The sequence below is a fragment of the Thermobia domestica genome, chromosome 8 (genome assembly GCF_964235325.1).
Source record: "Thermobia domestica chromosome 8, izTheDome1.hap1.1, whole genome shotgun sequence".
NCBI classification, from domain to species: domain Eukaryota; kingdom Metazoa; phylum Arthropoda; class Insecta; order Zygentoma; family Lepismatidae; genus Thermobia; species Thermobia domestica.
In genome coordinates, this window is record NC_137461.1 from 21,986,312 (window position 1) to 22,274,669 (window position 288,358).

Genomic DNA, 288,358 nt, shown 5'->3' on the forward strand with positions numbered 1-288,358 from the left:
CTCCTTGGGCCCTTGGTAATCGCTAAGTAGTCAACGTGGCCAGTCCAGCACTGCCCTGAACCCAAAGCACTAATCTACATCCAAATAATTACGCAAAATACACATATACGCACACACAAAAAGAAACATAGCTACAAGACAATACACTTCAAATTCAATGGATATCCACGGGAAACAGAAGCGAGGTTATCTGATGTGTCTTTCTAAAAACGTAAAAAGAAGAAAAACAACCCCCAAAGGCGAGGCAATAAGTCCCTTTCCACCGCTGTGCCTTATGTGTTCTCCTTCCCTTTTCCTTCTCCTCCCCTTCCCTTGCTTCCCGATGTGCTTTCAATAATGAACTGAAGGCCACTGACATGGGTGGAACCGCGGTAGGAGGAACTATTTTTTTCTTGCGCATCCTTGCCATTTCATCAGTAGCGGTGCGTCCCATGTGCAGTTTAACTTTTCTTTTTGTCGATAGATGTCTCACAAGAGAGTGTGCTGAAATCCTATCTGTGATCCATCGCCTTAACTTCGATCAGACGTGATCGGAATTGCTCCGACGTGTAATAATTTAACTACGATACGTAGAATCTTTTTAATTAGGGAACGGTATGATAGTAGTACGTAGTTTCTACTACATATATAAGTCCTATTTTTCTTAACAGCTTGGAGGAAATTTTGTGGGGAGAAAAATTAAAATAGAAAAATCAAGTTTACATATAAGCATATTCCAACCCGAAACAGTAGTTTCTACTACATATATAAGTCCTATTTTTCTTAACAGCTTGGAGGAAATTTTGTGGGGAGAAAAATTAAAATAGAAAAATCAAGTTTACATATAAGCATATTCCAACCCGAAACAGAGAAATGTCTTATTAGGGACTCTGGAATATGTAAATAGACATATAACTGGATCTCTCTATGCAATAAGCATTGATTAAACAGTGTCATGAAATAGTTTTCATTCCGAGTTTCTATAGCAACAGTGTCAATTTTAAGAACCCCAGGTCCAATAGGGCCACCCATCTATTTGCCTGCTACTATTAACATGAACGTTTATTTTAAGGTCAATAAGTTTATATAGTATGTGTTCTATAGTATGGTTTGGACACTTTTTCATCCGTAATTGAAACAGGTATATTGGTAGGTGTACAATGACTGAGCAAAACTCATACGATGTCCAAAACTCATGCGATTTTTTAATTATGTATACTTACTAAATGGTAATCGGAATTCCCCCAAATCGGGGTAAGTCCGATCAAACGCAACCTCCGAAAACAAACGATATTGTATCTTTCTCTTGCTTGTGAGCTACAATGTGGAAGCAGTAATTTGTAGCAAAAGGTTCGCTAGCAAAGGGTTCACCATTAATTACTACCTACAACTAGTAGTTTTCTCTCCTCACGCATTTTCCCTTAAGTGATCGGCATTCTCCCATTTTACTCTACAGATAACTATCACCGAAGTTCATAATTGACTTTTTGAGAACATGCTGATCCTAATTGATATATCTCATGACTACCTTTCTATTTAAAAATATCACAGATTTCGAAATGGCGGCTGAGGTTCGTGATCTACTCTGCCCATTCTTCTTTTGCCAATATGTGGAACTACTATTTTTACGATTCAACAGTTTATTTGATGGTTTTCTATAACATAGCATAGACCTATCCCATGACCTCCCTGCCTCTCCGTTTGTTACGGCGCTCAGCCGATGTAACTTTGCACATTTTCATATCGTCTATCAGGCGTACCAAGTCTCATCCCGCAACTCGATTCATCCATTTGGATTCTTTACTTGTACGTGATGTACTAACATCCAGTCTTATAACTTTCACTTACTTAAACCTAACAATTGAGGCCTCGATTAGAGAGCTGAGGAGACTTTTCTGGCGGTTATGCCTATTATAACTTATTCAGTCAGATGAACAATCGAAATATTACAAATTAATAATAACTAGCGTCCATTACTCGCTTCACTGGGTTAAAATAAGGAAAATTAATATTATATTCCGTTAGTCAGTTACTTTTTATTATTACTAAAGCGCTCTCTAATATCAGTCATTTTCGATCATTTTTATATTCCCCCTCCTCAAATTGCGGGGCTGAATTTGGATTTAAATGGCATTGGAAGTGTCACTGTTTATCTCAGCGATCCCGACAGCTATGTATTCAACACTAATATCGGTCATTTTCAATCTTTATATATATATATATATATATATATATATATATATATATATATATATATATATATATATATATATATATATATATATCCCCCTTCCTAAGTGGCATCGTCGAAGTGAAGTGATAAAAACCATCCCAGATCAGAATCTCATTTATGTTGAAAATTTGATCGAGATCGGTCGGGTGTCTTTTAAATCTCAAACATTTTCATTTTCATTTATATAGATTAGCTCTGTAAGGAAACTACTACAGGTCTTTTATTATGTAACCGCATACAGATACGATACAAAATTCTCTCCAAGGAATATTAATGTTTGGCTTGAAATTGGTAATTAACATTTTACTTATGAATTTATATTAATTAATTACCTTACCATTATATACATGGTAAGAAAGTAAATAATATATGAAGTTCTGACTGACTGATCAATGCCCAGCCCAAACCACTTAAGATAGAAACTTGAAATTTTGACAGTGCATAGAATTTGTGACCAAGATACCACTAAGAAAGGATTTTTTGAGGAAAGGGGAATAGAGGAATGGGGGTGCAATTATTATAGTATCATATATTGAATTCCTTAAGGTTAGAAGCACGGAATTTGGTACTTAGACTTTTGTTTTAATAAAGATGTATTTCAGTTTTTAGATGTTTTCCCTACAAAGAAAAAACAATAGGGTGATTCCAATTGTTGAAATAAGATGGCCATATCTCGATATCACTTAAAGTTAGGGACATGAAGTTCCATATTTAGACCTTTCAAAGGCCGAAACAAAAGGTGCGAGATTGTAGGCCGAGCAGATCCGGGGCTCTGGGGGTGTTCCCAGGAAGCTGAAGGCTAATTGTTGGTAATAGAAATTGGCATTTAACATTTTAGTTATGAATCATGATTTACCTTGTTGAGACTATATTCTTTTATCGATTTTTTTTTTTTTTTTTTTTTACCATTGTTTAACTTCCAAAATCAACTACAGTTTTTAACACTTTCTAACTATTTAAGTATTAATTATCCAATTTTTTATACCAGTAATTATATATATTTAGGGGAGGGGGTTAATGGCTCAAGGCGACGAATACATTTAATACAGCCCGGACAACCATTTGAAACTTGGACAAGATCGGACGACATACATCGACCGTGCACCATATATGCTACCATTGGGATATGTTTTTTTTACAGGAAATCAAATGAAGGGTGAAAAATACACACATTCAAGGCTTTACGTCTATAAACTGGGTTTCATTTACGAAGAGTGATCAGAAAGTTAAAAAAAAAAAAGCATTAAAACGTGTATATATCATACAACCAATACAAAGTCTTGTCCTTGCGTGTTCAGCTACGTTGTCACGAAATGTTTCACTTCCTCACCTGAAATGAAGCGATGGCCTCCTAGGTACTCCAAGTGCGGAACAGGTGAAAGTCGCTTGGAGCGAGGTCCGGCCTGTAGGTCGGGTCGATGATGTCCCAGCGAAACTGCTTTAACGGTGTGGTAGTCTGCATCGGCGCAAATCTGTCATCAATATTGGGAGGAACGGGTAAGATCTATCTATCTATCTATCTATCTATCTATATATATATATATATATATATATATATATATATATAATCGGTGTTGAAAATATTTATGAAGTTGGAAAACAATGCTGTGGAGGATCAGGGAGCAGAATCTTCTTCAGTGGCGTATTTAGGGGGTATCGGGCCCAAGCTGCCCCCGAAATAAATTTGTAAGTTTTTCGCATTCCACATACAAGAATAATCCTTCTTACCATTTCTAAGAATGTCACTCACTTTCCATTTTCTTATGCTCTTTGTTCAGAAATAATACTGTATTTGTCAAATTTCATTCAATGTAAGAACTGCATCCTTTTATTCTTTCTTTCGTCTTTCTACTTGTCTGTTTCTTTTTCTTGATGTTACTTTCTTTCGTTTCGCCTATCATCTTTATCGATCGTTGTCAGTTGTGATTCAAGTCGGCCGTCAATCAATAACACCAAAACTAAGAGGAATTGATCGACACCAATTTACGAGGATCTCAACATGACGGGACTTTAGTTATTATAACAAAGGAAAAATTATATCGTTTAGTTATTTTTAAAAGAAGGAAATGTTTGAAGTAAAGAAAATCAAAACGGGGGAATAATTAGCCCGGGAAATTAGGTAAGCCAAGAGGATGCTTTCTTTTTCTTGTATAAATAGAATAAAAGGTTAGATTCACTCCTAAATGTTTGTATCATATCATATAGGATTTATCGGTCTGCAATTCTTGCCATTATAACTTCAATTTATGCATAAATTAAAATATATTTAATTCTCAAACTCAGATGGGCAATTGCCCACTTCCTTCCTTGTATTGGGCATAGCCTCTCAAAACAAAATTCTAAATACGCCCTCTTCTAGAGAAGGGAGATGAAACTCATATTACGGTAGATGAATCTGATTTCTGAGGTGAAGGTGAACCTGTTGTAGAGTATATTATATATTAGGCGATGTAGATGAAGTAGTAGTACATATCAATATTACAAATCATTGCCGTGAACACATTCTGAAATCTGAATACATGCATATTTATAATTAGTGTTTCTAATGAGACATCCACAAAGATCCACGTTAAAATTATTTTATAATAATATAAATAATGACTTCCCCAAAACTATTAAGAAAGAATATCAATTATGTATGACGCAACAATATTCTTATTTGAGCAAAATTATGATAATCTCAATAGCATTACAGGAATCGTTACAGAAAATTGACGCATATCATATACTCTTTAGTTAACAGATGTAACCTTAAGATTATGGAGAAAAATATTCTAGCAATTGAATTATTTTCTTTGCTTACGAAGCATCCTCTCTCAAAAGAAAAGTGGGACAGCGGAAATACGTAGGAACAAACCATGGTTCGACCAGGAATGCATTACACTAGCAGAAAAGAGAAAATAAGCAAAATTACGTTGGCTACAAAATTCGAGTGAAATAACTACACAAAACACGCAGCAAAAACTAATGTGCGTGGAGAATGGAAGATACACACCGCAGAACCGTATATTCCAGAACCCAACCGAATAAAAGTAGAAATCGATAAAAAGAAATTTTTGAAACACACATCTCCGAGTGTAGACGAAATTCTGGCTGAGTTAATTTTAGCTGCAGGCGAAGAATTGTGGAACAAGATACACAAACTCATCCTCCTTATCTGGAACAAGGAAGAATAGCTACAAGAATGGAAGGAATCAATCATTGTTCCAATCCACAGGAAAGACGACAAAACTGATATCGAGGCATCTCTCTTCTGTCAACATCCTATAAAATCATTTCAAATATTCTATTAGCAAGATTGACCCCATAAGCAGATGACATTATTGGGGATTATCAGTGCGGATTTAGACGAAATCGATCAACTATCGACCAAATATTTACCATTTGCCAAATACTCGAAAAGAAGTGGGAATACAATACCCCGGTACATCAACTATTTATTGATTTTAGAAAGGCTTACGATTCAGTTAGAACAGAAACATTGTACAGCGTTCTTACAGAATTTGGAATACCGAAAAAGCTAATTAGATTAATTAAGGCATGTTTAAATGAATCCCAAAGTAAATTCCGGGCAGGAAAATTTTTGTCCACGAGCTTTCACCTCGAGAATGGCCTGAAACAAGGAGACGCGTTGTAGCTATTATTATTCAACTTTGTTCTCGCATACGCTATAAGGAAAATCAAAGATAGCAAATCAGGACCTAGAGTTGAAAGGTGTTCACCATGTTATGTCGTACGCTGACGATGTAAATTTAATAGGGGATGATAGGAGAACAATAGAAAGAAATACAGAGGCCTTATTAAACGCTTGCAGGGACATGGGTTTAAAAGTAAATGCAATGAAAACTAAATACATGGAAGTGCGTCAGTACCGTAATACGGCAAATTATGAATGCGTTAAAATATTAAATAATACTTTTGATAAAGTGGATACTTTCAAACATCTAGGATCAATATTAACAAACGAAAATCATTCACGAAGAAATTAAATATTGACTAAAAACAGGAAATTCGTGTTATTATTCAGTTCAAAATCTCTTGTTGTTGCTAATTCCGTTGAGAAATGTGAAGCTTAAAATATATAAAACGATAATCATGCCTGTTGTTATGTATGGTTGCGAAACATTGGCGCTTACTCTGAGGGAAGAACATAGACTGAAAGTATTTGAGAACAAGGTTCTGAGACGAATATTCGGACCCAAGAGGAACGGGAATGGGGAATGGCGAAAACTTCACAACGAGGAACTACATAATTTATACGGATTACCAAACATTGTTAGGGTCATCAAGTCTAGGAGGACACGGTTAGGGTCATGTAGCAAGAATGGAAGAAAGTAGAAACGCTTTCAAAGTCTTAACTGGAAGACAAATCGGAAAACGACCATTAGGAAGACCAAAGCACAGGTGAGAGGACAATATTAAGATGGATCTCGCAGAAATAGGAATCTAAAGTAGAAACTGGATCCAGTTGGCTAAGGATAGAAGTCAGTGGAGAGCATTTGTGAACTCGGCATTGAACCTCTGGGTTCAATAGGCCATAGAGTTAATTAGCTTACGAGCATGAGTAGATGCCTAAGCTGATACTAGAAATAGATGAAATGCGCTTTTATTGAAAATATGGATTCTACTGGCATTGGGTAGTCTTATGTACTCTTCGTATGCTAGGGCCTAGGGGAGAGAAGAAGATAAGATTTCACATCAGGTTACGTGACGCACAGTCGGACACCTTCATTTTCATTTTCATTAAAAATGGAAAAGCCAAGAGAAACCAATTTCATCTCACTTTCCTTTGTGGCAGTCGGACACAAATCATCACACTTATCTGCAAAAAGCACTTTTCAAATTGGATTACTGGGAGAGCCTCTAGTTCCAATGATGGTGGGACATATCCCCCCCATTTCCCCGGAATTTGCGCCCGTGCCTACAGCTGAGACAACTTTCCAGCATGAGGAGAGGGTCATATCCTCCTCTGGCATTTATTGCAATTTGTGCCCAATTAGCGGAAGTAGAATTAATACATATTGATGAGACTACTAAACGCACTACAGCACGATGTTCAGTTTGAAATACTTCAGAATAAGATTCTTTTTAAAAGATGGAAAAGAAAAGAGAAATCAATTTCATCTTACATTCCTTTGTGACAGTCGGACACACATAATCACACTTATCCCAAAAAGCACTTTCCATGTCAGATTATTGGGGGGGGGGGCAGCCCCCCAAGTCCAAGATTGGGGGACATGTCCCCCTCGTCCCGTCCCCCCGGGATTTGCGCCAGTGTTAGTCTGTGACTTCTCTAGCAGCCACAAACTTTCGACACCGTTCTGCGACACACTGGCGAGACATTACAAAAACTTTAAGTTTTACGTCCAACAGTTATGCCAGGTAGGCTAAAGGAGACGGTGATTAGAAATGAATGAAATGGTAGAATGAAGAAAGTAGGAGAAAACGGGAAAGCCCCGAGAAAACCCATGCACACAGTGTTTATCCACCACAAAGTCCACTTGGCGCGAACTTTACCAGCTTCCGGTGAATTTCAGCCGCGTTTATATATTTCGCCCATACAAATCGAATAACAGCGGACTTTTTTGCAAGACCAGTTTTCCAAATGAGTCGCCATTTGTGTTTATCTACAAGTAACGCCGTAAGTGGTAGGTGGCTGAAAATCTTTACAGTTGCCAAATCCATGTATTAAAATTACCATGAATTAAAATCATCATTCCTCTATAACAGACAAAACCCAAGAAATATCGGCCTTGTAACCTGTTTCTGACCCTCCCTTGTAGAAAATGCAAACTAAACAAAGAAAACACTAAATTTCGTTTTAAAGTAAATTTTTAATTTAATAATAATCTCACAAGAGTCTTCATAGTGTGTTATACTCTGTTCCTTGCAGAGTCAAGGAGTCAAATTTACCAAGTAACAAATTTATTTATTTTCATTTTTAAGTTCAGCAGTTTCGGTTACCCTTTGGTATACTAGCACTGCAGGATGTTATAATATAATAATAATAATAGTAATAATAATAATGTGATTATGACAACGCTACTGCTACTCTGACTGAATTTGCAGGAACTAAAAAAATGTACATGAAAGAAGAAAAAAATATACGTACAAAGCTGTTACAAAATACTAAGAACAGTAACATTGTACAAAATAAATGCTACACAAGAAGGGAATCCATTTCTTTTTTTTTTTATACATTGAAAAAAATCTGTACAAAAAAAACTTCCGTCAAATGTAACGCAATTCACCAGGAACTGTGCAGTCAATATTGCACATTTTTTTTTTTTAATATTTGTTTGTGTGTATAATGTCGAAAAAAGGCATCGCAACATTTGAAAAATCATCGTCATTTTCTCCTCTGTTAACAAACAAAAAAGAAAAAAATGTCTATGACTATGCTTCACAATACCACATGACTAGGGACTTTGGAGTGTTTCTTTTTTTTAGCTCCATTTAGATAATAGAAAAAAATCAGATCACGTCTATACATCAATCCACGGTTTAAACAAAAATTCAAACTGATTCCCGTTTACGTACAAAAATGACTGTTTCGGCAGCCAGGATGACAATCTCACTCGTTTGGGTACTGTCTGACGCTACTCTCAATTACTGGGCAGTCGCTTTTGGTAAAAAGACAAACTAAACTTACTTTCAAAAAGAAAGAGGAAATGGAAGAAACGAATATTACAATTTTGAGTATGTACATTATTTTTAAACAAATTTTACTCTGGGAGAAATATTTTCATAAACCTTGTTATTTTACAGTATTTTGCAAATGACACGGATTCCGACTTTCAAATCTTATCTTCAAATGACACGGATTCCGGTCTGGATGCATTGCTTTCAAGAACTGAGACAAAATGAGAAAGTTCACCCCAGAGTCTAAACTTACAAATATATATATTTTCCTCGTTATAATTCAGGGTTATTCATTAATGTAAGCTGAAACTATGCATGAAGAATCTGACTAAATGTAAGTATTCTATTCCTCTATTTACGTTATGGAATGTACGTGTGTGAAAAGCTTTCTATCGAAGATTTTAAGAAAGTATATGATTTCCAACTATTTAAGCTTTCCAATATCTAATTATTATGAATTCTCTTCTACCTCTAAATAAATTACGTTCAACAATATAGAGCTTGTATCTACAATTTAAAACACGTCAAATCTCGGAATTTACCCTGATTCATGTGATAGTTTTGAAATTTAATGTTTGTGAACTGCATAACAGTTTGCGTCATCACAATGCAAAATCAGCGTTTTAGTTTGCGATAAAACACGCAGCAGTTATATTGTATTTTTGGATACTTTGCGTTGTGTTACCTTCCGCAATTTGCGGAGGCTGGTACGCTATACGGCCCCGTATCACTAGCGAGACAAAATAAATTATCTTAATTTTTAAAGCTATTTTGCAATATGCACAGGCCTCTTTGGAGCGTATATATATTATGTGAGTATGCAATTCATACACTCAAAGAAAGAAGGGAAAAAAAAAATATAAAATCGGAATTAGGTCTTAATTTCAAGGTTAAATTTATTTGACCTTGTTCCTGAATATATTATGCCTCATTCTGACAGCTGTTAAACACTGAATTTGCGTTTTTAGTTTGCGATAATCGGCATGGTAGTTATAATTGATTCTTGTATGTTTTGCGTTTTGTAACGCACCGCAACTTTTGCGACGGCTTATACGGAATGAGGTCCCATGCGCAACACTTGTATTCGGATATTTATTAGGAAGATATTTTTAAAATAAATTACTGAAAAAAGAATAAACAAGCAGGATATACATTATCACTATGTCTTTTTCTAAAAGACCATTATTTAAGACCCTGAATGATAGGTTTTAAACTAGTAAAAACAAGCCTGGAAGTATTTCAAGTCCAATTTTCGATTTCTCGTGATTTGAGGCAGCTTTGATGCAAGTTATTAAAATTGAGCAGAAAATCACTGGTCCCTACATTTATATACTATATGTTGTTTTAAATGCTATGTTATCAGAGACAGACAGGAGATACATAATTATTGATTCTTTTTGATTAACTATGGCTATTTTTGCTGCATCCTTTCTTTCCCAGTACGGTAAGGACTTGTCACGGCCCCGAGTTCTAGAGAAGCATTGGGAAAGATAAAACCTCAAACGTCATTGAAACTTCAGTTTTGGATGCGCTCGAATAGGAAATTGTTACCCACTACAAATTCAGTACGATTCTACTTTCTCATTTAAAACGACGAATGATTCAAGAATTCGTGCACGCATTCTATTTTTGTATTCCTTTCAACACAACAATACCCGTTTTCTGTGGTGAAGAAACGAAAATTATCTTAAACGTATCTCATCATTCTCTAAGTTTAGTCTTCATTAATCACTATTCAAACCTAAGACTGGTTTGAAGTCAGGTTTTTAGAATTAAGGAGCTGTAATGCAATTAAAAAAAAAAAAAAAAAAAAAAAAAAAAAAAAAAAAAAAAAAAAAAAAAGTGAACATGTGCATCTGGGTCTAGCATTAGATCTGGATCTTAGGTATAATGTGTCGATGCATTAACCATTATGCTAGTCAATTCTCTCCACACCAGTCACGCATAAGATGTTTACTCCTGAGGTCGGTAGCAGAAACGATAGAATTTATTCTTTGAGTTTCAAAAGGTAAAATGTGTAAAATTCGAAGAGTTAAAATTCAGGTATGAGTCGAACCCGGGTTTTCAACTCTCATATTAGAAACAATGGAAAGTTTTAGGCTTAGTGGTCCATAATGAAATCACCGATTCACCTATGCATAATCATATTCTTCCTTTGTAAAGTTTGGTTTAAAGGAACAAGTTTTGCCGATAGATGTCACTACAGTTTTCGTATCTGTTTCATGTACTTTTTACCTTTCATGAAAATTCACGATTTTTCTTACAAATTTCAACCTCCAGATTTCAAATTTTTGGAGAAGAAACTTCATAACCTATCGAAGACAACAATCTCTGCCGATTTTTTTTATTTAGAATTTTCTTCATTGTTGAAATGGATATCCAACCTTTTAATAAGGGAACGGTTTCAACAATGAAAATTCTAAATAAAAAATAGGCACGGATTGTTGCCTTTGATAGGTTATGAAGTTCCTTGTCTAAAAATTTGAAATCTGTAGGTTGAAATTTATAAGAAAAATTGTAAATTTTCGTGGAAGGTAAACACATGAGATATATACGAAGACTATAGTGACATCTATTGGGAAAACCTGTCCGTTTATACCAACCATAACTTAATCACTTTGAATACAGTTTTTGGTGTGGGTGACGTATGCTTATGTGCTTCAATAATTTCCTTCCAATGATACTCATTACTACTGAAACCTTCGTACATGTTTTTGACACGTTTGCTGTACCTCGGAAATCTGCAATCTACTCGACCAACAACTAAAGTTCATATTTTGTTAATCGAATATTCCTACTTTTCGAATATCGAATATTGTGTAATGTTCTCCCTGTCTTCTGTTATAAATCCACGATCGACGTTTACGCTTACATTAATGAAATACCCTTTACAAACATGTCTTTAAATAGGCTAATACTTTAGCCACACTGGACATCCAAAATATTTTCTTAAAAGTCACAGATTAACAAATAAAAATAAAATGTTACCAAAAAACTGCAGTTCTCATAAGTAAAACATAATATCGCTACCAATTAGATGAATTGGGGGTTTATATAACTTGTTCTGGTGGCTCCTATCATGTCTTTTATTTCTGTCTTGTGAAGCAACTGTCGAAGTCTCTCTTTTATTTTTCTTAATATTAACACTCACATTGATATAAACAAAATTCACACCTATTCTTTTCAGATATCATGAGCATCTGTGTATGTATGTGAATATTGCAACACTATCGTTAAATGAAGAATTATTCACAACACTACGAAACGGAAGTTCATTCTTCTCAGAAAACATACATCAATGAACACTTCATGACCAAAAAAAATCACATGCATCCCGTTATTTCTACAATACAACATTCACCTGTTTTATATACATGCATACACTCACACTTATCTCTTTCTCACACACACGCCCACATACAGATACACACGCTGCTGTGTATGAAATGTGCAAAGGTCGTCACAGTACAGCCAGTTATACAAATCGAAACAGATTGTTCTATTGTGCACTTTCCTTTCGGTTTTAAAAATACGTTAACTTTTCTTGTTTTCTGGATACCATCAGCAAGTACTGACCACTACAACATGATCTTCAGAAAATAAAATAATAAAAACTTCCCTCGAAGACTATATTTGTTGCTCTTCCACACTGCTCACAACCTACGAGCAACAACGTGCCAATAGTCACTCTTCACTGTAGTCTTCCGACTAATCTCTCTCAGCCTTTGAGGGTTGCTGCTGGTTTTCAGATGATCGTTTTTTAATACACAAGGACCTTGCAATGCTGTCAGACCTCCTGGTGTTTCGAAGGGGGATGAGAAATAAACGGCTCGCTCCACATTCTTCTCAGGTCACCCTGGAATCAACAAACAGGACTTAATTAAAAAGAAACCTGGAAATTTATATTTTGTAGTACTTTCACTTGAATTAATTCAGTTGCTTAACACTGAGCTTTTTTGTCGAAGCTTTCTATATTCTTCTATACAGAAACAGTAACAGAAACTATTATACGAGAGATGGACAAATATTTTCTCTTACACCATACCTTCTACAAATAAAACTTCAAACAGTAAACAAATATGACTGGCCCAACTATCGCCAAGTCTCAGTTTTACTATGTCGGTGTGCTAACCACTGCCATATCTGTCCCCAAACTAGCCACATTATCACTCTAGAAATAACTGATCAGTATTTCAATGTCTACATTAATGAATACCTACGGTAACTGCAATATCAATGCCTATGGTACAGATTTCTAGTAAATAACACCAAAATCATCCCCGTATAATATCCTTGCCGTAACACTAGAAATTTCAAGGACGAACAATGTTTTAAGCAGCACATTTTATTTTACCAATTTCAAATAATCCTTACTGTAGAATACGTCTTTGCTTGTAGCAGTAATTCAACTACACAAGAACGAAGCGACATTTTCTCAAAGGCCAAAATGGAGAAAATGTTCACAACTGATGCAAGTATAAGTCTCATACATGAATAATTTTCCTAAAATAACACTTTACATCTAATAGTAAGGCTTTTACTTATGTTCGCGTTGATAGTATTGACCTAGTTATATGTGAGTCAAAAATATGGCTGGCTACAAGCTTACTTGCACCGAATGATTACATTACTTGACCTACCATACACGTAATATACACGATCACGATAAAAGAGTGCTCACCACAATTTAATTTAATTCTGAATTGGTCTCTGTCTGTGTCCTCAGCATGCTACTATTGAAGTGATAAGTTGATCACTGCATGTTGAAATATGGGCACGGAAGTGGCCAGCAAGATTTCCTATTCTAAAGCCTGTTGTTACTAGCTATGAGGACAACTGAATCACCCCAAAAGGAAACTGACAACTTCTACGCCATAGTCCATAGTGCAATGAAACTGATTTTCTAACCGATGCCATTTGCATTAGATGGAAACTGAGGGTAGCTTAAAACAACAAAATATCGTAAGTACTGTCGTTTAACCTGTAATTTACCAAGCAAAATATAGTCACACAGACTCAACTAACTATATTTAGACACAAACGCACATTCGCAAATTGACATTATTATTGTATTTGTAAATTCTTGCGCCCGTCAGTGAAAGTTTCTGCATATTATCGCAAATTTGAGAGGAAAATTGGGGCTTACTTTGTTGATAAAAATAGCCTGGAGTCGCCAGCGTACAAATATTCAGTTCGCAGCACATATGCTGTATTGTAAAATGAAATGAAATCTTTCAGTTTTACGTCCCACGATTATGCCGGTTAGGCTAAAGAAGACGGTGATGATGAGTAATGAATGAAATGGTGGAATGAAGAAAGTGGGAAGAAACGGGAGAACCCCGAGAAAACCCACGAGCATGGTGTTTGTCCACCACAAAGTTCACTTGGCGGGGACTGGGATCGAACCCAGAACCCCAAGCACCAGAGGTGAACGCTCTACCACTGAGCCACAGCGGCCCCATGCTGTATTGTATTGGCGTCGTATGATAATAGTGCAATTATATTCTTGCTCAATATATCCCACGGAAAATTTCGTGTGTGTTCCGTTTACGTCGAAAAGCAAAACCATTTTTTAAAAAAATATATATTTCTTCTTTAACGTGACCACTCAAGGTTTTCCCAAGTGGATCCAGGCCGAAAAAAAACTACAAAACATTTACTTTAAAACCCACCTGGGATATATTATATATATATAGACAGATCCAGGATATGATCAAGGGAGGGGCTAAACCATAGTTTGCAGTTTTATCCAGTGTAAAACAGGATTGAAGCCGATTTTATCCATTATACCTAAGAGTTAGGGGGGGGGGGATACAGCCCCTATAACCCCCTTAGATCCGTGTATATAACAAATGTTTATGCGGTGAATTAGACACTTTTACATATTATTAAGATATACTATCTACGTAGTCTCAGTATTTATGCTAAAAACTACTAAAACTATTCTAAGACCATTGTGACCAAGGTAATATACCAAGGGAATGAATTTCCACCTTGATTTGAAAAAATAAAATAAATTAATGTATGGATTGTGTTTATATTTGAAATGATAAACCCAATTTTACTTTTAAAAAATATATGTTAAAATGCAATAATAAAATTTCGAGAAGATAGCGGTCTGGAATGTAGGAATAATATCTGAACCAGTCTTGCCACAAAAGCAAGCCTGGAAACATTTATGACGCGCTGAACAAAGGGGATTTGACATTGGGGGGGGGGGGACGAAATTCAAATTTAACACCACACAAAAACGGTCTGATCAATTTGGAGCCTTTTTTCACAAGGTTAGTCCTTTAACCTTGGAAAATTTACCTATTTACTTTGGCGTGGGGTGGATAACTGACGAAGAAGGAGATGTATGAGTGGCAAAATTCAAATAATACGATATACATGTGTTCACTTCAGCGCGAGAAACGAAAAAATGAAATGAAATCTTTGAGTTTTACGTCCCACGGTTATGCCGGTTAGGCTAAAGGAGACGGTGATGATGAGTAATGAATGAAATGGTGGAATGAATAAAGTGGGAGGAAACGGGAGAACCCCGAGAAAACCCACGCACACGGAGCGCGAGAAACTAGTAAGACACGAAACTGAGGCGGTTTAAAATTCAAAATCACCATTCTCATACAAAAACTTTGAGTGATTTTGAGGTGAGGTGATTTTGAGTTTAACGTCCCGTTCAGCAGCGAGGCTATATGAGACGTGGACCTACTGATTAACGTGGAATCCGAACCACATGAGCTCCCGCCGGGAATCGAACCCGGGTTTGAGTGATTTTGAACATTCTTTGTACACGGGTAGACTTTTAGCCCAGGAACGTTCATGGGTGTATATATTCATGTAAAAGCAGAAATTAAAAGGGTTACCGCAAAAATAATCAAATTCAACATCATCACGTGAAACGGACTAACACGAGTTGCTTTCATCACATGTTCGTATCTTTCTCTCTTGAAAAATTTGCAGGCAATTTAGAACAGATGACGATCGGATTCACATTGCATTATGTAGAAAAATAACCATAGCTTGTACCCACTTCTTACTGGAATCTGTTTGTTAATTCCGTATTAAAAGCCAGTACGAACAAGAGGGTACGAATATTTCAATTTTCCCTGAACTAACGAATTTATCTGCATCTATTGTCACAGGTGGAATAGAAAACAAAATAAAGAATAGGCCATATCTTTTTGTAGATACTTAACATGTTGAAACACTTGAATCACACAGTACACAAAAAGGGACATTAAATACCGAACTAAGCAACCAAATAACACATAAAAAGTATTATTTAGACAATATACAAACATTAAATGTAATAAATAGTTAATTTGGGTTTGCATTCGCACTGTACCATATAAATGTAATTTCAACATGCTAATTACCTACAAAACGCTACGATACATTCTATCCACGCTAGTCTAGTAGCTAGCTCGTCTTTGTTATATGTGGTCCGGTTCAATTCTCGAATGCAACACACTGAAATGTGAACGCATTATAGGGTTCAGACCTCGCCTAAAAACTGTAGGTTCACGTTTCATCAGAGGTGAAAAACCCAGTTAAAAAAACAGTCCAGTAGGTTTTATTGGGTAATATTGGGTTTTATTAAATTTTGTACGTATATTTAGTCATATTCCTACTTAAAATACTACTTAAGCATATATGTACTAGTGTACACATGAAACTATGGAATTCCCTTGTGGGATCGCGGTAGTTCACGTCTGGCGCGGGTTAGTAGTTCAATCTCGGCTTCCGCTAAGTGCATTTTGTGGTGGACAAACATCGTGTGCATGGGTTTCTCAGGATGGTTTCGCCATGCTACCATTATTATCCATATAATCACAGTCTCCCTTAGTCCTGGTGCATAATCATAAGACATTGAACTAAACTTAGAAATAACAAAAAAAGAAAGAAAAAAATAATGCACAAGGAATCCGTGATGTCCCATATGAGTTTCGTTGGACACACTTTGCACCATTGACACTCGTTTTACGATTTCTAGAAAGAAGGCAGTACATAGTTTTCTAGAGTAACAATCAGGTGAATAATCTTAAGTAATACAGAATAGGAATAAAATTCCCTCTTAAACTTGATTCAAATCCTTGAATCAGCAGTCCTGAGTTTCACTCAAAACACGCCAGGCAAATACTGAAATAGGAACTCAAATTCAGGAGGCAGAGATAAAAAAAAAAAAGATTTAAAAAAAAGGCTTATTGAATGGATGTTTTTCTAAAAGAAAAATGTTTTGAGAACTGAAATGTTGGAAGTGGATTTTTTTTTCTCATTTTCAGTTGCCAATTTGGTTTCTTACAATAGACATTACGATTAAAGGGGTTTTGTGACACAATAATTGGACTTCGCTTCACATATTCCATCAGATACGCAAGAAGCATTCGGGAGTTCCACAATCTGATTGCCGTTAGTGTTGAGAAGATAGAAATGGATCTTTAGTAATTTCCTTTTTCAATTTAAGCGGTCTCGATTTGTAATGAACTGACACATGAAGAAAGCCATTGTATCTGTTTATATTAATATGCAAGTATGTAACAAAAACAAAGGAAATGTAGCCGCATTACTTTTGACTCTATACTAGCTAAAGTGCTCGTTCTTTTCCCGGGAAGAAATAGGTTCAAGGAAAATGTCTGAACCGCCTCTACTTCTTAGGATACGCATATCAATGAAAGTGTAGTAAGATATTCTATTTCTGGTATGAATTTTAAACCCCCTTCTCCTTTAGGATACGCCTTTTAAGGAAAGTTACATGATGATATCCCAGTTTGAGATAGGTTCTAAAACTCATTTCAAACTGTTTAACCATTTCCCGTGACGCGATCACAAACAATAGACATCGTCGATTTAAATGTGAAGAAAGAAATTATAGAAAACACTCTCATTCTTCCCTTAAAATTGAAATTTTCAAAAACAAAGTGACGTGTCCCCTTATTTTTAGTGAGGTATTAATATACCGAATTTCATCTTCCTAACTTGACGTGCTTACGAGATATTGTAATTTTGGCTGAAATTTTAAACCCCCTTTACTTCCATTACGATGTCCCCTTTAATCAAAGTAAGACAATAAATAAATAAATAAATAAATAAATAATGAACTATGTTCCAATCATTTCAAACTGTTCAATCGTTTCCCCGCGATGCGATTACAAACAGGCAACATCGCGTTCAATGAAAACAAAGGAATTATAGAAAATTACCCCCTCCCCTTAAAACGAAAATTTTCATAAACGTTGCAACACATGTCTACTTATTTTTAATGAGGAGTTTATAAACCGAGTTTTATCTTCCTAACTTAGCAGGCTCGTGACATTTTATTTTTATGAATTTTGAACTTCCTCTACTCCTTTTTCTAGGATCCGCTGTTAAATCAAAGTAATATAAAATTCCTAGCTCAAGGTAAGTATCAACTATTGTATGTTCAAAAATTCATTTCAAATGGTTTAGCCGCTTTCCCGTGTTGCGCGCACAAACAAGATTCGTTTCATTTTTATATAACAGATTATAGTTTGACAGTGTTCCAGCAAATTTGATCAAGCGCAAACAAAATTAATCATGAATGATCTTCAAATCTTTTTTGTTTTCAATGGTACTTTGTCCTGGTGGTAAACACATATTTTAAGCCAATTTTGAAACTAGGCATACACTAAGAAGTACGATTAAAGAAAGTAATTATAATCATATTAAGGTTATTATTTCAATCCAAATTTTGAAGTATATTTTTGAGGTGGGCTTTTTTTGACTTTTATTGCGAGTTTTACAAAAAAGAAAAATTCCAACAACCCAGCGTTTCATACAGCCTAGGTGCTGAAAAAGGCCGTTGAACTTCCATCACGGAATTCAATCACTAGAATAGAACACGCAGAAAAGTCATATGTACACCACGCGAAAGAGCTTGCTTTACATGGCATGATATTTTCTCAATTTTGAAATCTCAAGTTGTTGTAGATTTCTACCACTTCCCGTTTTAGTGAAACGTCCACTGTCGATTTCTAGATTCATGAAGACGAAACACATTTGAAGTCTACACGATTATTTTTAAGATTTTTGACAAACCCTTAAACTCTACTATCCATTTCATAAAGATAGGCCCCTGACTTCGCGGTGCTGCCGTGACGTCCAGTCAAAACTTGTATTTCATTGTCATACCTCGTTGGAATTGCTGGAATGTTGTCTTTTCAATACTTAAGATATAAAAATTTTCTTTGTACTATGTAGTGAGAAAAAAATAAAAATTAATGAAAAAGTGCGTATTTTTTCGTACTTTTTTGGTAGATCAATGTTTATAGAGCTATATCTCAGAAAAGATATCACGTGAAATAATTTCCTGTGTACAGTATGTAGATGCATCCATTAACTGTAAGATGTGAAAAGTTCAATTTTCATCACTTGATATTTTTTGTGTAATTAAAAACAAATGTACGACGCTCTGATCTCCTTTACCATGGTAGGTAGAGAAACGTACAAAACACTGTTCGAAAATTTGGAAGTCTAGTGTTCCAAATATTTGGAACTATAAACAAAAAAGGGTTTAGTTGGTAGAGTATTTTTTTTTTTTTTTTTAATATATTTACTTCAACATATTCTCTGCGTTAAGCGGTGAGCCATGTTGCAACCCAATCTTTAAATTCCCCGCGCTTATATGAAGAAACAGCATACAGTAAATGGAAGTGCGGCAACGCTGTCGTACACTGTTGTCGCGTTCAGGAAGCTTGTAGCGCGATGCCTACTTCATAAGAATGTAATAGGAAAAGTATTTATTATAACCTTTCACAACATCATAAAAATATCAATGCATGCACACTTATGTCCAAAATTATTGTCGCATGTCTATAAATATGTTATTGTAGGAATATAATTTGATAACGAATTCGCCTGGTATTTCTTATAATGTTAGTATGTGTATAATCGGCAAAGACATGTATGTGGCAAATTTCATGTCAAAAGAGCAGTAAATAAGAACAATAAAACGAAACTAAAATTTTCTTATCCATTTAGGAACATTTTGTTTTACTAATGCTAATTTTCGTATTCTTTTCCTATGAAATTTATTACAAATATAGATTTCCCGACTCTACATATAGTATCAGTGTTAAAAGTACCCTGCAAAATCATTATCAAATTATATTCTTACAAGAAGACAGTTATAGATATGCGACAATAATTTTGGACGTGAGTGTACACATCTCAATGTAATCGAAATAAAACGTTGAAGAAACACATCCAAAAACTCATCTCTTAATCTACTTTCTTCATTCACTTTCGTCATGGCTTTGTTGACTCATCGCTGCTCCTGCTATCTTCGCTAATATTTATAAACAATGGCTCCATTTCTACCTCAAGATCTATCAGTATACACACTCTACAGCTTACGAACATGTTAAAGGTTAAAAAGAAATGTAGCCCTAATGTAGCCTTGGCAATCATGTGTTCACCCAAGTTCTGCGATCAATTCCCCTGCCGAATGTAACACAGAATGAGTCCTTTGTTTTCTTTCAACGAAAGTAAACAATGCAATGAGTAGGTGACGAGAGCTGTATTTGCGTCTAATCACGTCGCACTGATTAAATCTTCAACACTTCCCTTCGGTTCGTAGGCGTCAAAAACTTCCACACACACTCTCATCATATGGGTTCATTGCAATGAAACGGACGAATGGGCATTTATATTTTTGTGAGTATATCTTGTGCTTTTTGATTGAAAAAAAAAAAAAAAAAATTCCTTCACGAGCGGCGATATTACAAAAAGAAGAGGCAAAATGTTTAGCGATAATGAAATTGCAGAATGACTCCGACTCAGACGGTTATGAGGTAGTAATTAATAGTAAGGACATTGATTATTCTGTGCTCAGTGGTGTATCCGGGAGCGAACAAGATAGTAACTCTGTTTCAAGTAAACCTGAAGCTGAAAAAAAAAAAAAAAAAAAAAAAAAAAAAATCATTCTTATTCAAAGGCAGATTCTAATGTAGCTTGGAGCTCTTAGATCTGAAAACAGATTTTCTGTGAAGTGTAAACTCAATATTACATATCAACTAAGGTTGTGTCATATAATAAACTTTGTGCGTGTTTTTGTTTCTGTGCAAGTGTATTTTGTACTGCGTGCAATAAGTGAAAAACTGACAAAAAGCAACAAATTTTCGAGGACCATCACATGCAAATCCAAACAAGATAAGAGTTTGCTTTTTTAATTTTGAACACTTGGTACATTTTCTGTATATCCTGTTAATTTCTAAGAAATTGGTTTAAAATCTGTGGAGACATTACATTTTAAAAATATCTCTAAAAAGTGCCGGACAGTGTGCGTGACAAGTTTAAATACCCGTCCGGCTGGGAGTCTATACGCGCCAGGAAAATGTGGCAACGTAGCACTCCGTATAAACTGCGATAGCGAAGGGCGCAAAGCAGAAATAATCATAATGTCATATTTGTGATTGTTTATCTTTTAAAACAAGTCAAAACAGTTTGGTTGAAAAAGCTATTTTAAGATCTTTCTAAAAGTTTTTTCAGATTGTTAATACACCGCAGCAATTCAGAGATAATGATGTCTCACTTTTTACTGAATAACAAGAAAATTACTACGTGTTGAGTAATGAAATTTTCAGAACTTACAGGTAATAGATGCACCTACATATCGTGCACAGGAAATTATTTCGTGTTATCTCAATTCCGAGATATAGTCCTATAAACATTGATTTACCAAAAAAGTACGAAAAAATACGCACTTTTTCATTAATTTCAATTTTTTTTCTCACTACACAGTACAAAGAAAATCTGTATGTCTTAAGTATTGAAAAGACAACATTCCAACAATTCCAACGAGGTACGACAATGCAGTATACGTTTTGACTGGACGTCACGGCAGCACCGCGAAGTCAGGGGCCTATCTTTATGAAATGGATAGTATATACCATATTGCAACCGGAACAACATGTACAATGAAGAAAAATTATTGCTAGGCAAAAAGACAGTCACCACAGTGAGTTTTATTTTCAGAACTGCATCAATCTGTTTCTGAAAATTCCTGGAATTGTATCTCTACGTACAGTTTTAAAACAAGAGAACAGGTAATACGATAAAACTAATTAATAAAAGACGATTCAATAAATATTATAGTAAATCGAATAGAATAGCTTCGCTTAATAGAATATTTTTTATTTCTCATCAATTAAGTTAAAATTAGGCTTATCAATCCTCTGCTCCGAAGGAAAACCGGTTCCTGATTATATGCAATTTCATTTTCGCCTTTTTCAGTTTATAACTTGAAAATTGAGAAAGGCTTCCTCTTCTTTTTGTGGGGAGCCCCTATGTATGTTTCAGGAAAAAAAATATTTGTCCTTATTAAATAAATTAAAAAAAAAAAAAAAAAAAAAAAAAAAACTTGTTCCGCTTTGTAATTTGCTATTCCTGTGCTTTAATCTTCTTTTAATCTTAAAATAAAAAGGGTGAAGACGAAGCAACACTGGATACAACTAGTATGGATTACGGACTTCGCTTTAAACATGGGTCATCAACACTATTATATACGAGAAGGTATCATAAAGTTCGTGCAATCACCTAGAAGGTGACCAACCACGAACTCTCTCAAGCATTTTATTTAGATCCTTGTACGTTAACCATGCAAGTTCTGGACTTTTTGTTTTTGTTTTTGTTTGTTTGTTTGTAAATCACTGAAGGTTCGATGATTAACAAGCTTGAGGCACGAAGCGTCATTAAGTTTCTCCATCTTTAGTGGAAATTAGCAAAGCAGTTGGACGAAGAAATGAAAGAACCCTATGACGATGAAAGCCCATCTTATGAGATGGTATCCAAGTAGAAACGACAATTCCAAACTGGACATACGACCACTGCGGACGCCTCTAGATCTTGAAGATCATCTTTCACTGATGCCGCCGCCTTGACGGAGAAAGTTAGAAAGATCATAACGGAGAACAGGAGAATAACCACTGCAAGTGTTGTGTGTCTGCCTGGAATATCAGTCACAACCAGCTGCATTTTCAGAAAGTGTCAGCACGGTGGGGCTACGACTGGTTACACCTTTTCCAGAAGAGAAATCGCGAGGACGCTGCAAAAGAAATGTTGCATCACTGTGAGGTGGATGAAGAGAACCTTGTCGGATGAAAGTTGGGTTTATCTTTATGACCCAGAAACAAAGAAAATGAGCAACAATGGAAATACCCTTTCTCCCCCAACCGTAGAAGGCACGAGTGCACAACTCTGCCGCCAAGGTGATGCTTTCCGTTTTCTGGGACTGTGTACTTGCGTGTCTGCGGTTTACATTGAACTATTTTGCCATTTTCTCCAAATAACTTCATAGACCCGCGGTATAATAATGAAAAATGTCTATTACCCATTAAATCGAAGCTATTACTCCAAACCAACCGTATCCACTCTTGTTCCCTCTTAAACCATTTTAAATTATGGCTTTTTTCAAGGCAAATTATAGACTTTCAGTCAAGCAGCTACAGCATCATTCCTATTCATCCTAGGATCATGGTTCGTACCTCATTCTCTTCAGAACAGAACAGCTTTTGAAATGGTACCATTCACATTTCCCTTTTATGTCCCCAAGGCGGGAAATTGGAATTTTTTAAAAATATTTTTGCAAATGTTGAGCCCCTCTGGACCCCCCCCCCCTCTTTGTTAATACACAGATCTCAAAATCAACTGAAAAACGCTAAGGGGCTTACTAAATATGTGTACAAAATTTCAAGCTTCTATCTTGAATAGTACGAGCATCTACTAATGAGCTAAGAGCACCCACACAATGGCCCAGATGACCCGAAAAGACCCGGATGTTAATATAAAAATTTTTTGAGACATCCCTATTTATCCTTAGGTCATGTTTTGTACCTCATTTTCTGCAGAATAGCGTAGTCTTTCAAACGGTACCAATCACATGAGCCTATCATATCCCTGAGACGGAAAATGTTGAGAGAAATAAGGAATTACCAACGTTCTAAGAATATCCTCAGAATACCCCACATTTCCGTATAAAAAGGATCTCAGGTAAAAATTTCCCGAGACATCCCTATTTATGCTAGGATCGTGGTTTGTACCTCATTCACTTCTGAAGAACAGCCTTTCCGGTACCATTTACATGTCTTCATTATGTATGTGAGGTGGGAAAATCACGAAAAAGGGAATTTTTGTAAACAAAAAATATCCATTTTTTTTAAACCTTTTGTCCCTCTGCCCCTCTGTTTTAACGCAGAGATCTGAAAAAATCTGAAAAATATAAGGAGTGCACTGAATGTGTGTGCAAAATTTCAATCTTCTCGGTGCAAAAGTAAGCCTGCCAAAAAAAATAATAAAAATAGGCATAACAAAAAATATATTTTTTAAAAAAATTATGACGTCATCACACCCTATGTCTCGACGCAGAAAGACGTGAAAGTATATGTAACGTGTTCTACAATGCCTCCAGGCTTGAAAAAAAAAAAATAAATAAATAAATAAATAAAAAGCTTTATTGGTAGAATCAAATAATAAGGATTCTACCTTTTCACCTAAAAGTACGTGATATAATTTAAAAGGGTTAATCATATTTATTAAGATTAAAAGGAGACTGAAGCGCACGATAGAAAATTATAAGGTGTAAAAAAAAAGTTCTTTCTTTCAATAATAAGGACACATAAGCCTACTAAAAAAAGTAGTAATGTTTTACTTTGAAAATTGAGAACTCATTCCGGAGTAATCGAAAATTGGTTGTATGCACGCCAAATACGATACATAAAGTTATGTCATTCCATTATTCTACGCTATTTCGTAAATGTAAAACTAAAAGTTTACCTTTAGATAGGCCATCGTGAGAAGGGGTAACAAGGTGAAAGGTACCAAGTAAAGAAGCGCTGGTTGAGCTGCCTTGAACACTTCTGAGGAGACTGTTGCTGTCAGAAGTCCCAGGAAATAGCCAATCAGAGAGCAATGGAAGTAGCTGCAACATATCAAGTTCCATTTACATGAATACACGCTAAACATTTTATATAAGTGCAAATACATATAACCATATTACCCAAGAAAGTGAGATTAGTAAACCTTAAATCGAGTCTTTAGATGAAGTAAACCTTAAATCGAATCTTTAGATATATTCAATCTCCCCAGGATCCCGCAATTTTGTTATGGAAAATGGGCTTAGTTGAAATTTACTAAAACTAAAAGAAATCATTGTTCATCAGATCTTAATCAAAAATTCCACTTGGTGTAAAGTTTACGGAAAAACAGTCACTGGGCTTTGTCTTATTGAGCTTCTGACCAGGACCTCCAAAATTATAACGTACTAATTTTAGTCAGCTTTATCTAAATTCGATTTCCATAGCAACAAGTCACCTTGCAAACTGCGTATGTTTTGATCTCCTTACTGGCTAGGCACGCAAGGAAACACCCCAATACCAAAAATGAAGCGTGCGTGTATATATATATATATATATATATATATATATATATATATATATATATATATATATATATATATATATATATATATATATATATATATATATATATATATATATATATATATATATATATATATATATATATATATATATATATATATATATATATATATATATATATATATATATATATATATATATATATATCAAAAAATGGTTACTTCAAACTTTCTGTGAAATCTGTTCAATTTTGAACTTTTAACGCTCATAATTCAAACACGATTGCGAACGAGGATTTCTCCGTTTGCGTAATTGTTTCATATGTAAAAACGAGTCGACTGAGGATCGTATTGATATGAAGTGAGAGTTAACAATCAACGACCTTCCCAAGTCAGTCTACTGAAAACTACTTCCCTGACATTACTTCGATTTATTCACTTGTCAAGTTTTCTACTCAGTGTGAAAGTACTTACCGTTACCAACGCAAATGGAAGGCAAGAAATTTAAATGTTTCAACTTCACTAGAATTGCACTTGCTGAATTTAGAGAGATGAATTTTCGATTCCGTAGGGGATATTTTTCTGCTGATAATAAGTGGTGTAAGCAACAAATGATGTATTTGCTGATGGACGCTACAGGATACATATCAAATGAATAACAATTACCTATCTCTGTAATCTGTGACGAATTTCGTATTATTCGTGCATATGTCGGTCTGCTCTTCGGTCTTTGTCACCAACAATCCGGATTGTATAACTTTGTTTATATTTATTTATTTTATCATTATTAAAAATGGTTGCCCTGGAAGTTAAAAAAAACGCAGAATCATCTGAAACACAATTATTGGTGTATTCTTTGTAACTCCTTCACTTCTCTACTTCCAAGGTGTACACAGCAAGTATTCTAACGTGTTTTAAAAAGTGAAAACTTACAATGGCTTTGAAGACTAAAAACAAAATTAACATTAATTCGTTAAACGAAAAGTTTTTTGTTTGTTTGTTTGTCATTCAAACGGAAGAACTTACAACAAACAAATAAACCTTTAACGGAGACTATTAAAATGAAGACGTAGGGCAGTAGCAAGTAATACACCAATAACTGTTTCAGGGATCCTGCGTTTCATATAATTTTACACGCCAACAACTTTCAACAATGATTATGTTTACAAAAAGTCTGAAACCAGGATTCAAGTTAAAAAAAAGTCTCAGAGGGGACCGATATTATGCACAATTAACAAAATATTCATCAAGCAATACAGAGGTAGGTTATTGCTTATGAATAAGATCTAAAATAGTTTTAGAAGTTGTAGATGTGAAAAGGGATTTGTCTTTCTCCCGAAATTAATTCATTTTCGGGAGAGCACCCCTCCAATTGGAAAGCACTTGATTGCTAGTTACAGCCAAAGCTTATAGCTTCATTATATTCATGTTCACTAAAAAGTTTGAATCCTTGGAGGACAAAATTGAGAATACATTTATTATCACTTGAAAATATATGAAACCACGAATGCACTATTTTGTTCGATGATCTGCCATTTGGTGATGAGTGCTTAAGTCATTGGCGATACCACGACTGCTTATAACGCCGGTCTTGCTTTTTTTTTTTTTTTTTTTTTTTAAATAATAATAATATAATCCACTTTTGCTGTGATTGGTTGCCCATTGCAAAGAGCATACTGGTCATAGAGGTCTCTTAATTTTGAGTTTAACGTCCCTTTCAGCAGCCAGGCTATATGTGACGGGACCCACTGATTAACGTGGAATCCGAACCACATTAACTCCCGCCAAAAACTGAACCCGGGTTTCCCACGCCCATATTAGACATAGAATTTTCCATAATGAAAGTGACTCAACCATCTTTTAGCTGTTCTTTTCATAACGTATCTTTCCCTTTGCGCAGTTTTTGCAGGAAATTCACGTATCTTCACGATTAACCCTACGTCTGATTATAAAAATTTAACCACTTTTCGTACATCTACTAGCTGCAACTATCAACTGTTAAATGACATTAGGCCTGACCCGCTGCGACTCATACCCTTAGATTTGCGACACTAACGCCTTCTCAAGCGCAAAGGACTCAATACTTTTGAGACTACTTGATATATTGTCAAATGTGAGTTTTGTTGCATATAATGAAATTATGGAGGCTTCCAAACATAGGAATTCAATAGTGAACCAGAAGTGAGAGCTACTACGAGAGCAGTTTGGTAACTTGATTCGCAAAGCAATAGATGGTGTAGTTTGCATCTTTGTTCTGTATATGTAGTCAAAGTTCCCAGTTCCATGAATAAATATGCCGTGGTCTCCTCAAGTCATTTTGACAGTAATTCGTTCTTGATGGTTGCTTAAACGGAAGTGTTTCGACTAGCAGTGAAAAATTGATAAAATTAAAATTCGTGATGTTAATTAAACTTTTTTTTTCTGGAAGAGAAAACAGAAAAGGAAATTTATGAGAAGATTTTACCTGCGTTGGGTGACTCATGTCCTTCATATGCAACTGTTCGACTTTGGATAAATGAATTTGCGTTCAAAAGACTAATCCCTCCTGTACAATCTCAACACCGCATTGTCGCATGACTAGTATGACGAGAAATACAACGCCATTGCCAACAGTCACTGAGAGAAGCAGTCACTCAAGCAGAATGGACATCAAATTCTATGTTAAAACTGGGTAAAAGTGCCTCAGAAACTGTTGACTTGATGCGAAGTGTGGCATGGGAGACCCGGGTTCGATTCCCGGCGGGAGCTCATGTGGTTCGGATTCCACGTTAATCAGTAGGTCCACGTCTCATATAGCCTCGCTGCTGAACGGGACGTTAAACCCAAAATCAACTCCACTCATTGATGCGGAGTGTGTATGGGAATGTGCGGATACGGACAAACTTCGACTTTAGAAGTCAAACGTGAAGAAAATGCTCGACAGTGTTTCTACGACAGTAAGGGTATCATTCATCATGAATTTGAACCAGAAAGCCACACAATGAATGCACAGTTTTTATTTAAGTGTTTTGGATCGTTTCATTAAGAGAATTCGTCGGTCTTAATACTCAGCCCCTGGTAGCCAGCTCCTTATCCATGACAAGGCACTCGATCACCAGGAAGTACTTGTTTAGAAATATTTGACCAAAAAACAATTGTGCGCGCTGCAGTGTACCCCTATTCTCCAAACATGTCCCCCTGCGACTATTTTCTGTTCCTTAAACTGAGTAACCATTAAAAGGACGACTTTTTGACAATGCTGACGATATCCAAGCAGTTGTGTCAACGGTATTAGGGAACATATTACAAACTGAGTTGCAAAGATCGTTCTACTTCTTGCTTGATGATGCCACTCGCTGTATTGACGCAGGAGGGATGTACTTTGATTTTATTATGACCAAACAAAAATAATGTATAACCTGTTGATTATTCAGTCTCATTACTTAATTAGCGAGCGGTGTATAGTGTCCTTGTCATTGATTTTTCATGCAAAAATGAAGAGGAGGACGAGAAGTGAAATGGAATACATGAAAGTATTCCTTCTTAGGCTCAACAATGATCAAAATGAGAAACTTCTTAATAACTGTCGAAATGATGCCAGACGTCGTCAGTACTAATAATACACACCACTTTATACTTATTCTATCGTAACCTCCGAACAAATTAAGTAATTTTAATACGTTAATAAAAACCGCTTAAGCATCTATATTACATAAACACCAACAAATATATCCTGGGTAACAAACACAGTGATGCTTCAGTGTCACCTCTTTGGAAACACCAAAAGCTAAAAAACGCAGTATTGATTTAGCTGATTATTAATAAGTTTTCGTCGTTTATGGAAAAAGACATATGAAAGCAATGTGTACAAACGAATCAAAATTACATTCTCAAGTGAGTACTTTAGGTGGAAGGTAGAATATCATCATGAAGTATGGAAAAGAAAATAATTTTTTCTTTTAAAAATATGAAATCTTTTAATTTCCAGAGTTATGTCCTTTAGGCTATAGGAGACCGTAATAGTTGGAATTGGTCCACTGTGAAAACGTTCGCCAAAACACATCGTCAGATAGGAAGAGAAATAAGTACAAAAGGAAAGACAAATTAAAGAACAGAAAATTAAATGAATTTTTTTAGTTTAACGTTCCACGATGACGCCCTTTAGGGAAAGGAAGATGGATAATTAAGATAAATAAATGATGGAAGAATCGGTGGAATGAGAATGTGGGAGGAAATGGGACTACCCCGAGAAAATCCACGGACACGCTGTTGTCCACCATTAACTCACTTGGCCGGGTTCGAACCAGGGATCCCATGCACTAGAGCTAAGCGCTCTACCACTGAGCCATCGTATTCTCCAATTAAAAAACAGAAAAGCTGAAGAGCATCCAGATGAGCGCAACGTTGGAATGCAGGACCACATGACAGCGTTACGGGATGCAAGTAGATTAAGTATGTCGAGGTCGGTAAATTGGAACGAGCATAGGAGAGCGAAGGAATAATAAATGAAAATAATAATAATAATAATAATAATAAATAATAATAATAATAATAATAATAATAATAATAATAAAATAAATGTGTAATATGGAGGGAATTACAACTTTTTAAAATAATAATAATGATCTTAAGTGGTTCAATAAATAGACTATAGAAATAGAAATAACATAATGGAATCTCTAGAAATATAAATTAAATTGAACATATTTGTTTTGGATTATGTTACAAGAATTTTGTGAAATCACTTTTACATTAAAAGTGTACTTGAACACTTGTAATTATATTATTCTTTGTTTCTGTTATACTAGAGAAGAAATATCTCCTCCAGCTCCCTTCCAGGCGGCAACGTACCAAGAACTGACGAAACGCTGCCACGTTGGACCGCAATGAATATACGTTGTATTAAGAAGGATGCTGAACGAACATTTCCAGAAACGATAGATATGTGTCTGCCTACCTCTCTGATAAAAATCAAGGCTTCTAGAAACCCATGCCCCACTGGTCTCGATGGCTATTGGAGCAAAATTAAATTTGTCGAGGAGATAGTTGTATTTCCTTTTCTTTTTCTGTCTCTCTACGTCTAGCAGCTTCTCCAGCATTCATAACAGTCAATGGGAGGCTTCATTGGGCAAATGTGTCCGAACATGTAAAATCCCATACTAGTGATTTGTCTCTCATCCAAGGCAGTAATGTCATGCCGTCAGGTAGTTTACAATCAGAACAACAACAGCCTGATGGTTCACGAATGGAAGGAATTCCTGCCGTTGAGAAGGCTCGCAAAATGATGTCATTAACAGATGAATGTCTGGTGTTCCTGCCAATGCTCTTCATGCATGAGAGGCCATGCAGGCTGCGTTGGGTAACTTGATCACCGCAAGCTGGACATCGATGTGGCTCACAAACATCTGAATATATATATATATGAAAGTGTACCACATAGAAACAGGAGATACAAAAAGACTGTCTCAAAAGTATCCAAACATGGTTGTACAAAGGCAGTACACTCACTCGGTGTATTCCTTGTCCTAATCACCTTCAAATTTCCTCCCTTCAAACTGACATCGAAGTCAGTGGCTTTCCATTGCTCGAAACAGGCTTAAAACCCTGGTCAAGAAGTGCTGTTAGGTAAGTCGTCGCTATGCGCTAAATGTCCTCTCGAATGTCAAACCGCGATCCTTTCAGGTGCTTTTTGATTTTGGGAACTGCCAAAATTCACACGCGCTATGTCTGGAGAGTATGAAGTATGATGAACCATCTTAATGCTGTGCCATGCCAAAGACGATCACCACATGAGCCACATAAACGGAGGCATTATTTTGACGCAGCTGACAGTCTTCGAGCTCCACAGGTCTGGTCATTTTTCACGAAGAGTTTCACTTAGACAATGGATTAAACCCAAAGAATAGTCTTTTGTAACTATACATCCTTTCTGTATTTACTCATGATGTACAGTACTACGGCATTCGAAAAACACATCAACATTACTTTGATTTTGCTACGCACTTAGCAAGTCTTTTGGCCTTGACGAGCTTGGATGCTTCCACTGAATAGATTGTGTATTTGTTTTCGTGTTGTACCTCTACACCGACGCACATAAGGCCGAAGAACGAAATTACGGCGCCAAAAATAGAAAAAATATATTGTGAGGAAACTATTCAGAAATGCCTTTAAAACAGTCCCTAAACACCAGTCCATGATGTAGCGTAAGAATTTGTTTTGTGAACACAACACAGTAGCCAGCGTATGCGCGCGAAGTTGGAGTTTATTTCGAACGGCCAACAGCAGTTAGTTGTGCCTGAGTTGCTGACGGAGAAACAGCTCTTGCTAAATTTCCCCAAAGTGACAGTAACAAGGTTTCAATACGAATATCGAAGAGTTAGATATATAGTGTACATCTGAAATGACTGAACCTAACAAGTGAGCCTAGTGTAAATATAGTACAGGTGGTATGAAGGACTAGTTCGGTGTCGAAATAAGGAAGAAATATTTACTATACATAGAGTTATAAAAAAAATTCCAAAGAGTACCGCGACTATTCTTGGACAATTCGACAATATATCTTGTATCGAAGATAGAACAGGAAAACACACGTTCCTATTTTTCTGGTTGGAGCGTATTGTTTACACGCAGTTGTGACAACGTGCTGTGAAGAACATGAAAACTAAGAGAACTCTTTATAGTGTTATTTAAAGAGCATTTTTACAATAGGTCTTCATTAAAATGTAATGAACAATTACTACAGTATATACTAAACAAGTGTGGTGTCAATGAACTTGCTGAACAATGTGGAAATGAACTGAAAACTGTAGTGAAAGTATTTGTGTCAAAGCTTTTGGCAAAATGGTGGGCATGTAATTACATGTACGAGTGATTTAGAAATAAGTGTATGGAGTAGCTTGATCAAGACGGAACACTTCCGGTGTTACAACCATCACAGCGTCCCTCAACATCACGGCTTTCGAAGCAAATAAGAAGAGGAATACCAAGAAAAGTGTTCGAAGAGAGTTCGCAACGAAGTAAGAAAAGATATGGGAGGGAAATTGCAAAGAATACCAGTTCCGAAAAGCTGTGCTTGGCTGCAGAATCAAGTTTGGTGAAATCTGGCAAGAGTACTGCATCCGAAGTTGTGAAATTAGCGATCCCGTCTTCGCCTAAGAGAGTGCAAAAAAATATGAAAGCGATCCATGACACATCATCTGCTACTATACGTTAGTACAGCTCTGACGAAGCTTTAGGACTTCTAGTGGATCTTAGCTTCACAAAGAAAGATTATAAAAGGATGAGACTTGGAGCAAAAGAAAGAGGAGCAGATATTTATCCCTCATATCATGTGCTAGCTGAGACGAAGAAGAAGTAATATCCTGCAAATATTACGATAACTGAAAACGAGGCTGTGGTGCCACTGAAAGATCTGCTCAACCATACTACACAGCGTTTAGTACACGTACAGAGTAATGTAATACTGCAGAACATTTCGGAGGACTGTGATACTATCGACATTTATTATAAATGGGGCCTAGATGGTAGCGGTGGCTACAGCATATATAAACAAACTTACGCAAATAATTCCCAATTCCAACATACTTTTATGTGCCATTGCACGTGTGTGAATCTAATTATAAGAACACAACAATATTTTGGAAGAACATGACTCCACCATCGACAAGGTAGTGCCGACCAGTTGCCTTGAAGATAAAAAGGAAACGGTTCACAATGTGAAATCAAGGGTATGGAGAAGTACAAACAAATATTGTACATGGTCCCTCCTCCTTCCACGACCTCATGGCCAATCTGTGCCATGTAGTTTTCCCGAAAACAAAGGTCCGCTCATGTATTTATTTCAGATTCTGATGAAGCATTTAGCGAAACTGCTCAAAGTGTAGTTTTTGATGCAATTGTGATTTTACTGTTTTCTAGTCAGTAACTCATTACATATACAGGCCGAGAAGGCCTATTTTTTGATTGTAAATTACGATTAGTGCATTTCAACGGCTCTTGTTATCCATAATAATACTGACAGCGGCAACAGCCAAAATTAGTCATTTTTTATACAATAATTTATCTTATTACACATATAAAAAATAGAAAAAACAAGTTTGTTGATGTTCGTCTCTGCAATTTCAGTTTTAATTTTTTCCCCTTTTTTTGCTTATATAGACAGCAGCATATTTATATTATATATATACATATACACCAACACTCCTTACCTTATTTTACTAAAATGATTCGGTGGAGGGACACCCGTCTCGCCCAAATGAAGTGCTTGTGACTTCTTGTAGGCATCATACCTTAACACGAAGCACAGCAACAATCCTGGCATTACCTGAAAACAACAACATGTTAGGGAAGCCGTTCTCAGAAACCAATCCCTATATGAAGAAAAAAAAAAAATCAATGTTCACAAAATTATCGAAAAGTGATCACCAAAACAGACGGTGGTAGGTTTTTGTACCTTTCCGTTGGTAGTGACAGATAAACAAGTACTATTCTGTTTCAAAATAAACACTTTTACTACATAACTGATACGATGTATATCTATTAATGAAACATTAATCTTGAACTTAAGCATCCATATTCTTAATTTATATGTAGACAGTTCCTGCTGTCTTTATCGATTATTTTGATATATCATGCTTAGTAAAACTTTAATTGCCTCTTTTTCTCAAAACTAGAATAGTAAAGGCGTATGCGCCAAAAACTAAGGACCTCAATTGTAGTTAATATCGTATCTATACAAGCCAATACTCGACCCCAACTTAATAGTTTTTTTTTCCATTTCTACATATACATACTTATTACTGCTTTTATTTGCTTACTTTTGAAATTTTTAACTGGCAAACCTATAGCCGATTCGTAAGCATGTGTAATAAAAACCGCGTAAGAACAAAATCTGCGTTGCTCAAAAACAGTCTTATATCAGCTTTTATTTATTTATTTATTTATTTCAGTTTAAAACGTTCCATGATTATGCACCAAGGTTAAAGGAGATGGAACTACGATGGATAATAATGGTGGAATGAAGTGGAAGGAAACGAGAGAACCTCGAGAAAATCTACGCACACGGAGTTTGTCACTATAAAGCTCATATGGCGAGAGTTGAGCTGAGTTTGGATGGGATGGGATCAAACCACGGACCCCATGCACCAGAGGTAAGCGCTCTCTTACTGAGCTACCGCGATTCTACAAGGTATTCGAAAGTAGTAGTAACATTTTATGTGATGTGATAACCAAACCAGCCCCAGAATTCACATTAATTTTCTACACATGCAAATCTTGCAAAAATAAAGAACAATTCTAACAACAAAGGTCACGCTGTTAGATCTTGCTACCTGCGCTATAACTATGTCCTTAAATAATTGCATTAGTATGGTATGGCAAACTTAAACTAAGCACGACTAACCCACAGTGTACAGTGGACATAAGGCTCGGGCAGAACAGCTAGTATTACTTAGAGTATGTTTGTTTTATCTTGACATGCTTCCCGCCTAAAGGATGAATCTGTTTGCAACGCGTTCTTGCCACACCACAGTTGTTATGAGTTACAATACACTAGGAAACACAGCAAAACGCCAAAGCATTCATAAGTCACTGTAACACACTTGCTCGCGTGTGGCAACCAAGCACTTCAAATTCCCGCCAAATATCAATGATCTCATTCGATGGGCTGACTGACAACTAACGTCATCTACACGACAAAGCCAATAAGACGGTTATTGGATTAAAACGTTCACGTGAGTGCTAGCAGAAAGTACTATAAAAGCCAACCAAGTGCACTAGCGGGAAGCGTGCCAAGATAAAACAAACATTCTCTAAAAAATATTAATCGCAAAATAAGAACTACGAATGAAAAAAGAAATACCTCAAATAGAAATGTGGAAAAGTAGTCTTTTAGGAATTTACTGTTTGATTACTGTGGAATACGATCATAAAATATCATTTCTGTTTAAAAAGCATTCCTAAACTATGAGAATTTCCCACATTATATTATGTAATTAAGAAGCATACTTTCAACTTCCAATTTTTTCTCAATTTTTGCAACAAATCAAAACAATACATCGACTTCCTTAACACATTACAAAGCATATTTAAATTATGCATAGAACATACATACATATACATATACTGTACTTTACTTACAGATCTCTCTCTCTCTCTCTCTCTCTCTCTCTCTCTCTCTCTCTCTCTCTCTCTCTCTCTCTCTATATATATATATATATATATATATATATATATATATATATATATATATATATATATATATATATATATATATATATAATATAATATAATATAATATACACTCGTGCTCATAAATTAAGGATAATGCGCATACATGGTGAAACAACGCTCTGGTGGGCGGTTTTCGGTTGGAGATCACCTCGAGGTATGATTATGCGGTGCATTTGACCATTCGGTGCGGTCGTCGCACGGTGGCGCTGGCAGCAGTCCAAATACGCAGAGGTGTGTTGGTGCATGTCAGAGTACGGTGCAGCGTGTAACTGTGCAGATGTTGTCAGACGTGCTAATGGTGACTGTGTTGAAAATGGCTTAAAGAACACATATTGATGACGTTATGAGGGGTAGAATAATAGGGCGACTGGAGGCTGGTCATACACAGCAGGTCGTAACACGGGCTCTCCGTGTACCAAAAAGTGTGATCTCAAGATTATGGCAACGATTCCAGCAGACAGGAAGCGTGTCCAGGCGCTACAGTATGGGACGTCCACAGTGTACAACACTACAAGAAGACCGATATCTCACCATCAGTGCCCGCAGACGGCCACGGAGTATAGCAGGTAGCCATGCTCGGGACCTTGCCACAGCCACTGGAACAGTTGTCTCCCGACACACAGTCTACAGACGACTGAACAGACATGGTTTATTCGCCCGGAGACCTGCAAGGTGCATTCCACTGACCCCTGTTCACAGGAGAGCCCGTAAAGCCTGGTGTCAAGAACACAGTACATGGTCAATGGAACAGTGGTCCCAGGTTATGTTCACGGACGAGTCCAGGTATAGTCTGAACAGTGATTCTCGCCGGGTTATCATCTGGCGTGAACCAGGAACCAGATACCAACCCCATAATGTCCTTGAAAGGGACCTGTATGGAGGTAGTGGTTTGATGGTATGGGGTGGGATTATGATTGGTTCACGTACACCCCTGCATGTCTTTGACACAGGAACTGTAACAGGTCAGGTGTATCCGGACGTCATTTTGCATCAGTATGTTCGCCTTTTCAGGGGTGCAGTGGGTCCCACCTTCCTCCTGATGGATGATAACGCACGACCCCACCGAGCTGCCATCGTGGAGGAGTACCGTGAAACAGAAGATATCAGGCGAATGGAGTTGCCTGTCTGTTCTCCAGACCTAAACCCCATCGAGCATGTCTGGGATGCTCTCGGTCGACGTATCGCGGCACGTATTCAAACCCCTAGGACACTTCAGGAACTCCGACAGGCACTGGTGCAAGAATGGGAGGCTATATCCCAGCAGCTGCTCGACCACCTGATCCAGAGTATGCCAACCCGTTGTGCGGCCTGTGTACGTGTGCATGGTGATCATATTCCATATTGATGTCGGGGTACATGCGCAGGAAACAGTGGCGTTGTGTAGCACATGTGTTTCTCAACTTATCACCAATAACGTGGTACCGATATGTTTCGTTTGTTTGTATGTTGTGTTCACTATGTGCCTATGCTATTAGCGCCAGTTTTGTGTAGTGCCACGTTGTGTAGTACTACAATCTGCAATTATCCTTAATTTTTGAGCATGAGTATATATATATATATATATATATATATATATATATATATATATATATATATATATATATATATATATATATATATATATATATATATATATATATATATATATATATATATATATATATATATAAAGAAAAAGTTATAACTTAAGGGCCACTGTTTTCAAAACGATGAGCTTCTCAATCACAATTAAATAACTGGTGGTTTAGGAAACCCAAAACTTCTTCGATGTTCAAACAAATGTTGATCTTGGAGATTCTATCCTGCGTGAAGTTAGTTGTGTCAAATATTTAATGTGCTTGATTTTCAAGGTATTTAATAAATATTGCAATTACAGGTAACGATTAAGGTGTTTAATAGTGTTTACCAATTTAGTGGTTCGAACTGTGGGCAATAAATGTAACAAGTTAAAATATAAATATAACGTTACAGTGTGACCACCAGGAGCAAGGAATAAGCTTTAGATGTTTTTTAATAAAATTTAAATATCCAAACAAGATTACTGTTCTTTATAAGCGTGGTTTTTCGATGTCTAATACTATTCTTTAGTTGAAAAAAAATATTCACGTTAAGCCTAAAAAAAAATTCTAATGTTTTTTTTCTCTTTCTATCTTTACAATACTTTGAAACGTGTACAACAGTGACTTATTTGGAGTTTTAATGCTTCTTTTGAAATTAGGAACTTGCGTATGTATAGCACACGCGCACTAGTCACGTGGATTTTCCTGAGGCCTACTAGATGATGTTGGGAAGATTTGTCAGTATCTTTAAACATCTATTTAGATACACTGGTGCAAATAATTCAGGTACATAAACTTACTATATCTCCAAGTCCCAGCATGGAGAAATGACCGGAATTATGCATACTGGGAAACACCAACTTTCCCGGTAAGGATAACTTTGGTGCTTCCTTGACTACGCCGCCAAGATGTAATTTCCGAGCAACTAAACCCACTGGATTCTCAGCCGGTCGCGTTGCAACCTGAAACAATAGAAAGTGTATTAAATGAAACATCTTAAAATCTGGAATTCTTGGAACATATATTATCCCACCCAAAAAAACAAAACAAACAAACAAAAACTGTATTTGCCGAAGTAGAAAAAGTATTTTCACAGTATATTATATTTACACTATTGTATTTATATATTTTATATATAAATACAATATTGTAGAAAGAAACATTTAATAGTGCTTAGCTAAATGTTGAATCACCCGCATGTCTGGAAATGTCTATAGCACAAGGAGCGTCCAGAGAAAAGCATACATACTATGAAACGGTAAATAAAGCAAATCGTATTCAAATTACATTTACTACTGTCACTAGATTGTAGCTAGAATGTTGTTGCACAAAGTAAGAAAACAAGAAAAACATAAAACACCACTGAATCGGGAATACTTATTAAAACTGACATAATCCAAATCTATGTATCGGAGTACAAAATGCATTCCATTTCAATGGAGAGAAGTGTGTCTTATATACCAGCAAATACAAGGTACTTTTCTCTCTCTTCGCATACTTACCGTTACTTCTAATTATTTTGTAATCCCACAGTTTGCAAAATATGTTCCAGATTCGTTATTGCAAATTTTAGATTGAGTTTTTTGAGAACTGAAATGATGGATGCACATAAGCATGAATAACAACTAGCAACCAGCAATTTTTTTTTCATACAAAATAAATGAAAATAAATTGCCTTAACAAAAATGTGTGTAAACAACTGCTTCTTACATGGAAAAGGAACTCATTTGTCATCCAGTGCTTTCGTATCCCTGTTAAAACTTAATATTCGATATTTTAGCCCGTGCTTGGGCCATGATCGCGAACTCTACACTGCAAACTGGAACAAATCACCGAGACACTATGAAGTTTTTTATTTCTGTACTAACGACGCGCACTAAGTTTCCACAACGCACTAAAAAGTATTTAATACTAAACAGTTCAAACTTGGTCCGTTCATTTTTATGGTATAAAATACATTCTAGAGAAGATTTGTCTTGTTGAGTATTTTCACCGCTCACTGCTTTTCCATTATATGCACTATTACCTTAGAATGATCCATTCCAAGCTGTTCACATATGTACAAAATTGTATTTGGTTATGAAACTGTTAAACATGTCTTTCCTTTATAGGTTTGTCACAACTACAGGTGCTTGTTGAGTACAGAACACAGTTGCCACAAGATGGTAATATGAGACTGTTTACAAATTAAGTAAAACCCTATTTACATTGTACAAATGAAGAACAAAATTTTGTTGTATTGATAAATCTTATTTTGTAAATTTTATTCTTCTTTTGTACAATGTAAACACAAATTTTACTTAATTTGTAAAATGTCTCATGTCACCATCTGTTAGCAACTGTCTTCTCAACAAGAACCTGTAGTTACACTGTGAAAAGATATGATTAACATTTTCATAACCAAATGCAAATTTTGTACATAGATGAACATGATTAGGAATTAGATTTCTGGACTTTCGGCATCTATGGGCATGTTAGCCCTTCACGTATGAGGGATGACGTCCCTCGGAGATCACACTATCTGAGAAACGGAAGGAAGAAATGATTGGGAAAGGAAGGAAGGTACTATTCCGGCATTTTCCTGGTGTGAATGAGGAAAACCCCACTCTTGTTGGCTGACCTCAAAAAGCTTTTACAATTTTTCGACCGAGTGTCTCCACCTGGAATCGAACCCGGGACCGCTCGCACCAAAGACTACGCTCCGAAGGGCCACTATATAGGTGAGCAGACTTGAATGGGTCATTCTGCGGGAAGAGTGCACATAGTGAAACAATTAATTAAAAGTGAAAATACTGAACGTAAAAAATCTTCTCTGGATATATATTATCTTAAAAATGAAAGGACATAGTTCGAACTGTAAAGTGTTAAATACTTTTTAGTTCTATGTGGAAATTTAGTATTTCGTTAGCTCAGAAATAAGAACTTCATAATGTCTCAAAGATTTCTTCCAGTTTGTGGGTACGAGTGTTCGGTATCATGATCCCATCGCGATCTGAAATATTGAATATTAAGTTTTAGCAGGGATACCAAAGCACCGGAAGCAAGGCGATTTCCTTTTATATGTTAAATATGTATCCTAGATTATCTACAAGTTTTTAAACTGCTTCTTACCTTAACCATAACATTTGTGTTGAATATATAGGAAGAAAAGAAGACCCAGAAGACGTCGTATATTAAAAGTCCTGTGAGAAGAAGCGTCGACACTTTCAAGCTCGGCAGACGAACAAATGCAATAAATGCCACACACAAACCCATGCCCATTGCTAACAAAGAAAAGGAAGATTATTACCAAACTGTGTTATATACACATGTAACACTAAAATATGATTACTAAGGAAGCATTTATTTTTTTGGTTTAGATATCTACTTTTCTTTAACAAAAAATCAATAATATATTAACCGGAAAAAAAGTATAATATATTAACCGGAAAAAAAGTATAATATATTAAAGTAAGTATATATCGCACGAGAGTAAGTCAAAAAATTATCCACAATTTTAAGGTAATTCTTCTTATATTGATTATACTGACCTCTGTCCTAGTTTCTTTCATTGTTATGCTGTTGTCATTATGCTATGAAAATTTGAACCTAATTCCTCCATTTGTCTTCCTCTTGTTGCAGACAGATCATGGCTGCTCCGCTTCGTTAGAAGTTTGCATCAAGGTGAACAACGAGTAGTGATCCGGTTTTTGCAATCGGAAGATTCGTAAACAAGTCATGATTAATTTCCAGACTATGTACCACTTTATCGTCTGTCTTACAGAATCATGTTCCGTGCATGTTCAATGTTATCATTTGTGGCTATAGATGGTGGTCCGGCTCCTTCCTCGTGCGTAAAACTTGTACGACCATTTTTGACGTTTTCAATCTATTCGTAGACACTCCGCTGCAGTAAGACATATTCCCGTATTGTGCCGAAAGTCTTTTATGGATTGCGGTTTCTGATATACATTCCGACTACAAAAACCAGATCACTGTTCGCTGTTCCTCTTTGGTGCAAATTTCTAATGGAATGACCATGATTTATCTGCAAGCAAAGGAAGACAAATGGAGGAATTAGGATCAAACTTGCATAGCATGACCACAACAGCGTAACAATAAAATACACGAGGACAGAGGTCAAGTACGGACAATGTAAGAAGAGTTATGTCAAAATTGCGGACAATTTTTGCCTTACCTTCGTATTTAAGTTAAAAAAATTAATATAATAATGACGAATGTAAAAAGGACGAAGGTAGCGAACGCGGTTACCAAATTATCAATACTATACTTTGTGTTCATATTTGTATGGATAAACTTCCTCTGATATTCAGACTTTTCCTGATCTTTTCTGGGAATTATTTGATCCAACCGGACATCTCTAGCTCTAGTATTCTTTTCCTTCTATACTTCTGTCTACAATCCTTCAAGATTTGAAAGCTACTGCCATGTGTGTCTTTAGTATATATGTTCAAAACTATCATGTAAATATCAACTTGAGGAATATCAGATTTACCATTCAATGACTCATTTTAAGGAGTTTCAAAACCTTTGGGGCTACGTCCTCTGGTGAAGATGAAGCCCGAAAAGGCTTTGAAACATTTTGAAGTTCATGTTATTCATCTGAATAGTGAATCTGATAACTGAAATTTGCTAGTGAAAAGCCACTCTACGATTAAACGCCACTAGCATGTAACTGCCTTTTATTTTGATTTTCATATACCCACCACCAAAATAGGAAAGTTTTAACGATATATATATATATATTTTATTCACGAGTGAATAATTTGCGAAACAGAAATTAGGAGCTACTACTATACACCTATTCCGAAAAGGTTTTTATAGGAAGAACGTATAAACTCACCATCCATAAGCAGCCAATGACCAGTAAGGACCCATATACACACAATTGAGACTGCCAAAGATAACGACAGCAGCTCAGCACCCGTAAATCGTCCACACACACCAAATGAGATCCTAGAAACACAAAAATAGTACTTCAGATACAGCATAAACAACGAATTTGAAAAGGAAAGTTACATAGAAAAGCAATTTTACAGTAACACTGATTATATAGATTTATCCAGAATATATTAAATTAGAAGCATGAACTACTACTGAGCATCTGGTTAGCTTATAATTCCCTATTATTGGTATATATACCTTAATACGAAAAAGATATATCTAATGTAATAAAGATGAGTCGAATAATTTTTGCACTCCCGGTAACAGTGAAAGCGCAAGGTTCCAAAATATACAGTTTCAGTTCCAAATTGTACGGCTGTAGGTAAAGGGAGCATAGGTATACTTCGAACGTTTAAACTATGATTTATATTTATTCTCATGCAATAAGTTTTCTTATCTTTGATCTTCTGAAGGTTCTGGTTTCGGAAATTTAGACAAACGAAACAATTACCTCTTTCATTATAATATTTATGGGTCAAGAGTGTAATTATTTAAGAATAAGAATTTACACATATTTATAATAATCTGTAAGTCTGCTCTAATATTTAGTGAACTATTAACTGTATTGTTTCGGTTCCTTGACAGTTTCCTTAGCAGATCCGGGCGGGGCAACTTAACGCGCGACCCATCTTACTCCTCAAGAGGATTCTAGTGTAAGGAATTTATATTATCATATTAATCATCGTTTTGTATCTAGGTCTTTCTTGATCCCACGCCACTTTTTGCTATAAAGAAACAATTTTAGTAGAGACTTCATTCTCCAGATAGGCTTTATGTAGGCATTTTACTATATTCATGGTTACATTACCCTTGGTAGTAAATGAATTTGATACTTCTGAAATGGAGTCAAGTATTAAATACGCGATTTTCAATGTTTTCTTTGTTTCCTTTTCGGGTAAACTTCCGCAGGTAAGCGTTTATTTTAAAAAACTAAAGACTCGGCAACACTGTACTGTACCTTCTCAACTGACATTTTCATTTAAATTTTATTTCAGAAAATGCATGCACAAAAATAGATAGATAGTAATGTTTTGTCGAAGCAAGATGATATATATTTCAGGCTTTCCAGTGCTAATGAGGGGTAAAAAAAGTCACGATAAAAAATATAGGAGGTTTCGTGAAGCTATGAAAAAGGAACATTTCAATTATCCACTAGGCAGAAATAAAAAGAAAAGTCACATGGAAGTTACACCAATTGTTATATGAACATACATTCTATTCTAAATATAACTAAATGGGTAATTATCTCGTTTCATTTTTTTTTTTTTACGAGTTTTTTAGTGTTTTCGTACGTAGCACACCAGTACTAAGCAACGACCATGCACTTTCATTTTCTTCAGTGCCTTGACTCATAATGAATGCAACAATGGAGTTGTACTTTGGTCTGACAGTGTAACTATTATGGCTTTTGTGCATATAGATAGGATCACTTTGGGATCAAAAAAGACCCCAGACATACAACATATTTCTTCGGAGCTGATACACAGAAGAGTGTACAATATAGTTTACAGAAATGAGATGGGTTGGAACGCACATAATAAATAACGGCAAAATACATCATGCCTGAGTCATCCAAAGAATTATGCAGTGATCGATTATATAGTACTATGTAAAACACTTCTACGTGTGCATTTTAAAATTGCTGGAGAGAAAGTCTACCGCCAAACCATACGATTTTGGTGGCCAAGTGATCATCGTGATTCCGAAATAGAATTCTGTCCCTAAGCTCGAATCGCAATAACGTTATCATTACATCGGCTGATACCTGGCTACCAAGAACATATTACTTGATAACTTGGATTATTTTCTTTGAGGTTACATGGAAAATAGTCTACACTATCATATCACAAGTTGATAAGTTAAAAGCCAGAACTTGATGCGCTGTTGACAAAACAAAATAAGGTTACTATTCTGTGCAAAATCTTGAGGTAAGGTTACAACTGTGAAAGATTAACTCAGCAGTGGTGGCAATTTATCCATATTATCTTCCAGTATAATTTTAATGCGAATAAGCAAGCTCTTAGCATTTGTGTATCTCTGCTCCACGATTTCTGTCACATTTTAGTGACACTTTTTTTTTTCTTTCTTTATGATTCGAAATAAATCTACTGCTTGGGGTTAATATCAAACAAATTCCAATGGTAAGGATAATGAATTCCTTATCTCACTTAAATCTTATAAAAAAAAAAAAAAAAAAAAAGTCCTTTGACCGCTTCTATTCTGCATGGTATCACTAGTTGTGATGGACTACAGTTTCGGCTCTTATTGAAAACCTCTTATTATTGATAATCATTTAAAAAAAAAGCTTATAGAATTCTCCATTAAAGAATATGTTCATTCGTTTAACCGTGAAGGGCATTTTTCCTTATAAAATAAAAATAAAAACCTCAATATCAGTCTCACGCTATCTCATAACCCTTCAACGTCATTATTAACAATATGAATGAGAGGTTGAAGTCGTTCTCAATATTCTGAAATTCTCACAATCACAAATATGTGCTAAAAGTGGTCTACAAACAAAGCCTCACCACCTACATCATTTATATTTGGCAATCGTTAAAACCTCATTTGGGCTTAACCTCGACTTTACACAGAGAATGAGGGAAAGTGAGCTTGAAGTTAAAGAGTTCCTACGATATACAGGAGTACCCCGTATTTCATACTTCACAAGTCGATATTCATTTAGTTCATCTATTTTCCTCTCATGTAAAAAATATAACTTTTATTCTTGCTGAATACCAAGTTAGTACATAAATGTTTTATACTCTATTATGTTATATGACGTATTTCTATACAATATTATGTATGATTTTACTGTAGTAGGGATATGTAATTATGAAGTGCCTATTATATTTAAGAATAATCCATAAACACTTTGGTCTTCAATCAACTTTTCTCTCTCCTCCAAAATTTTCTCGCCGATTAAACAAATTTCCCAATTAGACGCTATCATTAGTAACAAAAAGTCATTCCACATAACTTCTGAAATCTAATACTAACTATACTGCAATTGATACTACTTATCCTTTCTGACAGCTCGCTGCGCGCACGTGATGTTCAATGCTGTGTTGTCAGCTTTTGCGTCGCGTATTGAAAAACGAAATTTTTCACTGCAATTAAATATCTGTTTTATGAAATTAAATGACACAAAATAGAACTAAAAAGAATGCTCTCAATAACTAGCAGGTCACTACTTAAGTTGACATTCAACTAAAACAATGTGCATTTGTTTATATTCAAATTGGCAACGTTCGGAAAGGGTGGAATGTTTACTATTGTAGAGCGAGAGGAATGAACTACTATAATTGGCTAAACGTGCTGTCGCCATAGAAACAGTTCTTCCTGCCTGATGTGCAGAAAGGAAAAAACCTGAGGAAACCAACTGTCAGAAAGAACTAGTTGTATCAAATGGACTGTAGTGGAGATGTTTGTAAGAAAGAAAGAAAAGAAGAGAAAAATAGATTAAAATTACAAAACAGGCTGTATTTGATATCAGGAATTATGGTAACGCTAATTTCATACCATAAATACTTACTTTTTTCCATCTGAACATGGCCGAATGAGGTATTGACACATGGGAAGTAAAAGGAATGCCAATGCAACGGTCGCTACAACTGTAGGAAAAGCCAAGAAAACTTTCATGAGAAATGAATTATTGAGTCATATATTGTACACAAACTAGTTTCAATTAATATAAATAAATATTTATTAACAGAAATACCAGAATTTGCTTAATATCTTTACTAAAAACTGAATACACACAGAACTGTCAAGTAGACGCCACGAGATTCATTTTATAGTAGAAGTGTTTACATAAAACCACTGTTTGTAGCAAATGTGTAATTCGGGTTATTTAGTATGTCCATAAATAGTTTGATAAGAGTTGAACGTCCATTTCAGTGCCGACGTACATGCGCTATATGAAACGGGATCTCTTGTTTAAAGTGGAATAAGATTGGTGTTCAAGGCAAATTCTCCCATTGGAAATCATACACCGCAAGTGCCACATAGTTTTGCGATTCCCTTTCATACATCGCTTTGCGTTTTGACTCAATGTTTTACAGGAAAAATAAACGCAATATTTCTATCCACGGTAAAAATTAACAAAATAACTGAATTGTTTTCAAATATATGGTCGATTTATTTATTATATAATGACTAGAATATCACTTCTGCTTCTATGACAAACAATTTTAACAAGGATGGAAAACAGAGTATATAAAGATTGTACAGGCAGATCAAAAAGTAATGAGACTGATATATATTTTTTTAATGAAAGATATGAACCAGAGACAACAACAGTTATGTTACTATATAGTTGTGTGTTCAATGAAATGTGCTGTAAAATATTCAAACTTCTGTCTCTCTTTACACGTGAGGAGCAACGTTGAAAGTCGAGTGTGATTGGAAATCGTCTACCAGAGTATAAGATACTCTGAAATGGAGTCCAATTTAGAACAGCATTATGCTGTGAAGTTTTCTGTTCGTTGGAAGAAATATGTTGCTGAGACCAACAAACGTCTTAAAGAAGCTTATGGGTTGAACTATATAACACGTGCTCCAAGATTTAGGTGGCGTAACTAATTCTTGAAAGAAAGAGTGTAAGGTCAGGGCGCCCAACATCAAGAACAGAGTATGGTAAACACTGTGATCTCCATTGTGAGAGAAGAAACATTTATCTATCAGACAGATGGCAGCCAACTCTACCTATCATATACTAATTCTCAGGCTGTTCTTACTGATGATCTTGGAATGTAACTAGGTTCATGTCGATGGGTTTCGCGTGTGCAGTATGCAAAGCAGCTGCAAGAACGAGTTTGATACGAGGGTGATGCTTTTGGGTGTTTCATGAGCAAAAGAAATAGCTGCTGTAAGGTCGCCGGACATCTTTTACAAAATGGATTGAATCTGTAAATTCTGCATGGCAAGAGGTCAATATTTTATATTATATATATATATATATATATATATATATATATATATATATATATATGAAAGAGGGGAAGTACTTTGAACAAAAGACCATTTAGACATTTCAGAATAAATATTACTGCGTAATTCTATTGGAAGAAGTGTTTCAACTTTTATCTCTCTTGCTGATTACTTATTCATTTTAACATGAATAACCATAACGAGAAAAGTCACAACGAATTGAAAATAGAAAATAATATTCTTTAAGGCTAGTCAAGTTTTGCCGATAGATGCCACTACAGTCCTCGTATATCTCTCATGTATTTTTTACCTTTTACAAAAATTTACAATTTCTCTTACAAATTTCAACCTAGATCTCAAATTTTTAGAGAAGGAACTTCATAATCTATCAAAGGCAACAATCCATAATGATTTATTTAGAATTTTCTTCATTGTTGAAATGGCTTGATTGTTGAAATGGATATCCAAACCTTTAACAATGGAACTGTTTCAACAATGAGGAAAATTCTAAATTAAAAAAAAAAAAAAATCGGCACGGATTGTTGCCTTCGATAGATTATGAAGTTCTTTCTCTAAAAGTTGGAAGTCTCTAGGTTGAAATTTGTCAGAAAAATTGTAAATTTTCATGAAAGGTAAAGAAATACATGAGACGAAGACTGTAGTGACATCTATCGGCAAAATTTGTCCGTTTACACCGACCTTAATATCTACATTTTCAACATACAGTATATGAGTAACTAACATATTCAATACAGATTTTTCTTGTTCTATTATCTTACAATAAAACTGATAAAATTGTATTTATCATACGCATTGTCATTTGTTTTATTTTTCATTGACAATACATCAAGAAATTAAGAAAGTATTTATAGTTTGCATATCTAAGTCTATTTAAAGGCAGTTCGTTCTTAAAATTTCATGATTATAGATACGATTATAATATTATAATCCAAAAATTTTAAATATAGAACATTAATAGAAATATCAGATTACCCATATTCACCCTAAATATTACGAAACAAGGAATTCGTTATTACCTTGTAGTAATTCTATTCTATTAAAACGTTGCAGTGATTATAATAAATATTAATATCAGAATTTGTTACATAGCATTGCCCCACTATTCTATATATCCTTGCTGCTTTCCTTTAACGTACATTTTATGTATCTAAAGAATGCATTCAGACTATTACGATGACTGAGGAACTGATTTCACGTAATTTCACGTAATGACAAACAATATGCCTGATAAAAGAAGTGATATCTTCCTGAAACTGTAACACATTAGTAATAGTAAATGGTTGCTTTGATCGGATTTTAATTTTACTTAAATGTTACATTTAATAAACTTTCTGAAGTATATGCAGGTTATTCAAGTATCTCGTTTTACTGTTTTTATATGTATTTTACAACGTCAAAAATTGTTAGGATATACAGTAAAATCAAAACTTTCTTGTAAAATATTTAATTGAAACAACATTTCATTTTCTCTTGAATCTATAGTATATGGAGTCAATAGTCGTTTGATACGAGATTGACATTTTACTTTTACCAATACAGTATGTGAGTAGGGAGTTTGGACTCTTTCAGATGAAGTTTGAATTAAAATTTTGACACCTTTTGTTTCGTTGCAAGTATATGAACCTGTCTTCCAATGTTTGGAATTAGTTCATTCTTTACAAACAAGGAATCAATTATGTTTGTTTGGCATTTTTCTCTTAAACATGTTAAAAATACATGTCCTATCATCCCAGTTCACAAAATTTGTCGTCTTAGACGCTTGTTTGTTCATTTTGCTCTAGGGTCTCAAAGGGTAAGGAAGAAACTCTGAAATATAAACACAACGTTTGCGTTTATATTTTTTCTATTATGTTTTCTTTATAAGTCAAGTCATAGAGATTCTGTTTCGTATGTACACATCGTATTTCGTTATGAGCGCCAATACATAGCACCTCTGGAAAGCTTGTTTCACGCTGAAGAGAATGAACTATATACAGTGACTTTCCAATGAACAGTGTTGATGCAATAGCTATTCCACTGCGAATCTACGATTTTCTTTATACTAACAGGTTAATGGGCCCCAGGGCCCCTTAGTCCGTTGTTCATGACACCTAATTTTTTGTGCATGAACGTATCTTTGTTATGTTTATCGAATGCACTAGGTTGGATTCGGGTGTTCGGATGACACGTTCATATCCGTTCCTTGTGAGAAAGCTGAATATAAATAATTAAAACTTCATTTGATTACACAAATAACTCAAATTTTTACTCAGCACCAAACGCTATTGAATGTTTTTGGAATATATAATAGAGATACTTACTGGCAGTACAGATTGCAAACAGCATCTGCATGGAGTCGAAGAAGAAAAACATAACGAGGAGAGAGATGGAGGCACCGAGAGGCAAACAAAGGGCTTGCATTGTGTCCAGCGTTTGAACACCTGTCAAAGACAATAAAAACCACCATTAGGTAACATGATAAATATTGTTTAAAATTATTTCATTCTATACATTAACCCATAGAAATTTCGAATGTAAAGATATATCAACGACTTTCCAAGCCAAAAACAATCTTTTAATCATATAATTTTTGTTTACATTTGAATAATAGGACATGCAGTTATTTTAAGAAACATCTATAAATTAATTAAATCTTTTCTAAATTCGAATAGCCAAAAGTTCCTGAAAAGAATCTGGCTGGTTTACATACAATAGGATGGGTATAGACAGGTTTTTATCTGTTTCCACGAAATCGTACGCAAGAGATCCTCACCGTTGGTCTAGTAGCTAAAGCGCGTGCCTCTGGTGCACGTAATTCCGGGTCAGATTCCCAGTGGGAGAGCACAAACAATCTAATTTCACTATTATTTACTTTCATTAATCATCCATCTCCTTACTGAGAGACTTAATTACAAGATGGCATCAAAGTGCATGCGTAATCGAAAAGTAATACATGTACTTGCATCAGATTAGATCTCAGAAAACCAAAATTCTTAAGTACGTGATTTTGGCAACAGTGTCACAACCTCAGCCCCCACAACAAAAAAAATTACCTCAAATACTTGTCCTCGACATATGAATATATCTGTTTGAACTCTTGTGGATTTGCCTGTGGAAGTATCAAACTGGCCTAACTTTATCCGTTAAAATTTGATTCAATTTAGCATATGTAACTGTTTCTATCTAACCGGAACTCAGTAACTTTCTATGCAGCACTGAGGCTATGCGACGTAAACCTATGGTTGTCCTTTATCTAAGTTCTCCCTGGGGATCAATCTCGTGTCTTCCACTTCAAAGCCATGTATTAACGAGAATATGAACAGTATTTAAAACAAAAAAATGACCAAAGCACCAAATATATATACGTGGATATTACGAAAATAATGCCTCCAAGCCCATTACTTGGCCAATAGTACTGCAAACATTCTGAACTGTTTATCATTAATGCACTGATGTTTAAGCTATAGAATGCCACTTGTTTCATCTTCCTATCTCTTTTCGTTAGAGTAATGGAGCAATCCATGGCATCCACTGGTGACGTCCGATTGGAACAGGGCTTGTCATTGAATTTCTGACTGCGGAAGGTTATGTGCCCAGAAACATTCATCGCCGGCGACGAGTCGTGGATACACCATTACGACCTGGAAACGAAGCGACAGTCGATGGAGTCCTCTCCTTCAAAAAATCAAAGTTGCCCCATCTGCTGGCAAAGTGTTGTTGGCATTCTACCTCATCCTACATATAGTCCAGATCTTGCGTCCTGCGACTTTTGGCTCTTCCCCAAACTTAAGGATCATCTTAAGGACCATCGCTACAGTTGTGACGCCAGCAGCCACCACAATTCTTTGCAGACGGCATGAAAAACCTTGTTTCGCGTTGGCGCAAGTGTGTTGCCCGTAATGAGGACTATATTGAAAACTGATGCCACCATTTGTAGCTTCTGACATTGCAAGCTTTCCACTGATATCTGCATCGGAACTATCTGTCAACCACAAATAAAGGAATCATCTTGGAGGCACTACTTTCTGAATCCCCCTTGTATATTAATGATACCTGTGTAACGGTTTCGGCAATGTGACATCACCTTCATCGGCCACATTATGTTTAACACTCATTACATCAGACACGATGAAGGCAATGTTACATCGCCGAAACTGTTACACAAGTATTATTAATATACATTTGGTCCTTTGTTCAGCTTTGTTTTATTTATATTGTAAATATTTCCAAAGCTTTAATGAACAAGATATACAATGAGAATATGTATAAATCGCACTTGCTGCCAAGTATATTTCCAACATATATGTGAGCCCGAAGTAAGTAGATTTTAGCAATAGCTAGCATCGATTTCCCGCTTTGCTGGGTTAAAATAACAATTTTAAATGCACAATTCTTCTTATGTGTTTGGTATCCCGTCAAATATGCTATTTTTGTTTTTAGTGTATTGAATTTAAATGCATTGGAATATCACTCACTGTTCGTCTCAGCGACCGCAAGAACTGTGGATTTGACACCAATATTGGTCATTTTTGATCATTTTTATGTATCTCCCCCTCCCCTAAGTTGCACCGTAAAAGTGAAATGATAAAACCCATCCCAGTCCAAACCTAATCTATGTTAAAAATTTGATCGAGATCGGTAGGGTGGTTCAAAAAAATTAAGAGTCACAAACTTAGTCACTTTCAATTTTATAATATAGATTTTTGACGAATAAGGATCAGCTTACAGCATTTGGCTGAACTGTATTAAATACCTCGGTGAATATTTTTCCCTAGGTATATGCATTATTGTTATACTACATTATTATTGAGAAGTGTGTAGATAAGTCCAACTCTACAAATTTTCATTAAAAGAGTACATATTATAACAAATAAAACACAGTTCTGACCAAAGCAGAATGAAATATATTAAAAACTATCTGGTCAGAACTGTGTTTTATTTGTTACTCTACTTATCCAGAACCATGGAGTTTGTTCAGTACATACAGGGTTTTCATAAAGTTTGGACGGATTTAATTTGCTTATAATTTTCATAAAAATGCTCATAATGAAATCAAATAAAGTGCAAACGGTAGCGGAAGGATTAAATTTTTAGTTGGCAACACTGTTACAGTATCAAAGATGGCGTCGGTGAAAGAGAAAGCGCAATGTGTTCTGTGGTACGCAGAGCTAAAATCACCAATTCTGGTGTGTCGAAAGTTCAAAGAGTTCAAAAAGCCGGCACCGACTGAGAGTGCAATCCGAAAGTGGCATGCTAAGTTCTTGGAGACAGGAAGCGTCCTGGACCGTCCTCGAAGTGGGAGGCCGCCAACATCTCCTGCAACAGTGAGCAGGGTAAGGGAAAGCATCATCAACAGCCCACAGAAGTCGATTCCTAGTGGCGCCCAGTTGGAGATGTGGCGGTGAATGAACTGAGCTGGTGCAGATTACAGGTAAAAATGTAATCCTTCCGCTACCGTCTGCACTTTATTTGATTTCAATATGAGCACTTTTATGTAAATTATAAGCGAATTAAATCCGTCCATACTTTATGAAAACCCTGTATTATGAATTTACGATGTAACATGGGATCCACAGAGAATCGAATCAAGGCTTACCGTATCAAAAAAGCAAAACCATTACGATATGAGGAATACACATATTTCTATATGTGATATGACTATTTATCAAAGTATAGCTTTGGCAGGCAAATAAATGAAAATATCAATCTACGTAATATAATGTCTGCCTAAGTAAGTATATTACAAGATACTTTATACTATTTAACTCGAAAATAATTCTAAACGGTAAAGGATCAAGAGAATAAAGCAAATATGTGTGAGATTTATTTCAAGAGGCAAGTGCACAAAAGTACTCACATTCAAAAGTGCAAAGAGTTCTTAATGCCTAACAGGAGTTAAATTAGTTTATTATTATTTACAATAATTAATGTACAATTAAGTTACGCTAGAAGAGATAAAACACATACGGAATGAGGAAACGAACACCGACAAACTTCATGGTCACAGCAGTCTAAAACGAAAATACTATTATCAGTCAGGGAACGAAGATAGTAATATTCGATCATCTCTTCACGTGTTAAAACCAGTATATAAATATTGTAAAAAGTATGTAAATATTTTTTTGTGACATTTTAGCATTTTTTTCTTTATTAAAAAAGTCAGCAATGTACCATTACAAGATGGATAACTTGCCCCCACACATCGAGAATTTTTCATGCACTACGATCTCACGCCACGCTAAATCTCTTAGTAATGGTTTAAGAGCAGGCAACGAAATTTACATACTTAGGCGGAGTGATAAATAAAAAACACGAAGTTAGTGGGAAGTCGGAACCGATCAGATTAATTGAGGCGTTGGATGGCAAAGTGGCGTGGCTTTTTTTTTTTTTTTTTTTGATGAGATGAAGTCATTTCCGTGAACTTGAAACCATAACCTGTTGAATGGCAACGTTGCGTATCTCTGAGTTAAAAGACCAGGTCACAGGCCAAACGATGGCACTACAAAGAACCGATTTTGTCCACTTTTTCTATATCGATTCTAATAAAAAGTTTCAGCATCCCACAATGTCTGAAAACTGACTTATGCCACTTTGCATCTAACGCCTCAATTCACCTCGCTTGAAGGAGAGAATGTGGTGGGGAACGACCTATACTCTAAAGCTTCATCTTGCATGATCTACTCATCTGCCAACCGCACTAAATTCACGCTACGCTCGTGGTTCGGAGACGATGTTAATAGTAGGCACTATCCTTCATAACCTAGGTGCTGCAAAGGAACGTAAAATACAAAAGCTTAACGAAGAGAGATTGAAGCTATCTAGAGAGGCGAGAAATGTAGTGCTCACATCCAAGCCAGATAATTAACAGCACTAATAATAAATCAAGTTTTAAAAGACCAAAAATAAAAGTCATGGAACGAAGAATTATATATTTACGTTAGCATCATTTCCGCGAAAGTTTTGTACGAGCTATTTCACACGCAAAATGTAATAAACCTTTCAATGTCTCAACTCTGCCTTCGCAATAAATCAGTGTACAGTTTCTACTAAAATTTGAAAAAAAAAAAAAAAAAAAAAGTATAGTTTATTCGAAATTTCACACCTAAAATTCAATTCAAACTTCCTTAACTTCTCAAAACTCCACAATAAAGACAACGTTAAAGGTTTGGCTTTCTTAATTCCCCTAGTGTTGTGTACGATCCGACTTCTTCTGACTGATGGAAGAGATATCACATACTCACTACCGCTTTACAGAGTTTCCAAGACCTTCTTACAGGAAAAGATTTTAAAAGAGTCAAGTCACTTTATCAGAAACGCTGTTAACGGTAATGCATATAACACCATGGTTTAGAAAGAACTTGAAACGATAGACAGTACCTTGGATCATTATACAGGGTGTCTACTAAAATTCCAAAATGAAATTCCGTGACTTTTTCGTGACCTTTTCTTTACCGAACCATAAAATTTCCTAACATTATCGACAGTAAATTTAGGTGCAAATTAGGCCCAATTTTCATGCGTGCGATAGAAGAATGCTTTGCTTGCGATTTAGTAGCGTCTAAAGCCCATCATCAAGACATTTTTAGTGGTGAATTTTGACGCTTTATAGAAAACAATTTTCTAGTCTGTGTTTATATTTGTACAGATAAAAAAAAAAAAATATATTCGTGACCCAAAAGCTAAATTTGACTTTCATGCCGTTTGCTGATTTTGTGACTTTTTCATGACTTTCGTGACCGATAGACACTCTGTTATAGGTATTCTGCCATTATTGGCAGGTCACTTGCTGCAACTGGGAAGCTTCCATGCTCTACAGTTTTCTAACTTCTTCGTACTCATGTATGCTTTTTCTGTTTTGATATCGTCCGTTAATTGTAGTCTTCTTCGCCCCTCCCTCTCAAAATTCTAATTTGTCGACTTACAAACTGGATTTATGTGAAGCTATGCTTCAAAGCTGTTTTTCATTTCCGAAGTACTACAAAAATGCTCACGAAGTTTGGCGGCGTTGTTTATCCGCACACTGCAGTAATTGAAGAAAGTAATTTCAACACTAGAACATGCAAATTCAGGATATAAATATATATCGCGAATTTTAATATAAAGTGAATAAAAAATTAAAAGTTATATGAAAAGTTAAATCACAGAACATTTGCACAACACCAAACATTAACTAATATTCAATACTTCCCTCTAGGATATATAAAGGATCGCACTGACCAGCCGCACGTTCCACAAGGTTCTACTACGAAAAGAAAATAAAATTCAACCATTCAGTGGAATCCAATTTAGAACGAAAGTTTCTTATTTAGAAAATTTTATGATTATTACTATTATTGTGGTAAAGATAATTAAAATATTTTTTTAAAAATAATTGAAATTTGAAACTATAATAATTTCGAAAATCTCAAAGTTTTGAAATAAAATAGTTGCTAGGACATTAAGGAGACTTTGCACTGTAATATACTGCACTTATTCAGAATTCTTTCCTACAGTAGTAGAAAATTTTGTATTTTAAGTGTTTAAACAATAAAACAATAAATAATATCATCGTGCATATTTGGAGTGTGTTCAAATCTTCATATCGGAGCCAAATTTTTGTTTGCTAGCTGCTCTAAGTATTTTTCATACTGCTGCTCTATAACTTACTATATTGATGTAAAAGAAATGCCACTCGAAATTGGTCCTCTTAATTTCACGATATTCATTTCAAGTACCGTTTTGTTTTTTACGATATTTCAGAAACATTTCTAGCAAGTATCGTATAAAATAAGATACGAAGAGCAATTTAAACACGAAAGATTTCTTGTATCAAAAAAATTAAAAAACTCTATCAAACAGTTTCTGTGCGCTGTCTATGATACATGTCGTTGGCAGCTAAACTGGGGACATACGGGTAGGTTTCTACCTTTCTCTCTAATCCTTCTGAGAAAAAATAGTGAATGAAATTCTGACTTCTCAAAACAATGACGAAATTTGTAACGTATTTGCTAACGAAACGAAAGTTAACAGTTTGATAGAATATTTAATTCCTGGACACTTGGTAAGATCTTTGCTAGCTATTCAACACAAATACTATACAGCAACTAGTAACAATTATAAAGAAGAACCAACTGTTCAATATAGTGTAAATTAACACGAGTACTGTGTACCAAATATTATTAGTTATTGTGTCGAACCCTTAAATAAAATAATGCTAATAACATAAATAGGATAAGAAATAACACAATTGAACTAAATTTACAAGTATATCTGATTTTTAAACCACAGTTGGTTACAAAGTTGATGAACGATGCTCCATCTGGCCAGAGTTTGCGAGATTTAATTCCACTGACTGTCCGTGGAAAATTTTGGTTGAGCTGCTACAACACCTGAATACATGCTGATCCACTGCAATTCTGCCTATTCCTATAGTGTATGTAGAAGGCATCAACCGCGTCTACCAACCAATTAAATTAGGCTACTGTCGTTCAATGGAAACTTTCGGTATTTAGTTGTCATACTTCTAACTGCATTTAACTCCTCCACGACAGTATTGTGACAACACCGTATATCATGCAGCCGGTCTTGCAAATGAGTCTGGACAAGTATTGGGAACTTCAAAAAATAAAACGAAGAGATTGATAAACTATTTGCCACTTAAGAAAAAGAATAAGAAAAACAGAACAAGGAAAAACGTCAAAATAGCCTCCCGGGGAATATATTTTACTCAGTACTACTTTGTTTACAGCAATGCTGTTAAAATTATATGAATATTCGTTTTCAGTATTCCGATACTCGAATTAACAGAACTAGTTGCCAGCAACGGTAATAATTCATAGAATATAGCAACTTTGCCAACACCAACAACAAAAGTAGTTCAGCATTAATACTTGACATCATAATACAATTTCTGTTTTCCTTTTTAAAAATCTACTTTAACACATTTATCACATGGAACAGGATTATTTTATATACAGGGTATCCCAGGATGAAGGGGCAATACTTCGGAAAATTGGAGTATGGGTGATTCTAAGAAAAAAAAAAAAGTTCATATGAACATGGGGTCCTAATCTCAACGGTTTGAGAGCTATAGGTTGTGAACTATTTTTGACTTCATGTTGCTTATTGCTTACCCTGTATTTATTCTACAGAGATATGACAAAGCGGATTTAAAAAGTGATTGAATGGCCTTTTCAACGGTATGCAATATGTGACACTGTTGTTGTTCGAAGAAGTTATTGAGGGATATTTGAGAATCAGTGTTGTCATCCAATTTCTTTAAATAACCTTAGCTTTTTCAAGTTTCCCTCAATAGCTTCCCTTCCAAAGACAACACTGCCCCATGTTGCATACCTTTGGAAAGGCCATTCCATCACCTTCTAAATCCGCTATGTCTCATCTCCGTAGAAAAAATACAGGGCGAGTAATAAAAAAATATAAAGTCAAAAATGGTTCACAACCTGTAGGTCTGAAACCGTTGATATTAGGATCCATGTTCATATGAACCTTTTTGCTTAGAATCATCCATACTACCATTTCCCAAAGTATTACCTCTTCCTCCTAAGACACTAAGACACCTTGTATAAACTTGCGCAAAATAAGTAACGGAAATGTGACTGAAAGTCCATTAACGAATTTACAATTTATAAATATACGTAAATAAATGAAATCAAGAACAGTGATATTTAGGCAACTTTAAATATTTTCTTGGAACAAAGACGATTTTTGCAGCAAAACGTTCATTTTGTCATTTGAGTTTTGTAGTGCATAAATACCGTACATACGGATATAATCATGAAATAAACCAAAGATTTCTATACTTTCCATAGATTAATTATCTCTGGATATTCTGTACCTGAATTACGCAACTCTTCAGTACGATTTATAACCCTATTTGTAAATAGCTGAAAAATATTTTGTAAAATAACGCTGTAATTTTTCAGTGCAAATAATCCATGGTTTGATTCTAGCCTGAAATTTGTGATGGGATTACTTGAATTTTCCGTATCCTCCCCCCCCCCACTATTTCATTCCACATACTCTTCAATTATTATTCAGCTTAATTTATCACCCGTTCTCTTTAGCCTACATTTCCAAAATATATGTAGAATTCCTCGTACATATAACACGAATATGTATTTGGGCTGGCTTTATATTTAACTGTCGTCACCGAAAAAGAAAACAACATTCTTGTATATAGAAGCGGTATATAAAATGTGCTATTTTTTAATACAGACTCTACAAAGTAATGCACAAGTGCATTCGTTTATCCTGACCTACTGCTGATGGGTGGAAACGAACTAGGCTCTGCATTGCACAAAAGATCAACTCCATCAACCTTATGCCTACCATAACCCAACGCTTCCGCATTCTGATAAATTACAATAATTTGTCAGTTAAGATACGTTCAACTCTGTCTGACAGAATGCATTGTCTATGTAGCTGTATTTCTGAGGATCTTAATTATCACCATCAATTGAGAATGCAATTACAGACGAACCATTCAGCAAGCTATAATGAGCTAGCAGAAATATTATACTCCAATTTTCCTCGCATTCAGGAATTTAAATTAATATCTACTGTCTGCATAAGCCAGTTCTATCCCTGACATGACCATAAATGTATACAGGGTGTTTCAAAAGAACACAACGTTTGGGAGGTAATTCCTGACCCTGGGTGCACAAATGCTTCCTTTTGGAGTTATAGGCTGCGGAAAACATGAAAAACAAATTAACTTTAAACGCCCATAGCTCCAATACTATGGGACCTATCGTGGTCGGATAAAACTTTATTTAGGAACTAGTATGTGCCCTTATCCAAATATCCAAGTTTCAAAATCCTGCGGTATTTTCGCAAATTTTTATAAAGGTAGTTGATGAGTACTTTAAATTATATAACTGCAGCCAAACTCCCTCTACAAAAAATGATGCGTGAGTACCTTAGGATGGATATTTCGATAGAGTACATACTAGTTCCTAAGTGATGTCTTGACCCGGCTACGGTAGATCCCATACTTTTGGAGCTATGGGCATAGAATAGGATAGAATAGAATAGAATACTTTATTAGTCATTAGACAACAAAGTTGCAATAGACTTCATCCAGAATCGTATTTAAATTGTAATCTCTTCAAGTTAATTTTTTCATGTTTTCGACAGCCTATAACTCCGAAAGGAAGCATTTGTGCACCCAGGTTGGTCTATACTTTTCGTCTTATGTTGGTGTTAGGAATCACCTCTCAAACGCTGTCCGTGTTGTTTCGAAATAAACTGTATATTACTATCTGCACATCCCCAAATTAATTGAAGGGCCTGATGGAAGAAAGATCTATCCTACTCCTCTCAGAAATTGTTTTTTATGCATTACATAAAAGCTGATGCCATCTATTATTTGTGGTTTGAACTTCCTTGCAATGGGATACGCCAAACCTTGCCTGATTTCCTATCTACAACTTATCCACGCACTATTACCTGTCTTGAAAACCTTAACTGTTTTTTTCTCTCAAAGCTGTAAATGTGGGATGCACTCTTCTTTCACAAAGCCCTTTGATTCATAAATTGCACACGTGATGTTCCTCTAATTTTTTCGTTTATTTCAGCCTCAAAAAGTTTACTTATTTTTGCAGCTACAAATCTTAGTGGGTCAATGCACAGATAGTGCTACATTTTAGTGACGAGTAACTAAACATTCATATATAAACGTATTTTTATATAATTAGAAAAAATGCTCATTCTTAGTATGGACTGAACCCTATGCATTACAGCAGAGTAGGGTTGTCTAACTTATGAGCTTCTGAGAATGTATACTTTATAAACCTCCAGTACGTGTTACTCTCTCAATTCATCCTGACTCGAAAATCGAAAAAACTTCTTCGTACGCAATTAATCTGGTAAGATCCATCTGTGTACAAAATCTGATAGCTATAGGTGATTTTTTTTCTATGCGAAAATCTTATTATAGACACATATACACGTTCTTTTACGTATTACGAGGGAAGATCAAAAACTAAGGTTACAAAACCAATATTTCTGGAGTTTCGTATGTTAAAGAGAAATGAGGAGTGTGCTGTAATTTTAATACATGGAGTTGGCAACTGGGCAGAGTTTCAGCCACCCGCCACCTACGGCGTTAGTTGCAAGTAAAGTCCTGCGAAGAAATCCGCTTAGTTATTCGATTTGTGTGGGCAAAACATGCAACCGCGGCTGAAATTCACCAACAGCTGGTAGAGGTTTACGGAGAGAGTGTAATGTCGTCAGCATGTCACAGAATGCTGTTGAAAGTTTCCTTCACAACAACACGTGCCCGCACAGACGACTACCACGCTGTTGAAGCAATTTCGCTGGGATTTCATTGACTACTCTCTCTACAGCCCGGAACCTCGCTCCAAGCGACTTTCAGCTGTTCCCGAACTTGAATGAGCACCTAAGAGGCTGTCTCTTTGCTTAAGACGAGGTGAAACACTTCGTGACAGTGTGGTTTAACACGTAAGGACAAGATTTTTACCAGGAGGAAATATTCAAACTCATCCCATGATGCGACAAGAGCCTCAACCGATATGGAGACTATGTCGAAAAATAACCTGTGTATGTAGTCTACTATCTGTTGGCTGTATTGGTTGTATGAAATAATATATACACACACATTTCACTACAGGCTTTGTAACCTTACTTTCTGATCACTCCTCGTATTAGGATAAGGACTAGCAATATAACAAATGTATCGCATAGCCTCTAGTTTCTGAAAAAGTTATATTTCTTATTGCCAGATACGCCAATACCGAATGTTCTTTTGTGGTCTGACATCTTCGAACACTCATTCTGCGGTCTGGTGGAATACTAAAATTAACTACGAGAATTCTTAGTTTCTGATTTTTTTTTTTTTTTTTTTGACATTTGGGAATGCTTTTCAAGTTATTTTACTTCTGCTTCGAATTTAAAATATTTCGTATTTCTTCAAACTTGCAGTTTTCAATCACAGTTCAAAATGTAATATTAACTACTTAAACAACCTAATACAAATAAAATACTGCAAATGTTTTTACAACTATGTTCTATGACGTCATAGTTTCCTTATCCTAATATCATTTCCGGTTTATGGTAACAAATTTAGCACCCTTTTCAGCTTAAGAAATACCACAGCGCCAATAGCGGTTGTACTCGATGTACAAGCTTTGTCTATTTGCTATCGCCCTGAATCTTAGTTTCCACTGAAGAAGACTGCGTTGAAGCATGGTTTGATCAAATACGTTCTTTCCTATTCACGGACTTTCGAAAGACCGTTCAGTGTTCGCGTCTGTCAATGCCCACCGCTCGTTTCAACAACGAGAATTTACAAAAAATAATCGAGGAAGCACCAAGTGATTTTTCACGTATGTTTGTAAAAGAGATTACACACGAGTAATTTCACGTGCTATTCACTTCATACTTCTTCGCTGACTTCGCTGTATGACAGGACACCTTGTCCTGGTGAATAACACATGTGTCACTGCGATACCGAGATGGAATATGATTATGGTATAGTGGCTACATAATGTTCGTCTGGTGATAAGCTGCTTTGGTTTTTAGCCTTTGTGTCCACTGAGTAGCGAAAGTTCGACAGTATAGCAGAAATCACCAATAATAAAGCCGGGTGGAAAGCTTACATGAATTCATGTATTCAGTCAGAATGACCTCTGCAATGACATGATGATAGAAGACGACCCTCTTTTTATTACATTCTTGCAGATACATCTATGCCCCGTCCAGAGTAACTACAAACTTCCACTTGTTCCCTTCATGATACTATTCGTACTTCCTCTCCATGATATGTGAGATACGGAACAATCATCGATTTACGGTCGCGCGGAACGTTGTACTGCCCTTCCTACTGTTTTTTATAAGACTGGGTTTTCACGTCGCACCAAGGAACGTACTTTTTGTACTACATCAGGGGTATGGCCGGGTTTCCGATATCTACGATACCCAATATTGAAGGGGCCAACAATAGCAGAGTTGTCAACTTTGTAGCAATTCAACACAGCGTTGATTCATTTCTTTGATATACGGACACCTTTTGTAATACACTGTTGATTTATTTGGCTTATATAGCCAATGTTGGAAAGGGTATGAATGTAGCCCTCCCAAAAGACCTCAATTTTCGGACTGCTCACATTCACAACATCCACTCTATAAGTCAACACAAAGACTTTTTTTTTTTTTTTTTTTTGATAGCGATCGAATGCGTTACCATAAACTTACCTTTTATACACTCGGTAAAGGTGAAGGCTCTGATAATGACAGAGGTAAAGGGAAACAAGACATCAATGGTTTTGCAGGTATAACACGCATAGATCCATTACCACTCCTACACCCCAACTATATTTCAACATTTTTTTCCCGTCTCACCCTTTACTGTCCTTGCTCGTACCCGTTTATTTCTGTCGTTGCTCTAACCGTACATTTCCAATTTACTTTAAAAAGGAGTACGTGACTGACGTTTGCTCTTGCCCCTGGGCATTTTTATCTACCGGACAGAAGAAATGGCTGCAAGTTAGTATATGAATAATATCATTATAGGTATTTTGCCACTGTTGGCAAATCACTTCTCACAAACTGAGATGCTTGCATGCACCACGGTCCTAAGATAGTTCTTTGTCCTTACGTGGAAAGCTTGTTTTAATAACGTCCAATCAGTTTTTTCGCCCCTTTTCTCCTTTTCCTGTCTTCGTACTCTGTCACATCTTTCATGATACAGTATGTTCTAAAGATTTTCTCTTCCTCTTTTTAAGTGCATCTAAAATTGTTCTTTTCTTCTCAACTATTCCGAAGACTTCATTTGTTGTCCATTCAACGTAGTTATTTTTTCCATTCTTCTCCACGCCTACATTTCGAAAGCCTTAGTTTTTTTATGTTTTTGCGCAGTGTTCATGTTTCTGCCACATAAACTACAATACTTCACACGAAACATTTAATAATGTCTTTTTCTTAATTCTTTATTCAAGAAGCCATAAAACAGACTTCTTTTTTTTAGATCCTTCTATCACCATTAATATCTAAGCTTTTGTTTTATGTTCGTGCTTCATGCTCTCTTTATTAATAACTCAAAAGTTGAGCTCCTTTGTGGCTAAGCGGTTAGCGTAAACGCCTTTGGCTCGGGAGACCCAGGTTCGATTCCCGGCGGGAGCTCATTTGGTTCAGATTCCACGTTAATCAGTAGGTCCACATCTCATATAGCCTCGGTGCTGAAAAAGACGTTAAAATCAACTCAACTCAATAACCCAAAATGATATTTAAATATATATATATATATATATATATATATATATATATATATATATATATATATAAATATATACACACACCTTAGATTATTATTTAAGTAATACCTCGCTCGCGTTAAGGATCTCACCACAGCTTACCCTACTCACATAGTTAAACTTTGCAAATGTCATTAAGTACTACACGATGCACATTGCAAAGATGAATGCTCACTTTAAACAATTTTCGTTTATAATGCTCATCTGCCATTGATCATTAGCAAATACTACTCGACTGGAATAATTAGAGTTTAGTGCAAACGCCAGCAAGGTGTATAATTTCTCCACACACATCTTTCGGAACAAACTGAACCGTGCATTAGTTTTTCCTTCACATAGAAACAATAATTATTCATATCGATAGATGTACTCGCATTTTTCATTAATTTCTATTGGGCTGTCCATTTAGGAGTAATATATTCAGTAACATGTAACGCTTTGGTACGTACTTTCGCTGGCGACTATACAAGCCTAAATATTAATATAATCTTCCTACAACTATGCAAAGTAAATAAATAAATAAATCCAAATTGTTTTAGAGCTAAACTTTTCTGGTTCCATATGCAACCAAGATGTGGCTTACAAAATGGAATGCTGCGTGGATTGCTCGCTTACTTACTATTTTCCCCAACAGCTCCACTACTGGATAAACCTGTCAGGCTTTTCGCTCTCTCCTTCTCTTTCTCCCTCTCACGAGCTTCCTGCTCCATGTTTAGGGACCTACAACAAAAAACAAACGAGCAACAACCATTAGAAGACAGGCTCTCGAAATTACACACTTCGCTTAATACAACAGATCACAAGAAATGATGATTACAGGTTCGATTATCTAAAATGGTTTACAATTCTTTCTTTCTTTGCTTGTTTATATATATATATATATATATATATATATATATATATATATATATATATATATTCAAAGCATTTCAGTTAGTCAATGTACTGCCATCAAGTTCATTTTCTGTAAGACAAACTGATTAATTCGCACGAAGTCTGCAGTAATTCAAGTTCAAACAGAATATTAATGAAACAGGATAGGATTCCACTAAAGCAAGAGAAACACTATACATTTAAGATTTAACTTAATTAAAAACTGAAATTTATTTATTAAAAGTAATTTTATAGGTAAATTTTATTTTTTAATTAAGGCGAAGCAGTTCCAGAGCTCTGACCGATAATGGCGCGACTCAATCGAATGATAGGTGGTCAGCTCATCGAATCCAAACACTATTGTTTCCGATCTTTTACACAGTCAAATATTTATTAACTCTTTGACTCACGCTATTAATTCACTATCAAACAATCTATGACCTCACCGGCGAATCCAACTGTGATTGTGCCTATGTACGAGAGTACACATACTTTGAATTCTAAATTAAATTTCACAGTTTAGAAAATACTGATAAGAACCGCTTGTCTATTTCTTTCTTCATTTCCTTTTTCCAGTTGGGCCGCGGTAGCTCAGTGATAGAGCGTTCACCTACGGTGCGTGGGGTCCCTGGTTCGATAACCGCTTACGCCAAGCGAGCTTCGTGGTGGACAAACACTGTGTGCGTGGGTTTTCTTGGGATTCTCCCGTTTCCTCACACTTTCTTCACTCCACCATTTTATTCATTTCTCACCTTCACCGTTTCCTGTCGCCTACATGCATAACTGTGGGACGTAAAACTCAAAAAAGATTTTCTCTTTCTCAGTTACTTCCGAATGAACAACGAATGTATTTCGTTACTTCAGGAGAGAACTTTACGATTATATATATATAATATATTTCAAGCGAACTTACTTTGGAATACGGATTGTACACTGTAATGGCTGTGTATGTACTTCTGGACACACATAATTTATAATGCAATAACTGGGATGCAATTATACTCTTATGCAATTCTATATATTGCACTTATGCTTACTGAAAATTACATACGAGGGTAGGTTGATGAGTTCTCAGCCTACCCAAGTTCAAACAAAGCTAGATATAAAAGTTATATACGTTTATGAGATATAATTTGTGAAGCTACTGAGCAAAATTTAGTTTGACAAAACCACTTTCATTTTTTTTTCAGGTCCAAAGTTAGGATGTCAGCCCACGTTCCAAAAATTAGTAAATTTGTACACCGTGCATTCATCAAGTACCTCCTCCTAAAGAGAGACTCGCCGAAAGAGATCCACAACGACCTTGTCACGAAACTGGGGGACAAGGCATCATCGTATGCCACTGTGAAGAAATGGGCAGCGAACTTCAAACGTGGGCAGTTTGGTCTGAACGATGGTCCAAGGTGTGGCAGATCAATTTCAGTGAACTCTCTCGAGATGATTAACGCCATTCACCGGATGATTCTCGACAATCGTCAAATCCCGCTCAAACAGATAGAGGACACATTGGGCACTAGTCATGAACGGGTGTGGAAAGATATCCATGAAGACCTGGGTAAGAGGAAGGTCGCGGCAAAATGGATTCCGAAACTTTTGAACGCGGATCAGAAGTGTACGGGTGGAGGCAAGTACGGCAGTTCTGTCCCAATTTCAAGCAGATAAGGACAATTTGCTTGCAACGGCCGGTAACAGTGAACGAAACCTGGTTAAATTTCTACGATCCAATGACGAAACGGCAATCGGCGGAATGACGCCACAGCGGCTCTCCACGTTCAAAGAAGGCTAGAACACAGCACTCCTCTGCTAAGGTCCTTGCTACGGTCTTCTGGGATTGTGAAGGAATTCTATTGCTGAATTATCTGAAATCGGGTGAAACCAGCAATGCAAATTATTATACATCTTTTCTGGACAAACTGAAAGCAACACTAAAGGAGAAGAGACGTCGAAAGCTGTCTAAAGGGGTAATCTTCCTCCGGGACAATGCGCTCTCACACAAGGCACGTCTGACACTGCAAAAATTGGAGGACCTACGGTTTTAAATACAGGAGCATCCACCTTATTCGCTTGATTTGGCTCCATCAGATTTTTATCTCTTTCCTAAATTGAAAATGTTTTTTAAAGGAAACGCATTTTAATGGCGCCATTTCTCAAACAGAGGCCTGGTTTGCAGAGCATTCATCCGACTTCTATTTGTCTGGCCTGCAAGCACTGCAACAGCGATGTGAAAAGTGCATTACACTACAAGGGAGAATATGCTGAATAAAAACACCAAGCTTCGCTTCCTATCTACTTGTTTTCTTGGTGAGGCTGAGAACTTATCAACCCACCCTCGTATTAAATTTAGTGTAGTCGATCGTAAGTTAAATTAAGGTGAAGTGCTCACTACAAATTTTAAACACACTAAAATGAAAATAAGACCACAATAATATAAGTACATTGTTGGTAAATGTCTTTCTTCAGGTGGTTTCCCATGTCCATCAGTGAGAGATATTACAGTGACCATTTCAATGTTAACTCTGCAGAGGTCAAGCACATGTTGTTCTTTTACGCTCCTGAAGTCAAGCGAAAGATATGTTAAGTTGGGATATAAAGAAGAAAATTACTTCCGCCCACAATGTGAGCTTCCTCGTGGCCAAAGGGTTGGTGCACACGCCTTGGGCATGGGTGACGCGGGTTCGATTTCCAGTGCGAGCAGGTTCGGTTCCCACGTTAACCTGCAAGTCTACGTCTCATATAGCCTCGCTGCTGAAAGGGACGCTAAAATTAAAATCAAATCAAATCCCCCACAGTGGTTACTTTCTAAGTTGCCACATTTAACATCTCAAAAGATCGAATAGAGACAACAGGGAATATTTTATATTATACAGAAAATATTGAAAAAGAACTATCACACGTGATGCATACTGTTTACACGTTTTCAGATTACGTATCTAACTTACTTTCAATGCCTTTAATCAAATATAATTCTACGATGCTTAAAGATTTGGATTAAATTTTTCACGCCCTTACAATCATATCAGAAAGCACCACATTGCAGTACATTCTTACTTTTATGATCGTCTTACCCTAGTCTAGTCTTTTGATCCTTATTAGGCACCAGTGAAATAACGACTTCAACCATTCATGTAACCTCCCTGCAGACTGAATAAATTTGAATGAATCAGCAGAAGCCAGCTTGACTGAACCTGTTCCTCAGCAACTGTGTATGAACTACATATTTCATATCCGAAGCAGACAACTGCTTTGATATATTACTTCCAAAGAAAGCTTATCATTAATTGAAGAGAGGTAGACTACTTTGTTTCTCCGCTTCATCAACATAAATCAATCCTTTAGAGCGACTACAACTGATGGTGCCTTTGAGAACATATTTCCTATTCTGGTGTTTTATTATTTTGCTTTTCCTACGGCCTTACTTTGTAGTTATGTCTGCTGTGCAGAACAAAATTATTCTGTATGAACTAAAACAAGCCAGTATTCTTGATATTGTATTTCTTAAAAGCATAACTTTAAATGCAAGTTTAACAATTCTTTATCAGAAGTTTGGATTTCCGTAGTCTGTAGTAGACTAATACACATTGACCCACATGAGAAGAAAAACTGCTATTCTGCCCCTGTAAATTACGCCCTATTAGAACGATAACATCTAATGCAAGGTTCTATTTCTGCTCGAGTACTTCTGTAGACTATATCATAACTCATATTCATTAGTTCAACATTTTCATTTCACTGGATATGGATGGGACGTTAACCAATTTACACATTTTGCCCATAGTTTATTTTACCTCATGTGACCACTATTATAATCAACTTACTACTTCAATGTTTAATCAATCAAAATTAAAACAAAAATTCCGGGTAATTATTGACTAATTTCTTCATGAAGTCAGACCTAGGTAATTGAACTACTGTCTTCGATGGTACTATATAACCACACAATGGTTCGGTTTCAATGGTGTGTGTTCTGCAGCAATTTCCATTTAAGTACTCTTCAATTGCCTCAAGATCAGTTAGCACCGAAATTTGGACATCTGATTTGGAATCAAACTTGAATCCAAATGTAGCGGAGGGAAAGTTGGTGCATTAATGATTCGTATACATCGATAAGCTTATACTGCCTAATAAATAATAGCGTCACAGTTTCAGCAAAATGAAAGGACGGGTCTTATTGTTTCCTAGATATGACATCCTCTCGTTTTCTGAGATATATAAGCTGCAGTCTTAGAAATTGTATTTCACTTTATAGTCTGATGAAGGCAGAGATACTTTGCCGAAACTGTAACGCTATTATTTATTAGATAGTAGATGCTTTGGTTAGACTCTCTATTTTATATTAGAAGTTCAAAAGTTAGAATGAGTTTTATTCGATAAGCGTAAAGAAAATAAATTAGACTGTTTTGTCCTGAAACTTATCCACCATTTCAGTAACTTCAGTTAAGAAACCTGATAAGGAAACCTATGATCCAATGTCACCGATAATAAAGAAACTTTTTATCCACTATACAAGTGACATAATATCGACTAGTATCAAGTTTCACGCCTAAGAAGGAGTTTAAACTTAGCCTCATCACTTAACTCAATGTATGTGAAGTCCTTATACAAACAGCGAGATTCTGACAGATGAGAGATGTATATTACTAGTGGAATCTCAAATTACTCTGATCAGAACCCAGACTTTTACGTCTACTTCCAATAAAAGTTTGCTAGGATGTGCTAACTATGAAGTTACGAGGGAGCCTGACTTACAAATGGCCAAAGAAACTATATATCCGAAGTGTTATAAGTCATCAATGTGCTCAAGCGTTCGTTCTAATATGAACAAATCTTTGTCTATTTATTGTATCTAGACACACGTAAGCGATGCTAATCACCGTACACACAACATACAGAATGCATTGACGTTAACAGTCACCCACTTTTAAACTTGTTCACATACATGAAAGAGTTCCAGTTCATGACTGGGTAATTGCAAAATACTCTTCTCGTTGACTCGCTTTCACTTCACCATTATCTGGTAACATTTCCTGGAAGCATTCATTATTTATATGGATACTGCACGAGTCTACTTTTATCAACTTTCAGGAAGCGTTGTTACACATGTTGTAAAGTCTTTAAACATATTTTGATTTTAGATATAAATATGTATTACATAGAAAAGGAAAAAAAATGCAAAAGATTTAAGCGGTGGATAATAACTTCCCGGACTGAATTGTATCGACATTTTAATATAGAAAATAGCGAAGTCAATCTTCAAAACCAGAATTTAATATTAATTGGTAAACATAATTAATCATATTATATATATATATGTGTGTGTGTGTCTTATTAATTCGAAGTCCAAGGGGAAACAGAATTAACAATAAATAACTAAAATCAAGAGAATAAAAATACTGTATCTACAATGAAAAATATTCATATGCAGTAGGCTCCACTTACGTGAGACGTGCTGTAGATTTTATCTTAAGAGAGCGTATTATTTGGGTGATCCAACGCCGCGAACAAATAAACGTTTACTCGCACATAACATGACATGCAGTACCTCACACATGCATAACAACTGTAATTATCTGGTCTCTCTTAAAGTAGTTCGAGATCTTAAGTTTGGGTTGATTTGATTGTTTTTACACGCGGGCACATTCTGTAGCGTTATGCATCAACGTATCACATACAGTAATTTTTGATTTAGTATGCGATAATTGGCACAGTAGTTATAATTGATTGTTGCATTTATTGTGTTGTGCTGCGTTGCTATACGCAGAAATTTGCGAAGACTGGTACGGAATGACCCTCACGGTCAACAAAATCTTAAATTCCATTTATTGCGTGAAATATGTTATTATAGTCACATTTTGTTTACAATCAATCTATATATTAAAATGCTAGGTTTGCATGTTTGTGGGCAAGAGAAGTTGATATGTTTGTGGCAATCCTTTGGACAATGAAATATCGAAATCTGCTAGTGCTAGAAACTGGTCGATTCCAAATTTGTGTAATTTGCCAGTTCTCATTCATTTTTTTTTAAAAATCTTTATTTTTGTACTCCATATTTTAGGTATCGTTGTGACCCTATTAGTTTAATATTGCAACTATCATACGTTGATTCCCTTGTGAAAGGCAACCAGCAGAGGAGCTATGTATAGCGGGTTGATGGACATTTCAGGCGCTTTGCTTTAATCTGAATGACAAAACCTATTATAAACTGGCAATGTCGAAGGCTTGTGAACCCACAATGAGGCGTACTCGGATATGGAATTATAAAAAAAAATTGCATTTGTTATCATTTATTACTTATCCAAGTTTGCCACAAACTAACCCCAACATTCTATATATTAAAATACCACATTTATAAGTTTGTCTACAACAATTCACTCACTCTTTAAGAGTCTTCCTGTTCTTTACTTGTGTTCGTAAAGGGACTTGCACAGATATAGTGAGAAGTGGGAAGGAGATTCATGCTCATTTTGGAAGTGTGCGCTATCTAAATAGAGCGTGTTCAGCTAGTATATCTTAAATTTTCAACAATTTCGGAAGACTCAGATGATGTTGGTACAGGCTATTTCTTTACTTCATCGCCACTCTCGTCTTTATCTTGTTTATTGTGCCTTGCTGTCACCCTTTTCCTACGCCTGCTTCTGGGTAACTGAAAACCAGTTTCAACTACATTCTTCCGTTTGTAATCTGCCCAACACTAAAAATTCAAGTACTGTATCACTTCGAATTATCCAAACAGGAGGTTCAAACATTCGATTTACCCATGATTTTTTTACAATTGTTTTGAATACAATTTTCAAAGAGAATAAACTTTTGTTCGAATTATCCAAAATTTTGAACTATCAAAGTTCGAATTAACGAGAGCCCGCTGTCTAAAATTCATTTTATTATACGAATACACCTTTTATTGCAATGTACTTGACAACTTCTTATAAACATTTGGTGAAAGCATACGGTTTTGCCCTTACAAGTTCATCACAACTTTATAAATCACTATAAGTCACTAAGCAGCACCTTAAACAGAAATGAGTTTCAATTGTCATGTTCGTTGTAAATCTTATTGTACTAGTTCTACTACTCAGTGATACGGGCAAAAGTTATAGCAAAATTCCATTTTATATTTTGCAATTTATGAGAAAGAAGAAAAACTAAGAAGTACTCACAACTTGTATAAAAAAAAAAAAAAAAAAAGTATCACCTATTGTATACCTTTGTTTTATTATTCAAGAGACCGAAAAATCTTACTAGTTCTTGTTGTAACAAGTACGACATAATCCAATTCTTCTAATTCTGTTGTTTTTCCCCTTCATTTTTAACTTTCCAACTGAATTTTCTAGGATGAATGAAAGTTTCTTTTGAAAAAAAAATATGTTAGTAATGTATTGATTTAAGCATGAAATGGTAAAGTTTGAAAAGAAAATATTTGTTATACACGCCCAATTTTTAAGAAAGTAAAATGTTTCAAGGAATGATTTTGTTCCTTCTTTTAATTTTCTCAGGACTACTGACGCCAACCTCACGTCTACAGATTAAATCCGAAGTATTTATTTCAAAACAGTCTAGAAATGAAAATGGGATCTGCATCTGTAAATCAGAAGGTGAAGAATATGTTTTAACAATTGTTATTAAGCATACACTAGCTGCAACAAAGAGGTTTGTATCAAATATAGAAGGGCAAAGGTAGAACAAATTAATCATTATCATCTTCGCAACCTCCATAGTATTATTAATGAGGACATTACGAACTAAAAATAAACGCAAGGATGAGAATGGTGTAAAAGCATTTCGGAATATTTTGTGGATTGCTGAACAAGGAGTTCAGAAAGCAACTGAAAATATTTCGAGTGGAGCATTTGCATTTAAGGAGTAGAAACAGGTAATCATGTACAATAATGAAGAACTAGCTTTTTCGAGTGTGCGTGTAGAGAAGAATGACAAAATACGCTTCACTGGACAATCAATGATTAAATGCTAGGAATAGTGAAGAAATAATCAGTATTGGAGGTAATCGAAACAGGAAAAATGAATTGGCTAGTAGATTACGTAATTGCTAATTGGACGGAGGACCTAGTGTTGAAACTTTTGCAGATTTACCTGAGGGTACGAGCTATTCGTTCAAATTTATTAAACCATTTGTAATACTTAACCTTTCCTTTATTACTAACTTTGTTGAAGACACCAGCAGAAATTTTCCAAATTGTACGCTGCAACTGTGATTTTCAACACAAGAGGGTGAGTCGATTTTCATTACAGTACGACAATATTGAAGAAGTCGAGGTTCTAAAGGACGTAATAATACAGTGAAACAAAACTGAATGGGGAAAGGTCAAAATAGACAATACAACAACGGATAATTGCAACAATAAGGTTAGCTGAAAACAGTAAATCATTAAGCTTTTCAATTTGCGGCAGAACACTTAATGATGATACTGACCAACATTTGTAATGTCACCCTAGCGTTAAAAACGTCTGGATGTTTAAATATATCTATTTTTTCCTGGATTTTGGGAATTTCTTCCTGTCCTCCCACTCGGTGGGAGTACTACCACAAGTTTGGTAGTGAATACAAAAAGCAAGCTGAGTGAAGAACACATTCGTACAACTATAGGAATTACCTTTATAACTCGATAAAAACAATTCTTACAACAACCTATTGTTTTAGCTTTGAAATTGGAGTCAGAGTTCGCAAGAAAATAATTCTTCGTTACCGGTGCATAAGTTTAAATGATTAATTGAATTCGCATAGTTTTTATGTCTACTTTTATCATCTGATACTTAACTCCCTTATTATTCTACACCAGAAATCAAACTCACCTTCAGTGCTGTTGTGGAAGTATAGGTGAACTCAAAATTAGTAATAGGTATAAGTATAATAAAGAAAGTGTAGGTAGTAGGAAATATATCGAACTCAAAATTATCATTAATACTTCGATTGAGCTCAGGGATTAATTTTGTAACTGAGTAATTTTCTCCAAAATGACAACAAATTTAAACTTTCCTTTGTATATCACATGAAAAGAACATTTTAAAAAAATTACAGTCTATTGAACTTGGTTTTGATCTGATTCTAGTTTAGCGTCCCTTTTAGCAGCAAGGATATATGAGACGTAGACCTACTAATTAACGTGGAATCTGAATCACATGAGCTCCCGCCGGGAATCGAACCCGGTCTATTGATTATATTATATATATTATAACCATTATTATATTGATTTTTTAAACCCATTTAAGGAACACTCTGAGAAACGTTTATTATTTGACAAGGAACATAAATAGAACTTCTTGCTCATTGTAGTAAGTCCTAGTCTAGGTTTAAAAATTACGAAAGTATGGAATAAAGAAATTCACTTTAGCTTTCCAATAATTTCTTTGGAATAGTAAAAAAACATTCAAAGACGGTCAGTTAAGCTATCTAAACATATGTGATATGAACAGTTTACATCTGTAGCTATTATTTAAAATATATAATTTTGCCCCATTTACGGAAAGCTCATAAAAGCATATACTTCCATGTAATAAATAATTCTGTACGTAACTCTTCAAACTCGAAGAAACAAAAAATACGAAAACTTTCAAGCATTACTCTGCAAAGACAATTAACGTAAGCTACAACAGAAACGATATTATACGCGTAAGTCCATTCTCAATGAAAAAGTTTGCACTCCTTCTCTGAAAAACCAATAACCTTCAGTCAGTTTTACTATTGAAAGGGAACGAAGGTTCTTGAACTTTTCCTTATCGAACCACTAATTTATTATTCAAGTCGCAAGTGCATACCTATTAGTTAGGAAGAATACAAGGAGAAATAATGTGTTACAAACATGAGCCTGTCAACACTAGCTGGTTTCTCTTTCTTTCTGTAAAAGGTAATATTTTAATGTCAGCGTTATCTATATGCTAGCGACAATTCAGAATTCTTGAACAGAGATTCTATTAAAACAGTTTTCTGGTAGTAAAAAGGTTTCAGATTTGTTAACACACAATGAGCTTTCGTAGGAAGCAGTGGCGCTCTTGAGGACAGTCTCATCGGTAAAAAAATAAAATTTTATCGCTATAAGCTGTGAAGAAAAAGTATGTACTGCTTTTTTAATACAGCTTGTAGGGATACTTTTTTTTTTTTTTACTGATGGGACTTTCCTCAAGAGCCGTCGCCGCTGACAGTTTGAGATCTGCATACTTCTAGATTACTCATTAGTACGTTTACAAACTTCGCGATGCGCGTCAGTGAATTGAATTACCGTAAACTTTAAAAATTAGCTCTTGTATATTTAACTTGTTTTTTTTTTTTTTTTTTTTCATAACTTGAAAAAACAGCAGTTTCTCAGCATCAGTGGTGTCATCCTAATCTTTTTACAACCGGTTCTGAGAGCTGAGTTGATCTTGAGTTTAACGTTCCTTTCAGGAGTGAGGCTATATGAGATGGGGCCTACTGATTAACGTGGAATCCGAACCACATGCGCTCGTGCGGGGAATCGAACCCGGGTCTCCACGTCAAAGCGAGTACGCTAACCGCTTAGCCACGAAGGAGCTCCCGGTTCTGAGAGAGAGAGAGAGAGAGAGAGAGAGAGAGAGAGAGAGAGAGAGAGAGAGAGAGAGAGAGAGAGAGAGAGAGAGAGAGAGAGAGAGAGAGAGAAGGTAAACATGGATAGCTAGATAGAAAAATATAACTCTTAGGACACAAACGATACAAGGTAGACAAAAGCAAATATTTTTTACTGGATACCAGAAGTGATAAATAGAGACAAATAAGCATCCTAATACAAGAGGTGGTGTGGCGAAATTAGGTAGCACTGCGAATACCTTGGGAACGAATTATCCAACATAGATGGTTCTCGATAAGTATTGGAAAAACCTTAATCCAGAAATGGATCGAAAATTGTTGATAATGGTATGTATGTTTCAAACATAAATAATCCTCGCTACTAGTGATTCCAGTTCTCATTCTTGATATCTGAGCATTTGAGATTAAAGGAGCAGTTCGACTTAGAAATGCATTTTTTACAATTTATTTCCATTTGTAGAGTTGAAAATTCTAAAAGGAATGGTGTTTGATCGCGATACGTTCAGTCGTTTAACAGAGGAAGAAAGATTTTGTGATGACGTCATAGGTGGGCAAGTAGCGAGAGCAGGCTTACAAACTACACAGTGCCAAGCATTTCGTTTGTGAGAGGTGCGGTGGTAGTTCTAAGTGCGGTTTCCTTTTCCAGAACTGATTGCAAAGACTTACAAATATCATCTGCATGTAGAAAATTATATCTGATGGTGGGCTGTACAAACGTTTTTATAATATTATAAAACGTATCCTATAAAGCATAAGTTCAGCGTTTCAAAAAAAAAAAAAAAAAAAAAAAAAAAAAAAAAAAAAATCGAAACCAATATGTAAATAGATGGCGGACGAGATTGCTGCAACACCTAAGTACCTTTTCTTTAAGCATTCCGATTCCCGAACATAAGTATGTTCATTTTCACATTTTGTTGCAATTTTTAACGCTGACCCTATAATTTTGTGCTTCAAGGTATGTACAGGAGCGCAACATATGAGGCAAAAATGAAATAACATCTGTAAAGTTTGCCAGAATACGAAAAACACTTCACCGGTTAAATTTCTTTTATTCTCATAGCTGTCCGCGGAACAACTCTCATCACCCGTTTCATCATTGTCACATGATACAGAGAAATTAAACGATGAATCAATATCTTGAGGAATAGTCATCGTCACTGATTCCTTCTACAAGCTGGTATATTTCACTCCCTAATTCACATTGTATAGCTTATTTCTAAAGCAGTATCTTCAGAATCGTGAGTGACATCGTCTCTATTACCCTCTAATGCCTCGTCTTGACTACAACCGTCAATTGCGTCTTGTACGATATTTGTACGTTGGTAACTGGACATAGATCGGTGCTTGTTCAATGGCCCGGATTTTAAACCTTTCAATAATATACTTGGAACAGCATTCTATCTCAGTTTGCGTGTAAATAATTCTGGCATTAGCCAGAAGTGGATCTAGACGGTAAAAACTCAGGGGGGGGGAGGAGTCAGAACCCAGACTATGATATGTATATCATGTTTACTAAAAACTTTCAAAAATATCTAAATAATAGCTTAAATCAATTGTGTCACTCAAAAACTGGGGGGCCTAGGCACCCGGCCCTAGCCTAGATCCGCCACTGGCATTAACTTTTCTTTCAGCAGAGTTGACTTCTCGAAGGCAGGCTCTTCAAGATGTTCGGAACAAGAGTGGTTTTATTTGGTACATTTTTTTTCCCATTGATCTTCTTGAGCCATAATTTATATCGATCTGATGATTTCTCACGACTTAAAAACGTAAGTAAAGATACTTTACGTCCTCAGCTTCAATTGCTTAAGAATTACAACCGAAAACATAGCAGGTGTTAGGCATTTCTACTTCACTTCACAGACACTGCACGCGCTGTACTAACATGTGTTTTCTACTTCACACTAGTGTTTCTTTCAGGAAAAAAATCCGGGGGGGGGGGGAAGGGACACTTAGTATTCGGCGAGGCACATTATTTTTACACAGTACTATTATATTTATTACATTATAGACGTAATAGTTTGGTCTCCTCCGGGGGAATCTCTCAGAGCTCCGGAAGACAGTGCCACCCTAAAAACATGTCTGGAAGAATTACACTGTTTCGCACAACAAACGTAATTACTGCTCTCTCTCTCTCTACTCTTTTTTATACTAATGCTATAGGAAAAACAACTAACAAAAACTTCACTCAAGAATTCAACAAAGCAAGACTGCTAACAAATCCAAAACACAATCTATTAAATCCAATGCACTACTAAAGGTTTATCAGCTGCGTACAAGGGAGTGGTTGCTGACTCTCATTGAGTTTCTCGCGTGTCCCACCAGTGACGTCACTATTTACGATTCATCAAAAACAAATGTCTGTAGAAGCTGAACGAGACGGCCTATCAAGATATAAAAAAAAAATACAGGTCTCTTATTTTTTGCTACTCTTTCTATTGCACCAAACTTGTTTTTAACTCGAACTGCTCCTTTAAGAAATAAACGCTTATACAGGGTGTCTACTAAAATTTCAAAATGAAATTTTGTGACTTTTTCGTGACCCTTTACCAAATCATAAAATTTCCTAACATTTTCAAGAGCGAATTTGGATGCGAATTAGGCCGAATTTTCATATATGCGACAGAAAAGTACTTTGCTTGCGATTTGGTAGCGTCTAAAGCCGTCCATAGACATTTCTGGTGGTGAATTTTGATGTTTTATAAAACAAAAGTTTCCAATTTGCACTTACATTTGTACAGTTCAAAAAAATCGTGACCAAAAGCTAAATTTCGTGACTTTCATTACCGTTTTCTGATTTCGTGACATTCGTTACCGATAGATACCCTGTTATACCTTGTTCATATGTTTAACCCTGTAGCCGTAAGAATTTCTAAAAACAAAATTTTACTGTTCCTGGGTATAACTGGGTAAACTTTACTGTTATGCCTGGGTATAACAAACGGTTCTGGGAACTCGAAATATTTTAACAACCGGTTCTAGCGAATCGGCTGAATAGCACTGCTCAGCATGGACGCATAGAACGAGAAACAGAGATAGGTATTTACCCAGTCTTGGTTTTTGGAAGAAGCTTTACTATTCGATGGATTTTGTCATTCCTCATATAGTTCTAAAAAGCTCGCGTTTATTTGTAATGTCATAAAAAGAATCATAAGGTATTTTAAGACCAACAGGTAGGCTACAGTTGAATTACATAAATTTTTGGGTTAGCCTGATAAGAACTTGACAGAAGCTGCGCACTGACAATTATCTTTACACACAAGTAATGGAATGTACTCCAATCAATCACTGACTAAATTCTGGACTGCACAGCACGTATTTGGAATATACCGGTATTCGATGAAGACAAACAATTCTTTTCATGAAGGCCCGTGGCTAGGGAATGGATCGGATCCTGCGATGACTTCCAGCCCCGTAAACTTTGTCTGTTTGGATAAACATATGTTTAAACAATAAGTCCTTACTCGTTGCAATCGAAGAAAGAAAAAAAAAAAAGTACTGGGGTCTCTTTGTGTGTTGCGGGTAGCCATGCTCTTCACATTCACTTTATAGGATTACATTTTCATTCTGCAATCAATTTATAATTTTCATAAGCCGTTAAAATCAAACGTGCTAATTGTTCGATGTGTCTCAAGTGTTTTTATTTCTACGTACTCATTAAGGAAAACTGCACTTAATATTATCTTTATGCACTAAGAAACTTCAAATGTACAATGAATTCAAGTTGCCTTCCATCAAAATAAATATCTCCCCTCCTCCCGTCTTAAGTCTGGCTATGGGACTGAAAAAACAAGTAATTTAATTAATTATCAGGCATCTTTCTGTGATACTAATAATGATCAATTAATTAGAATTAAGCTTCCATTAACGTTCTCTCCGTTCATAAGTATCCATTATTTGGGATTTATATAACTTTTTGACTACTAATTTAACGATATTTCGAAACTTCCTTCCAAGTTATTATGTAAAGAGCTCCTACCTAAGTTTCCATTAGCCATGCATAGGCCTATTCTATAATGACTTTTAGAAGTCAACGTCGCAACCATCAACATAAAATTAAAAAAAAAAAAAAAAATCATATGTATACGATTACCAGTCTATATGCTTTAACAAATGTGCTTTTGTTCTAAGTGGAAGCAATAAGTCATTCGGTCGTTTCATAATCTACTGAACACCTATTTTTCCGCTTTGATTTCCCGCTCTTTATAATGAGGCTATTCTTTGTATTAGTCCCTTTTGTCTTTACCTACTCGAAGGAGTACACACGCTATTATTATTCAATAGTTCCCACGAAAGTTAGAGAATATACGCCTACGGATTTTTTTTTTTTTTAATGCAAATGAAGAAGCACCTTTCCATGTTGTGGGAACAGTGTTGCTATACTATTCCCTGCTTTCCACCTGAAAAAATTCAATGTGGGAAATCTTTCAACAGCGAATGAAGCAGACCAGGTTTCACAATGGTCTCGCATTTACAAAGTAAAATGGGTCGTCAATATATGTGAACTAGCCTGAAACTATTCAGTTATTTTCTATCCATAAATATTCGAACACAGTATTTCATATAAATTAAACCTTTCAACAGGGCAAAGACGGCGGAGGAAAAGATTATAATAGGGAACTATTTTTCAGTACCTAGATAATGTTATTAGGAATACCTGAATTATGAACGGGAAATTTGTTATTCAGTCCAAACTCTTTTGTCTTCGCGAATTCTCTCGAAGAATCTAAAGCTTAAAATATACAAAACCATAATTACGCCTGTTGTATTGTACGGTTGCAAATCATGGTTACTTCCTTTGATAGAAGAATGCAGATTGAATGTATTTGAAAATAAAATCCTAAGGCATGTATCAAACCCAAGAGGGACGGGAATGGAGAATCGCGGAAATTTCATAATTTATACCGTTTTACATAATACAGTTAGGACATTAAGTCTAGGAGTCTCAGGTAGACAGAAGCTCTGGAAGAATTAGGAGCTCTAAAAATATTAACTGGAAACTCAATCGAAAGAAGACTATTAGGAAGATAGGTACAGGTGGGAGGACAACATTTAGACAGATCTACCAGAAATAGGAACACAAAGCAGAAACTAGGCCAGAAGTCTATGGAGAACTCTATGAATGCAGCACTGAACCTCCAGGTTTCACAGGTCATTATTGTTTTGTGGATTGCTAAGCTCATCAAGTAGTCCTGTATGTGCAATACTGTACTGGATAGAAAGGAGTCATGGACATTAATTTTAAATTTAACGTTCCATGATAACGTCAATTTAACATTAAGAAAACGAATGGAAGTGAATGATTATGAAATAATTGGTAGAATAAAAATGTAGAAGGAAAGAGGAGAGTCTCACTCACGAACACAATGTTGTTCATCGCAAAACTCCTACTGTTCTACCACTGAGCTCCCAAGAAGAATGAAAGAAATTATGAGGGTAAAGTGGAAAACCAACGGGAATATATGATGTAGAGTAAAAGAAAAAATAACAATATTCCAGATAATTAAAAGGGATAAAAATGAATTGCGATACTAAGAAGAAACTACATTGAGAAGGACATGACAAAGATAAGGTAGAAAGGAAAGTGCAACGTGATAGACTGTATTGAGGAAGGAAATACAAGGTAATCAAAAAAGTTCTTGCAGTTTTTCACATCCCATTAATAATGCGCCCACAGAGAAGAAACAAAATAACCTACGTGCCCACCCAGTGATCGCGAGTTACTCCGACCATCGACCTTCAGTAATACAGGCACGTTGCGCACATACAACAGTCATAGCTCGTCCAGTGTCGAAGAAAAATGGAGGTATCGATGCAGCTAGCTCGCGTGTGTTTATGACTTCAAAGTGGGTCAGTCAGCTGTTATATCAAATCCCCGTGTATGCCAGGAATTTGGGGAGAATGCTGTGAACGAATGCACTGCCGGCCATTGGTTCCAGAAATTCCGTTCGGGAGATGTGAGCCTTACGGATGAACCTAGCAATGGACGACGACATGTGTTGGATTACGAGGCCCTGAAAGCAGCTATCAAGGAGGACAGTCGTCTAACGTGTGGTGAACTTACAGAAATGTTCCATGTTTCAGCTAAAACAGTCAGACTGCATCTGCATGAAATAGGGAAGTCGTACAAGTTAAGCCAGTGAGTACCCAACACATTGTCGGAAGCCAATGGGTGACCGACTATTTGTCCTTGCTCACTCGGCACTTAACATACCTATCTTTGATCGCTTGCTCACTGGTGACGAAAAGTGGGTCCTTTCTGACACTCTCAAGTGTACAGATATTGGTTGTCGCCACCTGATCCTGTTCCTCACACCTGAAGACCACCTTTGCATTCACGAAAGTTTATGCTCTCTGTACGGTGGAACTGTCGGCAAATGTTGCATTACGAGCTCCTCTCACCTTGTGAGACCATCATTTCTCAGCAAAGGATGTATTGCATTACGGCAGAAGGAGCCGGCATTGATGAATCGCAAGGATGTGCTGGGAGATACCTGAGTCCTTCAGCAACTTGGCTGGGAGATACTGTGCCATGTATCATATTCACCGCACCATTACTACCTGTTTCATTCCCTTGACAAAAAAGGATGAGAAACGACTGGAAGCTTTCGAAATGTGGGGGTGAAGAAGAATAGAAAGGATTTGCTGAGTCGAGCGAAAAATGAATGAGAGGGTGTTAGAAATGGTGGGGGAGAAAACATTTTACATTTTATTAAGAAGAGGAAGAGAGAGGATAAATGGTTGGGACATTGGGTAAAAAAAGGAACTGTATTGTGACGGAGACGTGCTAGAGGGTATGGTGGCAAGAAAGAGAGGGAGGGTAAGACTACAATTAATGGACAATATCACAACAGAAAGTCGTACGTGAAGACGAAGAGGTTAGCGGAAGACCGTGGAGCATGGAAGCTTCTCAGCCGCAGCAAGTGATCTGCCAATAATGGCAGAATAGTTATGACGATCATGACTTCATCATCATTCAAAATACTTATAGATATGCCGGATTGACTTGATCCCTAGTCTTCCGTTGCAAGCGCTGCTATCGGCTGAAGGTATTCCACTCACTTTCTCTCTTTTAGCAACAGCTGAACCCTTATTGGCTCAACGCGTGGGTGTGTGTTAGTTCGCATTTTTGCCACGGCTCAAGACATTTTGGCAGCACAATAGCACTGTTCTTGCTCCATTTAAAAATTAAATAATAGGGCAAATATATGCACAAGAATTTTGGAAAAAACTGTTTCAAGATACATAGGTATCTGCCTTCTTAGTTTGTACTGTATTTTTCTTAATACTGATTTCAGATTTTATAAGCTACACTATGTATAAGCTATATATATATATATATTAAAGGTTGGCAACGATGAAAGCAACCCAAGTAAAACAGCAGAACACACAGTATGACAAAAGCTATTGACACTTCTTTACTTTTCATTTTTTTAAACCCTACATGTACTTCTGTCAGTCATTTTTAACTTTCACAAATGCACTTTGAAAAGAAATAAGCTCTACTTTCTTTTCAAAGGAAGAATAAAAGCTCTGTAGAACAACAACTTTCACTTCAGTACAACTGCAATGCACTCCCAAGAACATCCATCATTAGCTTTCAGACCTTACGTTACATCATATCCGTCTTTACACCATTAAACGGCCATTTTTTTCTTTTACAAATGATCAAATCTAATTGCAGGAAGCACGAAAAGAAGAGATAAAGATGTAAATAACATCAGCATTCCTTTCGAATTAGAAGCATTACAAAAGAAGCTTCATCCTACAGGGCTTAGTTTTGTCACGGTTCTCTAACCTCAACAAGCTATAATTTCTGCAATCCATTTTAAAGTATTTCTTGAATATATGCAAATACATTTATACACTTTGTGTTCTATATATTAACTTAAAGTAATTCAGACATAGATCTAAATATCTACAGTATTAGCACCGAAATTTTCAACGGGAACCCGCACCTTCGTCAGCAGCTTTATTATTATTTCCATGAACACACTGCTGTGTTGTCTCTTATAATTCTATTAAAAAAGATGTGGGATGTAGTTCACCTGTATATTTGTGATAAAACTATAAATTTATTCAAATTTGTTAAATATGTGGAGTAGTTCCTTGCATCAATAGGATCATGGTTTAAGGAATATACTGAGATCCAGAACCTTCAACTAGCATATATCCGTTATTTCGAACTACCAGAAAAAGTGATAGAATCATTTATGTATTTGAAGTTTCTAAGTTATTATAAATTATTCACTGAGAATTTTTTTCTATTTTTTTTTTTTTCAAAATATTATCGGCAAAGCATAACTGTACCTAAAACAAAAAAAAAAAAAAAAAAAAAAAAAAAAAAGAAAGAAAAAAGGAAAACAAAACTTTCCGCCAACAACGAATAGTATACAAGAACTCCACACTATATTGTTTTGTGTACCTTCTGAACTTGAGCACTTTCTGTACTCTTTGGTGGCATCTTTCCTTTCTGTATATATGCACCTGTAAGGCGCACACAAGTGATAAAAAACCTCGAGTAAAGCATACTTCTTTACAGTGCACTAAGTAGAAAGTTCATTAAATATGAAAGAAACTGGCTGCATAAAATATTAATAAATAGATTAAGATATTTAGAATATTTAATATATAGTAAATATTACACATTATACACGATTAATGTAAAACAATGATTGAGATTAACAATGAAGCATATTTTGGAAAAAATAAAGCATAATTAAACAAAAAATAAAGCATAATGTGGGTTGCTTTAACAATAAGTGTTTGGAACATGATCATAAGTAAACTATTATATTTGTTACAAACTACTCAATATAACATTATTTATGTATTTTGTTTTCAGGACGTTGCAGGCAAGCTTAACAATAATAGCGAGGGTCTTTTTCTTTCATTATGATGGACGCAGTTAGGTGTTATTAAAACAGCAGTGTGTGTTTATGTAAAAATGAGATGCTGATGAAGGCACGGGTTTCCATTGAAAATTTCGGTATAAATAAATATTTAGAAACCATACCTGAACTTAAGTTAATAATGAGTCAGTTTCGTTACTTTAGTAGCCACACTATATGGTTGAGTTGATTTTAACGTCCCTTTGGGCAGCGAGGTTATATGAGACGGGACCCACTGATTAACGTGGAATCCGAACCACATGAGCTTCCGCCAGGAATCGAACCCGGGTCTCCCACACCAAAGACGCCTACGCTAACCGCTTAGCCACAAATGAGCTATCACACTATATGATAGGCTAATCGACACTACCAGGTTTAAATTGAATCTCTCGACCCCAAGCCACCCAAATGGCACTAATATATACTATGTGGGAATAACATATGTTTTAAGAAAAGCCTACTGAAAACTAGTAAGCGCTAAGCCGGACTCCCCCTTATTTGATCCTATTTAGAGGAAATTAACAATTTTTTGCTTAACTCCAAACTATTCTTTCGAAGTTGCGTATCTGCGCAGGGTTGCCAACATTAGCGGTTTCTGCCAAATGCCTACTACTTTTATCATAATTGAGTCAAAAATTTCTTAAATCATTTAATATTATTATTATTATTATTATTATTATTCTGCCTTTTGGCAGGTCCTGGGACTGAGTTTTTATTTTTCTGAATATTCAATTTGGGCCTGGAAATGCTTCTTCCATGTTTCTCGATTTTCAGCTTCCTCTTTTAACTCTCAATATTTTCTTTTATTTTCAAATTCATCGAATACTTGTATTCTTCTGCCTACTCGCCGCTTTCCTTCCACCTTTCCTTCTATGGCCGTATGAAGAAGACAATTTCTTCGCAAAATGTGTCCAATCCAATTGGCCTTTCTATGAAGGATGGTGGCTATAGAACGAATAATAAAACTATTTACTCTTAATCGATGTTCTATAGCCCTGATCCTTGGATATATTTTGAGCCACACAAATAAACAAAATTAATATGGTATCAAAATGTCGTTTATTATACCTTTTATGTTCGTTGTGATCTCTCTCATGTTATTTATATTATATCTTATAGTAACTCAGTTTCTATGTCGCCACTCAACATGGTTATCAAAACAAACAAAATACATTCACAAAAACATTGATTTTTAAAATATAATTATTTTTGTGTCTTCTTCTTCTTCTACCATAGAAATAACTGACTAGTACATATTTAAAGAAATATCACATATTGTCCAGAAAAAGTTTAAAAGAATACAACATATCGTTGTAGCTAGAAGCATTATCTTCTCTCCTATCCGTTTTAAAAGTCTTCATTTGTTACTCTTTCTGTCCAACATCACATTTCGAAGCTCTCTAAATATTTGTTCTTCCGTAATATCCAAGTTTCTGAACCATAAAGTCCAATGCTCCATATATAATACCTGACCAATTTCTTCCTTAGTCCAATATTAAGGCTATCATTCAATAAGAAACTTTTATTAAAATATTTTAATATGACCGATAAAGATTTTGTAAAACCTTAACTTACGTAAGGGCCAAGGAATCTAAAACTAGCAAGGTCATCTTTCAAGATCTAGAACGGGACTCAAGTTAGTTAGTTTACAATCACCAATTGAATGCAGACCAGTGTCTAACAGGTCCAACTGAACAGAAATGTGAGCCAGGGGAAATCCTAATTCAAAGCTTACAACACTGTTACGTATTAGACATTTTTGTTCACCATTATGCAATAGTCTCACACACATAACACAGCGTACTGCTATTTAAAATGAAAACTGAAATCTCAGTTTTATATTCCAGAGTTATGCCGGGTAGGCTAAAAGAGACGGGATGATGAGAATGAATGAAATGATGGAAAGAAGAAATCGGAAGAATTCAGAAAACCTACGCACACACTGTCCACCACAAAGCCTACTTTATACTGAGTACTGAATTGCTTACAGCATTGACAATAATGCTTTTGGATGGTATCTATAGTGTTACTAAAATTTATTATCGACTGCTTAAATATATTTGCAATCATTTTAATTTACCTTAAGATTCTACCACTGTCTGTGTATACTTTTCTCAAATTATTGTGCTACACCTTCATTACGCATGCCCATTAGCAACTATAACTTTGGAATATGTCAAACCTTCGGATAGACTGCCTAAATCTGTATTCAGATTATTCAAAAACCCATTTTTATAGTTTGGGAGCATTCCTGGTTAGTGAGTGACTCAAAAAACAATCTTTGGGGAAAATGAAGTTTCTCAGTCACTTTTCAAAGTTAGTCTCAAACTGGTACCAATACGGATAAACAGCATTGAATAGTTTCGATTTCAGAATGTTCACAATTTCAGAGAAAAAGGGTATAGACTTTCCCATGTTTCCAGATCGCTATAACGTGTTACACACTTTAGTGGAAATAAACGTTTCTCATTCATTACCAATTCCCTGACTTTTATTTGCAAAATAGTATTGCGGTATCTTTGACGCGGTGGATGTTAAAAATATTTCAACGTTACTGAAGGTAAGAAGAAAATATGTTAACTAAAAATTATTTTCCGTTTCCTTCTCTGTGATGTCCTCCTTTCAGTCGGAAAGACTCAGCTGTCTCCTTATATTCAGTGGGGTGACAGCATTATTACAAGCGAACGTTTCACTTACATTGGTCGTGATGGGCACTACATACACACACATACAAAAGGGAAGTCTAGTCTTGATATTCCTTAAAACAGAGTCGTGAAGATTTTCTCACCACTATTTTGCAATTCTCAATTCATTTTGCTTCACTGAAAATGAAACCCTGAGGAAATTTTGGATATATATATTAAAAGGGGAGAAGAAAGAAAAACTGGGTCAATGCTACGTGCTGAATCAACTTTCAATCAATTTACAAAAAGTAAAGAAAGAAAATTAATAGATTTTGAGTTTTCTTTAAACGTACTACACATTTTATTTATTTATCTTTTAAATTACGTATCCACTTCATGATCGTTGTAAAACATTTAGCTGAACATACAAAAAATATGGAATACTTTGTTCTGAAAGGTTAAGTGAATATATATAGGGTGAGGCAAAAGCCTGGATACACCCCTATAGTGAGGAATCAATGTCGTTTGGTATGGGGTGTCTATAGATGGGGGCGCAACTTATACAAGCTATGGCGACAGTGGCGGCCATCTTGAAATCCGCTATCTTGGATTTGGGTTACGTTTTCCAAACGGGAAGGGGGTCATATTGCATATCATTACACTGCTTTTTTCTGAAGAATACACCTTGTAATCCGTTTTGCGATATCTTTATTTGTGTAGGAGTTATGATTTGTTAAATTTTGGACCTTTATCAGAGTCGGCATTACAGCATATGCGACATAACCCAAATCCAAGATGGTGGACTTCAAGATGGCCGCCGCTGTCGCCATACCTCCTGTAAGTTGCGCCCCCATCTAAAGACACCCCATTCCGAAGGACATTATTATTCCTCACACCGTTCGACTTTTATAGGGGTGTATCCAGACTTTTGCCTCACCCTGTATATGTATTAGCTAACACTCTTTGACAAAAATTGAGAATTTTCGGATTAACCCTTTTTTGCACATCAACTTGCGCTCAGGCGTTAATAATATTGTAGGTCAGTAACAAATTCATGCAATACGATTTGGTCTTTTTTACCATTTAAGTAAACAAAGGATAAAAGTAAAAATTGAATTTCGTGTTTTAGATGCTGTTCACGCAGTTTCAATTTGGATATTAACAAAAATATTCATATTTTAAACTGGAAATCAGAAACCACAAACTCAAAGATTCTTTCGAACAGTCTTCTGCTGTAGTGTAACGTTTGTTTGATTCTCCTCTTACGTTCAAACTTCTAGAATATACACAAAAATCCATGACTTTTCCAGAAATTAACAAATTTCTTGCCTTTTCTAGTTTCCCTGACTAGCAGAAATTCTCGAACTGTTCAAGAAACATTTCGATCGAAAAAAAGAAACTGATCGAAAAAAATCTTAACACTAATAATTATGCTGACAAAACAGCATCAGTGTAAGAGTGTAAACGCAAGTAGTGTAATGCTTCGAATCAAAACAACTATAATCACATGTGCCGGTACTTTATGGTAAAAATGAAATTGTATTTTACCTCATACATTACTTTTGACATATCACTTATTTCATAGCCATAAACATCGATAAACAAAACGAAAATTGCAATTTTCACCAATGACTCAATTTTTTTCATGTTGGCAGAAATTGGGCATCCAATGCTTAAAATGATAGCCAATCATTATGCTCTGCGGTCGGACTCCTCATCTATAGAAATACAAGTTACGAATGGGGCGAAAAATTTTACACACGCTTAAGTGGTTCATATTAGCTTTGGTATCCTAAATAATTCAAACTAGAAAACAAATCACTAATGAAAGCAACGTTTATATATATATATATATATATAAAAGCTGTGTAACAGTTTCGCCAACTAACAATATTTTGCCTTCATCAGACACTCTGATGAAGCTAGTATGTTGTTAGTTGGCGAAACTGTCACACAGCTATTTTTTTTTTTTTTTTTTTAAATAAACGTTGCTTTCATTGGTGATTTGTTTTCTAGTTTGAACTGCACACTTAAATCATAGCTGAGTTCTTCAGGAATATAAACTGGAATGATCAGGAATAAAAATCAACAGTGAGTACCGGTATCTTCAGCACCTTAGTAGATTCGCTAATTATACAATCCTTTTCGCTTCTAGCCCAAAAAAAAAAACTATATATCAAAATACAATTCTGAGATTTACGTGTAAAATGAATTGAAATATAATAAAAGGTAATGGTGCTGTACAACCAATAAGTAGTGAAGATTTTTTTTAATGTACGAAGAGAATGAAACAGTAGATGAATATCTATACCTAAAAAAGGAAACAACTACAACATGTAAAATGGTATGGAACTCGTTCGGGAGATTGAAATATATCTATAAGCAAGTTGCCAATAAGTGTTATGTTTATAATCAGTGCATCTTGCCACTATTTCTGTATGAATATGTGCAAACAGACTGTGCATGAACAAATAAACCAAAGAGCAATGGAAAGATGTATTATGCTGGGAATATCTAGAAGAAACACAGACTAAGTAACGGATTCGCTCGATCAAGGCTGCAAACAAGCAGAAAAGGAGACCAGAGGGTCACAAATGGAAGAGGAACAACATATGTTCTCACGTAGGAGACAACTACATCGAAAATGGATAGCCTAGATCAGTTTTACACGAACTTCATGGATGGAAAAAGCAAGAGATAGAAATCCAGTCGTGGATTGAAAACAGCTGAGTATTATGACGATGACTGAAATCGTAAAAAATGCTCATTATTTACCTCCTTTTTCAATGAGTTAATTAAGGTTTGCGACAGCAATAATTACCGACACAATGTTATTCTCATCTTCTGACACCAAAATTGATGGCACACACCGCAAGTGCTTTTCTTTCTCACACTGACGTTAATTACAGGTAAATTATTACGCTGTGAAATTTGCAGGTGAACTATTTAAAAGAACTTTTTACTAGGCTACAAATTCAAACAAGAAATGTGTTACTAGCACATTCTTATGTTGATATGCAGTAAAAATCTTTCTGTTGATATGTACGTTAAGTCGTTAAGATAAGCATTTCACAATTGATCTTATGATTGGAATGAGATTTCGGGATAATAAAGTGAGTAAGTGTAATTCTCGTTTCATTATATTCCTTTCTATAATTATGTAACAATAAATTCTGAAAGCAGATTGTGTGGGAAACCTGTCTTCTTAGTCGAACTGAAATATAACTGGAGCATTTCAGTTTACTGTCCGTGTTGATGACACAGCGATATGGATATGCACCTGGAAGCAGGCTTATTATATTGTATATTATTTGCCTGCTATAAAATTTCAACTTTCGGTATGACACAAAAGAGCACTCATAATAAAGATTATCCATCTCTGTTCTGTCAAGAAATATTCATATTTATGTAAGCCTATCTCGTTCCTTAGTCAAACAATATTTCTGCTTACACAATCCAAATAACAAAACTTTACTTTCGCTAACGTCGCTTTCGCAGAGGAAAGGTGGCAATATAAGCTGAAACTATGACAAAAACAGGGATGGACTGGATCCTTGAAAATGGCGCTGGTATAGATATTGAGAGAACTCGAACCGTTCGCTAATCTTATACACGTCTTGAAAGGTACCCACAAAGGTTCAAGATAAGCGAATTATCTTCTGAATTATTCCAGAAAAATAATTAAATATTTCAGAAAAAAAAAGTTGCTCCTTTTTAATTTATTTTATATAATGACTTAACGCCCACGATTACGCTCCAATGAAAAAGAAAACTACTATGATGATGAATGAAATAGTGGAATACAGAAAGTGGGAAGAATAGGGAGAGCCCCGAGAAACTCAAGTATATTATGTTTGTCCACCACCAAGCCTTCTTAGCGCGAGCTGGAATCGAACCAGGGACCCACACACCAGATTTGAGAGCTCTACTACCACTGAGCCACTGCGCCTCTTATTTTCATTATTAAATACACTCTTGGATGGGGGTGGGACTAAAAAGAGGAGGGTGCACCGGGCATTACCGGCGGGCTAGTATATTCGTGTCCAAGAACCCAAAACAGTAAGAAGGCTGTTTACTTAAACGACAAACCATAAGTCTTTCTACTTTAATTACAATGTATGATGCCATACTTAAGAGATACATACTGTACGATGTTAAGTAACTGTGTTGCTAATAATACGACCACAATGCTCTTCGAAAGTTTTAAATACAACTAAATTTCCTACTATATATATATATATATATATATATATATATTCAAAATGGTTAGGAGTATTTACTAAGCCTATCAATCACTATTTGTCTGTCTTTCTCTAAGGTTAATCTAATGAAAGAATAAAAACAAAGAATGAGCTCTGTAGTATTTACAAAATGATTTTTTTTCTTTAAGAAATGCTGGAGGGAAGTTGATATCAAATTTTCACACTGAGTCACATCATAACCCAAATGCAATTCATTAAATGGCTTTTCTTTTTTTAATATTAAGTAGCCTCCTTTTCAAACTGTAATGTCGTTTATTAAGCACAGTGAACACCATTAACAGTAACAGGATTCCTACTTATTTGGCGAGCACGAATTCCCTGACTTTTTCAGGTTTTCCACGTCACGATTAACAAATTTCCAGATCTATATTTTTCCCTACCAGAGGGTTTCTTATCTACTATGTATGCAGGGTGCGAAATCCCGGGGGGGATGGGAGGGATTTCCCCCCACCAAAAATTTTACACTTGCTTTTCCCCCCTCACCAAAATCTGAAGGGGGGACACCTTAATAGCAAAATATAAGTAGGTCTATAAAGAAAATTTTCAGACAAACAATAATTTTAAATGCATGCTGTTTTAAAAAACGTAGTTTATTTGTAAAAGGATCAGGTGTTTAACTTTTTCGGTTGTTCGGTTGTTGACGAGATGAAGGCCTTTATTCTCTAGCATACCAGTTGCATGCAAAATTGGCAAAATTTTTCAAACAAACAGATTGTTTTTCAATTTCAGTGGACGAACCTACAAACAGGTTTGCGGATAAGCACTTGCTGTTATATGAACATATGTGGACGAAGAAAATAAACCTTGTTGTCGTTTTTATAAATTAGTGCCTGTAGAAAATGCCGATGCAAAATCCCTTGAAGAGAAAATTATTCAAGCATTTTCCGAAGATGGCATAGATATTTTTAATCTTAAAGAAAAACTGGTTGGATTTAGTTCGGATGGGGATGGGAGAAACGAAGGTGTTGCTGCTCAAATTAGAAGAAATGTCAACTCGTGCCTAATTAGCGTACACTGCATGGCACATCGAATTGATCTTGTTTCTGAAAGAGTTTTTGGTGTTGTGAATGCTGTTCACAACTTTGCATGTTTGTTAGGCGATCTTTACCAGGTGTTCAGTAAGTCATCTACAGCTGCAACACTTAAAAGTATCGCGACAGTCACAGATGCCGCAGGACAAAAATTTGAACGATTACAGTGGTTCGGATTTCACCTTAAACTGTAAATCGTATTATAGTGTTTGTGCTTTTATTTTCTAAAGTTTGACGTCCTATGAATATTCACCACGGCTAAGGAAGACGGTCATGATGAGGATAGTGGAAGGAAGCGAGAGGACCCCGAGAAAACCCCCACACAATTGTTTGTATACCACAAGCAGAATTTGGCGCGAGCTAGGATCCAGCCGATGATTCCACGCACCTGAGGTGACCGCTCTACCACTGAGGCAACACGGCTTTTTGTTGTCTATCAAGTATTTGTATTGAAATCATTATTTACAATAATATATTCTTGCTAATTATACAATATAGATACATAGTATTATTTAGACTTACAAAGGTGACCGTATATCTGAACGACCAAACTGAAACACTACGTACGTAGCAAAGAAACGAGAATTTCATAAATAATAATAAAAACTATACTCTGACTCTACAGCTCATGAGGATCTATGGCTTGCCAGGTGGAGCGCTTCAAGTTAGTAGTTCTAATGCTTGGTTAGGACATCGGTTCTCAGGGACTATTATTTCTGACTTATATATCTCTACTGTTATTTTCGCGAATGTAATCTTCAATATAATGGTAAACACAAAGGTACTGTGCTCCCACTAGAGTCTAACCCTGGACCATACGCACCGAAGTGTATATTAAATGCATTAGATAAGTTGCAATTTTGGTTAAATGAATAAATAACATTAAAGTATTTTTAAATAACAATTACGACTAGTTTGAACATTTATTATTATTATTATTATTATTATTATTATTATTAATCCATTAATATTTCAATTTTTTGGAGGCTCCACGAAGCATTAGTGTGGATCGCTGAACTTCTTCCCCCCCACCATTTTCAAATGATTTCGCACCCTGTATGTATGCATATGTATACATTGAGTGTGTAGGTAGGAAAGTTCTCTGATGAATAACTCGTTTCTTGTTCAAACTTAAAATTTAATTTCTTCCAACAACACACATAAAACTGTTCTTTGATACGGAAAGATATTATTCTTTCGAAGTTCGAATAGTACTTCATTCGAAGTAAAGCTTCTACCTTCACTGAAATAATCATAAACTTTGTGCCTAATAATATCATAAATGAAATTGATTTTAGACACTTTTCTTCTTTTATTACCCAATTTCTGTCGAGTTCTGGGATCTCGATGCAGTATCATTCGCACTGTGTGACGGAGAAGGTCTAGAGTTTTTGCGCTTTCAGTGACTGCTCCCTCCCCTCTAATTTATATCTGTTACACAACTAAAAATATTACACACAAGTTTTTGTAATTGTTTGCAAAGAATTTTGTTTTTTTCTTTTCATTTTCCTCAGAGCATATTGGACATCACTTAGTTCCGAATTGGTTTCGAGGCTGTTAACACTACTCTACTTAAATTTCACTGACACTAGAATTATAATCACAATCTCCAACACAAACGCTACGGTTCTAATCTCTATTAGTTAATTATCTAACGTAATTTAAAAAGTACCATCTTCAGAATGTTGTCGCAATTGTCATATTTCCACGGTCTCCACATGCTGAAGATCACAGGAAAGTTTGATCAGATAAAAGCAGTGCTCGACTTTTAAAAACCTTGCTAAAAATTAACAGTCCGATCTAACACTATGGCTTACCAAAACTGAATGACTAACCTAAAATTTACTCTGCAGGTATAGACAGACAAGTTTCTGCCGGTCGTGTGTGGGAATGTATATATGTGTGTGGTGGTCGTGTATTTTTGTGAATTTTTTAGTGAGCGAATTTTTTTTAAATTAATAATTTACTAAAAATGAAAGAAAAGAAATTTCTTAATTTTACAACCGTAACGAGTTAGCAAGTTAAAAGATGGCCTTTTTTCCGTCTAGTTAGGTCGAATGAGTTTTCTAAAATATGTGACTTCTAGGTATAAAATGGATTCGACATGGGGTTTATACACACCGTTAACCAGTGGTGTTATTCAGCCGGTTCGCTAGAACTGGTTCTTAAAATATTTCGAATTCGCAGAACCGTTTGTTACACCCATACATAACAGTACATTTTACCCAGTTGTACCCAAGAACAGCAAATTTTAGTTGAACTATCTTTGTATTTAGAAATTCTTGCAGATACAGGGTTAAACATATAGGGTCTTATGCAGAGTCGTTTTCTGACCATGATTAGTGCCATACTAAAGAGTTCGACTAACATGTTTCCCTACAGTAGTCAGGCCTTTAATATGACGCTAATCATACGTCAAAACGACTCTGCCTAAGGCGGATAATCTTTCAGAACAAGGTATAAGCGTTTATTTCTTAATCTCAAATGTTTATAGATTAAGAATGAGAACTGAATCACATGAGTGTAGTGTTGAGGGTTATTTATATCGGAAACGCATATATACCATTATCAACAATTGTCGATCCATTGTTGGATTAAGATCTTCCCAGTACCTTTGACAACCGTCTATCTTAGATAATTCGTCCCCAAGATTTTCGCTATGCTACCTAATTTAGTCTCTCTCTCTCTCTCTCTCTCTCTCTCTCTCTCTCTCTCTCTCTCTATATATATATATATATATATATATATATATATATATATATATATATATATATATATATATATATATATATATATATATATATATATATATATATATATATGTATAATTTCGTTTTTTCTTTTTATTTTCCTCGGAGCATATTGGACATCACTTGGTTCCGAATTGTTAAAATTAGATTTAATGACAGTTTGTTAAAAAATTAGAATAACTCCACTGCCGTTAACCAAGGATTGCCTCCGGAAGGTTTTCGATGCATATTCGAGAAAGTATTTTTTTTTTTTTTAATTGACAAAAGACAGGAAAACAGCCACTAATTATCAGATCCATTTCTAGGCAATATACCCAGCTTGACAATTTCGAATGACATAAGGTAACGTCGTAGAACGCAGATGATTGATGTGTTTTGCCAGTAGGAGGATTGTCTGTAGGCTTTGAGTACTGTTTTGCGGTTCTAGGAGGGGAGGAAGAGCAAGGAACCAAGCCTATGAGATTCTAAAACTGTACACGAGGAAAACGAACAAAGTATACACACCCTGTATGCTATTTGTCAATAACTTCGTTAACAAGTCGCCCACCCCACTAAGTGTTTCTGATTGTTGTAAAACTTAACTCTCCGTATACCTAAAGTTTTATTCCAATTCGTTACAAGGTTCTTGATAAAACGTGCATACTGTAAACACATACTTTTGTTGGTAACTGTACCATGTGGTGTATCAGGATAAGAAATTTGGCATCTTTTTGAAGTTACTCGATCGTATTCAACATTCTTGGGGAACTTTGTACATCTCAACAAATGAATCTTACCACCTACGCGAAGCAATACGCTAACAGCAATTCCCTAAGGTATATATATATATATAACCGGGAAGGTTACTCAATGCCATTCTCAATAGGCACGGCCGATCTTTTATATTTTTATGCAATATCTGTAATGAATAGAACTTACAAGTCTCGATTTAATGCTCCACTGTAGGCACACAAACCAGTTTCGTGAGTCGCCTTACCTTTCTGATTTAATGACGGACATTCGATGGAAAATATGAATTTGAACACTCTTGCTCTGCTCTGCTCTTGCTCTGTCACTTAATATTTTTGAATTGAATACTTATGAAATACTGTCCTTTTTTTTCGAAAGTCAAACATTAGCTCACAAACGGTGGTACATAAAGGTTAGGAATTGGTTTTCAACTTCAACAGTACAAATATTGATAAATTACATACTTCACTCATTAGTTCATAACACCACAACGAATGTGACAAAATCTTGAATTAGTAAAAAGCACATTTAAACGTCAAGTACGAGACCTAACAAAGCTCGCGATCTTATCCTAGAAAAAGCGCTACATACCTTATTGCTGAAAATCACTACGATCATCTTCAATGTATTCTTCTGGGGAAGACATGCACTGACGTCAAAAACTAGCACACCCCTCGAAGTAATTTTAGATCTCTCTTTCTGTAATACTCATCATAGCTATCATCGTATTACCCTTCATGTGTTGAAGGTTTTCTTTTCAATACTTAATTTATCATCGAGTAATGGAAAATGCTGTGAGGGGCAGAACAGAAGAGTAAGGAGGGTGTTCTAATTAGTAACTTGTTCACTGGCTAAAACTTTGTCGCTGAGTGTCGTGTGACAATACACCGTTCTTCTTGGCACAATCTTTCTTAAGCCAAAATTCCTACTAGAGATTTTTTGTTTATCGATGTTTAGTTTATCTATGGCTGTCACAGCCAGTCGATGATTTTGACATACAATTCACAATTTTTTGCGTTTGTCAGAACTTCTCGTTACTGGTAATCGTGATCCCCTTCATCAGTCATATTTTCTTTCTTCCTCATAAGAACGTTTAACCATTTGTACGTGTATTACTATTATCTTTATAGCACAAACTCCATGAACTTGAAACAGCATGCCCCGTGATTTCACTTTACAAGCTGGTCCGATGTACACGCACGGTACCAAGTTCACAAACTTAATTGTCAGGTCTGATATAGGGGTACTTTGGCCACCATTCAACAGTGGCGCGGTAAACAGAAAAATCTCGGTGTTGAGAACATACCCAATTTGGTCAACAGTGCTAGAAAGTTTTGTTTTGGAAGAGAAAATTGCAAAAGTAGCCACAAAAACTTTACTTGCTCTTCTTAAGCAGCTCAAGTAAATATGTGACTACAAAAAAAAAAAAAAAAAAAAAAAAAATATATATATATATATATATATATATATATATATATATATATATATATATATATATATATATATATATATATATATATATATATATATATATATTCATTCTACACCTGGCACAATGCCTGGCATTACTGTCTTCCGCTTTATTCCTAGTTTTCACATAGAAGCTACGCAGACCGAATACAGTTTACCAATTGTAGTATTTCTCTTTCTTTTACGTTACTTACAATAAGTATCTTCACAAACAATCTCCTTACGACGGTTTTCTTTTTCTCTTCATTTCCTCTCAACACAACAATTTATTCTTCTCCATATCAACATTTCGAGTGCTTCTGGCAGTTTTTAACCGCTTTAATACCCACGTTTCTGCTCCAGTAGTACGTATTCCACTAATAACTCATTTTCTCATAATCCACTTATTAACTAAATCATGCATCCACATCATTCATATACATATTTTAAACAACACAATTTAATTAATTTCTTAATTTATTTAACAATCACCAGATACAGCTCAGAAGCATTTTATATCGGATATCTAACAACAACAACAATAACAATGGAAAGGATTTGGGAAGATATCAGTCAGGGTTTGTTTAGTAGGTATCATCCCGGCATTTGCCTGGTAGGACTAAGAAAAATCCTGAAAACCCTCAGTCAGGATGATCGGCAGAGATCGAACCCACGACCTCCCGAATGCGAAGCCAATGCTTTACCACTTGAGCTACTTTGCTCGGTATCATCGAATATTCTAAGAAAGGGCGCTATACTGAATATATGATAGTGTAATCTTCTACTTCGAATAATCCTTCAACTGTAATATTGTCCTTCAGGCTTTCCCCCTTCTCGAATATAGAGAAGTAGAGGTAGTATCCACATATAATCTTTAATTAGACAGAATTTCAGACGAAATTGTTGTTTCGTGTTTTGCTTTTAGGCAGCATGGAAATATAATAAAAAGGTGCTTTATACATCATGCCTAATGTGGGAGAATCAACTAACGCAAGTTAACTGTCATGACAACTTCTATGGATGAAACTTTTCTTTATATCTTCAAGGTTTGAACACTAACGCATCAAAATAGAGACAGACGTCTGCGCAGTGAATGCCCGTGATTGAGAAAAATTTTTATATTTTGATTGTATTTTTACATTCCATCGTGATGGCAGTTAACTCGAAAAACAAGATTGTGACACTAGCAACACAATCCCTTAAGGGTATCGTGAAAGTAAGATTTAACCTTGAAGGCGTTTTGCATTACTTGCAAAAACTAAAACAGAAGTTTTACAATTGTCTTAGGAAAGTATTAACAATTCGAATTGTTATTGCGGTTTTTCGTATAGACACCAAGAAATACTGTTCATATCTTATAAAGCTGTTCAGCATTACTGACAACTAAATCACGAATTATTTGTTTATAATAAAGTTTCACGTACACTGGAGGAGTCGATCACAGCGGAAATAGAAAAGAAAAAAAATAAAAAAAACATTTTAGATTAGTGATTAAGGCCTATAATTAAAGATACGTTTCCATTATTCGCCTGGTGGGAATGAAAAAAAAATTGAGGAAAACTACAGAATGACTGGCCAACGGAATTGCAACCCAGAACCTTCAAATTGTGAAGAAAGAGAGTTAAAGCTATTTACCTTCACCTGCTAGGGGATTTTGTTTTACTACAAAGAAGATTCAGTGCATTTATAAAGTTCAACATCTCTTCTACTATCGACATTATGTATGAGACGTGAACATGCTGTTTACAATGAGATCCAAAGACGACAGCCCACTGCTGTAACAAGCACAATGGGCCACGATGACTCAGTGGTAAAGTGCTCATCTCTGGTGCGTAGGTCCCTTGTTCGACTCCAGAACACACAAAATGGTCTTTGTGGTTGACAAACACAGTGTGCGTGGGTTTTCTCGGGGTTCTCCCATTTCCTCTTACGTTTTTTATTCATATCATCACTGTCAATCTCTTAACTTCGGTTCATAAACGTGGGACGTTAAACTAAGAGAAGGAAGATGGAACTGTGAGAGACATGGTCACTGCTTTAGTTCCAAATGCTGTAATTTCTGATTTTTTCCGACTACGTTCACTAAATCTTATTTTAAGTAGCTCCTCAATTACATCACAACCTTGGTCAACTTTAAAAATTCTATCTCTCGGAATCGAACCCTCAACCATGTGAACCACAGGCAAGTGTGTCAACCAATAAATTTCGTCGACGTTTTTCAAGGCTTCTTATTGTAATATATCAGCATGTACTACACACAGTTGTTCTCACACAGGATTTTGTTTGAAACCTTCAAGCGACAGCCAAAGAGAAAACTAGAGATATGCGTGACAAAACTTGATCTTAAAAAGGAAATTCCGTCCAATGCGTGTATGCATCAAAACACTATGAACACGTACGTACAACATTCGTGCATACATACATTATACGAATATATGTAAACAAAATGCTTTCGAAACACCAACCAAATCACATACTACTACTTTCCACTTATTTCAGTTTGCTTTAATATTTCAAGTTTGTTTATTTCAATGTATTTGCAGTACGACTAGCATATCAAAAATAGAAATTTCTCCTTTTACTGAAGAAAAGCTTATTTTAACGTCTCTTGGTTATCAGCGTGTCTACTAAAATTCCAAAATGAAATTTCGTGACCTTTTCTTTCCCAAACCATAAAATTTAATAATATTCTCAAGAGCAAATTTGGGTGCGAATAGGGCCGAATTTTCAAGCATAGGATACAAACGTGCTCTGTTTACGATTTGGTAGAGTCTAAAGCCCGACCATAGACATTTTTGGTGGTGAATTTTGACGTTTTATAGAAAAAAATCCAGTCTATACTTATATTTGTACAGATAAAAAAAAATCTGACCCAAAAACTAAATTTCGTGACTTTTTCTTGACTTTCCTGATCGTTTTCTGATTTCGTGACTTTTTACGACTTTTCTGGCCGATAGGCACCCTGGTTATGCAATGTAGATTAAAACTGACAATACCAGATATAAAACAACGAAATAACTGACGGAATAGGAATGTCTAGAAAATTCACGCAATGTTGCTCCTAAATCACAATACTCATCTAGAATTGGAGCCTGCATCCTGATCATCATACTGCTATCTTCCCGTGGTCTCCTTTTATTTATGCCAGGAAACTATATACAGGGAGGAAAATTTATCTTAAGACACTCTTGCAACTGTTAAACTTATATACAAAAACCGCAGCTGGAACCCTATCCGTTTATTTTTAACGAGTTTATACGCAGAATTGTATCTTCCCAACTTGGCGGGCTTGTGACATACTGTATTTTTTGCATAAATTTTGAACCCCTTCTACCACCCCTTCTAGAATGCGCCCTTCAATCAAACATATATGATTAAAAAAGCAACAGTCCAAGGTAGGCAGGTACTAGTTATATTCAAAAATTAATTTCAAACTGTTCGACCGTTTCCCCGTGATGCGATCACAAACAACAGGCAACATTGTTTTCAATGTAAAGAAAGAAATTATAGAAAATGCTCCCTTTCCCCGTTTACTTTTATTTTTACGTGTCCATTTACTTTTACTGAGGATTTTATATACCAAGTTTTATCTTCCTATTCTAACTCGGCATGATCATGAGACACACAATTTTTCGCATAGATTTTGACCCTCCTTAGAATACGGATTTTAAACAAAGTAACATGATTAAACCCCAGTTCAAGGTAAGTGATAATTACATCCAAAAATTCATTTCAAATGGTTTAGCCGTTCCCCCGTCATGCGATCACACAAAATACTACTCATTTTTATATAATAAGTAACATTTGAAAATCATCACAGTGATAAGCGCAAACAAAATTAGTTGTACATGATTCCCAAACATTTTTTTTTATTTTTCTTTAAATTGGTGATGAAAGGGGCACGGTTGCTCAGTCAGAGCGCTTACCAATGGTGCGTGGGTCCCTAGTTCGATCCCCGGCCAAGTTAGGTTTCTGGTGGACAACACCGTGTTTTCTCGAAGTACTCCCATTTCGTTCCACACTCTCATTCCACCAATTCTTCCACCATCATTCACTTGCGTTAAGAGTCTTCATCCCGGCGAAATTAAAATACCGCTAATTTTACAGTAATTACGTGATATCTTCAAAGAGATAAAAGATAATCGAAATGTGGAACAAGAGCGCCCTAGACAATATTTTACATGAGAAACCGTTATCACGACTCACTTATCTGCTTTCGATTTCGAGCCATTTTGAAAGTCGGCATTTATTTTCGCGTTTCTAAACGGCTGAAAACGGAAAGCCACTAGGTGACTTGTGGTAACGATACCTCATGCAAAAAAATATTGTCTAGGGCGCTCTTGTTCCATATTTCAATTATCTTTTATCTATTTGAAGATATCACAAAATTACTGTAAAATTAGCAGTATTTTAATTTCGCCGGGATGAAGACTCTTTAATCATCCGTCTTCCTTAGCGTAACGGGCATAATCGTGAGACGTTAAAATGAAAGATTTCATTTCGTTTTATTCCAGTGATGATCACTAGACAAAAGCACATTTTAAGGCAATTTCGAAACTAGGCTTGTGCTAAGAAATCGATTAAAGAAAGTAATTGTAATTATAAATTACATTAAGGTTGTTATTTCATTCAAGTTTAGAAATATATTTTCGGAGGTGTTTTGGAGGTAGGGTTGTTGTGGATTTTTTTTTTTTTTTTTGTGAGTTTTACCCAAAATAAAACCACTGTGGGGCTAGGAAAAATTCCCACAACTCTGTGCAGAACCTTCCAAAATTTGGTTGTTTCTCGATCTTTGTAATACTGAATCGCCTTTAGTTTGGAATACCGCATGACAAGTGCAGTACTGTGAATTTTAAGTTTATGTCTATATTCGACGGTGTTAAGGTAAAACGTTGTAAGCCTCATTTTCAACTGTTTTTCAGGAGAGCAAAGCAAGAACCTCTAACTTCCATTTACATCCTTTCAAGACACAAGTATAAAAAGTGGTTTATCTGCCTTAATACACACAAGCTTACAATATTTTTCTCGCCTATGGTTTGACCTATAGTGAGCTGAATAAGATAAAAATCCACATTTCCAATTTTTTGAGGGTTACGACCTTTTACCTTAACACCGTCGATATGAAATATGTAATAACCTGACGTAGTGCTATATTTTTTTTAAAAAAATAGAACTTTATGTTGGGTTGGGAAAATTTTTAACCTTGTGATATATCAGAATATGGAAAACAATGGCCCCTACCAATATTTGCATGGTAAAAAAAAAAAATAAAATAAAATACAATAAAAAATAAGCGTGTTTTGTCCAATAGCTCAAAAGTTACAAGAGCGTACCAAAACAAATGGTCCATCCTATACAGTGTGTTTCAAAACAACACCCATAGCATTTGGGAGGTGATTCCTCACACCAAGACAAAGTATAAAACAACATAGGTGCACAAATGCTTCCTTTCGGAGTTATACGCTGCCGAAAACTCGAAAACATGAAAAGATGAAGTTTAAAGGTTCCATAACACCAAAACTATGGAACGTACCGTAGTCGGGTCAAGACTTCACTTAGAAACTAATATGTGCGCTATTCAAAAGTACATGTTTTAGAATCCTGTGGCGGTATTCACGCAACAATTTTTATAAAGGGAGTTTGGCTACGGGAATATAATTTGAAGTACTCACCAACTATCTCTATAAAAATTGTTGCGGTTTTTTTATTATTATTTTTTTTATGTTTTCGCCAGCCTGTAACTCCGAAATGACGGACTTCTGCATCCAGGTTGGTCTATACTTTTTGTCTTATCTTGGTATCAGGAATCACCTTCCAAACGTTGTCGGTGTTGTTTTGAAACACCCTGCATATGTATGTAAAACTATTTTAAAGGATTAACAGCGTTTTAGAAGCTGAAGAAAAAAAAGTACAGATATTATCTTGCGGATTAATAAAGACCATGACGCGTGAATAAAATGGAGATGTCCTAGCTGCTAGATTAAAAAAGTAAAAAGTCTTAATTGGCAAGAGAAATCTGTAACAGCCTCCACTATCACGGTATTGTTACTAATTGTATGTCTAAGGTTGTCCTTCTTCCACTTTCTCGACATGTCTTTTAAATCTAATTAGCTCCTAAGCACCGACAGCTTTGGAAATTACAGTACACATGATTCAGCATTAAACTACAACTAACAGATCATTTCAAGCTTTCTCTAGCAATGCACGGGCTCTAATCTAATACGAATTGAGAGACCTCATATCCTATTTTGCAAATATCTTAGTAGTTTCACTTTGCAATATCTTTTGACTGGAATACAGGATGTCCCCAAAAGACTGGAATATAATGTGCTTCAAAATATAAAAGGTGGAATCATATGAACAACTTTATCATAATTCTGTCATTGTTTTGTGCAAGAATATCTGCAAGAAGTGAAATGATAAAAACCATCGCAGGCCCGAACCTCATCTATGTTAATTTGATCGAGATCGGTGGGCTGGTTCAAGAGTTAAGTCACAAATATAGTCATTTTCATTTTTATTTATACAGATAGATAGATAGATATCTGCTGTTGAAGATAGAGCAAATGTATGCAGAGGCAAGGAAACCAACAGCACAGTTACTCTAACTTACAAGACCACATCAATGTATATAATACATGATATCGGTGTATATTTTATAAAAATATATTTATTGTAATACAATATGTGTGCGTTTATGCTTTCTTTTTCTGATTTGCTTATTATTTTAAAATGTTAATGCTTTACAATGTTAAAGTTTACGTAGTAGAGTTTCTTATAGTCTTTTACCCCCGACATACAATTTCTAATACGTAAATTTTTTAGAACACGGCACGAAATTTCAGGTCTGAATTCAGTAACCAGATCAGGGAGTACAGCCACTATTATTCGAAATATCTTATCAAACTAAAATATTACTCGCTAATGGCAACTCGAAATTTCGCGCCCTGATTTTTAGAGAATCTTTTGTAATATCACTGCACTAGTCTTGATCATGATAACTTGAACACTCATTGAGACAAAGAAAACAATAGTAAACATAAAACATACTGAGTGAGATGTTTTTATCTTGATGACTAAGTTATAATTTGGAAGATTACAATTCGGCGTTCTATCTTGATATTGCATTTAAAACAGATAACTTACACAAATTAATTAATACTGCAGTTAGAAATAACACCAAAGAGAAAGAGCATTTCAACATGACTGAAAAATATTGAGTGTGTTGAAGAGTGTACTTTAAATTCATTGTAATTTCCCATGTGAAACATTACACAACATCGTAACTTCATAAAACTTACAGAAATTCAGAACATAAATTTCTACATAAAAGTGTTAATTATATATATATATATACCTTATATTACTGGCGAAAAGAAAGTGACTACTACCAACTGCGAAAAAAATTCTCATCATGGGAAAATCCACTGAACTAATACATCTACTTGAATATCGACGAATTACAACTTCGATACGCTGCCATTTATAACAACATACATTTGTCAATATAGCTTAACATTAAGAGACTTACACGAATTCTGATTCCCATTTTTCCACTAATACAAAAAATGCTAAATATAAATGCAACAAACTTTTCGTTCTCTTGTATTGTTGAGTCGAAAGTATAAAATATACTATAATAAATCTATTTACAGAGTTTTCTTACAATGATGAGATGCAGAAATAAACTAAAAGTGTCAAGAAATTAGGCACACCAATTGACTTTCATAGTTTCAGTAATGGAAAATTCTGTAATTTCTTAAGTTTTCTTCATTTAAGGGGGCAGACGACTAAAAATGGTACAAAAGCTAACCATTCTTCTTTTGTCCGTTTTTCCTAAGTGAAAAGAGATGTATGTATGTATGTATGTATGTAAGTGAAATGTAACTTACTACAACAATAGATAGTTATTTTACATCCGAAGATATGAATCAAAAGAAATGTCAATGTTGCCATCCATAGAAATTACAGTATGGCCAGATTATGAATTACCCAAAAATCTAGGTTAAGACAGTGACTAGGAAAATGAACTTAACGGTAATTGATGACTTATATTGTCTTGGTTCCATGTTAACTACTTTTTAAATAATATTTATTTTGTAATAAACAGATACCAAATAAATAATTTTGTAATAAAAAGTGTGATTCGCTTGGAAATCCAAAAGAACAGGTTTCAGTTTCTTTTTAATTTTTCCGCTAATTGTCTGCTTATTGGAAACATCTATAAAATAATACATAATTATACAGATTAGCTGCACATGCACTGTGGAAAAGACTTATATGGACAATTACTTAACGGGAAAGAGCATTCGAGCATAGTGTTTCTACGAATTAACTCTGACTTTAGCTTTAAAATAATTATTTCAAGAAAGATAACTTGCGATTATATTTATCCGTTATTTCTTTCCCAAAGTTTGTATGGGGTCCCTGGTTCAATCCCCGGGAAAGTAAGTTTATGGTGAACAACAGTGTTTGTGGGGTTTCTCGGGTACTCTCGTTTCTTCCCACTTTGTCATTTCACCAATTCTTTCATCAGCATTCATTTGCTTGAATCATCGTCTCCTTTAGCCTACGGGACATGACCGTGGGACGTTAAACTGAAAGATTTCATTTTCTTAAAAGTTTTTTTTTTTTTTTTTTTTTTTTTTTAATACACAATGAATTATTTCGTTCTTTCAATGTGTAGAGAATCTATATATCTCCTCATGGTAAATAATGCTCGTCTGTAACATTTAGCTGTCTTTCTTCCGAAGCTTATAGGAGAGTAATTCGCCTAACTAATGAGAAATTGTATTCAAGTTAGGACATATAAATTACGAATGATATCACCATACTGGTTGCATGCTTGAATAAAAAGAAATAAAAAAAAGTTACGAGATAAAACAGTACGAACTCTCCGTGTTGACAATTATTTGAAATAACACAACGTAAAAACACTCGGTACCATTTTACTGTTGCCTGTCGACTAACACATGTTCACTGTCATTCTCAACAATACGAAAGAACTGTTCTGGAATGATTGAAGGACTAGACAAGACAAACTCCGATTTCCCGTTTTGCTGGAGAACATTCTACTAATGGAACAGCCAGCGAAATACCCTCTAGGGCGACCGTAAATCAAGATGGCACGAAACGAAGAAAAGAGAGTCTTTTGTATTTTCGAATTTCATGTAAAACAGTCTGTAGTTAAAGAGTGTAACTAGGTTTCAGGACAAAGTTCGGGTTAGACCACCAAGGGGGCACTCAACTCGGAAGTCGTACAGACCATTTGGAGAAAGTGGGTGTACCCGCAAGAGGGACAGACTACCCAGGAGTTGATGTGATAACAGTTAAGTGTGTGGATGCGACTTTTGCCAGAAGTCCACAAAAATCAATGGTTAGGGCAGGAAACGCACGGAAATTGAAGTAAATTACAGTGTGGAAGATTCTGCAAAAACGTTTGAGACTTTAACCATCTGATTGAAATTGTTGCAGGTGCTCAAACCTATTTGCGAAAGAAATTTGAGTTTTGTGTTGCCATGCAAAACCTTATGGAAAAAGATGGTTCACTGTGTCGGTTATGTTTAGTGATGGCGCTATCTTCTACCTCTCGGAGAAAATAAACTAAATATGAAGATTTGGGCCTTGTAAAATCTCCATGGTTGTGAACAACGTATTAGTTACTCGCCGAAGGTGAACGTATTTTGTGCAGTTACCCGTAAAGAGTTCTAGGGTTCTTCAAGGAGGACACGGTAAATGGACTTTCCTACCTTCACATACTGCAGAGATGCCTTTTTCCGCAGCTGGAAGATATGAAAAATGTTCTTTTCCAGCAGGATGGAGCACCCTTACACTAGCACCGGGATGTCACGAAGAAAATCAACAGAAGGTTACCAACACCTTGGATAGGACTAGCTAGTCGTGAGGATTAGGTTCTGCTTCCTTACCTTTCCCCTGATCTCCAGATATCACCTCGCGCTTTTTTTTTTTGGAGGGGGAAGGGGGGAACTGTTAAAAAATAAGTGTATGAGCCACTCCTATCTAACAATTTACCTTAACTTCGAGTGCGCATTCAAGAAGCAGTTCTATCTACTAACTCTGAGATGTTGGAAAGAATGTGGCAAGAATTACACTTTTTTTTTTTTTTATTTATTGATGTGTGACGAATTAAAAAAGGGACTTAAACTGAGCATTATGGACGTGGAACATTATAACACGTACAAATTAAAACAAAAAACACTTTTGAGTTTTTATTTCATTTCACGTAAGATGTTTATCATTTTGAATAAACGTGAGTTCCTAAACTCTGAAATCGGAAGATCATTTACAATTGCCTTGCATTTAAAAACGAAACCATAGGTACGTGACGCAAGGTGATAGGCCTATATCTTTTAATTAATGTGAAAAATGTTGAGAATGGGTTTTCTCAAGTACAAAGAAGGAAGTAAAACATCTATCGCATGTATTGAAACCTTAAAATAATTTTTAAAAGAATTAAATAAACTACAAAAGAATTGACCTCTTTATTTGATACCATAGCTAATGTGGATTGACTTGGTTACTCAAGGGCATCAACCACGGAACGTTTAACCCGTTTCTTGCTCTCACTTCTTCCTTTCTCAAATTTTATCGAAATTGTAACGTTCTACATTTACGAACTGAATGAGCAAATGTATGTGTTCTTATATTTACGGTTATTATTCACAAAAAGCATTAAACCAAATAGTCTTAAAAGATTAAAGATTGTGGCGAAACTTTTCTTCAACAGCTATACATGTAGTACGTTCCGTAACCATGTAATATCTTTCCTATTTTGGAGTAAAAGAAATAATTGATTTTCGAAACTTTTTTTCTTTTTTTTTTTTTCAGATACGTAAAGATGTGCAAGAACTGAAAAGGCAATTACAATAACAATAAAAATAAATAAATAAAAGTTTACAACACTTCATCACCTTCCACACTGAAAACTGCGAAATGATTCTCTTATCATAGGAAAGCAATTGCTGGAAGCAATCTTTTATCAGGTTTTCAACCCCAGTATTAACTATCTCGACACAATCATAGACCATACTCTAATGCATTATAGGGCACTTTTCAATCCTACGTGAATACGCCACTGTTCATTTCTGCCGATATGCATAACAATGAACCTATTTGAGCTAAGAATATTGGACCCTTACGTACTATTTATACAATGAAGTACAATTCTTAATTCATCAAGTTTGCTTCTCGGTGGACAAAAACCGTGTACGTGGGGTTTTCTCGAGATTCTCCTATTTCCTTCCACTTTCTTCATTCTACCATTTCAATCATTATCACTGTCTCCTTTAACCTTGAAGCATAATCGCAGGATTTAAACTAAGAACTTAATTTATTTGGTCACAATGTCAACAAAAAATCTACAATACGGTCTGCATTTAAAATGCTCTCATTTATTGAAATTAAGATAAGCAGACTCTACATGATTTGCAGAAATCATTACTATGATGAATTAATACTCACGGATAGAATAAGTTTGCTGTTATGCGATGTGGAACATTGAAAACAAACATTAGAATATCTGCTGAGAGATGAGAAACGTAGCCTTGTTAGTAAGTTTGACCAAACGCAATAAAGAATATTTTTCACAGTTTCAGTAATATGTACGTTTCTGAATGTTCTTAACGCAAACAGACTACGTATTTAATACAAATCGTATTCAAGTAAAGCTGAGGAGCATCATATAGTGTGTCAGAGTGGTTAACGATCGCCAGACATCCACCTCTTCAAGAATGGAGAGTACTGAGATATCTCTTTCAAAATTTACTGTATCTATAGTTTCCTACCTGTATGAGTGTATTTTCATATTGTTTTCAGCTATGGAATACGATTCAATTTATTTATTTCTCTTATGTGCGTAGAAAATTCACTGAAATGCATGGCTACCTTAAAATTGGAAAGTAGTAGTAGTATTGAGTTATAATGGAATTACATGAGATTAGTTAACCAACTTTACTTTATTTCTCTTATTATTATGGTTCCATAAGTGTAGAAACATTCGATCTGGGTTTGTAATTACTCAGAAAAAAAGTCAAACTATTAGGAACTTCCAAAACCATCTCATTTACAAGAAATAAGACCTCTAAAAACGTTTATCTATTGCTGTATAGGACCATGTAACCAACGAAAATATCAGTGCTATGTAATATTCCTGTTATTTTTTATTTAAAAAATCTAAAATAATGAACTACTTGATATATTTTTAAAAATAACTTTAAAACTCGTATTTCGTAATAATGAAGTGACATTAGAGTTCATTATTGGCATACTGTATAAGCAACCGCTTTCACCTTTTTGACATACTGAAATGAAAAACCGGTGTGTCTTATATTGGAGGAATATTAAGTGATTGGTGCAGGTGATTTGAATACCATGTAATGAAGCTTGCTACATTACATGGCATTCAGTAGCTACAGTTATTCTGTTTTTCGTATATAGGTATCTAATGTGAATTCTCTATTCCTTCAATCCAACTGGCTGTATCGTGTTTTTATTTTGTGAGTTCTTTTATCAGGAGAATATGTCGACCATCAGCCTTTTCGTGACGGGGATAAATAACATCGGCGCTTTGATTTCATTTCTTAATTTTCAGTTGTCCAATACTTTTCAGAACCACTAGGGAAATAAACTGGTTCATCTATCCTTAGAGAACTTTTGTGGGTAACGTAACTTCTTAACACTGAAAAAAAAAGTCTTGAGTGCCTTATATTGGAATACAGAGGTATATGCAATTAAATATTTGGATAGTAAAGCGGGGCACAGTAGTTTAGTTGTAATGTGCTTACCCCAAGGGGGAAGTATTCTTGTTCAATCCTAGAAAAACCCACAGTGTCCGTGAGTTTGTTCAGAATTCTACAGTATCTTCTCACACCATCATTCCACCGATTGTGTGTGTGTTCAGGAGTCTACAGTTTCTTTTCACACTATCATTTCAATTATTATTCACTTTCAACAATCACGTGCTCCTTTAATACAATGGCATGAGCACGGTACACTAAAATCACAAATTAAACTTCATTTGTATAATAAAATCATAATATTCAGCTATTGTATAACTGGGAGTCTTGATTCTCCATTTTAATTTCGAGTTTTCCCCAAAGAATCGATAACGATTCCATCCTGTCGGATAATAGCCTCATCTAGTAAATTAGCTAGAACTTACCTTTTAAAATGTAATCAGTAAAAGACAGACATATTCATTAAAAATATAGATATCACACGCGAAGGAGTGCATACCTTTATTATTAGTTATTATTATCATTACTACATCTTAGTTGAAACCTGTTTTAGCTTAATAATATGATGACCGTAAGAACTTCCTGCCCGTATAACATGTCCAGAATTACTGATTTGTATAGATCTGTTACAAAGGATTTTGCGCTTATCTGTTTCAAGTGAATCACAGAGCCTTTAGGGACAACTATAGCTGACATGCTTGGTCTTACTCTAATTATCTGATATTTCCATTTTTATTATATTATTATTATTATTATTATTATTATTATTATTATTATTATTATTATTATTATTATTATGGAGCTGTACTTGTCACCCAAGTATTCCTTTTAAAATGTTTGTACGCCCTCCGCTCCGACACTCCTACTACGCAAAATTTTGGATCAGACAATATAAAGGATCCAAATTTATTTGAAACAGGAGTTAACATAGCAACACTATATAAAACTACGTCTCTTCAATTGAACGAATAACAGGAAACCCTAACATCTCATTAAATTTATTTTTTCAGTAGCTAAAAACATCAATTATATTTCAAGTTTGTTAACACTGTTAATGGATCCGAATAAAATGTGTGGTCTTATAAATTACAATATTGCTTTCCTTGTTCAATTCCCCTGGCACTTTTCAACTCGTCTATTGGTTTGTAATTATTATTAGTAGTAGTGGAAACAATTTCTTGCTGTCGTACACAAGCTCCACAATAATCAATTCTATTTATAATACTGATCGGAAACTTATAAAATATTGTGCTGTAGAAATGTAGCAACTGATATACATCAGACATACTTATGAATACTTAAATAGCTTAAGTTTGTGCGACATAATAACTACTACAGACAATAAAGGAAGATTTCAACCTCTCCACCATAATGTACAACATATTTATACACTGTAATTAATACAAATGTAAATGATAGACGCGACTGGGACATAAAGTCTGCGCCTGGCACAACAGTTCAATAAAGTGGTTTAAATGGAGTGATATCCTACACAGGGACATCTCTAATTTCATACGTTATAAAGAAGAAATTACTACATTGAATTACTTGCAGAAAGTAAAAATGATGATTTTCTGTAAATTATTGCATCCAATTAGTAATTAGTGCAGCCAAGTATTGGTTACACGACAGAGAAATATTTCGTAACAGTCACTCAATAACTTACATAGGAGACAACGAACACTGCACTAAAGACAAGGATATCAAAATTAATGAATGCGACCAAATATAGACCTATTTGGTTTCAAGTATACTAATAATCATCTTATGAAATACTAGGTTTTCAATTATTTAACGCTATATATGCCTGATAAAACTTTTTTTCGTTTGGTTGGTAAAAGTATTTATGTTTCCATATGTGCTATTTCATCCAACTTACAATCTTTATTATTTATATGACTGACTATATACGAGGGGTACAGAAGAATGAACTTTTAAACTGAATCTTGTTAGAACCCAATACCTGCATTATAATATCAATTCTTAAGAAGAAACAAAATCTAAAAATTGAATAGTATGAAACAAAAAGCTACTGGTTTTAAGGCACTTTCATTCGTAATATACAGCAACAAAAACTGCTATGACACGACAGAACTACATCTCTGTAACTACTCATAACAGTTATTTATGTACATTAGCCTTGTAAGGTATGTTCCAAAGACTATGTTTTAACTATGTACTTGGTTTGATTAACCCCTAGACTGGAAACATGCACACATAATGCACATAGGCGAAGTAGTCTGTGCAGCGGGAAAAAACATTCTTCTTATTTTTTACCTAGTAAGTTTATCTTGCCTTTTTTCCCTTAACATCTGCTGGAGGAGCTAGTGTAAATAAATTGAATGGTAAGTTCGAAACTTTTTATTTTTATTATTAACAGCCATTATTTCGATCAACTTCCAGTACGTTTATCAAACTAGCGCTACAATTCTAACAGCACGTTACATCTTGAGTCGAAATTCCTTCATTTTAGATTATTCATCATGTACACTCATGTCCCAAATTATTGTCGCATGTCTATAAATGTGTTGTTCTAGGAATATAACTTGATAACGAATTCGCCCGGTATTTCTTATAACGTTAGTATGTGTATAATCGGAAAAGACATGTATGTGACAAATTTCACGTCTAAAGAGCAGTAAATAAGAACAATAAATCGAAAATAAAATTTTCTTGTCCATTTAGCAACAATTTGTTTTACTCATTCTAATTTTCGTATTTATAATTCTTTTCCTATGAAATTTACCTTAAATATACATTTCCCGATTATACACATAGTAACAGTATTAAAAGTACCCTGCAAAATCATTATCAAATTATATTCTTACAAGAAGACAGTTATAGATATGCTATAATCATTTTGGACATGAGTGTATATTAAATGGCAGGAGCCATACGCTTAAAAAGCCAGAAATGACAATGAAATCTTTGTGCTCGTCGTATATCACTAGCCTAATAAATCACTTGAGCGATCACGACGCTTGAAGAACTATAGAACTAGGAATTTGACATTAAATTTCTTTTTTAACTTGTAAAGTAACTAAATAGACAATTGTTGTGAAACAAACTTCTGTTACTGGAAAATATCAAAGGTCTTTTAATATTCTGTGATAACTTCACAAATGTTTAAGGTTCTTCACTAACCACTTATTAAAAAAAAAAAAAAAAAAAAAAGTGAAAACTTAAAGACAGTGAAGAAATATTAAAAATGTAAAAACCAAGTTAGATATTATCTATAAAACCCTATTATATGATTGTTCTTCAAACCTCCACATAGTGTGTAAATGTGGGTGTCCAACATGACTCATGAACTACGCACCCAAATTTCTGGTTTAGAGGCAAATATTTGGAAGAATTTATTAGATTATTTAATAGGGTCTTGTAGATACTACCTGGCTTACTTTCTACATATTTTCTTCTTTAAGATATTGACTAAAATTCATAAAAGCAGGATGAGTTTAGTAAAGAGTTTTAAATAATAATCAGTATGCTGCCATTATTTGGCAGGTCACTTGCTGTAACTGAGAAGCTTCCATGCTCCACGGTCTTTCGCTAACCTCTTTGTCTTCATGTACGATTTTTCTGTTACGATATCTTCCATTAATTGTAGTCTCCTTCACCCATCCTCTCTTTCATGCCACTATACTCTCTAGACGGCCACTATACTCAACCAACATCCCAGTTTCTCTTCCTCCTAATAATACCTAAAATTGTTCTTTTCTCCCCTACCATTTCTAACACACTCTCATTCGTTCTCCGCTCAACCTAGCAAATTCTTTCCCTTCTTCTTCACATCCACATTTCGAAAGCTTCCAGTCGTTTTTATTCACTTCTGAATAATATTTGTTTCTGCCTCGTACAGTACAATACTCCACATACAGCATTTTATGAATTTTACTCAATTCTTTACTCAAGGTTCCATAAAATAGAATTTTCTTCCTCCTAAAGGCTTATTTCGCCATTCCTATTCTTGCTTTTATTTCACGTTCGCATTTCGTATCATTACTAATAATACTACATAGGTATCAAAAACTAGTCGCCTATTTTATTTTCTCCCCTCCTACTTCTATATTTGACACCGACCCCTTCGTTCCCCCACCGTAGCTTTTGTCTAACATTTAATGAAATACCAGTACGCCCTGAGCTCAAAGATTAAAAAAAAAAAAAAAAAAAAATCACAGCTGCAATGATCTCTTGCGGTTAATGAGAAGAAACCACGCGATAGACATTTTTTTAAGAAATTAAAATAGAAAATAAAATAAAATAAAAACACTTACCTAAAGCTGCCATATACTATTAATAGTATTGAGATAAGGAATGTCGAAACTCTAGATGAGTCCATAATGGAATATGCCCTAGAGAGCGAGCGCGCTATCTCGGGATCCATAATGTCAATTATTTTTTTAGAGGTCACCGTCACATACACACAACAATCACACACGCACACCTTTTCTGGATATATAAAAAAAAGCACTTTACAGCATGTTCCACATGAATACAATAGCGGCTACCACAACACTGGATTACAACCCATTTTTTTATTCGTATCAATGGACGTTCTTCTCACACCATTAAACACAGTATTCCACATCACATGGCACTGACAATCAATCTCAAAGAGAGAGACAAGATTTTCAACAAACTCTTGACTATGTGGTGAAACTTCAGCTTCGTACCAAGGAACCAGCTGAGTAGCTTTTACACTTAACTGAACACAAGCTGCGGTTTCAAGATGAAGACGCTTGACTCAAAGCTCTCTTTCCAGGTAATCACTTCATGGATAGAGAAAGAAAAAAAAAATCTCCAGGTTGCAGCAAGTAGGCTCTCTCTGCTGAGTGGAGGCCAACACAGCCTAGCAAGCATCCACCGGAACCAATGCCCTCTTCGTCTCACTGAACAACAGGTCTGCACAGAATCTGGGTCAGCAGCCACTCACAACTCCGAGCTGCCCCACATTGTCACAACACCTTCTGTGAAACAAGAAGAGATAAAACAACTTAATGATGGCTTAGAACATTAAATGAAGTCGGTCTATTCAAGTAACATACAACAAAAAACAAAGATACGTATGGTGTTTTTAAATGACTTTTTAAGAAACACTTAATACATTTTTTGTCTGCAAAAGGAAACTGGTTAGACCATGAAACAATTATATTTGTATTGTTTGAAGCTTTATTTTTCGTTTTATTTTTTCGCAACCAACAGGTGTGCTCCAGGAAGTAAAAAGATGTTATTTTGTAATGGGAAGTTATTCCCTCCTCCTCCAAACTACAAACTTACAATTATCAGTTTACTTTTTTTTTTCTAAATTAAACGCCCAGACAACAAAAGCATATATATTATTATAATATTTTCCACCTTTTCTTCAGTTCCGGTACCTTTGAAAACCGCACGCACACATCAAATACATAATCATACATAGAGAAACATCCTACCCAAGATAAGTAAGAAAACTCACTGACATAAAATTAATTTTATTTTCATTTTATAAGGAAGTTAAACTTATTACTTATCATAGGAGTGATACTAGAAAGCTGATAATCTATATATTAAAATGCTAGGTTTATATGTTTGTGGCCAATCCTTTCTACAGTGAGTTCTCGAGAACCATAGGCTCTAGAAAGATGCTGTTTTCACTAATCGATTGCAAATTTTGTGTAGATTGTTCAGTTCTAATCGAATATTTAAAATATGGCCGTTATTTCTTTATTGCATTTTTTAGGGGTACATTGGAAGTATTGATTTTTTAAAAAAATTATCATATCCTACAAGTTATACATTCCAGCACCACACATTTGCACACGGGTTAGTATCTCTCTCTGAAGTTTGTTTCATGGCCAAATGATAATGAAAAACCAGACAACCATTTTTCCAGTCTAAGATGAAGCTTTATTGTCTGGACTGTTTTGCCCAATGAACACCATATATCATTGACATTATAATTACTTGTGTGTGTAATGTATCTGCTTATTATATAACTGCTTGCAAGAAGAAAAAAAACTGGTCATAAATGAATTAGAAACTCCAACCGGAAGTAGGCTCGAATCTTGCAAACGGTGCGAGGTATTGAAAAATCTTTCCTTTATGGTGTCCCTTGCCGATTTTTTATATAAAGGGTATGTACATATGTTGTGAGGAACGGCAAGGAGATTTATGCTCATACGTGAAAGACGTGGTATAGAGAGCGCAAGTTCAGCTAGCCACAATAAAATAATCTTACATTATAAAATTATACTAGAAGTCAATATATTCAGGACAAGACAGAAAAAAAAGTGTCATATTGGAACAAAAAGGAAAAATTATTAAAATTTATACGAACTCAAAATTGTAGCAATTTCTTGTAGTGTCTTTCTTGTTTTCACTACACGTAAAATCGAATAAAATAAGACGTAACTATAATTTTAAGTTCGTGTAATTCTTCCTTTATATTCTCATAACATCATCCAACATTATTTAACTTTATTTTTCTGAAAACAGGGACAACTTTGTCCGAAATATATTGGTTATCAGGGTTCCTATTTATCTGGCGAGCATGAATTCCCTGACTTCCCCAGATTTTCCAGGTCATGATTTACAACTTTTCAAGTCTATATAATATAAAAGGTAAGTATATTTTTCCCGATCAGAAGGTTTTTCATCTACTATGCATATTATATATATATACAGTATAATGCGTGTGTGTTCGTAGGTAGAGAAGTTTTGCAAAACAAATTATTTTATAAAATATCCCCTACTAAACAGCCGAATAAAGCAAAGTTAGAAATGGGTTCTGAAAAGTAAAAATCCATAATTAAAATTCCCTGAGTTTTACAGATTTGTCAGGCTGGGCATTTATTTTTCAGATTTTAAAATAAAGCAGAAAGCATTAAAGCAATCTAGTCTTTACGAGATCTAGTGTAGACAAAGTTTCTAATAAACCTTTCCGAAATTTTCCGAAGACAAAAACAAATATTTTAATACAAACACTATAAGTAAAATGAGTTACTGATTACTATATTAATACTACTATTTAAAAAAAACGTTTCGTAGCGATCACCAGCCTCTTTCTTTGACATGATGTGTTCGTAGATACTTCATATTTTAATATACTAGTAACACTTTTTCTATGTCATGTTTAACGATTACAAAGTTTGATTATGCGTAGAATTATTAACACTCCTGCGCTATATAAAATTACTTTTAGGATTAGTATCGTTACCTTTTACTCACGTGATTCCGACATACACGAACAATAAATAATAATAAACTGTGGTGGCTACAAGATTGTTTCATCTATGTCCATTAAAACGCGTATCTACTTTTACTTTTATATATGTCCAGTATTTATAATTATACGTAGAAAATTCGCGACGGATGTGATTACAATCAATTTTCTTTAGAATGTATTTACTTTATGTGCTTACAAGCTCATGCGAGCAGTCATGATTTGATGGAAAAGTCCTGAATATTTATCGTTTCATATAAATATCCAGGATCCGGGACGAAAGAACACAAATCCCGGACTGTTCCGATTAATCTTCGACGAGTAGCAAGCCTATTTAGAATATGTCAAGTAAAGCCGTTTTCCAAAGTCCCAATCAGCTATGGAAAGAGAAATTTAATCTAAACCTGACAGATCATCTATCATAATTAGATGACATCAATATTTAACCCTATGCTATTCTCTGTAGCTATCCTTGGTATTAGCTGCCACCGGTAAAAGTAACTTGACTGCCAATGCGCCGATAAGAAGTATTAAGGCAGCTTGTTTCATCACTTACTACTGCTACTTTTGCTTGTTATTCGCTTAACAATGCAATTTCGTTTGGCATAACAATTACACATATTTCCGAAACAGAAAAATGGAATTAATTATGAAATGCAAGGGTCCTGGGATTCCCCTCTCCCCCACAGGTTTCTTGACTAGTAAATATTGGAACTTAAAAAAAAAAATTAAACGAAAAAAATATACAAAATAAAACATCAAATTACTGTATTCTTAAGTCATGAAAAGTTTTCGAAAATCTAAGAAACGTGGTCATTCCATAAGTAAAACAAAAGTACAAATAGTGGATGCAGTGGGTACTCTAGTTCCAATGACGGATATTCAACGGTAAAAATACTTCAGTAAAAATATGAAGATTAAACTGTTCATTTTGTTGCACAGAAGTATCATTTACAATTTAGAGTATGAGCTGTCTCGTGGCTAGGCGGTTAGCGTACGGGCCTTTGGCGTGGGGGATCCGGATTCGATTCCCGAAGAGAGCTCATGTAGTTTGGACCCCACGTTAAGCGGTAGGTCCACGTCTCATATAGCCTTGCTACTGAATAGGACTCTGCACTGAAAATCAAATCAAAATTAGAAACAATTTTTGAGTATAAACAACTTCAGTTAGTCATTAATGCCATATTTTATGCAGAGAAACAGACCAAACAAATATTTATATTATATTATAGATCTTTCAAATTTGAGGAGGAAGAATTATCATGGTAGAGCCTTTCATGTGTGCCCCTTCTGGCGCTGCTGTCGATGTGTGTTTTTCCGTACCTCCCTCGAAAGAGGGCGGCCAAGATCTTTCAATTGCTGGATGCGGAAGTGTTGCAACAATAAATTATTTCGCGGACTTCGCTGTGCTTTGTCTTGTTAACCATTCTAAGTAGCATACGATCTTTAATCGTCAACGATTGAATGACAAATTGGCAACACAGCTGAAGTCATTCACTTCTTTTCGTTAAGCAAAGAGAGGGTTTCATCCGTCAGAGGGTAGCACGGATGGGACGGAAGTATGTTTCACATATTTTCTGAAGGCAAACTTGAAATAGACAGGCTCAAGGCTTACAAAATATTCGAAATGATAGGTTTATTTCTTTAATTTCGGAAACAGGATTAATTTGGGCTATTCATATGCAATATGTGAAATGCATAGAAAATATTACTTGAGTTGAAAAGATTATATGCCCGTATTTTTTTCTTCAACTGTATGTCTAATCTGAATAAAAGATAAGACACTGATAAGATGGTTAGACAAATATAACTACATTTATGATTATTTGAATTGCACAACTTAAAACCTGTCGATTCCCATGTAGCGTATTTATACAACGTACACAAAGATCCCACGTTAAGCTGTAGGTCCACATGTCATATAGCGTCAATGATAAAAGGGACAATTAACCACTATACAGTATTGATGAATCGTAGCTTCAATCCGAAGCTATCTTTGTTATCTTACAAGCTGGCAATACTTTCTTTGCCTGCAAAATTAATTAGAAGACATGTACGAACTACAGTCTTCTTTTCAGTTCCTTAAGGTATATTTAAAATTGACTTAATTTTTTTTTTTTTTAATTCATAACTTGCCTTTTCAGAAAGATTTCAGTCAGTTCATTTACACCGTCAACGGTATTAAACAAGCACAAAAAGGAAAGAAGACGACAATGGCGTTCACCCAATAGTGGAGGAAAACTGCTGACAATTAATTAATTCAGTTTCACTGAAATGAACAGCGCAGCATTTCCTCAATAGGACACTATACGGTTAAAGTATGCTATCATGTTTAACTTGTTAACATATTCTTTTAATAGTTACTGTGATAAGCAAATAACTCTTTTCATTCGTATAATTCGGAAGATACTGTAGTAATGATACGTTTCCAAGACAGAAAGGGAAATAGTCTTGATTCGCCAAGAAAGTAAGTAAATGTTCCCTCCTCCTTTTACAGTATTCGAAGACTTAAAACCGTTCTTTACCTACTTTCCCTTTACTGGAAGTTATAATTAGCGTATTTATAAAAAAATGAAATGTTTAAGTTTTACGTTCCACGGTTTTGCCGGTTAGGCTAAAGGAGACGGTGATGAGTAGAGACCGGATGTTAGGCAAAATGCCTATTCTTTAATATTAAAGATATGATCAAAAATAACGTTTTAAAGTTTATATGGGGGGTTATAGTTTCGATTTAAGCCAATTTTATTTTGCCTATTTCGACCTTTACTGCCTAAATAATTGCTTTAGTGCCTAATATTGCCTATTCTATGCATTTTCTTCAAAATAAGCCTTCATTGGGAAAATATATAATTTACGTAACATAATACACACATATTTATTTATATTATGTGTTTGTAAACACAAGCTCGTGGTACGTTACAATATATATACAGGATGAACTTCAAAGATGTTCACATACTTCGTGACATGAAAAGAAGATAAAACTCCTCTTGAATTTTACGAATCATCATCTGAAATATGTGCGCACCTTTATGTCCCGTTCTAATTGTCAGGATTCGATTTCGATTCCAATTTGGCACCCCTGTCACTCGAACACGACGAATTCGACAACATGCAACAGCACTTTTTGTCTTCTTTTCATGTCACGAATCACCTCCCGAAGTATGTGCACAACTTTCAGATTCACCCAGTATGTGCAATGCATAACATGCCTCGTTTTTGTATATACAGTAAAAGAAGATATTATTTAACAAACAAGTATGTTTCTATATTCTTTGAACATTATCTATGACTTGAATCTATTTTTTAATGGTATTGAGTATTTATCTTCATTATTTCGAGTTACATTTTGGTGCCTATTTTACTCCCTATTTTTTAAATTTTAAGTGCCTATTTGCCTGCCTATTTTCCAGATTTTTAGTGCCTAAACATCCGGTCTCTAGTGATGAGAGATGAATGAAAGGGTGGAATAAAGAAAGTGGGAGGAAACGTGAGAACCCCTGCACGAGCACGGTGTTTGTCCACCACAAACACCTACGAGCACAGTGTGTGTCCACCACAAAGTCCACACGGCGCGAGCTGGGATCGAACCAGGGACTCCATGCACCAGAGGTGAACGCTCTACCACTGGGCCACGGCGGTCCCAGGATGAGGACAGAATTTGTCAAGTTACCTATTTTTTTCATTATACATTTAACTTACGCAATACTATCATTGTTTCTTTACAAGGGCATTAGAATATGAGGCTACTTTTCGCCCCTTCAGCGTCTATTTTCTAAAAAAAACTGACAAGTTCGGATTCGGTTGGGGTAGTGAGGAAATGCTGAAAAACGACGAAGGTAGATAACCACGCCCTTACCTACAGAATAATGAAGTTGAATCACTGATACCTACTAGATTTCGCAAACGAACAAAATCGTAGAGCGATTAGGACAAATAAGATCTCGAAAGTCTTTAAAAAGACACTTTTCCCTGACAGTGCTGAGTAAATAAAGCAAGCGTACTGCATGTTGCTGTCCTTCACAAGACTGAATATTCATTAAGGACAGTAGTACATGTTTCGTTACTGAACGTTAGCATGGGAATACTGAACTCTTATAAGAAGAGGGCGTTTTCTTGTAAAGGAGAAAAAAATGACCACAAGTGTAAGTACAGTCATGCTCTAAAAAAAGTAATGCATTATAATCAAGGCTTTGAAAAGAGACTATTGAATTTACTATATCCTATACAGGTATATATACACTGGACAGGAATTTACTACATACAGGTATATATAATTGTATACCTTTCGGGTCCTCGTCTGGAGACGTGAATTGCACTATGTGGCAACGTCACAGATAAAGAACCATACAATAGCTCTACCAATCCATCAAATAGTTACATCAATTCTTTCCAGATGGCAGTTAAAGTCGATATAGATTGACACTAGCATTACTCATTAGTGTCACAATCGATGTAACTTCCTTGATGGATTCGTAGAGCAATACTAATGGTTCCAAATTAATCTGCGACGTTGCCACATAGTGAAATTTTGATTCCACATAGCGGCTGAGGCAGGCTCCGAAGAGTATATATCACCATATAACATTTTTGCTGTATTTTAACCTGTAGAATAGTGCTCTATGGTCGGTGGGCGCCATTTGTAGAACACCCGATATATGTTAACTGGATAGCGTTACATGAAGTGCATTCCATTTATTCAGTAAATGTTAAGTTTTTCATCAGCAGTGACTAAGATTCGAAAGTAAAAATTTCCACATTTGGTTACAAAAGTTTTAATGTAAAGATGAGAGAAAGAGTACTCTGTCTCCGTGTATTCGATGCCTGACGCGCATACGGGAGGTTTCAGGTTCAATTTACCAATCATCGTACGGAAAAGTTACTAAAGTTGAAAGTTAGCGAGCTGTAGTCAAAACCAAAAATAACATACTCCATCTCTCCTCTAACCATGATACTCTAACCAACTTCATATTGTTGATGCTCTATGTACTACTCAATGCACGCATTATTTTATTTAATGTACTAAAAACTGTACAATTAATTATTAATATTATTAGCAAACACGATTGAGCATTAAGTATACTTAACATAAAAACTAATCAATTGGCCGATTGTTAGCCAATCTCCGTTGCCCTCAATTGCATACTTAGGTCGTTCCACTTACTCGGAAGTCCACATGGGATTGGCGTGCCTGCAACATTCTCCTTCTAACATGAAATACACAATCAATACGAAGCCGAAAGGCCTTGGGTATTTATGTTCGTGAATTTGACTATTCTTCCCAAAGTTTGCTTTCCGGTTGACATTGATGCACTTAAGAGATGCGGAAATCATACTCCATGATCACAAATTAAGATGTTGAAAAATTCTGCTTTTTTTTTTTCTTTCTTTCTTTCTTCACAACGACACATAGTTCTTTAAATACATATCGCGTGTTATATTTAAACTCTGAACCTTCCCTAACATACAAGATTCGATCACGAAGTAAATAAAATGCGTCGTTAACGCAATTTACGTTAATAATCACGAAGCAGGGAACTGATAAACAGATTTGACAGATTGCAGCAATTTCAAATCTACTGAGACATTTTTATTTATAGCTTGTGTCCTTGTATTCAAAAAAGATGGATTATCGAGATGGCTTCCTTGTTACACGTTTCTTGCTATCTCATTTTCCTCTTGCTACATAGTCGGTTGCTCCTCCTTTATTACAATGTTTCTTAGAAAAACTTAAGTCCCAGTTTTGATTACTGTTTCATTTTGTTTTACATCCTCTTGCACCACCAAGTTACCGAAAACTGGACATTTCTCTTACGTATATGGACTCTATCACACTGAGACAAATCCACTACAGGTGGGCAGACTATCATATAAGATTAACTAGCACAGAACAGGCTCTTTCTCACCAGATTATTTCGCCTTTTAAAGAGCTTGAATATAGAATCACGCCTACAATTCTTATTAATGTACAGCCATGTCCCTTTATTGCCACCAGCAGAGATTACATCTCTTGATTGAAATTGCGAGGAAGGCTCGAAGGTAATAATTAGAGACCGGATATTTAGGCATTAAAAACCTGGAAAATAGGCAGCAAATAAGCACTTAAAATTTTAAAAATAGGCAATTAAATAGGTACTAAAATGTAACTCGAAATAATGAAGATAAGCACTCAATACAATTAAAAAATAAATTGAAGTCACAAATAATGATCAAAGAATAAAGAAACATGCCTGTTTGTTAATATTTTCTTTTACTATATATAAAGGAAGCTTTACATGTATTCCATGTATATTTGGTAAGTACATTCTCTACAGCACTATATCATTACACATAACAGTCCAAATTTTATACACTTTATCAGTGCGCACAGCAGTCCAAAGTTTTACAGCACTATCAGAACAATTAGTAGTCCAAAATTTTACATCACTACAAATAGTACTTATCTCGAAAGAGGCGGTATCCCTTCTAAATTATATATTTTTCTCCAATAAAGTCTTAGTTTGAATAAAATGCATAGAATAGGCAATATTAGGCACTAAAGTAATTTTTAAGCAGGTATTGGGGAAATAGACAAAATAAAATTAGTCATATTCCCAACCCCACTGCATACGAAATTACACAGATTATCAAGTTAAAATATGGGTTCCTGTCACCACGGCATGGCGTGTCCTCATGTTGCGGATAAGTCTCTAGATATAGAGGTTAGATGACAATATATTGAATAAGCAGTCAGAGGCAGATAAGGGGTGGCCCTTCAGCTTTAGGATTTAGCGTGAGGTTAAAAACCTCATCTTGTAAAAAAAACCTCATTCAGAAACATTTGCTTAAGTCTCAGACCAAAATTTGGCACGACCTCAGCAAAGTAAAGTGGGTATGAGATTTGGAATACGAATATAAGTCTCTATAGAACAGGCGCATCAAAATCTGTACGTAACAAGTCCTCCTATAACCGAATTAGAATACCGAATTTGGAATACGAAGAAAGCTAGTTAGATTAAGATATGTTTTAAATGAATCCTAAAATAAAGTCCCAGAAGGAAAATACTTGTCAACGAGCTTTCCCGTCAAGAATGGTCTGAAACAACGAGTTGCATTATTATTAATTTTGTTCTAGAATATGTTATCCGAAAGCCAAAGATAGCAACTAGGATTTAGAGCTCAATGGCATTCACCAACTAGGTTGTATGCTTTGGTGTATACCTGAAAAGGATCATACGAGGATGATAGAAAGAAACGCAGAGCCTTATTAAACGACATGGGTTTAAAAGTAAATGCAGAGAAAGCTAAATACATGGAAGTTCGCTGTGAAATTATGGATACGTTAAAATATCAACAAAGTGGATAATTTCAAATATCTAGGATCTACATTTAAAAAAACCAAAACCATATTCACGAAGAAATTTAGTGTCAACTGAAAGCAGGGAATTCGTGTTGTTATTCAGTCCAAACTTTTGCTTTCGCAAATCCTATCAAAGAATTTGAACCTTAAAATTAATAAAACGATAATTATGCTTGTTATACTGAACGGTTGCGAAACATGGTCGCTTACTTTAAGATAGGAACGCAAATTGAAAGTATATGAAAAAATCCTCAGGCGAATACTCGAACTCAAAATGAATGGGAATATGGAAATTTCATATCGAGGAACTGCATAATTAATACGGTTAACCTAACATTGTCTGGGTCATGAAGTCTAGGAGGCTCAGGTAACAGGTTGTGTAGCCAGAATGGAAGAAACTAGAAACGCATACAAAATTTTAACTGGAAATCCAATCGGAAAACGACCATTAGAAAGACCTAGGCATAGATGGGATGACGATATCAAGATGGATCTCGCAGAAATAGGAATACACAAGCCAATGGCGAGCTGCAAATGCGGTATTGAACCTCCGACATAAGATAGAGTTATTTATAAAGTTAAACTTGGAAAAATACGTAACTATCCTACTACGAGACCTTGAGGAAGCACTATTCGTCAAAGCTTATCAACAAAATGATGAAATATGAATATATCTATGACAATTTCCTCTAAATCATTTCCTGCCACATATCAGTCATAATTAAAGAAAAAAACAAAACCACAAACTCTTAAGTTGATAAGTCCCCTATGAAACCTGTGCAAAGGCTGGGCCACAACGAATCGAAATTTTTCGGTAGTAATTTCAAATTCTAAATTTTGTCACGAAACGGCCGGAATCTTCCCGTTCAAGTCCCTTTTCTGCTATTAACAGACTTCAAAAAAAGAATGAAATAATCAATTTGACCTGCTTATACATATACAATGTTGTGTGTATGTTCACTTATAACTTTGAGAACTGCTTTTGTTGTTGAAAGAGCATACCTTCCCAATAGTCTTGCATAAAATTTTCATCCGAATGTAATGCTAGTCTTTGGACTTACACCACGAAATTCCTTAACGGCTGACAGTGTTAATATCGTAATTAACAGACTTCATTGTGTGACTGTCCACGCATAACAATATAAAGGTATTGATTTTGATTATTCTTTTTTAGTTTCAAAGGGTACAAATTCTCGAAAGCTTCACATAAATTTTATCAGCATCTGATCATATTCTTTAGAGTTAGACCATGAAAGCCCTCAACAGATGGTCAGCGTATGTTTTGCAGGTCGACCAATTACGAGGGGCAGTCAAAAAAAAAAGTTCCCGGAATTTTGTGGCAGCTTTTTATTGTCACAATATAAGCACATGTTTATTTAATAACCTTCAAAGTAGGCACATTCGGAACACACACACACACATATATATATATATATATATATATATATATATATATATATATATATATATATATATATATATATATATATATATATATATATATATATATATATATATATATATATATATATATATATATATATATATATATGCGCTTCACCGCTCCTGTCATTGCTGGAAAGACCAACGAAATCATCTTTTGGTATATTCCGAAGTTTAGCCGTCGCGTTAGTTTCGATTTCTTCTACGGCGGTGAAACTAGTATCTTTGAGACTGATTTTTAACTTAGGGAAAGAGCCACAAATCCGACGGTGCTAAACTGTTTTTACGGCTATCAAAATCTCTGAAACAGATTTCCTCAATTCGTACATTGTTAGTGCGTTGCTCGAACTGTGACATTGCGCCAACTGATCACACTCTTCCGTTCACCTACACTATTCCAGGGCTCATAGAGACATTCATGTATACGTATGAATTTTTGCTCATTCACACAAAGCGTCAGTCGTTGAGTGCAGACGTATAGTGAGAGCTGGTCGGATTTATAATTTCTGTGAAATAACGGAACGACTTAGCGCATGTGCATCAAGTTTTGCCAAAAATTAGCGATACCCAAATGTTCGGAGACGATAATGCTTCGCACCTCATTCAGACTTGGCAAAAGAGAGCATATTCCTGAGGCCAGTCAGGATCCCTGCTCCTCAGACATGGCGCTACGTGACTTTTAGCTCAACACCATTCCAAAAGATGCGTTCCAGAAGTGTTTTCAACAATCGTAGGATCGCTGGGATAAGTATGTGCATTTCCAGAGAGACTACTTTGAAGAGGATTGTTGTCACTGTCTTATCTGAATAAATTTAATTTTTGCTGACCAAACAAGGTCGATAGTTTTTTGAACACACCCCGTATATTATATATATATATATATATATATATATATATATCTTTGAAACAACCACTATGTGAGCAGAATAAAGTCCGATAATGTCTTTGTGGAATTACTGTCTTGCTGTGAAGTGGCAGCTTCATACACAAAAGCATATATATGGCGCAAAATTTCATTCAGACGCACTAGCCAATCCAAAAATGATGGTCGCCAGTATCTCTCACGTACAAATTATGAGAGGTCCCCCCCCCCCACACGGCCTTTTTTGATAAAGAGACTTCACATTCCTTGTTTTCTCTCACTCAGCGACAATTACTTTTGTGCGAAACAGAAACTGCGCAGCCCTGTGAGTTTAGCCAGAAACCATTCCTACTGAACACTGGTCGCCAGCTCTAAATTTCTAGTCGCCAATGGTGACCTGAAAATTGTTGTTAAGAAAAATTTCACTGTAATAAATTTTGAAGAAGTTGCTAGGTTCTTCTGACTATACAATTAATGATTATATGAAGGCCAAAGCGTACAAAAACAATTTCCACAGTTGAAGCTTACTTTACGGTGGGAACTGAAGTTGAAATATTGATGATATGCGACATGCTAGACTGATTTTCTATGTTGGCCCAGTGAGGTTATTATTTGTGAGGAGTCTCACTGATGATCTTCACATATACTTTCGTTGGTTAATTGTCACTTCTTTTTATTACCTCCATTGTTAAGCAGTTTAATTTACAAAACTGCCTTTCATAGTTACTCTGTCTATCCATCCCGAAAACAGAATCTTAAGAACTATTTGGTGGATCACCATCAATTTTGGTCAGGGCGTAGAGAACCAAAAGTCAGTTCGAGTTGGTTGATAGAGGTGATACATCCAGCTGATCAAGATATGGCTCCCATACATCCGTAGGGGTTTAACACAGATGAACTGCTCCTTGCTAATATGCAATCCAACTGTACTTAGATATAAGATTGGTTGCATACTATTCAGTAACTTTCCATATTCTACTGTAAGTGCGTTTGCACACGGCAACGATAATATCGGTGGGACCACCGATAATGTCGGCGGTGAAATCGACTTCAATGTATTCAAATCGTAGCTTGCACACGCCACCGATATTATCGGCCGATCCTCCGACACGCAGATGCTGTCGGCCAAGCCCCCGATACTGTCGGCGGTATCGCCGACACCGATTTTGTCGGGGGCAATGTTTTCTTATGATTGGATGCACACGCCACCGATAATGTCGGCCGGCCAGCGGGTTAGATGAAGAGAGTGAGTGACAAGGTGCTGTGTATTTTTGTTTCGTTTCTTGTCTTTGGAATTTTGTTGTTTCCATTTTTTCTATTACAATTGTATAATAATATTATTATTATCTTGTCCTATAAACAACTTCGGAACAGCTTATTATTTTTTTAGTCTCTGTTTTGGAGTAGCTAATTCCCTTTATTAAATAAATATAAAATGTGGGAAGTCTGAAGAGTACTGGTTTCCCTCTAAATAGCTATTACCAAATATAATATAGGAAATTTAGATAACCAATTTCTTGATTATTTTCCACTCCTTTTTTATTTTTGTTCTTTCTCTCTCACACACAGACACACTCTTTGATGGTATATTTTTCATCCTATTAATGCTTTTAAATTTTAATACATTCTGGAAATTAATTTAAGCGTAATTTTCAAAGTTGAACATAAGCATATGGAAAAAATCCTGATTATTATTACTTTCTTTTATTTTCATCAGAATTGTGTGCAGATCACTTTTCCCTGTTCCACTCAATAAGCAATGATTGAATAGAATATTTGTTGACAAGTCAAAGTAGAATTATTATTATTTTGAAACGAAACCAGCACAATCAAACACTCTTTCCAAAGCTCCAAGGACAAGTTACTCATTTGGCATTTTCTTGATTGTGATCTCAACAATAGGGATGTGACTTCATGCTTCACTTGTTGCAGACTTTTTCTCTCATTTCCAAAACTATCCCAAAACTCCCCCTTTTAAAAAATAATTTGTGGAATAGCAATTGAAAACAAAGACCAAAGCTATGTATCCAAGTTTTCCCTCTCCCCTTTGTACCGGGATCGACCCCCTGATAGAGTTCTGCAGTTTAGCTACAGTGAGTGAATGAAAAGGTTGTGTATTATTGCATTCGTATCTTTCTAGTTTTGCTTAGATTTTTAGAGATGGCAAGAATTTTTCCATTCGATATTTTAACCCTTATTGAACTTGTGGAATGTAGACCTTGCATATGGGATAAGATAACAGACTCTTTCAAGGACAGAATTGAAAAGCAAAAACCATGGCGAAAAGTTTATGCAAGCCTTGCCCAGGATTTTGAGTTCATGGACAAAAAGAAACGAGAAACGACAGGTATGTATGCAACAGCGCAAATCTGTCTTCAACATTGGAGGGGAGGGTAAGATCGTTCCCATATTATATATATAGCGATGTTCAAACTATTTCTGTAGTCGAGAAACAATGCTCTGGAGGATCAGGGGAGCAGAGTTGTCTTCAACATTGGGAGGCGGGCAGATTTGAGGTTTATTCTGAATGGACATTAATTTCATCTCACTTTCCTTTCTGGCAATCGGACACAATCAAATTTCTCTCCCAAAAAACACATTTCAAATCGGATTATTGGGGGGGGGGACAATCTCCCCAGTTCCAAGATTGGAGGGGACATGTTCCCTTCATTTCCCCGGGATTTGCGCCAGTGTATGTATGGAGCAATATAAAACAGAATTACTAATTCGAATCTTATCATTTAATCTACTATGACATTAATGTTAATTGCATGGAAAACAAAATAATATACATACAATATGTAACAGTGTTCCAACAAAAATTAAAACTAATGTAGTTTGCAATGTACAGCAGCATTAATTCTCGTCGAAACGAAAATAATATGTTTACAGCATCTATTTAAAACGGCACTGTTAAATCTAAACATGTTTAGGCATAGGGCTATTTTTTCTAAGTTTTGTACCGTCCTCCACACCTCTTCAGAACAGTTTTTGTAGTCCTTGTTTTAAAAAATAATTTTCCCAATTATTATTTTTTTTATTTGTTTTCATATATGGAGAAGATTTTTTTGTGTGTGTCGCTTACTTCGCTCATCACCGGCAACGATATTGTCGGCGACGTGTGCAAAGTACGCCGACACCGACACCGATATTATCGGGGCTTCCACCGATATTATCGTTGCCGTGTGCAAACGCACTAATGCCGAACTGCTTTACAGTATTTGCATTTGACACTACGTACTACTCGTTTACAACATGTTAACTGGTTAATATTACGTAAGATAAGTAGAATGGCATATTACCTTCAGAATTAGCACGAACAAGTATTTTCCAAGTATGTGTTACTAAATTTATTAAATGATCAAGTTAGAAAAGCACGGCATTTCCTGTAGTAATCCCAGCTTCCACCGAAAATGTATGAATAACTCGGGTAAGACTGAAAAAACTGGAATATTGGTTAAATGTGTAACTGAACCGAAGTATGATTAATCTATTTTTTCTTCTTCTCCCTACTATTGAAAGGATCAGGAATTCTATACAACTATCGTGATAGAAGTGTTCACTTCATACATAAACAAGCAACCAGAAATGTAAGCTTCCTCAATAGATAACTAGAAAGATAACACTTCTTCAGATACATCTTTTCAGCTAAGATTAATTTCCTGTAGATGCTCTAAAACACTGTGGCTCTATTCCAACCAACGACGGGAAACCTGCTTGAAGGACGAAAGCTGTATTAAGCAGATGAGTCTCGTCACTACGAAACGGAAAATTTTGTCACACTGCATTACTGTTAAAAGGCTACAGTACACAGAAAAACAGGTCCTTCTACAGGCAGAATCCCACAAACAAAATTGCTTGTTTCTTTTCTACAATTCTTGTTTAAGAAAAAATAAATCAATAACAGGAAAAATGAGCTACGTGAACTGGGAGACTCTCAGAAATGAATCTCAAATACGGCAGCGAAGCACATAACTTAAACGTAAATGAAAGCTTCTGAAACACCTACCAGAGTGCGAAGAAAGGTCAGAGATAACGGAACATTTTACGAACCCCTTCAAGTTACAGGTCACGAAGGGCTATTGTCAGTCAGTTTGTAAATGGATAAAGTGTGGTTAACATACCGACTATTATCGTAGTTATATACAGCTTTCTAGACCGGAGCTCAATACCCTGTAATTCAAACAATCCCCTTACAAGGCTAGGTCCACAATGAAAAGTCCATACCATCGACCTTATTTTCCATATGATATTCGGTAATCTACAGGTGCAGTAAACTCTCAACTACCAGACTCCGGATTTAACTGACACAATTTGACTAATGTAGCAAATATAGTTGAGATGCGGCAGCAGATTAGATCGATTTGACTGAAACTTGAGGCATTTTTCAGTTCCTAATATGCAGCTGCAACGAGTTTTTATTACTGTTAATTGGTATATGCATTAAATATTTTGAATTTACATTATATAGTTCAATTTCAAATGAAATATATTTTAGGTATTTTTCATAAACGTTTCGAAAGTTAACAGACTTCATAGACTCTCGCCTCAATTAATTCGTTATATCGGTGGTTTACTGTATTGCTGCAATAGAAAACCCCGCCAAGTGCTTAGTACGAGCTGTTATAAGTATTCTTACGGCAAAACAATATTCGGCAGCAACTTTGTGCCGTGTATGGACCAAGTGTGATGAGTAAAGAATTGTTCGTTTCTTCTTTCATTTAAAAGTGGACGAACAAGCATTCATGAAGAGAGGACTGGCAGACCATTAGTGGTCACTAAACTCGCCCAGAAAATTGATGGAAAAGTTCGTGAAAATCGATGTTTCAAAACCTCGGAGCTTACCGTTGAATTTCCACAAATTTCCAGAACTGTGTTATATGACGTGCAATCACAGACTGGCTCACGCTGTGATGATGCGAGAGATTTTTACGCTGATAGAATTTTTAAGCTAGTGCAGAGATGTGTAAGTGCTTGAATGTTTGTGGAAACTATGTTGAAAAATAGAGCAAAGAAATCGTTTTCAGATGCATATAATAAATTATTCTAATTTACTTTGGTGTTTGTTTTTTAACCAATCGGAAGTTACTTTCAGAACGGCCCTCGCAGTAATGATTTCATTTACGTAGAACAATGCAACACCTTTGAGCCACAAGCAATAAAACTTTAGTTTCCTTTTAAATAAGATAAGCTGTCAGCATTAAACACCTTTGTAATAATTGTAATAATTATTTTACGTGATTAATTGTGTATCATCAATTCATATTACGGAACGACAAAGCAATAACTAACTAGTTTTATAGGATAAATTCTTTCTTGCATGCTTTGCAAATGATGTTACTCCTCATATTTATCGTAGATTTACTGCATATAGACTTCTTGACGTCTTGGTTTTATGATACAGTTTATGTTCGTCTGCTGCATGTCTCAAACCGTAATAACGCTACTTATCTTAATACGTCGCGTAATTCTCCGTACTCTTACAGGATAAACAATTGGTCATTCAAGGCATGGATGACTTTGGAAGCTCAAAGATCACCAATTCATGCAGAACAAAATTCATGGTAGAGTGCTCCTTTCGTGAAGGACTGAAATCAACTCTAAGAGAGTATATACCTTCTTTAAGAGCCGGCGGGAGTGAAGTGACCTTGACAAATCGGGGATAGAGTTTCTCCTTGCAGTTCAAAGTGTTTCCTTATTTTGGCAACAGATGGGGTTGTCGCTGAAATGCCGTCAAAGCAAATGCACACGTCCTTTTCCTTTGTTTTCCCCTGCATGTGGTCAAAGTTGGACAGCGTAGGAGGGGGATGGTTACGGCTGTAAATGGGACAGAAGAGTGAAATTCTTTTCTTTTGGCTAAAAGAGAAAAAGAACTGAAGAAACAAATAAATAAGAGGGACCAACATGATATCAGCCGTCAGCTCCCTGTCAGAGAGCCACTCAAATATCTACAACGGTCACAAACATACCATAGAGAACTAAAGCACTTGTCGCCTGTCTCTTTCTCAAAGGATTCTACCTATGGTAAATAACAGAATAGTGCGGGAAGAATCTGATATAAAAGAAGAACCATGCCAATATTAAAAACACACACACGGGAGAGTCGATATTCTAATTTATTTAGGGCCTTCGTGGTTTAAAAAAAAAAAAAAAAAAAAAACTTGGAATTGAAAGGCAAAAAACCCAGACAAAGATTTGAAATGTATTGACAATGTGAATCATTTTTTTTAGTGGAATCCATTTCCTTATTTTCTTTTCAAAATATGACCACCAGATTTACCCTCTCTCTCGCCTTCACTTTCGAATAGTCCTGGGTTCGATACCAGTTGCTGACCATCCTGAGTTTTTCCTATTATAACAGCCTTGGGGGCCGGCTTAGAAGGACAGGAGGGAGCACATGCCCTGCTTGATGTTGGTTTTTATTGGGGGAAATAGACCACTTCATTAACAATAGAATTAAAAGATGTGTCACTCATGTCCAAAATTATTGTCGCATGTCTATAAATATGTTATTGTAGGAATATAATTTGATAACGAATTCACCCGGTATTTCTTATAATGTTAGTATGTGTACAATCGGCAAAGACATGTATGTGGCAAATTTCATGTCAAAAGAGCAGTAAATAAGAACAATAAAACGAAAACAAAACTTTCGTGTCCATTTAGCAACATTTTATTTTACTCATTCTAATCTTCGTATTTATAATTACTGTATTTTCCTATGAAATTTACCACATATATTTCCCGATTGTACACATAGTATCAGTAATAAAAGTCTCCTGCAAAATCATTATTACATGATATTTTTACAAGAAAACAGTTATAGAAATGCGACAATCATTTTGGACATGAGTGTACAAGGATGTAACAGGTGTTTGTTTCAAACATTAAATAAGTGTTCGTATAAATTGAACTTATTTCCTGACGTCATAGAACTAAGAACTGTTGCAGAGCGATGTAAGTCCGGTGACTATACAATATTCCATTCTTACTTTCATACTTTGCAATATATCTATTTATTTTAAAAGCAAATTTTAATATGTTTTTATTTTCAACTTCCTTATCTTAAAATAAATACTAGCCTTTAACCAGCCCTGGTATCCCTGGTTGCATATCACTTTAGGATTTGGAAAAGGTGTCCAACGAATTAAAAAAAAAAAATGATAAGACACCTTTTAAAGACATTCTTTTGTTAATAAATTCCCACTAAAAAGTTAAAAATAATTTTGTTTATGCAAGACTAAATAAAAAGAATGGAGTGCGTTATTTTAAGAATTTATAAAGTAACTGTAAGCCTATATGAGAGCGCATCCCTTTTTTTAGTCACGCATAAACATTTTTTTAAAACTTTTAAGTGCGACTTGATTAATGAAAGAATATCTTTAAAATGTTTATTATTATCTTTTTTTATTATTGTTAATGTTTGCGTCCTTGGCATAGGGTGTTTATTTTGGTAAGGTACCGTATGGTACGTTTCTATACTACTAGGGTATATTAAAATTTAGTTTCCTATGCGTTACTACATACATTAAAAAACATTTTTTTAAAGAATTACTACCGCTCCGCTAATAAGAGGGAGACAGATTGAGGATACCAAACACCCCTACCGTTGATTGAGAAATATTTAGGTGTCGACACTGATGAGCAACATCTACATATGAATTTGAATGTTTTATGGGCTTTAGACAATTGATTCAGACCGGGAAACATGGGGGACAGAATGTTGGAAGCAAGTAGTCCAGTCCCTAGTTTGAATGCCTGGAATGAGTAAGGACTCTTCCCCCCTTGGTAAAACCTGCCGAAATTGGAAGTAATATCAAAGAAGCACTGCTTCGAAAAAAGAGGGAGCAAACATGCATAAATAGTCAGAGTCGGATTTAGGTTTAGTGGGGCCCCAAGCTGTTGAAGGTAACAGATGAACATACGCACCCTACATACAGCAATGAAGAAACTAGAGATAATTTAGGAAGCAGACTGGTAGAAGGAGCCCTATTAATTACACGAACGTAGGCTACACAGCAGGAAGCACTGTTGCTACGTATATATAAATTTTACTTTATTTTTTTAAATTTTCTTATATTTTAGAAATCCAATTTTTCTTTAGATTTTGGGGTCCCCAAGAGAGCGGGGCCCTAAACTATAGCTTGTTTCGCTTACACGTAACTCTGGCACTGTAAATAGTATACATATACAGGCGCGGATCCAAGGGTGGCTATAGAGGCTATAGCCCTCCCCTTGACGCTCAGGTATACACTGGATAAAATGGGCTTCAATCCTGTTTACTCTGGATAAAGAGGCAAACTATGGTTTACCTCCTCCCTTGATCATATCCTGGATCCGCCACTATATATATATATACGTATATATATATGTACATGTATGTATGTATATAAATGTGTGTGTCTAGTATGTTGTACGATGGAAGCTGATGAAAGAGCTTTATACCATATTATTCTTGATTTTTTGACAGGTAAACAAAGAATATTTCGGGAATTAATCTATCCTAAAGATTATAATAATGTATCTTATTTTTTCTCTTGCATGTATATACTTAGTCCTGCAGGAAGTTTTAATTTCTTTCTTGGAATAGATAAACGAAGACTTTGGTTCGGCTTCTCCTTCACAAATTTTTGTCGAAAGGTTGACTTTATCGCTACAAACACAAATTATTACTTCTCACAGAAACCATCTACAAACACACTGTACTGCTGAAACAGAAACCATCAACCAAAGAGGTCATAAATTTTGCCATTCCTCGTGTTTGAAGTTCCCGTCCTTCACAATGATTTCCTTCCTCCCGCCCCTGTTAAGAAGTTCAAAGTAGATTTTCAAAAGGACTGGCTCCCGCTGAGAAGGAAAGGGGGATGAGGAATGACTATAGTGCCATCTAGCAGTTATACGGCCAAGTACGTGAACACGAAAAAATCTGATTTCTGATTTCTGTAGATTCAATTATGAAGGATATAATTTCTCATCGATTGTGAAATGGATGTCTTTGGAAACAGCGAAAAAATAGTACAGTAGCGCACAAATACAAAGATTCTACTCCATTCTCAAAAAAGTTCGGAGTTTTTAGCTCTTTTCCTTACTGTAAAAAAACAGAAGATTTTTCCGTCTGATTTTGATCATTTTCTTATGGGAATTTGGATTATAATTATCTGTATTTATAAGAAGAAAATATCACGCACAGCGTTCAAATTGCACCTTTAAAATGAGATGCATCATATTTAGTGCGCTACTGAGACATTTTTGCGAAAGAACGAAATGAAACTGTGATTTGCCTAAAAAAATGGTTGAGATCCCATGTTAAATTGAACACCAATATTCCGGCCGCTGTGGCGCACTCCTTCTCCCTCTTAAGCGTTTGAAATTGCATTCATGTCATAATTAAAATCTTTGAAATATCTCAGTTTTATGTCCCACGGATATACAGGGTGGCCCAAAAATAGGTATGCACCCGTGCATTGAACAAGTATAACATTCTAGCTTATAGGTTTATTTGCTTCCGGTGTTCCTAGCTTAAGATATAAGTAAAAATACATTAAGAACATATAATAAAGAAACTAAGTCTATCTGATGGATGACAATAAGAAATTATATAAAAAAACAATGATTTTATCAGTACGGGATTGTATACCCACTTTTGGGACACCCTGTATACCCTGTGGGCTAAAGGAGACAGATGATTAATAAAAGTATCTGCTTATGAAATAATTGGTGGAATAAGAATGTAGGAGGGAAAGGGAGAATCTTGTGAAAACCCACGGACACTATGTTGTAAATATTCTCATGGAATGGGATCGAACCAGTGACCCCATGCACCAAAGGTAAGTGCTTTACCACTGACTCGTCGCACACCATGTTGAAATGAAATCCTTACAGGACCATGGCTATATAAAAACCACTTGGCGCAACAGTCCTTTTAGTAAGCCTGAGCAGCTCCAACGACATCTGTTAGCGACCAGCTGAACTACTTCCAGCCTAGCAACGAACACGTGGTCAGCGCGCTGCGTTGCCTTCTATCTAACAGGAGCATCAGGACCTTTCTAGACTGTCACGCCTTTTATTCACGAGACTCCCCAGTTTGCCTCACGATGGTGGGTGGACGCCGGAAATTGGGAAGCACCACCCCAGAACACGCGGGCATGAGTCCAACGCTCCAACCGATGACTGCAGTGTCCTATCACGGCTATATAGGTTAAAGCAGACATACAATAAAGAATTAAACGGCGTGACAAACATCTTGGCATTTGAAGGCGGCGATCCAAGTTCCCTTTAAATGCTGCTAGCAAATGAGAGGCCAGCGGTATTGCCACGTTTATTTTGTACACATCCACCTCTATCCCCTGTCACCTGATCGTGCTGTGGTTTGTTTAGCCATAGCCACATCCCTTTACCACTTGACAACGTCGCGCCAGAGCTTGCGTTTTATTCGTTCAGCTGAAATGCCAAGATGTTCGTCACAAACTTTAGTTAAGAGTGATTAGATCTTTATATATAAGAAAAAGCATATTATGTCAACATATGAACATATTAAACACTGAAAGTTGTGCTGCATTATAGACTTGAAGACTGTAAATCGAGACAATGGGAAAATTTTAACATGAAATCAAAATACCTTTAAATGTACGTAACTGGTAAAGATAACCAATCATTTAAAAATCTGATAACGAAAATTACACTAGAGAGTGACCACGAATGAAGCCCTTTGGTCACCCTGTACCTTTCGTATTAACTAGCTAATAAGGTTTTCTTTATTGTCTTTCATTCCAGCTACGTAAAATTTAACAGATATCGCTGAGGAAGTGAAAGGCGTTTAGAATGGCACCAAACTGCCCGTTAAGAAGTGTACATTTATTATCTATCTCTAATAATGTGACAATAGTGCAGCGACGAATGCTGCAGGAATATGGACCTCTAGCACCAAAACATAACATTGTCGTAAAAATGAATAAGTTATTTGATGCAACCGGAAGTATTTTAGACCTTAAAAATCTGGAGGCCACGAACAGTTAGAACGAAAGCGAATGAAAACTGTCTGAAAGAAGAGTTGCCAAATTCTCCCATTGAAAAACTGAACAACAACCCGACTTAGCCAAACACGTGATTTGGACTGACGAAACTAACTTTCGATTACTTTATTTGGTATACTTAAAGGATAAACTCTAGTCATACAATTCAAAATGTTGAACATCTTTGAGTCGTTATTATTGAGGAATTCAATAGAGATTTCTACTGAAATGAGTCATAAAACATGTGAAAATGTTAAATTACGCCTTATCGTTATGTGGAAGACAGATAAAACTGACATCAATCATAATTTCCCACCGTCTCCCAGTAATAACGATGTGCCAATCTTATAAATATGTCAAAATTGTTAAATGTAACTCATGATAAAAAGTATCCCCTTAATTTGTGGACACACTACATAGCTATTCACAAGCATTGTCATCAACTTGTGTGTTTTCAAAATGCAATTATCACTCGATATTACTCATTTGTCATTTCATTCTCTCGTCTGAATTTTTACGATTACTCTTTCTAAGCCAGTGGAATATACTCTATATGCTTCAAGTATTTTTGTTCGTTTGGAATAATTAGCTGAAAATATATACACTTCGTATTCTGAAAGTTCTGTTTCGTCAGCTCATATATTTATTGTGTCAATATGATATTGTCGGAACTGCTTTCATCGAACAGTTTTCATTTATTTGACATCTATGGGCTATACTTTGATGTGTGATCCATTGCGTTTTTCTCAAAGTATGCATTACTGCAGTGTGTTACTCGCTGTTATGCACGTATTCTGAACACTGATAACTTGATATAATGCTATTTGAAACACACAAAATTAGCACTGTTTTTACTTATGATATTGATGATAATCTAAATGATTGGCATAGCAAATATTGTACAGTACCACGTTTCATTGGTTACATGGGTCTTTATCACAATGTTGTTGCGGGATCTCAATGGTAGACCGCTCACCTCCGGCACATGGGATTCCTAGTTCGATCTCACCAAATCAAACAACCTGTGGTGTTAAGCAATACAGTCGGTGCATCAGGGAGATATTCTGTTTTAAAGTGTATATACATTAATTTCAAGCACCCTGTATATACAAAACGATTCCGCGCATTTAGATTGTCGCCTACAAATGCATAATATTAATTTGAATTGCTATCAAGAAGAACTTTAAAATATACATGTAACATAGTTCAATGGAATTTCTAAGACTTTACAGCTCATGAAATATTGCTCTGTATGGTGGAGGGCAACTGGCCGGCATAGAATTATTCGTCGTTCCTCCAACCTCTTTAGCTATGCCACAAGGGAAATCTCGAGAAAACTCATGGATATGGTCCGCCATGATCTGGAAGTTAACACATTTATTGGATTATCGGAAAATTAACAGTTCCCCAACATATGGCGCTAGTTGGAGAAATATTAAGAGTCAATCACATCTATGTTACTGCAATGTAATTTGAAACCTGACAGTTGTAACTTCAATCTTTATTTCTAACGATTTGGCTTGAGTTTTTCAGTTTTACAAGCTGACGATGGAAGACCAAAAATATTTTCGCCAATACTTGACTTCCGCGAAGAACAAAATTTGCGTCGAGCTTGTGAAAAGTTGTGTAAAATGATTTTACGGAGATAATGCTCTACGAAAACGTTAGCGCCAACGATAGTTAATCAAATTTTATGCTTAAGAATTTGATTTGAACGTTTCTCAGAGGTCAGAGAAGCCCATACACGTTGATGACAAAATGAAAGTGCCCATCGATCGAGCCAAACCTATGTTACACGACACGATAGATTGCAGACATTTTGAATATTACTCTCTTCCAAGCGTTCAAGTTTCAATTACTCAAGCGTTCACGACCACCTCGTTTGTAAGCAAGTTCGATGTTTGGGTTCCTCATGAATTTAAAGTTCATTCCACGACACGTATACACATGTGGAATATGATCATTAGAAGTAAGGAAAATTATTCTTTTTTGAAGCGACTGATAACTGGTGGTGAGAAGTGGATTGTTTACAAAACAATGCGGTGAACCATGATCTTGGTCCCGACATGATTCTTCGCCATAAATGGCATCAAAAGCAGACATTTATCAGAGGAGGTTATGCTCTCAGCAAAGTTATGTTTTTCGTTCTACTACTACAGAACCAAAATGTACTACGGCAACTGGACAATTTGAACGAATACATCATTCAGAAACACCCAGAGATTGTTAATCGTCAAGGAGTGAATTTCATCACGAGAACAAAAAACCACCGACCATATTCTCCTAACCTTGCGCCGTCAGACTTCAACTTGTTTCGCTCCTTACGCGTTATACCATTCAATTCAGATAAAGCTGTAAATCAGGTTCTCATCCAGTTTTTCACCGATAAAAAGATGGGTTTGTCTATGAACAAAGAACTATGAAACTCACTGGAAGATGGCAAACTGTGATCGAACAAAACAGGCAATGTATCATTGATTGATAGTTGTTCTATATACAAGGTGTTTCAAAACAACACAGACAACGTTTGGGAGGTGATTCCTCACAAGATAAGACAAAAAGTATATAGACCAACCTGGGTGCACAGATGCTTCCTTTCGGAGTTATAGGCTGCCGAAAACATGAAAAAATGAACTTTAAAGCTCCATAGCTCAAATACTATGCTACCTACCGTAGTCGCGCAAAGACTTTACTTAGGAACTAGCATGCACCTTATCATAAAATGCACGTTTCAGAATCCTGCAGTACTTCCGCAACAATTTTTATAGAAGTAGTTAGTGAGTACTTTAAATTATATGCCTGTGGCCAGACTCCCTCTTTAAAAATTGTTGCGTGAGTATCGCAGGATTCTGAAACTTGTATTTTTAGATAGCGCACATATTAGTTCCTAAATGAAGTCTTGACCCGACTACGGTTGAACCCATCGTTTAGGAGCTATGGACCTTTAAAGTTCTTTTTTTTTTTTTTTTTTAATGTTTTCGGCAGCCTATAACTCCGAAAAGAAGCATTTGTGCACCCAGGATAGTCTATACTTTTTGTCTTATCTTGGTGTCAGGAATTACTTTCCAAACGTTGTCGGTGTTGTTTTGAAACACCCTGAATAATAAAGACACTTCATAGCATCGAGGGAGTTCCCTTAAGTTTTGGAATAACGACTTAACACAAAAATCCAGCTACAGCTCCGTCATTTGTGAATAACTCAGCCATCTATCATCCAATGTGCAGGCATTTTCAGTTTTAAAATGAAACTTATTAGAAGCATTTAATACCTTTAAAAAAAATAAAATTAGTATTTTCCTTTGAAATTTTTATACGTGCGAAGAGCCATCACATTTGGCAACACTTTTTCTCTCGGACTATGTTTCAAGTATAATGTCTCCCATCTTGGCATGTCCTGCTTCTCTGTCATTCTTGCAAAACGCTCGGACAAGTCTCGGATGACTCTAGTAGAAATACGGGCGTAGTCCGACACTCTGACAGGCAAATGGATGGATTAATATGAAAAGGCCATTCCTTGCAATGGATTTTCATCGTCTGATTTGATTTTGGGTTTAGCGTCCCTTTCAGCAGCGAGACTATATGAAATGTGGACCTACAAGCTAACATGAGATCCAAACTACATGAACTCTCGCCGAGAATCGAACTTGGATCTCCCACGCCAAAGGCACATATGCGAACTCTTAGCCATGAAGAAGCATAGTATTTTATCACGTGGTCGGTTACGGCTAATTTCTGTTTGCGAGACAAGTAGGCCCTACTCTGTAGTATCTGACTATTAAACAATCCTATTTAGAACTAGTACAAGTATTTTATCACGAATAATATTCTAAATCTAATATCATGATGAACAAAATCAGTCGCACGAAACAAACGCCAATCTGATAAATTAAGGCCAGGGATGCTTCCTTCCGCTGTCCTTAGTTCATGGACAAAGGAAAGAGACATGCAAAAAGATATGGATTACAGCTTAAAGCCCACAAAATGTTTATCAGACGCACCAAACGTTAATGAAAGTCCTAAATTATCATTACACAAGAATTACTTATTGCTTTCCTTGAACAATACCTCTCGCTTCTCTGAAGTTAAAATCACCACTAATTGGCACAAGAAATTAAAAGATTTCGCTCCATATTACTCTCTCTAAATGAGGGAAAAGAAGACGACCTAAGAGAAGACTGTCGTTAACGTCATTTAAAACATACACCATGGAAGAAGGAAAGCGCCGACAGCACCTTGGCCTCCCAACAGAGCATAAAGCACGCAGTCCTTCAAACATGCAACTGAAATAGGGAAGGCGCAAGTTTTCAAGAATACAGCAGAAGATACAAATCAAATAATGAACTTCTTACTTCAACGAATTGAATAAAGAAAAAAAAAAAACTTAAAATAAAACATGTTTGCAATATACTGCATTTGCTGCTTTAATTACTTCTATAATAATATTTACGCTTCGTGTCTTAACTCAGGCATGTGTGATAAATATGAAACGCAACGAAAGCTCTAGCTCTCAACCTCTGCAGCCTAAGGAAACGGATAATATTTGCAAGTTAATGATAATGGACGAATTAGTGGAAGAAAGAGAGCGGTTACGGGCCGAACTAGCAGTAAAGCTAAGCATTCCACCATTGAGCAACTGTGTTCCTTCTGAATATTGTGAGCACTAGAAAAAAAATAAAATGAAATATTTAAGTTTTACGTCCCACGGTTATGCCGGCTAGGCTAAAGGAGACTCATGATTAACAATGGATAAAATGGTGGAATGAAGAAAGTGGGAGGAAACGGGAGAACCCCGAGAAACCCCACGCACATGGTGTTTGTCCACTATAAAGTTCACTTGGCGGGTGCAGGGTTTGAACCCGGGACCCCCTGCACCAGAGGTGAACGCTCTACCACTGAGCCACCGCGGCCTCATTGTGGCACTAGAGTCTGTACTGGTAGGTGGTGTTCGAGATAATCCTTACAAAGAAAGAAACTGAACTAAGAGTGTCACATGGGACGGGCAGGGGCCATTTACTATACTCCCCCTCAATTTTATATATCAATTATTGAAAAACATGAAACTACTCATGTCGGTGAAGAGTCTCCCACCACCACCATTCGCAAAGCAAAACCTAAAATAACAAAACTGAATTGAACTTCCATACGCATAGGATTGCGAGCTATGCACGTAAGCGTACATAAAAGATTCAGTATAAATACCGTGACTGTCATCCCTCAATGCCTGTTTATCGGAGACGCAAAGGCTGAGAGAAAAAAAAGTCTAAAGTGTTCATGCTAACAATGATTGGAAGACTTTCATTCTATTATTTCCACAGTTTAATGGAAATGAAACCTTTCTATACAGATGGTACAATCCAGTTTATTTCCATGTGGACACAATATCTCGCGACCACTAAATACCCATACGCTCGATAAATCGCATTACGCTTCGTCCAGCTTTAGCTTTGCCTTCATTGCGTAGCAATTACAGTATGTCTACTGCATGCTTTTAAATTCTACTTTTCCCCAGGCTTTTCCAGGTCTATTTATATTATTTTTCAGGTCCATATATATTTTTTTATAAAGAAAAGTTGTTATTGTCAAGTCCTACCCGAAGACGAGCTGAGAAAAATGTCCAGTAATTAACACAGAAATGGAATCAAATATTTCACTTTAACGTCCCACGACTATCCCCTTTAGACCAAATGGAATCAAATATTTCAGTTTAACGTCCCACGCCTATGCCCTTTAGACCAAATGGAATCAAATATTTCAGTTTAACGTCCCACGCCTATGCCCTTTAGACCAAATGGAATAAAATATTTTAGTTTAACGTCCCACGCCTATGCCCTTTAGACCAAATGGAATCAAATATTTCAGTTTAACGTCCCACGCCTATGCCCTTTAGACCAAATGGAATCAAATATTTTAGTTTAACGTCCCACGCCTATGCCCTTTAGACCAAATGGAATCAAATATTTCAGTTTAACGTCCCACGCCTATGCCCTTTAGACCAAATGGAATCAAATATTTCAGTTTAACGTCCCACGCCTATGCCCTTTAGACCAAATGGAATCAAATATTTCAGTTTAACGTCCCACGCCTATGCCCTTTAGACCAAATGGAATCAAATATTTCAGTTTAACGTCCCACGCCTATGCCCTTTAGACCAAATGGAATCAAATATTTCAGTTTAACGTCCCACGCCTATGCCCTTTAGACCAAGGGAGACGGATGATTAAGGCAAGTGACTGATGAAAAAATTGGTGAAATGAGAATGTGGGAGTACCTGAGCAAATCCACGGAGATGATGCTGTCCACTACACTCTTACTTGGCCACGGATCGAACCAGGGACCCCAGGCATCAGAAGTAAGCGCTCTACCACTGAGCTAACCCAAATTAACACAAACAAGCAGTTATCATCTTACCTCCGTGTAATTCATATCCCTTGGCAGTAGTAAATTTACATTTTGTTTTTACTACACTGAAAAGTTCTAAAAATTATTAATTTAAATCATATGTTAATTTATACGATTACATGTTACCATACCACTCATACAATGGATTATCAATTCACTGAAAGCAGGAGAATTCACATACGAAGTAATTATATACTACAAAGGAAGACTGACTAGCAAAATAGAAATAGACGAGTTACGAATTATATTAATAGAATAAAAATATTACAGATTCACAACTTTTTCTCCACACAACCAAGTTAGGCGTGATAAAACGGTCATGTTCAGAAGTCTATGAACTGAAACAAACAATCCTAGCTACCCAGGTTACTTTTGTACTTTGTATTTGTACGATAATGCTGTAAGTAACAAAAATAATGTGTTAATATTTTTTTAAGTACTCGTATAACATTTTCTATGTTTCTTATTGTTTTAAAATTAATTTTCTTCGTATAACTACTTTATTCAAATTTACCAGAAGTCGAAGAATGGCAACTTTGAGAAAAATCCAGTTTCCGATTAAATTTCAGGTTTTCCAGACACAAAAATGCACTCCAGGCTAGTTCCAAGGTTTCCAGGTCAATAGACACCCTGAACTACAATTGAAAGAAAGTTCAAATACGATACTTATATACTTTTTACCATGCTTCTGTATAATCGACTACTTGAAGTGTGCAGTCCCGGATTCCATTACCTATGGGGTATATAACTTTTTCGGTATTGGCATTTGATAAAATTGTATCTACTCAACGGGAGAAATCCATTCTAGAAAACCTAAAATAATGGTTTCTATTAACGAAGCCTACACACTGACCACGTATTATCTAGTAAACGTTCGGCAGAAGATTTTGTCACATGTAACGCCAATAGTTGCTGCACTGTAGATAATTATAGCAGTTAAACCATTCGATAGATATTTTCTAGTCTTGAAAACAAAATATTTGCAAAATGTGTAATACAAACGAATCAACTAAAATGTATCGACAATTCGAGAACACAATTAGATGGATATATATAAATACATCCTTGACTGAGGCGAACTGGAATAAAATTGCATGGAATTTCACATTTAATGCCTATCGGCTAAAAGAGATGATAATTTAACCTATGTGATTAATAGCACGGATAAAATACCTATTTCAGTGTTGAAATGAATAGAAACACTCGAAAAAACTGAAGCATATGACATTCAGACGAAACAGAATCAAACTCTACAAGTTATTTTACCAATAGCTTTGGATTGGCAAAATAGTAAATCTATTCAACAGCAAATTTTGAATAGATTGTCCAGTTCTAATTGAATATTTAAAAAACATGGCCATTATTTCTTTATTACATTTTTATGGGTAGACTGGAATTGTTGAATTTAAAATTTAAAAAACTAAAGCATCATATCCTACGCATTATACATTCCAACACCACATTGTTGTATATACGGGTTGAATATGTCTCAGGCGTTTGTTTCCTGGCCAAATAATACTGAAAAAGGAAGAATAACCATTTCTCCAGTCTAAGATGAATTTTATTGTTTGGAGTGTTTTGTCCAATGAACACCATATATCACTGACATTATGATTAATTGTGTATGTAATGTATTTGCTTATTACATACTACATACAAGAAAGAAAAAACTGATCAGACATGAATTAAGAACTCCAATCGGAACCAGGCTCAAATCTTGCAAATGGTGCGGGATATTGAAAAAGTAATCCCAAAAAATCTCCCCTTTACGGTATCTTTTGCCGATTTTTATCACGACGTCTTTCACTTGTGTCTGTAAAGGGACATATGCAGATGTGAGGAATGACAAGGAGATTCATGCTCATATGTGAATGATGCGCTGTGTAGAGAGTGCAGGTTCAGCTAGTCTATCTATCAAAATGCTACAATAGCAATTAAAAGCGACTGAGCTCCAACCTATAACTTTGACTTTCAAATATTTCATTTACGGTTGTGTGATTTCACGTTTAACAGAGACAAACATTTTCATTATGTGTACTTTAAATAAATTAGTTAATTAGATCTTTTTCATAAAGTTTATGTTTTAAAATCATTGTTCAAAGCCTTTGTATTTTAATAAGCCTTCTCTAAAATCAATGCATGTGAATTGTGCTTCCACCTTCCGAGTTCTTTCAAACTACATGTTGTGGACGTTTATATGTTTGCGGTCAATCCTTTCGACAATGAGATCTCGGAAACTACAGGCTCTAGAAACATGATGTTTTCACTGATCGATTGAAAATTTTGCGTAGATTGTCCAGTTCTAATTGAATATTTAAAAAAAGACATGGCCATTATTTCTTTATTACATTTTTAAGGGTACACTGGAAGCGTTGAAATTTAAAAAAAGTAAAGCATCATATCCTACCCATTATACATTCCAACACCACACTGTTATATGTACGGGTTGCATATGTCTCAGGCGTTTGTTTAATGTTAAATAATGAAAAAGGAAGAATAATCATTTCTCCAGTGTAAGATGAATCTTTATTTTTTGAGTGTTTTGCCCAATGAACACAATATATAACTGCCATTATAATTAATTGTGTATGTAATGTATTTGCTTATTACATACTGCATACAAGAAGAAAGAAAACACTGGTCATGCACGAATTACAAACTCCAACTGGAATTAGGCTCAAATCTTGCAAATGGTGCGAGATATTGAAAAAAAATAATCGATAAAATCTCCCCTTTATGATACGCTTTGCCAACTTTATTTTATTTTTTTTAATCAAGACGTCTTTCACTTGTGTTTGTAAAGGGACATGTACAGATGTGATGAATGAAAAGGAGATTTATGCTTATATGCGAATGATGCGCTGTGTAGAGAGCGCAGGTTCAGCTGGTCTATATATTAAAATGTTAGAAAAGTTTATATGTTTGTGGCCAATCCTTTCGACAATGAGATCTCGGAAACTACAAATGCTAGAAACGTGCCGTTTTCGCTGGTCGATCCCAAATTTTGTGTACATTTGCCAGTTCTCATTCAAATTTTCAAAAAAAAACTTCTCTTTATTTTTCTATTCTACATATTAGGCGTTGTTTTGCAGTTTAATATTGCATCTATCATACGTTCATTCCTTTGTGAAAGGGGGCCGCGGTGGTTCAGTGGTAGAGCGTTCACCTCTGGTGCTTGGGGTGCTGGGTTCGATCCCAGCCCCCGCCAAGTGAACTTTGTGGTAGACAAACACCGTATGCGTGGGTTTCCTCGGGGTTCTCCCGTTTCCTCCCACTTTCTTCATTCATTACTCATCATCACCGTCTCCTTTAGCCTAACCGGCATAACCGTGGGACGTAAAACTCAAAGATTTCATTTCATTTTCCTTTGTGAAAGGCAACCAGCACAGGAGCTATGTACAGCGGGTTGATGGACATTTCAGTCGCTTTGCTTTGATCTGAATGACAAAACCTATTATAAACTGGCAATGTCGAAGGCTTGTGGACTCTCAATGAGGCGTACTCGGATATGAATTACAAGAAAAAAATATCTGCATTTGGTACCATATATTAGTTATCAAAGTTTGCCACAAACTTCCCCCAAGATTCTATATATTAAAATACTACAATCTTATGTTTTACTATAGCAATTCACTCCCTTTGAGAGTCTTCCTGTACTTTACTTGTGTTCGTAAAGAAACTTGCACAGATATTGTGAGAAGTGGGAAGGGGATTCACGCTCATATTAAAACTGTGTGCTGTGTAAATAGCGCAGGTTCAGCTAGTTCTTAGTGGAGACAAATGCAAGGATGGTACTTAACATACAGGTTCCAGGCCACTCCTTCCTGGATAGTGCACGTACCGAGGAACGTCATCTCTCACATGTGACGGGCTTAAGGCTATAAATGCCACTAATGCCCAGAAATATGTATATATATAAAATAAATCAAATCAATAACTTTTGAAAGTTAGATTAATTTGAATATGCATTTCTTGACACAGGAGGAATTACATTTTCTGTATACATCCGAGAATGTAATGTAAACTACTTCCGAAGTCGCTGGCAAAATAAGATCTCAGGATGGACAAGTAGCCTCGTAAGCCACTATACGACTAAGCCACCTTGTTCTTTCCCCGCTACAAAGAACAGCTGTGATTATTTTATTAATTTAAACAGAAGCACACGATATTTCCATTGTCTGTGCATGCCCGGGGCATCTTTTAAAAACACAAAGCATTTATATACGATATTCCCTAGACATAAAAAAAATAACAAAAGATGTTCCCACTTTATATAAACGATCTGAAATAAGAGCCCCAAAGAATAATGAGAACAGAGTAACACCTGATTTCAATATTTTCACAACGAAACAAAATATTGGTCGTAATGATTATTATCGTTTTGTTTTAGTGCTAATGGCAAAGTATCTGCCATGTGTATACTTTCACGTGATGAAAGAGCAGTGTATATATATATATATACACGAAGTTTTCAAAAGCAGGAAAACAAATGGGAAATGGAATGTACAGAATAACGGAAGAACAACAGGAAATGAACACATACTACGTAACGAAACGCATGTGGAAGAGAAATCAGGCAAGCAGGCGGTGTTCACGAACTCGTTTCTCATTTGCAGCTGCTGCCATAGAAAGAAATCAATGTTGGTGTAATAATGATGAAGACATGGTTCCTCCATTCCACGCAGTGATTGAATAAAGCTTCCTACAAGAGACATGTGTTTTAAATTAGCTCGGAAGATACAATATTCAACATCATCTCCACGGCTAGGAAACATGGACAACCAATAAAATCTCGCGTTCAAATATTCAGGTAAAATGTTTACAGCTTCTATTCCACTATCAAATTGTCCATAAATCCTAAAATGAGAATATACACCATTACATTCGATGGTGCTCGCCTTATTTCCTGTCATAATTAATGATTGCCCCATCAGTTTACAATGCGCCAGATGGTAATCGTCAGACTACCTGCTTTCAAATGATCTCTTCCCAATGTTGGAAACTTTTCGAAGGGTGAGTGCGTCTAAAGGGACGGGTACTCACAATTCCTCTTAGTGCATTCAATCTTACAGTTACTAAATACTCATGGACTTGAAAATTCATCCATGAATGGTTAAACTGTATGAAAAAGTATTGTAAAGCTCCGAAAGATTTTTATTTTAATTCTCGTGCGACATATATATATATATATATATATATATATATATATATATATATATATATATATATATATATATATATCCCTGAAACTATTAATCCATAATTTCCAGATACGCAATATCTGGATTCCAGGGCTCATAGTGGTCTGGTCTCCTATAAATAGTTGAAAAGTGACCAAAAGCACACGAAAAAGTGACCAAAATCTCATCGTGCCCCTTTTTCCTTTTGTCAATTTCTCCATCACCTCTCTCATTGTTGTTTTGTTTCATCTTTTCTTCTTTCTTTTTCTTTTTGAGCTTCCTCCTTTCTTAGGTTTTTCTAAGTATGCTTTGTAGTTACAGTAAGCAAACTTAGCAGATGTAAGAAGTTTCTGAGTAAGTGGAACCAGTTCTGGCCTATTTCCGAATTTCTTCATCCCAGACATTATATTTAACTTAGCATTGAGAGTTCTCAAAGCCATGAAATATTCAAATTCATCACCTACTCTTAAGAAGAACATATAAGAAGCATAACACAAGACGAACATGATGAACCACACAACGCTGAGCGGAGCGTTAATAATACGAGAGAAAACTAAAAGATTATGATAGAAGAAAGAATAGACACAGAAGGCTTCTCAACCCCACCTTGAGAGCTTAAGCATCCAACAACCATCCACTGTGCTTTAGAAAGAATTAAAGCTGAAGTGAGCTGACTGTTCCACATGTGGCAGCAAGTACTGAAGCTTTCAGAAGAGTAATGAATAACAAGTTTCTGCCTTTTTCCTTCAGAAGAGAAATGAGTAACAAGTTTCTGCCTTTTTCCACTTATTTTTAAAATATTTTTCTTAGAAAACTGTCAAGACAAAACATAAATCACACGAAAAAGTCACTTTACCTCCCAATGTTAAAAAAAGTAACTTTTAGTTAAAGTGACTCGCTATGAGCCCTGGGGTTCGATTCTCGGTGGGAGTACATGTTTTCACAAGGTATCGGGTTTATTACATCTCCGAAAAGGACGATAATTTACCCAATTTTCGGAAAAATCGCCAAGATGGATGATTATTCAAAAACTAAAGAGAAAATCCACAAACGAGAATTCAACTGGAAAGAGGTGCTAAAGTGCAATGGGAAATAAATCTTTCGACCTTAAAAATGGAAACTACAGGTAACTTACAGTATCTATATAGCACATACTTCGCGAATTAATACTTAGTTTAATGATAAACACCTATTCCTACCTGACAATAACTTTTAGTAAATACCTCAAATACTGCGCATTCTAGCATAGAACCACGAATTCCTGGACTTCTCGAAGTTTTCCGGGTTACGATTTACAAATTTCCAGGTCTACATATGATTTATTATATATATATATATATATATATATATATATATATATATATATATATATATATATATATATATATATATATATATATATCCCCAACAACGGGTTTCTCATCTATTATACATGTACATATATATATATATATATATATATATATAGTGTAAGTGAAAGTAAAGAATTTCTGCAAAGCAAACTAATTTATTTTATTAAATATCCCTACCAAACAGTCTGTAAGGCAAAAAGATAAATCAATTCTGGAAAATTAAAATTCATACTTAAAATAGCCAAAGTTTTACAGATTTTTTACAGCTTTTCAAGAAATTCCCCAACTCTTCCAGAACTATTTATGAGTAACCAGAATTCCCTGACTTTCCCAGGTTCTCCAGGTTTTCCACGTCGGTGGTAACCCTAATGAATAAATGAATGAACGAATAAATATAGTGTGCGGCAGCTATTTAAGAACACATAGTATAAGTGACACAGTATCCTGTATGTCATAGTAACACATCCCTTTTTGTTGCAGGTAAACATGGCAAACCCAGAAAATGAAGAGGCATGCAGCCATCGTCTCCTTGACTGCAGGATACACTGATTCAAACATCGTTGCCTTCCTGAAAGTCATCCGGTCATTCGTTTTCAAAGTTCGGAGAGAACTGGAGGCTGCAAGTGGTGATGTGGAAACAGTTTCCCCACACGAAACGACATTGGCAGCGCTCGGACAGGACCAGAACGCCCGAATTAATAGATTCCGTCCAAGTTGTTGTCGAAGCGGACCCAGGGAAGTTTATGAGCGCACTCGCAAGGGAGAAGCAGGTTGACGAGGTCACCATTCGACGTGTGGTGCATGAAGACCTCCGTTACAAGTCGCATGTGATGCGGAGAGGCCAGTTCATATCCGCGAGAACCAAGGAGAATAGAGTGACCTGCGCCAAGCGCCTTTTGAACAAGCTGAAACATCCGGAGCAGTCAGAAATGCTCTGGTTCTTCTCGGATGAGAAAATCTTCGACCAGGACCAGAAGACGAACCGCAGAAATGATCGGTGGCTGTGTAAAAGACCCGAGTAGGTTCCGACCGTCAAGCACACCAAGTTCCCCGCCTCTGTGATAGTTCTGGGGATTGTGAGCAGTGGGGGCGACGTGATGCCCCCCACATTTCTTTAGTCAAGGTGCCAGAGGCAATGCCGTATCTTACACCGATGTGTTGAAGACGGTTGTGCAGACCTGGATTTCTGTTATAGCATGTGGCAGGCCATATGGTTTTCTGGTAAGCTTATGGGACACAGATTCCAACGAGGTAACCTTCGTGCCCCCTGTACCCAACCCGTAAAAGAACAACATCAAAAAATTTGGGAAAAAATATTTTTTTGACTATGGTAACACTGTTATTTGTCGTACGCAAGATAAAAAAAAAGTCCTCGCATTACTAGTTAGTATGTTCATTTATCTATATTGATTCCACTTTTTATGCTTGTAGCTCTTTTGGAGGGAGGGTTTACCCTCAGCATTTAGGAATTAAAAACACCCATCTTTTCCCTTTACCCTTCCGCTGATGGATTCCCGATGTGGATGAAATGCTGAACACCGTTGGAAATTTTCATCTTTCCTGAAGAGATAGACACCTAAATCATCTCCCTAGGTTAATTAGGAGCCGAGCTACGGAAGTGTAAACTGCTGGCTCAGCCCGTAACACGTTGGTCCTGAAAAGGTTAACATATGGATCAGACATGAACTCTAATGAAACCATGACATGCACTATGTGCTTGCATAACAAAGCATGGAAAGATATGCAAAGAATCAACAAAAATAAAAGAATAACATGGATCAGAAAGGTGATAGGAGTAATGGATTTATCACGAAAATAAAGGCATTGACGTGGTAGTGGGCTGAACATATTGCAAACAGAAATTAATTTTAAAAAAAAAATCTTGACTGAATATCTCGAGATAAGATGCAACGTAGGAAACGTCCTCATAAAAACTGTAGTGTTACAAAGTCATGAGAGTCTATGGAATTAAAATGAAAGAACTGTTCTGGAAAAGATGGCTGTGGAGAAATTGGAAAATGTTCATCCAGCAGTGGATTGACTGTATTGATGAACAACAGGATTTTGGCCATTCTCTTAAAGAAGGAAAAAGTTACAAACATTTTAGATGTGATATCCATTAATAAACTGACATGAAAACATTTCAAAATACAATGAAAAGAAATTTAATGTACAACAGAGAAAAAATACATTAACGACAATGCAAAACGGTGAAATAGCAAAGAATGAATACGAAATGAGTTTTTAAAGAAATCGACGGGTGGTACGCTTGTGCACACGTAATGAGCCACACACAATGGGTGCACAAAGACATTCGTTACAAAGAGAACAAAAGGGCATCTGCTCTTAGTGTTTATGGCTAGAGGTGGACGCCAGAATATTCACACAACTTCCTACGAAACACTTTCACGTGTCTGTAATGAATGCGCTTTGAAAACGTAAGTAACGACCTACTCAATTATACCAGTTCAACAAAAGAAAAACTGCATAGCATTTCAAGTAGTATATTACGGTTAAAAAGAAAAATAATCTGAACTCAATCGTTGTGACAAATGAAAGGAGCATAATACACAATGTCTTATGCGCTGTTAGCACAAACAATGCAGCTCTCGAATACAAAACTAAGGGAATCTCCAACTTTTTGCAAACAACGATGTACTGAGAACGAGAAAGCTTCAATGTTTGAAAAACTGGTGTTAAGTTTAGTAAGAAAAAATATTTCAAATTCTATAGAGTGACTAGTTCGATCGCCACGGTATTGTCGCTTGCAGCATGACGAAGCGGAATACACACACACACACCCTATCCTTTACTATGTAATAAACACCCACTTCAGAAACTGCATACATCTCCTCGACTACAATCTTGTTTAGTCTATAGGCTCAAAAATTTCGAAACGCAATGCTGTTCCCCATCTTGTTGGCACAAGTGACAACACTATGTGCAATCAGTAGGAAGAAACAAAATCGTTACCCCTGCCCACTCCAGCTTTACTTATTGGTCTTCAGTAATTGTGTAAATTTTAAGAACGCAATGACTATCAATCTATGAATAAAAATAATAACCAAATGTTCCATATGTTTATGAGAGTAAAGTGAATCAACTGAGATGTTTCACAAATAAAAAGATTCTTGTTCATCAAGTACCAATCTGACAATCACCACATTCTACACTTTCTACTGGGTGCCAACTACACATTTTTTTGAAAGTTCTGATTTCAATTAACATTGGAATACGGTTACCTTTTTATAAAAATAAAATAAATTGAAAGCAAAGTGAGAGACAATGTCTTAGATCAGTATGAATAAAGAACAGGATAGATAAACCCGTGAAAAGCCTTTATTCAATATACCGAGATCAGTTCGAAGGAACTGTACTGCACACACTGTAAGACCTTAAGAAAATTCTTCTTAGCTATTGACCAAACCAGGCAAAATCCCTTTACTCACATTTTCATTATAAATACCTTTCGACGTACGTCGAGTTCTTATGCCAGGATAATTTTCTATCAGCTATACCAAATTATCATCATACCAATTGTTTGTCCCTAATAAGCTTTATCCAGGAAAGTCAGTCTTTCACTCATTTCACATTTATAGTTGTCTTTGAAGACATAATCGATCATATTCTTTTACCTCACCCCCTACTAGCAATACCTATTTGTCTAAAGGCTTTGATGCAACACGAGGTCCCCGATTAGAGTTCCCGTAGAACAGCCTTGGGTTCACCAGGTCCACATTTCATACAGGCTTGTTGCTGAAAAGGGCCAATAAACTCCAACCAACCACGTCCTTTGTTTCAATTTGATATCTTTCTTCACATGTAGTTTTAATATCTTCACCATACCATCTCCTCTTGCTTTTCCTTTTGGTTTGATATTTCTACTGTATCCCTGTATCAGTTATTTATTCATTCTCAAGTCTGTTCTTTTTTCATTGTTTCACTCACACATCTTAGCATTCCGTCGAATTCAATACATTCCGATTCACTGTATTGAGGAATATTAAGTCTATAGTCACCATCACTGCAGGTCTCTCTCACTCTTATACACTCTTATTCGCAATCTAACTGGGCTCATCTTACTACAAATTTGATTCCAATTTTTCCAATTTCTCTTCTTCACTAGTTTAGTGCATTCCTCTTCGAACTATGGTTTGTTCCTGTATAATTCAGCATGCCCTAATTTTTCTTTTGCTGAAAATGTAATGCTATCTCTAATTTCAACCCAAGCATCTTCCGAATTCCGAACCTAAAACCGAGAATTGATTCGACACTTCAATCTAGAATTCCCCTCTCACCTGGCTCTCCTCTAATTTCTTTACATTAAACCTCTCTGTTTTCAGATGTTGAATGTTTTCTTTATTCAATAATAATCTCGGTTTTATTATTGCTGTTACTAGCAGTAGCGTACGCAGAATTTATTTCGGGGGGTCCAAACTCAATATGAGGGTATTTTATATTAAAATTCCTAAAATTGTCCCTAAAATTAGGCTAAATTTACACAAAAGTCGAAATTTCGGGGGGGGGTCCGGACCCCCAGGACCCACCCCCTGCGTACGTACCTGGTTACTAGGTAGTGATCAGTGTCACAGTCAGCTCCTCTAAACGACAGAAGATGAATTATGCTAGAATGTCTTCTTCTATCTACCAAAATGTGATCAATCTAATGTACTTTTCCACCTTGTGACATTCAAGTATATTGAAAAATTAACGAGTCTAAGGCCGTTTCATTACTTTCCTTATGCAATTAGGTTTGAAAATATATTCTTGTCCTACCTTCCCATTAAAATCAAGGAATGGAATTCCCATATGGTATCGCGGGAGTTGATCAAATACCCGTTCTAATTTTACGTAAAAACTGTCTTTTATATCGTCCTCCTTATCTTCTGTTGGGGCACGTACACTCATGTCCAAAATGACCGTCGCATATCTATAAATGTCTTCTTGTAAGAATATAATTTGAAAATGATTTTGCAGGGTACTTTTAATACTGGTACTATGTGTATAATCAGGAGATGTATATTTGTAGTAAAGTTCATAAGAAAACAATTATAAATACGAAAATTAGAATGAGTAAAACAAAATGTTGCTGAATGGACAATAAAGTTTTATTTTCGTTTTATTGTTCTAATGGAACACTGCTCTTTTGACATGAAATTTCCCCACATACATGTCTTTGCCGATTATACACATACTAACATTATAAGAAATACCGGGCGAATTCGTTATCAAATTATATTCCTACAACAACATATTTATAGACATGTGACAATAGTTTTGGACATGAGTGTACATTTAGAACACTAATATCACACTATCGACCCTTAAGAACAATAAAAGAAAGTCTATCATTAACAAAGTCAACCCGTTTAATTGTTGATATTATTCGTTTGTGAACGAAAAACTTTCTAGATGGTGATTTTTATTTTTCTTCCTATAAAAGAACGTCAAGTTTCTGGACTGCACTGCTCCCTTTCCTTCCCACCTAACTTCATGAACTCTTACTAGGTTCATCCTCTATTTCTCTAACTCACTCGTTACAGATTTTAACATGCCTGTCTGCCCTATAAGGCATTTCATGTTCCAAATCTCAATTCAATCTTCCAATGAGAATGCTGAGATTTTTTTTGAGACATTTTACACCTCATAGCCTTGTAAATATCCAGCATGTGTTCCATCAGTCTCCTGTAATTGTTAGCTCTAGCGTTTCCGAAGAAATTATTGCAGAATCTTTGAAGGACATCCAAGCTGCATCTAAGAATGTCAGCAACTCAAGTATTCTTTGATCAAGTCTCGAATCTGAAACCGAATGAAAATACCTTCGTTAATATTTTTACAGTACTAATCGCAGGAAATTTTAACAGTAAGAATTGTAAACCCTGCCATCTCTGTCCACTGCTTTCACGAAATTCTTCATGAAACCCAATTTCAGACGGAGCGGTGGTAACAGTATAAGGTCTTGGTCAACATGGGATTCCTGTTTTTTTTTTTTTTTTTTTTTTTTTTTTAATTTATTTATTTATTTATCAGGATTGAAGCTTTTCCTCGAAGGCTCTACTTTACAATATATTATGGTCTCTCTTTCCTCCACCCAATGACAAAAACAACAACAATACCTTGCCTAACAAATCTGCATTCCCAGCAGATGCCCCTGGATGTTATTATCCATTTTCTATTTGTGGTTCGAATAGCCAATAGATAAGTACCCAGAGACAGACTCATGTTCTTATAGGTTTCTTTAACCTGAACAGAATGGAAATGAAATCTTCCACGTCCCACGGTTATGCCGGTTAGGCTAAAGGAGACGGTGGTGATGAATAATGAATGAAATGGTGGAATGAAGAAAGTGCGAGGAAACGAGAGAACCCCAAGAAAACCCACGCCACGGTTTGTCCACTACAATGTTCACTTGGTGGGGGCTGGGATCGAACCCGGGACCCTAAGCACCAGAAGTGAACGCTCTACCACTGAGCCACCGCGGCCTCTCCTGAACAGAATGGATCATTGATATGAAAGGTTTCTCGTTGCCTGTATGCAAAAGAACATCTTTAAGACCAGTTTTTGATAAATCTATAAATAGGCACCATTCTTCATTGTGAATCATTCCAAACTCTGTGGCAGCCTATTTATGTCATTAAAATATATCAGACTACTTGCCTTTAAAGAAAATGTGGAAAGACCAAGCTGGTGTTTACGGAATATTATATTAGTAATTCGTTGTTTTTTTTTTTTTTTTTTTTTTTTTCAAGTAAATCTCTTAGAAGATGCTTAGAAATTCTGCCTAAGACAGTGGTTGTGGTGTAGATGGTGTGTAACTGAGATCTGTTGTATTTTCATTCCATCTTCTGTCTCATCTTCCAGTGTGTATTCCATTGGTGGTTTTAGAAGTGAGCGCACTGTGGATTCCGCTGTAGATCTGTTGAATATAAAGGCGTATTGTTTGATTTATTTGAGATTTCTGTCACTTTCGTTAAACAAAAGTAGCAGTCTGTTATGTAGTCTCTAGGTTCCCCCCACAACTCTGGTACGGTAAATGGCATAGATGGAATGGGTTCCATGCAACGAATTTCTTGAACAGCGGATGTAGCGTGAATAACGGTTCTGTGGTGGACTACACTTATCCTCATCTACTTTTGATTCAAAATATAACTCTTACTCCTTTTTGACGACCGGGAAATGTTTAGGACTCATACGTAAACTTTGGTGAATTAACATACTTCCTAGACACAAAAAACACGCACAAACATTATTTTTTATGAAAGAGGATTTGCAATACACACACTGCAGAAACGCACACTGTGATCACACTAGCAACTATCTATTGCAAATACGATAACCAACTCTACTGCACCTCCACCAAGTAGATATCTATTCCCTCCGGCCACCCCCATCCCACCACCGGTATAAAATGTCGGTAACAGCCCTAACAAAAGGTTGTAATAAGCACTGAGCATTCGTTTGCTCCTAAAATTAAGTTTCCAGAGAGTTTTCACTATCGTCATTAGGGCAATAAAATCCATAGGAATCACATGTTCCACGAGCTTAAAAGATTCGTCACTGAATTCTCTGTCTGTGTCTGTTATTTGAGACTTTTCCAATTTTGAGCCCTCCATTCGATAAAGCATCAAAAACTATGTGAGAAAGTGATGGAACTTCTTGCGTCACTCTTAGCGTTCCCGAGATATTGGCCAAAAAATGACCGATTTCCGGAGATTTAAGGAGAAATAACTCGGGAACCGTAAGTCATAGAGATATTACATTGGTGTTGATCAATACCTAAGAGGATGGTGAACATTTCGATACCAAAAAGTAACCGGTGGCCACTTTCAATACTGAATACCATTTCAAATATTGGCCAAAAAATTTCGAATTTCGGGAGATCTAAGAAGCCATATCTCGAGAACCGTAAGTCATAGAGAGACGACATTTTGTGAATTTTTGCGAGAAACGAAAGAAAGTGCGAATAAGATTATTTACTTTTACATGTAGGAACATTCACAGTTATCCTTCCCGGCCACCTCTCCATTCCTTTTAAGTCCGTTCTGGCAATACTCTTCGAGCATTCTTAACTGGTTTTGTTCTGCAGCAATTGTCATTGTTGCTCAACGTATGAAGTTAAAAAAATAAAAGATCAAAATAATCAAGAATGCGAATAGACAGCTTTCTCAGAAGGAACGAATCGTCTTTATTTAAGAATCACACTTACATGGTTCTACAGGGGGAAAAAATCTGCAGGCTCTTTCTATCAGCACGACTGTTGTCCAATAGAAAGAATATTAAAAAGTACAGAAGTCAATGTTTTGTTCTTATCCTGTCTCACGTGTGATACTAATGCTCCTTACACTTCCATGTCCATTTCCGCGAACAACCCATTGTTCTTTGTATACATACAAAAATATGCAAGTCATTGTCTCATTACACAGAGAAAATGTTACGCCGCCAGAGACCAAAACATCGGCTGCAATAAGAAAACGAACTGCTTTTCAGTGTTCCACATATGGAAATAATTAAATACATCAGAAGATATTTATCTAACACTTAAAGTGAATTAGACCCGAAACGCATACATCACTGTCATGGAGAAACGTTAGTATGATATATGGCCACCAGAGTAAACACTAAACCATATCTTCAACATCAATTCATATAACAACACACTTCACTCGTGTTCAGTCAGAACAATGATAATTTTCCAGAAAGGAAAATAATAATAATACAACTGGGTTAATCTAGTGACAAGAAAATAATACAGAAAAAAAAATGATGAAATGTGTAAGCATAATGTTACATATAGATCAGATTGCACATTTCACACTGATTGCTGAGAAACCACGAGTTCGTTAAATTGGCATTTAGCATTCCACTGAAGTAAATATTTCCGGAGGTGATTGTTACGGAATTTCCAATCGCTAAACGAGTTTTATCAATGCTTAGCTGCCCTAGCCTTCTTACGTTTTCCAAAACATTAGAACAAAGAAGTAAAAATAGAAAGTAACTACAAAGTTGCCTATTTTTCAGTATTAATAAAATATTACTGAGTGAAACAGTGTTTGCGAAGTGTTCATTTTCAAGAAATCTAATCAAATCAATTATGTTGTCACCTGCAACGAACTGCTCAAGAATAAATGCATAACGTGAAAACGAGTCTATGAGTTAAGGAACCGCAGCTGAGGAAGATGAGAGTTTTCATAGAAAATTTCGGCAACTACTAAATTTCAGACATACTAACGTTAATATTTAATTTAATACAGCATTTTAAAAATACTGGAAAAGTTCGCTTACACAAATTAAAACAGTACTTTATTCTTTTATTACTAAAATTATAATACTGAACTCTGTTTTAACTAGATCAAAGTCAATTATCATCGGCTTCATCTTTTCATTAAATAAACACTAAATGAATTCTCTAATTCTGATACTATACGCTTATTTAGAAAAAAACATCTAGGTACACATTTTATGACAATTGTTGGTCACTCATTCTCAGAATTCTGTCCTCTACGAAAGCTTTGAAAACAATTATTACCTTATTCAATAGCACCTTCTAAAATTAAAACACCTTACTTTTCATAAGTGGTACATTGCCTATTGTTATTAAGTACCATATTGTCGGTATAAGGCGAACCTTTTTCTTTAAGTCCAAAAATGGAAAGCGCCTTACATGTCGATACAGGGATTTTGATTATTTTATTTTCAATATGTATTTCCGATTGATTGACATCTTCCCTGTTTCTTTATGATGTACAACAGCATTTAGTTCAGTGACTCAACAATTAAATGTAGTTTGGATACAATTGCTTATTTACCGGTTCATAGTACGCATGCTTTTCTCTGGACGCACATGCGCAATAGACACTCCCAGACGCGCGTGCAATCCTGTTAAGCATTGTTAGCTACACTAGTTTCTTTCTGAAACATCACTTCGTACTTTAAAAAAAAAAATCCTTATAATATGCAATGATTTTTTTTTCTCCTTAAAACTGAATACAGAAAATGGGGTTCGTCTTATTTGCCGCAAAACAGAGTAATACAAAGAGATCAGTAAAAGTAGTGAGAAGACCAGTGAAGATCTGTAATTAAAGACTTCGATTTAAAAAAAAAAAAAAAAAAGAAGAAGAAACAATGAAGGAGAATGAAACAAAAACTAAAAGGGAATTCCGCTGCGAGTTTTATGAAGTCCACAAAATACTTTGAATTGAGATAACGTATTTTAAATTTTCATATTTCATAATATTTTCACAGTATTTTCATATTTCTTCATTTTTTGTGTATGTCAAATGCCTAAACTGATCTCTCAACTTCGTTGAATCCAGTGACTTTGCACCACCTTTCAAGGACAAGCTCACTTCCTCTCTCACATGTACAATAGGGTCCGTTTCTTATCAGATCAACAGCGATGGACCGAAGCCAACATTATAGGCCATCTACTAGTGAAGGGAAATCTAGCAAGCAAGAGTCTACCAACATCCCAAATGTTGGGGCCGGAGTCTTTCAAGGCAAGTTTTATCATCCCCTTAGGTACAAGGAGGTGTCCCGACATCGAGGCACCAAATTCCATGGTACCACCACAACTTGGCAAAACCAAAGCCACGATCTAAGAACCCTTCCAAACCACGAAGTGGCTACAATTCCAGACCTACCTACCACAGATTAGGGATGCAGTACCACTGCACTATTGGAGAAGCAATGCCTTGTACAATCCGCCCATTTGGGAGTTGGATGAACCTCTTCTCCCACGGCACGATCTCTTCACATTTGACTCAACTTACTATATGCGAAAGAAAGACAATGGGATATACTTTTACCTATGAAAAAAAAAAAAAAAAAAAGTACTATATCCTACGGAGCTCTCTGACGATAACCGAAATTAGGGTAACTGCGATAGTGGTAGTTGAATATAATAGCAACCTTGAATCTAGTTATTTTATTCTTATGGCTAAGTTACTGAAATGAAATTAAATCTCTAGTTTTCCATTCTACGAATATGGCCTCTAGGTTAACGGAGAAAGCTAATTAATGAAAATGAATGACTACAATGGGAGGAAACAAGAAAAGCCACGCACACGATGTTCTTCACCACCAACTCACATGGCCTGATATCGACTCAGGGACCCCTCGCACCAGAAGTGAGTGCTATACCACTTTGTGTCTCCATTGTTATGTTATTGCATTCTTTTAAGGCATGGTTTCTCAACCTGCAGTACACGAACCGCTACTGGGTGGAACGCACGACTTACGGTAGTACATCAATGAAAATGGTTGAGAACCTTTTAAGGTATAGTACATATTAACAAAGCCAATAATGTAAGCTTGTATTGGTGAAATGAGCAGAAGTTCGCTTTTCTTCATTCAGCAAAAATAAGATTAATAATCATAAAACCAAAATTTTGCATATTGTAGAAACTGCTCCCCTTTCCCTCTTCGGAAGCGAAATTCTCGAAAACGCTGAAACATGTGTTTGGACAATTCTAACAAAGAGACCAGATACCAAATTTTATACCTTCGATTTAAGCGAATTCCTACAGTGGGTACTTTTTGAATCGAGAAAAAGAAATATAACTGTTACGGTAATTTAGTCAATTTTCACCTTGGGAATAAAATTTTCGAAAACGCTTAAACGTACATTCCATTAGTTACTAGACTATGCTCTTGGATACAAAGATTTAAAATTCAAAATCTTATATTGTACCCCTAGCTTCCACTTGTGTTGACATCATTATTTTCACATTTCGATATTCTCTAAAATCATCATCAAACGCAGACCTGATGCTAGCCGAAATAAATTTATTACTACTTATTATATCGGCACCAAGTGTACATTTATTTCAATAATTTCAAGCCCGTAAACAGGTTTAAGTAACAGCAGCAACGGATACTAAGAAGCTACAGATGTTTTAGACAACAGTTTTATTGCACAAAAACTCAAGAGTGTACCGCGAAACACTTAGTGCCGATTTTCCTATTTGTATGTTTTGAAGTAAAGTAATAATGTAATTTGAGAAAGAAAGAAAAAAATAGATTTCGGCTAGCATCGTCTATGGCTGAGGATGATTCCAGAGAGAATCGAAATATTGTGATGATAATGACTTGTTAAACGCGATGGAAGTTAGAAGTACAAGATAAAATTTTCAGTTTTATGTATTACATTATTTTCAATTAAGAGTTTATATATCAAATTTCACACCTGCAACTTAAGTGAATCCTTACATTGGTCACTTACTGAATAGGAAACAGTTAAACTCATTATTAAAATTTCCTTGGGTTCATATATCGAATTTTGCATCTCCAATTTAACAAAATCCTCATTCGCTACTTTCTAAATAAAGATAGTAAACTTTGAAGATTGTAGGATTGACCTCTCAATTTTTTCCTTCAGGGGAAATTTTTGAAAACTCTATACTATGTATTCTTTTATTTTTAAATAAGGGCTTACACACTCTAATCTGAGCAAATTCTCATATTGAGTACTTTGTGAATACAGAATGGGAAATATGCACATTATAGAAATGATCTCCCTTATTCCACTAACAGGGAGTTTTCGAAACCGCTGAAATACGTATTCCCTATTTTTATAAAGAGTCCATATCCCTCTAATTTAAGCATATCTTCATATTCAGCACTTTTCAAATAAGGAGAAGGGTGGCTATTACAGAAATGACCACCTTCACTCGTTTAAGAGAGAGTTTTCGAAACACACATTCCCTTACTTTTAATTAAGTTTATATGCCAAATTTCTTCCTCTAACTCCAGGAACCCGTAAGGTACTCAATTCCTTGCAGAAAATTTGAATTTCCATTTACTCCACTTTCGATACGTATTTCAAAAATGCTTTCTCATCTCTTGCCTCCGTAACAAAACAAAATAAAAAGCGGGCAATCCATATTTCAACGTTTATATCTATAGTAGTACGGTCTGGACGATGATAGCCAGGACACACAATAGCATACTAATAGATATAGATAATGGTGCAAGCATATGTTTGGTATGTTTTAAAAAGTTTAATGGATCGTAACCTATATCTTTTAGAAATTACATAATTAAAGTTTTATATCTCTTCGTATTATGGACTTTTGATTATCACATTTATTTATATTCATTTTCACTGTTTGACACTTTTTAATTATCAGGATTACTTGTTAATTTGTACACTGAACATGAAATAATAATAGTGTGAAGTTAACTTTGTACTTTAGGCATAGTAATTAGAGAAAAGAACCTCAAGAATGTCATTGCTCTATCAAAGCTATCGAACGTCAGATTTCAGAACAGAATGCATTCTGTCTATTGCACAACACACCAATTGATGCAGATCAGTGGTCGAAGTGAGACGGTATGCGGTGGTATGCCATACCGCCTCTGGTTTTACTGTGATGAAAGCATACCACCTCTGTTTTTTCAGTGATCAAGACATACCGTCATTGAAGAGTAGATGCTAAATATCTTCATACATCCACTTTTATGCATAATTGACGAATAGCTATGTACTTAAAAAGATTTTATTTCCTACATAGAAATAATTTCTAAGTTGACAACACGACATTTTAGTTATTTTTCCTATCTTTTGTTTTTAAAATAAGATGTCATAAAAGAAGTATATCTAGTTTATATTTTGATGTTCCATATCGAATTCTTTCTTTCCTGTGTATGTGTGTGTCTTCTTGCCTTTATGCATGTAAATATCGTGTTTAGAATATGGGCGAATTTAGAAATTACTACTGTGAAGTGGATCCTCAGGAGATTGGAATACCCGTCAGTCGAATAGGGGGTCCGGGAGTTTTCCCCACAGGAAATTGTTAATATAAAAACCCTGTTTTTGAGCATTTACGTTTATAGTTCTCTGTAATACAACATAAGGGGGCATTTAAAAAAAAAAAAAAAATCCAGGAAAGTGTTGGCGGGGGATTAAGGTCTCTTCATGTCCCCCCCTCCAATAACTACAGAGAAGCTCTTCAATGGTTTTCAGTCATTATGTAAATAGAAATGCAATCTTTTAGACAACATACCTTATTGTATTTCAACATTTAGATAGCCGGTATGTCGAGTCAATATCGTAACAAAGCATACTGCTTCTGTTTTTTTCCGTGACCAAGATGTACCGTCACTGGAAAGTGGATGCTAATATACCTTTAATAAATCAATTTTTATACAGTGCAACTGACGACTTGTTTTGCACGTCAAAGATTTTATTTATGTAAAAATAATTTCTACGTTGGCAACACCCAACATTTTTGTTACCGGCATATTTTTCCTATCTTTTGTTTTTAAAAAGAGTTGTCAACAAAGAAGTTCACTTCTTGCTCCTCCGCAAGAACTCATGTTCATAGTGTTGGTTGCATATAAGAATCACAGGACAGAAAAAAATCACTCCTGGGCCCAACCCAAACAAAAGGCAATGTATGAGGCGACTAGTTTAAACTGAAATCTTAAAGTATTATTATAAGTTCGCCTGGACTTCTTTTGTCTACAATGGTAAAGAAATAGGTCTACATAACTGAATTAGGTATTTACGAGAAAAAAAATAGTTTATACAAGTATTTACGAGAAAAAAAATAGTTTATACAAGTATTTACGAGAAAAAAAATAGTTTATACAAGTATTTACGAGAAAAAATAGTTTATACAGGTATCTACGAGAAAAAATAGTTTATACAGGTTTTTACGAGAAAAAAATAGTTTATATAGGTATTTACGAGAAAAAAATAGTTTATACAGTCAAAAAAATCTGTTATTTTACTTAAGCATTCGGTTATTGTTTGGTGTATGAAGAATATTAAATTGATGCTTAAGTTACTTTCATTAAAACGTATTTTTAGCGTCTTTTTAATAATTGGGTAACAACCTTCCGGAGCTCTGGAATACCTCAGTCGAGCGGAAAGTCCAGAGTTCACTCGCAGGAAACTGTTTAAAAACTGCTAATACAAAAAATCCGTATTAGAGCATTTTCGTTTATAGTCCTCTATAATACAACATATGACGATATCTTTTTTTTATCATTATTAACAGAAAGTTGCGAGCGAGGGCAAAGCCTTTCTATACCCAACCCGTAACTACGAAAAGGTTTTCCTATGGTTTTGATTCATTATGGAAATATAAATGCAATCTTTTAGGCAACATACCATCACGGCATTTCAACATTTAGATAGCCGGTAAGTCGAGTCAAAATCATAAAACATACAGTCTAATTTTTTTGCACATCGAACACTGGATATAATATTTTGTTACGTAATACGGCGCTATCAAACGAAAATCAATCCTACAATAATACACAATTCTGGGTTTTTCTCATTTTTTACGATCAGGTAAATATACATATAAAAATGAAACTATAACTTGCATAATTTTCTTTTGATGCTTTTAATCCACCATAAGACAATTCCAAAATTTTCTTTAGTGATGTTGGAAGAAGACATTTTGTCTAACTTTAAAAAAAAAAAAAAAAAAAAAAAAAAAAAAAAAAAAAAAAAAAAAAACTCACTGTTAGTCTTTTCATTACTTAAATACTCCAGCACGCAACACGCAACTTAAATATAGTTTATCTTATTGTGTCTGAATATTTCGTTTTAAGTATTTTTAAGAGCTGTCCTAACTCCCCTTCTTCAGTCACTCGATGAACGAAGACACCGAAACTCACGAACTCACATTCATTTGTTCTTTAAACTATATTATGTTCATCGAATAATTACAGAAGAGGGTACGAGCGGATCTTGAAAATTTTCACATGAAATACTCAAGCAAAATAAGCTCAGTTACATCTTTAAGTTAAGAATAATGCACCTATCCAAACTCATAGTTTATAGAAGACAATATACTCAATGAAGCGCCAATATTTTCGCCGCTTACATTTTTAAAATTCTGATACAACCCAATGGAATGAGAAAATATTTAACCACCAGCAGAAAAAATATATATCATGTTAAAAAAATCAATTTCTCCCCCAATCCTGCACATATAAGATCTCCAGTGTTACTTCACAAAATACAGCTGAGCGAGCGAAGGGGGTTAGAAACCCCGTAGGACTCGTTGTTTTCTATCTTTATAACAGTTTAGACAAAACCAAGGTATTCGGTTTTGGAGCCATGAAACGAGTTAGGGGAGATTCAAAATACCATCCACAAAAAGTGATGTTGATCCTAAAACTACTACGAATTTATAAAAAGACAACACTGATAAAATGACAATAAAAGCACAGGAAATTTACCGAACATCGTTTCGATAGAAGCCCATGGCAAAGAAAAATTTACGAACCAATAATAATGGTCCATGAGTCAAAAATTGAGACCCTTACCTGAGCTAAAATACTTCAAAAGCTAAATACGCTTTATTCTTCAGAGTCGAAGCTGAACAGCTCAATCACTCAGTACTCATTTTTGGGGTTCCAAGAAAGTAATTGAGACGCAAAAGCCATAATCATGCTTCTTATTAAATGGTTAGCTATACGACGACAGCAGAAATGCCGAGAGGGGGAAGAGGAAGAAGAAAAGGCAGTCTCGATTTAATTTGCGTATTTGAGCCATACGAAGTGTGTTAATTATTCTTAAGTACTTAACATCAACTAACATATTACAGAAAACGATATATTACAATAAATAAATAAAACTGCAAATACACGTTTGTTGAGTGTAGCCAGAAGTCTTAGCATATTCTGGAACGACTCTTACCTTGTAATTTCCAAACCTCAATAATAAACTGTATCTCATCAAATAGTGGTAATAGTCAGTCCAACCACTTACTAAGTTACAGTTTCATATAAAAATCAATTCGGCTTTGTGTTTATTATATGTACTCGTATTTGTAGCCACAAAAATGATTATTACACAGTGTTCCAAGTGGAAGAAAAGCACAGGCGGTGTTTTTATTACGATTTTGCCTAGACACACCAGCTTTCTAAACGTTGAAATACACTGGGAGTAAGTTGCCTAAAAGATAGTAATTCTATTTATATAATGACTTAAAACCATGTGAGAGCTTCCCTGCAGTTACGGGTGGAGGACAAGGAGAGGGCGCCCCAAACAAATGTCCCCTTATATTGTATTATAGAGAATTATGCAGAAAACATTCAAAAACAGAGTTTTTATATTAACAATTTTTAAATAATTTCTCGCGGAAAAACCCCCAGACACTCTACTCGGTTGAGGAGCATTCTAGATTCCGGAAGGTCCACCTCACTCTATAGGAGACAACCTCTCTAAATCCGCCCATGCTGAAATTCTCAGATTTGAATGCACCCAAAGTTCCCTTCGCACTTGTGGAACCTGACGGCAGAACTCTGTCTTTCTGCGATGAGCTCTTAAGTCAATAATTTTATGCAGGAATTCTGCAAAAATTTTCTGCAGAAGAAACACTTATGATTGTTAAAAATAACGCTTTACGCGACATAAAAAACATACTATATTCATGAGAGTGGTTCGTGCATAAGACCTCTACACATACCGTAGTAGGCATGTTTTTATACTTTTCTGGTGACTACTTTTTTCCTCTGGCAATTTTTCTGCACAGGCGTGGCAAATGTTCTGCGATCACATCGCAGATCGCGGCATGTTCTGCTATGGGGTTGTGCATATAGAGCAACCAAACCCACCATAATTGCATATAACAAGAATTTTAAGAAAAAAATAGATCAAAAGATTTCGATCTTGGCCAATAATTAGTTTTTAGATCAGAGACCACAAAATTTCTGAATAGGCCCTAAATCGAGTTCACGTATTTTCTACGGAGTAAGCAAATCATACTGAGTTAAGTGATGGTTTGGGTCTGGCTACACTATATGTAGTTCTCCAGATATAAAGATTATACGAAAATTTTGATTAGAATATACTGGATTTTTTGATCCAATAAAAATATAATGGAAACAATAGGAAAATATAAAAATAATATAATATACCGGTATAGGAAAATATAACAAAAATGTTGGTGTTAGCAACTTAGAAATTATTTCTACAAAAGAAATAAAATCTTTGACGTGCAAAACTATTTATCAATTACTATGTATAAAAATAGATTCATGAAATGTATAGTAGCATCCACTTTCCAGTGACAGTATGTTGTGATCACTGAAAAAACAGAGGCGGAATGTTATACCACCGCATACCGTCTCAATTCAACCTCTGATATTACATCTAAACGACGTAGTTTAAGTTGAGTCTTAACAGCATGAATGAAATAGACCTTGTACTATTTCAAGAAACAATCTAACGAAATCACTCTTTTTGAAAAGTACCTGTACTGCTCATGCGAAAGCAACGGTTTTCATGAAATCGTAAACTGATGCCAACTACGGTGCAAATTAATGTAAGAGAATAAACAATCTCCTACGGCTAGGGATGGCATTTATGCTCACGAAAAAGAAATAATGAAAAAGATTACGTAACGCATTGAAGGGTGCTTTGTCAGACTACTCTGTCTTCCTGATTATAAGGATGCTCGGTGTTACTTTATCACTTTACACTGAAACTAGCAAACTTGTTTTGCATAATCGTAGAGGTCGCTGACTCGTTCTTGATAAGACGAAGGTTACCGGACCTTGGACATTAAAAGTGATAAAAGGAAACCGTAGCACTACACAAAATACAAATAATATTGCAAAAATTCTTTATCTGAACAAACAAAACATGTATAACACTCGCGTATTGATCAAAATATATTCAAAGCCAGTGGATCAACATCAAGCATAAGACAGTGACGTATTTACGATTTTGATTCGGGGGGGGGGGCTTTGCTAACTTTATTCCTGGAAATGTGAAAATTCTGCAAGATATTTCACTTACTTTAATATAGTAAATAAAATTGGGGGCTTAAGCCCGGAAGGCCCCCCTTAAATACGCCACTGAGCATAGATATAATTATTTTAATGTTCCTTACTAGAATAACTAATATATGAAAACTGTCCACTTTTTAAAGAATTTTATCCAATTATTAACCCAACAACGTTACTATATTTCAATAAATCAATCATAAATGGTGTTTATAGTGATCTGATGCATCTCATCGGATCAAGTCTTTTATTTCAAAATACAACCTTATAGATGTGTTTTAGTGAGAATATAGAAATCATAATAAAGTTTTCACGTCTGTCCTTCGCTTCCTGGCTTTACTTCCCTTTCTATTCCCAGGTTTTCACCACAGCGCGATCGTCGATTGTTTCAGACCCAGATGTTAAAGCTATGGAAAATCGATCTCTTGTGACTGCCTTATTCTGCAACAATCCTCCCATTATTTTTACAGTAATAATCGTAATTTAAAATATTCATATTAAAAGCACACATAACATCCACAACATACTTAGCTAGGAATTAAAGGAAACTGCGTTTTGTATGTATTCCATCTTTCTGCCATTTAAGTGTTGGGTTACATTCGCACAACACTCGCTCACTTTCACACACTCGTCACAGTAAACATGTTTCCCTACCTTGTTTTAAGTCTATTTTTCATGTAGGTAATACAGGGATAACACTTATGCTTCCAACTAAACGTCCCCATGAACTATTATACAAAACACTCACTTCAGTCAATACAACACAACATTACTACACAACCTTTCTGCTTGTCCTCTCTCAAACTCCTCCGACCGCAGCCGCACTACTCGATCCTGCCGACCGTGGAACCATTGTGCGGTGTATTCACTTAACATTATCACGTGACAAATAGTCCTTCATATTTTAAAATATATCTTCGGTGATTCGGATCACATATCTTTTATGAAATACATATGATATGGTACGTTGACTGTTATTAAAGAAGAATCTATTTCATGAATCAGAAATTACAATAAATATGTACCTAAAATGTATCCATCCGCACCCGGGAGAAGGAAATTTACCTTTAGGCTGTGATGCTAATGGAAGAGAAGGGAAAGCCTACAAGTAGGTTAATATAGTACTGGGTCAAGAGGTCTTAAGTTACTTAATTTTTTTGAGTTTGTATGTGTTTTTGACCTTTCTATGTGACAAAACAGTACAAAAATTAACAGACGTAAAAACTACTCAATGTCAATCCAGGATTTCCGAGATTGTTACCATGACACAGTAGGCCCTACCACTCCTTGAAACGATAAAGTTTCTGTGAAAAAATAAATAAGAAAAAGTTAATTTAAAATTACCAACAATATAGCGAATATAATATTTCCGACTTCAATTAATCACTATTCGAAATTGTTAATCCTGTTAACTATTCGTGTTAGTATTGCGTACTTCCATCAAGTTTTAGTTAGTGAACATAATGTGAAATTGGGGCGTAACTACAGAGTGGCTGGATTGGCAAAAGGGCAGGGACCCGATACATTTATTTATTTATTTATTCAAGAAAGCGTTCTTAATATTAAATAAAGCAATAACATGGTGTTCATATTTATAATTATTATAACGCCATTCATTAATCTTAAGTTATTACCGAACTGAATATCATAACGAACATGAAAGATTTCAGTGTTTTGTATAGATAATATAATGAAATAATAGTAATAATAGTATAGATAATGAAATAATAATGTCTAGGATCAATATTAACAGAGGAAAATCATATTCACGAAGAAATTAAAAGCAAGGAATTCGTGTTACTATTCGGTTCAAAATCTCTTGTCGTCGCGAATTCTGTCGAGGAATCTGAAGCTTAAAATTTACAAAACGATAATTATGCCTGTTGTTCTGTATGGTTGAGGGAAGAACATAGACTAAAAGTATTTAAGAACAAAATCCTGAGACGAATATTCGGGCCCAAGAGGAACGGGAATGGGGAATGCAGAAACTTCATAGCGAGGAACTAATTTATACGGTTTGCCCAACATTGTTAGGGTCGTCAAGTCTAGGAGGCTCAGGTGGGCGGGTCATGTAGCTAGAATGGAAGAAAGTAGAAACGCTTTCTAAGTCTTGACTGGAAGACCAATCGGAAAACGACCATTAGGAAGACCTAGGCGCAGATGGGAGAACAATATTAAGATGGATCTCGCAGAGATTGGAATACAAAGTAGAAACTGGATGCAGTTAGCTAAGGATAGAAGTCAGTGGAGAGCTTTTGTGAACGCGGCATTGAACCTCCGGTTCCATAGGCCATATAGTTTGTTAGTGGGAATGCGGCGTAGGATCGAAACTGCGTAGCATCGAAACTGCGTACGATCGAAAAATTCAGCTCAAAACCTGTTTCGATCCTACGCAGTTTCGATCGTACGCAGTTTCGACGCTACGCAGTTTCGACGCTACGCAGTTTCGACCGTACGCAGTTTCGATCCTACGCAGTTGCCCTGAAATAATTTAAGTTTTAATCATGCGCTCAAAAAATATATATTTTTTTCTCTCTCTTTAATTTGTTTAACCTGTGCAGCTATAAATTAGGGTTATATTCATGGACTCCACACGACCTAAACTGCGTAGGATCGAAACTGCGTACGGTCGAAACTGCGTAGCGTCGAAACTGCGTAGGATCGAAACTGCGTACGGTCGAAACTGCGTAGCGTCGAAACTGCGTACGATCGAAACTGCGTACGGTCGAAACTGCGTAGCGTCGAAACTGCGTAGGATCGAAACTGCGTAGGATCCACACTGCAGGTAGGATGGACAAGTTACAGGCGTATGGATTGAGAATCAATTATGATTTGTAATGATGACTATGTCAGAAGTGTAATACTAACTTTGAAACAGCTTCGACGGAATATAATGTAAAATAGTTATGTAATATGAAGAATTTAAAGTAATGAAGAATATGATGTATAATGAATATTGAAGGATAATAATAATAATAATGTTTAACGAATATTTCGATTGTAAAGATATTATTTCTAAAGGCTATCAGAAAGTTAGAGAAACAGAAGTCAGATAAAGATTCATATGCTGTTCTGTGTGTACTTGTCTGCGTAATATGAATGAAAATTTATATGATTTTATGTACAGCTTAACGACCTAATCACCAGTTATTCATATGTATGTCAACAACGTTACAATATTGTACTTCGCTTTGGGAGTTTCTCATTTGTACGCTGAACCTCAAATCGATTTATAATTGGAACACGTACCCGTGGGGGTAGGAGCATTTCAATGTATTCCGTTACATTTCACAAAAATATTTTTAACCGTAAAAGATTCGAAATTAAACTACTATTCAAATAGAGAATAAAATTACGAAAGTTTACAACTATTACTGGAAATCAATGCTGTCATCCATTTTGAACATTTTAAAAGAACATAGTTTCTAATGTATTGAAATTTCATTTCTTATGAATAGTTTGAAACGTTGTAAATAGTTGTAAAGAACCTGCAGAAAATTCGCCAAAATCCTCCTACAATGGGGAAGCCGTGTTAGACATGGAGTTAGTGGATGCAGATGGTGGCATTGGAAAAGTCCGGGTCTCCCGAGCACAGTGGTGATATCAGAAACCGGGCCCCAGCCATGAGGCTCCAGAAAAATGGGGTCCCGAAGTTTTGGGCGCGGGTTCTTTCTATACGCCTATTAAACATGGAATTGTATGTGGGTGGGTGGTGAAGTTTTTAAATGTTCGGGTCGTCTGAGCACAGTGTTAACGTCAGAAATTGGGCCCTTGTCTCAAAGGTCCAAAAATGGTGTCCCGAAATTTTGAGCTTGGCTTCATTATATTTTTCTTTTAAGCATGGAGTTATTGGATACATATTGTGGTGTTGGAAAGCTCCGGGACCTGAGACTCCAGAAATGAGATCCCAAAAGTTTGGGTTCAGGTCTCTTTTATTTGCCTATTTAACATGGTGTTGTACTATAGTGTTAGCGTTTGAAAGGTCGGGGTCGATTAACGAAAGCGGTAATGTCAGAAATTGGGCCCTGGCCTCGAAGCTCCAGAAAATGTGGTTCCGAAATGTTGGGCTTGAGTCCACTCTATTTCTCGTTTCAGCATGGAGTTGTTGCATACAGATGGTGACGTTGGAAAGATCCGATTCCCCTCAGCACAGTGGTGGTCAGGAACCGGGCCCCCAACATGGGGCCCCAGAAATGGAGTCCCAATGTTTTGGGCATGAGCCCCTTCTATACGCCTATTAAACATGAATTGTTGTACGAAGGTGAAAAACTTGTATCTTCGTAAAAAAAAAAAAAAAAACTTGTATCTTCCTTATAATTATTAGATAATAATCTCAGCTCCTAAACACGTATAAAAGATACCGAAGTTATATTTCAGCAAAAAACAATTACCATAAAACATCTCTTTGCATGTGTAATGACTGAAATGTATTATACTTTGCTTCCCTCCCAAATAAATAAATAAACGATTACAGTCGATAAGCGTTAATCTGGCAGAACCTATTTTCCGAAATCTAAAACAAATCACGCAGATTGTTTATTGCTTGTTCGCGATTGTCCACATCACATTTTCGGTTTTTCATTGTATGTAATTAACTATACCATAACAGAAATTCCCGCTACGAACAAATTACACGTTAGGTATACGCCTATGTGTCTCGTCTCGAGGACTTCCGGGCCGCAGTGGCTTAGTGGCAGAGGGTTCACACATGCTGCGGGGCCCTGGTTCTATACCAACTTGCGCAAAGTGGGGTTTGTGGTGAACAAACACCGTGTGTGAGGGTTTTCTTGGAGTTTCCCTTTCCCACAACTCTTTCATTTCACCATTCCATTTATTCTCATCATCTGCGTCTCCTTTAGTCTACCCAGGATGACAGTCGGACATAAAACTTAAAGATTGCATTTTCATTTTCACATTTGGAGACCCTGTATCTGTGTTCCTTGAGTGCCCCAAATGCTAAATAATAATGGGTTGGAAGGCCCATGAAGTTTAGTACCTGGTACACTCATTATCTCAACTTGCCCAAAAAGTTAAGGGCTCACGTTAAGTTAACGCCCCAAAACTTTGATTTTCACACCTTATTAACTATATTGGCCCAAAAGATGAAATTTGTTAGCCCATCGATCTTTATCTCGACTAGCCCAGAAAGTTGGGAGGCTCTGGTGAAGTTAGCCCCCAAATTTTCGGCGCCTATATCACATTAACTATGGGAGAACGAAAGCTGAAATTTGGTAGCCTATCCAGCCCGTAGACAGTACTATGTAGGCCATTCATTCTCTGGACCAGCCCAGAAACTTTGGGGGGGGGGGGGGCTCACGTTAAATTAGAGCCCGAAATCTTTGGCGCGCATATCTCATTAACCCTTTCGGGACAAAATCGATTTTGGGGTTTTTGGTAGACTTTCAGTTAATGATTTATTGCCCAAACACTGTTATCCCGATTGATATCGTTTACGTCTTGTATTTTAGAAGAGGGACATGGCTATTTTTTGGTTAAGTTAGATTGCAGTGTTGCTAACGGGAGGGATTATTGAAAAAATGTAGGAGTGAAATTTAAAAAAAAAAAATCCCTAGCCGAATTTCATAATTTTTTCTAGCTGGGAACACCGAAGCCACAGGGGTTCAAGTCACCTAAAAAGAATTTTCTGGTATGTTGACAAGGTACAGTAAAAACCTGAAGTCGCTGGCTGCTATACAAAGAGAGAAAGAAAAAAACTCTCTCATAATACACATCAAATTTTGGCACTTACGCGTCAGAAGCAAAAATCAGCATACATGGTGGTTCACCGTCTTCCCTAATTATTCAATCGTGCTCCTCTATGGTGCGTTTTGTAGGCCAAGAATGATTCCAGACAGTTGTACGTTGGTTTGAATATAGCCAAGGACACTGAAATAATAGGGGGGAAAGGATAAACTTCCCAAATTTTTTACAAACAATTACAATTAACATTTTCTGTAGCTGGCAACATTGCTACCACTCAGAAGCAAACAATTTTAAAGTAATCTTTGGCCCACCAATAATATATTCAGCTAGTATCATGATGATATCTCTCAAATTAAGCATGTAATTTTAAAAAGTATATCATTTTTCCTAGAAAGTCACTATTATCCTTAAAATTATGTAATATGGTATACTGTAAGACCGGAATTGTAGTGTCCCCAATTATCCAAGTGAAACTTTTTATAGTGCGTTGTGTAAGTCAAGGATGAGGCTTCCAGAATCTGGTATGTTCGTTCCAATGTAGCCAATAGAAGAGAAGGAAATAAGAGGCAAATTTTAGAAGGGAAAAAAGGAAATTTTTACCAAAAAAAGTCTGGAAATAAATAGTTCTATGGCTGGAAATACTGCTAAGAGACAGATGCAACTATCTTCAAATAAACCTTAGCCCACCACTAATATATCCTGAAAGTATCATGTCGATATTGAATAAACGAAGCTAGTAATTAAAAATTAATAGATTATGGTAAATATAAAAGTGAGAAAAATCAAGGATTAGAACCTTAATACGAAAATGAAATGAAATGAAATCTTTTAGTTTCACGTCCTACGGTTATGCCGGTTAGGCTAAAGTAGACGCTGATGATGAGAAATGAATGAAATGGTGGAATGAAAAAAGTGGAAAGAAACGGGAGAACCCCGATAAAACCCACACACACGATGTTTAGAACCTAAATACGAATTTATGGTGCGCCTCCTAATTACGCAATTGCAACGATCTGTGCCCAAGTTTGTTCAGTAAGGACCGATGTTTGACTGACGTAGTTCACTTGCGCTCGGACGTATAGGTACGGAATTATAAACATAAACTTCGAAAATTGACAAATCTGAAAATACTTTATCTTCGCATTGAATTTGGACCCCTCCTCCAAAGTAAGTTCATGCGTATGGTACGTACCACCATACTACGATTTTTAATTTCAGTAAAAATCCCTTTGTTTTCTTGCCCCCAGGATAACTATATACTCTGCCAGTTAATATGTTTAAAACATTTGGAGTGATGTATCGTCATGTGTATAGATTAACCTCTTGCACACAGAGAATGTTTCTTTTCCAAGATTTAAATAAAACTGAAATGTTTTCCATTTCCATACAGAATTCAATTCACCTAAGATGTCCAAAGTTCACCTAAGATGTCCAAAATTCAATTCACCTAAGATGTCCACAACAATTTTTATGGAGGTAGTTGGAGAATACTTTATATCATAGGCCCGTAGTTAAACTCCCTCTATAAAAATTGTTGTGGAAGCACCTCAGGATTCTGACATACGCATTTTTGGATAGGGCACATACTAGTTCCTAAGTTAAGTCTTGACCCGACTGCGGTAGGTCCCATAGTTTTGGAGCTATGGACCTTTAAAATTCCTTTTTTCATGTTTTTGGCAGCCTATAACACGTAAACCGTCGCTTGTAGAGGGATAAATTCTTAAGGTCTTTTGAATTTGGCTAATCAGAGTGCTCCTTTAACCCGCGTATATTCGACGATAACCGTTCGGGATAAAATCTGCTCGCCATGTAGACCTAATTTTATTACAAAATGACGACTGTCTATTTACTTTATTTTGTAGTTCTTCCATATTCACTTTCAAATGATCGGCGCCAGTTGCCATCTAATAAAGTTGATGCGTTTGTTGCTTCTAGTACACAACCGCTTTGAAAAAGAAGCAATAAATGCATCAAATGTGGGAGATGAATTTAGAACACCAAAATGGTACATGCCTAGCACATCTTGTGCTGTTAGGGTTTCTTCAGAAACATTTTGTAAAACAATTGAAAACACATCGCGCGGTTTGTATTTTGAAATTTTGCGTATACTTGGATTTGTTTAAGTACTTCTTTCTACTGTGTTTGCCTGTAGCTTCAGTTCATAAGCCTTTTTAATTAGATACCCAACATATATGGCAATCACGCAGAAAACAACACCGAAGATTCTACACTTGTGTTAACACACAGGCTGTGTGTCATTTCAACTAGCGGCATTTGACACACAACTCCAAACGGAGAGTGAGTTGTTCTAACCACTTGTTTGTGTTATATTTTAACACAATCGTGCTAACACATAGGCATGTCGTTGAAATAATACAACGATTTTTTACAGTATAGGCACTTCCAGTAGAACTACAAGGATTAAATTTGGCAAAGTTTTTAGCCTCCTGGGACTATATAGAAAATTTCCAAAAGTGAATATTTTCCATTTTTAGCAGCTTTAAAGAGACAAAAAACTGTGTAATTTAAATAGACTTTTTGGATGTACAAAATCTCATATTTTAGGTACCGTAATTGAAATCGGAATAAAAACTAGGAATTTTGGTATGTTAGTAGGTTTATGAGGCGCGAGGCCGTAGGATGAGAAATTTTGTATCTGGCGACAAATTCCCACCTACTTAAAACTAAACTGATTATATAAACATTCAATTTTGCCAATTGCCAAGTTCATAAAGAAATTGAAAATCACAGCAACTGGGTAAGTAAGAAAATGCTAATCCAAATGTCAATTGAAAGAAACGGAAGTCTTTTAAGTAAATATTGGCAGCAACGCATTCTAATTTTCCTACTTGGTCAAAAGTTAGCAGGGTTGGAAAAAATACAGTTTTTTTTTAAAAAAAAAAAAAAAAGAACAAAACGCGTGTTTAAAACATGAAAAAAGTGTTTAAAATGTTTTAAAGATGTTTTAAAAAACACACAAAAAAGTAAAAGTACATGTTTTAAACATTTTGAACAGTTTAAAATATTATTTTAAACATATTTCAAAATCGTGTAATCACGTATTTATTAAGACTTTTTGCTCTTTCAACCGATCTTTTCATTTATTTTATTCTCTTTAAGACTACACAGTGTTGGGTACAGAACATTTCCGTATAGATTAGTAATTTTCAACTTATTTCATATAACGACCCCTTTTATTACACCCTCTTGCCAGTGACTCTCATACAGTAAGTATTTTCTTGGATATAGTAAGCTTTTAAGGTAGATTTTAAAATTTACCAACTATAGAGGTTTCACACAATCTATCAATATACATGGCAAAACAAAAGTCCTCACCATCCTTGTGCGTTGACAACGGGTTGAGGGAGAATGATGAATCTTGGAAGTGGTCTGACACATCAGATAGTGCTATCAAGCATCGTGGCGAACATCTGTGCTTAGTATTCGAAATTTCAAATACAAATGGTGTCATGTTACATGAGGGCTAGAATTTTACCAGAAATGCTGTTGTGCGGTTATTTTAACCATAAAGAAAATCATTTCGAGTTACCGCTCCTAAAAGTTTTGTAGTTATGCCTTTAGGGGCTAAGCTAGCGTTTCGTGGAGGCGGGTGAGATTTTTGTTGCAAAATTTGATTACTACTTCATAACACTGGTGCTAATAAAATTATTTTATAATAATAGGGCTACGTTTTCGAAAAGTAATGTTTGAAGCACACTTCATATTGTGCTAATTTTATATTTTCTGCAAGTCTATGTAATTAGTTGTTTTTTGAGTCAAAAATTTATTGACGAAAGGTAATATTTGGGGCGTTCAGAGTACAATAGATCCAAATCCATTTTCAATAAACTTCAGTTTTCCTCAGCAAATGAATTCTATTTCAAAAAATAATACTTCGCAGTCAAGAATCCAAAACAAATGTAACTAAAACCATGCTAAAAGGCGTGGGATAGTTTCATATGACAGCCGCTAGTAAGGGCGTCAGTGGAACAGGAGGGCAACCACCCTCATCCGCACCCTGCATTTCAGATTTTGGGGACGGTAAGACAGTTTTAGAAATCTTTTGATAAGCAAAGTCCAACAGAATAAGCCTGAGGTAATTACACCGAATAAATACGAAGAACATACAGATGATTAAAACTGGGAAGTTGCTTAGGTCCAATTTCCTGAATTTTAAGCAGGCCCGAAACTCGAAAGTAGAGCCACCTTTGAAATCCTTGGGTAAAAAAATTATACAAGAAAGCAATATAGGCCTATAGCTCCTTACGGCCAATGATCAAAATCCGTATTTATTCGGTGCAAGGACTTCAATTTTTAAATGTTGGACTTTGCTAAGCAAAATGTTTCTAAATCTGCATTACTGCCCCAAAAATCTGAAATTCAGGGTAGAAGACGGATGATTTCTAAACGAACGCCCCTATCTAGCGGCAATCATACAAAATTCTAGATTCCTTTTTTTCAGGTAGTTTTTCTTTCTTTCATCTCGGATTCGTGGTTGTGAAAATATGACATTTTACGTCGATGTATTCTTTTGGACACATTCTGCATTTATGTAACGTAATTATGCATCATTGACTATGACATTCGGAGCTTGACTTGTTAATCATTCCAACGCTGCAACATACACAATACAAGTATAATGTTAATATCTTAAATGTATGAGCAAGGAGGGGGAAGGGAAAATTAGCTCTCCTCCCCATTCCGTCAACGCCCTTGTCTAGCGGTTGTCCTATGAAACTCTAGTCCACACGCTTTCCCGTGGTTTTTGTTTCATTTATTTCATACCCTATGCTACGAAGATATTACGTTTGCTGAGCAAAAGTGAACCTTTCTGAAAATGAACTTGGGTCCCTTGTGCTCTAAATGTTGAGTTGAAGCCAAATTTATCCTGCAACCCAAGTTTGTTCGAAACATATAAAATTAGTTTGTTTAGTTTGATTGATTACATCTTGCATCAGTAGCAAGGCTATATTAGACAGGGCTTTTTGTTTAAAGTGGGATCTGACCCACTAATTTTGAAATTTTACGTGGGATCGCAGTCAAAATCTATACAGCAAATTCCGACGCCTCGTGTCTCTATCCTCAAAAATTAATGTTAAAAGACTGAATATTGCACCCTGTAGCGTGGTACATACATACAAACAAACAAATTGAGATCAAATTGTCCCAGACCTTGACGTTCAGCACTAACGTTATAATAAGTATCACACTTGGTTAGTTACGTGATCGACTGCCATACCTTGCGTTTCTCACCTGGTCTCTTCATACAAGCTATGCCAAGTTGTAAAGTTTCAAAGAAAATTTAGAACTGTGGTGGGGGAGAGGTACGAAATAAAATTTTCATAATATAATGAAAAAGATATTGTTGATACAAAATTAGTTGTTACCTGAAGTTTCCAGTTGCATCTCAGCCACACCACTGACGTTAGATTCATCAGAAGCAATTTTCGGATCAACATTTTTACCATTTGTTTGGGTTTCCATTTTTACCAAGCATTGCATTTTTTATAATGATTTTCGTTCTTGGAACTAAACCACCCATTTCTTTCTTACACGTTTTGTGACAAACTCGTTTGATTGTTTACTTACCTGATTGAGTTTGAGTTACTCTAATAAATTTGTATCAAATCATGTCCTTCTTTTCTTCACGCATAATCCATGTTAAACGATTCCATGCTGTACGGAGACAGAACTAACATGTACTGTACAAACGAATGCTTGCGATATTTTAATTTCAGAACCTCAACGTCGCAATGAATACAACACAACAGTTTGTTTCCGTGATAATTATTTTATTTATTTTTTAATATCAGTTCTATAAGTAGTCCAACCTTCGACTACGACACTTTCTCGCAAGTTAACTGAGAAGCATTTAAACAATACAATATACGTTAAAAATAAGGGGGAAAAGAGACAAAATAAATTGTAGATCACCACATTGACCTGCTGTAGCCACGAGAAATCAAACCATTCACATGGGAAGAAAATAGTCTTCTGATTGGGGAGCACTTTTGGACAGTTCTCTTGCTCTGGAAGATTTCTTTTTTTACGAACATAAAATAAAATGCAAATAAACATATGTTTAAGACAAGTCTTCAAAATAAACGTGTTTAAAACAAAATGTTTAAAACATAAACAAAATTTGTTTTAAACAAAATCAATTGTTAAAAAAAAGTTTTAATCATTTGTTTTAAATATTTTGTTTTAAACAAAACAACCCTGGAAGTTAGTAAATTTGGGACGAAGCCCAAACTAGCAAAAACTTGAACTAATTACATGAACCTTCGATTGTGCCACCTGCAAAGTCTATAAAAGAAGTGACAATTCACAGCAACTAGGTAACTAAGAAAATGTTAAGCTAAGTCAATTGAACTTAACGGCAATCTTCTGAACAAGGAATTTGCCAACTTGATCAGAAGTAGTGGCTTTTGGGGGGAGGATTCTCCTTTCTCCCTGCTGAGACAAGACTTAGCTTTTTTGGTCCTCCTGAATAAGTCATAGTCCCCCAAGAAAAACTTCCTGGGTACACCCCTGTATGATTATTTAATTATATTTGTCACTATTTTATTTCTCAGTTTCGTATCTATGCACTTTCGATCGTACGCAGTTTCGACCGTACGCAGTTTCGATCGTACGCAGTTTCGATCCTACGCAGTTTCGACGCTACGCAGTTTCGATCGTACGCAGTTTCGATCGTACGCAGTTTCGACCGTACGCAGTTTCGATCCTACGCAGTTTCGACGCTACGCAGTTTCGGTCGTATACAGTTTTGATCCTACTCCGATTTTTCCCTATATAACTTCAAAAAAATACTATTACTTAATATTCTGTGATTATAAAATAATTGTTTTTTTATTGTTCGATCATAAGACCTTATCTGTTTTCGATCCTACGCCGGTTTTAGTTTCGATCGTACGCAGTTTCGATCGTACGCAGTTTCGATCGTACGCAGTTTCGGTCGTACGCAGTTTCGGTCGTACGCAGTTTCGATCGTACGCAGTTTCGATCCTACGCATGTAACCCTTGTTAGTTAGTTAATAGTAACTGTTATTTTGGAAACAATATCAAGAGATAGAATATAGGCATCAGTCTTTTGCCCAGAAAAGATGACCAAAATGTAACTTTGAAGAAAGTCAATCCAATAGGATGGACCGGAAGGTAGGAAGCAATTTTTGCCTTAAGAGGCCTCATCCCGGCGAAATTAAAATACCGCTAATTTGACAGTAATTATGTGGTATCTTCAAATAAATAAAAGGTAATTGAAATGTGGAACAAGAGCGCCCTAAACAATGTTATTTTGCATGAGGTACCATTATCACAAGTCACCTAGTGGCTTTCCGTTTTCAGCCGTTTACAAACGCGAAAATAAATGCCGATTTTCAAAATGGATCGAAATCGAAAGCAGATAAGTGAGTTGTGATAACTGTATCGCATGTAAAATGATATTGTCTAGGGTGCTCTTGTTCCACATTTCGATTATCTTTTATCTATTGGAAGATATCACTTAATTACTGTCAAATTAGCGGTATTTTAATTTCGCCGGGATGAGGCCTCTTAAAAGTGAAACTTCAGGACCCCTCGTAAGGTAATTCTGTTGAGTTCCAAGGCTGACTAAAAAGTAGGGTTACCAACTTTTGAAAATGGAAATACCGGACACCCTCCTGGAGTACGTATACTCTTAAGATTGTGATATCATCGCTCGTGAAAAATGTGAACATCCTGAAAGTGGTTACTTCACATAAAATTGAGCGATTCGGATTTCGAATTTAATAACTTTAGTTGCTTTTGAAGCATTTATTGACCTTACTCCGCCTTATGCAGAGTCGTTTTGACGTATGATTAGTGTCATACTAAAAGCCTGACTACTGCAGGAAACATATGTTAGTCGAACTCTTTAGTATGGCACTAATCACGTGACAAAACGACTCTGCATAAGGCCAACTTATTCTAGTCTTGGTTGAGTCGAAAAGCCTATCATCAATAATACATTGTAATTTAAAACAGAAATGAGCAAATATAATTGACAATTATGGAAGGCATAAAATATGCTTAAAAATAACTCCTACCAGCTTTGCTGGAGCTGGTAATGTCTCATAATGCCTAGGCCTACATACTTTTACTGAATCTGGGTGCATTATTTAATTGGGAGATGTAGCTGAGGACGAAGCAGTGTACTCGTCCTCATTACGCTCTTGAAAATGTACTTTTGTTGACTTTTAGCAATTTTGATAAGTTCAGTAAACCTGTCTTCAACTCTTCAACAAATTCCGCGCACGATATCAAAACAAATTTTAGCTCTGTTTTAACCATGTTCAACGAAAAAATGATTCGTTTCGTCATTCCAAAATAATTTGGATAGAACAGAGGATAGGACTAGTAAGAGGAAAAATTAACGGACATTTAACGTCCAGTTTTGAGGTCGTACCGGATCCCGGGTAAGGTCGAAAACGGGACTGTCCGGTAAAATACCGGACGATTGGCAACCCTACCAAAAAGTGAAGTTGAAGCACTGATAAAGCATATTGAGAATTGTAACTTTGTTCACATAATAATGGTTTTCCAATGCACAATGTTGTAATAATCGTTCCAACGCACTTTAATTGAAAAACATGAATTTATCAATTTTCACCGATTCCATGAAGATCTGAAAAAATATCGAAATAGATTTGAAGAACTAAAGGAAGGGATAAATATAATAGCAAACAGCTGTTCCATTCAGCCTGAACTTCTTTATGCTTGACCAGGGCCGTGCCGTGTAAAATTAGTGCCCGGGGCGAGAATATACGACGGCGCCCCCATACATATATTCCAAGCAATTTTTCCTATCTTTTTTCCCTTTTTCTCCCGAAATTTTCGCCCCCCTTACTTCGGCGCCCGGGGCCGTCGCCCCGTTCGCCCTACCTCCCTAGGGCACGGCTCTGTGCTTGACATAAGAAAGTGTGTCGTCACTACCACGAAATGTGTTGTCACTACGACAAAATTTCTCAAAGCTTCTTCTTCTTCTTTTTTAGGTGCTAGATGTGATAACTCAAATACAATGCCACTTCAATAGTTTGAATGTAGTGATATCAAAATTTAGGGCCCACACTGAGGCACTACAAAATTCAAGTAACACTGATCTTCTGCATAAAGCTTGAGTTCTCGAAAACAAGATTCGCGAGAAATTTTAACTATACGGTTAGCACTTGGTAACAGTGGTGTAACTGACGGGCTCGCAGTGTAGCGGGCCCATTTGAATTTCGAAGATTAACTTTACGAAGTTAGGAATGTTACATTATACATTCATATAGGTATAATATATAATGGTCTGAGACCTTTTGGACAACCTGTGCATATAATATATTCATATTTAGTTGTGATTAGAAGAAAATTGAAGAAACATGTAGAAATTTATTATTATACTTTAGGACTAATTGCACAACTTATATAGAATAAAATAAAATAAGAATATAATTGAGTATAAAATAACTCAAATATTATTTTATCAAAAGAATAATGTTTGAGAAGTGATTCTATAAAAATGCATGTAATACTAATTTTATAATTTTGCTTATTTAACCAATAATATTGAGTTATTTTAGTTAAGAGTGTATTTCGTAGTTTTCAATAGTTTTCGTGCTGTTTTCAAGGGAATTTTGATGTAGGGAATCTTCCTAAAGAAACTCTAAAATTAAATTTAATAATTTCTTCAAAATTCTTAATTTCGAAATTCAGCCATGATGTCTTCTTGGCACATCCCTTTGTTTAGGTAGAAATTATTTTTCATTGAAGCGTAAAAATCTCAGTTTAGGTTGAGATTCGCTCCAGATCTTATCATTGGAGGGGTATCCTTTGATCCGTAGAGATTTAACTTTCTTCTGCGTCACTAGAGAAACCAATTAGCATTCTTCTCCTTGGTATTGTTTGTCTTTTGCTTGTAACTAGGAATGGGCAAAACTGGTATTTATTAAAACCGGAAACTGGTTTCTAGAAAAAACCGAAATCCGAAAATCCCAATATTTCGGTTTTCTCTAAACCGGTTCGGTTTTTCATCGAAACCAGTTTCGGTTTTCTCCAATAACCGGTTTCGGTTTTCTCCAAAACCCGGTTCGGTTTCTCACCAAAGTAGAGTTTCGTTGTTCTCGAAAAAACTGGATCCATTAACAAGAAAAGCAGTTTTGTTTTTAGACATATTAGTTTTTAAGTTAAATATATTGGTTCAAACACCTTCTTCTTCTTGTTGTTCGCCTAATCTGTTCTGTACTTCGCTTCTTATTTGCACGTACCATCACTTGTTATTTGACTCCATAAGTAACAGAATTCCTGCACCTCTTCCACCAGGTAGTCTATTTAAATCCTTAGTTTAATTGTATATTTTTTTTTCTTGTACATCTCATAACTTTGTTTTGCTTTTGCTGATTATAATGGAATGTGTTGCTGAAAGTAGTAATGGGGTGACTTGGCCTCACTTTTTGGCCCCTGGGTCCCTGCCTTAGGACCCATGGTCCCTGGCCGGGGTCAATGACCTAGGGGTACATAGGACCACCCACTCTAAATTTTGGCAGGGGTACCTTGGCCCACCCTCTAAATTTTGGCAGGGGTACATAGGACCACCCCCCTTAAATTTTGGAAATTGCCAAATCTAAAAATTTGGTATGGTAGCCTAGGACCATAGTATGTACCTCTATTAGTATTGGGTGTCTATGTCGTTCCCTTTCATGGGTAAAAAATTGCCAAAAATTCAAATTTCGGAGGTTTTTGACCTAATTTATCCCCTTTGATGAGGTGTTATTACCCTATATAGTTATATGGGCGTATACAGGGGTCCATTACCTTTCATAAGACATGGGTATATTAATGCACCCCTTTAAATTTTTGGGAGGGGTACCTTGGCCCACCCCTTCAATTTTGGAAATTGCCCAATTTCAACATTGGGTATTATAGTATAGGACCCTAATATGTACTATGATAAATTTGGGTGGTCCACCTCATTCCCTTTTAGGGGTACATAGGACCACCCCCCTTAAATTTTGGAAATTGCCAAATCTAAAAATTTGGTGTGGTAGCCTAGGACCATAGTATGTACCTCTATCAGTATTGCGTGTCTATGTCGTTCCCTTTCATGGGTAAAAAATTGCCAAAAATTTAAATTTCGGGGTTTTTTGACCTAATTTATCCCCTTTGATGAGGTATTATTACCCTATATAGTGTTATGGACGTATACAGGGGTCCATTACTTTTCATAACATATGGGTATATTAATGCACCCCTTTAAATTTTTGGGAGGGGTACCTTGGCCCACCCCTTCAATTTTGGAAATTGCCCAATTTCAACATTGGGTATTATAGTACAGGACCCTAATATGTACTATGATAAATTTGGGTGGTCCACCTCATTCCCTTTTAGGGGTACATAGGACCACCCCCCTTAAATTTTGGAAATTGCCAAATCTAAAAATTTGGTGTGGTAGCCTAGGACCATAGTATGTACCTCTATCAGTATTGGGTGTCTATGTCGTTCCCTTTCATGAGTAAAAAAATTGCCAAAAATTCAAATTTCGGAGGTTTTTGACCTAATTTATCCCCTTGGATGAGGTGTTATTACCCTATATAGTTATATGGACGTATACAGGGGTCCATTACTTTTCATAACATATGGGTATATTAATGCACCCCTTGAAAAATTTGGGAGGGGTACTTTGGCCCGCCCCTTAAATTTTGGAAATTGCCCAATTTAAACATTGGGTATTATAGCACAGGACCCTAATATGTATCATGATAAATTTGGGCGGTCCACCTCGTTTCCTTCCAGGGGCACAAAATTGCCAAAATATAAACGTAAGCAATACGTTATACCACGTGTTTGGTTTTTGGTCGATTTTATCCCCTTTGATGAGGTGTTATTATCCTATATAGTTATATGGTCATGTATAGGGGTCCATTACCTTTCATAAGATATCGGTATATTTGTACACTCCGGGAGGGGTACTTTGGCCCACCCCTTAAATTTTGGAAATTGCCCAATTTAAACATTTGGTATTATAGTACCGGATCCTAACATGCATTATGATAAATTTGGATGGTCCACCTCGTTTCCTTCTAGGGGTACAAAATTGTCAAAATATAAACGTAAGCAATACGTTGTACCACGTGTTTGGTCTTTTGGCCCAATTTATCCTCTTGGATGAGGTTCTATTACCTTATATGGTTATATGGTTATGTATAGGGGTCTATTCCCTATCATAAGACATAGGTACATTTGTGCACTCCTTTAAAAATTTGGGAGGGGTACTTTGGCCCACCCCTTAAATTTTAGAAATTGCTCATTTTATATATTTGGTATTATAGTATAGAACCCTAACATGTATTATGATAAATTTGGGTGGTCCACCTCGTTCCCTTTTAGGGGTACAAATTGCCAAAATATAAACGTAAGCAATACGTTGTACCACGTGTTTGGTTTGACCTAAGTTATCCCCTTGGATGAGGTTCTATTACCTTATATGGTTATATGGTTATGTATAGGGGTCTATTCCCTATCATAAGACATAGGTACATTTGTGCACTCCTTTAAAAATTTGGGAGGGGTACAATGGCCCACCTCTTTAATTTTGGAAATTGCCCCTTTTTACATGTTTGGTATTATAGTATAGAACCCTAATATATATTACTATAAATTTGGGTGGTTCACCACGTTTCCTTTGATGGGTACGAAATTGCCAAATTTTAGTACAACCACGTGTTTGGTTTTGGCTCAATTTATCCCCTTGGATGAGGTCCTATTACCTTATATGGTTATATGATCATGTATAGGGGTCCATTCCATATCCCCTTAAATTTTGGAAATTTTCCAATGTAAGCATTCGGTATCATAGTACATGACCTCAACATGTATCATGATAAATTTGGGTGGTCCATCTTGTTCCCTTTCATGGGTAAAAATTACTAAAATATAAACATAAGCAATATGTTGTACCATGCGTTTGGTTTTTGGCCCAATTTCTTCCCTTTGATGGGGTTCTATTACCTTATATGGTTATATGGTCATGTATATGGGTTCATTTCCTATCATTAGACATGGGTACATTGACGCACCCCTTGAAAAATTTGGGAGGGGTATCTTGGCTCATCCACTCGGTTTTAGAAATTGTTTTAATATAAGCATTTGGTATCATAGTACAGGACTTCAATATGTACCACTATAAATTTGGATGGTCCACATCGTTCCCTTTCATGGGTAAAGAACTACCAAAAATCGAATTTCGGAGGTTATTGACACCTATTTAGCACGTTATATGGTTTATTACCTTTATATGTTTATGTTCCCTTTTAAATTTGGGAATTATCAAATAACAAAATTCGGTAAACGTTTTCTAGGACCCATTGGTGTTCCTCTTATGGCCAAATATTCAAAATTTAAATGTTATTGACCGGCTTTATTATTGAATAAGTACAGGATTTATTACTTTTTTCATAAGACACAGGTGTATTTGTGTACCAATCTTAAATTTTGGGAGGGGGTACATTTCTTATTGTCATATCAATAATTGGTAAATGTTCTTTGGGTAAATCATTGTGATCACGTGATCAGTTATTGACCTATGATGGGATTAGGAGTCCAGGACATTGGTACATTGAAACTTTGTAGGATAATTTGAGAATGCGTCATTGGTATTGATTATTACAGCCAAATATAAACGTAAGCAAGACGTTGTACCACGTGATTGACCTTGAGTTTTAGAAATTTGATAGCTAACCTTATTGAATCTTATGACTCATAGTCTTAAGGGAATACATGCTACAACACTGGCAAAGTTATTGTTGATGCAATTTGATTGGCTGATCACTATCTTTCCTGCAATCTGATTGGTTGATTACTATCTTTCGTGCAATTTGTTTGGTTGATGAGTTTTAAATCTTTGCTGTATTCAGTTTTTAGGTTTTGTTTTACATTTAAAAATCTTGTTTTCGTTCAACATTTTGCACTCAATGATAAATATGATTAAAACCGTTTATTTGTTAATCGAATAGTTAAAAACCGGATAAAGTTTGACGGTTAACCGTGAAACGTAAAAATTTTTTAGTTTGAAATTTTTTTTTGCTTGAAACATTTTGTTTGAAAATTCTTGCTTTCAAATTTTTTGTTTGAATTTTTTGTTTCAGAATTTTGTTTGAAATTTTTTTTGACAACTTTTGTTTCAAAATTTTTTGTTTAAAATTTTTTGTTTGAAATTTTTTTCGTTTCAAATTTTTGTTTAAAGTTTTTGTTTGAAATTTTTCGTTTCCAAATTTTTTGTTTGAAAAAATTTTTGTTTGAAATTTTTTTTTGTTTCAAAATTTTGTTTGAATTTCTTTCGTTTGAAATTTTTTTGTTTGAATGTTTTTCGTTTCAAAATTTTGTTTCAAAGTTTGGTTTGACATTTTTAAAAGTTTGTGCACTCATTAGTAAAGAACCGGAACTGTTTAGAACTAAAACCTCTGGCAACATTGTGGTGCAATAGTACACGTCAGAACATGGTGCAATAGTACACGTCAGAACATGATAATGAAACGTCATCAGTTTTGCATCATATATAAGTATCGTTCGCGTTAGTATTCATGATAACATCATCATGGCTACTTGTCTGCAGTTTCTAAACACACGTGATGTGATGAAATCATTTACCAAGATTACTGATTTACAACAGAATGTACCTTATAGAATTCTTAGCTAGCCAAATGATCCCTACAGAGTTTGGATTAAGAATCGTAGTGAAGCTTGAAAATGATAAGAATATAATTTTACCAGCAAGATATTTACCCATGGAAGCATCAAAACAAGAAGAACTGCTGCGTTTCTTAAATACTGGATCTGTATCTTTATGCTATAAAAGACTCTTGGGTCGAAGTCATCAGTTTGAATTTAGTACACAGCCGGATTCGTCAGCAATTGTGATGAAATCATGAATTCAAACGTCAGCACATCAGACATAGTTGTATTTATGTGGTCAGCATGACGTCAGCAACTGTGATGAAACCATGAATTCAAACGTCAGCACATTCCTTTCCAATGACGTCAGCCGTAGTTCTATAAATCAACCAATACCGTGAAATCATTTGAGCAAGTGCTTTTCAGGAGGAAAGATGTGTACTTCTAACGATAAAGAATTCATCTTCGCAAGCTATTATCCAATAAATATATTTCAAACAAAACATGTGATCAGTGCTAGAACATTTGAACCAGTGATTCGATTGGGCAAAGCAGAACAATTTGGTGTACAACTGACCTGTGAAGAATGGCAAATATTATGTTCACGAATCGACCAAATGAACGATTATTTTCATGATGAGCTAAATGTGACCATAGTCAAATCATTAGGCTCAAATCATGAAGTGGTGCTGCGTACAGTCCTCGAAGAGAAGATGGTGCTGTTACGTAAAAAGAGTACATTTCATGTCCCTCGCAACATGGTGTATCTAACGGAAACAGAATGGAACAAATTCATCAGCGTATTCCAGTGTGTTAAACATGCAGTGGAAGTGTGTAACAAAACAAGTATATTCCTGAAAAAGTACTATTTTGAAAAATGTGTTATGCATATTGTACAACATGTATCTAGATATTGTGATGGTTGTCAACATCGTTCGTGGGTGCATACCTGTATTGATAAGCAGTTTATTTGTGATCAAATGAACATTGAGTTTCCACCAATTGATATCGCAATAGACCTTAAAAGACTTCAATTGGAATTAAAATTATACGCTAAAGACAAACTAGTGCAAGAAGTTCAAAATACATTGTATCGACAATATCCAGAACCACTATCTGGTATGGATGTATGTGGAGTGTAATAAAATGATCCATTTCAATGAATTGTGTTTTTTTTATTTCAAGTACAACCCCATATTCTGACGTGTACTATTGCATCATGAAAAAAATATTGACAAAGGTTTTTGTTCTAAACAGTTCCGGTTCTTTACTAATGAGTGCACAATCTTTAAAAAAAAATGTCAAACCAAACTTTCAAACAAAATTTTTGAAACGAAAAAATTTGGAAACAAAATTTTCAAACGAAAAAAAAATTTCAAACGAAAAATTTTAAACAAAAAAATTGAAACAAAAAATTTACAAAAAAAAAATTTAAACAAACAAAATTTTGAAACAAAAATTTCAAACAAAAAATTTTTTCAAACAAAAATTTCAAACCAAAAGTTTCAAACAAAATTTTGAAACAAAATTTTTAAACAAAACTTTCGAAACAAAAATTTTTAAACTAAAAATATCACACGAAAAAAATGTCAAACCAAAGTTTCAAACAAAAAATTCAAAAACTTTTTAAATGTTAAAACAAAACTGAATTCAGCAAAGATTTGAAACTCATCAACCAATCAGATTGCACGAAAGATAGTGATCAGCCAATCAGATTGCAGGAAAGATAGTGATCAGCCAATCAAATTGCATCAACAATAACTTTGTCAGTGTTGTAGCATGTATTCCCTTAAGACTATGAGTCATAAGTTTCAATAAGGTTAGCTATGTATCCCTGTACACTACCTCATCAAGGTCAATCACGTGGTACAACGTCTTGCTTACGTTTATATTTGGCTGTAATAATCAATACCAATGACGCATTCTCAAATTATCCTACAAAGTTTCAATGTACCAATGTCCTGGACTCCTAATCCCATCATAGGTCAATAACTGATCACGTGATCACAATGATTTACCCAAAGAACATTTACCAATTATTGATATGACAATAAGAAATGTACCCCCTCCCAAAATTTAAGATTGGTACACAAATACACCTGTGTCTTATGAAAAAAGTAATAAATCCTGTACTTATTCAATAATAAAGCCGGTCAATAACATTTAAATTTTGAATATTTGGCCATAAGAGGAACACCAATGGGTCCTAGAAAACGTTTACCGAATTTTGTTATTTGATAATTCCCAAATTTAAAAGGGAACATAAACATATAAAGGTAATAAACCATATAACGTGCTAAATAGGTGTCAATAACCTCCGAAATTCGATTTTTGGTAGTTCTTTACCCATGAAAGGGAACGATGTGGACCATCCAAATTTATAGTGGTACATATTGAAGTCCTGTACTATGATACCAAATGCTTATATTAAAACAATTTCTAAAACCGAGTGGATGAGCCAAGACACCCCTCCCAAATTTTTCAAGGGGTGCGTCAATGTACCCATGTCTTATGATAGGAAATGAACTCATATACATGACCATATAACCATATAAGGTAATAGAACCCCATCAAAGGGAAGAAATTGGGCCAAAAACCAAACGCATGGTACAACATATTGCTTATGTTTATATTTTAGTAATTTTTACCCATGAAAGGGAACAAGATGGACCACCCAAATTTATCATGATACATGTTGAGGTCATGTACTATGATACCGAATGCTTACATTGGAAAATTTCCAAAATTTAAGGGGATATGGAATGGACCCCTATACATGATCATATAACCATATAAGGTAATAGGACCTCATCCAAGGGGATAAATTGAGCCAAAACCAAACACGTGGTTGTACTAAAATTTGGCAATTTCGTACCCATCAAAGGAAACGTGGTGAACCACCCAAATTTATAGTAATATATATTAGGGTTCTATACTATAATACCAAACATGTAAAAAGGGGCAATTTCCAAAATTAAAGGGGTGGGCCATTGTACCCCTCCCAAATTTTTAAAGGAGTGCACAAATGTACCTATGTCTTATGATAGGGAATAGACCCCTATACATAACCATATAACCATATAAGGTAATAGAACCTCATCCAAGGGGATAACTTAGGTCAAACCAAACACGTGGTACAACGTATTGCTTACGTTTATATTTTGGCAATTTGTACCCCTAAAAGGGAACGAGGTGGACCACCCAAATTTATCATAATACATGTTAGGGTTCTATACTATAATACCAAATATATAAAATGAGCAATTTCTAAAATTTAAGGGGTGGGCCAAAGTACCCCTCCCAAATTTTTAAAGGAGTGCACAAATGTACCTATGTCTTATGATAGGGAATAGACCCCTATACATAACCATATAACCATATAAGGTAATAGAACCTCATCCAAGAGGATAAATTGGGCCAAAAGACCAAACACGTGGTACAACGTATTGCTTACGTTTATATTTTGACAATTTTGTACCCCTAGAAGGAAACGAGGTGGACCATCCAAATTTATCATAATGCATGTTAGGATCCGGTACTATAATACCAAATGTTTAAATTGGGCAATTTCCAAAATTTAAGGGGTGGGCCAAAGTACCCCTCCCGGAGTGTACAAATATACCGATATCTTATGAAAGGTAATGGACCCCTATACATGACCATATAACTATATAGGATAATAACACCTCATCAAAGGGGATAAAATCGACCAAAAACCAAACACGTGGTATAACGTATTGCTTACGTTTATATTTTGGCAATTTTGTGCCCCTGGAAGGAAACGAGGTGGACCGCCCAAATTTATCATGATACATATTAGGGTCCTGTGCTATAATACCCAATGTTTAAATTGGTCAATTTCCAAAATTTAAGGGGCGGGCCAAAGTACCCCTCCCAAATTTTTCAAGGGGTGCATTAATATACCCATATGTTATGAAAAGTAATGGACCTCTGTATACGTCCATATAACTATATAGGGTAATAACACCTCATCCAAGGGGATAAATTAGGTCAAAAACCTCCGAAATTTGAATTTTTGGCAATTTTTTTACTCATGAAAGGGAACGACATAGACACCCAATACTGATAGAGGTACATACTATGGTCCTAGGCTACCACACCAAATTTTTAGATTTGGCAATTTCCAAAATTTAAGGGGGGTGGTCCTATGTACCCCTAAAAGGGAATGAGGTGGACCACCCAAATTTATCATAGTACATATTAGGGTCCTGTACTATAATACCCAATGTTGAAATTGGGCAATTTCCAAAATTGAAGGGGTGGGCCAAGGTACCCCTCCCAAAAATTTAAAGGGGTGCATTAATATACCCATATGTTATGAAAAGTAATGGACCCCTGTATACGTCCATAACACTATATAGGGTAATAATACCTCATCAAAGGGGATAAATTAGGTCAAAAAACCCCGAAATTTAAATTTTTGGCAATTTTTTACCCATGAAAGGGAACGACATAGACACGCAATACTGATAGAGGTACATACTATGGTCCTAGGCTACCACACCAAATTTTTAGATTTGGCAATTTCCAAAATTTAAGGGGGGTGGTCCTATGTACCCCTAAAAGGGAATGAGGTGGACCACCCAAATTTATCATAGTACATATTAGGGTCCTATACTATAATACCCAATGTTGAAATTGGGCAATTTCCAAAATTGAAGGGGTGGGCCAAGGTACCCCTCCCAAAAATTTAAAGGGGTGCATTAATATACCCATGTCTTATGAAAGGTAATGGACCCCTGTATACGCCCATATAACTATATAGGGTAATAACACCTCATCAAAGGGGATAAATTAGGTCAAAAACCTCCGAAATTTGAATTTTTGGCAATTTTTTACCCATGAAAGGGAACGACATAGACACCCAATACTAATAGAGGTACATACTATGGTCCTAGGCTACCATACCAAATTTTTAGATTTGGCAATTTCCAAAATTTAAGGGGGGTGGTCCTATGTACCCCTGCCAAAATTTAGAGGGTGGGCCAAGGTACACCTGCCAAAATTTAGAGTGGGTGGTCCTATGTACCCCTAGGTCATTGACCCCGGCCAGGGACCATGGGTCCTAAGGCAGGGACCCAGGGGCCAAAAAGTGAGGCCAAGTCACCCCATTACTACTCTGAAGTATCCGTTGCATTCCATTTACACCCGCTTGCAACTTTTTTCTTACTGTTTGCCAAGAGTGCGATATCGTCCACAGATTTAAATCAGGCGCATGTACAGTATTTTCTGTCCATGAACAATTATTTCTCAGCTGATTGTCCTTGATTTCTTTTTTACTGATTCTTCTGTATAAAGATTAAACAAAATGGATGACAACAGAATAAAACTCTCGACATTTTAATATAATTATTTTATTTTGTATCTACTGTACATTCTTTGTTGGCTAAATAAATGAAATATACAGTATTACCACCGATTTACACTTTCCAAGGAACCAGACGGAAAATGATGAAAATCACGAAAACTTTAAATTGTAAGAAATAAGAAGCTCGAAAATCATGTACAATTTTATTCTGCATATTTTTCATTACGTTCTGCATGCAACAATGTTGAACAGGATAATAGGGAATATTTATTTTGGTTTGTTATAAACATATTTACCTTTCTTCATACAACAGTTTATCATGAACTGTTCCCATTGGGATGTTATCCTTGTAAAGATATTCAGTCTGACCAGAGAACTGGCCAACATAGAACAACGAAACTGCAAAGCGAGCAAATCTTTGTGGAGTATGATTAAGAGGCCTTATCACTGCGAAATTAAAATACCGCTAATTTTACAGTAATTCTGTGATATCTTTAAATAGATAAAAGATAATCGAAATGTGGAACAAGGGCGCCCTAGAAAATATTATTTTGCATGAGGTACCATTATCACGATTCACCTAGTGGCTTTCTGTTTAAAGCCATTTAGAAATGCGAAAATAAATGCCGGGTTTCTAAATGACTTGAAATCGAAAGTAGATAAGTGAATGGTGATAATGGTATCTCATGTAAAATAATATTGTCTAGGGAGGTCTTGTTCCACTTTTTAATTATCTTTTATCTATTTGAAGATATCACAGAATTACTGTAGAATTAGCGGTATTTTTAATTTCGCCGTGATGGGGCTTCTTAAGTAATAGACAGATCACTAGCGTTATCGCCTATCACCTTAGCAAAAAGCAGAATTTCATGAATCATTTCGTTGTCATGACCAGTTCTATTATCTTCGTGAAAGCCATAATGCTTTCTTACGCTATACAGATCGACATTTGTGAGAAATTGAAATTTCATAAACATTAAAGAGAAGAATTTAAATACATTTTGAATATAGGGAAACTAAAGGGGCATTTTTAATAAAATGTTGAAAGGTGGAAAAGATTAAACATAAAAAAATAAAAGCTGAGTAATATTTTATATAATAGATTTCATCACTCTTCCTACTGATTGGAGGTGATATTCAACTTTGTTTTGCGGGTAAGCGAGCCTTAGAAATTAGTAGTTAAAAATAATTATTACCAAAGCAAATTAACTTATAGAGACTTCGCGAATTTGTGAACCTGTAGCATTTGCATTACAGTTGGAACGAGTGATCGTAGAGGAATGTTAAATTAGATTGACGAACGGTGGTTAGACATCTATATCAGGAAGTATCAGAAATAATTTGTTGCAGATGCATTTGTTTTTCCTGTTTGTCCATTCATCTTCGTTTTTTTAAATGAAATTTCCCGTTCTCTTTCTTCTTCCGTTCTCTTGTAATTACGGAAGAGGAGGAGAAGAAGAAGAAAGACTGGAATTGGTTTTTCATCTCTTGTCTAGTTATACCCCTTGGTCATCTTCTTGGGCCTGTTGCATTTAACTAGAAGCAAACTATTCGCAAATGGCAATGACCAGATATGATCTTTATTCTGGGAACAGCAAAATAATGTTGTTTCAACATCGGTATTTAAAAAATGCAAAAAAAAAAAAAAAAGTTGAATGTAGAATATCAGTTTTAAGATATGTATTCAGATTTTAATTTAGATCCAGCTTGTATGGTTGTATGTATATAATTATATTGTACGAGGGACAGTCGAAAAGTTCCCGGGATGTTGTAGTTTTGGCATTTGTGATGCAATCAGAATAAATCTTGTACAACACAGTCCTTAAGTTGCCTAATTAAAAAATTTGGTAAGTGTGAACAGGCCATAATAAGCAGAGTATGAATAGTGTAGTTGAACGAAAGAGTGTGTGGTGATCAGTTGCTGTAATGTCGCAGTTCGAGCAACGCGCAAACATTAAATGCAAACTGGGGAAATTTGCGTCTGAGATTTTAATAACCTTTAAAACAGTTTAGCACCATTGGATTTTTGTCTCTTCTCAAAGCTAAGAGTGAGCCTAAAAGATACCGTTTCGCCACCATAGAAGAGATCAAAACGAATGGTTGAAATTCGGAAGAGCTTTCGTCGGTGTTTTCAGCAATGACAGGAACGGTTCAGCACGTGTGTGGAGAACCAGCCCTAGGCAATTTGCCGCCCCGTGCAATGGCAACATTTGCGGTCCCGCTTTTCCAGAAGGAACAAATCTTAAAAGCCACAGTTTTAAGTATACTACTCCACCATGGACAAGAAAGAGGAAGTAAAGTGCACTTGCACTCAGAAAGACCTAAACATTACAAATACAATCTGTACATATGCTACATTGACTTGATCCCTAGTCTTCCGTTGTAAGCGCTGCTATCGGCTGAAGGAATTCCACTCGCTTTCTCTCGCTTAGCAACAGCTGAACCCTTATTGGCTCAACGCGTGGGTGTCTGAGGATGTGAGCGTTAGTTCGCATTTTTGCCACAGCTCAAGACATTTTGGCAGCACAATAGTTGTGTCTGTTTTTTTTTTCTTTAAATAATAATATATTATGTTAGTGAACGATCAAGCAAACACACCTGCAGAGGAAAGGTTGTAATCCTTTGTGTAGAATTCAACATCGAGCTTCAATCTCAATATATCAGTTTGCAATTCCACTGCAGCTAGCTCTTTTATCTTACTTCCTGATTTTCCTTCTAGATGTGTTAAATTATTATTTTTTTAAAAACTTATTTCCATCTACAATGATAAGACCTTGTTTGCGACAAAGACAAGACTAGTTTTCATATCTAAATTGTGATAACTAACTAAATGGAACGGGTGTTCGCTACTGTTCCAGAGAGTTTTTGTATTCGGCAACAATCAAACAATTCATGTCGGGATTTATTCGACCCTGTTCATGTTACCTTAAAACTAATGGGACCTAAATATGATTTATGAATATAGTATTCAAATAGGTCAGCTTAGGAAATTTAACCACCATCATCATGAAATCTGTTTCCAATAAGAAATATATTTATTTTAAATACTATAGGTATGACAGATTTTGCCGCTCCTCGAAGCTTGCCAACTCATACAAATGTACGTGTTGCACATATGGTAGAGCCAGCCCTGGGTGTGTGTGTGTTCCGAATGTGCTTATTATGAAGACTATTACATAAAATAATGTGTACTTATATTGTGGTAATAGAACTACAACAAAATTCCGTTAACATTTTGATTGCTCCTCGTATATACAAGAACAAAATAAAAAATAAATTACGATCAAATATTGTAATACTTCAAAGGCTGAACTTTGCTCTGTAAAAACAAAGGGAAATTGATCTAACTAAATCATTTCTTCGCTCAATGTCGATTGATTCACATATCATCATGAAAATCGTTTGATCTGTTTCAAAGATAAAATTTATAATAATCTAAGAACTGCTCGCATTAGAGTATTTAATTTTATAGTTCATGAATATCTTTTAAAATCACCGAAATCTATCTGCTTATACATTGAAACAACGAATAGATATACGAGCTCCAAAATTCTACAATATAATTAACGCTTAAATGGAGGTGAGGGGGGAATCCAAAGATGAAACATACAGGTAAAGTTGTTGAATTTCTATTGCAAGATATCTAGTAAGTACAACAAGATCAAATTCAACAATTTGATCAAGAATCTTTTACTACAGCAAAACAGAAGAACCTGGAGCGATATCGTAAGGGATAGTATGGCCAAAGTCAAATGCTACTAGTGAAGCTAATAACAATGTAAAGATACTATCTTTTCCCAGTTCGAAGTCATGTTATAGTACCTAGGTAAAAATACTAGTTCTCAAAAACAAACAAAAAAAAATCTTGCGACCTAATACACAATGCAAGTGCAAGGGCAAATCGCCAATATAGCATCAAAGTTGCCATATCATTTGTTAACCATCTATTCGAACCGGAAGTAGTTGAAATTACCCGTTTGGTATTTCAGTGTTTTTTGTCCTAAAATAATGGTAACTATTTTTTTTAACGATTCAGTGCTTCAAGACAGCTTACCATGAGTACGCATACGCACAATATTCTATGTACACTTAAAGTGGTTGAAATTTACTAGTACTTCCGGTTTCAATATTTATTTTCATAGAATACAGATATTGGGGAGCGGTATTTTGCAATTTATTCATCGTTCAAAAGTGAATTCTATATCGTCCGTTAACCTTCTCTTCAAATCAGAAGCGGTAGAAAATAACCCTTTCTGGTTTCAACGTTTGTCGCCAGAGAACCAAACAAAACCCGTAATAGTTAGCAACAAGCGGTTTTTGGCCAAGAATATTATAAAAATAGAGGATCTGCTCATATGTATCGCAATCCTTTTGACTCAATGAAGCCAAAAAAAAAAACACCTGAACATCGGCACGTCTGATTGGCTAGTCTCGTTTCTGCCATGAATGTCGGTTCAAAACATTACGATCTTACTGGGCGGAGCGGGCAGAGTGGGGGTGGCTAAACTGTGACGTATGGCTTCACGGTTTTGTTATAGAGACAGATTCTCTATTTTATAACATAGTTGTTTTTGGCAATTAATTCAACGTCTCAAGAGAACATACTATCACTACCCGCAATATACTATCAAAACCAGACGTTTTTGAAATTTCCTAGTATTTCCAATTTCAATACTTATTGTTACTAAACAAAAATGATAAGAGTTATGAAAAAGTTATTTTCCTGACACTGATTCTGCATCCCAAGAATAATTTTTGTCTTGAATTTTATCTATTTCTCCAAGCTGTAAGTGCCGAAAATTTGCTATTTCCGGTTACAGCACTTATTGCATCATTGATAAAACGAAACTAAATAGCGATATGAAGTTTTTGGTATGAATTCAGTATCGCAAGAATATATTCCATCTCTGATTTTTTTTTTCTTCCAATAGGAAGTAATAGACATCAGATACCTCTTCTGGTTTCAATATTAATCTCCGTAGACCAGAAACACTAAGACATGGGGAGTAATGGCTTTTTGATATTGATTCAGTGTCCAGGAATAAATTCTATCTTACAAGGAACCCCTTGAGTGCGAGGTCGCAAGTGCAATCTCTAGTAAGGCTCATTTGAAAGTGTAGTGTGAACAATGATGACAGGAAAAAAATTAGCTGCTAATGATTCACCATGTGCATCAGAAGGGCGACAGAAAATACGTGTCCGGGAAGTGCAGAGATCAACCTTCTATGGGATATATGTAACACACTTCATAAAATGGACATCGACATTCACGAAATGTTCAAACAAACCATCAACTTTCATCATGAACACCGAATGAAAAATAACGCACCATAGTGATCACAAATGTGCGCACCATAAAGATCGATGGCGAAGTGCTTGGGAGTTACAAACCGTTCAGGGCGTTCAACTAGGTATCCACTCTTAAAGAATGCATATAGAATCATGTGCCATCCCATTCCATCAGTTCTCATCTCCCCACTATAGCAAAATGATTCTATATGCGTTCTTTAAAAATGGATACCTAGCTGAACATACTGAACGATTTGTAACTCCCGAGGAGTTCGCCTTCGATCTTGATGGCGCGAACATCTCTTATCACTATGGCTTGCCATTTTTCATTCGGTGTTCATGGTGGAAGTTAATGGTCTGTTTTGAACATTTCGTCAATGTCGACGATGTCCATTTTGTGAAGTGTAATACATATATCCCATAGAAGATTGATCTCTGCATCTCCCGGACACGTATTTTTTGTCACCCTCCTGATGCACATGGTGAGTCATTAGCAGCTATAAATATACCACATTGACTTGATCCCTAGTCTTCCGTTGCAAGCGCTGCTATCGGCTGAAGGAATTCCACTCGTTTTCTCTCGCTTAGCAACAGCTGAACCCTTATTGGCTCAACGCGTGGGTGTGTGAGGGTGTGAGCTTTAGTTCGCATTTTTGCCACGGCTCAAGACATTTTGGCAGAACAATAATATTTTTCCTGTTATCATTGTTCATACTACACTTTCAAATGAGACTTACTAGAGATTGCACTTGCGACCTCGCACTCAAGGGGTTCCTTGTAAGACGCTATTATCCTATTGCAACCAGTAGTTATAGATGTACCATTTTAAGTTTGAGTATCGAATTCCATAGTTTCACACTGTGAAACGAAACTTATTTCTTTTTTAAATAATCTTCCATTTTTTAAACACTTTTCAGGACTACCGAATCATGCCACTGAGGACACCTCCTAGTTAGTTTTATTTATTTATTTATTTTAAATTATAAATATAGGCTGTTTCATCAGGTAACGATTCATTGAGCAAAATTGGAATGACCTTGGACTCATCTTGAAAGAGCAGATTAAAATTATATTTAACCTTGATTTGAAAGAACATAAAGAAATGATAAAATATCGATAATTACTATCATTAACCTCCTTGATTTGTTATCTGTTTTTTAACGCTTTGCATGTTTTTTTAAAAGTAAATGTCAATCATAGAGTTTACATATACACCGTTATGTTTATGTAATGATGTAAAATTAATAGCACATTTTGATGCATAAGATTAATGTGCATTGTAGTACCATCTTGATCCAATATAAGTACTTTAACTCAGTTGTTACAAGCTCGAAAAATACTACTCACACAGGCTTACCAGCACAGTTTTTCATTAATTTTGAATAATGCTTCTATTTTCTACTGCTACCGCTCGTTACCGATTGTTTGTTAAGAATGTTCTTATTTTTATATTTCTTGCAAGATTTCTGTTTTGAATACAAATTAACGGTTTAATGAATATGTACAGTATAAATAGCATACTACCAAATACTCCACATAATATTTTGAATATCTCCTACATTTTTCCATACAGCATTCACCTAAACTCCAACACTTCTTGTGGGCATCCTAATAGACCACCCCAACTTTTTTTCCCTTTCTTCTGAGTCAAATATCAAGAAATGCTGAAACACGTGTTTAATTATTTTATATAAAAAAATTAAACTCTAAATTTTATTTCTCTAAACACTAAATTTCATGTCTTTAATATTAATGGATTCGGAGATACGAATATCTTGTTATACGTAATATGGACATCTTATTATAATAATAATAATTGTCAACCCACTTTCTTTCCTGGGGTCCCGGCTTCAATCCCAGCCTCCGCCAAGTGATCTTTGTGGTGGACAAACACCGTGTGCGTGGGTTTTCTCGGGGTTCTCCCGTTTCCTCTCACTTTCTTCATTCCACCATTTCATTCATTACTCATCATCACCGTCTCCTTTAGCCTAACCGGCATAACCGTGAGACGTAAAACTCAAAGATTTCATTTCATTTCATTTGCACTTTCTTTCCTGACCATCGTATTTTATTCCCTTCTCGGTCAAATATAAAACGTTGAAGCACGTGCCTTATTGTTTTATTTCAGAAGCCCAAGTACCAAATTTTATCTCTAATCCGAGATTCCGAGTTATGGACTCGTATTATAATAATTGTAATCTCCGCTTCTTTTTCTTCTTTGCTATAAAGGTAACCAAGAAAGTTCTGTCGCTTCTTCTGGAGATTTGTTGTTCAGTTGGCCCTCACACCGTGAGTTGAATGCGAATGGAGATAAGGCGAAGATCAGTTGTTGGTGTGGGTATATCTAATTTACTACCTGGTTATGGAAGTTCAGTTACGCCAACTTGCATAAGGACAGAATGAACATGGGACCTCCACAGAACGTCATAAGGGAATGTATATTGTACGAGTTCAAGCTGCAATCAAACGCCACTTCAGCGGGGTGGAACATATGCCAGGCCTTTGATGAGGGTGCCGTGACTACGTGGTTTAACAAGTTTAAGGACGATGACGAAACACTCGAAGACGCACCACGTGCCGGAAGACCAACACAGATACGAAATGAAGATCTTCAGGCAGCAATTGATGCGAACAGTGACCAGACATGTGAGGAATTGGAACTACAATTAAGTGTGAGTGGAGAAATCATTTGGCAGCACCTCCATCAACTTAGGAAGCACTACAAGTTGGATCGATGGATCCCACATGATTTGATTCCGGGCCAGAAGGCAACACGAGCAAACACTTGTGTTTCTTTGCTGTCTCTTCTGATGGAGCCATTTCTGGACAGGATGTTGACATGTGATGAGAAGTGGGTCCTGTACGAAGCTCCACGGTGCCGTCATCATTGGTTAGCATTCCATGAACCGGTTCCAAATCAGACGAAACCAGCACTGCAGCAGAAAAAGGTCCTCCTGTGTGTTTGGTGGACTGTTCGCGGCATCGTACATCGGGAACTGCTATCAGCTGACCAGAGCATTAGTGCAACTGTGTACTGCCAGCAGTTGACCTGTGTTCAAGTAAAACTCAAAATTCTGGAGCCAACACTTCTGAATCGCAAAGGGCTCCTTCTGTTACAGGACAACGCTAAGCCCCACGTGGCTAGTATAACCCGGGTACCATTCTACACCTTGGATAGGAAACACTATTGCATCCGCCATACTCCCTGAACATTGCACGGTCCGATGATCACCTGTTCCATTCCTTGGACAATCGCCTTAGAGGAAGCAAGTTCAAATCCCTAGTAGAGGTGCAAAATGCACTTAATATCTTCTTCGCTTCACGGCCCACCAAGTTCTACGGCGATGGAATCCATGGCCTTTCAGAACGTTGGCAGAAGGTTGTGGATGCTGATAGGGGATTATTTTTTATTTTCCAGGCACGTTTTAGGAGAAATATCGATGTTCGAAAGTGGTGGGTGAAAAAGCGACAGAATTGGCTTGGTTATCTTGATAGATGAAATTAAAAAAAAAAAAAAAACACGGAAAAAAGAATGTAATTATTTGAAATGAGAAGTCCAAATGTCAAATTTCACGTACCTAATCTTAAACATTTTCGAGATAGGCCATCTTTTAATAATAATTGTAACATTCGCCCTTTATCCTTCTCACGTCCTTTTCTTCCCTTCTAGATCAACTAAGAAACGCTCAAACAAGTATCTTATTATTTGAAATGAGAAATCCATAAACCAAGTTTCGTGACTCTAACCTTCAGAGATTCTGAAATATGGACATATTGATATAATAAATGTCACTCCATTTTTTCTACTTTCTCATTGGATTTTCAATATATCCTTCCTTAGTGGTATCTTACGTCACAAATCCTATGCACTGTCAAAATTTCAGGTGGCCTAGGCGTCGATCAATCAGTCATTCACTCACTTTTATGCATAGAGATATTTAATATTACTTCAATTATATTTGAATATTAGCAGTAAGTAATACGATCATATACAACAAAATTAATTTCCACGAAATAAGGAACATTTATTTAAGAGATTTGCAGAAAAATCTATAAAATCCACTTATTGAAAATTTAGTTCATTAGTAATAGCAATAATTCCCATATAAATCAAAGTGTTAAGAAACAAAGATGGGGCAGGTATTCATAATTGTTAACGTTGAGAGAATACTCTCGCAATAGACTCATGAATATTATTTTAGCCTATATTTTATAGGTTTTACTCTATAAACCACAATGGAAAAGGCTTAAGTTTAGAGTTGCCCCTCCAGTCTGAAGGTGCCCTTGGACTTTGCAACATACAAAAAACAGTGCTTAAAGTATTAAAAATTGTTACATTTCACTTAACTTTAGTACTCCGTGGACTTCACAAAAATTTAAAAAGGTTTTCTTCATTATTTTTGAGCATCCGTTATACCTGATCGCCATATTCGCCATATTTTACAACTACCATGCTGCTGAAACCTTCCGCGAATGCTTCCGCATCCGGCAAATAGTACTAACTTCCACACATCTTTTCTCGTATTAAAAATAACTCTCCTGCCGAACTTACATTCCTAAACATCAAATAAAAACTTCAAATTATCATTTCTTACCTCATTTCTCCTGTAAATTTTCCTGATTTTTATAAAAAGCGGAGGGGTAACTCTAAACTTAACCCATGTAAAATCATTACCTCTTGTGAAGTTCCGCATTGTGTAAGTGACTCTATTGACGTATTCGTTAATGTGTATAAATGAGTAAAAATTCTTATATTATGCAATGAATGAAATTTAGACAAAGAAGAAATAGTTGATAAACCAGATAGCCATAAGCCATATGTAATAGCCAAACGTACTTGTGGTTGTGTTTGGCTATTGCACATGCAGGTCTACTAAACATATGCCAGTAGTAATTCATTTCATCTTGAGACGTGACAAATAAACTTTGTTTTCGAATTTGAGATTTGTGTGGAGTTGCAGACCTTCTGATTGGATGTATGCAGTTGGGATATAGAGTATTTTATAAACCAAATAATGAAATCACGTTCATAAAAATTGCAATTGCATCAAGAGAGGTTATCAACGTTCGTTTTAAATGACAAATACCATATATTATAAATAGACCGTTAGCATGTATAATAGTCAAGATAATCTGCTCTTTTGTAGTTATAATTAATTAATAATCCAAGTAGATTATGTACATGTAATCATCACATTACTGACCCAAATAATTTCAAGTTACAACTCAGAGACATTTCCCTTCATATATTCCCAACTAGATTACTACCTATGTGCTAGCATAGGTTTTCTCACTATTACACATAATCTTGAAACAATACGAGCCCGATATTCCACTCCTATCCACAATGACTATGGACAACGAAATTCTACCCAATTCTAAATACCACTAAGATCTTATACAGAGTGAACCATTTCCCTTAAAATACTGTTGTAACTTTTAAACTAATAGATTAAACAATACATACACGTTGACTTTGTAACGTGTCGGTAATCTCTACAACACTAAAACGCAGATGAGACTGACAGGCAATACACATTTGAAATACTTTAGTTCAAAATCTACCTTTAATATAACGTAGTCTAGGTAAATTCCAAGTGCCATTAAAATCTTATACAAGCTTGAAACTCCCTTGTATGCAAGCTGGACCAGTAAGTTTGAAACTCCCTTTTAACTTTTAAACTAATAGATTTTTCTTTTAAAACTGAAATTTTGTACGACACAATTTATCGACAAGAGGAAAGACATAAATTCCAATACCAGCACACTAACAATATTGGCAACTCAATATAAAGCTGCATTTTTCAAATGGTATTTTGGATGAAATGTGCAATGATCTCATGTAATGCCATTCGAATGAAATTTACCATTATTGAATATATTTATAAAGAGAGATAAATTCAGTCCTTGTTTTTGCCCAAGCAATGAAGATGACCGAGAAACCTGAAAGTAGTGTTGTAAAAAAACGGTTTTTTTTCTGTGAAGTTTTTTTTTCAATAAAAAACATCGTTCTTTTTCATGTTTTTTTTCAAATGTCTGTTTTTTTTCTGGCAACTATTATTTATTGATTTACGTCGCAGATTATTGAAATAATCAACAGAACTTGAGTCGAAGCCCTCGTAACTTACAAATCTTTTGTTTATTTGCACCTATATACTAGCAAAATTGTGTGATTATTCCTTTCGGCCTCAGGTCATTTTTGACGTTTTCCTACATTTCCAGTTAGTGACTTATTGCTCAAAAACCATTCATTCGTTTGATATGGTTAAGGCCTTGTTTTTTAGAAAATGGATGTGGTTATCTTTTGGTGTAAGTTGCATTGCAGTGTTTCCAATGGGTGGGAAATTATTGAGGGAAATGTAGGGGTAAAAATTTACAAAAAATTCCCTAACCGAATTTCAAAATTTTTTGTATCTAGTACCACTGCTGCTATATGGGTTCAAGTCGCCTAAAAAAATCTTTGGTGTGTTGACAAGGTACGGTGAAATCCTGAAGTCGCTTGCTTCCATTCAAAGAGGGAAAGAAAAAATTCTGTCATACACATGAAATTTTGACACTTTTTACGCCTCACAAGCAAAAATCAAATATGCCGGGGCTAGAGCTTCTCTAATTATCCTATTGAAACTTTTTATGGTGCGTTCTGTAGGGAAAAGAGGAAGCTTTTAGGTAGTGGTACGTTTCTTTCAATGTAGTCAGCAAGAGGGTAATAATAGAGGGGAAAAGGGAAATTTTCCGAATTTTTCACCTAAAAGCGGGAATTAATTGTTTTGGCTGGAAACACTGCCATCAGACAGACGAAAACTATCTGAAAATAGCCCTTAGTACTCCAAGAATATATCCTACAAGTATCATGGCGATATATAACAAAGTAAGCATGAAATTTTTAAAAAAATCTCATTCTACCTCAGAAATTCACCATTTTCTTACCACTTACAGAACATGGTTTATTATAAACCTCAACTGTACTTTCCCTAATTATTCTAGTGAAACTTTTTATGGTGCGCTGTGTAGGCTAAGGATGAGGCTGTTTGACACTGGTACGTTTGTTCGAATGTAGCCAACAAGAAGGAAATAATAGAAATAAAAAAGGTATTTTTTTTTTTAATTTGCCCTAAAATCTGGAATTAAAATTTTCTGTAGCTGGCAACACTACTATCAGACACACACAAACTATCTTAAAATAAGCTTTGGTATCCCTCTAATATATCCTACAAGTATTGTGACGATATCTAATAAAGTAAGCATGTCAATAAAAAATATCTCATTCTACCTTTTAAAAAATCACAGTTATCTTCCCAATTAGAGAACAAGGTCTACTGTACTTCCCCTAATTATCCTATTGAAACTTTCTATAATGCGTTGTGTAGAGCAAAGACGAGACTTCCAGATACTGTTACGTTTGGTCCGATATAGCCAACAAGAGGGAAATAATAGAGACAAAACATATATTTTTTTCAAAATTTCCCCCTAAAATCTGGAATTAAAATTTTCTGTAGCTGGTAACACTGCTACCAGACAGACGCAAACTATCTTAAATTAAATATTGGTACACGACGATATTTAAGGAACAAAATTTCTAATTACCAAAAATATATTACTGTAAACAGAAAAGTAGGGAGAAACTAGAAAAATCAAGGGTTAGAACCTAAATACGAATTTTTCGTGCGTTCCCTAATTACCCCATTGTAAGGATCTGTACTTGCGTTTGTTAAGTAAGGACAAATTTTCGATTGGCGTAAGTTGACTTGCACTCAGACGTATAGGTACGGATTTATAAACAAAAATTTCTAATTTTTTCCCCCAAATTTAGGAAAATTTTAATTTCCCTAATTGGGAACACTGCGCGCAGGCCCGTCTAATTGATGTCAACAGTTAGGTATCCATCCGAGGTATCTACCTGGCAAGTATAAGGAGGTCTTTCTACAACGAAGGAAGCTACAGGGAAAAAAGAATTAAAGGAAATTCGAAATTAGAAAATTCTCGAATTTTTGACTGGGGTGATATTTGAGAAGGAAATTCGACACCAGAAGAAAAAAAAATAATATGATAAACTATAGTCCAACCATATTTTGCAAGAATAATATCCCGATATCTTAATTAGTGTCCACACAGGAGCGGATTAAACAAATGACACACCCGTGTGTGCCACTTTGGCTACCTGGGCCACCGAGTATACATTTGATTACATTTTTTGACTACTAACTCGTGTTGTTGTTGTAGTTATAGTATCGACTAATAATAATATAGTTGTTGTAAACAATACTTTATAAGGAAAATTTTCTCTCCGTTTTACATCTTAGTTCCAACACTGTTGGTGAGAAATGCAGGGTGTTTCAAAATGAATTTTGGGGTTTTAAGTCTTCGTAGTACTTATTACATTTTACGTACAATTATAAGCAATGCATCAAGTAAAAGAGCACCTCAAACAGTCTTTGCTACAAGTGTTCAATGTGAGATTCATTTGTCACACGGCACACATCTAGTCGATAGGCGAGAAAGGCCCATAAACTTTCCACCATATGGCACAAAACACATTCAATTTAGGGGTCTCATTTCAAGTGTACCATCTCCTGAGGATTTGCTGACGGCCAGATACAATCATTATGAGCGTTCACATTAGATCTTAAGTGAAATGTCTATTTATCACTGAAGACTACACGATCCAGAAAATCTTCATTGTTATGCAGCAATATTTCACTTGCGAAATTGGCACGTAAACTGTAATCTGTAGGCTTTAGACCTGTAGCAACTGCAAACAATAAGGACGTAGCTGCAAGCGTCTCCTTAATATTCTTCACACAGACAGTTGCACTGTACAGATTCAGTCTTTATTAAAACACAAAAAAACTTTCTGCTCTCTAGTCTACATCTTTTCTGCTTGCTCTTTCTAACGGCAGACAGAAGAAACAATGCATGTACATGCGTGCGTACAAAACTGTTTGAGTTGCTCTTTCATTTGATATAATATTTATAATTGTAAGTTAATTGTAATAGATACTACAAAATTTCAAAACCCAAATATTAATTTTGAAACACCCTGCATTACTTCAAATTGTGTCATTCTATATTCATGTCTTTTATATACATGTCATCAGGGCCGGTCCTAGTCAATTTGTCGCCCCATGCAATGGATTAATTTGCCGCCTTCCCCTTTCTCCAGAAAGAACAAATCTTAAAAGTCATGATTTTAAGTATGCTACTCCAGCAAGAACAACAAAGGTGAGGGTAAGTGCAGTTGCACTCAGAAAGGCTTAAATACTTACTAAAAATGCATTCCCGTTGTGTCTTTTTTTTCAAAAAAATATTAATCTATTACGTTAGTGAAAGATAAAGCAAACACACCTGCAGAGGAAAAATGGTAATCCTTTTTATAGAATTCACTATCGAGCTTCGATCTCAATGTATCAGTTTGCAATTCCAGTGCAACTAGCTCTTTTATCTTTATTTCTTAATTTCTTAATTTCTTAATTTCTCTTCAATATCTGTTAACATTTTTTAAAAAAAACTTGTTTCTACCTTCAATCATAAGGAACTTGTTTCTGACAAAAACAAGACTAGTTGTCGTATCAAAACTGTGATAACTTACTAACTGGAACAGATATTCACTACTATTCGAGAACTAAATTCTTCCATTTGGCAACAATCAAGCAATTTGTGCTGGGATTTATTTAACCATTTGCTTTAGCATTGTCCATGTGGCCTTGACCAAATGCAAACTAAACGTAATTTATGAATGTAGTATTCAAATAGAAGGTCAGCTTAGTAATTGTAACTACCATCATCATGAAGTCTGTTTCCAACAAGAAATATTTAATTTAAATAATATACTTATGACAGATTTTACCGGACCATCCAAACTTGCCGCTCCACGCAAATGCACATGTTGCATATATGGTAGAGCCGGCATATCATATATATCTAGTCCACAAGTTATTTATATATGACATTTAGAAAAATACTATTAGGCAAATTAGTATTAGTTTTTACCTTTAGACAAGTTATTTGAATTTTATACTGTTCGTGACATTATTTTCGTACTTATTAAAGGCCTGCTTTCACGAAAAAACAAAATTTCATTTCTACTTTTATTTCTTAGTTGATATTGATGAAAACTGCTGAAACCCGAATTGTTAATAGGTATGGCATTCATGTAAATTGTAAAATATTTGTAGCGTATCAGTATCTAGCGTTTAATTTATGTTGCATTTTACGGTGATTATACCTACATAAAAATATTTAATACTTAAACAGACGTAAGATGCATTAGAAATGCCTATTTGAAAAAAAACGAAATTTAGAAAAAAAACGAGAGGCAATGTTTTTTTTCTAAAAAAAACGTACATTTCTGAAAAAATACGAACGGTTTTTTTTCTATTTACAACACTACCTGAAAGAAAATTGTGTGGTATTGAATCAAAATCGAGTAATTTTCCGAAAGTTACCACGAAATATTATTTTGATATCATATTATACAGAAACTATCAAGTTGGGTTTGAATCTATCCCTGTTACCTGTTTTTATTCTTGATCATTTTCATCTCAAAGCAACGGGGGTTGATCGAGAAGTCTTTAAGAAAATACGCCGTATATCACTATAATTGAATATTTTCCCTGAAAGTTGTTGAAAATTATTTTATCACATTACGTGGTGCAAACAGTTGATTCGAAACAGGCTCTGCCTAGCCCTATACAAATTAAAAACAAGCACCTACCGAGTTTCATAACTTGAAGAAGCGCTTGAAGTTTGGGAAATTCCGCGAAATCTATGTGGCCTTTTTCACCACCACTGTGTGCAAACTTTCAACTTCGGATGGGTTTTACATCCTTTATTCCATAATTCTCTTTGTATTTCGACTCCAAACAGGCTTATCTTCTAAGCCTTGATGAGGGTACACCCGCACACGTCAAGTTTTATTAAAATTGGACAGATACACAAGTGCACGTTGAGTCAAATGGTAGAAGCTCCGTTCAATTAAAGATTTACTGACCAATCTCTTATCAAACGCCTAGGTCAAATAATTTAAACTACAAACTTGGCATTTGGACGTGAGTACATATAGCATTTGTGGCACAATGTATCAGTAAAGAAGGATTTTATTTTTAAATTTGACATGGAAGGGAGGCAAGTGAAGGTTGTCATTATTTTATTAAGACGCCCGTATCTGGGAATTCCTTAAGGTTAGAGACATGCAATTTGGTATTTCAACTTCCCTTTAAAATAATTAAAGACGTGTTTCAGTATTTTTAAACATTTTATTTAGAAGGGAAAACAAAGTGGTTAGAAATTCGATGAGGATGGGATGAAATTATTATAATCAGATGTCGATATCTCAGAATTTCTTAGGATTAGGATTGTTAGGAGTTAGATTTCTGTATTTTTGGCATCTATGGCAACGTTAGTCCGTGAAATATGAGGGATGATGTCCTCGGCGATCACACTATCCGAGGAAAGGGAAGGAAAAATGGATGGGAAAACGAAAGAAGCGACTTGGGATCTATATGTTTGGTATCATCCTGGCATTTGCCTAGTGAGAATGAGAAAAGCCTCACTCAGAATGGTTGGACTGAAAAAACTTTTTACACTTTTTAGACCGAATGTCCTCACCGGGAATCAAACTCGGGACCTCTCGCATCAAAGGCGAGAGCATTAGCAACTACGCTACGCGGGGCCACTCGGAATTTCTTAAGAGTCTTCATCCCGGCGAAATTAAAATACCGCTAATTTTACAGTAATTATGTGATATCTTCAAATAGATAAAAGATAATTGAAATATGGAACAAGAACGCCCTAGACAATATTATTTTACATGAGATACCGTTATCACAAGTCACCTAGCGGCTTTCCGTTTTCATCTGTTTAGAAACGCGAAAATAAATGCCGATTTTCAAAATGGCTGGAAATCGAAAGCAGATAAGTGAGTCGTGATAACAGTTTCTCATGTAAAATAATATTGTCTAGGGCGCTCTTGTTCCACATTTCGATTATCTTTTATCTATTTGAAGATATCACATAATTAATGTAAAATTAGCGGTATTTTAATTTCGCCGGAATGAAGACTCTTAAGGTTACAGCCATGAAATTTGATATTTGAGCTTTTGATTTTAAGTAATTGAACGTGTTTCAACGTTTTTTGACACTTGACCTAGAACTGAAAAAATGGGGTGGAGGTATTTCCCTAAGATGCCCATACGAGGTATTCGAATTTGGTGCGAAATTTCGAGTTCACAGAGACACTATACGGAAGACGAAGAAGGAAAAATACAACATATTGTCCATATCTAGAAAATAAAAACTGAGGATGGGGGGGCAACCGGAACCTAAACTATGATAGGTATATCACGAGTTTACTATAAACTTTCAAAACTATGTATATAAATAATAGCTTATATCTTATATTATTTTTGTCACTCAAAAAACTGAGAGGGCCTAGGCCCCCCGGCCCCAGACTAGATCCGCCACTAATATTATTCACAATAACACGTGGAAACATTTGCTAGTACAAAATATTTGTTCAAGAAGAGATCATATAAATCACCTAATGCAAGGATATTTGCAATTACTTGCCGGAAACAGAAACCATTAATAAAATAATATACGTACATTCAAAAGAAACATTTTTTTTTTTCGTTGCGGAATTTATACGAAACTTATGGTAGCTGTTGTCGTATTATGCATGCATGTACAAGTTTCACATATGAGGACAATACAAATCAGCAACGAGAAAGTTTCTTTTGTCTTTGTTTACAAGACTTTCAAGGTTAGAATATTTGCATACGATGTAAAAAAAAAAAAAAAAAAAAAAAAGCTAGAATATCTTTCCTTTTAATGTTCTATTCATGACTAAAGAAAGTGTCTACATACTGCTCGAAAAAGAAAGTAAAAGCAAATAAAGTCTAATTACGCCCAATGTGAAAAGTGACAAATTGTTGTGATAGAAATTAAAGCGAGAAATAAATTATAGAGATTGGATTATTTACAATCAAAAACAAAGTGAAGTCAAATTTAAAGATGGCTGTTAGAAACTTTCTTGCTTTCAGAAAGCAAATTCTGTTTATTTGTTGGTTTTATCTGAAGTGAGAGTATATAACATGAAGTGAAAACAATATAAAATAGCTAATATGAAACGCACTATTTATGATGAATTATTAAATTAAATTCTTAATGTGTTTTTAAAACTACTGATATAAGTACCAATGTAAGAAAACAAAGAAAAAATATCCAGTAATTACTGAATGTTTACAAACAAAACAATATAATTCATTTCATCCTAAGATTAAGCTCAGTATTTCATCCTTGTGTGGTAGCTACCCAGAAAGCACAGTGCAAAAAGTTAAAGCTTATTTTTAATGCTTTTAGGGACTGTTTGACGGAAAGAACGTTTACTAATAATAAAATAAAGAGTTTATTCTTACACTAACATAGCTAGAAGTACTAATTATACTCTTACCCTATTTTTTACCATTACTATTTATTATTTGTTATTATTACTATTATCTATTAACTATATATAGTACTATATATTACTTACCAAAAGTAATATATGTAAGTAAGTATATCTACTTACCAAAATTTATCTACCGGAGACTAGATTATGGCAAAACCATAAAAGAAATTCCTGTAGAATACGTTGTGAAATAGGAACAAAATAAAACAGTTCTGATCTAAGCAATGTACGAAAGTTCAATATACAGTTTGAACCAATTGAGAATGCTCCAAGAGCATTGTAAAAAACTAACTTAAAAATAATTAATTGATTAATTATTTTAAAATGGCTCCTTCGATTTCCCGAAATCGGAAGAAATTTTGGCCAATATCTCCGGAACAGTAAGAGTGACGCGAAAAATTTCATCTCTTCTCTGAGATAGTTTTTGATGCTGTATCGAATAGAGGATTTAAAACTGAAAAATTCCCAAATAACAGACACACACACACACGCACACAAAAAGAGAATTCAATAAAAAAACTTTTTAAGTTCGTTGAAAATAGTAAGCTTACACAAATAAATAAATAAATAGAAGAAATAGTATAACTGTACGTTATGAATTACTCGTAATAATATGTTGTTTTTTAGACTTCCAAACTCGCAATGCGTAAAGTATCGAAAGTATTATTGGATGGCTGCCTGTCGACAGATATTAGAGTAAAAAAGGTAAGGAATACCGTGAGCAGTGATGCCAATCTGAAACATTTCAAGATCCCATCTCGAGAGGCAAAAAATCCCATTTTGTCTCTGAATTTCCCATGTTATACTAATTACAAATATGATATAATATGAGAAACGAAACTTTTGTGTTTTATTATTTACTATATGTGAATATATATATATATATATCTGTATCTGTATCTGTATCTAAATATAAATTTCGATATTCTCTTGTGATTCCGCGTAGCGTAGTCGCTAACGCTCACGCTTTAGGTGCTAGTGGTCCCAGTGGTTCAATTCTCAGGGGGATACTCGGTCGAAAAAGTGTAAATAGCTTTTTCAGACCAACCATCCTGAATGAGGTTTGCCTCATTCACACAAGGAAAATGCCGGCGTGGTACCTAACTTGAAGGCCCCAGGCCGATTTCTTCCTTCTCTTTCCCCGGATAGTATGCTCGCCGAGGAACGTCATCCCTCATGTACGTGACGGGCTAAATGGCCTTAGATGCCAACAGCCCATAAAATCTAATTCCTAATCCTAATCGATATTCTAACTTTGTAAAATAGTTTATGAATAAACGTTTTCCTTAATCGAAAACAAGAAATGTATTTTATTGTAAGAAATGCAGTGTCTATATCAGGACTTTGTATCAACTTCTCCTGAACTTAACGATGATTTTTTTTTTAATTAAAAACTTAGTTCTCCACATAATTTGTGAGGGACGTCTTGAAAGTTGATTGTTTCTTTTTTTTTTATTCATTTGATCATTTGTTATCTTTTCTATTTCATTTCTTAAATACCCGAGCACATATTGTGTGTTTTGGTGTCTGGTTTTTCAGCATCATATGATATGATTATCTAAACTCAGAAAACCACTTCCCACGAAAGCAAAGGAAGAACTTTGAATGTGATGATCAACATTGATTCTACTCTTATTGATAATACATTATGTCTACTTCCGGCCCGTACAGAATTTTCTTCACGTAGATTTTGAATTGTGCATATATGAAATATCCCATATATGTATCCTTTTCTCAAAAAAAAAAAAAAAAAAAAAAAAATAACTTTAAAAAATCTCATGAAATGGGATTTTTTCCCCCACAGATTGGCATCAGTCCGCATCACTGATCGTGAGTAAGCAATAGAGAGCGTTTGTTTGTTTGTTTGTTTGTTTGTTTTGGATCGATTAAGAGTTATCAGAATCAGTGGTGCCCACCCCCCTCATGTCCATGACGCACCCCCCCTCAATTGTCTATCCGTAAGTGTTCTTCCATGAAAAAAAATCTTTTCGATTAATTTTTACACACCCTCAAACATATTTATATAGATTTTTAACCCCCCCAAATATTTCAATGACGCAGTTTGCGTCATAGCCCCCCTTGTGGGCACCCCTGATCAGAATAAGTTACACCGCATCCGTTAACCCTCTATTCACACCAGCAATGGTAGAAATTAACAATAACTCTGTTTCAACGTTGACTATCTTAGAACAACAAAAACGGCAATAGATAATTAGTAGTAGTTTTTTTTTTAAACTATTCAACGTCTTAAGAAAACATACCATCTTCACCCAAATCTATTAATTAAAACCGGAAGCTGTCGAAATTTACTACCAATTCCGGTTTGAATATTAATCATGATGTAAGAAAAACGGTAGGAGATAGCAAGAAATAGGTTTTCGATATTAGGGATGGCCTTTTTCAAAAAATCTGTTTTCGATTTTCGGAAATTTCATTTTTCAATTTTTCGTTTTTAAAAAAATCTGTTTTTCGAAAAAAAAATACTTTTCGTTTTCCGAAAAAATTCGTTTTCCTTTTTCGAAAAATTCATTTTTTGAAAAGGTATTATTCGAAAAAATGTGACCATCCGTATTTGATATTTTTTCAGCGTCCCAGGAATAAATTCCTTCTCTGACCTTATGACCTTATTACAACTGGAAATCATAGATCTACTACGACCAGTTTCAATATTAAGATCTCGTAGTTTGGAAGTCTACTGTAGTCTCACAACGTAGAACGAAACTCGGATGTCATTCTATACTATACAGAAGTTGTATAAATAGAGTTCAATTATATTCAATTAAGAGTTTTGTCGTGTTTTCCGTTTACAGAGGGACATGGTGGCTTAGTGGTAGAGCGCTTACCTCTCGTGCGTGGAGTCCCTCGTTCGATCCGCGGCCAAGTAACTTTGTGACAGACAATATCGCGTCCGTGAGTATTCTCTGGGAGCTCCCGTTTCCTCCTACTTTCTCATTCTACCAATTCTCCCATTGTCATTCACTTGTCTTAAGAGCCTGCCTTACTAAAAATAATACGAAATTTACCATTTTTCTTTTCCTTGATTATTCATCAGTGAAAGGAGATAATGAAGTGCAAGTTACCACAATCATAGATAATGCTATTCTACTACAACAGAAAATATGAATCTGAAAAATGTTCAGTGTTGCCATCCATAGAAATTACAGTGTTGCCAAAAAAACAATTTCCCTAAAATCTAAGTTAAGACAGCAAATAGAGGAATGAACTCAACCGCATTTGATTACTTATCGTGTTGTTTTGGTTTCTTGGGAACTACTTTTTAATTAACATTATTATTTAGTTTTAATAACTGTATGTTAAAACTATTTTGTTTATTACAAACTAAATACAACTATTATTTAAAAAGTAGGCTCCAAATCTAGGCACGTGCCTAGGCGGAAAAGCGGCCTTGATTGTCAAGCTTTTGATCACTAGGTAAAATCAATGTTGCAAGCTGCAGTTTATTCTTACGTGTGCATGATATTTCCTTTTAGTTGTCGCAAAATAACGTTGATTATGATACAAAAATGAAATCTATATAAATAAAATGAAAGTGACTTAATATGTTTATGACTTAATAACTCTTGAACCACCCGACCGATCTTGATTAAATTTTCAATATAGATGAGGTTTAGGCCTGGGTGGTTTTATCATTTCACTGTGACAGTGTAATTTAGAGAAAGGGGAGATACGTAGAAATGATCGAAAATGACCGATATTTTTTTTCGAATTCATAGTTTTCGGGGGGGGTCGCTGAGATGAACAGTGACACTTCCGATGCCGTTTAAATCCAAATTCAGCCACGAAAATTGGGGGAAGGGGAGATATATATATAAAAATGATCGAGACCAATATGAGAGAACACTTCAGTAATAGTAAAAAGTGACTGACTAACGGAACTTAATACTAATTTCTCGTATTTTAAGCCGGTGAAGAGGGTACTCGACGCTAGTATTTAATAAATAATAATATGATTTACTTTCTAATAGTTGTAGTCGTTCGATCTTCTATCATGTTCCCTCAAATTACTCCTATTTATTTTTATTTGGCTTTCAATGTAGTTCATGGCCGCATGCAATTGAGCAGCCCTGGAGACTGCAAGCGGAGAGAGAGAGAGAGAGAGAGAAAATTGTTGACTCGTTTTGACCTACATGGCACGTCATTGGACGTAGCAGTTGTGTGACATTTCACGCAGACGAAATTAACACAGAATTTATTGTAGAGTAGAAGACGTGTCATAGAAGAGAATTTGAATTTCCAGCCTTCCTCCGAACCATTCAAAGTATTCTTATCTAATTTTATTGCTATTTCAAGGCTGTAACTGAGTACAGAATGTCTCTTGTCTATCTGTAATGATGATGCCAGGTTAATTTATTAATAGACGGGACCCAAAGGATCTTTTAGGAGGGATTTTCTTTTTTCATATCGAAACGAACAGCTTCATATTACTTAAACAGTTCTAAAATACTGTGAATTAAAGGAAAACGTAATCGCATTACTTACTTTTTTTGTTTAACTCCACGATTATGCTCCGAAGCTAAGAGAGATGGCAATAATTTGGTGATGTGGGAGGAAAAAAAAGAATGGGAGAGAAAATCCACGCACATGGTGTTTGTCCACCATAAATCCCACAGTTATCAAACCAGGGACTCCACACACGAGAAGTGAACGCTCTATCACTGAACCACGGTGCCTCCTTTTGATATCGAATTACGTGTGTAAGGCAAATTTGTTTTTGGTATGCGAAGTACCGAGTGATCTTACTACAAGTGAAATATTTTCAGATGCAAATATATTTAATGGGATTGGATCAGGGGCTCATCCATGGGAGGGAGGCAGGGCACCAAGGTCGGGTCCGCCAAAAAACTTCCTAACTTAATATACATTTGTGCACTTTCTTAATAAAACGATATTTGTTTAACGGGGGAAATGATTTGATGCAGCATGAACATTTGATCTTGCACTTCATCTGTACTCTTGCTCTTATAAAAACAATCGTTTTATCTTTTTATTTATTTATTTATTTATTTGAAAATACAAGTGGTAGTATTTTACAATTACTTATCGGGTACAGAATAATACCCGTTCAATACTACATATACGTAGGGGCTTGTAGTATTGAACACCCCACCGAAGCTTGGACCCTCCTCAAGAAAAATTTCCCGGTGCGCGGCTAGTTTGGACCAATACGGGGTAGTGGGGATGGTATCGAGATGAGACAATACTTAATACAGTCTCTATCTCTTCTCGATTAACAAATAGCGATCTCGATGAACAAATAGTGGTGTCTCGTCTCGAGTGAAAAATCATCGTCTCGATCTCGATCTCTTCTTGATCAATATATCTTTCTTTTGATCTCGGTCTCGATCTTGTCTCGATACTCTCGAAATAAATTGGGTAAAATAAAAAAAAAAATCTATAAGTAGAGTAACATCATTAAACGTTTCCTCTATTTTTAAAGTTTATTCTTTACTATAGAACTATTGTAGCCCTAATACTCCTTCGTAGCTAAGTTATTAATGGCCGTGCTTTCTCTGCATGTGTTCGTGGGTTCAATTCCTAGTGGCTGTATCAAATCTTGGAGGAAAGTCGAATAATTAATCAGATTTCACTCTAAGTAATAGGTTTTGTATTAAATATCCTTGATACTGAAGAGGGACATTAAATACTACTCAGTGAACTCCAAAACTTCATGATCTACTGGCTAGCGCACACGTCTTTGGTGCATGGGGTTCCGGGGTTCGATTCCCGGTGAGAGCATTGAAAAATTCGAACACATTACGGTGGTCCCGATTTCACCTTAGACTATAGATCTACGTCTTATATAGCCTTAGTGCTGAAAGAAGTGCTACCTTCCAATGCAGTCAATCAACCATTTTATGTTACTTTACATCTTGATATATCTAACGAATTCTTTGGTTTAATTTGATGCTTTTTTTCTTTCTATGATGTTACCCTCTCGCAGCGTTGCCAAATTAAACTACAAGTAGCAGATTGGGCGATTTTCAAGTGGCCTTGCTACCCAAATATCAATTTGAGAACGCGTTACTTTTCGGGCTACTTTTAATTATTTGTGGGTTGTAACTCTTGAGAACATGCGTTTTATTATTATTATTATTATTTCTTGTATAAAGTCGCAAATCACTTTCAGTTTTATATAATACAATAAATGCTTTGTTGTTGAATACTCTAGTCAGAATGAACAATAATTTTACTCAGAGTAACATGTTTATTATTATTATTATTATTATTATTATTATTATTATTATTATTATTATTATTATTATTATTATTATTATTATTATTATTATTATTATTATTATTAACATTATTATTATTATTATTATTATTATTATTATTATTATTATTATTATTATTATTATTATTATTATTATTATTATTATTATTATTATTATTATTATTATTATTATATTCTGCCTGTTGGCGGGGTTTGGGGCTAATGAGTTTCTTCTCCTTATTTTCGGGCCTAAAAATGTTTTTTTCCATATCTCTCACCTTGAGCTCCCTTTTCTAACTTCCAATATTTTCTACACTGAGGAAAAACTGTATGTGGCGTACTTATGTAAAATCGTATGTTCCATTTGTAAATCCTGAAGTTTTTGGACTTAACGTACAGCAAACGTATAACTGAAAACGCGTGTTTTATAATACTTTCTGTATAAGTGTTCCATCTGAACGTACTTTTAGTATGAAACAATATAGGCGGTCAGGATCTCACATACAAATGGACGTATAGAAGATATAGCTGACGTAGGTAATATACATATATGTATGTAATATAAGCCTAAGAAAGACTGTTAGATGTCAGATACCCTGCAACGGCATGATGTAGCATACGGATAACGTATACTCCGTACTGATTTCTGTAGTAAGCAAGAGGATTCCGAATATTTGTACAATATACCGCTGTCCGGAGAACGGATTTTTCTCAATGTGTTTTTCAAATAATCGATCAATTGTGTTCTTCTTCTTCTTCCTACTCGCTTTCCTCCATCTTTCCCTCAATGTATTCTATACTAGTTCAGTTTTTGTTTTAGTACTTTTTAATCTTCAAATCTATCGACATCAGACTTTTCTTAAGATTGCGCTATCCCAGTATCGCTAATCATGTTCCTGTCTCAATTAATGCGTAGGTCTAATAGTTGAATGGTGCTATGTGAACGTCAATATTGGTACTTACTGTGTTATCCGTATTAACATAATGAGTAAATTGAGTAAAGGTAACAAAAATTTCCAAATTAATTGCTCGCAGACAAAGAATTTAGCAAATTGACAAAGTGAAGAATATCAGTAATAAATTTTGGAAAGTGTATCTCAGGGCCCACAAAACTGACTTAGACAAAAATGTATTATCTTGGAAATCAGAAAGGTCGCATCTTTTACATTATCGCGATCTACTCAGTTCACCTCACATTACTGTTTTTCACGTTTTACAGTTTTCGCCCTAACATACCACTGTCAAAAGCCAGGAGCTACGGTCGCCACCTGACCGTTGCTGACCCTGACATCTGACATTTTCAACTCTTAAGTGTTTCCATTAAATTGATATTAACGTTCATATATATCATTAGTATAAGTACAGAGTTATAGAACAATTCATTTTTATCTTTGGACTACAAATACGTAGTTTAAATCCACTACTTTTAGGAAACATTCTTGCTACTATTTAATCTTCAGATCTTGCAATACTGTTCTCTCCTATTCTGGAATTCCTGCTCCTACCTTCTTCCAACTTCAAACATTTTATCCTCAGCTTCAGAATAACGTTGTTATGTGTCATTACTTACACGAGCAGTTGATGTAAAATTAAAAAAAAAAAAAAATTGAGTTTTACGTCCCACGGTTATGCCGGTTAGGCTAAAGGAGACGGTGATGATGGGAGATGAATGAAATGGTGGAATGAAAAAAGTGGGAGGAAACGGGAGAACCCCGAGAAAACCCACGCACACGGTGTTTAAAGAAAGAAAAAAAAAAGAATCAAACATGTCTTTCCTAGGAGAATTCTTAATCTGTGTAGAAACCTTTTGATGGGAAGTTGAAACCTTATACGTATGTTTGATTTACAAAATTAGGTTTCGTTACATTTTAGCAATATGGTCTTTTAGGGATTTAAATAACCACAAAGAGAATAGAATATTTATACTGCATATTGAATCTCAACTCAAAATTAACTCTTTAAAGATTTTTCGATGTACACTCATGTCCAAAATGATTGTCGCATATCTATAACTGTTTTCTTGTAAGAATATAACTTGAAAATGATTTTGCAGGGTACTTTTAATACTGATACCAAGTGTATAATCGGGCAATATATATTTGTTGCAAATTTCATAGGAAAAGAATTATAAATACGAAAATTAGAACGAGTAAAACAAAATGTTGCTAAATGGACAAGAAAGTTTTATTTTCGTTTTATTATTCTTATTTACTGCTCTTTTGACATGAAATTTTCCACATACGTGTCTTTGCCAATTATACACATACTAACATTTTAAGAAATACCGGGCGAATTTGTTATCAAATTATATTCCTACAACAACATATTTACAGATATGCGACAATAGTTTTGGACATGAGTGTACATTGGTACCAAGTGATCAGCTGTGACATTTACCCTCTTTTCCCCGTATATACGACTACACTGCGACCATCCAAAGGCAGTTCTATTATATCTTCCATATAACATAACATACAAAGACTTTTGAGTTTAAAAATGTAATTTCCAAAGTTTCTCGTCTCAATTTACAAAAGCATATCTCAATCTCGGTCTCATCTTGAAATTTCCAGACAAGACGAGGCGATACGCAGACTAGTCCCGATCTCAGTACCATCCCTAGGGAATAGTAATAATATCTTCCCAGCAATAAGCGTTATTTAATAGCTTTTGATGTGAATTTACTGTCCGAAATTTCTTCCATATAGAACCTTATTGCAGTCTGATCAGAAATATTGAAACGAAAAGGCAATTATTATTTTCGGATATATCAAAAGTTTACAAGCCGATTCTTTTGCTCCTTTAGTCGCTCTATGTAAAAGGTTTTTATTTAATAAGTGTTAGTAAATGCTCTGATTCTCTAAAGCAGTGTTTCTCAAACTTTATTAAAGTGGGATCATTTTTATGTGTCATAATAATGTTCTACAAGTTCTTGTCTCCTTCAAAAACAATATTTTTTCATAACATATACTACTTCTTGAAAAATTAAGAAGAGAATTCGGTCAAAATGTGCAGATCATGAAAAATTTTACTTTTAATCAAAATTAATAATTATTTATTTAACGTTTGACCACGTTATTGGTGCTTGGTAGAGAAATCATATATATTAGTCCAGGGGTAATTCCACGGGAATGTACACCAAAAGTGTATTTTCTAAACTTATGTGTTTCGCTTGTTTTTGTCACCCATATCTTCGATTGAAGTCTAAAATTATGAATGCTATATAATTTGCTGCAGTTTGTAAAGTGCTAAACTGACAGCAGTGCTGATCCAATATGGCCGCTCTGTGAGACAAGCTGAAAGGCATATTGACTGACATTTAATTGTCGATCATTCATTTTATTGAGAAGAGAAGAAAAAGGTGTTTACAATTTTGAGTGCAGAGTATCATATTGTGTATCACTACATATGCGAATGTTGTCTACTTTCAGCTGAAAGTTAGTTATTGCATGTAACGGTTTAATACTTTCAATTTTCCTTCTTGATAGATAGAGCAACTATTTGCCGTGATATTGATTTGGAAACTCAAATAAACACAGACTTGCAATTACCGAAGTGTATGTAGTGTGCGTCACGGGTAGTGTGTGTCACGTTCAAGCATGGCGAAAACTACTGCACAACGTAAAGCAGAGCACGGAAAGGCTCCGTACGTCCGGAAATAATGCCGAATTTCGAAGAAAAGAGACTCAAAAACAGAGAATTAGACGTGAAAGGAAAAAGAAGAATATTACAATTGAAGAGAAGGAGCATATGCGAAAGAAGAAGAGGGAAGAAATGAGACGATATCGTCAGAAGAAGAAATTAAGTACAGCTATTGATGCTATGTTAAATAAACAAGTACAAGTGCATCTTCACCTAACAGTGTTTTCATCTCGGTGTTCATATGGGAAAGCTATGGCTAAAGTTAAAAGAAGCGTACCTCATAGTTCCCATAAACGTAAGGTTGTTGTTAAACAATTGTTTGAACAGTTTGCACCCGACAATAAAAAGCCAGCCAAGACACTAGATCAAAGTTAATCAAAAACGGCAACTGAAGAAGCAGTTATTCAGTTTTATTTAAGCGATGCAATATCTTACCAGGCACTAGGACTTACAGATTGTTTAATCGTCAGAGATTCATTCAGCAAACAAAAATTTCAAAAACGGTACTCGTTCCTAACACTCGGTGAAACAGTTCAAGAAACAGAATCCTGATATAGAGATTGGAAGATGTAAATTCTGTGAACTTCGGCCGAAACACGTCTGCTGAACGCGAACACCACCAAATCTTTCTGTGCATCAATCACGAGAATGTTAGATGACTGTTAAATTCATGTGCATTTCTGTCAAACAGCACAAATTATCTGATTTCGTCTCGTAGTGTGCGACGATGAATCTGAGACCTGTATGTTTCATACTTGACAAGAATGTGGTGAATTACCAAAGTTCGTTTCGCTTCTCAACTCTACTCAACCAATGGACACGAATATGGAAATACTATCAACAATAGACCACTGATGAGACTGGCAAAGCGCCGAAAGAGAAAATGTCGGGAACATTAAAGGAAGTGATGAAAAAACTATTGAATAAACTACCCGTTTTTTAGAGCATGCATTTATACTGCGTCACCAGGCAAATTATTTTAAAATCCTGAAAAAAAATTGGGTTGATTTAGTTTGTCCCACGGTTATGCCTGCTAGGCTAAAGACGACGTGCACCTACTAATTATAGTGGAATTCTAACCACTTTGGTCCTTCAACTGTACCCTCACCGGGAATCGAACCCGGGACCACGCTATCCGAAATCAAGCGTGCTAGCCACTAGGCCAAGCAGGGGTTCCCTGAAAGAAAATGTACCGGAAAACACAGTAATAATGATGCAAATAAATTTTAGTGAAAACTACACATTTCCGAAACATGCTAAATCCTTTTTTGGTCGTTCAAAGAGTATAATTGAGTTTGCTCTTTCATTTCTCGAATACCTTTCGACATATACCTCAGTTTCCTATTTTTTTAAAGTGCGTTTTGTTTTCTAACAAACATTATTGAAACGAAACTACTGCAGGTATCGATAGGCATTTGAAAAAATAAAGGAAACAATATGCTTATTGAATCACCAAAATGCGTTTATTTATTTAACGAACAACAGATACGGCTCAGAGGCCATTTTACACTAAGGAAAGGATTTGGGAAAGTGTCGGCCAGAGTGGATTTGCTAGGTACCATCCCGGCATTTGCCTGGTAGGACTGAGGGAAAAGCAGAAAAACCCGTCAGAATGGTCGGCAGCGGTATCGAACCCACAACCTCCCGACGGTGAACCAACGCTGTACCAACAGAGCTACCTCAGTAGCATGTTTTGGAAATACATTCCACAGTTGTACGAGGTACGATGAATAACAAATTCAAACAATCAATAAGATTCCAAACAATAAAAAAATTTAAGTGTTGTCATTAAAGGAAGTGTAGTGTGCGTCGCAAGTGAATTGTAGTGTGCGTCACAGAGAAATTCCATTGTCATTTGTTTACTACACTGAAGTGCGAATGAAACGGTGGTTGTGAGAACACTGCATTCCTTCTGGAAAATGTTTATGTACAAAATACATTTTGTAAAGTCATACGGAGGAAGATTTCCTAAATTCAAAATATGAGTAAAATTTTACTTCCCTTCCTGTAGTGTGAGTCACGTTTTAGTGTATAAATAAAACGTGGTATTTTAATAATTAAATACAAAAATATCAATATGTGGAAATTATAATATGTCCTTTCTATAATCATATTTAGTGGTTTGTATTTAAAAAGCATTACATTCATTACCATAGTTAAGGTTTAAAATATACGAGCATGTTCCCTTGTAGAGTGCGTCACGCGTGGAAATAGCCCCAGAAAAATGCATAATAGTTAGCTAAAGTTTACTTATTTAATACTAGTGAAATAATTAGCTTATTCAAAATTATCAATTTATTTAAAATAATTATTTTCTGTCATGATGAATAAGGTTAGCTGGTGGCGTTTGCTAATAAATGTTACTAAACTGCAATTCAGTATTTATCGAGATTTGAAATGAACAAAATTATTTTACATACGCATTTTTAAAAATACATTTCTCATTGTTGTTGGATAATTTATAAAACAATATATCACAATATTTTTTTTTCCTTTTGCTGTTAAGCCAATCTTCTATATATATAAAAGAGAACGCACAAATCCTTTGTTACCTCATCACGCTAATACGGCTGAACCAATTTATTTTATTTTTGGGGGGTTATTAGGATTTGGACCCTAGATGGTTTTTATCATATCACTTTAATTTTTAATTACCAGTGTCTTGAGATAATTGACCATTCAAGTGTCCATAACGTACAAATCCTTTGTTAGTTCATCATAGGTAAAAATAAACGTATTTATATGCAACCCGCATGACCGTGTCACTCGGCGGGTTAACATAAATGACAGGCGATATAATGTTAACATTTACTGCAATCTACTATGGTTTTTATCATATCACTTGAAAGCGAAAACTTCCGGGGTGACCGCAGCGAAGCGGGGCGGGTTAACATAAATGACAGGCGATATAATGTTAACATTTACTGCAATCTTCTATGGTTTTTATCATATCACTTGAAAGCGAAAAAGTAAAAATTATCTAAGTAACAAAGTTTATTGCGTTCCGGGGTGACCGCAGCGAAGCGGGGTGAACGCTGCTAGTCTATATATATAAAAGAGAACGCACAAATCCTTTGTTACCTCATCACGCTAATACGGCTGAACCAATTTATTTCATTTTTGGGGGGTTATTAGGATTTGGACCCTAGATGGTTTTTATCATATCACTTTAATTTTCAATTACCAGTGTCTTGAGATAATTGACCATTCAAGTGTCCATAACGTACAAATCCTTTGTTAGTTCATCATAGGTAAAAATAAACGTATTTATATGCAACCCGCATGACCGTGTAACTCGGCGGGTTAACATAAATGATAGGCGATATAATGTTAACATTTACTGCAATCTACTATGGTTTTTATCATATCACTTGAAAGCGAAAACTTCCGGGGTGACCGCAGCGAAGCGGGGCGGGTTAACATAAATGACAGGCGATATAATGTTAACATTTACTGCAATCTTCTATGGTTTTTATCATATCACTTGAAAGCGAAAAAGTAAAAATTATCTAAGTAACAAAGTTTATTGCGTTCCGGGGTGACCGCAGCGAAGCGGGGTGAACGCTGCTAGTATTGTATAAAATTGCTTTAAAAGTTAACTGCACATATAATCAATACTTATTAACTTCGAAATTTTATGACAAACAGCTGTGTTGGTAAACTTTGCAATGACCATCTTTTTAATAAATAAAATTAGTACACATTTACTTCGAAGAATAAATCGTTACATACTGAATTAAAGCCTAATTCAGTTATTGGACAAATTATCAATGTATTTACGTTCACATCAATCATCAACATTACATTTCGACAAAGAAATTAATCATTCATCTTTTTTTAATATTTTAAATTAACATTTATACGCAAACAAAACAAAATATTGGACAACTTAACTGTAAATTGAAAGTTTATTAGTATTTATCAGAATTGAATTTGTTCTCTTATATTACAAAGAAAAAATAAGATATTCGGATTTAGTTTGCAAATAAACTATTGAATAAATAAGCACATGGATTTGAAATCTCGTTTAGATGTAACTATTCCGTTTTATTTTGCTTCCGTTTCAGCTAATTCAAAATATAAAATCGGATTACAAACATAGTTGTATTCAAAATGCTCTTCTCTGCAGCATACGGTAACGATTAATTTAGGATGTTTCCAAGATCTCTTTGCGTTAAATTTGCATACCGAAACAAATTTATGCAATCGAAGACATGATTTTATAGCAGAATTTCCAATTTTGCATATGTTATATGCTCATTTTAGCTTATTACAGATTCAAATAAACTTTTTGCTTTAGCTACACCTATAGTAAATGAAAAGGCTGCGAAAACAACTTAGCTCTCTGTGAATAGAAGCTTTGAACAAATCATGTAACTGTGAATAGTACTGACAGAAAATCCATAATTCATGAGTAAACCTTGAAATCTGCTCGAAACTACACAATAACTACTGATACGATCCACCGTTTACTCTATCGATCTTCTCTTGCACGAATGGGTGGGAAAAATTAGATGGTCCAAATGTTGAAACATCATGTTGAACCTATTTATTATTATTATTATTATTATTATTATTATTATTATTATTATTATTATTATTATTATTATTATTATTATTATTATTATTATTATTATTACATTTATGCAGTCACTGTAATTCAATAAGCATTTAGAGAGAAATGGATATCATACAAAATAATTCATTACGCTCAATACCCAAACCTGTAAAACCGAGAATGAAAAAAAAAATATCGTAGGTTGTAACTATCTATAACAGTTTATTTACATACGGGTCGAGACCTCCTTCCATGTAATCACATGTGTAATTACTGTTTATACTTTGTGACACCTTGCACGTACACTTCACCTGCAATTACGTTTTCTGTAGTAGGAAGGTCAAAAATTTCATATCCTGTCCTTTAGATCTATCTACAGGGCATTGAAACTGAAGTTCGTGCTGAAATAGTATGGTGACATAGGAGTTGTTGTTTTTAATTTAACCCTCTAATGCATAACCAACTTTTCCTACACAAATGCACAGCATGCGTCCATAAGGCTCGCATTTAAAATCAATGGAAAATACGGTATATAATTATATAGGGCTTTATGCAGTGTCGTTTAGAGTATGATTAGCACCTTACTAAAGGTTTGACTAACGCATGGTTATCAGAAGTGTATTCAGAATCTCATATTAGTACGTAGTAGCTGACTAAGTTAATCACATGTAACTTATCAATTTACATAGATGGTGCCCTGCTTTAGCATAATAAACTTATATTATGGGAATACAAAAGCAATTAATTACCTGCCTTTCTTTTCTTTCACCTCATCGGGTAAACTAACTATGAAGCAGCTATTTAGCCGGGTCCTCTACAACAGCAGAACTGTCTGTTCAAGTAAACAGTGAGGGATGAGTAGAACATTTCCAGTTTTCTGAGGGATACATACAACTGATTGACAAATTATCTTCCTTTATAATTACAACATAATCCTTCTATTGTCGCTAATATTAATTGACTTCTACTTATTCCTGCCATATAGGCTATACAGCCTTCAGAAATGAAGAAGCAAATCACAATCCGATTTCGTAACTATTTATAAATTATTGTGATGTCAAACCACAAAAGAACATTTCGAATTTCCATTTCATATATTTTTATTTTTACATATTATTTATTTATTTGCTTGTTTTGGATACAAATGAGAGTATTCTCGAGTACGCATACAGTTGTCAAAAATTACAGAATAATTACATATATCTTATAAAAAACTTACAAATAGAGTAATACATACAAACCTATGGCTTTTATAAGCTTATACATTCATAATATAATTAACAAAAAACATTTGTACATTGTCTTAAAAAAAACTTATTTACCGAATAGTAACATTTACCTACTAAGAACTTGTGTAGATCAGATTTAAACATAGATTATGATTTGTTTTGCTTTAGAAAGTCAGGTAACTTATTGAAAATTTTTATACAGTTAATATATACGCTTTAAAAAAAAACGAAAAAATTTGGGTGATAACATGCAAATTATTAACGAATCGAGTATTGTATTTATGGATGTTAGTGTTTTTAATAAATAAGTGTTTGTTACTTACGGTAAACAAGATAATTTTATGTAGATACACACAAAGTAATGGTAATATTTTTTGTCCTCGAAAGATGAGCTTGCAAGGAGACTTTGGTGACAATCCAAACACAACCCTTAGTGCTTTCTTTTGTAAGCGAAACGTGTTAATACATTATGTAGAATAACCCCCAAAAATAATACCGTAAGTTATTAAAGAATGGAATTTTGCATAGTACACTGAAACTAAAGCCTGTGTTGTGACATTATCTCTTAGTCTATGGAGGCCAAAACAAATACTACTTAATTTTTTGTTGAGTTGAGAAATATGTTCATTCCAAGTTAGTTTCGAACTAATGGTGATACCAAGAAATTTAGTTGAAATATAAAAGTCGACTTTTTTGTTATTTACCATTATGTAAGGAATAAATTTATTTTGTAGAGGATAATAAAAATTTAGCAAGGAAGTTTTATAATTGTTTAAAACTAATTTCTTGCTGCTTAACCAGTTACTTAATTGTGAAAATGCAGTGTTTAGATTATATTCAATATCATGTCGTGAGTTACCTGTAATAATAGCATTGGTGTCATCAGCAAATAAAACACATTTATTAGGCAACATTTCATGTGTCAAATCATTAATGTATATAAGAAACAGCAATGCACCAAGTATTGATCCTTGAGGTACACCAGTTAGTATTGTACCTTTATAACTACTAAACGTATGCATTTTTCCATTATTTTCGTTCGTAATTTGAACTATCTGATACCTATCCTTCAAGTAAGACTCGATCCATTTATGGGCAGTTTCTCTTATACCATAAAAGCATTTTTTTTTTCAGTAAGAGATCATGATTTAGTGTCAAATGCTTTAGTAGGATCAACAAAGAGCCCAATTGCCCATTTTTTATTATTTATCGCATGCATAACAGTACTAAGAAAATCGAAAATTGCATAATCAGTAGATTGGCTAGTTAAAAACCCATGTTGTGATAATGATATTAGATTATTGGAATGTAAGTAATTTCTTATCCTATTTGACATTACCGTCTCAAAAATTTATGAAAATACAGACAAAACTGAGATAGGGCGATAATTCTTAATATTGTAACGACTACCTTTTTTGATCATGGGAATCACTTTAGCCACTTTTAACCGCTGTGGGAAAATGCCTGATTCAAGAGAAAAATTTATTACATGAGTCAAGTGGGGAGCAATTATCGAAGCAAATTGTTTCATAATAGTGGACGGTACTTCATCAAGACCTGCAGAACTGCTATTTCTCATCTTTCTAATAATAGCTAATATCTCATCAATAGTTACTGGGGTTACAAAAATACATTTTGGACAAGAAGGTATCTACAAAGGGTGAGGTTAGATCTACATCGAAGTTGCATTATCCGAGTGTGACGTAATGTATTATCATAGGGGGGGGGAGGGCAAAGGTAGAATAACGCGAGTCTTGCGGGGCTTCTAAGCCACGTCGCTCGCTCAGCTATGTTTTGAAACGTACGAAAATCACTTTTTATCAATAAAGCTGTGTGTTAAAGTGAACTAATTATCACGTGACATTACGTCACGACTGGATGGTGTAACTTCAATGTAAATTCAACTACAAGTCTAGATTTACGTAGTTGCCACATTTCTCATCCGATCTGTTGGGGTCTAGTTAATCATACCCAAATAAATGTATTAGCTGAACTCCAAGCACTCTCTCTGAATCAGGGGTGTCATTTAGGGAGGGCAGGAGGGGCAATTCCCCCAAGAGTTTGAGGAATATATATATCGTACTTTAATCGATTGTCTACTAATATACTAGCACAAAACATGAAAGTCTTACGTCAGTGGTGCTCTTGCTCCCCTCAAGCGAAGTCTGAAATGACGCCCCTCCTCTGAATACCAAAAACTACACCCTCCTTGGTACAGAACTAATGCGACAGACTAAACCTTGATTAACGAATTCTCTCTGAATACCGCTCATTATCTTTAAAGTCAACAGCATAGATTATTGAAGTAGAAAGCAAAATCAATGTTTTAATTTCTCGCGACACATATCCATATATAGATGCTTATCAATTTAATGGTAAAACATGAAGAAAGTGGAACTTACCAGTTTAATATGACGTTAAACCACATGGACATCGACACTGACCATCTCTTTCGCTCTGAGAACAGCTCTGATGCGACTCAAGTAACACCTTTTACAGGCTCTATCGACAATCACAATCCGCCTTGAGTTACATCAACATACAGGTTGCACAAGCGAAATCACTAAGAGACTATAATGCTTTAGCACGACGCCAATAGTACCATCAACATGCGAAATGGTACGCTGACGACTGCAAATGTGTGATTCCGTTGGATAAGTCATCGTTCACCTTATTTAAGACCACGAGTATGTGTTTATGCGGCAAACGCCCAAAGAAGCATGCTATCTGCAGTGCCTCAGTGATGCAGTGGATCGCAATTCCTTGCTTTCAACGGGTTCTGCGTTCATGCTTATCGGACGCGTCACTGCACGTAATTATATCAATTTTAGGGAACCAGGTGCATGTTATGGTCAAGATGTTTCCAAGAATGACGCCATCCCCATGTCATAAGCGTCAGTGGACTACCGATTGGTAACTAGCGACATCTAGCCAAAAATTGGCAGTTCCGCAGCGACGATCCGCGGTGGCCCCACTCCCGTTTTTAAAATTATACCACTAGCGGCAGAGACGCGACGAAGCGCTAATGAACCACAAAATTACTCCCCCAAAATATGTTAAATCACCTATATGCGTGATTTGGTTACATTAAGGTGAGTCTAAAAAGCACTAAAAGGAAGGTACCACGGGGTGGGCGTGAACACAAACCTATGATTACTAGGCGCGTGTTCTTCCGACTTCGCCACGGAGACGATAAAGAAAACCTTCCTTATAGAGGGATAAATCGTTGAGGTCTTTTTAATTTGGCCAGTCAGAGTGCTCCTTTAACCGTGTATATTCGATGATAACCGTTTGGGATAAGATAAAAATGCGTTCGTCATGTAATGTTATAACAAAATGATGTGCGGTGCGTCTATTTACTTCATTTCATCGTCCTCCCATATTCACTTTCTAATGATCGGTTCATACAATTATACACACTCATCTCAAGTTTTTTTCTCTTTATGATGTAGACGCAGGAGTTATGTTGACCTCTGGAGCTCACTTTAGGAACAACTCGTCAGGAAAAGATAATATATAATAATGACCATGCACACATGACTGGCGATAGTTCGTGTTGGTTCCTTCGCGATTCTCCGCGACAAATCGAAGGAACGGGGACCAAAATGAAGTCATCGCTGCTACGCGATGGTAACTTCAACACACCGACTCTAGATATCTGTTTCGAGTTGACGAAACTCTGCCGCCAATGGAACACTAGCGGTAATTCTTCGACGCGTAGCTATATCGACGATCGACATTTACCAGCAAGTGGGTCACTAGGTGTTGGCGACGTTTACAACATGGGGATATTCAAGGATGATAATGGACCCATTCCCACAGCTAGAGCTGTTACAGTGAGATTTAAAAAGCATAAGAATGAAGCTAATGTTCTCCTGGTCCGCATAATCCCTGAACCTAAAGATAATTGAATATCTGTGGCTCGTTTTGGTGAAGCGAATCCGCACAAATTTCCACCTTCATCATCTTTCACCGAACTGAATAATGCACTGCACGCGAAATAGTGTAATATTCTACTTACTACCATTCAGGGCCTCTATGACATCATTTCCCGTCGCATTAGAGCTGTTCTGAGGGCGAAAGGCAGTCCAAAGCCATATTAATCTGGTGAGTTTCTCTTTTGCAAATGTTTCCATTAAATTGATATGTATTTGTAAGTCTATAAAAATTCAAGGCTGGAAATGAACAATCACAGAAAATATATAGGCTCTAAAAATATATACAGGGTGGATTATTAGTCACTAAAGGATTTCAAAACAGAATAACTTCTTGCGCATATCAGCAATATGTACTGAAGTGCTGGTATAAATACATTACATATGGGATATTTGTGTCATCTATGTGCGAAAAATAACTTCACGTGGTAAATGTCCATTATGATGCAGTTCGCATGCATAAGCTCTTACCACAACATTTGTCATTACACTTCTCAAAGTTGTTGGAGCTATTGCTTAGATTCCAGCGCGGATGTTCTCCTTGAGCTGTATCGTTTGAGATTTATTGACATAGCCTATATCCATTCTTTGAAGTGGCGCCAAATGTAAAAATCTGGTGCCCCCAATTCTGACGATCGTAGAGGCCAAGGAACGTCTACATTTTATGAAATGATTTGATGCCCAAAAATGTTTTGCAGAACTGATTGTATCCTTGAATGTGTGCAGTGTGGCATCATCATGATAGGCCCAAACGTCTGGCCTGTTTTCCACTGCAGAGTGCAAACTTCTTGAATCATCGTCCGGCATCGAACATCAATGACGGTCACTGCATTATCATTGCCATATTCGAAGAAGTAATGCCCATGTCAGAAAATCACACCCACCGTGTACATCAGAGGGTATGATGGACGTTGGTGGATAACCTGTGGATTTTTGGTACCGGCATCCCGAAACCTGCGAACTTATTTGTTTACGTACCAACGGAGATGGAAGTGTGCTTGGTCACTCAATCAAATTGTCAAGAAAATATGAGTTCTCACGAACCAATTCCTGAATGCAGGCAGCAAATGTAAGGCGTAACCCATTGTAAGTCATGTTTCAAAATGCGGCGCAATTTTCAATCTCACGTGGCCAGCCGTGTTCTTGTGGATACCTCCGGTGCTTCTTTGACACTCCTCCGAACCCGTTCAAATTGCTGCACGTGTCCTTGCCGAGCATGGTCTCCTTTATCGTGACAAATCAGCTACCGAACCATGCTCACTAAAACTCGCTAAAACGTCCAACCCATCAACGAATCATTGATAAAGAAAGTGTATTTCTGACACGAACCTGGCGGTGATACACTCTTTGACCTCTGGTTTTTAAAATACTCCATTCAAGAATTCTTGTTCTCTGCACAGCTGTAAATTTTTGGCACTTTCTGTACCTCTACTTCATTCAATCTGTAAAATAGGAGTAAAATGTTGGTTAGAACCTTTTCCCCATACTTCCACTACGGCGATCACAAAAATCATTCACATTAACCTTATTATCATGGGAAATATTACGTTGCGATCCCTTGGTGAATTATGGCCCTCTTGTATAAATCTTCGTAAATAGAAAAACAAACCTTTTGTTCTCTTCTTTTCTATTCATCAACATGATTTAAGCACGTAAAATGAGAAATTATGATAAATCAGAACTACAACACAATAAGATATTGTCACGTTCTTTACCTCTATGAAACATTAAAAATGTGATTAGAGTTTAAGATAACCGACTGACATTTCTTTATATTTTTTACAGATATGCTTCTCAAATGATAATAGTGTCATAGCGATATGAACAAGTAACAAGTAACCAATCCCTAAGTGATTAATTAAAACCAGTGTGAACAAAGAAAGAAAGAAATTAAGAGAGGAAGTTTTTAGAAGTGTGTAATTAACTCGTATCCATAACTACCAAAATGCTTTACTGACTTTCAAACTGGATTACTCATTCAGTTTGGTAATCAGGGCCGACTCTATCACGTGCAACATGGCATACGTGCATTTGTACGAAGCGGCAAGTTTCAACGGGCGGGAAAATCTGTCATAACTATATTGTTTAAAATAAATATTTCTTGTTGGAAGCAGACTTCATGATGATGGTAGTTAAATTTACTAAGCTGATCTTCTATAGATCATGTTTAGGTCGCATTAGTTCAAGATCACATGGTCAATACTAAAGCAGATGGTCAAACGTATCCCAACATGCATTTCTTGATTGTTGTCAAATACAAGAACTCAATTCTCGAAGCAGAGAACACCTGTTCCATTTAATTAGTTGTCACAGCTTTGATATGAAAACTATTATTTTTCAGAAACAAGTTTCTTAGCATTGAAGGTGAAAACAAGTTTTTAAAAAAATAGCAGATGTAGAAGGAAAATCGAGAAATAAAGGTAAAAGAGCTGGTTGCACTGGAATTGCAAAATTATATATTGAAATTGAAGCTCCATATTAAATTGTATAAAAAGGATTGCCATCTTTCCTCTTTAGGTGTATTTGCTTTATCTTTCACTAGCATAATAGATTATTTTTTTTAAACAAAAAATAGACAATGAAATAGTATTTGTAGTGTTCCGGCCTTTCTGAGTGCGAGTGGGCATTTCCCTCTCCTTCGTTGTTCATGATGCGGTATCATACTTAAAATCGTGACTTTTAAGATTTGTTCTTTCTGGAGAAAGGAAGAGGGCGGCAAAAATACCATTGCACGGGGCGGTAAATTGCCTAGAGTCGGCTCTGGGGTCAATTCGTAACTTGCTTTAATGATTTGGAGATTACGAATTTTTTGGTGTTGGGCAAATTAAACTTTCTGAGGGCAAAGAACCATTGAAATTATTCTATCTTGTTATTCACAGGCCGGTAGCCAGCCCAAAAATTTAGGGGGGGCTGAAGTTAGGAGGGGGGGCGATCCAACCATACTATAGTTCATCACCATATTATAGTTCATTTCCAAGCCTACCGTGAACATTTTAGGGGGCCAGCAAAAATTTAGGGGAGCCCGGCCCCCCTAGACCCCACCTGGATAGGGCCTAGTTATTCATAAGTAAGTTCTTTTTAAAATATCATCCCATACAAAGTACGAATCGAATACCATAACAATAAGTCAAGTTTAGTGTTTTCCTTCTGTGTTTATATACTCTGCTGTCTAAAATTTGAACGTAACGTAAGTAGTAGCTACATTGCACAGTCTGCAACTGCACTGAAATATCTTCCACTCGCTCTAATAAATACTGTGAAAGTAGTATTTACGGAGTGTTAATTATATGTGGCTTTGTAAGAACAAAACTAAAACTTTTCCTTGTCCGTTTCGCTTCCTGACAATTACTCCCGACAGAACATCTGTTGTTTCTTGATACGATAATTGTTTTCTGGTTTGGACGTAATTTGCACTGTGATTATTATTTTTTATTATACAACAGAACTAATATCGAGTGAACAAATCGTGACCACTGAAAGGAAATTACTTCAAGTGTGGTTAACTTTTTAAAGTATTAAAAGTTATACTTTGCAGATAAAGATTTATCTACAAAGTGTACACAGATTATCTTATCTGCAAGAGGTTTAGTTCAATATATGAACAAAGAATATCAAGGTTTTCAGTGAAATGGTGAGATACACGTGCCATTCTGACTAATTTCTGTTTTGTTTTTGCTTTAGGATGCTGACACATACTAGTATTATAATGTGGCATAGTGCTCCTGCAAAGGAGGCATATTTTATACGCTAGACCCTAGCCATAGGAACTAAATACATGTTTCTGATTGGTTGCAGTTTGCGATTGTCCAAACTTTCTAGTGCATGTATTGTGTATTATAGTAATAGAAGAAAGTTTGATTTACATTTCGTAGGAACAAGAGGCATAATTTTTTTCAAGCGCTACCCTGAATATATATATATATATATATATATATATATATATATATATATATATATATATATATATATATATATATATATATATATATATATATATATATATATACAGTAGAGCGTCGATTATCCGAAGTAATTGGGGGACATGGGTGTTCGGAAAACTGGTTTGTTCGGATAATCGAACTGTACATGTTTATTTGCCATGCGCGGAGCGGCACGCCTCAACTCTAAGCTGGCGCAGCTGTTGCTGTGAACAGCTTTGATACTGCCGCTACTTCTACAGCCAGTGCCAAACCGACAGAAGTGTGCTGATTGTTGAAACACAGCGACTGGCAGCTTGGCCGGTCAGCAGCGCCTTATGAAGGCCCCATTAGAAGCAATGTTCCGCCAGCGGTGGCTCAGTGCGGCGACTACTGTGGGAAACTTGGTTTGGGAGTGAGGAGGATGATGGACGGTAGGGTGGGAGAGTAATAGGAGCGAGCGAGTACACAGTTCGGTTAAGCGGTCGTTCGGTTGACCGACGTTCGGATAATCGACGCTCTACTATATATATAAGAGCATATATATATATATATATATATATATATATATATATATATATATATATATATATATATATATAAGAGGGTGAAGTTCGAAGTTCGATCACAACGAGTGTGGCGTAATGTCATGGGGTTAAAGGTAGAACAAAACGAGCTCTGCGGGGCTTCTAACCCTCATCGCTCGCTGCAGTTCACTCAGCTGTTTCGTAACGTAAATAAACCACTTTTTATGCATTATATATTACGTGCATGTGCAAATGAATATTAATTTTATCTTATTTTAATGATAAAAGTATTATGTAAATAAAAAAAAAATAAAAATCTTTCTTTGGACCGAGCTTGAACCTACGTCAAAAGTGATTCTCATTACCAGCTTATTGCGCTAGCATGCTCGAGCAGAAGGGCCGATGTCATCAGGTGCTTGATTTCTGTTATATGTACGCTACGTAGCGAGAAACGGGTAACTTCAACCAATTAGAACCACGTATTCACCTGCTGTGGCTAGGGTCAAGCGTGATTTAAAACTATGCGCAAAGGAAGCACAAAGAAGAAAAATGTAATCACTTACCGTAGAATTTATCTAATATCGAGATACACCGCCTTTTGCCTTAATTATTTTTGGCAATGACTCCGTAAGGTGTTGCCGGTTTTCCACATCGAAGTAAATCCTGATCAATGAATCTAGCAAAATATGAAGATGTAGAGTTCTGCATTTCACCTACTACTCCAGAAAAATTCCACAATTTTCAATTAGATTTAAATCTGGAGATTCTGCAGGCCAATCACGTGTGACTGGGCCTGAAAGTTCCTCAAGTCGCACACTTTAATTCTTTGTGAATGCGGCAGTTGTCATTCTGGAAGATGGGGGTGTAAACTTTGTATTCGTCGTAAAGATATAGAAATGGTATCGTCTGATCACTGACAATGTCCAAATAACATTTGGTTCACGTTTACATTCACTCGTATCAGTGAACTCAAGTCATAGTAGGAAAAGTTCTCCACACCATTCAGGAACCCCCATCAGCTTGAACTATCCTCTAAATGCTGGGAGTGAAATGGCTCATTCGGCTTTCGATGCGTCTTTCTCAAACTAAAATAAAATGTAGCGCCATTTTGCGGAAAGTTCACTCATCTTCGTTCACGACGTAATATCTTATGTTTATTTACAAGAATGCCAACGTATCTCCTAGCTTCAACTGACAGTTGTCAAATGATGTTAAGCCTGACCAGCTGCGACTCATTTACCCTGAGATTTGGGACATTAACGCCATCTCGTGTCCAAAGTCTCAATTCGTTTTAGACGAGTCGTCCTCAGGTTTTTACGTGAATCGTTTTCATATATAAAATAATGTATAGGCCTAATACTTTGTACCTTCTTTTAACTGTTTTACTTTGCACGTACAATAGATTAGAGAGCAGCTATCTACATTGAGTTAAACCCATTTAATCGTTGATAAAACAACGATGTAAATCTTAAATAATGTAATGGCATTGGATGGAGGTAAACATTTCATACTGAAAGAAGAACTTATGACTATTGTGAAATCAATAATATTACGTGATAACATTACTAACCTTCGTTCGGTCCCAGGTAATGTAAGTTTATAGTGTTAAAAATGAAATGAAAATGAAATTAAATCTTTGAGTTTTACGTCCCACGGTTATGCCGGTTAGGCTAAAGGAGACGGTGATTATGAGAAATGAATGAAATGGTGGAATGAAGAAAGTGGGAGGAAACGGGAGAACCCCGAGAAAACCCACGCACACGGTGTTTGTCCACAACAAAGTTCACTTGGCGGGAGGAGGGTTTGAAGCCGGGACCCCATGCACCAGAGGTGAACGCTCTACCACTGAGCCACCGCAGCCCCTGGTATTCAAAATGGAGTCCGCATTTTCGTTTTTTTCTTCAACCCATTTCGCTCTTCCCACTCTCTGATCATCTTCCTCTCGAACATATCATCCGTTGGCCCACAGAGCACCTACTTAGACTGAAGACATTATTTCTAGGGTTGTCAGGTCTCCAGGCACCACAAGCAGTTCCCTGGTTCAAAATTTATTTTACGGGTCAATGAACCAAATAATTAAATCTGCGGGTTTAAATATTTAATTATTCATATTAATTGCGTACGGCATTTATGCCTTATAATATGTATATTTTGTACTTAGTTACAAGAATTATACACTCAATGTAACAAAAGACTAGGTTTTACTTCTTTTCATTGTTGTGCTTGTATTATCGTGCGGAATCAACATTGATGTCGGGATGAAATTGAAAACTAGTTTCTACAGAAATGAGACTCTAAAATCTGTAATGCCAACACTTGATAGAAGTGATAATAATACTTTTAAATTACGGAATGCTGTTTTTGTATGAAACGAATATACCAAATCTATTGAAAATAATGCAGTACATTTTCGCTATACTAATCAGTAATCCAGATATCGAACTGATGTTTTAATGCAATAAGAGCTTTATGGGCAGATGATACAAATTGAATGACAACAGAACATGTAATAGCCGAAATATATATTCAGATGAATTTGAAAATGACTTCTCAGAATATCCACAAAATATGACTCTTCTTGACGCAATGAAGACCCCAAAAATATGGGACTAATAAGGTAAGCGTCTATAATCAATAATTTATTTTCATTTAGTTATGTACAGTATAGCCTATGTTTAATAAATAGTTATGGTAGTATTAGTAATTATTAATTCTGGTTATAAAGTGTTAGAAGTAAAGGTAGATATACAGTAAATAAGCAAAAATCTTTAGTTTCATCTCGGCCCGCGCTGGCTCAGTGGCATAGGCAGAGCTATGGGGGCATAGGGGGCATTGCCCCCAACTTTCTGACAAAAATAAAAATGACACCTATAATATTCTTTAATTCTCATTTGTATTTACCGTGCCCCCCATTACTTCGTTAGTGTTGGTCCCCCATTACTAAACAGTTATCAAATGTTAGGTTTTACAGTTAAAATGAGAGATTACATATTAACGAGGGTTCTGTAGGATATTAAATTCCCGAGGAATTTTTAAGTGTAGGAAACTTCTAATTTATATTTAGAAATGCGAAAATATTACGCACTCTAACCTATTTTGATTTTATGCAACATCAAGTGTTTTTCGCTACCCTCATTTTGGCTCTCACCTTCAGCTATTGATGCCTCTGCCTCTTGCGAACAAAACCCTGTGCTAACTTGTGGGTCCCATGCTGTGCTCCTGCTCTGAATCGGTTAAATATCATCCTCCCTTTTAATGGCCACCTATCGTAAGATGCTTTTCCTGCAGTCTCTTTTTAAATGATATTCATTCGATGCGTAGTTACACCTTAAAGGTCTTCACTACTGCGTAATTAAACTACCGCTAATTTTAGAGTTTTTCTGTAATATCCTCAAAATAAATAAAAAATACCCGAAAAGTAGAAACGTAGTAAACTAAACAATACGATTTTGCGTGTGATACCGTTATCACAACTCATCTATCTGCTTTCGATTTGCAACTGTAGATAGATTTAACAGTTTTTGTGGCTTATGTAAATAGCGGCATACCAAAAACAGATAGTGAATTGTAGTAAAAGTATCACATGCACAATATTGTATTTTCTAGTTCACTACGTTTCTGCTTTTCGAATATTTTTTTTTTTTTTTTTAGTTTTGAAGATATTATAGAAAAACTAAAATTAGCGGTAGTTTAATTTCGCTGAAGTGAAGACCCTTAAAGAAAGTCCTCGTAAAGTGAATCTGCACTCATGAATGCAACTCCTACCCTGAGAAACAATTTTTAAGGCATTACGAATTAATTTCGTGAAGAAATAACTACATATAACAAGATAGCACATGATCGTTCCATACACATCATATACAGGCATATTGTCAATCTGTACGCAATAATCTGAGCATGCGCCAAAGTAATAACAAGCCAGAACGTCTTAAGAAATCTTTTAAAATCAAGAAAAGTGAAAAAAAATGTTTGCTTTTTTTTAAAAAAAAAAAGTCACGGAATATTCTCAATCTACGCCAATTTTGGGAAGTCGCCTGTGGTACTTAGCCCTAATATTCTTTAATTTTATAGTTATACAAAACAGATTACTGCTAGTATGCATCAAAATAATGTCAATTGCTTTCCGTGTCCACATACTCAATTTTAGTGCCACCGCATAGCGATTTTCGTTTGTTTTCTTTGATATAATGTTGGATAGAAATAGAATAAGTTCTAATTTAGAGCAGTTGTGTCAAATGTAACCAACCCAAAAGTTGCATACAACTTGGTATCATAAATGTTCAAATTCTACTTTGATGAAATATTTGATACAATATATGATGGAATATTTGTTCGTCTATAGCGTATTTTAAAAAGTTGAGAATGTTTCCATTTCCCGTTTCTAGCCTATTTTAAAAAAAAATTCCCGCATTCCCGTCAGTGCTCAGAATTTCCCATTTTACGGGAAATTTCCCTCAAACTGGTATCACTGGTCGTTGCACTCTTAGGACTGACTGACGTGAATGAAACTCGAGTACAACATACGCTTTATCTGCGCCTGTCACCATCTTGAATAAATGCTCACTGCTGCGCTCTCGTCACAGAAATCAGAAGCGAACCTGCCACATAAAACAAACTTTTTGAGTGTTTCAATACGTTCCCAAAGTTTTATGACAATATGTAGTTTTATCCAATAATAAAACTACAGTACCGGTAATTTATCAAATCGGATCAATCATTTATAATAATCCTGTAGAATATTAAATGCTTTTAGTACATTTCTAGAGAAAAGTATGCATCTAGCGTATTTGGTTATAGGAGCAAACAATGGTACCGGTACCTAGAGCATCTTAGTAATGTGTTTACGTACGTGTTTGAGATGTTTGGATTATGAACTTTGTTTTATGTAGTTCGGGATTGGCCCAGCAAGTTTTTAGCGTAGGCCAATCCCGAACTACCCAATCCCGATTGGCCCAGTAAGTTGATTAGACAAGGTCTACTTGTAACAGCATCCGGGAATGTTAAAAAAGGTTAGTTTATTTATGGGTTTGTGTGATTGTTTATTATAGTAACATGGTGTTTTTTATTTCACATAAATAAATGGAATGGATGTTGAAGATAGGAATTGGTTCACGGGTTGGCTGCAAATGTTATGATAAATTGGCAGGGACACCAAAAAGAAAAGAATGATATATCCATACTTGATAATCTGTGGTTTTGTGGTTTCAGTTTGTTCGTTGCACTTAGATCAGTTGGGAGTTCGAGGCAATATTTATTTATTTATTTATTTATTTATTTATTTATTTCTAGACACAACAGGCTATATAACCCAATTACAGTGTCCGTTACATGTATTAAGCGACTATAACACATTCATACATTTATATTATAATACAATTATAGTTATAATGTAATTGCAATATCATTGATGTTCTTTCATTTACAATTATTTCTTATTACATTACAAAGAACTTCCTTGAATTGACTTATGCTGTTACTGTTAATATCCAAATCCATTGTGTATTTTGTTAACCTATTATAGGTTGTACTCAATCTCCATACTGGTGACCTCTTGTTTGCGTTGGTGTATAATCTGTCGCAGTAAAAGAAATTGAAATTTTCAAGGCGAGTTACATTTGTAGGAGTGCGTATTTTAAATTCTTGCAGTAAATTGGTGCAGTCGATTTTATTATTAAATAACTTATATAGGAACAACATATCTTGCATTATTCGTCGCTGTTCTAGACTTAATGTATTGAAGTTTAAATTTAAAGATTGACTATTATATGTTTTCGGGTATACTTGTGTCTCCCTATATGTCAAGTACCTTAGATATTTATTCTGAACTTTTTCTATATTATCTAAATTTGTTTTTGTGTAAGGGTTCCATATAGTGGCTGCGTATTCGAGTTTTGTACGTACGTAGTGTTCATATAGCTTTCGGATAGCGGTAATACTAGTAAATTCTTTACTGATCTTGATGATGAGTCCAAGGTTTCTGTACGCCTGGTCAATCATGTGATTTATGTGATTATTAAATGTTAAATTTCTGTCATATACCACCCCTAAGTCCCTGACAGTATCCGAGGTTGGTAAAGTGATGTCATTCATCTTATACGAAAATTTCTGAGGGGTTTTGCGGTTTGTAAAGGACATTACATTGCATTTGCTAGTGTTCACGTTTATGATGTTCTCTTTGGACCATTCCATCAGTTCATTCAAGTCATTTTGAAGCATTTTACAGTCATTTAATGTTTCTATTGCAATGTATATTTTAACATCATCTGCAAATATCAGCGTCTGAGAGTTTTGTATACTTCGCGGTAGATCATTGATAAATAGTAGAAACAACAATGGCCCTAAATTTGACCCCTGTGGCACCCCTGATAGTTGTACATACTCCTGAGACTTACACCCTTTGTACACAACGAATTGTTTTCTGTTTTCCAAGTAAGATTTAAATAGATCAATAAGTTCGCTGCTAACAGGCGTCAGGGTATAAAGAACTGTCTCGAACTCCTGTTTAATACAATGTTTTATTTAATATAAGTGCTGTTTTAGTCTTTTTATTTTGGATATAAACATGGGTGCCCGAAGAAAATTTTCTAGGGGAGGGGGTCTCAAATCCTTTGTTGCTATATTACGTTTGACATTTTTTTTTTATTTGTATTAAGAAAATCTTAAGAAATTCAATACTTTTTCATGAGCCAGGGAGGGGCTCAAGCCCAACCCTGCCCTCTGCTTCGGGCGCCCATTGATATAAAGTTGTGGACATCCCTGATGTCACTAATTTTATTATTTACAATAATTTCACTGTGTAACAACATTGGGCGAATTCGGGTTATGTGCCTGCGCCATTTTGGTTACGTTTCCAGTTGTAACCACGTCTTTTAATGCAAACCATTATTGTTTAATACAATTTCATTATCTTATAATAATTTCCCTCTAATAAGGCTGCAACATACCTTTTAAAGCCACAAATGTGGTTATACGACTAGATAAGACAGATCTGTTTACAAATTATCTAAAAATATAATCATGCGGTTAAACTATGGATCAAGCTTTTATTCGAAATATTTATGCAAATAGGTTTTACAATTAACATTAAAAGGCTACAGATATATTTTTAAAGAACATCTATTAGTGCGAAATTGGTACAGGGCTTTCGCACTAACAGATGTTCTTTAAAAAATTATCTGTAGCCTTCTAATGTTAATTGTAAAACTTATTTGCATAAATATTTCAAATAAAAGCTTGATCCATAGTTTAACCACAGGACTATATTTTTAGGTAATTTGTAAACAGATCTGTCCTGTCTAGCCGTATAACCACATTTGTGGTTTTGAAAGGTATGTTATAAAAGGTGTGGTATAAAAGGTATATATATATATATATATATATATATATATATATATATATATATATATATATATATATATATATATATATGTATTATGAATAGTAAAGCCTGATATTCGGTAAAAATAATTGCTTCATAAATAGACCAAGAACTTTTCAGTCATCCTACTTAAAAGTAAAAGGGAAAATCACATTGGCGACGGGATTATTGGGGACGAATTAACGAGAGAGTAGAGTGTGTATAAACGGCTATTAAATTACCTTGTTTATCCATTCCGTACAACAAGTAAACTTCCTGTCTACAGTCTACTGGAAATGAAAGGAAGTAACGTTTACAAGAATGTCCTGACGATATAAGCAACAATCAAGGAATATCGGTTTCTATAATTGCTGAATGTACCGGTATCTTATAGTATTTAAACAAAACACAAATAGCGGTGGTTATAACGAACCTCTTTGTTACTGGACCATTATTATGCGTAAGTTAAAATGGCAACAAACTGCCATAGGATGGACAGATGCAAGATGGAGAAATTATTATAATAGACATCACTGATGTAGAAAAGATTTCAGTTCTGAACTTCCTCATTGCGAAGTTGGGCGGGGGTGTAGTCCGTTTGGTTACCTCATCCATAGAGCTCCATAGGCCATGATGGTGTTCAGCCTGATGGCGAGCGAACCTCTTGGTCACTCGCACGGAACGAAACCTGCTTTCCCGCTGTTCTTTGTATCGCTCTTACTTCAGCTTCACTGCACATTGAACAGCGTTCTAAGTTTCTCAGGTTTCTGAATCAAAATTCAAGGAGGATGCCACACAACAGAGGGGAAGAAGACGCGTGTATCTTCGTTTTTATCTCACATGTAACGGTGCGTAGGTGTGTCAAATATTGTTCATTGAAACACTTCAAACCACAAATAACAATGGAAAGAAGTCCTTGTACTGAACATTCAAACTTAACACTGTATAAAATCAAAGGTCAGTTGTAAGTTATACATGCTTGCATGTAAACAATAGCAGTGTATACAAAACCTTTTATTATCTATGCGTTTTAAGCATTTTTTTTTTTTTGTAGTAGATTTTTAAAAGAGAAGGAAAGGCCTTTAGGATAAAGTTTCTTTTGTTAAAACATTAACTAAAGAACTAACACAATCTATTAGAAATACAAGACTGGTTAACTGCGTAGACCTATGGATCTACAACACGAATCACCAGCAAAATGTTTGGTGGATTTGATATTTATTTCTGTACATCAAATACACATGTATCGATGATCATGAGATAGGAAATGATCATGAAATGGTACATGAAATGATCATGAGACACAAAAGAATGAGTCCGACTGTGAAATACACAATGAGGCATCCACAACTAATTGACTCTGCTAAACGTCTGTACTTCTATTGCCAAATATCAAGGTTACTAGAAGGAAATATTACATTGAAATTTGCATGAAGATGTCTCATGTCAATGGTACCTGAAAGTAACAGTGCGGTTAGTACGCTTTCTATTGTTGACAAACAAGAATTTTTCGCAATTCACCATTTATAACTTTTGTGAGATTTTATCTAGTATTTTTTCCTTCTTCTTCTTAACGCAACCAAACAAGTTATTTTGTAGTTGAGAATATTGAAATCAGCTATTAAATAAATTAGTACTGTACACAATTTTACTCACTTTTGAATTTTTTCGTTTTTGAATTCTGATAACATAACATTAAATTACGGACTACGATTAATTTATTGACGTTGCAAATCAGATTACCAGATTATTCAGAGAATGAAGTAAGATCTTACGACTTTTAGGCAAAGAAACGGGAGATACCACATATTCAGATTTGGCAACACTAGTTGCGAAATTTTCTCAATATGCAAAACTTTGCTTTCATATAAAGAATTCCACTTCATCTCATAAAATTTCTTAGTTATACCTCTTAATATTTAAGGTTGCTTTTAAGGTTAAGATGACTTTTATGAGTTTTTGATTGTATGTCGCGCTGTTAAATTATTTTTAAAAAACTCGGTTTCAGATTCTTTTAGCACATTTGTTTTTGTCTTTTACGATCCACTTTTCAGAAATTTTCGAGTAAGCAATATTGCTATAGGCCTAAATTGTTTACTAAGAATATCCTTTAAATTTGGAACAATTTTCTTTCCCAATTCTTCAGTAAATATATAACACTCATATGTGAAAATTGTATTTAGTGCTTACTTTGATAATTTATTACTTTAAGATTTATTAAATGGTCTGGAATTCGATAAAATTAAACTGTTTTTTGACCATGACGATTTCAGTTCCTGTCATATTGATACTTTTCGTGCACGCGATAGTTTCACACGAGAAATTCTCATAAAAGGGAAGAATTAAGAGGAGAAGGTCACTATTTTGTAAATGTCTTTGCAATAAATAGAAAAAAAAAAACACATCAAAGAAATCTAATATATATTGGATGTCCTAAAAAATGGCGCCCACAAACTACAAACCACTATTCTTCAGAGAAAACGAAAATCTTATACAATGACATACTCTCCAGGGTCTCCTTCAGCCGCTATAGGAAATCAAAATTTCACCATGTAGCAACGCAGGCACGTAGCCAGGATTTCGTGAAGGGGGGGGGTCCGTGACATGAAATACTGTGGTCATCACAAAAGGTGCTCGATCACTCTAAACTATTTTACTAGAACATATATTGGTTCGTTTAGCCAGGATTTCGTAACGGCAGCGGGGGGGGGGGGGAAGGACATGAAATTCTGAAGGCCCAGGCGCTCGATCAATCTAAACTACTTTACTATCAACATATATTGGTTTGTTAGGACAATAAAATGAGGATATGTTGGCAAGTATTTTAATAACAAACTATGAAGTAATTTCGAGCAAAATAATAATAAAAAAAAAGTATTGAAAAAGATTTTGCAATATTTACGTTCTTCTCCTGTTTATTCAAATATAACAATTTTCCTTTCGTTATGACCTCAATTATTATAAAAAGTACATACTGAATACTGTCTTGTAAACTATCCTTTAATATAAATAAAATGAAGAGTTTGTTTGTGTGTTTCTCTGTCTGTCTGTCTGTGTGCTGCCTGGGGACCAGACGAGTGGACCGGGAGTTACCAAATTTTGGTCAGGGGTTGGCCCAGTCCCCAGATCAAGACGAAGCGTGTTTTTCAAATTTCGAAACAGTGGGGTCTCAGGGGGGCGTTTACCGGAACCGGCTTGGGAACCAGACAAATTGACCTAGAGTTACCAAATTTTAGTCACGAATACCTTGGTCCAGGCTCCAGACCAGAGTTAAACGTTTCTGTGGAAATTCGAACCAGGGGGGTCTCAGGGAGCGTTTACCGGAACATGTAAAAGTAGTAGAAAATGATCAATATTTATTTATTTATTTAACAATCACCAGATACAGCTCAGAGGCCATTTTACATTGGATATCCAACATTAACAATGGAAAGGATTTGGGAAGGTATCGGCCAGGGCCTGTTTAGTAGGTACCATCCCGGCATTTGCCTGGTAGGACTGAGGGAAACCCTGGAAAACCTCAGTCAGAATGCTAGGCAGCGGGATTCGAAACCACGACCTCCCAAATGCGAAGCCAACGCTCTACCACTTGAGCTATTAGTGCCGAATTCATATTTTCGCGGTCGCTGAAATCAATGGTGAAACTCCAGTCGCATTAACTTCCAAATTCACGCTATTCGCCTCCGGGCCGGGGGTCACCGGAAGGGGGTGAGATACCAAGACATATAAAACTAATCCAAAATGACCAATATTAGTGTCAAATCCATAGTTTTCGCGGTCGCTGATATCAATGGTGACACTTCAATTAGCGAGGACTTGCAAGTATACGGGCCGGGAGCCAGCGGGGTGTCGATACCGAGGCATATAAAAAATATCCCAAAATGACCGATATTAGTATCAAATCCATAGTTTTCGCGGTCGCTGAGATCAATGGTGATACTCCCACAGGCGTTGACTTCCAAATACAGCCCCTGTGCGAAGCATATGTATATTCAACTAGTTTTACAATATATGCGTTCCTTTCTCTGTTGAATCAAATGCTAACAGAACTTTCTTTCAACATATTTTTTTTTGTTTTTATTATTCCGTCAACTACTGTCGGTTCCAAATGACAGGTTAAAGGAGCAAAAGAAAATTGTCCTTGAAATAACATGTTTGATACTGCAAGGATGCGATGACGAAAAGTTATGATTAAAAATGCCCACGCTGTTATACAACGGCACTTATGCTTTCGAAAGCTTGAAATCTCCCTGACTAATAGCAGGAATTCTGAGAATTCCATAACTTTTCTTGAAATTTAAAATTCCCTGACTCTTCCAAAATACCTCGCTTACCTCACCACCATATTGCAAGTAATACAAATCTCCTCATAAGAAAAAGTAAACAAAAGCTTCCTGTAGTTTTCTCTTTTAATTTTTAACGCTGATCCTTCTTTTTGTCATTTCATTTTGTTTTATCCTACCTTAATTTTTTCATTTCTGGTCTCGAAGGGGGGGGGGATAGATTGATAGACCTTTATCTGCGACTTTGCCATATAGCGTAATACGCGTCTCCAGAGGATCCACTAGGTATAAGATATATATATATATATATATATATATATATATATATATATATATATATATATATATATATATATATATATATATATATATATATATATATATATATATATATATATATCGATTTGTTTTTACTTGTAGAATAGTGCTTTGTAGACCATGGGCACCATTTCTTGAATATCCTCTATATATATAAGACTGAATATAAAATCCATGTTACGTGCTAAAAATGGAAAAGTTCGATTTAATGTAAAAATGTGGACTATGTGTCTAACAGTACTCAGTGAAAAACTAGCTATCTAGTACTCACTGCGGAAGCACTTCAAATAATCTCCAGAAGAATGCGCGTGCCTGTATGTTCTAGAAGTAACATCTGGGCTGTTTACTCAATATTTTCGTTTTGACACTTAACATGGATTTTAGTCAGTCTATAATTGTACTTGCTATCTTTTAAACAGACAGAGTATGTTTAATGTTGGTACAGATTGCAAAATAAGAATTGGAAATCAAGCTTATATCTTTAATCTTTAATAATAGTAAAATAATATATTTGTGTGTCATCAAATTTTCGTATAGAAAGGAGTCGCCAAATTTTGTACACAAATAAATTTTCACCAGATCTAAGAGCGTAACGAAACTTTTTCAAATTTTTGATTCGGGAGAATGCGAAAATGTATGCAAGTTTCTCGTAGTTTCTTGAAATTCCTTACTTACGTGCAACCCGCATTACATACTGGGTACGAGGGTTTGCATATTTAAACAGGATAAATCGCTGGGCAATGAATGTACTTCTCTTTTTATCCAGGATCTGAATTAAGGTTCTTCACTCAGCTCACTCAAACGCCTTTTTATAATTAATGAATAATTTAAAAACAATGAAGAATATCAAGAATGGAAAAAATAAGCCAGGAAGCATCTATAAAAAGCTACTATATGAAGTATTATTTTCAAGATTTTTCGTGTAGTGCATAAATTTGAGTGGTCAACTATTATGATGTCATGAACTGCACACCCAAATGACTGACCTACAAGAAAAGATCTGGAAACGGTTACTAGAACCTTTCTATATCGAGTGTGCCCTCAGAAAATATGTGAAACGTACTTCGGTCCCACCCCAGCCAACTTCTTACGGAGGAAACCCTCCCTTTTCTTAGAGGAAGAAGTGAATAACCTTGGCTGTGTTGCCAATTTTTCATTCAGTCCTTTGGTCTTCACGAGTGAAGATCGTAGGCTATTTAGAATGTCTAACAAGACAGTGCATAGCGAAATCTGTGACGTACTTCATTGTGACAACGCTTCGGCATGCAACAATTAAAAGATCTCGGCCGCAGCAACTTGTCCCTCCTCTTTGGAGGGAGGTACGGGAAGAGACACATTGACAGCAACGCCGGCAGGGGCACAGTTGAAATGGAAAGGCTTTAAGTTATTTAAAGGTGTTTTTATAGATAGTCTACTACGTGGCTAACTTTTGAATTTCTTATTAATCTTCATTGTCTCTAAGTCAGGGCGCAAAATTTCTGTTCGCCAGGTCGCTACTGGCGACTAGAAATTTAAAACTAGCGACCAATGTTTACTAGGAATGGTTTCTGTCTAAACTCATAAAGCTGTGCAGTTTCTGTTTCCCACGAAAATAATTGTTACTGAGTGAAAGAAAACACGGAATGTGAAGTCTTCACAACGGACATGGAAAATGGTCTTCACAGCGTTGTAATTTGCCCCTCCTTTCCCATCCTCAATCAAAAACTTCATTATGAGATACCCAAATTTGTTTCCAATTGTCATATTTTGTGCAGTTTTACCTGTGAGTACTGCTTTATGTAAGAGAGAGGGTCAGCAGTCTCAACAGACTTAAGACTGCTTAAAGGAATTTACTGAAGACTGGCACTTGGATAATTTATTGACAGTTTCTATCAATGGCCCTTTACTTACAGCCTTTGATCCGAAAACTGTAATCGACAACAGGTACTTCAGTGCAGAGAGAGAGAGTGTGTTACACAACCATGAAGTCTTAAGGTAATAAGATATTTTTTAACATGTATATGAATTGCCCAATTCAAAATTGATTATCCTGAATATAATTGTCTGGTTTTGAAATTTTATGCCCTGATGTAATCTCTTTCTTTGTCAAACCAATGGCCGTGTAGGCGGAGTGGAGATTGGGGGGAGGAAGGAGAGGAATTCTCATAAGTTGTACGTGAGATATACAGGCGACCATCATTTTTGGATTGGCGAGTGCGTCTGACTTTGAAATTTTGAGCCCTGCTCTTAGTTATTCATTAAAACTCGAAGAAGTGGGAATGAGCTTATTAGGGAAGAGTCTTAAGACGAAGGGTGACTACTCTTTTTATCCAGGCACTTGAATTAACACCAAGTCAAGACGGGTGCTTATAATTAATGTTATAATTTCTTCGTAACTTAATTAAGGATTCTTTATGCTCTCCATCGTTTTAAAAATTTTGAAAATCAATAATGCAATCAACAGTATTTATATTATCTGAAATTTAGAATTAATACATATTTTCAATTCTTTCCTAGAAAGCAAACATTTATGTTACAGCTTATGGCACTATGATTATAAGCCCTTAAAGTTTTTGAACTATATACGAAAGTATCAGAGGCACACTTACGGTAATGAAATCTTTAAGTTTTACGTCCCACAGTTATGCCGTGTAAGTTAAAGGAGACGGTGATGATGAAATAATGAATGAAATGGTGGAATGAAGAAAGTGAGAGGAAACTGAAGAACCTTGAGAAAACCTACGCACACGGTGTTTGTCCACCACAAAGTTCACTTGGCGCTAGCTGGGATCGAACCAGGGTGAACGCTCTACTAATGAGACACCGCGGCCCTGGGATGGGGAGATATACTAGGTAAAAAAAATAAATAAATAAAAATTAAAGTGACTTAATACTTAATACTCTTGAACTACACGACCGATCTCGATCTAATTTTCATCATAGATGACGTTCGGACTTGGGATGGTTTTTATCATTTCATTTTTACGGTACAACCTAGATTGGAGGAGAAGAAGAGATATTTAAAAATGATCAAAAATGCCAGATATTAGAGTCGAATCCATAGTTTTCGGGGTCGCTGAGACGAACAGTGACACTTTCGATGCCTTTTAAATCCAAATTCACCCCTTTATGTCCAAAATGAAACGTATTCTCTCGTGGGAAGAACAGGTATTCTGCCAGTTCTTTAGCCTATATAATTTACAATACTCAAAACATTTGTAAGCCTCAATACAGAAATAAAGACCTACTTACTTACACGTATAATAAATTAATAAATAAATAAAGATCTACATTGCAGCTGTTCTGATCTTATAAGTGTAATTGAAACAAAGAGAAAAAGTTTTAAGCATGAGACACATGTAGGTACGATTACGTACGTCGAATACTAGCTTTGAAAAGCATTTATCGTGAGGCTGGTGATCCTTGCTGATTGGCGAAAGTTGAGTTGCTGGCCTTGTGGCACACTACCACTGCACTGCAAAGTAAGTTTAAATAGCACCTCTCGAAGCTGTTCAATGTACGGGTACACCACAAGTGCTTTGGTTACGAAAAAAGAAATTAAAGGTAGAGGATGTAAAGGAGGGGAGGGAATGGAAAAAGGAATTCTGATTTGAATATTGTTCGTGACTTAACTTACTTTGTTTGTGTACCCCCCCTCCCTGTCTCCCGATAAACCCAAAGGCATTTTTAATATCAAAGTGGTTCAGCAAGCGATGGGAAAGACCTCTTGTTAAAGACCTTTTGCCTGTGTTAGCACGAAAACTTGTACCGACTTGGCACGCCTGTAGCTGGTGTTAAGTAGTTGTTTTAAAAGAATCCTTGAGATAGAAAGACACACACACACACACAGAGAGAGAGAGAAGTTGTTGTAAATTACTTTTTAAAATGCCGTACACATAACTAGTTTGAACATTGAATTATTTTACGATAAAATATTAACATCAGTGCAGGTTAAAATCTCTCTCTTATTATCAATGACATTTCTGAGGACAAAATGTATTACTCTTAATAATCTGTTGAGTTTTTAATGTATAGCCTTTTAATGCTCCATTTACAATTTCAGTCATTTCTTTGTTTTCTAGAACAGTGGTTCCCGACCGGTATGTCACGACACACTGGTGTGCCGCGCATTCCAATAGGATGTGTCGGGAAATTTTATGGGTGACAAAATAGGGAACATGTGATACACTATGTATCGAAAAGTGGTTCAACAATATTCGTTGAACAGTATCAGGATCGACTTAAAAGTACCGAGAGAGGCTATCGTATATAAGATACATATAATTTATCAATCGCCAATTTTTACTTTGAGTGTTTGCAAAAATGTGTAGGAAGATTTACCTGTGCTTTCAAGTTAAGATAAACTATTTTCAACATTTACTGTACTGACGTTTCTACGTATTTTTTTGCCGTAAGTCTCTGTGAAGCGACTTCTCGAAAGCACTATATACACTATGTGATTAAAAGTATCCGGACAATCCCCAAAACATAGTTTTTCATATTAGGTGCATTGTGTTGCCACCTACTGCCAGGTACTCATTATCAGCGACCTCAGTAGTCATTAGGCATCGTGAGAAAGCAGAATGGGGCGCTCCGCGGAACTCACGAACTTCGAACGTGGTGAGGTGATTTGGTGTCACTTGTGTCAGAAGTCTGTACGCAAGATTTCCACACTCCTTAACATCCCTAGGTCAACTCTGTCTGATGTGATAGTGAAGTGGAAACGTGAAGGGACACGTACAGCACAAAAGCGTATAGGCCGACCTCGTCTATTGACTGACAGAGACTGCCGACAGTTGAAGAGGGTCGTAAAGTTTAATACGCAGACATCTATCCAAACCATCACACAGGAATTCCAAACTGCACCAGGATCCACTCCAAGTAGTATAACAGTTAGGCGTGAGGTGATAAAACTTGGATTTCATGGTAGAGCGGCTGCTCATAAGCCACACATCACGCAGGTAAATGCCAAACGACGCCTCACTTGGTGTAAAGAGCGTAAACATTGGACGATTGAACAGTGGAAAAACGTTGTGTGGAGTGACGAATCACGGTACACAATGTGGCGATCCGATGACAGGGTGTGGGTGTGGCGAATGCCAGGTGAACGTCATCTGTCAGCATGTGTACTGCAACAGGAGGTTCGGAGGTGGTGTGGTCGTGTTATGGTGTGGTCGTGTTTTTCTTGGAGGGGGCTCCCTTGTTGTTTTGCGTGGCAGTCTCATTGATTGATCAGGGCAGGCCTACATTGATGTTTTAAGCACCTTCTTGCTTCCCACTGTTGAAGAGCAATTCGGGGATGGCGATTGCATCTTTCAACAAGATCGAGCACCTGCACGGCGTGTGTCGAAGTGGTTACTCGACCAAAACATCCCTGTAATGGACTGGCCTGCACAGAGTCCTGACTTGAATCCTATAGAACAGCTTTGGGATGTTTTGGAACGCCGACTTCGTACCAGACCTCACCGACCTACATCGATACCTCTCCTCAGTTCAGCACTCCGTGAAGAATGGGCTGCCATTCCCCAAGAAACTTTCCAGCACCTGATTGAAAGTATGCCTGCGAGAGTGGAAGCTGTTGTCAAGGCTAAGGGTGGGCCAACACCATATTGAATTCTAGCAGTACCGGTGGAGGGCCCCACGAACTTGTAAGTCATTTTCAGCCAGGTGTCCGGATACTTTTGATCACATAGTATATATATATATATATATATATATATATATATATATATATATATATATATATATATATATATATATATATATACTATGTGATCAAAAGTATATATTATGTGATTAGATATGTGATTTATATGAAAAATGGATATATTATGTGATTAGAGGAACTAGTACACTCTCTATCTAAATATCTATGTTGCAGAGTTGGGTCGGACCGGCGTACATGGTTTTAGAGAGAGAGAGGTGGAAGAGCGGAACCTATACCTCAGCCCCCTCTATAAAACCGTTTCACCGATATGTCCCAACTCTAAAACACGATTATTTAGATAGACAGTGTACTAGTTCCTCTAATATTTCTTCAACTGCCTTTTATATCTCTCATAGTTTCCGAGCTAAGCAGCGTCAAAGTTACAATTTTCCCTATTTCGGCATCTCGTAACTTCGAAACAACGCGTTTTTTGCCTTATATTCACATAGACTTTTTTTTATTGTTTAGGTGTGAAGATTTGACCAGTGAATTTTGGCTACGTAATAAATGAACACCCTGTGTATATATATATATATATATATATATATATCGTTTACTCTTATGTGTAGAATATAGTCTCAGGTGGGTCTCAGATACGGGCCCTTGTAGCACATGATTCATGACAGGTGTCAACACACTTTCAGCACGAATATTGTTCTTGAGCTGTTATATTGTTTGCGGTTTGTTCACATATACTTTGTCCTTCAGATAGCTCCAAAGAAAATAATCAAGCTGAGTGAGGTTAGGCGAACATGAGGTGCAGTTTATGTCAGTGTTTCTCAAGATGATGCGATGGCCAAAAATGGTCCTCAGAAGTCCAATTGATGTCCTTGCTATGTGTGCTGTTTCCTTATCATGTTAAAACCATATTTTAAGGCATGTTCCCCACTGCAGGACGCACAATCACGTTTCAAACCCTGTCTTGAATCAAGTGCTACACAGAGCCCGTATCTGTGAGCCCCATAATGACGAACACTTAGAACCCCTACCTGAGATTATATTCCACATATAAGTGTAGACAATTTTCCATTCTTGTTTCTTTTTTTAAAAAATGTCTGAAATATCAATGGAAACTAAAGTTAAATACAAAAGTTATTAACAGTTACAACACCTTCGTGACTTTTGACCCACCCTATATATATATATATATATATATATATATATATATATATATATATATATATATATATATATATCTGTGGTTTGGACCTAAAAGGGCCAATGCCACTTTTTGTCAAAAATGATATATTCTTTAACATCTATAAATGGATGCTTTCTGGTGCAACAAAAGCAAATGTCAACAGGAAATAGTTTGAAATATATACCATTCACATTAGCATTTGCCTTTCTTGCAATATATATATACAGGGTGGGCCATTTTAATTAATCCACGGAAATATCTGAAAAATGATAAAACATAGAAGAAATTTTTGAAGTACACGTTATATATTGCTAAGGGGGAAACCCAATTCCGCCAAAAGTACCCCTCCCCGCCCCCCCTAAATGGGGGTAACGGGGGGTAACTTTGAAATGTCAAATGGGAACATGGGTCGAGTAATACCTCGTTCGAAAGGTCTTGGAAAACTAAGTAACGCTGTACCAAAAGATGTTTCATATTGTGCACCAGTTTTAAAATGGCCGCCATGATATCGTTCGGAAACTCCAGTACTCGTAGTATGAAAACCATGGAAGGTAAATGAATGGAAAAAAATTGAAATACGTAAATATCATAGGGCATCTCGAATGATGTAATCCCTGTGATCCCAGTGGCCTCCCTGAAGGGGTCTTGTGGGCTAACTTCAAAATTTCAATGTCCGACCGGACAACGGTTCGGGCGTACGCTTAACCTACCCAATGCTGTTTGGAAGGCAGACTTCATGCATAGAGAATTGGTGCACTAAGTTAACGCAGATAGCCACAGTTACATTTTGATTAACTATTAGCATTCATGTCATATTGTGAGCTTGAGGGACGAAACGGTGTGTACGTATATCTCCGAAATGCTTTCTGAATAACCAGCACGCATTGCAAGAAAAAGTTTCTCTTTTTTTAGTCACTACAAACAAATGTTTCAACCACACCATACCTATTTGTAAGGTTAGCCTAAATTTACGAATTAGAGTTCTCGTTTGAACTTTCACTTTACTTTCCACCCCACTCACATACAGAGCGCAGGGAGAGATTATTTTGCTGGACTTGGATTTCTCTCTATACATTATGGCAATTTTACTCTAATATTTTTATCTCTGTTGTATTATTCTCGAGCCTTGCAACGCCTCCGTGGTTTTCCTATTTAATTTTCGTTATTTTCATTTATGTCTAACCGTATTCATACTATGGGCACTAGACGTTTTCTTAGACACAGTCACCATGTCTTTGCGATCATTTTGAAAACGGCGTCTCATGTCGAAAATTTTCTTACAGAAGCTGTTTGATATTAATTTGTCTATGTAACGTGATGTTACTCGCTTCAAGCTGCTATTTCAAATTTTCAAGTTGGCCCCGGATACCTTTCAGTTGGCCCTTGGAGTCACCCCGACAACACCTCTCGATGTGCCTTACGTCAGTTAGCTACTCCAGTTTTTATTTTGTTGATTTATCTCCAAACGCTTTCATACTACGGGTACTAAACCTTTTCTCTGACACGGATACTAGGTTTCGGCGGCCTTTTGAGAACACTGCCATTTCACATCAATCGTTTTCTCCTGCAATATGTTAGATTTTGCAAGATTTATCGAACGAGGTACCACTCGACTCATGTTACTATTTGAAATTTTGAAGTTAGCCCCCAAGACCCCTTTAGGGAGGCCACTAGGATCACAGGGACCACACCGTTCGATATGCCCTATGATATTTACGTATTTCAATTTTGTTCCATTCATTTACCTTCCATGGTTTTCACACTACGGGTACTGGAGTTTCCGAACCATATTATGGCGGCCATTTTGAAACCGGTGCACAATATGGAACATCTTTTGGTACAGCGTTACTTAGTTTTCCAAGACCTTTCGAACGAGGTATTACTCGACCCATGTTCCCATTTGACATTTCAAAGTTACCCCCCGTTACCCCCATTTAGGGGGGGGCGTGGAGGGGTACTTTTGGCGGAATTGGGTTTCCCCCTTAGCAATATATAACGTGTACTTGAAACATTTCTTCTATGTTTTATCATTTTTCAGATATTTCCGTGGATTAATTAAAATGGCCCACCCTGTATATATATATATATATATATATATATATATATATATATATATATATATATATATATATATATATATATATATATCATAACTTTAACGGAAGTAACCCTGCATATTTCCTTTATATTAACTCTTTAACTCTGACCATGCATTACAAGCTATAAAAACTGTTCATAAAATGCATGCGTTACGTCGTTAACATAATATTTATCAGCAGTATTACAAAGAACTGATAATATGCATAATATTATTGCATACACATATAGATAGTTCTCTTTGTTATCACATATAACGTTTTAACAAGCGAATATAATTGTTTTACTGTCAGCAATAAATGTTATCATCGATTCATAGATGTAGCAGCTTGTATGGAATTCGAAAAATGTTCATCATGGCGGTCTATACAGGACTGTAATTAAAAGAACATGAAACAAAATGCAAATTAAAGAACAACTCGTATAATTCTGATATAAATGGGCCACAACTAACATTTACGTGAACTCATCTTCCGAGTATTAATTATAGATCATATAACAATAACCATATAATCGATTTTTTTATTATACACTTAAGCTGCCTGACAGTAGCTCATATGGTCAACCACCTTGGTGATATATGGTCAGGACATTCACTCTCATCGTAAATATTTCTGAGTTTCTAGACACGAATTCGATACATTTTGATTCAACTTGCTCTCCAAATTCTATCAATAAAAAAATATTTGATTAGTACCGAACATTTTGTGCTCATCTGGAAATCGAATCCATGATCACGTATACTAAATGCACACACACCGCAATTTGACCAATCTAGAGTTGCTAGACTGTACTGAAGACTACGCCAGAGACCAGAAGCATTTTCATAATTGAGACAAATTTAAAACTGAAGATTTTTGTCTTTTGTGTATATACTGTATTTCCACTATTACTTCAAACACTTATACCCATTGATACTAATTACTGACACTGTTAACCAAATGTATAGCCTACTGCAATGGTTCCCAACCAGTCTGTAACGACACATTGTTGTATCACGCAGTACTATAGGGTATGTGGAGAAATAATAGCATTTAATAATCATCAAGCATTTACTAATTATAGTAATCGCGAGAAGTCGTGAAGCTTGGGTGTGTCCCAGTCGTCAATCCCTATCCATTAAGTTTTGCCAGTGTCGTGTCTCGCGCTATACGGAGAACATCTCCTGAGGGTGCAGTGTTGTCAGATTGCTGCTAAGTCTCGTTTTGTTTTTATTATTGTTGTTATTTTATATTTTTGCTATTATCTCCATCAGGATTCTGCCCCCTACAGTCCATGCTCACCGGATGCCGCGGTCGGTTTGCCGACGCCGGACGCCGGCGTCTTTCAGCGCGATTTTCGATCGAGACGAATAGTTGCCTTACCGAGCAGTCGGCAGACAGTCGGAAATTGGCATTAAATGCGTCAGCGCCGCCGTCGGAAAGTTATCTTACCGAGCAGTCAGCAAACAGCCGTAAAGGCGCAGTAAATGCGCCGGCGCTGCCGTCGAAAAGAGGCCGGCATAAGGAGTCGGGAGAGGGTCGGAAAGAGGCCTTTCCGACTGTTTTGCCGACCCTGACGGTCGGCAACAGTCGCCAAAGGGCATTTTATTTTACGATTTTCGACCGCTTGCCGCCTCGGCAAAAGGTCGGCAACTTTGAACAAGTAGATCATCGTTCCGCAGCGACGGCTGCCGGCTGCCTCCGTCAGCCTGCCACCGTCGATGGCGACAATCCCTCTTCCCGACCGCGACTTCCTGATGGGATTATTGTTGTTATTTTATATTTTTGCTATTATTATTGTTATAATTTAATTCGAATATTTGTTGGTGTTCATGTTATAGCTCTTTAAGTGTTTTTTTTTTTTTCATTCATTTGTCATGCCCTGGAAGTTTGGCAACGTTGTTGGTATAATTCTGCTGTTTCACGTTTTCTTAAAAGTATGCGCTCGGAACGGAAGGCTGCTCCACGAATCGTACCGAATTCTTCCGATGCATCACATGTGAGGGGAAGCAGTTCTATGATTTGTGTTAGAGCTCAGGCTTCACGAGTTGTCGCAGTCACTTAATTTTGCGCGGCAGAAACAATGTTCAGTATTATTACAGTCACTATTTTATATAATATAAATTTATAGGCTTACACTATTATTCCTTAGAGAAAACAAACCAGTGTGTGACGCTGTGGTGAATATTCAGTAAAGTATGTCGTCAGTCAAAGAAGAAGAAGAAGAAGGAGGGGTTTTGAACCACTGTCCTACTGTACCGAACTGTATGAAAATACATTAGTGATTATACATTTGATTGCATTAGTGAAATGGGTTGAACGACTTACCTTGTGCATAACTGGATGGAGGCCACGTAGAGCACCTGCTCCGCCATGCGTGACAGGTAAAATTAGCAATTTGAAGTGCCTGTAACTTTTGAACAAATTAAGATATCAACAAACCGATTTCACCATTGTGTTTGTCTTTCAATTCTAGCCTACAATGATGTGCCGCATGACCATGTTCCCTTTTAAAAATCTTGACGTGAATTCAAGATGGCGGCTTTCAAGATGGCCGCCATCTTGGTCACCATCACAATCCGACTTCCCCCTCGGCCTACTATGTTACTACATGGTTGTTGTTCACTATTTTCCACCAACACGAATTTTATAAGGGGTGGTAAGGGACTTATGGCCCGCCCTGTAGACACCTATCTTATTATTAGCATTTTTAGAACATTCTCGTTGGATCAAGAACAGCCCTAGCTTTCAGAAGTTTTGTGGAAATTTGATAGGTCATTTTTAAAATTTATCTGAGCACGAATTTCGGCCATCACAAGTCCTGCTGACTTTCTGTTGCTATCATCTGATCAGTTTTTCCATTATATACACCAAACACTGTGCATTACTGACTGCTATAGTCAAAATACATTGCATTATTCTGAATAGATTTGGTACATCTACTTTCTCGAAAAGTGCACTCCGTTCAAATGTTGGTAAGACAGACAGTGTTTCCAACAGTAGACGATGTACACTCTCTAGATTGAAACAAGAGAGTTGCTAGTTCGTTGTTAAATAAAATTATAAAACGTTAGATCTGTCGCTGAGGAACAAAATAATAAGCAAACACATGTTAAAAGGTGTATTCACAGTTCGAGAAAACTTCAAGTTCTTCAACATATTTCGCTCTTTGTGGCACTTGAAGTAGAGGATTGAAGTGATTCAATGCCGTATGCAGCCATCGTTCGAATTAATGTAATGGTTTCTTGTTCGCAGTTGGTAGGTGTTACAGTTCTGTCCAAATGATTTTAACGAATGACATACTTTCAAAATAGCGTTTAGCATAGGCCTATCACGCAATTTGGATTTCATTACGTTCATAGTACTATACTTCCGTCGCTGTTACTCTCGACCTGGCCAATCCATTTGTAATAATAATTCTAATATTTTGTCTCTAATCTTTTAGAAGGCCACATTGTAGCAACCGTACATAGAAAATTCTAATGTCTTGTCTCTAATCTTTTAGAAGGCCATATTGTAGCAACCGTACATAGCAAATTCTAATATTTTGTCTCTAATCTTTTAGAAGGCCATTTTATAGCAACCGTACTTAGCAAATTCTAATATTTTGTCTTCAATCTTTTGGAAGGCCATATTGTAGCAACCGTACATAGCAAAATTCTAATATTTTGTCTCTAATCTTTTAGAAGGCCATATTGTAGCAACCTACGTAGCAAATTCTAATATTGTGTCTCTAATCTTTTAGAAGGCCATATTGCAGCAACCGTACATAGGAAATTTTAATATTTTGCCTCTAATCCTTTAGAAGGCCATATTGTAGCAACCGTATGTAGCAAATTCTAATATTTTGTCTCTAGTCTTTTAGAAAACCAAATTTTAGCTACTGTACGTAGGAAATTCTAATATTTTGTCTCTAATCCTTTAGAACGTCATATTGTAGCAACCATACGTAGTAAATTCTAATATTTTCTCTCTAAATATAGATTTCAATTGGGCAGTGGAAATCGACATTTATATGATTTTATTTCAATTCTAGTTAAGAGTACATGTATTTTAAAGAGGGATGTGTGGCTAGATTTTTTTTTTTTTTTTAAACAAGACCATGTACTGTACTTGTTAGCTACTTTCAAGTGAATTGGATTTGATGAATTACCACAGAAGAAATTACCTTATTCTGTGGGAGGTCTACAACAGAAACGACTAAACTGGTTCTATTCCTCGTGCACTCTTAGTATAAAACAACAATGTCAGTTCCATGTGAGTATTTGCAAACAGGTGTAAATACGGAAGTAGATGTTTGTCGATCCTACAACGCATAGAAAAACAACAAAAAGGCTTTTGCGTGCAGATGGTCTGTTGTTTCAACAAATCTGTTCTTATCTACCATCTGCTTGTCACACATTAAAAGCAATTTATATTCATCCAAATGAAATAAATTAATAAACTCTTTGTAATGAACGAGGAGAGGGTGACATTTCTATTCTTTGATAAAAAATGTCACGCACTCAATTTCAAGAATAAATCATCTTCATTGGGTTTCCTTCTGGTTGTGAGATAAACAGAATTTTACGTTGAAAAAACGGAACGCATATGGTTCAGGGAGAGGTAGTAAACCTCTAATTTCTAGATTTTACTTTGGGCACTAGTAGTGCTTTCAGGTTACAAAATACAAGCAGCGTTTCATAACCCATGTAATACCCAACAATTGCCCTTGCACTTTCAACTAGGAATAAACTACTTACTTCATCATTGAATATGTATTCTACAATAAAGAAAAGTAATTGTCACTTGTACTTTTAGGATTAATGAATTTTCTTTCTTTTTTTTTCACTCAATAGTTTATTTTAAAAAATCGTTCAAGAGTGATCAAAATTAATCTTACTGATTAGCACAACTTTCAAAGTTTCTATAGTCAATTGCGTTTTATGACTTATCCATAAAGCATTCATAATTAAATAAAGCATTAATAACATTATTATTTAATTTTAATAACTTTATGTTAAAGCTATTTTGTTTGTTACAAACTAAATACAACTATTATTTAAAAAGTAGTTCACAGAATTCCAAGACAACATGATACGTAATCAAATGCTATTGAGTTCGTTTCTCTAGTCGCTGCCTTAACTTAGATTTTGGGAGATATGTTATTCTGGCAACACTAATTTCTATGGATGGCAACACTGAAAATTCTTCAGATTCATATTTTCTGTTGTAGAATAACATTATCTATGATAGTTGTAAGTTGCATTTCATTATCTCCTTTCACTTATGAAAAACAAACAAAAGAAAAATAAATTTTGTATTATTTTTATAGTATGTCAGGCTCTTAACCTTCCTATTGTAGTTTCACAAAAATGTATTGGGCGAAGTCAGCAGGGGCCACATATTTTGTCTAACCCCGGGCACATATTTTTTGATAATCCGGCCTTCCTGGCAATTGATGGTAAACTACAATTTTATCTTCCTCTATCAGCCAACTACATAGGACTTACTCGTTGGCCTATTTCCCAAGTGAGCTACAGACATAACGTACACTGATGTCCAAAATTATTGTCGCATGTCTGTAAATATGTTGTTGTAGGAATATAATTTGATAACGAATTCGCCTGCTATTTCTTACAGGGTTAGTATGTGGTTTAATCGAAGAAAGTCATGTATGTTGCAAATTTCATGTCAAAAGAGCAGTAAATAAGAACAATAAAACAAAAATAAAACTTTCTTGTCCATTTAGTAACATTTTGATTTACTCATTCTAATTTTCGTATTTATAATTCTTTTCCTATGAAATTTACCACAAATATACATTTCCCAATTATACACATAGTATCAGTATTAAAAGTACCCTGCAAAATCATTATCAAATTACATTCTTACAAGAAGACAGTTACAGGCCGGTAACCAGCCCAAAAATTTAGGGGCGGGGCGGCTGAAGTTAGGGGGGTCGATCCAAAAATATTATAGTTCATCACCATATTATAGTTCATTTGCAAGCCTACCGTGAACATTTTAGGGGGGCCGCAAAAATTTAGGGGGGCGCCCCCCTAGACCCCCCTGGATACGGGCCTGGACAGTTATAGATATGCGACAATTATTTTGAACATGAGTGTACATATAGGCTATCCATACATTGACAATTGTTACTCATTCTTCTACTGAAGTTTACAAATGTCGTTAAAAATCCCATAAAGTTTATTTTTTCAAATAATTACAATGTTTCTCAGAGGGAAATACCATTCTTTACCCCGTTCTGCATATACAATATCACGGGTTGTTCACACATGACTATTGCAGAACAAAAAAGTAGTTCAAATCGCCCATTTAATAACAGCATAGGATCAACCACTGTGTTGATCATAATAGCATTACGTGATAACCAACAGAATACTTTTTAACATGTGTAAAAAATGATGTAAAAAGAAAATTGGTTCAGTATAATTTTATTGCTTTCCTTGTTTCCTTTGTGTCGGGAGGAGACCATTCGTAAAGTAGGTATACAGAGTAAACGTCTAATACCAACAAGAAAGGAATTATGGGAAAGCCCGCCCTTTCTCCTTTTTGTTTGTTTGTGTACTTTGCAGCGAAAAAAAAATCTTTAAAAAATAAACTGTCTCACCGTGACAATTTATGTTAAAAACAAAAACAATGTTAGATTTTTATAGTATAATGGTGGAAAGTCTCTAATCCTTTCATTATCTAAGAGAAAGCTTTCTTTCTTTTCTTTCCTTTTGTGAAAGTGTCTTGACTTTAATTGTTGTGCGGGTGACGTCACTGAATGAAACAACACCATTGTACTGTAAGAGCCGAAATTCTCTGTGTAATGGCCGGTTGGATTGGAAGTCAGTAACTTACCATACGGAAATGCTGTCAACTACACTCTAAGATTTCTTTAAGTAAATTTACACAAAAATTACTGTCAAAAATCGTCGTCAGATCATTGTTACCAATTATAAGAAATTGTAACACGAGCTATATGAGTACTTGGTATTAAAATAATTTTATTAATATAACACCCAATAACAATAACAATAAAACACACATAAATTATTCCCATTATGCAGTGGCGTAGCCGCTGCCCCCGCAACCACCGCAATGCGGTGGGGCCCCGAGGTATAGGGGGCCCCAAAGTCTTGCTATGAATAAAGATTGAAAGAAGTAGAACTTCAATCTTACTTCTATCGGCTTTACAACTAGGGCCCCTTCTCTATACTTTGCGGGTGGGGCCGCAAAAGTGTGCTACGCCACTGCCATTATGCTTCATTATAATTTAACAATGGCAGAAATGTGTCAGTTTTTTTTTTAATTTTACTGTGCAATGTCTTACAATATGTATATTATTATTATTATTATTATTATTATTATTATTATTATTATTATTATTATTATTATTATTATTATTATTATTATTATTATTATTAAATATTCTGCCTGTTGGCGGGGTTTGGGGCATAATATATTTACAAAGTACTAATATTAATACTATCACAACTTACTACTAATCAGAAGACCATTGTTAAATAATCGGAATGACATCATTCAATATACAGAGCAAATTACGAGTAAAATATGTTAATATTATAGTCACTATTGACATTACCATACATGAGTCTTCACTTTTTTTCCATGTGTGTCACACATTTGTGGAACCTATCACATGTGCTCTGCAGAGTCCTAAAGTAAATTTCTAGTATCATCATTGCCATGATGTTTAAATTTCGCTCCCGAGGAGCGCGGATATCGCAGTGCTTGGTAGTAGACACATGTTCTTTGGCCGTTCCTTATAACAAGATAGCAATTATGGTAAAATACCAGTGAATGTGCTGGTGCAGGTGCTGGTCATCTTAGAAACCCTTTGCCAGTCCATCCTTCCTCTAGAAATGTTGTCAAATTGGGTGTAGCCATTCAAAGCGAACTAGAGTGGTGTTATCGTCATGTAGGTAAAGGTATGCAGGCTGCAGAGTTTTTGTGTGGTAGATTTTTTTTCATATACCGTATCCACACATTCTCGGTTTCCCACATGACAGAATTATGTTTATTTATATATCTTCTAATGTACAATGTTACCTCGCCACTGAAATCTATTAGACGAGTAAAGTTACGTTTTTGCCACGAACTCAATCCGATAGCCATTCTTATATGTGTTAAATCACCACCCAATCCTGCAAAAATAAATAAATAAACTAAACTAAAATAAAATATAATAAAATAAAATAGAAAATAAATAAAATAGAAAATAAAATAGAGTTTTTTAACTTTATTACTTTGTATTAAAAGACATCAGATATGATACAGAAGAGTGGCGTCATTTGATGTTTTTGCTTGTCTGAGGGACGAAGACTGCGATATAGGTCACACTAAAAAAAAGTCCGTTATTCGGACAGCGGTATATTGTACAAATATACGGAATCCTTATATTTATTACGGAAATATGTACGAAGCATACTTTACCCATATGCTACATACCCACAGCCCTTTTTCCCGCTTACTGTTAGATGTTACATCTTGCCTTTGCAGGATGTCTGACATCTAACAGTCTTCTGTATAAGCCTATTACATAGGCCTACATATACGTATGTTACTACTTCAGCTATATGTTATATATGTCCATTTATATGTGAGATCCGTACCACTTATATACAGTTCTTTCTTTCGTACGGAAAGTACGTTCATTCGGAACATTTATACGGAAAGTACGTTTATTCGGAACATTTAATACGGAAAGTACGTTTATTCGGAACATTTAATACGGAAAATACGTTTATTCGGAACATTTAATACGGAAAGTACGTTTATTCGGAACATTTATACGGAAAGTACGTTTTTTTTCGGAACATTTATACGGAAAGTACGTTTATTCGGAACATTTAATCGCAAAGTACGTTTTTCGGAACATTTAATCGGAAAGTACGTTTATTCGGAACATTTAATTGGAAAGTACGTTTTTTCGGAACATTTAATCGGAAAGTACGTTTTTTCGGAACATTTAATACGGAAAGTACTTTTATTCGGAACATTTAATACGGAAAGTACGTTTATTTGGAACATTTAATACGGAAAGTACGTTTATTTGGAACATTTAATACGGAAAATACCTTTATTCGGAACATTTAATACGGAAAGTACGTTTATTCGTAACATTTAATACGGAAAGTACGTTTATTCGGAACATTTAATACGGAAAGTACGTTTATTCGGAACATTTATACGGAAAGTACGTTTATTCGAAACATTTAATCGCAAAGTACGTTTTCGCGGAACATTTATACGGAAAGTACGTTTATTTGGAACATTTATACGGAAAGTACGTTTTTTCGGAACATTTATACGGAAAGTACGTTTTTTCGGAACATTTATACGGAAAGTACGTTTATTCGGAACATTTAATCGCAAAGTACGTTTTTTCGGAACATTTATACGGAAAGTACGTTTATTCGGAACATTTATACGGAAAGTACGTTTTTTCGGAACATTTATACGGAAAGTACGTTTATTCGGAACATTTATACGGAAAGTACGTTTATTCGGAACATTTATACGGAAAGTACGTTTATTCGGAACATTTTTACGGAAAGTACGTTTATTCGGAACATTTATACGGAAAGTACGTTTATTCGAAACATTTATACGGAAAGTACGTTTATTCGGAACATTTATACGGAAAGTACGTTTATTCGGAACATTTATACGGAAAGTACGTTTTTTCGGAACATTTATACGGAAAGTACGTTTATTCGGAACATTTAATCGCAAAGTACGTTTTTTCGGAACATTTATACGGAAAGTACGTTTATTCGGAACATTTATACGGAAAGTACGTTTATTCGGAACATTTATACGGAAAGTACGTTTATTCGGAACATTTATACGGAAAGTGCGTTTATTCGGAACATTTAATACGGAAAGTGCGTTTATTCGGAACATTTAATACGGAAAGTACGTTTATTCGGAACATTTATACGGAAAGTACGTTTATTCGGAACATTTATACGGAAAGTACGTTTATTCGGAACATTTATACGGAAAGTACGTTTTTTCGGAACATTTATACGGAAAGTACGTTTTTTCGGAACATTTAATACGGAAAGTACGTTTATTTGGAACATTTATACGGAAAGTACGTTTATTCGTAACATTTAATACGGAAAGTACGTTTATTCGGAACATTTAATACGGAAAGTACGTTTATTCGGAACATTTATACGGAAAGTACGTTTATTCGAAACATTTAATCGCAAAGTACGTTTTCTCGGAACATTTATACGGAAAGTACGTTTATTCGGAACATTTATACGGAAAGTACGTTTTTTCGGAACATTTATACGGAAAGTACGTTTATTCGGAACATTTATACGGAAAGTACGTTTATTCGGAACATTTATACGGAAAGTACGTTTATTCGGAACATTTTTACGGAAAGTACGTTTATTCGGAACATTTATACGGAAAGTACGTTTATTCGAAACATTTATACGGAAAGTACGTTTATTCGGAACATTTATACGGAAAGTACGTTTATTCGGAACATTTATACGGAAAGTACGTTTTTTCGGAACATTTATACGGAAAGTACGTTTATTCGGAACATTTAATCGCAAAGTACGTTTTTTCGGAACATTTATACGGAAAGTACGTTTATTCGGAACATTTAATCGGAAAGTACGTTTATTCGGAACATTTATACGGAAAGTACGTTTATTCGGAACATTTATACGGAAAGTACGTTTATTCGGAACATTTATACGGAAAGTACGTTTATTCGGAACATTTATACGGAAAGTGCGTTTATTCGGCACATTTATACGGAAAGTACGTTTATTCGGAACATTTATACGGAAAGTGCGTTTATTCGGAACATTTATACGGAAAGTACGTTTATTCGGAACATTTATACGGAAAGTACGTTTATTCGGAACATTTATACGGAAAGTACGTTTATTCGGAACATTTATACGGAAAGTACGTTTATTCGGAACATTTATACGGAAAGTGCGTTTATTCGGAACATTTAATACGGAAAGTGCGTTTATTCGGAACATTTAATACGGAAAGTACGTTTATTCGGAACATTTATACGGAAAGTACGTTTATTCGGAACATTTATACGGAAAGTACGTTTATTCGGAACATTTATACGGAAAGTACGTTTTTTGGAACATTTATACGGAAAGTACGTTTTTTCGGAACATTTATACGGAAAGTACGTTTGTTCGGAACATTTAATCGGAAAGTACGTTTATTCGGCACATTTGTACGGAAAGTACGTTTATTCGGAACATTTATACGGAAAGTACGTTTATTCGGAACATTTATACCAGGGGCGTCATTTCAGATTTCGCTTGAGAGGGGCAAGAGCACCATCGACATTAGATTTTCAGGTTTTGTACTAGTATGTTAGTAAACATCGATTAAGGTATATGTATTTTTCAAACCCTTGGGGGGGGCATTTGCCCCCTCCTGCCCTCCCTAAATGACGCCCCTGATTTATACGGAAAGTACATTTGTTCGGAACATTTAATCGGAAAGTACGTTTATTCGGCACATTTGTACTGAAAGTACGTTTATGCGGAACATTTATACGGAAAGTGCGTTTATTCGGCACATTTGTACGGAAAGTACGTTTATTCGGAACATTTATACGGAAAGTACGTTTTTTCGGAACATTTAATCGGAAAGTACGTTTGTTCGGAACATTTAATCGGAAAGTACGTTTATTCGGCACATTTGTACGGAAAGTACGTTTATGCGGAACATTTAATTGGAAAGTGCGTTTATTCGGCACATTTGTACGGAAAGTACGTTTATTCGGAACATTTATACGGAAAGTACGTTTATTCGGAACATTTATACGGAAAGTACGTTTTTTCGGAACATTTATACGGAAAGTACGTTTGTTCGGAACATTTAATCGGAAAGTACGTTTATTCGGCACATTTGTACGGAAAGTACGTTTATTCGGCACATTTGTACGGAAAGTACGTTTATTCGGAACATTTATACGGAAAGTACGTTTATTCGGAACATTTATACTGAAAGTACGTTTATTCGGAACTTTTATACGGAAAGTACGTTTATTCGGAACATTTATACGGAAAGTACGTTTATTCGGAACATTTATACGGAAAGTACGTTTATTCGGCACATTTGTACGGAAAGTACGTTTATTCGGAACATTTATACGGAAAGTACGTTTATTCGGAACATTTATACGGAAAGTACGTTTTTTCGGAACATTTATACGGAAAGTACGTTTATTCGGAACATTTATACGGAAAGTACGTTTATTCGGAACATTTATACGGAAAGTACGTTTATTCGGCACATTTGTACGGAAAGTACGTTTATTCGGAACATTTATACGGAAAGTACGTTTATTCGGCACATTTGTACGGAAAGTACGTTTATTCGGAACATTTAATACGGAAAGTGCGTTTATTCGGCACATTTGTACGGAAAGTACGTTTATTCGGAACATTTATACGGAAAGTACGTTTATTCGGAACATTTATACGGAAAGTACGTTTATTCGGAATATTTATACGGAAAGTACGTTTATTCGGAACATTTATACGGAAAATACGTTTGTTCGGAACATTTAATCGGAAAGTACGTTTATTCGGCACATTTGTACGGAAAGTACGTTTATGCGGAACATTTATACGGAAAGTGCGTTTATTCGGCACATTTGTACGGAAAGTACGTTTATTCGGAACATTTATACGGAAAGTACGTTTATTCGGAACATTTATACGGAAAGTACGTTTTTTCGGAACATTTATACGGAAAGTACGTTTGTTCGGAACATTTAATCGGAAAGTACGTTTATTCGGCACATTTGTACGGAAAGTACGTTTATGCGGAACATTTATACGGAAAGTGCGTTTATTCGGCACATTTGTACGGAAAGTACGTTTATTCGGAACATTTATACGGAAAGTACGTTTATTCGGAACATTTATACGGAAAGTACGTTTATTCGGAACATTTATACGGAAAGTACGTTTTTTCGGAACATTTATACGGAAAGTACGTTTGTTCGGAACATTTAATCGGAAAGTACGTTTATTCGGCACATTTGTACGGAAAGTACGTTTATTCGGAACATTTATACGGAAAGTACGTTTATTCGGAACATTTATACCAGGGGCGTCATTTCAGATTTCGCTTGAGAGGGGCAAGAGCACCATCGACATTAGATTTTCAGGTTTTGTACTAGTATGTTAGTAAACATCGATTAAGGTATATGTATTTTTCAAACCCTTGGGGGGGGGCATTTGCCCCCTCCTGCCCTCCCTAAATGACGCCCCTGATTTATACGGAAAGTACATTTGTTCGGAACATTTAATCGGAAAGTACGTTTATTCGGAACATTTGTACAGAATGTACGTTTATGCGGAACATTTATACGGAAAGTGCGTTTATTCGGCACATTTGTACGGAAAGTACGTTTATTCGGAACATTTATACGGAAAGTACGTTTATTCGGAACATTTATACGGAAAGTACGTTTTTTCGGAACATTTATACGGAAAGTACGTTTGTTCGGAACATTTAATCGGAAAGTACGTTTATTCGGCACATTTGTACGGAAAGTACGTTTATGCGGAACATTTATACGGAAAGTGCGTTTATTCGGCACATTTGTACGGAAAGTACGTTTATTCGGAACATTTATACGGAAAGTACGTTTATTCGGAACATTTATACGGAAAGTACGTTTTTTCGGAACATTTATACGGAAAGTACGTTTGTTCGGAACATTTATACGGAAAGTACGTTTATTTGGCACATTTGTACGGAAAGTACGTTTATGCGGAACATTTATACGGAAAGTGCGTTTATTCGGCACATTTGTACGGAAAGTACGTTTATTCGGAACATTTATACGGAAAGTACGTTTATTCGGAACATTTATACAGAAAGTACGTTTTTTCGGAACATTTATACGGAAAGTACGTTTGTTCGGAACATTTCATCGGAAAGTACGTTTATTCGGCACATTTGTACGGAAAGTACGTTTATGCGGAACATTTATACGGAAAGTGCGTTTATTCGGCACATTTGTACGGAAAGTACGTTTATTCGGAACATTTATACGGAAAGTACGTATAAAACATGTTTTCAGGAAAACGTTTGGTTCAAGATGTTACATAAGGTTGTACATTAAGTCCAAAAACTACAGGATTTACGCATGTAACCTACTTTTTTACGTACGCCACATATTTTTTTCTCAGTATATTGAATTCATGCTTTGGTCGTGGCTCGGAGTTCAGATAGCTTTGAACTAACCAATTTTTGAAATTATATAAACCCTCCAAAACAAGTGTAGATCGTTCCAACGTTTCGAGAGTTCCTTACATTTAAAATGCCCGCTTTTTGAAAGTAGCAAGTTCCGGTGTTGCATAACTCTGTAACCGTCCATAACGTCGACGATTCGTAAGGACAAAAAGCACAAGAACTGAAAAACTTATTTGCATAAATGCCAATATGAAGTGGAAGTTTAGAAAGTAATTGCTATTAATATAAATCACAATTTCCCCCTCTTCCCAGTAACGGAAATGTAAACAATGAGGAGGTATATTCATTAGAGGGGAATGAGTCTGTAATTATTAACATATTGTTAATATTCTATGCGAAATAATTTGTATTCTATTGATAGCATAAGTGAAAGATTATTTACATCGGAAAGTGAAAATTTTAAAATATATATTGTATATGTGTTCATTTCTATTGAAATAGATATTTATAAAGTTAGTATATCCCTTATCTTTATGTATTTGTTATATTGTATATTAAACTTCCGACTTTCTCTTTTGCACTCTGTTCTTCCTGAGATCCTGTGTAACCAGATCATTAGGTGTTTTCGTTTTGTTGATTGTGGTTTCTGGTTCAAATTCCGTAAGCGCAGAGATTTTTCACTGTTGATCTACCATCATGAGACAATTCAGAATTCTGGTATAGAAAACCAGAAACCAAGGGCGTACCTACGGGGAGGAGGTTCACCGGGTCTGGACCAACTCAAAAACTTTGGGACTCAACATACATTTGTACACTTTTTTAAATAAAACTTTACTTGTTTAACAGAGAAATGATTGATATAGCATGAACAGTTGATTTTACGCTTCATCTGTACTCTTATAAAAACAATGAGTTCTATCATTTTTTTCCCCCTGAAAATATAGGTGGAAGTATTTTACAATTACTTACAGAATACAGAATAACAGCCATTCAACACTACGTAGACGTAATAGCTTCTAAGTATTGGATCACTGCCCTCCCCCAAGAAACATTTCTGGGGCACTATACTGACTAATGAAAGGGAGAGGGTGACTGTTCGGACAGTCATTCGCTAAGAGATGTTAATTCTTATATTTTTAGTACTTAAAATTCGTAGTTTTCTTTATTAAAAATATTTTTCAGTATCAATTTATGCTTTATTTTTTGTAAGAAACTTAATCGAAGTATTTATAGCAATAGTTAGCGGAATGACTGTTTTCATCATGGTCAATCGCCAAATAGCATGATTTCGTTCTTCTATTTTTCAGGTTCAATAAAATGATGCTAGTCACCTGCCGAAAGCTGCTAAAGACTGATAAACTATCTCTCAAATCATGGATTAGGGATGTCTTTGAAAATTTAAGAATATTCAAGAAAATTTAAATTTATATTAAATTTAAATTTGAAAATTTAATATATATATATATATATATATATATATATATATATATATATATATATATATATATATATATATAGATATATATAGATATATATAGATATATATATATATATATATATATATATATATATATATATATATATATATATATATATATATATATATATAGATAGATAGATAGATAGATATAGATATAGAAACTAAATTTTCCTAGTTACACTTAGAATTTGAAAGAAAGTAACTAGAGTTTCAAGAAACAACAAGACTGATCTATTTGTTCTAACCCATTTACCGACACCCATTGTTCAGTAATGTTTGCAGATGACTTGTAAAAACATAGAATTGAGTTAACATTCATTAAAACTTATGTTCACGGTGCAGAGCATGGGTTTGAAATACTTAAAATGATGGAGAGATGGTAAATATGGAGAACCGATTTCAAACTCATACTCTGTACAGATATGTATATATATATAACACGGCAAAAAGAAAACGAATTGAATATTATAAGAAGAAGACAAAGAAAAATTCATGTTTAGAAATTACCAATTGAAAAGATTCTTGCGTTATATTCTGTGCTTGCTTGTGCCGCAAACAACAACATGCTGTGAGATAACCGAGCTGATGACCTGCAACAGCAAAGATAACGGTGAAAGGAGCGTTTCAAAGAAAAGGAGTCTGCTGGTGTGATGTTTAAAAAAGTAAACGATGTTCACCCTAGTCTTACAGAAGATAATGCACAGACACCAGGTGGCCTTGAATTTATGCATTCTAAGAGATGTGATGCGGTAGAGACTCGTTCTTCTCTACAATAGCGGTTTCTGTATTTATTTGAAATTTAAACAGTTACTTGAAATTCTGACATGTTTTTTTTTTATTATTATTATTTTGTATGAAAATGTCTACTTCATCAAGCAAAGTAGCTATGAATTCATTTCTGTATTTAATTTATCTACTTATACTTTCATATTATTGAAAAAAAAAACTCCTTTAAATTGTTAAACAGTTGTAGAGTATTTCCGCCATGTTGAAATTCTAATATATTGATTTGAGTGTGTAAACAGTTATCCTTCTTTCCAAAACAGGGAAAAGAAAAGTATGCAATAAACTTAACACGTGAATCAGAAGAACTTTGAAGGTAAACTATCATCTACTGAAAGACCTCCACTGGATGCGAATAACATGCTTCTACCCAGATTCATGGAAAGCTTAAGTTTCTTCCTGGGTCCTGGGAGCTTGGATTACTTATAATCAAATAACAGTTGTTTATCATTGTTGTAATAAATAATAATAATAATAATAATAATAATAATAATAATAATAATAATAATAATAATAATAATAATAATAATAATAATAATAATAATAATAATAATAATGTGCAGGTTTACTTTTGGCACACCACTCGAAATAATTCTTGAAAAATTATAATTCTTTCACTAATTTCCTTCTTGTACTCTAAATGATTTGCGCTGGGCGACATGAAAACATCTCACTTGACAGATAAAATTCAAGGGAACCACCAGAAATAATTCCAGAACCACCAGTCGAAAATTTATAATTCTTTTACGATTTGCGTATAAGTATGACGTCCAGATACATGACTTCGAAACTACCGTGCAAAAACACAAACCAACCAGTGCTAAGTGGCCACTAAAAAGCACAAATGCTATTAAACTAGAGATGCAAGGGCTCGGAAAAAAACCGGCTTTTTTGGAAAAAAACTCGGTTTTTTCTGCTTCGCTTTTTTGCTTGGGAAATTTTGGGCTTTTTTGAAAATTTTGCTTTAAACTGATAAAGCAGACTTTGTTTCGCTTCTCGGCAACAAACAGAACTCATTTAAATAGTGGCTGATGCAGATAATAATATGAAACCTCGAAAATAAACCATGAATTTCAAAAAGATTTATTTAAAATACTTAACATATTTACATTACGAATTCTAAAGGATTAACCAATATATGTAATAATATTTTAACCTCTTATATACAATAAGTACTTTAAAAAACGATACACAAATAACTAGCAAAATTGTATGTAGTATTTTTATCACACACCCTCTTTTTGAAGCAAAGTAAACAAAAACATGAGAGAAATCTGCACATTAAGAGCTTCGTTTCGGGTGTTTCTGTACATTCTTGAAATTTTTCAGTTAAGTTTTAATTTTCATATACATTGTATGAATATTTCGAACAAATTTTTCACTGATTGATCACATACGTAATAATCTGTTACCACCTATCAGGTACTTTTGTATCTGCAAAATCGGTAAAGCTCCCAAATTCTGTAATGCACTGACTGCTAGTTAAGCTTGTTCAGAATCGGGAAAGTATCGAATTTTCTGTTCATGGATCATATACGTAACAGACGATTCATCTGAGCGTATGGTTTCTTAGGCTGTAGAATATATAACCACCATCACGGTTTACCAATGCTGAAGGTTTCTAAATTTTTAACAAGAAAATTCAACATATAGTTAGGAAACTTTTTTTTTTCTACAAAAAAGAACAACTATGGAATACATTTAAAACGAGTGGAAGAATCAATCACTGTTTCAATTCACAAGAAAGACGACAAAATTGATTGTAATAATTATCGAGGCATTTCTCTTAACATTCTATTAATAAGATTGACCCCACACGCAGATGAAATTATTGGAGATTATCAGTGTGAATTCAGTCGAAAACCACCAGATATTTACCATTCGACAAATACTCGAAAAGAAATGGGCATATATTACCCAGTACATCAACTGTTTATTGATTTTAGAAAAGCTTACAACTCGGTAAGGAGGGAAACATTGTACAACATTCTTACAGAATTTGGAATACCGAAAAAGCTAGATTTATTAAGTGTTTAAATGAATTCCAGAGTAAAGTCCAAGTAGAAAAAATCGAGCTTCCACGTCGAGATTGGCCTGAAACAAGGATATGCGTTATGGCCGTTATTATTCAGCTTTGTTCCGGATTACGCTATAAGAAAAATCAAAGATAGGAACCAGGACCTAGAGTTGAATAGTATTCACCAGGTTATGGTGTATGCTGATGATGTAAATCTGATAGAAGAACAAACGAAAGAAATGCAGAGGCCTTATTAAACGCTTGCAGGGACATGAGTAAATGCAAAGAAATCTAAATACAAGAAAGTTCACAAGGATCGTAATACGGCAAATTATGAAATTCTTGTTATTATTCAGTTCAAAATATTTTGTCGCCGCGAATTTTGTCAAGGAATTTAAAGCTTAAAATATATAAAATGATAATCATGCCTGAATGCTTTATGGTTGTGAAACATGGTCGCTTACGCTGAGGGAAGAACGCAGACTGAAATTATTTGAGAATAAAATTCTGAGACGAATATTTGGATCCAAGAGGAAGAGGAATGGGGAATGGCGGAAACTTCATAAGGAGGAACTACATAATTTATACGGTTTATCAAACATCGTTAGAGTCATCAAGTCTAGGAGGCTCAGATGAGCAGGTCATGTAGCCAGAATGGAAGAAAGTAGGAACGGTTTGAGTTTTAACTGGAAATCCAATCGGGAAACGTCCATTAGGAAAATCTAGGCCCAGATGGGAGGACAATATTAAGATGGATCTAGCAGAAATAGGAATACAGAGTAGAAACTGGATTGAATTGGATAAGGACAGAAGTCAATGGAGAGCTTTTGTGGCCATAGAATACATTTAAGTTAAGCACAACTGCACAACAAACAAGAGTGAGTGGTTAGCTTTCGCGCTTCTATCGTGAAGTCCGGGATTCAACTCCGCATTCAACAATTTTGACAAAAGTTTTTCTTAATTCCATCTGTGAATGTAGAGATAGTGCGTGTATTGTGTGTGAGTCCTGGCCGACTTACTTTCTAATCGTTTTTAAATCTTTGTTATTATTAATTACCAGCAGTGATGGATTTGCGAAGAGGGTTAGGGTGGGGATGTCTTCCGGATTGAAGCCTTTACCCCGAAATTTCGGAATTTCTAAAACAAACTAAATATTTGTTTTGCCTTTACTCATAAACTTCAAGCTGTCCTCAAATAAAAAGTTAGGAATTTTTAGAAAAACTAAGCATTAATAAGAAAAGCCCTTCCGAAAATACTTTTCTAAATCCGCCACTGATTATCAGTATAAAATGGTCTTCAAGGTTGTATCTTGAAGATTATAGCTGAATATACAAACGAAACGAAATATTTGTTATGCCTGTACTCATAAACTTAAGCTCCTCTTAAATAAAAGTTAGAAATTTTTAGAAAAACAAACATTATTCAGAAAAAAACCCTCCCAATATTTTTCTAAATCCGATACTGATTATTTCTATCAAATGGTATTCAAGGTTGTGTCTGGAAGATTATTATTAAATCATTGCACAGCTACAGTATAACGGAAATGTGGAAGTACGCTCTGACAGATATATTGAAAAACGTACGCTCTGATGGATATACTGAAAAACATAAGTTTAATTATGTGCTAGAAACTAGAGTACTAAGCTCTAAGAAGTGAAACACGGATGACTAAAAAGAAATGATCTAGAGAAGAAAAAATGTCGATAATTCAGAAGTTAAAATCAAGTTAAATAGCTTCTAAAATTGCCCTCAAATACTACGTACTTTATGTTTACTTTAATTCATAAACCATGTGCTCCCTCCATTATGATGGTGAATTCCAGAGCGAAATATGGCATTCAGGTCATGGAATCTTATTTAACTTTAGAGTATACTATAAGAAAGTTATTTAAACAGAAAAATCATGAAAATGAAAAAAGCCAAAATTTCCAAAATTCTCGTTTTTTTCCCAAAAAAGCCGGCTTTTTATGTGCAAAAAACCATCGATTCAAAAAAGCCGGCTTTTTTGCATCTCTATATTTAACCAAGTCAAGGCAGTGCGAACCCGGCGGGCTCGCACGTTAACGAGGCATGCGTCCCAAGGGAGCGCAATGAGTATACGCCTAAGCTGGAATAGTAAAAAGGAACAGATTTTGGCAATAATACGAGTTTCAATAGCACTCGTCATGGTTTTGTACTAGTAAAGCTCCACTTGTAAACATAAAACACAGCTTCTGTGCACCATACAGAAATACACCTGTGGAAAATAGTATGTAATATAGTCACGTTTCATATACACTCAAGTTGAAATCTATTGTGTAAACTAATTAAGAGTTTAGAATTGAAGAACATAAATTTCAAACGAAAAATTAAAAAATCTAAAAGCCTAAAACTCGTCATCGAGTTTTATTATTTACTTTTGTCCCATTGCATTTTGGAATTCTACTAAATATCAACCTTATGGATATCGACCTTTATCATTAAAATATCCATATCTAGAGACGGTAGCTGTTCTGCACATAGTATATTTGTATGACAACTCGATCTTCAGACACATATATTAAAGAAAATACAAGTACTGTCTTGGGATTATTACTATGCTGTATCTGTATGCTGTCTTTGTAATATATAACCGAGAACATATGCAATGGGTATATCATGTTTGATATTTGGTGTCATTGCACATATAAGTTAATACAATAAATACAGAGTGTTTCAAAATGAATATCGGCGTTTTAAGGCTGTGGTACTTATTACAATTATAAATAATACATAAGATGAAAGAGCAACTCATGTAATTTTGTATGCACGCATGTGCATACACTGTTTCCTCTGTCTGTCGTTAGAAAGCGCTAGTAGGAAAGATGGAGAATTGGGCAGAAAGCTTTTTGTGTTTTACATTTTGCAAAGACTGAATCTGTAGTTACAATGCAACATGTTTTCCGTATTAACTTCAATTGCAATCCACCAAATGGTAACAACTGTAGATGGTATCATCAGTTTGAAAACATCAGCTGTCTGTGCAAAGGGAAGAGTACGGGATGACCAAGAGTGATTGAAGAACGTATTGAACGAGTGAGAAAGTCTTTCACGCGCAGCCACAAGAAATCAATTCAGAAGGATAGTCGTAAATTAGCAATTCCTGTAACGTCTGTGTGGAGAATTTTAAGGAGATTGAGGAATTTAAGAAATAGGATTGTAGCAGTTGTTGCAACAATTACTCCAAATACATTTATCAAGGTTTGGAAAGAACTTGCTTATCGACTCGATGTGTACCGTGTGACAAATGATGCTCACACTGAACACTTGTAAGAAAAGCTGTTTGAATTGGTCTTTCATTTGGTGTGTTATTTATAATTGTAAGTTAATTGTAATAAATACTACAAAGCCCTAAAATTCCGATATTCATTTTGAAACACCCTGTAGAGTTGTTAACGAGATAAAAGCTAAGACTGTCTCGTCTCGAAAGCTGTCGTAAAAGTGATATTTCGTCTCGGAAAGTCTTTGTCTTGTCTCATTTCGTGAACAACTCAAATAATAAACGATGTGTTTTTAGGTGTTTGGAATGATGAAAAAGTGGTTCTTGAAGCTTGTTTTTCTGCAGAGCAAATAATAAAACAAGCACGTTATGTAAGAATGCATTGCGTTAACTTCTGTACAGATTAGACCTATTATTTGTTGTTGCTTTGTAGAGAAAAAAGAAACAAAACATAAAATTTTTGTCTCTGAGCGGATGAAAGCTAAAATTAACAACTGCACGCATGGAGATGTCTACTACGGTCTTCCTGTTGGAAAACACAATGTTGTATAATACTTTCTTTTATTTCAAAATTAGTTCAAGAATTTTCTTTTTCTGTCGCAAAACTTGTTGTATAGTACATCTTAACATAAATATACAACTTGTATCCACCCATGCAAAATGCGAAGACTATGCTAATTTATGCATTTTTATGAAGGCAAATAACCCGGTGCAAGTGCACATTCGTGTGACACTGAAAATATCTGAACTGAGGAACATTAGTTTCGGTTGTTTTATATACACACAATGCTGTCCCACGTACAAATGATACCAAATTAAAGAGCACAGAAAGAAAATAATTAGGGTGGAACGTAGCATAATTTTGTACAAAGAAGGTGTGCCCCTGAATAATACTGAATTATATCTTCAATAATAATCTTTTATATGATGAGTGCTGTAACTGTTTCTTAATTTGCAGGGCTGTGGTCATTCAATGTTGTCCTTCATATTCCTTTGTAACATGCGTATTAAACCAACAGATGACTGGTATTTTATATAGGGTGGATGAGTTATGACTTCCTTCTTGAATCTAGGACTAAATTCCGCAACGATATTTTTAAGAATCTAGAATTGGATGATGAGTTGTAGGTACAAATTTGCAGGCAATAACAAGCCCACATTTTGCTCTAGATTTGAATATCAGAGAGAATGGATTAAATTTATCGAAGTAACGTGGCATTACGTCATATTCGTTGGCGTAGAGTCGGTAGCTATTATCTTATATTAATCATTTTTTTCAAAGCTGTATCGTATCACAGTTTGCTACACAAAATTATAGATTTGCGATGCAAACAAAAAATTGCATCGCATGTTGCGATTCATCTACAGAGTACGGCAGTGGATCAGGCTATTAAAAAGAAAAAAAGATTATTACGAGAAAATGATAAATATTATTTGGGTCAAACAAGTTACAATACAAAATAGACATAAAAGCATTTAGTTATTTGTGAGTGTAAATAACTAAACAGAACAGTGTGGCACACGTAACTGCCCCAAAAATGCCATTTTGCAGATGACCACCATTCAGCTGTACACATTCAGCAACCCTCTTGCTAAGGTCACTAAGAGAATTCTCGGAACCTTCGTGCATGTGACGTTTCAGTTCTGAAATTGACACAAGAAAATTCTTTGTTAAAAAAAAAAAAAAAAAATCCTTGTGATAATTTTCTTTTGTGGCGCAACACTATTATTTTTTTTAATTTTTTTTGTGTAACCTGGTTTCTGTTCGATGATTTAAATTCACAAATAAATAAATAAATATTTTCATGTCTAGTTTGTATTCCAACTTGTTACACCCAAATAAATTTCATCATATCTCGTAATAACGTATTAAAATTGCCAGATCCATTGCTGCGTCCTGTATTATCATCATTTATTACCGAAATAAACTATTTTCACTAAGAAAATAGCATAATATATTTTTTCTTCATAATAGAATGGCTTTCTTTTGATCTTATGTACAGTGCCATGATACAAATCTTTCGCAAACTCGACTTTTCCCTTTAAGTGTTTCGTTGGTTCTCAATAATATGTATCAACATCCTATGGCCTCGGCACCCTAATACTGGAGGACTGGTCGTAAAATGTACGAGAAAGAGACTTTTTTTCTTTTTTATACAGCATACGGAAATAAAACGCCTCAATGAACTTCCCAAATAGAAGAGTTAAGTTTACTTTTCGCTTTGGAGATGACCTGCGAAATCGACCCTTTTAAATCCTGTTGTTTCAAGCTCTGGGGTAAGGAGTTCATAGCTGACATTTGCATAGTTATTTCATAACACTCGCCCAGAAATATTCTTCCACAACTTCCTCTTGTTTTTAACCGAAATGGCGAAAGAAAAATAGTATTCGGTTTACGATTTTTGTAAAAAAAAAAAAAAAAAAAAAAAAAAGAGAAATAAACTTGATCCAGGCATCATTTGGCTAGAATATGACTTAGAAAATTAACATTTGTGTGAAATTAAGTTATCGTAATTTTGTCATAAAAATATACATTCACTTCGTGGACTACGTACGTATATCAATTCTTTCTCTGATGACTGCTTTACGGATTCACCACTTAACCAGTTGAGAATGCTCGAAGAACATTTGCCAGAACGATATTAAATATGTTATATATATATATATTAATATATATATATATATATATATATATATATATATATATATATATATATATATATATATATATATATATATATATATATATATTTGGAACCTGTGTATTTTGGGGATCTATTGAATTAGTTATATTGAGCTGTCACTTTTTATCACCGTGTATATATACTGAAAATGCAGATATAATCAGTGGCCACCGGTTACTATTTGGTACCAAAACGTTCACCATTCTCTCAAATATTGATCAAAGCCAATATCATCTCTTTATGAATTACGGTTCCCGAGCTGGTGAATTACGGCTCCTTAAATCTCCCGAAATCAGAACTTTTTTGACCAATATCTCGGGAACGGTAAGAGTGACGCGAAAAATCCATCACTTCTTCAGACAGTGTTTGATTGTCTATCGGATAGAGGGCTTAAAATTAAAAAAAAAAAAAAAAAAACCTGAAATAACAGATATATACACACACACAGACATATAGAATTCAGTAACGAACTTTAAAAAGAATGAAATAAAATATTTGAGTTTTACGCTCCACGGTTATGTCGGTTAAGCTAAAGGAGACGATGATGTTGAGAAATAAATGAAATGTTGGAATGAAGCAAATAATAATAATAAAAAAAAACAGCAGAACTCCGAGAAAACCCACACTTACGGGGTTTGTCCACCACAAAGTTCACTTGGCACTCCAGGGACCCCATGCTCAATGGCTCTGCCACTGAGGCACCGCAGTCCTCATGAACTTTTTAAGTTCGTTGATAAAAAGTTCCATATGGACACATTCAAACCCAGATAACAACTTTGGCAATTAAAGATTACAAAAAAAAAAAAAAAAAAAAAGTTACTTGGCCTTTATTTTCTTTTTATTATCATAACGTGTCCTCCCAGATAAACACCACCTGTACGTAGACACTTATGTCATAAAGTAATAATATAGTATAGGAGGTTTCAGCTGCTCTTCCCGCTGAAACTGTGGAGACTGTAGCGCCGCCACTCAAGGAAGTTAAGTACTACGAACTACTAAAAGCAAGAACGAATCAAATCATTCTGAGCGCGTGAGTCTGATAAAATTAGCCAATGATACACTTAGGTACTGCCAGTAACAGACGATGCAGTTAGTTACAACTCTAGCCGGTAGTGTCGCCCAGTCACTTCTGTTGCATTGTGGGAACAGAATCAGTCAGTGACTTATGTGTCGGGTGGGGAGGATTGCGTGCTACAGTGAAATTTAGAGCTATGTTCACCAACCCTAACGAAATGATCTAAATGGAGTTGCCAAACAAAGAGTGTTCTGAAAGGAGGCAGCAGTTCTCCAGTAGCCAAGTTGGCGGAAATCATAGTGATTTGTACGGCAACTTGGACATTAATCCCAAGCGTGGTCAGAGTGACTTTAACGGCTGGAATACTACGGGCTGGAAGGCAACGGGAAACTACCACTCTATTTTTTCTTATTTTGCTGACAGATGAAAGAGAACATATGTACCGTACAATGGTCTTTCGCATGTCAAAACATAGTTCTGGAGGTAAAATATCCCTCCACTCGGATCTCCTAGAGGGAGATGGCTTGGGATTTTGTAACATTTCAGGTTGGCATCATTGAAATTAATATTTGCTAAAATCAATAAAAGAGGTTTTTTCTTTCCTCGATCGGGACATTCATTTCTTTGCAAATGTATTTTAAAGTTATTTAGCTTTGAAAAATTAAACACGTTTCTCCCTATAACATGCATTCTTTCTTTTGTTTAATGCAAAAGACTGTCTTAATTTAGAAATTGTTATGAAAGGCCAAGAAGAATGAGTTAAAAAAAGTAAAACATATTGTAGGCTGATCAAGACACACTAGCAATGTATACAAAATGTTATTGAGAAAGTTTCTGCTACAACAAATTGATATGCACTCTATAGGAGACTTTCGAATTTAGATGCAGTCAGTGCATGATTTATATTTTGTGTGACTACTTTCGATGACATGACAAATCTCTTACTACAAACTTTCACAACAGGCATTTTCATTTCATTTCTATAAGTGCATTTTATATTATTATTATTATTATTATTATTATTATTATTATTATTATTATTATTATTATTATTATTATTATTATTATTATTATTCGACATTGATTTCTATTCGTTATCCAAAGCAGCAAGAATCGTACAGTTGCTACGTTTGATGAATTGTCTTGTCTCATATAAACTTCCTATGAGATGGATGACCACGAGATATCAAAAGCAACTGTGGTTGGAAGCAGGGCCGGCGCGACGGGGGGTCGAGCCGTGCCACCGCCCAGGGCGGCAAGTCTGGTGGGCGTCAAAATTTGAAAACAAAACAATACAGGGGCGGCAAATTTTAAGAAAGAAAATAATAAAGGGGCGGCATGTAAAAGTACAGCCCAGGGCGGCAAAACTTCTAGCGCCGGCCCTGGTTGGAAGTTAGATATATTTGATAAAATAAGCAAAAAAAACTATTTGTAAATTAGTTTTGTAGGACGAAGAACTTACCAATAAATTATATTTCAACAATATTACAGTTGGACATCGATAACTCGAATTCCTTGTTAACCCGAATATTTTCATATTCCCTTGAACTTGCCATAATATTCAGTTAAAATACTTTGTGGAATAAGTCGATTGTTTAAAAATTACAATCTCGATAAATCGAACTTTAAGGGTTCCATATCCATATTTAAAATCTTCGGTAACTCAAACCGTCATATCTGCGAACCTCTTCAAGTCGAAGTTTACCTGAAGTATAAGTCTGATTTCTCTTGATGTGACCTCGATACCTCGAAGCAATAACTCGATGCTTTTACGTAATTGACATTGTTGCTACTGTTTACTGTAAATTGTGCTTTATTCATGTCTAGACATGAAAATTCCCTCTATGATCAATAACTCTTCTTCCTGGTAACTTTCACAACTTCGAATTATATAGGTTGAACGGATAAAACTTTGAGTTATAGAGAGATTCTACAGTCAATTTTAACAAGGAGAGTGAAACCTCGTTATCTCGAATTTTTGTTGTGGCCACTTTGATAACTCGAACCTTAATTGCTCGAAAAACTCGATAACTCGAATTTTTATGTATTCTATTCAGCTTTCGAATTATCGAAGTCCCACTGTATTTACGTAAAAAAAAATAATAATAAGTTTATGCATATGAACAGCGCTTCTCAACTTTTTTTTTTAACTGATTTACATTAGGCAGACGTTGACTGGTACAGTCTGTCTCATAATTAATGTTGGCTAATTATTAAAGGCTTCAAGGTAAAAGTACAATGTGTCGTAGAAAATCTTGACTTATGAAATAAAATTTTTATTTTTAAATTTTAGAATTTTGCGATACACTTCATGGAGATGGATGACATTCTGGTTGGCAAAGCCTGCTTATGAGGACATCTGCGATTTAATATTCAAAAATTTTGGGCCGGGGTGGGTCAGTGGCAGAGCGTTCACCTTTGGAGCTTGGGGTCCTGGGTTCGGTCCCAGCCTCCGCCAAGTGATCTTTGTGGTGGACAAACGCCGTATGCTTGGGTTTCCTCGGAGTTCTCCCGTTTCCTTTCACTTTCTTCATTCCACCATTTTCATTCATTACTCATCATCACCTTCTCCTTTAGCCTAACCGGCATAACCGTGGGACGTAAAACTCAAAGATTTCATTTTTTCATTTCATATTCAAAAGTATAATCAGGAAATACTTTGTGAGTTAAAAAATGGCATGTTTGTGTAAAAAAAAAAAAGTAAGTATAAGAAGTCCGTCTTGTTTTCTTATTATTCTTACTTAAATTTTCACTTTGCTTTAATTTTTAGCTTTCAGCAAGTTTTATTTTTCTTCGCTCACAAACCCTAAGTTGTTCGTACACAGATAGGTTACCTGAATCTTAATTCCTATAAGCCCTGGAATACTACTTGTCGTAAGATTAGCAAAATTAAGCAGTATGTTGGGCTTGGTTACGGGAAAAGATGGGTGACCATTCGTAGTCACTAGATGATGTTGCCATTGCGGCGTCTACCCAGCTCCGTGAGGACAATTGGGGAACTACTTGAAAGAAAAAGTATCGAACTCCGATCTATAAAGCCAGCATTAGCAGCAAGAGGCGATGTACTGACGATACATCACTCTAAAACAGCGTTTCCCAACCTTTCTCAATTTGCGGCACACTACGGGTGTTACTTGGATTCTCGCGACACCCTTATAGATATTATTATTTGTAAATATAAAACAGAGGTATTTTTTCTGTGATTATTGATCTCCTCCTCACAGAGAAGAAAGCTCTATTACTGGTTTTTCCCCGTGGTAAATCATTATGCTTATTTTTCATAAACAATTGCAATGAAATATTGGACTCAAGTTTTTAAAAATATGTTTTCTTTTTAAAAACTCTATCCAACCTTTTACTAAGAAGGAAGATCACTATATAACGAACGAACAAACAAATCTCTCTTACTTTTAAAACACAAATGTAGGTAACTTGTCGAAAGGATTCAATAATATTTTAACTTTTCAAGCTGCAAAATAGTCTGCAACAACAAAAAAGCAATAATGGTCATAACAATGATAACAAATACTTTTTTCAACATTAGAAATGTACAGAACAGTAACCTGGTATGAAACTTAAAATTGTAGATTCATAGTAGAGGTTCATAGTAATGTGAAATACAAATATACATTTTTCTCTATGTTTTACAATTAGATTGCTATAAAATTAATAATTTTGTTTCGATTCCTCGCGGCACACCAGCGGCCCATTCAAGGCACACCAGTGTGCCGCGGCACACCGGTTGGTAAACGCTGCTCTAAAAGCATGAGTGTCACAAGCTGGCTGGTAACCTCTGGTCTCCTAAGGGCGGCATGGCAGGAGTTTGGTTTTAGTTTTTACCTTGCCTGAACGTTTAGTTTCAACATATATTCACTTCTACTGAACTAAAGTCCAAAAGGTATAACGTCGTTGACTTCCCGCGCTTGGAGCTGTTCGTCACTGGAGGTGTGGTAAGAGGATAGCCAATCACCACCCGACAAACACCGCACTCAGCGAGCCACGAGTAACCAAGCTGGCAAATCCCCAGGCATAAACGTCACTACAACTTTTCGCGGGAAGCCAACGACGTTGTACGGAAGGTACAACGTCGTTGTGCCTTCCGTATCAATTGACATTATAGTACGGAAGGTACTATAATGTCAATTGATTCTATTGTGCTGATGGGGGCACGGTGACTCAGTAGTACAGCAACTTACTTCTAGTGCGTGAGGTCCTTGATTCGATCCCCGGCCAAGTAAGTTTGTGGTAGACAACATCGTGTCCGTGGGTTCTCTCGTGATACTCCCGTTTCCTTCCACATTCTCATTCCACCAATTCTTCCATCATCATTCATCGTCTCCCTAAGCCTGAAGAACATAATCGTGGGACAATAAATTAACAGATTTAAATTGTTTTTCTATTGTGCGAATCGATTTACAAAGCTCGAGGGTTCATTTTTGACCTATCCTCCCTATTTTTAAGAAATTAAATTATTATATGTAGCTAAACCCTTGATATGTATATACAAAATGAAGTCTTTACCCATAAATGTGCTTTTACGTTTATTAAAAATAAAACATTTTTTTTTAAATATATAACTCTACATCTGATGCTCTTTCCATTGAATTGCATTGATTTGAGTTTAATGGTCCTTCTCAGCACCAAGGGTATAAAATACAGAACCTTTTGTTTAAAGTAGAATCTGAACCCCTACTTGGGTTTGTATCCAAGGTAAGAATCCCCAGCGGGAATCGAACCCAGGAATGCGCATATAAACATATTCATTAGCCTATTTGACCATCTCTCTTTAGATCCTTTCTATAGTATCTATAGACATCCAATAAACATCCACTTCACGTCTATGAACATGACACAGAGTATGACATGGGCGGACTTCTGGGGGGGCGATGGGCTCTAATACTGCTATGTAGAGTTACTTTTAAGAGCTCTAAACTCTGGGATGGGTTTTATTTATA

The 288,358-nt window shown here is 35.5% G+C and overlaps 2 protein-coding genes across 2 annotated transcripts; one reads left to right on the plus strand and one right to left on the minus strand.

Annotated features, from left to right (window-relative positions):
• Positions 1-10,212: 10,212 nt before the first annotated feature.
• SppL (signal peptide peptidase-like protein) lies at positions 10,213-169,477 on the minus strand. Its single transcript, XM_081768243.1, has 11 exons — positions 169,274-169,477; positions 113,356-114,048; positions 63,785-63,885; positions 49,216-49,335; positions 45,498-45,576; positions 41,862-41,974; positions 40,130-40,281; positions 37,819-37,980; positions 33,437-33,552; positions 24,647-24,791; positions 10,213-12,710 (listed from the first exon to the last, which is right to left on the minus strand). Exons 2-11 carry the CDS (start codon positions 113,463-113,465, stop codon positions 12,642-12,644), a joined length of 1,167 nt encoding a protein of 388 aa, XP_081624369.1. The 5' UTR covers positions 113,466-114,048; positions 169,274-169,477; the 3' UTR covers positions 10,213-12,641.
• Positions 141,420-150,891, plus strand: LOC145692053 (uncharacterized). Its single transcript, XM_081767342.1, is given in 3 exon segments — positions 141,420-141,542; positions 150,369-150,521; positions 150,523-150,891. Coding segments are annotated over 3 exon segments (645 nt in total).
• Positions 169,478-288,358: the final 118,881 nt, after the last annotated feature.

Bases quoted from the DNA above. Each gene is read 5' to 3' on its own strand.
- SppL (XM_081768243.1), bottom strand. From the start codon at position 113,465: ATGGATCCCGAGATAGCGCGCTCGCTCTCTAGGGCATATTCCATTATG. The intron at 41,975-45,497 runs GTAAGTATTTAT...TTGTGTTTCTAG, and splicing joins CCATGTTCAGATGGAAAAAA to GATCTCATTTGGTGTGTGTG. The intron at 33,553-37,818 runs GTAAGTTTATGT...TGTTGTTTTCAG, and splicing joins TGCTGGGACTTGGAGATATA to GTAATGCCAGGATTGTTGCT.